At 35.4% G+C, this 242,577-nt stretch overlaps 4 protein-coding genes and 1 non-coding gene across 5 annotated transcripts; 2 read left to right on the top strand and 3 right to left on the bottom strand.

Annotated features, from left to right (window-relative positions):
• The first annotated feature begins 13,250 nt into the window (after positions 1-13,250).
• On the top strand, positions 13,251-24,651 carry LOC140151112 (hairy/enhancer-of-split related with YRPW motif protein 1-like). The gene is made up of 5 exons (XM_072173335.1): positions 13,251-13,480; positions 13,903-13,951; positions 14,720-14,803; positions 20,316-20,388; positions 21,062-24,651. The coding sequence occupies exons 1-5, from the start codon at positions 13,416-13,418 to the stop codon at positions 21,736-21,738; spliced, it is 948 nt and encodes a 315-aa protein (XP_072029436.1). The 5' UTR covers positions 13,251-13,415; the 3' UTR covers positions 21,739-24,651.
• A 16,184-nt stretch (positions 24,652-40,835) lies between these two features.
• LOC140150276 (uncharacterized) lies at positions 40,836-195,632 on the bottom strand. Its single transcript, XM_072172281.1, is given in 25 exon segments — positions 40,836-45,557; positions 47,726-48,475; positions 48,478-49,469; positions 49,471-50,387; positions 52,214-52,299; positions 55,976-56,167; positions 60,092-60,178; positions 61,033-61,113; positions 63,736-63,915; positions 65,050-65,307; positions 66,549-66,716; positions 67,806-67,958; positions 69,786-70,004; positions 74,914-75,906; positions 93,087-93,236; positions 98,407-98,643; positions 101,106-101,252; positions 105,884-105,988; positions 107,739-107,915; positions 117,832-118,175; positions 125,742-126,335; positions 128,574-129,000; positions 139,291-139,359; positions 151,817-151,831; positions 192,976-195,632. Coding segments are annotated over 25 exon segments (9,225 nt in total). The 5' UTR covers positions 194,596-195,632; the 3' UTR covers positions 40,836-45,293.
• A 6,214-nt stretch (positions 195,633-201,846) lies between these two features.
• On the bottom strand, positions 201,847-201,919 carry Trnaa-cgc (transfer RNA alanine (anticodon CGC)). Its single transcript has one exon. It is a non-coding gene; the product is annotated as a tRNA-Ala (tRNA).
• An 861-nt stretch (positions 201,920-202,780) lies between these two features.
• On the bottom strand, positions 202,781-203,227 carry LOC140150275 (uncharacterized). Its single transcript, XM_072172280.1, has one exon. It carries the CDS (start codon positions 203,225-203,227, stop codon positions 202,781-202,783), a length of 447 nt encoding a protein of 148 aa, XP_072028381.1.
• A 2,177-nt stretch (positions 203,228-205,404) lies between these two features.
• LOC140151111 (natural resistance-associated macrophage protein 2-like) lies at positions 205,405-234,246 on the top strand. The gene is made up of 16 exons (XM_072173334.1): positions 205,405-205,523; positions 210,341-210,481; positions 213,928-214,046; positions 214,492-214,614; positions 215,250-215,476; positions 216,364-216,434; positions 218,121-218,188; positions 219,102-219,257; positions 220,496-220,654; positions 224,649-224,747; positions 226,115-226,234; positions 226,761-226,910; positions 229,764-229,837; positions 230,656-230,812; positions 231,256-231,306; positions 232,065-234,246. Exons 2-16 carry the CDS (start codon positions 210,358-210,360, stop codon positions 232,170-232,172), a joined length of 1,806 nt encoding a protein of 601 aa, XP_072029435.1. The 5' UTR covers positions 205,405-205,523; positions 210,341-210,357; the 3' UTR covers positions 232,173-234,246.
• The last annotated feature ends 8,331 nt before the right edge of the window (positions 234,247-242,577 follow it).

Raw genomic sequence — 242,577 nt, 5'->3', positions numbered from 1 at the left:
GGTTGCGGCACTTTTACTTAATGCATTTCTGAGACTCGGCAGCAAACACATACAAGAAACTTAGTAACCGCATCCACGCACGGACGCTCAATACAACAAACGCTCGTACAAACACACCCAACGTCCCCACCTAATATACCCCCAGCACCCCACATACAAAACGCACAGATAAACCTCTGGCACAAATTCACTTAGGCCCCTAAATATGCAATTCAGTTTACCTTTTCATAACTTGCTGCAATTATGCGATTTTCACAAAAACTAGTAAGTAACAAAATTGGAAAACCTCACTACGGCGGTTTTATTTGTCGTAATTGGGGTAGTGGGTATACGGTGACCCGCATAGCTGGAATCTTAACGACTATTTACATTGTAACTCCAGTCGATAGGGTGGTAAAACAATGGTCATTTGAAATCGTGAGAAATTTAATGTACATATGTTTTATACATATTAATACGGTAATGCCTGTGTGGAATTGAATAAAGCTTGGGTAAATTATAACAAGTTATATGACTCTGCAAAACTGTACCATTAATTTGACTCTCTGGGAATAAAGCGTGTGAAAGTATCCTGTATAAACTGCCATTGTAGAAGGAAAACTAATAATTTGGATATTTGCACGTAATTCCATATAGTGTGTAAGTGTGTGCCTTCTGAACACGTAATGAAATCACCCCTATCTTTCAAACTTAAAATGATAAAATAAAATACTGAAAAAACACAACGCGAGTACTTAAAAAATAGTAATAATGATAATAAAAAATAACAACGCGAGTACACGAACATAATATTTTCCTAACATCTGAAAATTCAAGACGACATGATGAAGGGGTAAAGTTTGTCAAATATAATAATTAATTTCTTAACAGAAAGAAAGAAACAAAGAAAACAGCAAAATCTAGACTTTTTGCCTTTAGTGAATCCAGCTGGATTTTTCTCTATACTTATGAGAAGAAAAAAAGTTGCGTCACCTGAATCTGATAAAATATTATGTTAGAAAACTGCAACTGTACTGCTAAAGTTTCTGTGCGAGAGTATATGTTTGGGTAAACCTGTCATGTTCCGTACAAGAAATTTGAATTTGAATTGAATTTAAAAAACAAAAACTAGCACAGATAATATTGGGTATTTGCTTTCTGAAGCTATTCAATTCAATATACTCAAACCTTTTAAGGAATTAATCCTTAGTGAAATTATTTTACGACTTTAATTTTACGAGTACATAAATATGCCTACAATAAATAGAATGTTAAGAATTACGCATTTGGTGAGTTAATACCAAAAACATTTTGGAGGGCACAATTGGCCTACCATTATGATCATAATAATATCCAAAGTTGTGTTTTATTTTTGTACATCAGTATACTTTCTAAAAAATCAAGTAATATAATAAAGATACCGGTTCTATCGTTCATTGAAAAACGTACATGTGTCACGCGTAACGTCAAGCCAGGACGTTTGTCAGGCTAGATTTTAATAGTAGACGCTGTTTCCTGGAACGTACGTCGGTCACGTGTGTAGAGATGAAACGCTTCCCGAACACCATTCATCCATCCTTTAAATGCCTCTCATAATGACTGGTTGATTAAAAATGGAGGTTTGTAGATGACAAAGAACAAAAAAACTTAAAAGCACCAATAGGCATGTTAAACCAATATCACTTTAAGTTGAGAATTTGAGTTGTAGGACATAACAATGCATTTAAGATTTTAGTTAGTGAGTTAAACTCAATTTAGGAAACTGAAGACCGGGAAGATGGGCACTGGTAAATGGTAATCGTTCTATCAGAAAGGTGTGTTTCAGCGCTTTTGAAAATTTCAACCAACAAGTACCCTTTTCATATAAGACAGGTCAAACTGAGAAAGGTTTTTTGTAGCCAGTCATGTCTCCACGAGTCGAGCCTATATCATATCCATTTGATAATATAAAGAAATAACCTGAATTCTTACTTATTTATTAATCTTTACACGGTGCAGCCTAATATCGAATGCAAACCAAGTAAACAAAGTGAACTGGATCGACCTATATGGAATAATTTGAATCGCAGTATTTCAAATCGCAATTTCATTTTTTTGTCATTTTCCATTTAAGACAAAGAAAGAGAAACAAACATCATGCAATGAGCAAACTATCATTCTAGACTCGTAGGCAAAAGCTGTAACTGATTTGACAAAACTGTCCATTTGAAACAAAGATTTCTATAGACACGTGGACAACACAAGGTTGCCGCCATTAAGGCCTACGGGATAAAACCATCATCACAATTATCGCATCCGCATCATCATCTCAAAATAAAAGTACAAAAAAGATGTATATGTAAAGATATGCAAAGCTGCCTCGTGTGTAAAAAATAACCAGTATTGTGAATTATGTATTGTTTTGCGTTTTTGATGTTCTTTACTGTCATTGATGAACTGTAGGCATATTTCTTACGCAACCCCTTATCATATAACCCTAATCTTGATTGAACTCTTTAACAGCAACATTTGCTTAAACCTACGTTACCCCATTTATTGTTTCTAACATTCAGACTCTAGAAAACCCAACTCGCTAAGTACCAATGTTGGTGGGACCCGACGAACAAACAATGCCAAAGCAAAACAATAAGAAGTATTATTTTATTTATTGTAATGTAAATACATTGAGTATATCTTTGCATGTGCAGTCGGTAACGAAAAGACAATTTTGTCAAAGATTAGATAAGAAACAAAATGATCCAAACATTTATTATAGGGGCATTATAATGTTATTCATATGTCGATGGCAATATACATTTACAAGTCCACCGAGTTTTATTTTCATTTCACATTTTGTAAGATTTTTAAGATTAACAAGCTTTTTCTGATCATGGCGATGTTATATTTGTTGTTGGTGTTGTTATTTGTTTGTTTGGTTGAATGTTTTTCAAACATCAGAACTTTGTCAAACGTTACATTTAATATAAACAACAAATGTCTATAATGTACTATACGAGTACAAGCAATTTCAATAGTAATGTGCGCTTACATGGCCAGGGTGTTCCTTTATGACATACGGCAGGTATTGGCATTCCGGTATAGATGTACAAACTTGACGTGATTATTACGTTTGCTCCTGATGATTAGTATCATAAAAGGCACAATCCATCACTTGTGTCACTCTACGGTACGTAGATTAAATATTAAACATTTTAATTAACGTCGACGGAAACAAGGCAAACGTGAATATTTTGATTTTTTTAAATTGGATTATCATGTTATTAAGAAACACCCGTCAATAAGGACAATGAGTAACATGGAAAACAAATAATAATATGTTTAACTTTCATACGTATAATTATTAGCATAATTATGCGAATGTAGCTTTGTTGTATTTCCAATTCATTATTTTATTAATAATCTACTAAACTCAGTATAATGATTACTTATTCTGATATAAACATGATAAATGGAAGGCACCCACCCCTACACCCACCCACCCCCACCCCCACAGTACACTAGTTATGTGTGCTGTGTTTAATTGTCTACGCACACACCCCCACACATTCATTTATTCATTTCCACAATTCACATAAAAATACAAAATTCAACAACAAGTGCCAGAAATATACTGCGACTCATTAATTTATCAATATTACTTCATCTTTTCAGTGTACAGAATTCTTATTTTCCACTTGATATTATTTGACGAAAGAATATTAGTGACAATTGCGTGATTTAAAATAAGTCTTGTGTTTAACATGTTCAACGTCCGTTGTTTGTACCATAATTTTCCTCAAAACACGATGACTATGATTATAGACTTAGACGTACGTTTGTCCATGTGTATGTCACGCGGATAGCGTAAGCCGCGAACTCCCCTTTGGTGACAACGCGTAGCCTACGTACACTCACACCGCATCCCCTCGTGTGGGCACGTACCTGCACACGAAGTGACAACCCGTTTGACAATTGCGTGGTTTAGGATACAGGTATTGTGTTCAACGTCCGTTGTTTGTGCCATTATTTTCCTCACAACAGGATGACTATAGAGTTTTAGATTTGAAACTACGTTTGTCCATGCGTATGTCACGCGGATGGCGTAAGCCGCGAACTCCCCTTTGGTAAGAACGCGTACGTACACTCACACCGCATCCCTCGTGTGGGCACGTACCTGCACAAGAAAGTGACAACCCGTGTGACAATTGTGTGGTTTAGGATACAAGTCTTGTGTTCAACGTCCGTTGTTTGTGCCATTATTTTCCTCACAACAGGATGTTTTAAATTTGAAACTACGTTTGTCCATGCGTATGTCACGCGGATGGCGCGAGTCGCGAACTCCCCTTTGGTGTCAACGCGTACGTACACCCCTACCGCATCACTGCGATTGGTATGGTATACCTTAGGCTTTAGACACCACGAGGCTCTAGCAAATTGTGAATGGATTCGTGTGATAACAATAACCGTTTAATGTACAGTGTATGACCATAACCAAATAAAAAGAGTATACCCCCCCCCAGATAATTCACCCATCTCTACTAAAGCAACTAAATAAAAATGTATTGTGATGTACGTCATGATAATCAAAATGTACAGTTTTGAATAATTTAGCAATATGCATCATCTGTTTAAGTAGGTGACACTTTATTACCTTATCGTGTTCACCCCGGTGTGCTTGGGGGTTGTAATGTGGGTGAGAGTGGGGTGCGTTTGTGAGCTAGGTGTTTATATCTGTGTCCGTTTGTGTGTACACCTTCTCTCTCTCTCTTCCCCTCCTCCTCTTTCTCTGTCACACAATAGGGAAAATACTAAGACGCCCATTTTTCGAACTTTGATTAAGTTATCGTGTCTATTTACACCTGTTGCATATTTTTTTGTTTAGATAATGGTATTAATGCGGGATTGAAAAGGTATCAATATGATAAAGAAACTACAATCCCGGTTAAAAGTAGTTGGAACACTTGTGTAAAAGTAGGACATGTAGGACCGTTTTAAACCCACATTTGGAGGGCGAGTTAGCGCAGCGATATAGTTCCCTCGCTTTGCACCACTGAGGTCCCGGGTTCAAGCCCCGGCGCGGCCCAAGGACTCATGTGCACTTGGTTTATCCCGATTCCATGCTCGCTCTCGCAGGTTTTCTCCGGGATCTCCGGTGTCCTTCTGCCTTCAAAAAATAGGTGATTAGTTGTTTGGTTATCAAAAACTTCCTTCACCCAATGGAATTTGGGGAGCTGCACAGATAATTGGTGGATGTTACAATCTAAGTGCGGATAGGTCTGCGCCTGAGGTTCGGCTGCAACTGGCCTAGATGATGCGATCTGATTGTGATGATTAACCATGGCAGCGAAATTACAGCGCTTTGAATCCTTCAAGATCTAGCCGGAAAAAGGCGCTATATAAATCCGAAATTTATTTTATTTTTATAAACCTTATTTCCATTATACTTGACATACTAAAATTTCGCTTTTTGGTGTGAAGTCTAAACCGTTTCCTACTCTCTAAATGTAAAAGAGTGAAAAACTCACTCCCCAAAAGAGTGATTCACTTATAAGACCACTCAAAAAAGAGTGAAATGTGTTTTTAACTTTAAAACTACTAAAAATGTGTGATCCTTCATTTAACTCCTTGAACGAATTGACATTCACCCTTTTAGAGTGGTTTTCACTCTTTTTTGAGTGGTTTTAAAGTTTAAAAAAACCACATTTCACTCTTTTTTGAGTGGTTTTATAAGCATGATAAGTGAATCACTTGTGTGGTTTAGGATAACAAGTCTTGTGTTCAACGCCCGTTGATTGTACCATAGTTTCCTCACAACAGGATGACTATAATAGATATAGATTTGAAACTACGTTTGTCCATGCGTATGTCACGCGGATGGCGCGAGTCGCGAACTGCCCTTTGGTGACAACGCGTACGTATACTCACACCGCATCACTCGTGTAGGCACGTAACTCACACACAATTCTATTTTTCCACTTAAAATTAGGACACGAAGTGACAATTTTGTGGTTTAGGATACAAGTCATCATTAGTCATGTGTTCAACGTCCGTTGTTTGTATCATAGTTTCCTCACAACAGGATGACTATTATAGACTTAGATTTAAAACTACGTTTGTCCATGCGTATGTCAGGCGGATGGCGCGAGTCGCGAACTGCCCTTTGGTGTCAACGCGTACGTACACCCCTACCGCATCACTCGTGTATGCACGAGACGCTGCGGTTGGTATTGAAATGCGTATACCCTTAGACACCACGAGGCTCTAGCAAATTGTGGATGGATTCGTGTGATAACCATGATAACAATAGCCATTTAAATGTAAGACCAAATAAAAAGTATACATTCCCCCCCCCCAGATAATTCACCCTTCTCTATGCAAAACAACTAAATAAAAATGTATTGTGATGTAAACAAGTAACTGCACGTCATGATAATCAAAATGTACAGTTTTGAATAATGTTGCAATATGCATCATCTGTTTAAGGGTATACGATGTATTGTTGGTCGAAGCAGCATCTCGTGAATGGTAGTGAGCTTTAGCAAAAATTGCATTGCTCAAATTATTCATAGCGAGCGTGTAGAAGAATTCAAATATCACAGATATACTTTTGTAGGTCCTGTGGTTCTTGAGTTATGTTGTAAAGAGGGCTGAAACAACAACACTTTTGTAAAACGTACATAACCCATTAACAACAATAAATTAAGTTTTCAAAATATATGATTTGTAGAATGAACTTTTGCAAAACACCAAAGTGTTATTTTTCAATAATATATTGATTCAGATAATGAAAATCGATTGTAATGTGGGTGAGAGTGGGGTGCGTTTCTGCGGTGTTTATGTCTGTGTCAGTTGGTGTGTATACCTTCTCTCTCTCTCTCTCTCTCTCCTCTTTCTCTGTCACACAAACTCTCACTATAACTGTCACTCTTTCATGATTAACATCCTGCAATGTCAAAAAGAAGTAAGCTACACTTGTGAACTACGCGCAAACATGGGTTTCAAAAAAAAATATGAAGATCAATATACTAGACGTTGGGCCAGAGAGTGTCTGGTATGACCAGGTTCTTCTTTCAAATAGAATTGAGATCAAGTCGATTTACAGCCCTTAAAGCTCCTTACACAATAAGCCTGCATGTAATAGCAAAAATATATCAAACCAAAATACCTAGAAGGATATTAAAAAGTATATAATAGATGTATGAATAACTGCGATCCGTGTTGGGGATGAATAGCGTAGATAAAAGATGCGACTAAGTAAGTGCGAGCGGGTATGGCGCGCGGCGGTCGCACGGCGATCACGTTTCATCCGTACTCGCTTCAACACTGTGGGAAAATCCTTTCCGTTTAAAGCGTTCAAGAAAAGCGCCTGGCACCACTTCACCGATACAACCGTTAACTAGGAAAGACAACTTATAATGGGCGAACGTCGTCTTGCGTTTATTTTACAATTATACGTCTCAGCGGGTACACACTTAAAAGATGTATTTTTCAACAGTTGAAATGAGGAGATCGCTTGCTAATTTGTCATGTTGGAGAGGGAAAGTTTTGCGTTATTTGCATACTTCGTGTCAGGTGCCCAGATATCAAGGGACCAATTTAATCGCATGTGTTGCGTTTAACGAATCTCGGGTAATAAATCGGTATGGTAGGGTTAAGATATAGGATACTTAGTTCTCATGGTTTTATGTGATTCAAATGATGGGCTGTTGTTTGCAAATTTTTAATGGCGGGTGGTGTTGTTTGGGGAAATTCATATATATTTAGCTAAAATTGACCAGAACTTATGTACACCTTTTTGACTAATTCAGTTATGTTTTTGACACAAACTTGACTTGAGTGGTGGGCAGCACTGAAATATTTTTAAATAACGAGAAACATGCAAATTGTAGATTTCTTATAAAATAAAAAAAAACGCAGAAACATAAAAAATAAGTAACATTCTTTATTGTATAAATAATGGCTTTAGCCTTGCTTTATCAAGTTAATGAGAGCCCATTCGCACGACTTCATGCAGATTATGTTTTGAAAGAGCTTCATTTACGTTTCTAAATTAAATAATAAAGAATGCTAACTGTTTTACTGTCTGATGCTACCGATTTGTGACCACGTTTTCGAACTCACACTATCATTTGCACGTGCATTATGATATGTGTTATAAACCAATTGTCTCAAATACTAAAATTTACATAAATGGTTGTCAGTTCCTCAATTCCTTTCGTCTTCTATCCAATGTAGAATGAGTATTATTTACAGAGTTTCCCGTGGCGTTTTGCAATTGGTGTCTTATGCCCCTTCCTTATATTGGATATGCATCATTTTTTGACGCTAAATTAATTGTAAATCGTAATTGCTTTACTTACCATACTTACCATACGTACAATACAGTAAATATTCTATTCCCCCAAAATTGTTCAGATACATAAATTCCCGCGATATTTGGTAACAGATATTTACGCTTATTGAGCTAAATGGGGGTGTTATGTTAAACGCGCACAACACGTTACCTAATGCCTGACATGTTCGCGCCAAATCAGACTGTGAAATATTTCCCGCCCAAATGACAAGCAGACGACGCACTTACCGTGTGTGAGGATGTCGTCTGCGAGTTACCGTGTGTCAATCGACAATTTCGCACGCTTCAACGTCGTTCGACATTGATGTTTTGGCTTTTGCATATCTTATCCATTATTCTCTAGTTACGTTTTACAAGTGATTTCGAAAGACACTCAAATATCATGCTAAATCAAATTAGAAATGAGATTAGTAAGACTGTGTGTGTTTACCCGCAAAATGTATTCTGACATTATTAGACAAAAAGGAAAAGATACGAGGTTTCAGCCAAATTAAACGAAGAGTAGCAGTGATGATAGTGTAAGACTTGAACTCCTACGCATAAAGTAATTTTAATTCAACAAAAAAATAGAAGAAGATACATGTGGTAGAATAATATCATTAAGCACGTTAACATGGTTAATGTATTAACCAAGCAACGGAGGTCAGAATCTTTGTGTATGTGATTAACTTCGTAATTGAATGCACGAGTAAGAGAAGCTTCACATATCATGTAAATTAGGAAAACCACTTGTCACATGTGTATATAACCATAACCAACTCGGAATCATTTTCTAAACATCTTTTCCCATAATTTATTCCCATCCATTTATGTCACCGTGTGACATTCGCATAAAAAGATTGACGATGTTTACCGTATTAAACACAAGATGAACAGATTGTTACACATTAACAACAATACAAGCGATAATGTCTACTACATTATTATTATAGCATTAAAACTTTAACATTAAGGCGTGTTGAGTTGGCAATTTGATATGCGAATTGGGAACATTGGATTCAGTCCAAAGGGAAACAAACAGTAGTAATAAACGTAAAATTTTAATATCATTTGATATACAAAATGATCAATGGGAAGATATGTGACGATGTGAAGAGAGGTTTATCATTGTTTATGGTATTAACAATTTTTTTGTTTAAATGTAGGTCGCAGATTTGTATATACATTTCATAACCATTACCATTGCACAATAACATGACAATCTCTTTGACACAGCTCCTGAACTCCAATATGTTTCTATAAGAATAAGCTGTGGATGTTTTGGGCACAAAAACTCATATAACTTGAAGTCAAAGTTTGAGCTTTTCTTGTTTAATGGCCACAATGAGATCATTTGTGGCTTACAGTGTGTTCAACACAATACCTTTACTGCTGTAGTAGACCGCCATTTCTCTATGTGTTTCCGTTGTAACCCGTATGAAACTCGGGGAGCTGATCCTGGTTGCGATGGTTATTTGTGGAATGTCTAGGGTTTGCGCTCTTGAAGCAGCAAAGTCCCTGATTTGTTGATTTGTTGTTTTAACAACAAATCATTTAAAAATGGTTTATGGAATGATGTGGGCCGTAGTGGTCAGCGACAACCTGTAAAGTGTGCTGAGGATTGTGGATCAACGTCTAGGCGTTGTGCCTGTGCGTAGCGCATTATAAATCACTGCGCTTTTGTTTTCTTTACGATTGGACTGATACAAGAATGTGCAAAGAAATGTTTGTTTGCTTTAATCATTTTAATGATTAAAACAAACAAATATTTCTTTAAAAATGAAATCAAATATTTGTAGTAAATGCCTGTGATTCTGACTAAAAGCCTCTGCACTCAGTGTTCCAAGGGTATGGAACTATATCATCAGCATTCTCAATAATAGTTAAAATTATAATCTGTTTGATTTTATTGGTTTTTCTATGTTACTTTTGCATTTGTCTTTGTTTAATGCGTTGATATAAAAAGCGCTTAATTGTAATTATATGTACTGAATTGCATTGTGTAATAGAAAGAAAAGTTATATAATTGTGTAACATTCCGTGATCTTTATCTTCATGACATTTGCCTGCATGGTATATATAGGTAAATATATTTAAAGGTATAATTCTTCAATAGTTTTGTCATAATTGGGTAAGATGGTAATTTGGCATTAAAACTATAAAAAAAATGGTAGTATCTTTACGCGTACCTCTATACATGTAACTGTTAGTGTTACTGTTGTCAAAGGTTCAGATTAGAGAAAAAAATATTAAAGTTAAAATAATGTTATTGTGTGTTTGTGACTTCAATACGATCCACATAATCAGATGATGCATTCTAATTATTACAGACATGACAACATAATAAGACCTTTGGCATTGAGGCATGAGGTATAATAATGAAATGGTAATTATAGGATATCAATAAAATAAAACAACTATTCTGTTTAAAATAGCCGGTATCATTGTACCAAACTAATCACAATTTTTACTCAGCTTTTGTAAAATTTCGTTCATGCACATATATACACATGTCTAAAGGTAATTATATCCAGTATTCACCACGTGGTCGTTTTATTTTTAAAGCGAAAATAAACACGCGGAGCGTGGGAAAATCGTGCGCGCATTATTGGCGGGCTCGCCTCAGAGGTAATCTGGCCAGAACCACATAATTGAGATAAAGGCAAGAAGGCAACACTTTCAATACTTATCGTTCTACATCTGTATTTGGGAAAGTAACGAGCAAATGATACATCAAAAAGACAAAGGAGCAAAATGTTTCGGCATTGATGACGACGTCTTACATTTCAAAAAGCTCATTAATAATATTTCAAGTTAAACTACAATTTTATTTTAAGGTCTTTGTTTACCAAGGTAATTTTGTAATCTGCGTGAGATTATGTGTAATGGTGTGTTGAGAGACTTATTTATGTTCTGGTTAACAATGTCTATAATTTAACGATGATCGAATCATCCGAGAGAATAACATGGACTTGTGACAAAAGATAGAAGCAGAGATAAGAACGGCCATAAGGATATGCATTATCCACAGGATTACATCAGTTTTAAACGTATTATATTGAAATTTAACCATTATTACAAAATCATACTTGCCATTTTTATTTTAAGTTATATTTTCTCATCTTCATACTGTGTGTAGGTACTGGGTATAAATTATATTGATCTTTGTTGTGTACTGATACGATTTTTAAGTATTCTATGTTTTGTATTTGTCATTGCCTGGGGCTGGTGTTAGACACAGTTGCTCTTTGGCTCCTGTGTGCTTTTTGTTTAATAATAAAAATGATTTTGTTAACACTTACATGTGCTATTATTATTATACATTTGTTTTATGTTTTGTGATATTCCATCATACAGTAGTCTATATGTCATCTTGTCTACTGACTAATCTGTCCTGTGTCATACATGCAAGCTATCCTATTGTATGTCATTATTTGTGATTTAGTGGAACGAGTTTTTCAAATAATAGTGTCACATATAATGCCATGGGCTTTGATCTTTTCACATGGTAAGACCTTTATCATGTTTATTTGCATAATTATTATTAGATTTCATCATATCTGTATTGAAATATTAAATTCTGATTGAAAAAGATTCACAAATCAGCAGTGGCGGCACTACGGGTGGTTGGGGGAGGGGGCCAAGGGGAATTTGCTCAGTTTACCCCCCCCACACACACACACCCCCCCACCCCCCCACACACCCACCCACCTACCTTTGGCATTAAAACCCAAAAATTACGACAATTTTAACTGTTACCTAAATTTTGCCCAAAATTTGTTGATTCCCCCCCTCTGAAATTCACTTGCACCCCCATGCCCCACGAAAAAATACATGGTGCCGCCACTGCAAATCAGTGATAAGTTCAACTATATTAATTAAAGGTGTAATGTGTATCATATTGCTATTGGTATAAGATAAGGGTCCCGGGGGTAAGGGTCTAACCCAATGTTTTGAACATTTATAAAAAATGCCTTCTGGTATACATAATTATTTTTGCACTGCACTGTCATGATAAAACACTCAGTTCTACGACCATATATAGATATATAGATATATATATATATATATAGATACTATATAGATGAAATAATACCTAATCTTCAGCCATTCAACCCGTCATTATCAACTTTTAATTAATATTTTCAATTTCCTAAAGTCAAACAAATACAAGTTAATCCATTATCTATTTTTAATGTTTGCCGAGGGTTCGATATTGTTAAAAATTAATTTTCCGGAAGCGACATTTATCTTCATAAAAATTATTTCGTATTCCAGAATATGTTGAAAATAAAAACAAATGTATTCATAATTACATCTAGGTATCGTTTCGTTCACACGGTATTTTCAAGGAGTTGGGTCATTGATGCGTCAAAAGCTGTCAAAACGAGCTCGGTCATCCAGTGAATAATAGCAGATTTGGGTCCAAGTTGTGTATATTTCAGCTCATTTCCCACGGTTTTGCGCGTGTGGGCAGCACGACATATTGTCATTGACGGTTTCAAAACCTTCCAACTACGATTGGGTGATACCATTTTCTCGAAGGTTGAGAATCATACAAAATTATTAAACTAATCAATTTCAGATGAAATTTAGTAACACGCTCATTATAACATTAATACAGTTGATAGTTTTGTAATATTTCAATAAAGAATATCATCAATACACCTAATTGATTTATGAAATAAAGAGACAGAATTATCAACGCACATATCCTATCCCTGTTGGTAAAATACAATGATTCTAAACAATGAACGCCACGCGACTCTCGTGGAGTTGTAAACTGGGCGTCTCGAAACCGTCACTGACAAAGGATACACCCTATTGAACAATTAGCCAATCAGCTCGCCTCAAGGTTACATCTGATAGTAACACTCGTCCGTCAATCATTAGTTTTGCCTTATGGAAAAAGGTGTATTTTACCATTTTTTTCAATGTCGATTTAGGGTACTAGTATCTTATAAGTTTACGGTCGTGGGAATTGATGGAGCATTCGTAAGGATTTTACGCTGACAATCGGACGTGTGTCGCAACGCTCTACAAGTGCTATTACAATCTTATATTTTGTGCCTGACGGAGATATATATTTTTTGTTCTTACCAGACGATATACTTATATACCAACCATGAAAAGGACACTTAATGGTAGTGATTCTGAATCGGAAGATTTATTTGATGACAGTATGAAGGGGTATGTTTATTATATTATAGATTCTATTTTAACCAAGTGCATTTTTGTTTCATTGTAAACGTAGCTGTTTATATAAATATGTGATAGTTTGCAATCGTTTTCAAGTATATTTTTGATATTTTTAGTTTACCCTCAATCTTGATTCACATAACAATAATTTATCACTTAATTTGTGTAATTATCATTAATTCGCGTTTATTTTGTGTGTGCATATGTTTACGACGTTGCATTAATTGATTGCATTCCAGTGCTTACACCTGCTATACCTTTTGCAAACTATACATTACAAATTAAATTACTATAATTAAGTCTTTATCTAAGTGATCTGGACTTTTGACCTTATAATTTAGCTCCTGAATTCAATGTGATGACAATGAATGAAATCTTCGTTATCTTAATTCAATGTGTACTATTTGTTTCAGATCTCCAAGTCAGTCCTGTCCAGTGAACGCTCGAAAGAAAAGAAGAGGGGTAAGTCAATGTTATTGTTATTGATGAAGTACTTAACGGCTGTACTTGACAGTTTATAAGATATCGCAATTAGCAATAGCCGTAATTAGCTTTAGCCTGCATGGCTTAAAACATTTCAATATACTATCAACTTATAAATAGGAAGTATATTGGGTTCTATTTTAAAGATGAATGCGTTAATGTCATTAAAACACTTAACAATTTATCAGATATCATAATTAGCAATAGCCGTAATTAGCTGCAGCTTGCATGGCTAATACATTTTAGTATACTATCAACTGATCAATAGGAAATACATTGGGCTCTTTTGAAGATTAATGCGTTATATCATTAAAAACACTTTGTCAGATGGCATAATTAATTAGCCATGTTACCCAACGATGTCCAGAATAGTGTTGCTCATTAAAATTATTTTGTGGTGAATTAATGTATCACTTAACTTACTGAGTACAAATCTTGTATTCTTAAATGACCTTTAGGACAAAATGAATTGTCCTTTTAATCATTAATTAATACTGACCACATCCGTACAATGTTTTGCTTTTATATATACGCTATTTCATATTTAACTTACAACACTTTCATAACATGGTCAGTTGTCAGAGGTGTTGCATTTGTTACACACTATGTTGATGTTAAAATTCTAATATATGCATTTTTCATCAAATATTCCACCACATCCGTTAATTACATCAACTTTATGTCAACTTGAAAGTACCGTTACAAGTTAATCCGTACTAATCCGATTAATTATTTTTAATTCTACAGGTTATAGAGAAAAGAAGACGAGATAGGATTAATAATAGTTTGACAGAACTTCGGCGACTGGTACCCGCAGCCTATGAAAAGCAGGTAAAAACCAACTTATAAATTATTTATCACATTTACTTTTGAAAATACATCATGTGTTATTAATTTACACAGCCATCAGTACGATCGACCTTGTTAATTGTTATACAGAAACAGCGCTAAATGATAAAGAAGATCAAACGAGTATTGTGTTCCACGCGATGACCACTTACGAATATCTTTTCAGACTCCTCATTGTTTACATTTAGCATGTTTAGTAATTACATAACGCCATGATAATAGAAGTTTCTGTAAGTCTTTTTCTCTTGTTTAAGAAAGCTTGGTAATTAAGCAATCATTTATTTCAGTCAAACCACATTACCTGTATTTTTGTTCAGTATATCCAGGAGATTAATTGGCGGTGTGATTAACATGATTAACGCGATCTAATGATAATAATAAGCATTATTTATTTTATCTCAAAACTAAAAAAAACTGTGTCCAGCTATGCAACCAAGAATGTTAACGACATGCACAGGAATATCAAACCATAATTGGTTAATTGGCTAGTGTTGTTTTAGTTGTCTGTCTCGGTGCTTCTGTAAGGCGTCTGGCTACCTACTCATGTTACAAACTATTACCCACTTGATGTATCAACAGTGTATGCATGATAACAATGATTCTCCCATGAAAATTAGGACACGGGGAAATGAAATTCAGCATCATTAGGTTTCATGGATTCGGCAGGCTGGGAAATACAGTATTCATGGTATTGCGCATTTATTGCGCTCAATTGTTGCGAATGTGGCTGATATTAGGGCCCGGGGTAGCAGGGAAACTTTGCATAGATTGCGTTAATTAAATCTTTTTTGTTGTGTCAACACGACTTCTTCGTCATGTAAAATTCTGACAAAATTTCCTCTTCAATTAACAAATCTGCTGTAGAATAAATAATATTGATTTCGAAAGAAAAATATTTTACTCGCATTTGCTGAGTTTATGCAAGAATAAGCTTGCCTGATTTATTTTTGCGGCTCGCATGACATCCGTCAGAATATTTTCAGTATCCATAAATGGTGTGCGAAATTTGACCTTAATTAATAACAATTGCTCATACTTGCAACATTACCATGATTACAGTATTCTTATTTACAAATATAATAATCGCATTCAAAATTGGCAAGTAAAAAATGGTAGTTTTCATTTCATGATGAGATGATTATTTAAAAAAAAAATCAAACTACACAAATAAATATGTATTCATTGTAACGTATCAGAAAACTGATTACAAATAGAATTATATATAAAATATGATTTTAGGAATTCAATATGCGTCTGATAATAATGATAAGACTGGGTTAGATTGGGTTTAGCCAGCCCATTACAAGTACATAATGTATGTTATAAAATCACTGCTTTCGCCTTAGGTAAAAATGAAGTTAGCTAGTTAAACCCCGTGATTTGACGGGTTGATAGCGGCAATACTTCTTCCCTTGTTTACCACTATTCTTTCACTTGATTTTACGCGTAATTTTGGCAAGTTTAAAAGGACAAACGTCAAGTAATACTTCATTGACCGGCCCACAGCTGCCGGTGGTGGTTTATTTAGAATAACTCCGATTTCATTTCTTCACAAAGCCTAGTTTTCGCAAAAGGTGCTATATTCAAATAGCTGGCGCTTGCCGCTATTGTATACTGTTTAAAAGAGATACAATAATTCTAGGTTGAAAACTATGACAAAACGGGGTAGTTTATTGTAGAGCTTTTTTGTAGTATAATACAATCATCACTCAACAACAATTGGGGGCAAAATAGGTTGTTTTGTGCAGTGGTTTTGTTAACCTTAACTCTGTGCTCACTGCTTTTTCTCAATTCACTGTCAGTCATTCAGTCAGTCAATCAATTTTCTGTTGATTTAGCTAAAACTTATATTGAACATTATCACTTTGAAGAAAGTTATGGCAAAGTTTCTGTATATTTGTCAAGGTATACATGGATTCATATCCCAATATCATAGTTCGGTGCTTTTAAATACCAATTGTTTTATAGTTTGTTTGGGTTATTGTAGTTCACGGCCAACACATCCGCACCAAAGGCATTAAGGGGTAACCCCAGACGAACCCTAAGTTACTCGGGACTAAAGTTTGTGCTGGTAGTGTCGTGGGTAATTCCGTGCCTATTTCAATATTTGATCAACGCAAACGGTCCAATTGTTGACGATTGTTGGCAACGGAGTCTGAGCGTAGAAATCGGCAGGTGCTACCGTATCGTACAGAATCAATCACATATATGAACAAGTTAAACTTGATTTTCACGTTTCCCAGGATCCTTCAGGAACAATACACGTTTGTTTTTCGACAAACCCGTGAAATACATTTAAAATTTACAAGAGAAGTAATTGTACTGACAATTTTACAATTAAAACAAACCTATGTTTGAGAATATTAACAAGCACATCATAGCTTTGAGTTAGTGTAATTAAAGAGTAATCTATAGTTAATGACGGATTGTCGCGAACACTATTTTATAGGTTTTTACCGCATAGGCTTGTGGGACTGTTAATTGGTGTAATTATTTTTGAGGGTATCTTAAGTGGTGGTGGATAAGGCGAGCGAATGGGAAAAACTAACTGGTAATTTTCTCACGTTGTATAGTCGTATCGCTATTTCCACAGGCCCTATCAATATTCTTATCATTCAAGTTGATAAATATATGGTTATTATTTGGTAACAATGGTTGAATAACATATAAAAGGTGTATAGCAAATATTGATATGATCGTGGTTTACTCATGCATGATACGGTAGTGTAGCCGACCAGTCAGATATGAATATATTTTGGGGATATTTTTTAATGTTTGCTCATGGACTGTATCATAGGGATTTAAGTTAATGATCAAAATTTGGCAATACTCTGGTTATCATGCTTATCATTCAAGTAATTTACCATAGCATTCTTTCAAGCGAACCTGTCTTTCTTACGATAGCGTTCCTGTTTTTACAGTTCCAAAACAAATGAATGGTAATTTGTTTCGTTAAAGTACTAGTGTGAGGTTTTGACAACTGAGATACATTTTTTATCATAAAAGCACATGCCAACATCCCCCAGCTTAATATCGTAAGAGCTGAAGTTAAAAATAATATTTCACTCTAATTAGAATTGTATTTATTTCATTTTTGTTTGTACTACAGTAAAACAAATCAATCAAAATATTATTACAACTTTAATTTTGCTCTCCTCCTGTCCCATTCTTCTTTGTTTATCAAAAAAGAATTGCTAAAATACCCTCAAATAAAGTAAACTAAAAATAAAGGAACAGGTGGTGGTTAGCTCGGTGTTCTAGACGATTGAACCGTTTTTGTGAGGTGATGTTGTTATTACTAACAAGGATATGGTCGGATTGTAACAAGTCAAGCAATAGGGTTATTTTGCCAAGGTGACTGGAGCACAAGACTAATTCATTCAAAAAATAGGCAAATACTAAGGTGTCACGTGTCTAGGTGTTTGGGCACGAGGCTGAGGTATTTAACACTGTCCCGGCGACAGTTGAAGATTAGAAACTTTAACAAAAATCAAACTAAAGAGGATCCTATATACTCTGGAGATAAAATAGTCTAGCAACTATTTCAGGTACAGGAATACATTAGTGTACTTAATCTCGCTGGTAGCTTGCACATTATGATATTTTAAGGGCTATTATATTATTTTCTATTATATCCATGTCAACAGTGATTTAAGTCAACTCGACCCAGCCTTTTAAGTGATATACAAGTGAATTCCTCAAAAGTAAATGCGGCGCGTGGCAAGGTGACTGTGGCACGAGGCTGTGCTATTTAGCCACTTGAAATGACAACAAGTAAATATCTATTGTTGGCACGTGTCCAGGTGGAGCCCGTTTCACAATATTCACGTTTGAATCAATTTCAATGATAGGCAAACAATGACTATTTCTTTTCTTTCAATATGTATAAAATGGCCAATTTGAGAGCGATAACCTTTTGGCAGAGTTTATACGTGACCTCTTACTCGGCACAACTATTGCATACAAAAAAGGAACGAGCGAACGGTTAGCAACAAAGATTTAATTGAAAATCAGAAGCATTGTGATTTCTGAATGAATTGGTAGCAGATTAATTCTGTCATAATATTAGATAATTAAAACAGTTTAACAGATTGCTGTATAAACAGCATATAATAATGTACAGAACAATTGAACAACTTTTTCATGAGGCAGCAACAAACCTGCATATGATAATGATTTAACAAGATTTTTTAACGAAGCTTAGCAAATTCTTACAAATTAACCGTGGATAAATCTTTGCCTATAGGAACCAGTAAAGATTTACACGTAACATTTAAATCATAATTTCTCGGGCTTGCATCGTTTATTTCCGATCCTCGCATATATTAATTTGTGTCTCGCATTGTCTTACGCCCTGCTAGGGTGAGGCATAATTATAGGCCGCCTCCTTCTTCATTATTTATTGTTAAAATGAAATACATTACATGAATGAATACGTCTTATGTTAAATATTTAGAAGCAAATAAATTCGACATACTTTACAATGCCTGAAACTTCTGTATGTTTATTATAATAAGTCATAATGCCTCAGTAGTACATATCGGCATAAGAGCATTTCCTAGGTTTCAGAGCCTTAAAAAATTTAAGAGTTTGCTTTAAAATGGTAGTTAAATTCAGCAATATATAAAGAGATAGTGCAGTATGATAGCCAGGGGATACTAATATAATACTTTGTATTTATCAGAGAAGAGCTACAATCACGCCAGGCTATCCAGCTAGCAACATCTTTGTCATCCGTGTGCTCAATAGACACTTTAGGTTAAAATAATAAGAGTACTTATATAAAACAATATCAAAACCTCTATAACCAATAGTGAGTGACCCGGGTTCCTCGCATATTCTGATGTTATTGTATTCATCTAATCGAGATTTAACTATTTGCCCCACAAAAATTAAACACAAAGAGCAATCCCATAGGACAATGAATTTAGCATGCTAATCCTCATACCGCAACCTCAAAATACTGCTATGAAAAAGATACGTAGGTAAACTACAAAATTTGAAAAGCATACAAGGAACAATTAACCAGGAGTAATTAATAAAATATCACGCTGTGAAAAAAATGCTTACTAAAGCAATACAATTAGAAGCTATTAGAATAGGGCAAATCCTGCTTATTATATCCAATGCAAGGCGCTGGATATGAGAAGCGTGAAAACGAGATTTTAATGGAGTTTATGTTACTTACGCGCTCACGTACAATAGCTAGGGTGTAACTTAAAACGCCTCTTTATCGGAGAAAAATATTAGCAGTTCAGCATTTGGTACAAAAGCGTGTGATAGAGGGTAGAACGAGTAATAGATCATTCTATTCGAAAATTAAACGATTGAGTCTTCTGGGAGTATTATAAACAATTTAAAGGAGTGAATTTTGAATAAGGGGGTGTCGAGGCAGATGTGGGATAAATAGAGAAATGTAAACAATGGTTGGGTTTGAAACACGATTAATAGTAGGGTTATAATGTATGCTTTTTTGTTTTATTATTCCCTGTAGGGTTCAGCCAAGTTGGAAAAAGCCGAGATTTTGCAGATGACTGTCGATCATTTGAAGTACCTCCATGCTAAAGGTAAATTATAAGTTGTTTTTTAATGTGTGTTATTTGAAAGGATTTACGGAAGGTTGAAATATATAAGTGTCTTGATTTATAAGTGTTAAAAGCAGCACAAAGAGGATAGATTACGAAATCAATTGTCATAATTGAGATGAAGATATTAAGATTTAGTCATATGTTGCCAACATGTCATAAAAGACTCCGTATTGCTTTCTCATTTATTTTTCTCATATTTCATTTACTTTGTAATCCACTGAAATGCTATTAAACTAATCAAATATTTAAGAATAATAATTGTGACGATTCTGAAGACTGATCTGTACGATTCTGAAGGTTGCCAGATATCGCCAGATGTTTCAATAGTTTCTTTTATCATTTGAATTGCATTACGTTTCAAATCAATCAAAAATAAATTTAATACATTCAAGTCACTTACAATCATCATAAATAGGCTTTTTACATCTGATTTGAAAGCAAAGCTCGAAAATGATTAGAAATTGAACCTTAAGAACCCCACAGGTTTACTGCTTTATCTCTTGTTATCTAAATAAACAAATCACGAATAATGTTCAAAATCACAAATTTGAAATTTGTTTCTACATAGAAACAGTATCAGTTTGCGTATTTATATGAGCCCTTATTGTATTGAGGATGATACTTAATTTAATTTTCTTTTCTTGATATCCAGGTATTGATGGCTCTCTTCATCCATATGGCGAAGCCCATGCCTACGCTATGGACTACCGAGTCCTTGGCTTCAGAGAATGTGCCTCTGAAGTAGCCCGCTACCTCGTCACTGTAGAAGGAATGGACATCCAAGATCCCCTCCGTTTACGACTCATGAGTCACTTACAATGTTATATGGCGCAACGTGAGTTCCAATCAAGGCAACATTACCCCGTATCTGGACATCATCCAGCCACACAGTTTTCATCACATGGACAGACACCAGTATTAGGGCATTCTCAACCTCATAATGCCATCACGGCCACAGAATCTCACGGAGCGTTACCTTCTAGTGGAAACAATGACGGCACGAGACAAATGTTGCCTATGATCACAAGTTCTAGCAATAACGACGGTAATACTACAGGTATTTCGTCTTCATGTCACCCAAGACATTCTTCTCTTCCACCTTCAAGTGCTTCAAGTGCTCCAAGTCACACGCCATCAAGTAACCTCTCGCATCATTCAATGCCATCTTCAATACCAGCAATTCACACACAGTACCCTGGTGTGACTTATAACAATCTCCCTGTCCTGTCACCGAATAGTTTCAGTCCTACGAACTCCTCAGCTCATAATGCGCATACGGCTATTGTGTCTAAACCTTACAGACCTTGGGGTTCAGAAATGGCGTATTGAAGCACGTTGGACTATATGACGAACAATAGTTAACATTGGATAAGACACTTTCAACATACTGTTTGGTTAAAATCATTAGAGAGCCGAAACCCCATCATTCAACCTACTTCTTTCCTTTAGAAGCCTGGAATTCAAACAACAGCTTCTACATAAGATGACGTACGTTTACTTAATGTAAAATAAACAATGGATGGATGTGACATTGATCGAATATTGCTAGAAAGATACCTTGTATCAATCTATTAAAATTAATTCAGGAAAGTTATTTGTCAGAAATATAACGCCACAATGCTATGCAGAGTGCTGAATGCTATGGGAGCTTGATATGCTTTGAGATTTTGCAACAGAAACAACCTGTACATGTACCTCCTATACTTTAACATGTTTAAGCAGAACTTAATTCCGAGTTGGCAAGAAAAGTACGATCATTAATTTTATTTGCTCCACACTCATAGAAATGACTTGTTCGCCTTGTTGGCGCAATTCAAAAGGAGTAAGTTTGGACAACTCAAAAATAGTGTAAAAGTTGCCAAAACTAAATTCATTTTAGTTATCCGAACTTTAAAAATGCTGAAAAAGCTCAAAAAGTTCCGTCAACTAATCAACTTTGTTGGCATTACTTAAAAAGTTGATGTAAGTCGTTGCGTCAACTTTGTAAGTAATGCTAACTTCTGATTTGAAGTTCAGGGAACTTAGAAAAATAAACATGGTTCAAAGAACCAATTAGTTGAGTTATTGTAACTCAACATGTAAGTTGATGTAACTCGTTCATATTAAGTTACTGGTACTTATTGTTTTGAGTTATTCCAATTGGTACTTTGTTACTTAATTCACGTAATTGGATAATTTTCTGCACAATTAGCAGTATTCAAATATTTATTTTTGTAATCAGCGCAAAATTTTGTATACTATAGCACACCTCTAGAAAATTATGCTAACCTAGTTTCATTTTCTGAGTTGTAACAACTCAATAAGTGCAAATGAGTGCGACCAACATAATGATATCGAGTCAGCGTTACTCAAAATTGTACGCGTTGGCATTACTCGGAAAGTTGACGCAACGACTTACATCAACTTACTGAGTAATGCCAACGAACAATTTCTATGAGTGCACCAATTGTTATGGTGGAGCAAATAAAATTAATGATGGTACTTTTCTTGCCTACTGAAGTTTATTCTTGCTTATTAGAAATATTCATGGAAACCAATACGCAAACGTATTGCCAAATCTGCCTATTGAAAGTGGTTTTTTAAATTAAATTATTGTTATTATTAAATTTCGCCAATTATAATTTGCAACTAACTGATTAAAATGATTTAAAAGAAAAATCGTTTGGAAAATCAGCAAAAATGGGGACATACGTCAACAATGTACTTGTACTCTTTTGCTGCTGCTGAAGATTTTACCAAATGTTTTACATAGTTGTACAAATTTCAAACCATTAATTTGTCATTAATAATTTCAATGTCGATCAACAGATTATGCAATACCTATTCATGCTTCCATTGAACCTCATCCAATGGATCTGATGTAACATGTTATGTAAAAACATTTTTCTCCTGTTGTTAAGTCCATGTTTAATTTGCAATATTTTAGAGAGGGTTTTAGTTATTTCCTTTTTTCTGTTCATTGAAAACAGGTTAACACAATTACATTGTCCATATTAATTGTTCACATTGATATTCAATTGAGTCTAAGAGTTAATTGGAAATGCTTATCCACAGTTAAGACCTGAGAAGACCTGAGAATCTCAAGGTCAAACTAATGTGGTCCAAGCTTTCGATCTTAGCAGAATCTTCATTAAAGATTATGTTTTGCCTTCTGTAACTTCTGCAGATTCTGCTAATATCTAAAGCTCAGTAACACACTAATATTTCTTTAAGCATTCACAATAATGACGTATAATGATAATACAATGTCATGTCTAAAACAGTCAAGTTAGCTCCATTAGCGGTCAAGTTAGCTCAATCGATAAGGCGTTCGACTATGGTGCGAGAGGTTGCGGGTTCGAACCCTGGCGGATGTTAGTACGCTCTCGTGATAAAAATTAAGTTAGCTTGAAATTCCCTGGACAATGAACTTACTGCTAATTGTCTCGTTGAAACCCGTCAGAAACTCGGGGAGCTGATCTAAAGTGTGCGCTTCTTAGCTGCAGCCTGCAAGTCCCTGTGTTGTTTTTAATGGTTTGTGGAATGTTAAGGAGCCGTAGTGATCAGTGACAATTTGTAACGTGTGCGGAGGCTTGTGGATCAACGTATATATATGCGTTGTGCCTGTGCGTAGCGCACTATAAATCACTGCGCTTTATTTATTCAGAGTTCAGAGGAGGGGTATTTCAAAATGGCTTCCATGTGAATTACTTTACTAAATTTCTTCAATGTATGTGCTTGAGTATTTCTGCAACATTTAATTATAACAATATGATAATACAATATCGTACACGTGTATTCATAAAGAGGAGTGCCTATTTTCTACTACCAAAAATCAAAATGGCTTCCATGTGAATTATTCCCGAGAATGACTTTAATACAATTATTCTTCAATAATGTGCTGAGGCATTTCTGAAACATTTTCACTGAAATGTATAAAATAATCTTGTATATTCATCAAGAGGAGTTCCTATTTTCACCTACCAAATATCAAAATGGCTTCCATGTGTATGACATGACTACATTATGTGCTGGTGCATGTCATAATTTTTGGACACAAATTAACGTCATATATAAAGTGATGTTTTGCTTAACGTTGAAGAGAATATGAAATATTCGTAAAAATGTGATTTTACTTTTATACGTTTTGTACCTCCTTGCCCATAAGATTGGCAATTTTGTATGTTTTGTAATAATGTATATAGTTTGATGAAATAATGTGAAAAGTGTGCTTATTTGCAAATAATAATTAAAAAAATATCATAAAAGTATCATTTTGTGTGCTACGTTTCAGTGCATGTTATTTATTTCTTTGTACCTGTAGAAAACAAATCACAATATCTTCTTACAACATGTTAAGGGTCAGATAGCAACGTTTGCATGGTATTTTTTCTGGGACATGAGAGCACATCAGACATATCGAATTGTATTCTGAATACAAGGGATGTCCTGATGATATCAAAATAATTTTGATTTTTTGAAATTCGCGATATAATACAAATTTTATGGCAAATTATTAAAAAATTGATATGTCTGATGTGCTCTCATGTCCCAGAAAATACGATGTGCAAACGTTGCTATTCAAGCCCTTAATGATGGGCCCAATAAATATAAACAGATTGAAAAACAAGAAAAGGTTTGTTCAAATACCATTACAAATTCTTAACAAATTGTTTTCCTTTCAAATGTTTTCCTTTTAGCTAATATAAAATCCTAAAGCGAGAGAATTCAGAACCTGATATATCATTTTATAATTTCTTTGCATCTTATTGTTTTGATCAATGATCAATAACTGAAAAACCTCATGAATATGTCATTTTGCTTATATTTTGCTAAAAATCAATGCATAAATGTTCAGGGTACTTTTATTTTGCAGAATTTTACCTTGAAACTTGGCCAAAGTGTTTCTAATATGTTCTAATGGATTATATTGCATAGCCGCCATCTATTTTCCATAATTAATTAGCTATTTTGCATAAATGCTAATTATGCAAATTATGGCGATAAGCAAAGTAATTATACATAAATTATCTGAAAGTCATTAGGAACACTTTGACCAATAGTCCTCCAAATAAAAATGTTATGAGCATTTGTGCATTGCTTTTTAGCAAAATATAAGTAAAAATTACATGACCACTTTCAAGTCATATTAGTTCATTAACTATATAAATAATTGATTATTGATAAAAACAATACAATACAAAGAAAATTAAAATGTGTATATTATGAGAACCATATGTCCGATTAGCTTCAAACAAAAGTGTACTAAAACGTGCTCAAAATACCTTATATTCTCCTTTCGTTTATTCGACTCTTCACATGTTCAACATGGTAAAACCCTGTTCCTAACCCTATTAAGTCATGAGTAATCCGGACTTTAACTCTCTCCCCGCGGGTGTCGACTGCAGACGACAAGTTTCGATTTTTTTAATTAAAAAAAATCATAATTGTAAATTTTCATGAACATGGAATCAGCAAGAAAAATTCATTATGAGTACAAAAAATCTATTGGTTCAGTGGTTTTTGAGATAGCTCTTGATATTTTGCAAAAAAAATGTCTCAAAACTAGGACTTCTTATAATTATATTGACCCTATAGCTATAGTATTAAATAATACGCAAAGTAATAATTATTGTTGATTTGGTATCGAACAAGCAGATGAATCTCAATCAACAAAGATTTAATTCACCAATTGTTGCACAGCCCCTTAATCCATCAATAAGTACCCACGAGTGTGTTTTAATAGCATTCGTTCTGCTTACATCATTTAGATTATGGATAATGCAGCATTTATTACAGATAACTAAAGACATTTTGTCAATGCTATCATTAAAAGTTTAACTTGCTATCAGAGCTTGACACATTTTGTTACATTGCTCCAATTATATGGAGCTCACATTATTTATCTGGTGGTAGCGTAATTCTGCATTCATCCATTCAAGTAATTCATTTGCCGACTTGCCCTCTGAACTTTCCTTTTTTGTTTACATTCACTCACATTTGCACATCTTTACTAATTATTGAAATTCTAAAACCAACAGTTGGTCGGTCCGCGGTTGGCTACTTGTTTAAAACCCGTCACTTCAAACCTGTACATAATAGGTACAGTTATGGGTTATTACCAGTTGAATTTCCACGCATCGTTGGGTCGATTAGAATTGATGAAGCAGAACTCATTTATTTCATCAATTCTTTGAGTTTTTCATTTATTTGGTAGCCCGAAAGAAACATGCTTAGTCTGTGACATAGTTCTACTATAAATGTCTATTCACAGCATCGTGGGAACCAAAGTTGCCACAATAACCACGAATAATGAATCATTTTGACGATTGTGCTTATAATAGTTACTCTTTCTACCAATTTGTCACCTTTTCATAGTAAAGAAAATACCGCTCAATTCAGTATAATTTGTTACAAAGATACGATGTGTTATTGAACTGATTTTGCAGTCAATGTCAAAACACATTTGACGGTGCAGTAAAAATTGCGCAAACAAAGCAAGGCGTTATTTTGAAGTGTGGTTTGATTGTAATTGTTTTCAACTTGTCACATTTACGTCTTCTCTCTGTTATTTCACGTCATATACATTTACCTGTGTGATGTGATATTGATGAACAGGGTGTTCCAAAACTAAGAAGGCCCATAATTTTGCTCATAAGTACAAATAAATTTAGGGGAGCAGCGTGGTACACTGGTTAAGGTTTCTGCCTCTGGTGGGAGATGTCCCGGGCTCAAAATCACCAAACATAATTATGTTTTTTTTAATCTGTTCGGGTTTTTGGCAACCTGGATAACCCAAGAAAGCCTCTATTGAAGCTCATTTCCATTGGGGTCCATTTGAACACCGGGACGGGTTGGGAATAGTCAGTGGTTAGCACCCTACTCTTTTCGAAACTGGCTGCGAGATACTTGTATGTCTCTCTGCACACGGGACCGACGGCTTAACGTCCCCTCCGAAGGAGAACTTTCATGATTTATTTATCCAATTCTAAATGAACCATGGGGAGAGCAGAGTCTGAATTTAATCTACAGAGGTTGCCAATTAATTTCAGACATTTTTTTCCAAGTCAATATCCCAGCAAATCGCCACCGCCGGGACATCGGCACTAAAGGCAAGTACCCTAACCATTAGGCCACGCTCTCCACCTATTAGTTGTGTCTCGTCATGAATGATCTATTCCGATCAGACCAAAGTCGGCAATAATGAAATTGAGATAGGCAACAATAAGGAGCAAATATTCAATAAAACATTTAATGTTGACAAAGAAGAAGCGACGTCGCGTCGACGTTCAGGCACTGATGTTGTGTGCAATGGACACAAAACCTAACCAATATGTTAGAACCACGACGGACATAACTTTTCACCAAATTCACCGGCCATTCACATTATTTCATGTGCAAGAAAAGAAAGATTAGTTAAAGTTTCTTGTTCGATTATATAAAAAAATTGTCTGTTACCGAATTGCTCGTGTTTTCCTTCGGATTTACATCAATATCGATACCGACACCAATAATGGTCGTGAAAACCAAAAATTAGAAATAAATCGAAAAATCTTTTCTTCCTTGTTTTGTTCAAACCCAATCTAACCAAAGCCAGAACCCTATCCTATCCTAACCCGAAAATCGGTCCTATTTTAGTGTTATTATGCATGTTATGCATGAATGTCTGACTAATGTTTTAATAACTTTATTCAGATTTATTTTATCAAAAATGCTATTGTTATTGCTCATTAAATAAAGAACCATTCAAAAAAAGTTTCGGAAATACCAAAAACATATCTTGCATGTTTGAATTTTTTCTTGAGTGCAAGGGCTTTTTTCATGCATGTTTGAATTTTTTCCTTGCGTGCAACAGCTTTTTTCTTGTGAGTTTGAAATTTACAAAATATGTCAAAGCATTAATTTTGTATATAATGACCTATTTATCAAATTTCTTACACCCGAGAAGGAAGTTCTTCCATGCAATACTAAAATTCAAACGCCCAAGTAAAAAGCTCTTGCACTGAAGAACAATTTCAAAAATGGAAATAAAAAATTCTCCAAAATTCTTTGTAAGGTTTCTTCTTTATTTCATGCACAAATGAACAATAAAAATAGCAAATGAGGCTGACTTATAAAATAATTATATAGAATGCATAATAACAATAATATGCAGGTGAAATAAATTCCCACTATCATGGGGTTAGGGCAAGAGTTCTGGTTTAGGGAAAGGGTTAGCTGGGCTGGGTTGGTTTGGGGTTTTGATAATTTAGGGTAAGGGTTGGGGACGGGTAAGGGTTTGTGAAAGGTTGGGACAACAGTACCTCTGGCTTTTATACATTAAATAATGATGAAGATAATAATAATAATAATAATAATAATAATAATAATAATAATAATAATAATAATAATAATAATAATAATAATAATAATAATAATAATGATATAATAATAACAATAATAATAATAATAATAATAATAATAATAATAATAATAATAATAATAATAATAATAATAATAATAATAATAATAATAATAATAATAATAATAATAATAATAATAATAATAATAATAATAATAATAATAATAATAATAATAATAATAATTTTAAAATTTTTATAGGAGCGACCTGAAAATTAGGTGCGGGCAATGGAGGACAACAAATCCACTTTGGCATAACGGATGAAATAGAACAGCACATCTGTGCAATGTTTGTATTTGCTTGATGTACTTTTTTTTATTATATTCTGGAAATCGCTCTGAACTTTTTTTAGAGGCTGACGATTAATGAATCAAACTTCCATGAAATGCACAAGTAAAAATATATTATCATTCCTACTGTTTTGTCTCTTAGAGTGCAAAGTCTGTTTATTACCCAATTACCGAATTATTCGTTTTGTTGCTTCGGTCGCTTTTACATTATTAATATCGACACCAACGCCAACAATGCTCCAGAAAACCTTTCTTAGTCCAACTACCAATCTAACCAAAGCCAGAAGCCTTACCGTATCCTTACTTGAACATCGGCCCTATTTTAATGTTATGTCTCATTTCTGGTCAGCATTATTTTATCAGAAATGCTATTGTTATTGCTAATAAAATCAATCAAAAAGTTTTAGAGACACCAAAAACATTTCTTGCCTGTTTGAATTTTTTTTTTGTGCAGGAGCTTTTTTATGCTTGTTTGAATTTTTTCTTGCATGCAACAGCTTTTTTTCTTGTTTGTTTGTTTGTTTACCCAGGTTGGTCCGTGAGGAACACATGCTAATCCATGGAAAACCATGGACCGTTCCAAGCTCATACAAATGCACAAGCCTGGATAGCCAGTGTAGGCTAATATATGCATGCTGGCCTATTAGATAGCTTTGATAAACAAAGCAAGAAATGGAAGAAAATAGCTAGGAAAAAGAGAAAAGAGAGAAGGCCACTCCCAAACACAATTGTACAATTTTACTCTTAGCCCTTACTTCGTGAGAAAGGAAACTGGAATTCCAATCTCAGGCCCCGATGCAAAGGCTTTAGGTCAAAGCGTTAATTGTGTATATAATTGGGTCTTACACCCAAGAAGGAAGTTCTTCCATGCAATACTTAAATTCAAACGCGCAAGAAAAAGGCTCTTGCACTCAAGAACAAAATTCAAAAATGGAACAAAAATTCTTCAAATTCTCTGCAAGGTTTCTTCTTTATTTCATAAGCAAATGGATAATAACAATAGCAAATGGGGTTGACTAATAAAATCATTAGAACATTAGTAACATTTGCATGCATAACAACACAAAAATAGGCAAGATTTTCAGGTGAAATAAATTTTACATTGTTATGGGGCTAGAGTTCTCGTTTGGGTTAGTCTGGATTGGTTGGGGTGGTATAATTTAGGGTAAGGGCTGGGGTTAGGTTAGGGTTTATAAAAGGTTACGACAACAGTTCACCTGGCTTTTATACATTAAATAATGATGAAGATAATAATAATAATAATAATAATAATAATAATAATAATAATAATAATAATAATAATAATAATAATAATAATAACACTAAAAATAATAATAATAATAATAATAATAAATAATAATAATAATAATAATAATAATAATAATAATAATAATAATAATAATAATAATAATAATAATAATAATGATAATAATGATAATAATAATAATAATTTTAAAAATTTTATAGGAGCGACCTGAAAATTAGGTTCGGGCAGTGGAGGACAACAAATCCATTTTGGCATAACGGATGAAATAGAACAGCACATCTGTGCAATGTTAATTGTATTTGCTTGATGTACTTTTTTTTATTCTGGAAATCGCTCTGAACTTTTTCGGAGGCTGACGATTAATGAATCAAACTTCCATGAAATGCACAAGTATATGTGTGTGTCGTTGGGAATAATTGTCAATTGTCATTACACTGATAACATAATTATTTTCTTTCTTTTTTTTCTTCTTCTTTTTTTTTTTTTTGCCAAACGGACCCATGTATCTTGTTATGGGTTGAATCACAAATTATGCGAAAACGAATTTGAACATTATTTATATTTACAGTTTTTATGCGTAAATACAAATCAGAACCACAGGTTGGACTCGAACTAGTGCACTTTACTTGTATAAGAATAGATTATGATTATAACAATACACATCCTGCAATTTTCAAATCTTGGGAAGATCTGTCATCATAATTTCCCATCAACGTTAGAAAACAAGCGATTTAGATCCTGGACATAAAACATTTTAAACATATACCTAAAACTCTGATGATTCTCACACTTTTTTGAATGAAATCCTATAGAAAATTAAAAATGAAAAGAACGAAAACAACCTAAAAATTCCCATACATTATGTAAATTCATATCCTCTCCTATTGTAATGCAATCAACGATGTGACGGAATTTTTTAGAAATAAACTTGATTTTTAAACAAATTATTTTATAAAAGCATTATATAAATACATGCCCGTGAACAATATATTTAAAGGAAAACAAAAGAATACTAGACTGTTAGTGATCATGGTCGTGGGAACAGACGCGATGTTTTTGTTGTTGTTCAACGACGCGCGCCGATTCCGCAACCCAGCGAGGCACTGTTGAATGGCAGAAATTGCTATACATAGGTAAATGAATGTGTGAACGATTTTCACAGTTAGATTCTTTTATAAAAGCTTGTGATTTGAGATTCATTTCTATACAGTGTGGGAATGCACCTGGTATTTTATACGAAGATTGTTTTTAGGAAGCGAAATGGAAGCGAGATGGAAGGCAAATGAATAAAGAGTCATAACTCTTATAATAACTGATTATTTCATTAAATTAACCATAAACTAGTGTATGTACATTTTATTGTTAACAAAATAGGTAGGATTCATAATTTCTCACAGTGCTTCACTAAATTCAACGATATGCGTGGGAATGTAGATACCCCGCTAGTTCATCGGGGTACTCTCAAGCGGGTCAATGTATTAAATGCGTGGATTGTAGTGTTATTAAAACACACTCGTGGGTACCCCCGATGGACTAACCCCAGCACACTCAGAGTAAACTACAAAAAACACGTCAGAGGAAGAATACACGATAATTGATGCAAATAGAACTTTCGGATGTTTACACAATTGAATAACTTTTTGGCCTTAAATAACTTTTATTTTGATGTATGTCAGGGGAAGGGGGGACGATAAAATAGCAATTCGGTATGGTATCTATCGCCATACTATACAAAGACAATGTGTCCACTGATCATTCTTCCCATTTTAGTGATCGCTCCCATTTACTCAGCTAGCATCCGCTATGGTCAACTTAATTTAACATTGTATTTTTTATTCATTGGCACAGAGTTGTAAATAATTAATCTTGAAACAACCTTTAGTCAAAAAAACTTGATTTTTATTATGGGATGCACTTGTACCTGATTAGTTCTGTACCTGATCAGGTAATTTGCTCGGACTGCTCTGTATCACTCTTTCTATCTTTCTTCAAAATCCTGGAAAGATTAGTTTCCAATTTTTTTAAAATTTATTCATAACAACAATTATTTTAAATGAACAACAGTTTGGTTTAAGAATCAATCATTTCATCTCTAGCATGTCTAGGAGATATGCAAATTGTCGACAAAGTAAACAATGCAGTAGAGTATCATGAAACAACCATTGGAGTTTATCTGGACTCATCAAAGGTCTTTGATACAATAGATCACAACATTTTACTTTATAAGATGGAGATTCAGGTGGAATACTTAATGACTGGTCCATGATGTACCTGAGTGAAAGAAAGCAATTTTGTAAATCATAACACCATTATGCACCAGCTAGACTATGCCATAGTCGAATTTTGATTAAAAAAATATGTTATTATTATTATTTAATCATGATGAACGCATTCCGTTGAACTCAAAATTATACTGATGTTTATTAAACATCAAAAGTGTTAATTAAAGTGTTCAATAGTAAAATTGTCATAAAGAGTTTATATAATTAGATGATTAGTGACAATAAAACTGATCGAATTCAACATATCTTGCATAATTATAATGGCTCACTTCAATACTAAACAATTCTGATTTTGGAATCTACCAGTTTATTGATCGCGAAAGCCCGAGTAAAAAAAAGCCTAACAAACAGAGGGAGTATGGTGACTGAAAATATCAGATGTGAAAATCTATCAATTGCACACAAATTAATACAAATCAGCGTTTTATGCTTAAATGTAATAGCCAGAGTATGCAAAATGGGCAAGTGGACTACGATGAAGTCTATGCACCAGCAAGCCTGAACTTCAGAGTATAATATACTGAACGTGATGTGGAGTCCCACAACTTCAAGGCTACATATTGTGTCCTCTACTTTTTTATTTTGTATATCAATGATATAATAATACACGTCGAGTTTGTTGGACTTCCACACTTTTAAACTCAAATGACGACATTGTAAATGGCACATCGTTGATTAACAATTAGACGGTCGGTCGATTACCGTTTTTTCGGTAAGATCTCTAACTGGTTAAATATACCTGTAGTTAAAATAATGTGTGACTTGCAATATGATGCTACTGCGGAGCTTAATTTACATTTTAAAGAAGATTTTAAGTGACAAATTTTGTTTAACAACATGTTTTTGTTTGTTTGTTTTGGTTAATTAGGATGCAAAAATATGCATGGAAAAAAAAAGTGTTACTGGATTGTCAAAAATCAGGGTCGGTATTCTTTTGAACAGCAAAAACTTTTTTCCATTTTTCAAAATTAGGGTCGGTTGATTGAGGCTAAACATACACTTTTTTGGCCTTGGCTATCAGAAATAAGCTATACAGCCTACCGGTGTATGTCAAACAAAATATTTGTGACCATGGTACATGTACCTAAAAAACTACTTCGATGGAAAACGATGATTGCACAGATATTTTGTGTAAAATTACAAGACCAAATTTAATTATGAAACCGTTACACAGAAAAGTCATACTAATGGAATATTTAAAAGAATTTCGCAGAATAGTTGCATAATCAACAAACTTAAATTCTAAATACCTGAACGTCTCTTGCATAGACTATACTGTAAGCTTGTTCTGATTTAGGTCCTATAATAATTATGGAATTCTTATAAGCTTCAAAAATGGGCGGTGAAATATATCAAATAATCACTATCAAAGCTATTCTGGACAGCTTTTTCATATTAAAAATATGATTCTATAAACCGTATTTGATACCTACGAATTAGAATGTACATATATTTTCTTGATCAGTTACCATTTTCATGTAATAATTTCTTTATAAAAGCTTCTGATATCCATAGCTGTTACGCAAGAAACAACAAAAATTATAATCCAACAAGAAACAAAAAGGTCTCTACTGAAGCAGTCGGAACCACGACATGTTGATGTGCTTGACACCACCCCTTTCATTACTGGTATCACCAGGATAACTCGTGAATAAGATCAATTACACAGGATGCAAATCAACCTGGGACCACCTGACCCATTTCTGGTTAGCACTATTGTTTATATTATTATTCTGTTGTTTTAATATAAAGGTACAATGCATTTACTAATTAAACTAATTGATATGAAAAATATTAGCTGCTATAATATCGTGACTACATTCAGTCTAATGGTGAGATTGCCATGGGCATTAAGGTCAGAGTGATTGGGCTGGGCAAATAAAGCGACATACATGTAATGCATACATGCAAACCAAAATGACCTGGTTATTTAGGGCCTTCTACATTAAGGGAAAATATATATCATAATATTTACTGAAGATAATGTTTCTTTGCAAACCGATCATGAACTTATATCAATCACTCTGAGCTATATTGAAGATGGAATAGTGAATGAAGGATGGATATGATACGATGTCTACGTTTTCCTTTGTATATTATTATGTATTCTTCTATTTTTAGTGCGTTGGGCATTATTTTAATTTGAAACTTCCTGTTTTGTCATTCAAAGACATAACAATGTTTGAAATAAAAGCTTTACAGAAGGTTCACATAATTGACACAGTTGACATGGTCATACTATTAGCAGAGTGGTCGACCACACATATTGCGCATAAAGTCAAACAGCAATGCAAGCTTTCCCGTCTATGGGTGCCCGGACCATACGTACATGAAGCGCTGTGTACCAATCGTGAAAACGAGTAAACGGAAACGTTTAATTCACATTATAAAGAGCTCGTACCAGAACATATCTTTTATTTTAATGTATTTCGGTTGTTCTTCTTTATGCTTTTTTTCTAGGTTTCATGTTGTCCTTTCTCTTTATCTTCTTGTTCTCCTTCTAGTTTTTCTTCTCTCTTCTCCTCTTTAATTCCGCGTCTTGTCCTTTTCCCTTTCCTCTTTTTTAAACTCCATTCTCCTTCCTCCTTGTTTTTTCTTCTTCTTTTTACGAGGACGCTTTCATTTAAAAATATTTCAAAAGGATTAACCTTAATATCTTTGAACTAAATGAATCTGAAAGCTTAAAATAATTATATACACAACTACGTTAATATTTAACGACTGCCGGTCATGAGTAAATTTACACAACTTGAGTACATTAAATACTAAATCCTTTATCTACTAATGTACGAAATTGTTCATTGAGTTAATATAATTTGAATTTCCCGTCAATTGGTACGACAAGTCATTCTATTAACTTCAATAAAATTTGAATAAAGCTACAAAACGACACCAGCCAATTACATTGCCGTTTTTTCTAATCTTAAATCATACAAAGGACATTAAGAACCGCAATTTTTCTTGCCTATAATGATTTGTTGGCTTTATCTCACCAATGATTTTTATTATTTCAATTACGTTCCTTCGATAAACAACTTTCAATTTCCTTTTCTTCCGATTTGCTGAGATCATTCGCTTTTTTTTGCCGAAGACGCCATGACCAACTCCCCAGCACCCGCCCGCTATGTCTACGCTCACTCTCCCGTTAACTTCCCTTGTCCCCGGTTACGCGAGTTGCAATCACGGCGTAAGGTAGTAAGCGTGGCGATTTCAATAATAACGAATTTTAACGATTTTTCTCCCCTCTCAACCACGTGCAGGTCTTTTTTCATGATTTCTGGATGACCGAGGACGACTTGTTCGTTTACAATCATACACCAATGGGGTGACGAACAAAGACTTGGAAATTTATTAAATTCACATTTAAAACTCGCTGATGACAGAGCGAATGTGCCTTTGACAAACCCTCAAAACCCCTCCGGTACTGTAAACCTATACTGCACGCACCTGTAGTTTGGGGCGGTTGTTCTACCCACATAATACAATGTAGGGGTAACGGGTTTTTCGTTATCAAAATTTAGGGAAATGTAAATTTCCTATGTTTCTTAATTGAAAAAAGCGGGTCAAGTTTGTCTATTACAAAAGCTAATGCAGAAATAATTGCTCCTCTCGATTGAAGGGGTTTGGATGTTCATTCTTTGATGTGTTTATGAAAACGATTTTTGCTATGGGTTATTGTACATCATGGTTTCTTTACATCATTTACATTCTGTCCCGGGAAGGATGTTCTGATTAGTTGGGCAAAGTAATGCATAGATTATGTGCTAACATACTTTGATATTAATAGTTTAGATACTATATGTCAGTTGAATCATTGGAAAATATTGGGCAACGCGATAAATCACAATAATAACAATTATTGATAAGATTTGTTAAGGAAAGAATCACTCCAGTTAAGAAAATGTACAATTTTCTATTGATAAATCAGAAATTAATCATATTATATTACAACAGGCTGGTATAAATTATGACTAATTTATCTGTTGAGACCTTATAGGTACCAATAGAAATGTTAAATGTAACATACATTACTATCAACTGAACGGCACAACCATGGGAACGAACATGGCTCCTGTTTATGCCACACTGTTACTAGGCTATCTTGAGCAAACCATGTACAATAACATAAGTAACAAGTGTAATTATTATAACAAGAGACATTGGCTTCGTGACTTAGATTGACTACTCTACTGTTTGGATCAAAACAGTGGGAATGTTCATTCCCATACTCGAGTCTTGGTGTATCTGCCGACTGCCGTGCTATCACAGTTGTTTTAAAAAAAGTGAAAGAAATGATCTTGACATGTTAGTTTATTTATTTTCATGACAATAATAATGATATAACCCAGTAGCACCTACTTGTATTTTGATTGTTGCATCATTATCATTATCACATCACATTTTCAGTCAATGATATATAAAACTACAATAATACATTATGATAAATTTGAATACCATATCATATATTAATTATTACATAACCTTAAATATATATTTATATTTATATTTATATTTATATTTATATTTATATTTATATTTATATTTATATTTATATTTATATTTATATTTATATTATTATTATGTTAAATTACACTATATAATATTATTAACCAAACTACGGACATTTGTATAGGTTATCTTCAGAGGGTTATCTTGGTATAATGTATATATTATATTATTAATATATATCATTAACCAACCTGCGGCTATTTTGTATCGGTTATCCTGGTGTTATGTTACTTTCCTGATAAAGAATCCATAATGCATTTCCTTACTTTTGCTTTGAGCAAAAACTTGGAATCAAATTAATCTAGTGGTCTACTACCACGTCCAAAATGGATGTTACACAAAACAACAGGTTTGCAGTTTAAATATAATGTTAAGGCTCATGTGGTAGAGCATTTGAAATTGATTGTTTCTACTAGTACTTATTATTTATCACATCATAGGGTCCACTGAGATGTGAAACAATTATTGATAGTTCCCATTTTCATTATTTTCCCCGGAAACCATGCCATAGTGCACAAGCCACGAATACATATAGCCTATACATAACAACAGGGTTCGTTTTTTGTCGTCAGAAACCTGTTTTTTTTTGCCGGCAAAGTGGCAATAACTGGCAAAAACCTGTTTTTGCCTGGTTTAAACCGACAAAAATGGCAAAAACTGATATATAGTCACTCAAATATTAACAAGTACATAGAAAGCTCAAAATCAGTAAACTTACAACTTTTAATAAATCATTCAACATATTTTTGTCTCATCAAGTCCTTAAAATGAAAAAGTTTTGAATTTGATGCCACATTTCAGTTAAGTAATGAAAACGCCGATGCCTTTAATTTCTTAATATGTTGCTTATGTTACTTAATTTAAAAATTCGTTTTGAGATAAGAAAAAAATCTGAACCTTGAATCACTTTTTTAGTTTTTGCCATTTTTGTCGGCAAAAAACGGGCAAAACTGTTTTTGCCAAGCGGTTAAAACCGCGGTTAAAACCTCGATTTTTTCCACCTGCGGCAAAAACCTGCGAACCCTGCATAACAACAACCTATTCAGCCGCATTCACCCATTTCTGATTTGCACGGTTCCATATCATGGCCAATAGATATTGGGTAGGGCCTCGAACTGGCAACAGACATGAAAAGGAAGCAGAATTACGCAACACAATGACTATTATAGTCCATTTGGCTTCCTCGAGACGGTAGCTTCCGCGTGTGATACACGCGCGATCAAAGGGGCGTGTATGTAGGACGCATTCACACGCGTGCTGCATCGCGAATTACGGATGCAACACCTTTGATCGCCCGTGTATCACACGCGGACGCTAGTTTCATGTATGGTGCCAGTTCGAGGCTCTACGTCGTGTAAAAAGAAAATACAGCACGTATAAAACGTTAATTGTTAGTGTCCATTGTATCTATTTTATATAATTTGGCGGGCCGTATCGTCTAAAACTGCTCCTATTATAATACTGAAACAATAATGCACTCTGGGATTATGATAAAATAATACCCCCCCTGTCCATCATCCCGTCCATCATTACCATGATAACCTATACCAAGATATCATAATAGTTTAGCTTTGAGCCTAAACGGCCCATATTGACTGGATAGTATAAATTTGACAAAGGCTGATTGCAAATATTTTGCTTTACATGAACTGGACCATTGTGGTAACCGATTCTGTTGCCTCAAGCTATGGTCTTGATGGGTCCTTTTCAAACAAAAGCTTCTTACTGGTATCAAACTGGACGTCCATTGAAAATATGGTAGGACAATGGAACCTATCCTATTAACGATTACTTACTTTGATTGACGTTTGGTTTCTTTGAAAACTTAAAAATAAATAAACTAACATGTCAAGATCATTTCCTTCATTTTTAAAACAATAGTTACATAACTGTGATAGCACGGCAGTCGGCAGATACACCAAGACTCTAGTATGGGAATGAATGAATTAATATCCCGACTGTTTCGTTCAAAACAGTAAAGTAGTCATTCTAAGTCACTAAGCCAATGTCTCTTGTTATTACACTTGTAATACTTATGTTATTGTACATGGTTTGCTTAAAATAACTCAGTAACAGTGTGGCATGAACAGGAGCCATATTCGTTCCCATGGTTGTGCCGTTCAGTTGATGGTAATATTGAAACAAAATACATCAAATATATTGCTTTCGAGAATCAGTTAGAAAAACGAACCAACATACCAAAACTATGCCAAGTCAACCATACCACAAGCATCACCACCTCAACACCGGTATAGACTAAGGGTTCCTTTTAAGATTTCTCTTCTTTTTTTTTTTGGAAATGAAATAACAAGAGTAAATCAGCCATAACCTTGCAAACTGAATCGACTGCAGATACTGAATATTCATCTTAAAATAATCAAACTCTCATCGGACAAGATGTTCGGATATCATGTCGTCGGATCGCATGTGACATTTTTGACAGGAGAGTTTTGATCCTTATGCTCTTGGGGTACATGTACACTTTTGAATATTCATGTGCAATATATTTTGATGTTATATTATAATTATTGTATATACCAGTGATAAAGTGCAATAAATAAATCAAATATTTGGCCAATTTGAGATGTTTACGAATTATGAAAAGCCATATAAAACACACATTTTAAACCATGTTTCCAAAAACTGAACATTTTTGTGTAAATTTGACGTTACCATAGGATTCCTCGACCCATTTCCTTTCAAAAAATGTAGTCTTATTATGTACTTTGGACTTGCACTTCAGAAATAATGAAGTCGGGAAAAGGTCCATGATCTCTTCCATTACTCTTCCCTAAAGCAAACATTCAACATATTACCAGATCTCTGAGTTTATAATTGAATCTATCCATCTGATTCTCGAACACAAAATTTAATGTATTGCCATCACACTATATCTAGGTTACCTTGAGAAAACCATGTACAATAACATAGGCCTAACTATTAAATATATCAAGAAACGTTAGCATAGTTAACAATCAAGAAAATTCTTATCACCGAGTTTTCATAATCTTATTGCCCGATTAAGTATTCGACCCACGTAATTGTCGTAAGAAACTAATGAATTTGTGAATGGGTTATATACACATCGGGTTATTAAAATGACAAGAAATCAGGAAAAGAATTTTCATCGTAACTTTTTCAAATTGAAAGCGATATTTTGGCAGCTTCGTGCAAATGTATTTATAATTTCATTTTTCGTTATTTAAACTTTCACCTCGCCTTAGGCGGTCGCCATTAGCTTTATTGCTTGTATTTAGGTAATATGTTAGGATACAGGGACAAAATGTGTCGATTTTCTGGGGTGTTTTTTTTTCTTTCTTTTTTTTTTTTTTTTTTTTACAAACGGAACTTGCTCCCTGTTTTATGTATGCTGATGTTTTCGATGGGATATTAAATAATTGTGTATACCTATTTCGAGAAAAATGCTCTAAAAATTTCTCCTTGAATGGAACTTGTGAAACTTCTGGTGTGAACAGCTCCAATCTAGGGTTTGGTTTTCATATAAGAATGTAAACATTGAAATCTAGTTGTACTGGCAAAAATGCATTTGTAAGGACACCCTTTCTCGCGTTTTGCATCTGAACTTTGGCAAGTCAATGGAAATTTTGATATATACAAAAGCCACAGTACATCATTTACTTTTCCTAAATTTCAATTTTAAATTGTGTTCATAAGGCAATAAGACAAGAGGCAACATATTTCTTTATAATCTGTTGTTCTGTCAAAGAAACAACAGTTTTATTTGTTATACTTTACAAAATACACCAATCTACCTATTTATGTTATGCTCATATAAATAATTATTAGGTCATGGTGTACATATTGCAATAAATAAATCAATCGCCACTAAATTTACAATGTATTGATTACTTACAAACCTTGATCTGCTATCGATTAATCGATTAAAGTATCGATACGATAGCATTTGTTTTTTTCAAGTTATGAAAAATAATAAATTTATGCCAATGAAGCTTATAAATAGAAGTTGACATTGTTGCTGAGGTTAATGTCGGTTTATAGGCCTGTAAATGGCGATATAAACAATTTTGGTAAAATATTTCCAATGCACTGGATCCCAATAATGTCTTGAATAATAAAGTTATTCACAATTTGACATTATGTGGCATGCACACAACACAGCAAATGTACACAAACTAGTCTTACTTGACCGAGCTTGACTCAAGCTATAGTGTTTTATAGCACACGTGAAAAGCACGTTTCAATCCAAAATAAAACTATCACATCTTAGTATATAGAGCCTATTTTCGTGATTCTTAAGGTTATTGCGCAATGACTTGATTACAAGAATTGTAACCCACGCTGAGTTAATGAGACTTGTGATGACTTGATGAATCTGTCAAATTAAACATTAATTATCAACAGTGCACACAATTAATATAATCATATTCTGTAGATCAATCAAGGGTGAGTTTACAATTATATTCCACGTATCGCATTTTCCATTTACCCGACAAACATCTTTTTTTCCCGCATTTTTCATTCGCTAAACGAATCAAAAATTATATAACTGTTCAACGTATATCTCCCCTTTATATATTCAAGGAGACCATTAATGTATTTAAAAATGTCTTTAAAAAATTGTTCCCATAAATCAATATTAAAATTACATCATCAGGGTCTTCATTTGCTCCTGTTCAGAAAATGGACACAATTTACTTTTGTAGGCTGTTACACCCGTATTAAATATGACCAAAATTTTACAACAGCATGTATCTAATTTATATAATTATTTACCAACCTGACTTGATCCGTCTCACGTATCACAGAAGCAAGAAGTTGGAAGAAGTGCTCTGGAGCATTGATTATCCCATGTCTTTCTAACAAGTACAATATTCCATTTTTCTCTACCAAATTTAGTTAATACCTCCATACAATTACACACAATAGACAAATTAGTATGAAAGAAATAAGAATATAATCAGAATATAATCACTGAATATTGTTTGAAACCATGAGTGATGAGACAAGGCAGCAGCCATGACACTTGATCACTGCTCCTTCGACAGACTTTGAACTTGTTCACTCAACCATTGAATTAAGCATATCTTATACTTTTTTAGTGAAATAATAGAAAAATTGAACTTAATTTTACTATACCACTCACGTCAGACCAACTAAAACAAATTATGATACGGTTCATGCTCACTTATCGAGGTTGTTGACTTGTAATTTAGTCCATGTTCAAACTGTCATATCTATATCTAAAGGCACACTATCAGTGATATCAGCTAAGGAGTAAATACCGTAAAGTTTCGCCTAATGGCGCACGTGGGCTCCTGAGTCAGAATAAATTTCACATCCAAATAGAGAGCTCCCTCCTCCCAACAAGAATTAAAGGTCCGTGTACCTAATTGCTGGTGGTATTTTTACGAGAGGGCACTTTTAGTTTGTACCTAAAATTCCAATTATGTCAAAGGAGCCAATATGCGCCATTAGGCGAATCTTTACGGTATATAAAGTTTTTGGGAATGGGATTAGAAGTGCCGGATAAGTATATAAAATGAATGTTGCTGGGTGCATTTTTTTCAATATTAACACAAAAACGGCAGTGTTGATAAACAGGTAAGGTCAATTCAATTATATGTGATCCTCAACCAAAACCATCGACTAAAATATTCAGTCTCATCACTTTGGGTATGTTAGCACACCCCTATCTTAAAAAATATCAATTAGTGAACCACTGATAGCGCCTTTGTTAAGTAACCTTGTATAAAACAATTACATTCCTTATTAGTAAACCATCTATAGTAAATACTTCACATGTTAGCCGATATAATTACCTACAAAATAAAATGGGTGCAATTTGTATTAATATTAACAGTCCTTCCATCATATTTATCATCGCAAATACTTCAAACTAATTACAGAACACTATGTTATTTCATTTTTTGTTTTGCTTGGGGATTTACATATATCAAAATTCATACAAATACATTGTAGAACATAACATTGAAAGGTTTTATACAAACGAGGTGTACCAATTGAATTGAAGAATACATGTATGTACGTGCACACACTAGGTACGTTAGAACCATGGGTTACAACTATGGCCAAAAGCAGCTTCAGTTTCCCCAATACCTATGCTGATTATTACTCAAATAGGTCAACCAATACAATAATGTGTCGTAAGACCATTGCACATGTAAATACTGAATAATTGAACTGTTCTGAGACTAAATGCCAAATATTCTTCCCAGTCTTTCTACTTCTGAACCAAAATACTAACGGAACAAAGTGATTTAAACAGTAAAAGTTTCAGCAGTTGTCGGGGGAACGGAACTAAACAACCGAGTTGTTCAGTTCACTGGTTAAACACGAAATGTTTTAAACAGTTTAAAAGACTTTAGGTCACCTAAACATCTTTTTTAAATGTGTTCATCAGGACAACTGTTTAAATTACGGGTGTTTCCACATTTCCTTGTCGGAGACGACAAAATCGTCAATTTCTGTAAGGCATCTACAGCCGTATAGTTCTATGAAGGAATAACATGGGATATTGAATACGTTTGGGTAGAAATAAACTTTATATCAAAAACAAGAAAATCATTTGCCTTCCTTTCCTATATATTTTATACATGTATTTAATGAACTAAATTTACTTCTTTACAATACCTCGGGTCAAGATCAAATCACACGTCTCAAACTTGGCAGAATATTTTTTCTTTGCATCAGAGTCATAGCATTTCTGTACAGGTACCGATTGCTCAGTGCCAGAAGTGGGTATACATGCAATAGCTGCTCTGTGAACATTTGGCAATTTACACACAATAGATTGTAATAATCTACATGGTAGCTACACATGGCAGCTATTGCACTTACCCACTTCTGGCACTGAGCAGTCGATACATTCATCGATTTACCTATTTCACATAATACTGTTCAAACAAAAATATACATAAGTATTTCAACCATTAATCTGCGTTTTGCAAAATTCTACACGCTTCCGAATACAATGCACTGCTCCCTTCTTAAAGTCCCTCTCAATTAGACTAGGGTCATTCCATATAGGTACTTCATACACATAATACACATTTAATACATTTCTCGCATAATTGCATTCACTGTACAAATACAAATTTCCTTAAGTTAATCATTTATGACCAAGTGCCAATTTTGTTTTCCCATTACATGCACGGTTCAGAAAGGTTTTTTATGTTTTTATAAATGAATTGCCGAATTGGTATCAATCCAGTCGAGTGGTTGCGTGAAGTTGATCACTTTCAAGGGAAAAAGGTTTGTTTTTTCTTATGATAGTACCCTAGTGCAAATTTCGACAGAAACGTACATGCGCCCTCTAACTGAAAACAAAGTCCAACTGATTCCCTAATAAACAAAGAGGGCGTGTTGATACTCCATTTTACTAAGCAGCACCCTCTTGTCATAGATTTGAACCTTCCGGTGGGATTATTAAAAGTAAATTTCTTCATGTAGGTTTTTGAATCATAATCCTGTTCATCCTTCTGATGTATTCCACGAAGAACCCTATTTATCTTGTGTTAAATTCCTACTTCTTCCTTCTTTAATACAAAATAAACAGTGACATATTGAAACAAAAAACATTTAAAGAGCATTTCGTGATCCACAGCCTCATCCCCACTTTTCTCAAAACAAGTTGAGATTTTTATACCACTAGGAACCTCTGGCTACATAATGTTTATGTACAAAAAATTCAGATTAATTAGTTTAGCAAAAATATCGTCAAATTTGTTTTACGTTTTGGTTAAGAGAACGAGATTACAACACATTGGCCAATAATCATGCATAACTCGCAAACGCAAAATCGGAAGCAACTGAAATTTTGGGAATAAGTTTTTTCGGGGATAGCTACCAAGAAATGTCTTTAAATGAGGATGTCAAGATCAAAAATACTCCTTTAAATGGCTTTTATCATTCACATGCAATATAATGTAGCATGGAAATCTGTATGTTTAGATTTGAAGTAATTCAATGACTTAACTGAAATAAACAATCTGGTTACAAATTTGGCGACACCTAGACTACAAGTTTTATCACGTTTACCATGTTTACGGGGGAAAATTACATTTTTACACAGGCCTACATTATTGACATACATTCACCTCACAAATATTCATTGTCACTTTACCATCATCATAATAAAACAGGTCAAATCAGGGTCAAACTTCAGTTTCGTGGCTAACACATAGCCGTTTTACCAATCTTTCACTATCACACTTATTATCTGATCCAATCACAGGGTCGGTTGTATCGAAATTCGGTTGCGCAGCAAGCGCTCTTCTCATTCGTGGACTGTCGTAAATCGACGTATGTAGAGTCGTCTGCAGCAGCTTCCTTCGATGCCATCTAGAGGGCGGGCGACGTCGAATTGGTCTAGGACGAACAAACTTCGCCGTCAAAGTTGGCGCAAAGGTTGCTGGGAACTGAATATTTAATAAGTGAAGGAATAGTGCAAACAAACAAACAAAAAAGATGGAAATTCAAAGGTAGGAAAGATAGAATGTAAAATCATATTTCAGTGGTAAAATAAGAAGGGTATTTCAGCCGGTTGCTATGCATGAAAGAAAATTACTGTTCGGTGATAAAAACGAAAGATGAAAATGAGGAAAACAAGGTGAAATAAGATGAAATGAGTGAAGTTAAAAGAGGTGAATAATAGTGCAGAAGAGAAAAGACAAAAGAGAAAAAGAAACAATTATTGGTTAATAATGAGTCAGCATTTAATACAGTAATTGGTGTATAGTGAGTATAGGGGAAATTATTGTTTATGCTATAGTGGAGACTACAATTATCATTATGTTGACCGGTTAATAATAATATTACATGCAATAGTATTTTATACAGTTTATTATTGTGTATGCTAGTGGTGACTAAAATTATTGTATGTTGGCAGGGTAATGTTTCATGCAATAGTATTTTATACTGTTTGTTAAAAAGCCAGATGATTTAGACAGTTTGCTTTTTTTTTTTTAAATAGAAGAAACATATAATTATCACGAATCTACTCTTCTCATGCTTTTAAAAACTGGAGAGATTTCATTTTGCTTTTACATTCATTAAATACTAGTTTATTAGTTAAGGTAATATTAAATATAAATTAATAGTAAAAGTAATATTAGTTACAGGACAGGTATGAATTATTATAAGTTAAGACAAGTTAAGTTAACAAAATGTTCTTTGAAGGACCCTGCAGACTTTTAAGTGGATGTAGAATATTCGATGTAACGAATCTACGTTATTTAACCAATTTCCATTCTATTTCCAGTAATGTTTAAATTCTTACGAACGTTTGATGACGTAAAATCGATAATATATTTATTCTAAATAACATATTATCGATTTCATGTCATCAAACATTCGTTAGAAATTAAACATTACTGGAAATAGAATGGGAATAGATTAAATAACGTAGATATGTTACATCAAATATTCTACGTCGAATGATCGGAGTCTGTAGCGGTGTCACACACATAAAACAATCTTGCTTAATTAAAGTGTATAAACAGCTGTGTACCGTTTGAACTGAACAAAACGATTGTTCAAACTTCAGTTGGATTAACTTTAAATAAATTGATAGTACTAAATCTAGAATGCAACGATAGTAATAACATATGTAGATGGTGGCTCGTTTCTTTAACATTAACCTTCATCCTACCATATAGAAAGGAATTGTAGTCCCTGTACCCCCCCCACCCCAAAAAAACAAACCTTAAAACTACTTGGGCTCATAATTTAAAGCAAGTCTATCACTTGGTGCTTATTTTAGCGAAAAATATTTCGACCTACCACCTTACACAGCGGTAGCGGGGTCGATCAAAGTTAGCCAAAAATCTGGTAAACATCGCCATATTTTTACGATTTTTAAACCAAAAATTATTAGCCTACATGCTTTGAACATAACTGGGATTTCCCAATTTTGCATTTATAGTATGACATCATAGCAACATTACATGGGGAATGTTGGTACTTATTTTGGTATCGCTGGATAGAGGAGACTGTACCTTGGCAAGGTTTGCAACCAAAAATGCCTTGGTAGAACAAAGGTTTATGTATTGAAGTTTGGTACATTCTCATTTTTCTCAATGAAGTGCAAAAAGATTAAAAACATGAAGAAAATAATTAAATGTTGAGCTCTTCTTCTGTGTACTTTCACTCTTCTATTTGTTAACAAAGATAGTGTACTTGGATACTGAATATCCATAGCACTAGTAGTATAGTGTCACAATATCCAGAATCACGAGTTATCTATAGAAAATCGCTGATGTAAAGAGACTTCATACACAAAATAACGTGCAGTAAACATACTAGTATGGCGTTATATGACACGTTCATGATTATTTGATACTCATCAGATCAACTAATCCATTATTACTTTATATTAGCAATGGGTAATGTAAAGGTTAGGGAAACGACGTGCTTCTTTGCTGACTAAAGGTAATGCACAGTTTAGTATGTTAAAGTATCATAGGTTTACTGAAAAGTCACTCTTCGAGTATGCATTCTCTCTGGTCTCAACTAACTGTAAAAAGATACGACAGATTCAGCGATTTTCTATTGAAAACCCACATAAGTTTGACAAACTACTACTCACCATTTCATCAAATGTAATTTTAGGCGCCCTCTTCTCGTCTTTACTGTCCTTCGAATCACCATTGGTAGGAATCATTCTTTCTTTCACGGCCCGGTCAAGTGGTTTCTCCCGAGCTCCGTCTTTCTTCTCACTTTCTGGCGAAGGTGTAGATGCTGCAGATGAATTCTTACTTCCGGAGGAATTGGAGCCAAGAGTATTGGTTTTGTAAGTCCCAGGTTTGGATTGACGCTGTTGATGTTGTGGCAGAGGTACGCTAGGAGACACACTCCATGGTGATGATTTGACAGGAGGTTTGTGAGATTGTGAAAGCGTTTGACTTGGTTGACTACTAGAGGCACTGGTTGCGGTACCTTGTCTGGGTGGTTTAGCTGGAGGTACTGGTGGCTGTTGTTTCTTCACAACGCCTCCTGATTGCGACAAAGGTCGTTTTGCACAACGGGTTTTTGATGAACAGCTGGAGGTTGTTTTTGCTGCTGTGTAGGCATTTGCCTCTGTGGATGTGGCTGAGACTGTGTAGGCATTTGTCTCTGTGGATGTGGCTGAGACTGTGTAGGCATTTGCCTCTGTGGGTGGGGTTGAGTTTGTGCCGGCATTTGCCTTTGTGGGTGGGACTGAGTCTGTGCTGGCATTTGCCTCTGTGGATGTGGCTGAGCCTGTCCTGGCATTTGCCTTTGTGGATGTGGCTGAGTCTGTGCCGGCATTTGCCTTTGCGGATGTGGCTGAGCCTGTCCTGGCATTTGCCTTTGCGGATGTGGCTGAGTCTGTCCCGGCATTTGTCTTTGCGGATGTGGCTGAGTCTGTGCCGGCATTTGCCTTTGTGGATGTGGATGAGTCTGTGCCGGCATTTGCCTTTGTGGGTGGGGCTGAGTTTGCGTTGGCATTTGCCTCTGTGGTTGGGATTGAGTTTGTGTTGGCATTTGCCTTTGGGGTTGAATATCTGGTGGCATTTGCCTTTGAGGTTGGGATTGAGTTTGTGTTGGTATGGGATCAGTGGGTATCACGACAGCCACTTTTGTTTCTCTGATTGTTGTTTCTTTCTTTGTTGTTGTAGTAGTGGTTTTAAAGCCAGGTGGGGTATTTTGCTGCATAACACTTTGCTGCTGTTGATGCAACTGTAGATGTCGTTTTTCTAGTTCCTCCTGTGCCTGGTGATTTTCCACTATTACACGCCTCTGCTGCAACCTTTGCTCCAAATCTTGCATCAGAGGTTGCCGTTTTTTTTTCAGTTCTTGGCGCTGTAGCTCAAGTTCTTGCTCTTGTGTTAATAGTTGTTGCGTCGCTTGATTGTTATTGTTATTTGTTCCACCCTGAGTTGGCTGTGCTTTCGCGGAAGATTTAGCACGTTTATCATGTTTAACTTTATCGTGCTTATCATGTTTCTCTTTATCGTGTTTACCATGTTTATCCTTGTCATGTTTATCAGAAGAAAAGAAACTAAGTCGCGATGATCGAGGCGAGTCTTTTTGCTTTTTGTTTGGAGATTGAGATGGGGACGGTGCCGTCGTTGTCGTCGTTGTAGTCACCATGCGATGAATAGGCGACACAGACATTTGTTGGTGGTATACCTGTTCTTGCATTCTGCTTTTAGTAATTGGTAACTGTCCTGGCAGAATAGACAAATGTTCATCTTGGTAAGCAGCTAATTGCTTCGGATTAACGGGAGCACTAAATGGCCGCCCTGACGGAGTACGCATCAATGGTATAGGTTCCATGCCCCGTTTGGATGCTTCACTGACCTGTTTAGGGTAAAGAATCCCCAGGAGGCATTGTATGTCTTACAGCTTGTCCATCTTGCGGTATGCGTTGACCACCAGCTTTTGGAGGTGACCAGTTACTTGCACTACCTGATAGAGTTACAATAGTAGCTTTACCGCTACCCTTGCTCTGTCTGAGCGAATTGAACATGGCTTGCATATCCATGTCCTTGCCAGGTGATCTCGTTGACAGTTCCGAATCGGTATGTCTACCTCTATCACTAGAATCGCTGTCTATGCTATGACTAGGCGATTGTTCCCTACTTGACTGAAGACTATGGGATAATGGAACACTGGCACGTTTTTGCGCAAGTTCAAATCTCCTTTTCGTCGTATCCACATGGCTACCATTAAGTGCTTCCAATTTTTGTTTAAAACTTTCTCGATCACTTTTAACATCAGTTCCACCATTACCATTTTTCTTAGTTTCTTTCAACATACCCTGTGCATCATAACCACCGTACGTAGTATATGACGGGTGCTTCATAACCTTTTTAGGCGATCCGCGTGGCGTTGATCCAGCAGATGACGTTTCGGATACATCACTCATTAAAGGAGTTCGCGATCCATCCGAAGACGTCACACTTGAAGGACCAGATCCTACAGATCTATTGTCTAAATCTTTGCTACCACTGACTACAGGAAATACACGATGTTTAGGCGACTGAGTTAGAACCTCCGCACTCCTTGAGTGGATCTTCACTTCCCGTAGCGAGTCTCCTGATTGGAATGGCGTTCTCTCTGTCGTAAGAATCTGTACTGATGACGACGTTGCTTTGGATGGCGGCACTGTTGCTGACGCCACGTCGTGCTTTATTGGTCTCGACAGCTCGCGGACACTGTTGGTTTGTTTCACCGATGACGGTAGTGGTTTCTTCTTGCCATACACATCGGAGTGACTCTTGGATCTAGTGTATTAAATATACAAATCATGTGTTAAAATTTACGAGTTGCAAATCGCACGGGAAAGACCAATGTGGTCCAGGACTCACCATATAACCAGTTTAGCAAGAATTTGCCTGCATATACTTAGTAAGTAATACTTACTGATCCGAGTTAACTTTAAATGCATGCGCCCATAATTGTTTCCAAAATGATGTAACATCCACCTACCAAACTCAATTATTTAGTCCCTCGGTTTAAAAGTCTTCACATTGACACAACGAACTACACACATGCTTTTAAATACTCATGACAATCAAATATTTATAGTTTGAGAGTAATTTTTTTTTTTTTAAAACATAGTAACCGTGCCAAGGTCTTGCGACTTAAGAATTCACACAAATTAATCCATAACTACTGGAAGAAAAGAACAGTAGTCACATGCCCAACATGTAACAACAAATTAATAAAACTGGAAGTTTAGAGAAGGATTCACTACATATCACAAAGGAAAATGGACAATCTCAAATATTCCTCTAGAGTTTGCGTTGTTTTAAATAATGAAGACATTGCGGAGAAAATTGAAACACTGATCGAACAATAGTATGAATTTTTTTGAAGTATCGGTTTCTGTTTGCATAGCTTGGATATTTACTGTCAGAGTCCTCATTATTAAACAACACAAGTTTCATAACCAACACACATGATATAATGCAAGTCCAAAAGGAACCAATTTTAGTTCTACATTCAAGCCAATAGAACAATGTAAGGAATCATCACCAAACACATATGAATGAGATTGAGCTGCTTCAAAATGTCGTAACCTCTCATTCATCTGGGTATGTTGAAATTAAGATTTAATTTAAATTTGGTCAACCAGACATACCTGTTTTTGACGGACGAACCGACGTTGCGGCTGAAACCTTCAGTCTTCAGCTGGGTTGTGATGCAAGCCTGTTAAGACTCTTACATAGGAGAAACCACCCAGCCTCTTCATAATCGCATGTTACAACATCGCATAGCCAGCTTAAGTGGAAACGACTCAGCGGTCTTTTTACATCTGAAAGCCAGCGGACACCATTTTGATACCAAGGATGTCCGAATTTTAGATCGTGAGCAGCGTTGGTTTGAGCGTGGCGTGAAAGAGGGAATCTGGGTGAGGGCAGAGCAACCATCCCTCAACCGTGGAGCAAAGTATCACACGGCTGAGACAGAATTATAAAGGACATTCCTCGCCGATTGTTACCAATACCGGAAGTGTCCGGTACACGAGGTCATTTGAATCACAACCCAGCTGAAGGTTTCAGTCGCAACGTCGGTTCATCCGTCAAAAAAAGGTATTTCTGGTTGACCAGATTTAAATTAATGTTGTAACATAATGCTTGACCATTTCTATTTCAGATTGACGACAAAACATGGGATACTCGCAGTACAGTATCGTTGATAGGATTGGGTTACAAGTGGAATTTACATACAGGTAAGTCTATTAAGGCTAAATAGTTAAAGAGATTGAAGTGTATACATAGATAGTTCACAGGATACGATACTGGGAATGAATTTTCTCCTGTTTTGTCTTTCGTTTTGGCTTCTTGCTTTAAATTGCCCTAAAAATAAGAACAGTTTCTTCGCATAACCACACACTTCAAGAAATAGTAACACAGACTGTTCTTCAAAATTAACATTTAAGTGCGCATGCCATTCAAAATGTGACCTGAAAGCATCACAGCAGTAGAAACAGTTACTAGCTTTCTGCATGAAATTGCAAGTTTCAACGCACGTGCCAAGTAAAGCGAGCGAGGCGAGCGCATCAATCAATTGCTCGGTGGTGAGTGCGTGATTACGTGTTTATTACCTTTTCAGCTTGGCTGCATACTCCAATTCAATTCTAACTTGGTAACTGGACAGATCATCTTGGACCATTGCTATCTGTTTAAGCGCCTATAATAACACACAGCCATTATAGACACCATATATAGAACACAAGCACATCAAAGGATTAATACTACTTCTACTACCACCACCATACTAAACCTGTAGCCTCCGTGCTTTCTGCGGGCAAGTTACTCCATATTGAACCAAAAGGAACTTTATTTTTGCATTGCAAATACCTTTCGTGCATCGCATTCTAATACATGTCACATTATCGCAGTTTGACAATTTAAAAACTGATGAATCTGTTTTAAGATGCTTAAAATTGCACATTGTTATCATACATGGTTATTTTGAATAGTCATTTCCAAAAGGCATGGATACACATAGCAAAAACATACGCGTTAAAAATAACACAATTTGTGTTACCAGAGGTTTACACAATAGGTGTTATTTTTATAGACCATTAGTGTGTTTTTACCCCTATTAAATTTGCTAGCTCCTCTAGTAGCATGTAAAATGGAACAAAAATAACATGCTCTGGCAACACAAGAGTACCGCTCGGAAACCATTCTTGCCAAAGCCAGTGTTGGAATAAGTTCTACTAATGGCACAGTATTGCGGTGACATTCTGGACGTTTAAAATGAATAAATATGGAGTAACGTTCCCCTGGTAACGGACGAAGCTACCTGTTTCACATCTATCTTAACGTACCTGTCAGCATTCTCCTTAGCAGATTGAGTAGTAGCCTTTTTTAAATATCGGATGCATATGCAGAATGTATAGTGTGAGAAAGAGATAAATGCAATAGAAAGAATGAGTTAATATTCCATGCGTTGTTAATAATGGTGCTCATTAAGCAGATGGGCTAAATGCGATGCATTCCAGCAGCAATCGATCGTGCGATTAATTATTAGAATTATTTATTTTTTTTATCGGGAATCAGGATCGTTCATTGTTTAGTATCTGCAAAAGTACAAGTCGCTGTGGAAAAAAAACTCGAATTTAATATTTCTATAAAATTATTATTATATAGATTTTTAGGGAAGGCTATATCCAAAAATAGTTAAGATAATTATTTTAAATACTTTCTCGTCAGGCACTGTCGTGTCTAAATTCCATTAAGTAGTATGTGAAAAATTGCTATGCGTCCAATCAACTCAAGTCCGTTTCATTAACTTTTATACCGCCCTCATGTCACTATCAAATTGTATTTAGCTATGTTTCCTCAAACTTCTGAATCACTAAGGCTTTTTGAAATATAGCGGGCACAAAAGGAGAGGGCGTACTTTGAAGTGAGTAATCTTTTGTCAGCTGAGAAGCATACAAACCGATTACTCACTTCAAAGTACGCCCTCTCCTTTTGGGCCCGCCATATTTCAAAAAGGCTTTTGTTTAGCATAACGCCTAAAAATGATTTGTCTTTGTGTTGGTAGAAGGCATTACTACTACCTTTTTCATCACTGGCAGTTTGCTCTGAGGGACTCCGAGTCCCTTCCTTCTATACGGTGCGTTTAATCGGATGATCATCTGATGCGACATTGACCTTCGTCGTACTTTATCCACAGATTTCTGTACCCGTGTGTTGTTTTTACAAGAAGCAGTGGTAAAATTTAGTCAAAGGAATGTCGGATGCATTATATATTATAAATTATGCAAGCACAAGCGAAGGTCTGTATAGTTTAGATAGTTAAATACCCGTGGTGCTATCAGCAATACAATGGGTGCTCCAGGTGGTGTGAAATATTTTGACCATACCAACATACCACATATCTTAGTTATAAATGTCAGTTAATTGGACCGATTAATATCCGATTTAGTTTGAATTATTTTTTGTGATTACAATCACGCAGCCTAAAATTAAGATGTTTCAATTAAATGTCCATGAGAATACTATAGTCCATTTTACTTTCTCTAGATAGTAGCCACCGCGTTTGATACACGCACGATCAAAGGCGGTGCGCGATGCGGTGCGCGATGCGAAGTGCGCCCTACAGATATATCGCCTTTGATCGCGAGTGTATTACCTGCGGACGCTATTGTCTGGAGAAAGCCAAATTGACTATTATTATAATAGGCGTAATCGTGTGTGAAAAATCACTTCGTTATGATAGGGATTGACAGTGACCGTTTGATTGACGCCTTGGACACAGAGATTAAACCTGTGTACCAGTGACCACGCTGTAAGGCAAGGGATCCGCAAGGAGTCGGCCAGAATTGTGCTAGAAAATGTCATTGGCGTGGATAAATTAAAACTGGTATTAAATCTGCCGGACTCTATCATCGATGTAACCGACATCAGAATTATTTAAAAAAAACACAGTTCGAGTAAGAGATTCAATCTACTTTATAGCTGCAATGGCAATGTTAGTCTACAGCTTATTATCAGGAGCGTACCGAAGCCAAGGGAGGCAAAATTTTCAAATCGTCCCGCTAACTCGCTACTGCAATTACTTCACCGGGACAAATGTGCGCGAAAATTAGCCGAAATTAGGATAACTGAGCCAAAGGCCGATGCACATTACAACTTTGGTCAATTTTGTCCAGGCATTTCGAGCCGGCGTGGGGGCAACTCTCCCCTCTGCCCCGGTCGGTACGCCTCTGTTTATTATTCGTTATATATCATGCACCATGCATAAATATATCAAACTTTGGTAATATAGATTAGAAGTGCGAAATATACAAACAAAAGGTGAGATCACACAATGATAAATGAACATTAAACATGACACCATTTACAAAATAGGTTTAACTATGAATAACGTGAAACCACAAACTCGGCGTAATGGCTTGATTGGACTATTCCAGTTGAAATGCATACACCCTATATGAAAGACATGACCTTAATCTCTCGCACAGGGGCTGTGGAATTCAAATGGAGTCGCCCATTTAAGTATCCCCATTTGAAATTCACAACCCCTTATGTTAACGATTTAGGTTATGTCTTCCATAGGGGATATGGATTTCAACTGGAATAGGCCATTTTCACGACAACGGTGTAAAGGAATTAGCAGAAAGTCTTAAAATTGACGATGATTTTGACTTGAAAGTTGATTTTTGAGTCGTAGATGACTAGATGTAAATGATGAAGGTTCGAAATATTCAGAACACTTTAAAGATAATATGTACCAAAAAACATCAAACTTTCTGCAAACCCGATTATATAAATATAAAATTGGTTGTGCTAACGAGCAATACTAGTGTGAGTTTGTATGGCGACGATGATGATGATACTTGCAATAAATATACTTTCGTCTGAATATGAAATATCCCAGAAAACCTATATCTATCATAGCATGTAAGCCAAGTCCCAACTTTTCCTTTTCTCTGTGCATATTTGTCTTTATCATTCAAACTAGACAAAATAAAATAAACCTAACTTTGATTAAAGATCGTTTTAATTCCTTCAAGTTTTAACAAATAATAACCTGAATGGATTTTGCAATATTGCATTAAAGAGTTAAATATTAAAGTCCAAAAGCAGGCGACTTATAACCAGGTAAAAGTAGTCAAATTACATATCATCATCATCATCCAAATGGTTCTCATTGTAAGAAATTGCCGTCACACACAAGTGAATGCTGATATATTTGAGGCAAAATGCAGTGTATTTCCCAAATACTATACAACTTTTATGAATCCTTTGATTGTATCTCTTTTCGGTACGGTACGGCAAAAACAAATCATAGTACGGCAAAACAAAATCATCTAAACTAAAATGATTTAAAAAATAAAAAGAAGCACCTCTTCAAAGGATTGGGTGGAAGCCATGCTACCGCCCTCGTGTTTGACCTCTGACCCGGATGCTGTGTTATCGACCTGTGCACTTGCATCATGCAGATTAGCAGGGTCAGAAACCTGTCTCAAAAGCTGTCGAACAGGGGCCTTCTCCTTAACTGAACTGGACTGCTCGGGAGATCTTGGTATTGCTTTGACCTAAAACAAAAATTCAACAATCGTTAAAGGTAAATGAAATATATTGAAAAGATTTTAACGCAACTTAGGTCATTTTGATTTACATCATGCTCAAGTCAGTCCAATGCAAACCGTGCCATTCATTTGAAGGAAATATCAGACCATTAATGCCTCCACCAACTCTGATCACATTGCAAGAAATATTCCAAGAAAAGTGACGTATAGTTACGATCAAATTGTGAACAATGAAATAAACCTGGCGCTTCAGCAAACCTTTTGTATATGCTTTATAAAAGTAAAGAAATATTTTTAAAAGAAAAGAGGACATTTTCCCAATTACGCACTGTAAAATAAACAAAGTTATTCAAATCACATGAAATTAAATCAACATTTTGAAAATAAGATCAGAAGAAAAGGATAGCCACAAAAGTGGTTTTCCGAAAAGAATCGCAAATTAACATTTGGTACCTTAATTACCAACAGCTCGAGTGAATAAATCGAAGGCAAGAACAATCAATGACGAATCTGTTTCAATGCATTGTGCACTTATGTGTTCTGGCAGTAAATATCAGATAAAGCTTTGCTTTTTTTAAACATTTTAAGCGTTGCTTAAAACTAAATCACATACAATATACATTGTTACTACTATAACTAGTACTGTGAACACAAATAATGTGAACACAAATACATTCATTAAAGCAGCGTGATTAGAAAAACGTGCACATTTATATTATTTAATTGCACATTAATATAATAATTGAAAATTTGCAGAGTATTACAGTGACATGATAACTACCACCATACGGTAACTTGGAATATATAAAATAACACTGGTAGTCAAAACATGGTTAAGTTTGTATTCTAAAACAATTAGTAATAACCAATAACAATTACTACTGAACGTCGATAGTGAAAGAGGTTGGTAGCATTTGCAGTAAAACATAAATGTGATTTATATTGATAAGAACCAGGTAGCTATACAATAAATTTCACTGGGTACAAGTTTAGAGATCTATAGGCATATTATAATGTCTATTTCTAGTACAAATAGTGGGTAAAGATAGCAAAATTGATCAGGTTACATTTTATGATATGTATAGTTGGAGTGTTTCTTAGAGTACTTGATAATTCTTTGATTATTGTCCACAGACTCGGTCAGAAATGTTCCAATAACATATCTCATTTGACATATTCTGACAAAGTTTTCCAGCAATAATCAGAGAAATATTAGGAACTGTTTGTGATCATTAGAGGCTTTGTAGCAAAAACGTTCTGTATTGTACTTTAGAAGGCTAATGGTCAAGGAGGTTGATTTGTGAATATTCCGCTTCTTCTCTGTATAAAAACACGAGGCATACACTAAACTACAGAGCAATAAATCATAACAGTTCGCTGTCGCACATCGCCAGATGTAGACTGTCTAAAGGGCAAGGCAATGAAGCCAAATTCGTTCGATCTTTCCATCGATCGTCGATGCTTGGCCGATCCTTATAATTTATAAAATATTAATTAACTGTTATAAATTGTGATACCATTCAATTACTCTATGTAATGTATTGGCCAATGACATTCGGCCACAAATATTGATTAATTAGTCGATAGTTCATTAATAATAAGAATCGAAGCAGCATCGACAATCGATCCCAAGAGCGAATAAATATGCCTCCGGTGCCTAAGTAAGATTATCGGCGTTACGGCTGCCCGCCTGATATATGAAAGAAGGCAAAAGACTATTCGCAAAACCGTCAGGTGGATAAATTCGGCAAGGTTATTTGCCAGATGCTTCTTCATTATCTGTATGATATTTCTAATAAACTACGCACAAAAAGTTTCTTTATGGTTAGGAAATTTACCCACTATTAAAATCTAGCGACCATTTTTGTACGTTTGCTAAATAATCGCATACGGGAGATTGTCCTGCGCATTTTGACACCTCAATCACTACCCTACGACACTCCTGAGAAAAGATATGAATGTTTAAGTAACACGAGGTCGAAAAATGAAAATTGCAAAGAAGCCTATTCAATGGTTTTAGAGCTGATTCACTGATCCAAGACGGTTTCATTATTTCCGCCTTTTCAATTTTAATTTAAAGCATTTTAATTGATGCATGTTGGATAATCCTTTGCTTATTGTGCAGATGAATGATCAAAGATAAAGGTGAGTGGGTACTAAGACATTTACGTTTTGAGAGATGGATTTATATAGAAAAGGGATTCAAAACAGGTCATGATTACAGCTGCATTCCTGGAAGCAGAAGGAATTGAGACATTTGAGTGGCCCTCCAGAAGCCCTGATCTTAACCCCTTGGAGAACCTTTGGGATCAGCACAAGAGACGAGTCAACAAGATCAAGAAGATAAAGGCAGATACAACTCTGGTGGGATTAAATCGCATCGTTATCAACGAGTGGAACGGGGTTGAGCAAGGTAACATTCGACGCCTCATTAGGAGCATGAGACGCGTGGCTGCTGTAAGGGAAGCCAACGGTGGACACACAAAGTATTGAAAGACTGGTAAAGAAAGAGATTAATCTCAAGTGAAGTTGGAAGCGGCAGTATGATGCCTGAAATGTGCTCAGCAATTAAACAAAAACTGTTATCTGCATGGTTGTTGTCAGTTTTTTGTGGTCTTTTATGCTGAAAACTTGAATAGGCCTTTTTGCAATTTTCATTTTTCGACCTCGTGTTACTTAAACATTCATATATTTTCTCAGGAGTGTCGTAGAGTAGTGATTGAGGTGTCAAAATGCGCAGGACAATCACCCGCATGCGATTATTTAGCAAACGTGCAAAATTAGTCGCTAGATTTTAATAGTGGGTAAATTTCCTAACCATAAAGAAACTTTTTTTGCGTAGTGTATTTTTTTATATTTGAATTTCACATTCCAACTGTATTTCTACGGTCAAAAAGAGGTTGGTTAGGATTTGGACCCAAAACCTCTGGCCTTGAAGCGAGTACCAACAAGTGACGTCGGAGCTATCATAGCTGTCACGTTATTCTTCTGGCGAATAGTCGATTTGAATGTATTCGCCGGACGGTTGTGCGTATAGTAATTTCCAAGAAAGAAACTCATCTTTAGCATATAATAATTTAGACAACTTTATCTGACGAATCAAGTGTGCGTGATACTTACTGCTTTCATAGTACACCTCGCAAATTTGCGCACTGATAGTTTGTTTTCAGTCTCATAGATCAAGAACAAGGAAACAATGTTCGGATTGTTTGTCAAACTTGCTTTGTTCTCGCGTGATTGGTACTCATCGACGGGCTACAACATTCATGTGAGTACATCCATTCATGCACTATCGAAATTAAGTTCAATGGCTCGCAATACTTGAGACGAATCGGTATTTAATGAACTACTGCATGAAAACCAGTGACAAGTAAACAGTTACCCAGTGTGCATAGGTTGATTTATCAACGCTGAAATCATATCGAATCGACGGTTGAAATGAAGATCGGATTTTTAAATTTGTGTCAAAGTCAGATCAACGTCCAATCAACGTTGTAACAATGTCGATGTGCGCCCGCATTTTTCAACCTAATATCGACCAAATTCCAACCGCATTTCGACCAGATATCAACATTACTTTGGAATGTAGTTGAAAATGGGTCGATACTGGGTTGAAGATGAACACGATTTCAACCACATTTTAACGCCAGGTAAGTGATCGACACGTTGCTACTTAAACGTGGAATCGACGTTGATCGACTTGTCACTGTGCCCACTGGATTATACACATCACTTTACTTGTGAAAATAGAAAATTCCAACTAAATACTTTGTTTGCAAACTTGACAATGAAATCACAGCTTTTCATGATAGTAGTCAGTAAACACTAAACAAATACGATTCTGGAACAAAGTTGTAATTTTGAGAGCCATTGACTTGTGTTAGAACCTTTCGGGAAGCGTGGCACATGCAAATTGGTTAATTTGAATACCTTAGCCTGAGCTCTGAAGTTCCGTGGAGGCGGTGGTGGTGGTGTCTTCTTTGGACTAACCGGTGGGGGTGTTTTACTCCGTGGGAACTAACGATGTTAATATATACAATGGATATACGGAATAACGTATTAATTTCTATATTTATTTACTCCATGCGAATTTATATCTATTTATCACAGCCATAAAATACTTAGTATAGCTGTTACCCTCTGGAAATTGATATTGAAGAACTGAGGCTATAGCATGAATCGGACAATACCGTTAGTAACTCAAATAACGTCACTGGGCGGGAAAAACCTTGTATGTACTTTTGGCCCTTGAACATGGATAAAGACTTTCAGGTGTAGACTTTATATTGAAGAGGTTGCTTCATCCATGTATGTTCAGGGGCCAAAAGTTCATGCAGGAAACACCGCATATGTACTTTTGGCCCTTGAAAATGGATAAAGCCTTGTAGGCGGAGACTTTATATTGAATGGTTTGCTTCATCCATGTTCAAGGGCAAAAAGTACATATGAGGTTTTTCCCGCCCAGTGACGATAAACAAGACGATAATACGTGATTGCACAAAAAGTATGCTTTCGAGTTACAGAAGATATAATTGTCTGACCTATACATTTGCAACAAGTTGTTTCACAATATCAGCAACAGTAATTGTTGAAATATGAAAATGTTATTTACAATGCGGCAAAGAAGTTTTCATACAGATTCTCTTATGCCATGTATTGGCCTATTATCATTACTCCTTTTTTACTTTTTGTGGATACTAATGGTGCAGTTGTCCCATCTGGGGAATAGCACCATATATGTTAGTAACCCTCACTCTGACCAAGTTCATCGTATGTACAGTCTTCCTTCACCAGCCGTGACTCATGAGATCCACACCTCTGAAGTGGTTTATACTGTATATAGTTATGAGTCCAATATTTCTAATGCTTACCTGTTTCTCAACAGTTGACGTGATCGGCACAGCAGGTTGCTTGGGTTCTTCACCTATCCACGGATTCTTCAGTTTTTGCAGCTGGATAAGACAAAATAAGACAAGTAAATATCAACATCAATTGAATTACGTTGCTATGAAAACAGTATGCTTAGAAAACAGTATAACCATTAATCATTTCACTTATCATGTTTATTGGATGCAATTTGGTTAACTGGGTTACGAGGGTGTTGTGAATGTTAAAGGTGTCTCGGAAGACATAGTTGCTATACTGGGCTATTCCAGTTGAAATTCACAAACCCCCTTTGGAAGACGAGATCTTTATCTCCTACACATGGAGTGTGGATTTCAAAAAGGGTTACCTGAATGGGTGACTCCATTTGAAATCTTCACCCCTGTGTGGGAGATTAAGGTCATGTCTTCCATGGGGGTGTATGGATTTCAACAGGAATAGCACAATGCCACTGTAAAGCAAAATCATAGTTATTTCCTTAAAAGAGGTACAGTTAGATCACTTACAAAGGTCAGTTACAAGTACGTTATAGTGTCTCCATTTATCAAGGGGTTTCATGGTGGTTTCACCAATTAAATGATAGTATCATGCATTTCTAATTGGATCGAATTTGTTATAGTAAATTTAGTATAAAAACAGTTAACAGTGTTATCGTGGTACGCATTCGGTTTGGTTTTCAATGCGCACAACCGTTTCTTTTAAATTTGAAGTGTTTCATTTTCATGACTGCATTTCACTACTGCATGAAAGCCAGTGACATATAAACAGTAACCAGTGTGCAGAGGTTCATTTATCAACGCTGGATTGATATCGAATCGACGGTTGAAATGAAGATCGAATTTTCAACTTTGTGTCAAAGTCAGATAAGCGTCCAATCAACGTTGTAATAACGTCGATATGCGCCCGCCTTGTCAACCAAATTCAAGATGTTTTGGATGAATTCAGTGAATGGTCTGCCAATAATAATCTGAAACTTAATCCTTTGAAATGTCAAGCCCTACAGGTCTGCTTTAAGAGGAATCCACCCAATAATGTTATCAAAATCAATGACATTCCTCTCAACTTTGTTTCTGAGGCAAAAATTTTGGGTATTTGGATGCAGGACAACCTCAAATGGGATAGAAACATTGCTGAAATTGTGTCCAAAACCAATCGTCGGTTGTATATGCTTAGGATTTTAAAAAGGTTTGGTTTTAATACCCAGGAATTATGTTCAGTTTATAAAGGATATGTTAGACCATTACTTGAATACGCCGATGTAGTTTGGCATTCCTCACTCACCACAACTCAAGATTATACTTTGGAGCAGCTGCAAAAGAGCTTGCAAAATAGTTCTGGGCAAATTGTATGATGGTTATGACAACGCTCTTAATCTGTGCCAGCTAGACTCTCTAGCTGATAGGAGGGAGGACCATTGTCGTAAGTTGGCCGAAGGGCTTTCTACTTCTATCCGAACAAAAGATCTCATCCCTCCTACCAGACTGGAGAGTCATGGCAGGGTCCTTCGCAATGCAAATCATATCTCTCAACTTTATGCAAGGACCGATCGTTTCAAAAACAGCGCTATTCCATACTTGATCAATTTATTGAATAACTAAGTGCCCTGAACTGTTTTGCATATTCTGACCTTTTTAAAATATGTAATATTGAGCCAATTTTAGCCTTTTAATGGTGTGTATTTATAATGTTGTTGAATGATGTCTTGAATAAGTGCAATATTTTATTTTCTATCAACAGCAGTTGCTGTATTTTTCCTTGTTAATATTTATATACTGTATCTTTTAATGTTTAATTGTTTTTAATATTGTAAACCACTTGTAATTTGGCCTGAGGGCCACGATTTGTGTGTGAATAAAATATACTATACTATACTATAACCTAATATCGACCAAATTTCAACCCCATTATGACTAGATACTTTGGGTTGTAGTTGAAACGGGACGCGATTTAAACCCCATTTTAACGTCAGGTTAATGATCGACGCGTTGATACTTCAACGTGGAGTCGATGTCAACCTGTCACTGTGCCCACTGGGTTATACATCTTACTTCACTTGTGAAAATAGAAAATGCCAACCATATACTTTGTTTAAGAACTTGAGAACGAAGTCACAGCTTTTCATGAAGTTAGTAGTCCCAGTTCGACATATTAACAGGAAGCCAGAATGTTTGGTAGTTCTGAATCACTGATACTAAAGACCACAAGTACTAAGTTCCCCCGCCCCCTAAGAAATAAGCTTTTTACGACACTATTGGTACCCTGTTTTGTGTTACACACCTGGTGGAATTAACAATGTCACATTCTGTTACATTCGGTCACTTAAGTCATTACAAAAGCAAAGATCCAGTTTTGAGCGTTTCACTTTGGTCCATTGAACTCTCACAAGTTAAGCATGCAAAATATCTACATAAGGTCAGGTCTATTGCTTTGTTTGCGAGTTGAATGGATAAAACGCAACATTCAAAACTGCATAATTTTCTACAGAATGATTGATTGTGACCGAACGCAACGGTGAGTGATATTGTATTTTTCAATTTATTCTAATATCTCTTTGGGGGAATGGAACTTAATACTTGTGGACCCTTTATTATCTCGTTGGTAACATATCATTTTGTCTCCTCTTTTTACAGTAAACATTTGTAATTGCATTACGAAAATGATCTACTAATTATGTTTCTGTTACGGGATACCTCTGCTAAGATGCCCTCTATTCTGCTATTTTCCATTCGTCTTGTACTCAGGCTATCTGAGAGTCTCCTTTGCGCGTCGTTTCTTTCTCGTCTCCACGATTCACGCTCTCTCTGGAATCTCAACTCAAGTTGGGTGGTTCGCTTCTGTGTTTCTTTCAGTCGACGGATTTCTTCTTCCAACTGTCGATAATAAACATTGTATAAGAAAAAACATCACTGTACATTTATGGAGATATTGGGTGATACACACGACTTTCACTGTATTCGAGAAACGTTGAAGCGATGCATCCAATACAAAGGTTAGCAACTATTTTAAACTGTTGCGATTTGGTAGTTCACATCATCTTGCGAATGGTAATGAGCTTTGGCAAAATTGCATTGATCATTTCATAGCGAGTGTGTAGAAGAATTCAAATAGCACAGATATACTTTTGTAGATCCTGTGGCTCTTGAGTTATGTTGTAAAGAGGGCTGAAACAACAACACTTTTGTAAAACGGATATAACTCATTCACAACAATAAATCAAGCAAGTTTTCAAATTAAGTATATGAATTTAGAATGAACTTTTGCAAAACATCTAAGTGTTCTTTTTCAATAATATATTGATTTAAATAATGAAAATCGAATTTGAATTCTGTATTATTCTGCAATCAGGAGTAATACACGTCACCTACATGGATAAAAATATTCACGTGTTTATCTATTTATTTTGTGTTCATTGTGATACCGTAGAATTCCATCTGCAAGCATACCGTAAAATTCCGTCTACAAGCATATATATGCCTCTAAACGAGGTTTTTTGACACAAGAGACAAGAGGCAGACACTCTCAACAAAAACGTTATTTGGAGTTTGAACAACTATATTACTGATAAAGGCGGCTGTACAAACATGTATATTTGTAAGACCAATCTATTGCAATGTTTTTGAGAAGGGTATTGGCCTTTCATATCTTTCGTTAAAAAAAACCTCGTTTAGAGGCATATATGCTTCTAGACGGAATTCTACGGTATATGCATCTGAATGAGTGTTTTTGTTTGTTTTGTCTTGACGAAAGAGACGAAAGGAAGACACCCTCCACAGAAACATTATTTGGAGTTTGAGCAACTATATTACTGATACAGGCAGTTATACAAAAATGTTTTATTATAAGACCGATCTATTGCATTATTTTGTGGAGTATGTCTGCCTTTTGTCTCTTTCGTCAACCCCCCAAAAAAAAAACAAAAACAAAACACAACACTCATTTATATGCTTGTAGATAGAATTCTACGGTATACACTTCTTACATCAATACGTGTGTTTTAGCAGTACCTTGTGCATATGCTCATTTATCTTGGTCTTCTCATTTCTCCACTCAGTTCGTTCCTTCTCAAAATTCTCCTTCATGGCTTCTATGTCCCTCTGGCTCTTGTTACGAATAACATCCATTTGACGCTGGATTTCCAAAGAGTTATGGTTAGCCTCTGATACCAGTCGTCTATGTTCTCCTCTCTCTGCTTCCCATCCAGCTTGAAGTCGTGCTTGAAGATCGTCCTTCTTAACTTTCTTCTGCTTTGTTTGGCCTTCGATCTACATGCATGAATGCAAAAAGGTTAGAAATTGGTTTCAAATAGGGGAAATGTTCATTTGCTTAGATGAAATAAAATACCGAACGATGTAAATAGAATAAAACTTTTTAAGTGCAAATAAACAGATTTATTTACAAGTCTATTACTTAACACCCGGGGCTTTAACACGCCTACGTAAATGTCTAAAATGGTCGGCATTTTTACACATTTTACGTTATTAAAAGCAGCATCAGAAATAAAATTCTTGTGAACTTTATCTTGCAGGCATTAATCTGTGTTTAACTGTTAACACATTTTATGCAAAAAAATGTAATTCAAGCTTTTTCTGTTCGTGCTTTCTTTTCAGATTTTGGTCACCAATCCAAGAATTAAAATATCTCTGAATATTTGACGCATATTGCAGTTTTGTACGCCAGTTTTAACGGCAAAAAACATGCGAAGCACCAGATGCATCATTATCATTATTAATTATGGTTGACGTGGGCTGATGATAGACGTTCCAACTGGCGGCAACACCAGTTCTTAAGCTAACAGGTAGGTCCATGTATCACGGTGCCTTCAATCCATAGGTCACCTCAACCCATATCTTTGTGCAACATTGTCAAACTACCTGCTACAATTGGATAACAGTCGTAAACAAGATCCCAATACAAATATGTCGTATGACGTCATGTCTATCCATCTCATACCTCGCAGCATTTGTGGGTACTCTAGTTATGACAATAATGCACAACGAAACTCGTATCATTCCATCAAATACCTAAAGTCTACAAGATTTACGTATGACGTAGATTATAGAATTATAATATCAAGATTTATGAATATAAATACGAAAGCTGCCGTTCGTAAAATGCCCAAATATTACAACAGAAATCACAAAATTTAAATTTTGAAACTAAATACGCACATTTTTAGCATTGCTACTTATCAAACTGATATGCTTATAAGATAAACAATGGTAATCATATCATTTAATCTACATGATGAAAATACTACAATGTGTTGTGTTTTGGTATAATAGTATTACTTCTCGGTGTTAATTCTCATAATTGTTATATTTGAAACAAAAGTAGAGCTTCAAATGCACCAAAGATAATTTGTGTACATTGTACAAAAGGCAGCGATTGTATTTCTCTGTAGACACTTTTGTTGCACTTTCGTGGCAATCTCTTGTATTGGCCTATAGAAAGATAATTCTATCTATGTCGCCAAAGGGGGGAGATGTAACTCTGATCATCTTACCCGGCTTATCTTAGCCTGCAATTCATTGCGACATACATCCCAGGTCGCCTTATCGGCGGCATAGGTTCTCTGCAGCGTATCAAACCTGTTCCGTTCCTCAGCTAATTGTTGGTTGAAATTTCTCTTGTCTCTTTGGAAATCACTCAGTAATTCCCTAGATTTCTTGACCTGAAGCGTGTAAAATGAAACCACACGTATTTGTATTAGAGCTAATGACCTGTGTACATCCGTAAAATGATGGTATCAATATTTATTCATATCAATGGAGCAAATAGGCAACCTAGACACAAATGATATAAGCTGGTAAACATCCATTAAGAATGATGAAGCTACTATTGACCTATCGGAAATCTGAGCCTTGTTTGGAAGGCTTTCTTGGGCACACTACGATGCAATTCAAATATCATAACTTGTTCGTCATGTCTATTATATCTTTAACATATTTTATTTGCGCTTGACAATTTCTTGAACCTGCATTTCACATTTAAGTTAATCAGTTGCCCCGTACAGTTAAATAAATATTTATAAGTTAAGGCCTTATGATAAAGAATCGTTAAAATATAAGTCATAATTATGATAATATTTATTTACGACAGTATGAGTTGTAAAATACCGAAAGCATGAAATATTACAAAGTGAATATTCTCAGTGATCCAGTTATTAAAATCAAAGTTTTGAATTAAATCTTTTACTGGAGCTTAATTTTACAACTTACTACGTTGCGTCTGATACCATCAGACTTCATCAGGCAATTGATCTCCTGGGCTGGTCATGTGATCGTGACACTTGTCGTCTTCAAGTGTCACATGACCAGACCAGCGGGTCAGTTGCCTGATGAAGTCTGATGGTATCAGACGCAACGTAGCAAATTGTAAAAGTAAGTTCCAGTAAAAGATTTAATTCAAAACATCATGAATTATAACATCAGGTACACAATTTAAAATATCAACGAAGCTACAAGAACGAAACTACAATCATGGAAAAATGGTGACACATTTTGACTGTCTTTTAGTGAATCTCTTCCCCCGCTCCACTAATTCAATGTTGGACAAACCCATGTTGTCATCCGGTCCGTGAGATCTCCAACATTAAATGATGGGGAGTGAGGAAGGGTGGGACACTCGCCTTCAAGTTCAAACAAGTATGATATGCATTTGATTTTTTTGAGCAAGTCAGTGTGCCAACTATTTTTCCGCTGATTGTAGTTCGTTTATGTTTATATGGCAAATTGATCCCATAGTTCTTGGTGTACATTACCATTTCATGTTCTTTCTGTCTATCATCCTTCTCAGCATCGTGTCTGCGTAACTCATCATCATGAGTTGCTCGTAGCCGGTCCAGTTCAGAGGTCACATCATAAAATTTCTCCTGTTCAACTTCCCTATCTTTGGCTTCGCTATGCACTTGAACCTTAAAGAAAAATGCAACATTAAAATGTAGCATGGTTACTTAGCTTCCAGGTAATATAACAAGATATGGTCTATGCTCTCAAGCTGTAAGTTTAATCTTATTTTAGGATTTATTGTATATTATATTAAATTAACCCAGTTCGGGGTTGGGATAAAGTAAAAATATACACGGCTTCTATTAAAATAGTTGGATGGATATGAAATCCATCATGTTAATGAAATCATATATGATTGCAAGGAAAACATGTTATTAAATGATATGTCAACTCGTGGTGGATCTAGAAAAAAATGAAATTTTGAAACCAACATTCTACAGCAAGAGTACATATTTTAAACTGCGATGGATCTAATAAAGGACATTTTGACAAAACATTCTACAGTCTTATTATAAAAAGATATTTAAATCGTGATGGAACTAAACAAAAGGAAATTTTGAAACAAATATTTTGTAGTTTTATTAATAGATGTGCTAAATCGTGATGGATCTAAAAAAAGGAAATGTTGACAAATACATTTTTGACGTGTGAAATTATGCACATGTATAAGGTACATTGGTATCAATACAATTTAGCATTTCCTATAATGATTCAGATCTGTTGACGCGTTTAATTTAATGTATCCTGAACACCTTGAGAATTTTTAATTGCTTTCTTATATAAACTGAGCTCAAAAAGAAACTTATAATTTTTCACAAGGTCATATCTTGAAATCCTGTCTATCAAATTCTACCAACATTACACACAGGTTTACTTCAATACTCTACTCTTAACACATGTCAGTAACCACGCAGTTATCCAACTGACACAACAGCAAAATGCACTGACATGGAACAGCTTCCTGGAACACATTCACAGCCCAGCCCTGTTTCATGAAAAAAGTGTATGAAAAGCAGAAAGCAGCACCGTTTTATCATCTGTGCAAGGATCTTGTGTGCATTCTCACAGATTTTTTGTGCTGGGTGCCAAATGTTGGGCTGTGAAAGTGGAGGAAGTCCAGGAAGCTGTCCCATGACAGTGCATTTTGCTGTTGTGTCAGTTGGACAACTGCTTGGTTTCTGACATGTGTTTTGAGTAGAGTATTAAAGTAATCCTATGTGTAATTTTGGTTCATTTTGATTGACAGTATTTTAAGATATGACCTTGTGATTCACGCGTTGTAAAAAATTATAAGTTTCTTTTTGAGCTCAGTTTATTTGTTGGTAGCCCGTAATCCTATATACACTTTATTAATTTGTCGATTCTAGCACAAGAATCTATGGAATATATGATAGATTTTTGAAGATGCGACAATATTTATTATTGATATATTTTTTTACAATTAATGTTTGTTTCATAGGGTAATACAACAAATATGATGTTCCAATGCATGTTGCATGATTACCTTATAATTTAATATATGTCCTCCTCAAAAGTCCACTATTGTAGTATTACATTAATTACTTTATTGGGGTTGTAACTGTATAATTTAAGTTGTTACCATGGTTACTTTTGTAACAACAACCAACATTATAAGTTGACAAGGGACAGTCTTGAAGAAGTCAAAGCTACTCCTGACGAAAGCTTGACAGTTACAAACTTGTCCGACCGCGAACCCGCTAAAACAATTACCAATTGTTATGAACTCCCGTCGTAAAAGCTTATCCCACAATTTAACTTTAAGTAATGTGTAAGAGCTGGAAATATGGGAGTCCCCGTTACTTTCTGATTTCATTAGAGATGACACACATCATCATTAAGTCGTAAATAGGGCATTCTAAAAAAGTCAGTCGACCACCCCCACACAATCTGTGCATGTCACTTAAAATGCATGAAATAAAAAGGACATTTACCTGTATTCTTCCAAGTTCATCCTTAAAATACTTGGCTTCCGCTTCCAGCTTGAATCTGGCGGCTGAGATCTCAGTCTTCCATATCTTCTCTTCCCTGGCATGTTGCTCCAGTACTTCCTGTCGCGCATGCTCAATACGACGTTGTTGGTTGTCAAGGGATCGTTGAAGACCGTCTCTTTCCCTCTGGATGGAGTCAAGTTCTTTTCCTTTGTCTTCAATCTATTAAAGTAATGGTTACAAATAAGAATCACATTAATATCAATAATAAGTTTGATTCCACTAGGCCGGATTCATTTCATTTTTGGGAGTAGTTTTACCGTGTTTTTCTTCATAAGATCAATCCAGAACAAAATGACATTTCCAGCACACAATAATGAAGAATTTGCTTAAAAGATGTTTTTCTTATACATTTAGTTTACAAGAAATATGAAATCACTAAGTATCCTATGACATTTCCCTAAAACTACCAATTTTCATATAGGTAACCTACGCACAACGCAGCACATACATTAGTTATCCTGAATTATAAAAAAAAATAACATATTCATTTCGTTTATACTGTTTTCAGTCCTTCTTGCAAAGTTGCTGTTGGCTCTGTTTCACTTCTATCATTTAAGTATGTTGAGTGGTAAAGTATTTATATGCGGGTCATCCGAGATCTTCATTTTCTGCAGTTCGTTCATTCTAAGGGTACATGACATACTTTTAGTGCCTCCTATAGGAGTGGGTAAAGTATAAACTCCTATAATGCTCATGATGTATATTGTGAGTATATAAAACTAAAATCGCACGATTTCTGAGCTAATCACCCATGATTTATCTCTCTCGAGAACATTTCTCGCGCTAATAAGCCGTAATTATCTCTCAAGAGAACATGCAATGTGTTATACTTGTTTCCTATGACACATTTGAACCCATAGTTTACTACCTTTTAGACTTTTAAATCAATTGCGAACACTTACAGGAATGTTATTCAAGCATTTATCGCGTATCACACATCGACTGAACGTTATAATTCAATTGCTACGGACAAGCAATTGCTTTTTGTCCAATAAAAGTGGATCGTACATTCCGATGCAAGCTATAACGATGCTTGCTATTGGTTAATACTTCATTCTCGGCGAATGTGCTTTAAATTCAATGTGATGTGCTATGTACGTCATTAATGTAGTGAGCAGGATATGCTAAAGATTGATGTCTTCAGTATAAATTGACCTAGTTTGGCTTAAAAATCGACAAGGGGGTATACTTTGGGTAATTTTTGCATCAAACAATCGTACTGCTGTGAAATAGCTACATGTATGTCACCCGGGTATGTCATGTATGTGGGGTATCATTATGATAAATTGGTAAAATTCTTTGGATGATACTTCCCGTAATGATTTATTCCGGAACCGTAATATCGATACCGTAATCATCCCGTAATGATTTATTCCGGTATCGTTATTACGGTTCTCAATTTTGACAATGTTAAAGAGTCTAGTTGAGTATTTATTTGCAATGCTGTACATTTTGCAGATTTTTTTCGAGTCATCCGTCAAAATTTTGCTCGTAAAGAAATTATAATAAATGCAAAGTACTTAAGATGCTTAAGAAAATTTGAATAAGATGCAGTTGTTTTAACCAGATTAGAGGAATAAGGTCACCAGACTATCTGACAATGCCCTTCTTGCAAGGTATTAGAGTCAATCATGGTTTATTTTAAATCATTAAGATGTTGATACACTGGGATCATTAAGCTCGAAATCTTTAACAAAATAGCCACAGGGTATGTGAGACACACACAAAATAGGAAAGCACAGCCATTATATACATAAAGAGCCCCTTAAAATTAAGCAAGGATCCTTTAAGCTATATAAGTAGCAACTAACCCAAACAAGCAAAATGTCACCGTGTGTATATAGTGCTGGGAAAGTGTAAAAACAAGCAGTGATTGATCAATGTTTACATTTGTGAAGATACCTGCATTATTAAAAGCTAAAAGACAATCTCATGTCAATCCTTTTACTAAGTGGAAAATGGTGTCAAGTGTATGAAAAAATGCATTTTGAAAGAAGTCTGCCGCAAACTTAGCTTTAATGTAAAATGAACACTCGTCAGTCGGAATTGATCAACACGTTTTCAAAAATCAACACTTAACGACATGCACTGAATTAATTGAATGCGGGTGGTGAATTTGTCAGTGGCTGCGACGAAGACGATGTGTGAATACCATTCTAACTCAAACCTGGGCCTGCGTATGACTATCCATCGGGCTTACTTAAACACCACTTAAGAAATGTGTCTTTAGGGAGAAGAAAACGGGAGACTTTAATGCACCTTGTAGGTTTTATTTCCTTCTATATTCATGTGGCAATTTGACACTCAAGTGATGTGATGACATTTACACCTCATGGTGATTCCGTACGTTATCAGTTCCTGGTAAGGGCTATAGTGTCAGTCATATACAAGTTACACCACGTCCCTTGCCACACGCTAGCTACCATTAAATAGCGGGATGACAACGTTGGTTTGAATCAGACCCCAACGGTCATGGACACTTTTGATAATATTTTATTGAATGACTTATATGGAATAGGTGTATTCGTTACTATTAATAGGATGTCAAGAGGTACTTTGGAGAGGAAAGGAGAGATTACTCATTGGAAGATGGGAGTCGGTTACCTACTCATCTGGGTTATATATATACATTGAGACGACAACCAGATGAATGCCTTTCTAATAAATTAGTGGGCTTATCCATGGCACACGTTACCATGTTATAAATTCTAGATGGTTTTCGACCTTTTGACCATATTCATCAAATAGGACCACATGTTATAAGTTCTCCAAAGCTTTTTGGAATAAATCGGAAAAAATATTTTACGAAATGTAGAAATGTAAAAAGGTGCGTGTAGCCTTATTCATGTTATTTGTTGTACACATCTGGACCAATTTATAGCATCACAAATCATTGCGTTCAGTCACAGCGTATCATATATGTAAAAAAGACCGTTGTAAAAGTTTTACCGAAGTCCAAATTAGTCAACTTTCCTTAACAAACACTTGAATAAGCCAGGCCAACTGTATTGTTTGAGGGACTCAGATGCAACTTTTAAAAACGGCCTCTTTTTTACATAATGAACCATTGTGACTGAACGTTATTATGCGTGATGTTATAAATTGGTGCAGATGTGCACAACAAGTAAAGCTAGAGCCATACCTTCATACATTTTACATTTCGTAAAAAAAATGTTTGATTTATTTCAAAAAGCGTTGGGTGGAACTAAGAAGTTGTAGATCCTATAAGCTATATTGCAGTATGTTAAAGGTATTTTATCTCCAAGTAAACGCCTAACAAGAAGGAACTTGCACCTTTGTCAATAAAGAGCAATGTCCTTGTGCTTGACATAGATCATGTTGTTGTTACTCAGATCCGTCAGGTGTGCATACTTGAAGCGTTGCATGTCACAGACTGCATATGGCCAGTCAGAAGTCACTTCTGGTTTAGATCAATTTTTTTCGAGTTTAAACCAATTTAGCAAGTGGAGTGCCTAATGGGTTATCAACAGAGCGATTCATGCTAATATTTACCATCTTCTTTCCCTGTGTCAGGCTATTACTAGGTCGAACTATGAAACTCAGTAACATGCATATTCTTGCTCTGCAGTACAGACACATGGTTTTTGACTCTTTGTCTATATTGATCATTATATTGCAGTAGATTAAAGGTGTTAATTATGTTCTCTCTATTAAAGCATAGGCCAACAAGTTTGTCTGTGTGAAGAGCAATGTCCTTGTGCTTGACATAGATCATGTTTTTGTTGTTACTCAGATCCGTCAGGTGTGCAGACTTGAAGCGTTGCATGTCACAGACTGCATGTGGCTAGTCAGAAGTCAGCTCTGATTTGGATCAATGTTTTTGAGTTTAAACCAATTTATGACTAGTAGCAAGTGGAGTGCCTAATGGGTAATATCAGCATCAGCAGAGCGATTCATGTTAATATTTACCATCTTCTTTCCGAGTCAGGCTATTATTAGGTCGAACCATAGCATACATATTCTTGCTCTGCAGTAAAGACACATTGTTTTCGACTTATTGTCTATATTGCTCATATATTGCAATATCGCTAAAAAAAGTTTGTGTATGTGAAGAGCAATGTCCTTGTGCTTGACATAGTACATGTTGTTGTTGCTCAGATCCGTCAGGTGTGCAGACTTGAAGCATTCGTTGCATATCACAGACGGCATGTGGCTAGTCAGAAGTCAGCTCTGATTTAGATCAATTTCTTTGAGTTTAAACAAATTTATGACCAGTAACGAGTGGAGTGCCTAATGGGTAATACCAGCAGAGCGAATCATTTTAATATTTACCATCTTCCCTCCCTGAGTAGGGCTATTATTAGGTCGAACCATGAAACACAGTAATATGCATATACCTGCTCTGATGTGTACAGACACATCGTTACGGACGTCTGCAACCTTTAAAATGGGTGAAGCAAAACTGTTGATTGCAATATCATGAGTAGCTTAGTACTGGCAAACGTATTACATGTTATGGTAATGCTGAACCCTGACATTTTGGAGAAAGGTTCGTCCAAGAAATGGAATAGCAAGTTTCAGTATGAGCCAGAATTGTCTCGTCTTTGACGACACTGTTCATTGACCTCCATAACAATTCTAGGGTTGAGAACCAGAAAGCCTTCACTCACAATGTGTCACATAGTGAGCGAAGGCTTTCTGGTTATCAACCCTGGAATTAATAGCTCATTAGTTGACTTCGAGTTGGGGAATATGTCTTTTTGTACCAATATGTCATTCTACGCATGTAAAACTGTCATTTCGAATGCGTATGCTTGAGATCGTAATGTTTTAACCCGAATGAAAATAATGAAGTCTGATTATGGAAGCTGTACTAAAGGTATCCACCCATTCCCATTCTAAACAAGTCTGTATGCTAGTCATGTTTCCTTGCATGGTATCTGGATTAAACACCACGTAATATGGTTTGAAATGTTGCATTACCGGAAAATACGAGTACCTGGATTATGTTGGTAACACGTCACCTCTCCTGATGACTATTACATATGTCAATGTCTTTCAATCAATGGAGAGGGTTGAGGAAACATAAAAATAGTACGGTACTTACTTGTTGCAGAAGTCGTCTCCTCTCCTCTTTGAATTTTGCTTCTCCTTCCTTATAAGATTCCACTAATTCGGTTTGCGCTTCTAATCTCTTTAAGATCTCTCTATTCTTTTCCAGATCTGAGTCCCTTGCCTTCAAGTTCTTTCGCATTTCTTCAACGTCATTCAAGAATCTGGCTCTTTCGGCTTTCCAGGCATCGTCTTTTGCAATTTGTCTTGCTTTTAAAGATTTCACATCGGAGCGCAATTTTGAACGTTCACTCTCCCATGTTGCTTCACGCGCCTTCAGATTAGTCTGTAATTTATCAATTGCATCACGGAAATCTGATCTTTCCGATCTCCAATCGCGTTCCTTAGATTGCAGTCTCTGTCGTAAGATCTCAACTTCTTCTAATAGCCTAGAATCCTCTTTTGCAGAACTTTCTGAATCACTGTGCGTAGAAGCTTCTGACATAAGTTCTAACCTTTCGGTGACTAAAGTATGCTCTCGTTGTCTTAAACTGAATTCTAGTTCTCGCAACCGTTCTTTTCCATTATCAAGTTCTTTATTAGCGCGATTAAGATTGTCATGAAGTTCCTCTAATTGTTTTGTTTTTGATCTCATCTCCACTTCCCTTCCATCGGGTACCTCACCAGCTGGTTTTGAAGATTTTATCTCATGAATGTCTCTTTCTTTTAATCTGCTTTCCATTAATTTCACTAGCTCGGTTTCTTTCTTCAAATTCAAATCCATTTGTTTGTTTCGTTTTTCCAATGTTTCTTTTACAACTTGGAGCCTTCCCAACATGCACTGCGCATCTTTCAGTGCCATGTCCTGTTGGGCAAGAGTACTTCTGATCTCGGCTCTTTCTCGTTCCCATGAGTCTTTGTCCTTGCGGAATTTGACATTAATTTCAGATTTTTCTTGCTGAGCCGTTGCAAGCTTGGTATGTAAGAGCGTCCTTTCTTGTGTAAGAATATCGCTGGAAGCCTGTAGTTCTTCATTTTGGACTGTGAGCTGCAAGACACAAGAGTACAGGGATATATTATGCAACAGAAATAATTCCATTAAACATTACATTAATGCACTTAAAATAATGCCTGAGAAACCTTTTTAGGTGTGACTACGAGATCATAATATAGTGCCCCTATTCTACATAAAGTGGGAATGTATATGAATATATAAATATTATGTACGGATATTGCTGTCCACGAAATTCTGCAGTTATAATACATACAACCTCTCGGTTAACATGCTTAATGCAAGCAATCACTCAACTGGAATTTAGGTAAAACGGCGTCCCTCAGAGATACAATTTATAAGATGTTGGACCAAGATGACTGTGTGGCGTTGGCTAGCAATTTGCCTTCAGTTTAATGAGAGAATCTACACCTCCCTTAAACCTCAAAGGAGATGTATTCTAAATGTTTTATAAACTAACAATCCCTTCTCGGTTCGAGTTCAAAACTGTGAAGTGTAAAAAGATGTGCTCACAGGGCACGTAGATATATGAATATGCTTTAATAAGATTCAATTGAATAACTACGTAAATTCGTTAATACCCATCGGGACATCGAGGTGCATTTATAATATTGTTTGTCAAAGTAGGGCAAATATTACAGCAAAAAAAATGGGGTTATGCAAGGTAACATCATTCGTTAATTTTTGTATATTGTCAAAGTAGGGCAAATATTACAGTAAAAAAACATGGAGTTATGCAAGGTAATATCATTCGTTAATTTTGGTATATCGGTAATGCATTCAAGGGTTTTCTAGCGAGTACGAGAAATACATGGAATGGTCTGACCTGGTTTATGTAGAACATAGTACTTCGAAGATAAACACGTGCTTGTAAAGTTGTAATAATAATGATTTTAGTCTGCTACTCCAATGCTTGCCTCAAGATGCTCAAGGCGAATGACAAAATATATAGGATTAGATAAACATGTGTGTAAGCCAAGTGGGCAAGGAACTCCAAAATGTACTCTATTCTGTGCAACTGTGTCGTGTTCGAGATATATGTATTCGAGATACAAAGCCACTCTGTTACTGAGTGAACAATCTTTCCTTGTTGTTGCAAAAAGATTGGATTTTGATTACATTCATAGTTTCTACAGTGCAAGGAGTGGATAAATACATTGCTGTCTTTTGTAAAGCAAACACCGTGTGCGATTTGACTCAACAAGATATTCAAAACAACCAAATAACTCTTTCGCATCAGTTCAAGAATTAAAGATTGTGGTACTATGCACGCGCAACTCTGTTAGATCTCTTTCAAGAATCAAGATTAATATTATACATTTCATTAACGAAAGCATAAAACAGATATATTAAATTATTGTTTGATCATAATTAGCAATGACTTTCGACTTGAGTCAAAAGCAATAGCATCAATCAGTATTGGTCAGTTATAAATCCATATGATATCCATATTGACTGCAATTGGATTAAGGGGTGGGTCACTACTTAAGTGGACTAAAAAGTCTGATGAATCTAGGCAAACTAATTTGGGAGACAATTCAACATGAATGCAGTTCACAGCACGCGTATGTTGATTAGGTTCACACTTCGGTACATATCTAACTAAAAACGAGTACAACTTATTTTGTAGAGATGCGCAATTAAATTTGATAAATTTGAGACTATACAAGAGGCTTAGATCCATAACCAACGAGGTTTTTTGTCAAATCGTAAAACTTGTCTCTACAATTATGTCAAGTGGTTCCATTATTGCATAACCAAACTTTTTGCTTCTGTTTTATGTGATGCATTCGACATTGCCGAGTCCGAGTGGGTGTGAAACTCCTTATTGTGGAGGACTATGAGAGAAATGCCAATATGTTTTTAGTTTAACTGGTAATGGAGAATTAACAGAATGTTCTTCTTGCCAAAACCAAATATATTTTACTGACCTGACAGTTTCGGCCATCTTGGTCGAAGGCCATCATCGGAGTTATCGGAGTGAGTGGTAATGGAGAGCAAATTGATTATTATATAATCAAATCAATACGGAATATGATGAAGAGGTAGTGGATTTTAAGGTTAACAACTATTTTAAACTGTTGCGATTTGGTAGTATACAGCATCTTGCGAATGGTAGTGAGCTTTGGCAAAAATTGCATTGATCATTTCATAGCGAGTGTGTAGAAGATTTCAAATATCACAGATATGCTTTTGTAGGTCCTATGGTTCTTGAGTTATGTTGTACAGAGGGCTGAAATAACAACACTTTTGTAAAACGTACATAACTCATTCACAACAATAAATCAAGCAAATTTTCAAAGTATATGATTTGTAGCATTAACTTTTGCAAAACATCAAAGTGTCATTTTTCAATAATATATTGATTTAGATAAAGACCAAGGATACCTAGGATGACTTGGAGAATGCCAAGTACATGAGGACATCGAACATGAGGATTTCATAATAATGCCCTCGTACTTATCTCCACATGTGTGGCTGGACCAGGAAATCAACAAGGTCAGCCAAAGTATGCACATGTATCCAGTATATGCACCCTATCCTTCACTGTGAAAGCTAATATTCTGGTTGGTTCAATTTCAAATGAATTTAGTCCAAATTCTAAAGCTTAATCCGAATCCAACATATTCAAGACGAATATCAACTCTAGTTATTTCTTATGTGGGTCCAAATTAAATTGGTCGTTGAAATTCTGCTGTAATTTTTTGATGTACAGTTTTCCATTAGATCAATACATGCTGCTCTACAGACAAGGTCAGAGGTCATACTTTCACCTATTTGGCGTTGTACTGGAACTGCATATAGAAAGCTTGAAAAGATCCATTAAAAGGTATCAACTTATTTAATTATACAGTGTATTAACGAATGGCATTAAATGCATAATATTAAATTATTGTTTTATCAAAATAAGCATTGACTTATGACTTCGGAGCCAAATGCAATACCATCTATCAGTATTGGTCAGTCATAAATCCATATGATTTCCATATTGACTGCAATTGGATTAAGGGTCACTCAACATGCTAAATAGGACTACAAAGTCTGACGAATCTAGGCAACTATAATTTTGGACACTATACATTTCAAAATAGCTCCACGTCAGTTGTTGGTTACTTGATGAAGATATTCAAGAAGGACAGTGGATTTAATGAGAATGACATCAATCCAGGAGAATGCCAAATATGGAATATTGGTATTTCATACATAATACCCTCATAGGACAATACCTGCACTGGGTTGATCTCATCTCCAAACTGGATCAGGAAATCAACAAGCCTAGCCAAAGTATAGTTACACATGTATTCAGTATACGCACTTTATCCTTCACTGCGGGAGCTAACCGATTTGTTTAATTTCAAATGGATTCGGTAAAATTCTAAAGCTTAATCCGAATCCAAGATATTCAAGACGAATATCAACTCTAGTTATTTCTTATGTGGATCCAAATTAAATTGGTCGTTGCAATTCTGATGTAATTTCTTGATGTTCAGTTTCCCATTAGATCAATTATACATGCTGCTCTACAGACAAGATCAGAGGTCATACTTTCACCTATCTGGCGTTGTACTGGAACTGCATATAGAAAGCTTATTTAATTATACATTGTATTAACGAATGGCATTAAATACATAATATTAAATTATTGTTTTATCAAAATAAGCATTGACTTCGGAGCCAAATGCAATACCATCTATCAGTATTGGTCAGTCATAAATCCATATGATTTCCATATTGACTGCAATTGGATTAAGGGTCACTCAACATGCTAAATAGGACTACAAAGTCTGACGAATCTAGGCAACTATAATATTTTGGACACTATACATTTCAAAATAGCCCACGTCAGTTGGTTACTTGATGAAGATATTCAAGAAGGACAGTGAATTTAATGAGGTTGACTTATATCAATCCATGAGAATGCCAAATATGGAAAATTGGTATTTCATAATAATCCCCTCCTAGTACAATGTCTACACTGGGTTAATCTCATTATCTCCAGGTGGATCAGGAAATCAACAAGCCTAGGCAAAGTATAGTTACACGTGTATCCAGTATATGCACTCTATCCTTCAATGTGGGAGCTAACCTTTTGGTTGGTTTAATTTCAAATGGATTCGGTCAAATTTTTAAGCTTAATCCGAATCCAAGACATTCAAGAGGATTATCAACTCTAGTTGGTCGTTGAAATTCTGGTGCAATTTCTTGATGTACAGTTTCACATTGGATCATCACATGCTGGTGTACAGCCAATGTCAAAGGTCATATACGTTCACGTATTTGGGGTTGTACTGGGACAAGCTTGAACAGATCCATTAAATTGTTTAAAAAAACATGTAAATGTCATTTAAAATCAATCATGTGCGTCTTACAATATAGGGACTCCACCAAGTAATTCAAGGTCATCATAGTTCTTCAGGTCTTGTGGCTAACATGGCTAATTTGTTGTAACTAGTGTATCCGTTTCGTGCTTTGCCATCAATATGAGGATGAATCGATATTTATCTATGCAATAATTATATACAATTGAAGGTCACGCATTACTGATGTTATTAATTAATTAGGAAACTAATTAGGAATGCTGAAATAGCTATTGCGTGAAAAGGCATTTTCTCCATTGTTGTATTCTCGCAAAGAACCAGTATGCATTGAGTAGGGTAGGGCAATGAACGCAATTTTCTTGCTGAATTTTGTGCCAATTGGAAATGGAATCTTAAGTTCAAAATTAGCTGCTACTCCATAGGGCCGAATCAGGGGCAATTCGCCTTTCAATAGACAAATTAAATTAAAATACTAATCGCTATTCTATTACGTAGATTTTGGCATTTGGAGAAACCGATACCCATTACAGTTATATTTTAATTAAAATGTTCTTATAAAATGCCATATGGTATACAAATTCCGATTTGGTTTGCCACACATGATCGCAAATCATTCGACATAACGACAGGTATAACAATTTCGTAAGAATTTTTTTATGGAAAAAAAAATTCCTCATGCATCTCTTACAGTTCAACAATCGGTAATTGCTATTCCTAATTATATACACAGTCTACATATTGCTTTTACATGTTTGTTATACGATATGAAAGCTTATAACGAACCATTTCTCAGTAAAAAAAGCATGACGATATTTACCAAAGATAATCCGTTACCTAACATTTGACATGTACGAAGAGCCCTAAAATTTAGATTAATCTTGAAAGGTCGTGTTTTCTACTTCCTTCCAGAACGGATGTTCAAAAGCAATGACAAAATTGCCTACAGCTCTGTTCTATTTTCTCAGTGTTCAAGTTCAACTACTATGTCGGTTTAAGTCACGTCTTCGTGTCACAATTTTTGAGGGAAATTGTGATTTATACGTTCGATCTCACGAACACAATATTTATGCATAATTTGAACAAAACAATATATCAAGGGCTGAGAGCCAGAAAGCCTCAACTCACAATCACCTGCTCCCACAAAATGAGCATAAAGTCGCCAGGGCACTATAGAAGATACAGTCCATTAATCATGACAAAATTCAATAGAAAACAAGAATTATTGTGAAGGAAATATTGATTTTGAGGAGCCAACTTTATGCTCATTTTGTGAGAGCTGGTGATAGTGAGTAACGGCTTTCTGGTTCTGAACCCTCGATATTCATTCTGTTAACACGTCTGCTTTGTTTTAATTGGCTTAATTAATTGATTTTATTGATTTAATAGTAGTTTCCGTTTTGTTGCTATTCATGTTTTACATATCTATGCAACATTGTTAATACATGATATCTGAAGGCAATGTCGCTGATTAACTTGTTAAATCTTCCAACTCACACAGCTGTAATCACAAATAGATTCATCTCAAGAAACATACCCATCATGCCCATAAGACGGTTGTTATATCTTTTCGTTGTAATTGGTGTGAAGGCAATGCCAACAATTAAGTCGTTGAAATCACAAAATATAATGAGGAATGTTATATCTATTGCTTTGCAATTGGCATGAAGGCAATGCCGATAGTTTAATAACTTGTTAAACCTCCCAACCTGAAATTACAAAATTGATCCAAATCAAGAAAAATACAAAATTGTGTGGTGTTATCTCTTTTCGTTGCAATTATGGTATGCAGCATATTCATGATATTGCACACCTTATTACTAATTTCCTAGTTATATGCGTTATTTCTAACAGAACACTAACACCTTTGCCATTCAAAATGTGTCAAAATAAAAACAGTTCCATGCCACAAGATCTGTGAACTTTCGTTTGAACATTAAATTGGATTTCAGTTAATTTCTAATACTTTAAGTCACAAATATCTCCACGTTTGTAATAGTGGAATGATAGGGAAACGAATAAAGCCTTCAACGTTGAAATGAGATGTCAAAACTAATAACTCGACGCCATATCATGGTGTAACTTTGCGGAAAGAGTTTGACTGATTTGGCGCGAAAATGTTTTCATTGGAGATTTAATTAACACTCTTTTGCAGTACCTAGAAACGTTGTAACTGAAATGGCGTGGAGAATGACGACGTCATTTTGGCTATAAAATGCACTATTTGCATTGAGCCGTTAAAAGAGGAAAAGATGTACCGGTTGTTATCTCCATAGTTTCTCACATGTAGACAGTTGTGGGGTTGCATTGTGGCGTCTTAAATATTTTCATTCCAAGACATGTAAAATTAGTTTTTTTGTATAAAATTTCATCACTTTCAGACATTATAGACAAATCATCGTGATTTGCACAAATTGCTTTTGATCGATTGACTGTCTGGCTTTGCCAAAATATTCTTATGTCTCGAATTAAAGCACATTAAAGTAAATTTTCGACACTTAGTCGAGAGCGTTTCACTCGTAATCATGTGAAATTGCAGAAAAGGAAGCATACATTAGGCGATTATACGCACGTCAAGTACTTGAATCGCTTGTATGGCATGGGACAATCTTCTTGGCATTCTTGGTTATCAATGACAGAATCGCCCTATAAGTTTCAACACTTTTGAATTATATATAGCATTTTAATGTCGACATTATATTGGCAACATTTCCGACGTTCTTTCCACGCCATAATTTGCTGCAAAGAAGGTACCTCATGGTAAAAATGACGAAACTCAAGAAAGACGGTTACCACTGGTTACTTTAAATAGCAACGCTTAAACTCACTATGTAAATTTTGGTTTAAAGCTGCAGAATGCGTGGGGAATGTTTGCGTGGATTTCTGAGGACAATAGAGAGATTGCGATTACCAAACTTACTTATCGAACGTACGTAGAATCCTCTCCTGTGACGGGATTTTGAATAGATTCCACGTACGTTCGATGCTACGTTTTGGAAATCGCAATCATTCTCATAACTTAGATTATACAGATAAAATTCAAGGTCAAGATGCTGTTATTTTATTTAAATAGATATGGTATATACAGCAAGACTAAGTTCCGTTGCTATACGATGAAATGTTGCGCCAAAATACTCGGATTTAACTAAACAAAATCGTATGCTGCTATGATAATATACAAATACACACGTCAACTCATATTTCGTCAGCTCATTTTGCTTAAGTTAATCAACAAACTGAATAAGCCCAAAAGTATCTGATACGTAAGAGTAAACCCTTGTAGAATCCACCTATTGATGGACAAAGTCCGTAGAAAGATTAAGAATTAGTTGCTCTTTCCCAAGTGGATATCATAAAGACAGTGGTGATGGAGACCTCGTTTTACAAGGTATCACAGATTGGCGATGTCTGGTGACATGGATAACGAATCACAAAAGTGTAAAATGATTACAATCACTTGTGTTGGTGGAGCTTCGGATCCGTTACCAATACAACCACACCATAACATCTATCACTATATCAAATATGGCTCCGATTTAATTAAAGACATGAAATATTAGCCGTGTTATGACAATAATGATCATGTATACATGGTATACGTCAGGTCATATTTCGTCAGCTCATTTTGACAAAATTAATCAACAAACCGAATAAGCCAATGTTGTATCGGACTAGTAAGAGAAATCTACATAAGAAGATAAAGAATCTACATATTGACAGACAAAGTCAGTGGAAAGATTAAGAATTAGCTTCCCTTTCCCAACCATCCTGAAGTGAATAGCACACACTTTCGCCTTTATCTAGAGACAGAGCATGGTGATGACTGCCGTGTTAAGGAACTAGCCTTACAAGTTATCAGATTGGAGATGTCTGGTGACATGGATAATGAACCACAAAACTGTCTTTAAAGTAACATCAATATTGCTTAAGTAAAATGATGAGCTACTTGCGTCGGTGGACCTTGGGATCCGTTGCAAATGAAAGCAAACACAAAATACCTAAGTACGGCTTGGGTTGAGCTACAAATCGTTTCAACATTTTGATCATGCAAACTTAACCGACAAACCAAATAAGCCAATACAGTATCGGACATATAAGAGGATCCCATTTAAGTATCCTTATATTGATAGATAAAGTCAGTGGAAAGATTAAGAATTTGCTTCCCTTTCCCAAACATCCTAAGTGAATAGCACACACTTTCGCCTTTATCTGGAGACAGGGCATGGTGATGACTGCCGTGTTAAGGAACTCGCCTTACAAGTTATCAGATTGGAGATGTCTGGTGACATGGATAATGAACAGTCTTTAAAGTAACATCAATGTTGCTTAAGTAAAATGATGAACTAACTTGTGTCTGTAGACCTTTAGGTAGATCCGTTACCAAAGAAAGCAAACACAAAATACCTCTTATACGGTTCGGATTGAACTAGAGATCGTTTGATGCGTTGTAACATTATGATCATACACTCACTCTCAAAATATTTAAAGTGTTTTCCAGTGCCATGGGACTTCAGTGTTCGTTAGTCCAACTGTTCTTGCCTGAACATTGCTGAATGATATAAACACTCATCTGATTTACAATGGTAATGCTGCTTTTGCTGAATCATGAAATGATTTAAGTGTATGTTACTAGCTTACTTACTGAGCAACCTTTTGGTCTGAAATGGATATATCTCGAAATACCACGAAGGTGTGACCTTAGACTACCCCGTAGTCCACTTGCCCATTGTACATACTCTGAATATTGTATTTAAGCTTAACACTCTGATTTAATTAATGTGTGCACAATTGATAGATTTTCACATCTGATCAGTCACCCTACTCCCTCTGTTTGTTAGCTTCCCAAGTGGACTACTGACATTGCCTTGCGGTTAAGATTTTTAACACGGGACTCTATGGAGAGTTAGGCCAATTTCTGGCCTAACTAAAATTGGGCATGATGTAATGCATCTTTAAATGGATCTGCCTTGTGATTGGTCGCCCATACCTCGCTATGATTTAAATCGTCTGGGCCCGCGCCATTACCATTGTGGCGCTTTTGTGTAGACCCGAAAGTTAATCTCTCATCAAACATCTAGCGCGTACTTGTGGTTAATGGACTGATAAACAAGTATGCTTGACAGTGTGTTTTTAGAGAGCAAAGTCCAGGGGGTAAAGTTCTGCTTACAATTCAAAGTTCATAGTCGAAATTTCGGGGTTCGCTATCAATAAACTGGTAGATTCCAAAATCAGAATTGTTCAGTATTAAAGTGAGCCGTTATAATTATGCAAGATAATGTTGCATTCAATTACTTTTATTGTCACTAATCATCTGATATTTTTAACTCTTTATGACCATTTTACTATTGAATACTTTAATTTTAATAAACATCAGTATAATTTTGAGTTCAACGAAATGGGTTCATCATGACTAATAATAACATATTTTTAATAAAATTCGACTATGGCATAGTCTAGTGTGACCTCCGAGTGGTGTCAAATGAGAGAGAAAAAAGTAAAGAATATACTAAAAATAATTTCTTCACCGGCGGTGACACTCCTCATACGACTTGGGCCAAATTAATTAATATTTTGGATCCTTCTTATATCTCAAAATGCCAAGAAGGTATGACCCCCCCCCCCCCCGAGTTGTGTCAATTGAAAGAGAACAAAGAATATAATAAAATAATTTCCCCATCGGGGTGACACTCATCATCACTCATCATATTCTGGGACCTTTTCATATCTTGAGATGCCAAGAAGGTATGACCCCCGGGTGACAGTGGTATACCATTATATACCGCCGAAGCCCCAAAAATGCTACGAAATTAGTGTGATCCTTAATATTTTTGAGTAGTGTATAATTTTGACAAAATAATTCAACCAACCGAATAAGCCAATACAGTGTCGGACAAGTAAGAGAGCCCTTAAAGAACCTACATATTGACAGACAAAGTCAGTGGAAAGATTAAGAATTAGTTTCCCTTTCCCAAGTGAATGGCACAAACTACATCTGGAGACAGTCGTGATGACTACTATGACTACTGTAGTAATGAACCCACAAGTTATCAGATTGAAAATGTCTGCTTGACATGAAAAATGAAAGAAAAAAGCTGTGGTAACATTAAAGGTGTTTAAAGCATACTTATATTTTCTGTTGCTGGTAAGCAACACCGAAATACTATATCACACCGTGAATTCGGTCATCATGGTCATGTAAAGAATATGGGCTGAATATTAAAAGCTTAGCACACTTTCCCGGCGTACAAATGCCGTGTTACTATTTATTATGTGTATCTATACCATGTATACGTGGGCACATCTGCTGAGATATATTTTATTTCTGATCTAAATAATTCCATCATGTAAGAGATAAGATGTCCTACCCTTCAAATACATTGAAGTGTCTTAAGTCATATCCTCCTAACGCATCTCTAACTTGACAGAGCATATGGCAGTCTAATAATATTTTATCAACCAAAGGTTACTTAAAACTGCTTTGTTGCTATGTTATATTGTTTGCATGGTTTCCAATGCTATTAAGGTTAGCAACTATTTTAAACTGTTGCGATTTGGTATTTCGCAGCAACTTGCGAATGGTAGTGAGCTTTGGCAAAAGTTGCATTGATCATTTCATAGCGAGTGTGTAGAAGAATACAAATATCACAGATATACTTTTGTAGATCCTGTGGTTCTTGAGTTATGTTTTAAAGAGGGCTGAAACAACAACACTTTTGTAAAACGTATATAACTCATTAACAACAATAAATTAAGCAAGTTTTCAAAGTATATGATTTGTAGAATGAACTTTTGCAAACCATCGAAGTGTTACTTTTCAATAATATATTGATTTAGATAATGAAAATCGATTTTTTTTGTTTTGGCTGATTCGACCATCAATACCTTGTCTACCCTTATTAAGGTTTCATAACCCGTATAATATACTATTTAGGTGAATGAATGTTTAATGTTGGCAGCACAGTAAATTCCGCAACATTCGCAGTTACTTATACATGTAGTCAAATCATTTTACGATATATCCTGATGTCGTCTAATGATTCCAGATATTTCTGGCCCTTGATCCACGACGTATGGTGTTCTCATTGATATACAATCACATTGGCTTGGACGAACACCAACTAGCAATTTATGATTCACTTTATGCTGTTATAAGTAAAGATAATGCACCGTTATATTATGTCTACCATAGAAGCAGCTGACGACCAATGTTTAAATTGTCAAAATACCTACTTCCTAAAAATATTCTAAATCATTTTTATAGCTGGCATGAAATAAGACAACGAAGATGAAAGAGGAAAGCTCTTGTTTAAGGTCGGAAAGAATCCAATATGGTTGTCATCACTGTATCGTTTCACACGGATTAGTCAATCACAACTAGGACAAATGAACTTGATCATTTACATAAACATGATAAATCGGCAGATGTCCTTGAGAGCTGGGGCAAAAACTTCCCAAGATTTATGATTTTATACTTTCTTTGATTTACTGATAGGGCGCCCTCAACGTCCCCGATTGATTTAAGGGTCACTCTGTGGGGAATTTTAGACATTGTTTTATAAAGAGTAAGGGCGATAAGTAACATAAAAGTACAAATTTTCAGAAAGGAATCCAACTAGTACAGCAGATTTCTGTCAAAATGAGCAGTTTTTGAGAAAAGCCCCAAATTTTCTATGCCAATTTTTAAATTGGGTAGTCATTTTCAATATTAATGGTCATATTTTCAGATTGAAAGAAGCAATTTTTCTAAAATTTGATAAAAGAACAAGGAATTGTACGAAATGGTTATATTTGATCAAGGGTGTCTAAACATACCAGATAAGGTAGATACAGATAGGTTAGGTACAGGTAATTTTGACCCTATAGATGTAAATTTGACATGCTTTTATATTCATCCGTATGGCTAGTTGTTTACCTGTCTGATGCATTTGCATACATGGGTTGCTTCCTAATTATACGGTCCATTTATACTTGAAGAGTTCGAATATGCACTGTGTGTGAGAATAAATAATGTCCTCAAGAACACTTTTCAGCATGCCAGAATGTCGAAAGAAATCGGGCAATATACGAATAGGCCAGAAAAAGGTATATGGATCATGAAGCAGTACACATCAAGTCCATAACCTGAAGAAATCATGACGATAAGCCCATTATCTTCATACTTTGATCTACAATTCAGCAGCATTTGTATTTAATATTTGTTGATTTTGTTTTTAACTGATACGTACACAATTATGTTGTTCCTAAAATTTGCCATTTTTGTATTTTGTAAAACACCCGTTACAGACACCCATAAACCGCCGCATTTTCGAAGTTCATTAACTAAAATAACATACTTTAAACCTGAATGATCAAGTTCTGTTTCCAGAATGTAAAGACAATGGAATGACTAAGAAATACAACGAATGGACTCTCACGATTCGGCTATTTCATCGATATCAGTTATTCTATGTCTCTCAATGGCTGACATTTTGCTTGATTTTTCATCTGTAAAATCGTGTATGGGAAATTGTCAGTGACGATTGATTTCCATACAGAGCCTCTTCCTGAAGGGGATCAGGTAGTGAGGTGAGGCCGTCACTCACCACCAAGGTGCTTGTACATTAAGGCCCGACATATGGGCAACGTATTTGCTGTACTAGATCGAGATATTAATAGGTTATACTAAAACCACGGATCAAAAAAACAGTTTGTGACAAATATTCATAAACGCCCAAGCATGGGTAGCGTATTCATAATTTACTTGGTTCAGAAATTGTTATACTGATACAAACAGCAGATAGAGCTTCGACAACGGTACATGTATATTGTAAAGGCGCTAACATTGTACCTGTTTTTCCTGTATTTGCTCCTTTCAGAATACCTCAAACATCATGGTACCTTTATAATGATTATGTTGCACTGTTGATATACTATTGTAATAATTATGTTGCTATCTCAAAACACACACAAAAACACACTTTTTGCTCCGTTAACCTCATTGAAAAAAATCCCATAACAACAATAGTTTACAAAATGATAATACAAAAGGTATTGCTTTGTTCTTCGAATCAACTGAAGCTCTGGAACGTAAGTATCATCATCCACCCCCACAAAAATGACACAAGGACCTGACATGTCACTGAAACTTGACCACTGTGAAAACAGAACAGACCTGTAGGCAATTCTGTTATTGCTTTCAAACATCCGTTCTGGAAGGAAGGATAAAATACGACCTTTCAAGATTAATCGAGATTTTAGGGCTCTTCGTACATGTCAAATGTTAGGTAACCGGCCGTCCTTGGTAAATGTGTTACTTTTCGATAGATGGTGGTGAGTGCAAGTCCATTTTGAGAAAAAGTGTTTGCATTATATAGGGCCTTCGTGAAAATGTGCATTACTGTTGTTGGAATGGGAGATGTAAATAGCTGTATAATTTATTTCGTTTTAAAATAATACCTTCTCAAACAATGTACATATTTCCTTGGCATTACGTACGGTGAATTTAGTCCAGAAAGGTAATTATGGGTGTGACTACTTGGATCAGACTTAACCAATCTTTTAGTCTTACGATACTGGGTCTAGGCATTCCGTCTGATGCAATTGCGTTTGTATCTAAAGTGGATCGTACGGTGATATCAGTACAGAAAGGTAATTATGGATCCGACTTGGATCAGACTTAACCAATCTTTTAGTCTTACGATACTGGGTCTAGGCATTCCGTCTGATGCAATTGCGTTCGTATCTAAGGTGGATCGTACGGTGATATCAGTACAGAAAGGTAATTATGGGTCCGACTTGGATCAGACTTAACCAATCTTTTAGTCTGGGATACTGGGTCTAGGCATTCCGTCTTATGCAATTGCATTCGTATCTTAAGCGGATCGTACGGTGATATTTAGTCCAGAATGATAATTATGGGTCCGACTTGGATCAGACTTAACCAATCTTTTAGTCTGGGATACTGGGTCTAGGCATTCCGTCTTATGCAATTGCATTCGTATCTTAAGCGGATCGTACGGTGATATTTAGTCCAGAATGATAATTATGGGTCCGACTTGGATCAGACTTAACCAATCTTTTAGTCTGGGATACTGGGTCTAGGCATTCTGTTTGATGCAATTGCGTGGATCGTACGGTGATATCAGTGCAAAAAGGTAATTATGGGTCCGACTTGGATCAGACTTAACCAATCTTTTAGTCTTAGATACTGGGTCTAGGCATTCCGTCTTATGCAATTGCATTCGTATCTTAAGTGGATCGTACGGTGATATCAGTACAGAAAGGTAATTATGGGTCCGACTTGGATCAGACTTAACCAATCTTTTAGTCTTACGATACTGGGTCTAGGCATTCCGTCTTATGCAAATGCATTCGTATCTAAGGTGGATCGTACGGTGATATCAGTACAGAAAGGTAATTATGGGTCCGACTTGGATCAGACTTAACCAATCTTTTAGTCTGGGATACTGGGTCTAGGCATTCCGTCTCATGCAATTGAGTTCGTATCTTAAGCGGATCGTACGGTGATATTTAGTCCAGAATGATAATTATGGGTCCGACTTGGATCAGACTTAACCAATCTTTTAGTCTGGGATACTGGGTCTAGGCATTCCGTCTGATGCAATTGCGTTCGTATCTAGAGCGGATCGTTGGGGTGATTTTAGTGCAGAAAGGTAATTATGGGTCCGACTTGTATCAGACTTAACCAATCTTTTAGTCTTAGATACTGGGTCTAGGCATTCCGTCTCATGCAATTGAGTTCGTATCTTAAGCGGATCGTACGGTGATATTTAGTCCAGAATGATAATTATGGGTCCGACTTGGATCAGACTTAACCAATCTTTTAGTCTGGGATACTGGGTCTAGGCATTCCGTCTGATGCAATTGCGTTCGTATCTAGAGCGGATCGTTGAGGTGATTTTAGTGCAGAAAGGTAATTATGGGTCCGACTTGTATCAGACTTAACCAATCTTTTAGTCTGGGATACTGGGTCTAGGCATTCCGTCTGATACAATTGCATTCGTATCTAAAAGGGGACCTCGCCTATAACATAGTCAGCTAACATGAAGTTATGTCTCAATAATGGTATTCTCTACATACCTAGTTTTCAATGTCCGTATCAACATTTCGGATTTCAGATACCCTTAATTTGATTCCATTTCATATTGCATTGACAATACAGCATTAGTAATAACGGTGCCTTCCCAGGTGATACATCTAAAGCCTCCGATGAAGTAAATATTATATTTGGACATCCTAATTTACTTTCTATATTTAGTTGGTTCACTCAAGTGGTTCGTCCTTTATTAATGATACAACCAAACCTTCCATGTACATATAGTTATCTGCTTCTCTGCATGGATATTCATATTGTGTGTGAGTTCAACAATATATACCTGCAGCACGTTCTACTCCCCAAAGTGCAATTCTTTCGTCCAGCGGCCCACATGCTTCTCTGAAACCTTGGAGCTACCCACATTTGATAGAGCTTCCTTGTTTCAACTCCAACGAAAGTATTATATAGTGTTACTGCGACTGATGTAAAGGTTACATGAGACTTGGGGTTAGATTTCAGATAATTTGAGACTTTTAAATGAATACCCTTCCTTCTTTCATCCAGTGTAGGTATAAATATCACAAGATATTAAACAAGTGAAATTGGGTATTCTGTCCTTCGGACTGCAATAGCCCCGGTTTCAAATGCAATGCTGCGTAATTGCTAGAGATTACGGGTAGGTAATGTTCATGATTTTAAATATGGGCATGTAATGGTGTAAAGAAATCAGTTGCATATTCTACGAATTTGATTGACTTGTAATTCTTTATTTACTCCTATGTACCTCCTTGTTTGTTTGTCTGCGTGTTTGTTTGTTTGTTGGTTTAAGAAAGGTAAATGGAAGCTAGATAGTTTAGATTACGTCAATGATATCTCGCTGTCTCTTAGGCCAGTCTTAAAATAGTCCAGAAAGCAGCTATTGGATTTAGTTACAGTTAGGTGTTTCTTGCACTTCCAGCAAGATGAATATTGCATTAGACTGCTTAAGGAACACTGGTCATCCTAGCTGCTTTCCTGGGATTAAAAGCTTGCCGGTGTGTGACACACGTGGTATAGTATATTACGTATGGATGGATGCCGACTATGTGAAATTTATCTTGTCAAATGATATTAAGCAATATTATAATGAAGCAAACATTGAACATTTCAAGCAAATAAAAATAAGAAACTATACAAAAGAAGTCAATCGACGTAATCCCGTTTCTACACCCTTAACAATAATTAGATTAGAAAAATACATTTTAAAACATGTAAATTTTATGACTCTTTTCCCCAAGAGAATAAAACGAAATCTAAAAAACCAGGTATATGGGTCTACTTCAAATTACAACAGAGTATAAAAGGTAACCCTAGAGATGAAATAACTTTCATCAAAATGAACTTGTGCCATGGGCCAATTTAATCTCGAGTCAAATCTTGAAATGATCCAGGAAACCCCTACATTGAACACACATACACTAGCTGCACGTTGAATTCACTTGCTGGCTGGAAACTTTGCACGTTCTTAATAGTAATTTTACTCTTACCAATTCATTGTATCACTGGATTTACCAGTTTGGATGGACAATTTGCGCTTTTCAGCTCGTACTTTATTCAAGCCATCGTAAATTGGAGTAGGAGAGAGCTAACATAATTATTGTTGAGCTTTAATGCTGCATATAAAATCACAGGGCCAAAGTGCACAGCTCAATCATGTCAATGGCAGATAAAGATCAAAGTTCCACCACAACTATCGTCATCGTTGGTATTGTCATCACCATTAATGATGCTCATCATCCTAATTTGTCACCATACATGACTTCTACTGCGCTGACCTGAAATTATTGATACACTTACGCTTATGTAACTTTGACAAAATGCCTTACCTTGTTCATCCTAGCCTGCATCTCTTCAGCCACCTCTCTATACTTCCAGCACTCATTATCAAGGATAGCCACTTCGGCTTCCAACTTCTCCATGATGCCTTTGAGCTCCTGTTTTTCTGCATCAACTGTAAGGGCGCGTAGTTTAGCCTCCTATATTGCAGATGGCATCGTATGATTAGAGATAGAAGTGGAACATAATTATTAGTATTAGTAAGAGGTATAAAGTTTTATAGGCATTTAAATAAGTGGTACGTGGTATCCTAGAGAGATTGCGATTTTCAAACGTACGTATCGATCGTACGCGGAATCTATTCAAAATCACTCTCCTGTGACGGGGTTTTGAATAGATTCCACGTACGTTTGATGCTACGTTTGGAAATCGCAATTTCTTATCATGGTAGACGCTTACTTTAAAATCCTGACTATCAATCAACAAAAGCAGGAAAGTAAAGTTTTTGCTCAACATCGTCTGATCAATTCGCCATTAGGTTGTTATTTATTCGATGTGAATAATATGTACAACTCAACTTGTAATAGCTTTTCAGTATTATATATCCTGTTTGTGATCCATTATATCTTTAAGTTGACCTAAAATAGGCTTATTTAATACCTAAACAGTTATCCGTAAGATCAAAATACGATCGTTTGCGTTTTTGGATTTGCTTTAATGTAGGTAAAATAGGTTCAACAGTTGACGACTGCTACTGAAGCAGACTTGCATTTCTAACACTCGGATAATAAATTAAGAATATCAATAACTGGGGCAGATGAAGCACGCGCTGACTCGTTTTTGTCCTCCAAGCTTTGAATTAAAACGTAAGCAGGAGAAGTAAGTAAGAGATTATCTTTGATTGATATAGGTACAGGTGGACTTAAATCAGGAGAATAATTGGATGAAATATAGGTCCAGGTTGTTGGACGAAAGTCCATTTAAGTCCTCGCATAATTGTCCGGAGGAAAAATTGAGATAGAATAGACAGTAGCCAGGTCATAAGGATGTCATACGCAATTAATTGCTGGTTATCTATTGACAACCTACCAATCTGCAAACCCCATGGCTAGAGAGAAAGTTAATTACATTACATCCTTTTTATCCTAAAGTAACCTCATGGCCAGTAACAAATTCGATATCACTGTATTAAAATGGATAGTTAGGTTTAATTTCTGCCTCATTAAAGGTGGATGTAGAGTATTTGCTAATAGAATAATATATATATATAGGTATATTGCAGCATGAAGGACAATCGAATGCAACACAATAATTTCAGCAAGTCTTTTGTAAATCCAATAATATTTATGCAGACATCATCATGATCTTGGATTCAGTGCTAACAGATGAAGGATCTTCTTCCTTCCAGTATCTGCCACTAGGAATCGCCTGGACAAATACCATCACAAGATATTAATCTCGACAGGGTCAATATGGTCAAGGAAAAATAACTATAAGTAGTCTTCTTTATCTATAAATAAACTGTTGGTCTTAGCTAACTAATCTCATTATAATCATGTGAATTTAGAAGATATTTGAGCGAATACCTAAGTATTAGTCGACAGTCTTATTGTTTAAAATCAAAATATGGGACATTTTGGCAAATCATGCTAAGGCCTGTAAATATTCTTACGAAATTCTGATTGGTAGAAACTTAACAATACACGTGCAATACACTTATTTGTTAGAATATCTTCTTTTAGACCGACATTGAAACCTAGCTGACGAATATGAGAGGTCGAAATGAAGAATAAAACAAGAGAAGGGGTACTTGATATTTTCAACTATCAGAGTTTAACTTATCAGTACTTCGATGTTAAAATAAACATAAATAATGTATAAGAAGCAACAAAAACAGGTTAATGGCCATATTAGAAAAAAAAAATAAAGCCTCATAAAACTCAATATGAGCTTTTAAAATTCTATCCGCTCGAATTGCATGAGTGTGTTACCATTAAATGCATATGTGAATCGGCGTTTTTGATACACTATTACAGCACAATAGGAAACCGAAATTAAAGGTGATTGTACTTTTTTCTTGGATACAATGTTTGGAATACAATGTTTGGAATACAATGCTTGTACACATGCATGTTGCAGACTCCCAGAGGTCAGCAATTTAATCCAATTAATTAGGTTGTCGTAAGACTAAGACTTTTAAAATCCCAACATGCTACATAGTGATGTCAACCAGTTCAAGCACTTTTGAATTTGTCTGGGAATGGATGAAAGCTAACACGCCTGTGATTTTAGGCGTAAAAGTAATGACACAGATTGCATTTTGTGTCGATCAACTTGCAGATGTGAACATGGTGAATGGCAATTTTGATGATGTGTAGGCTTATAATATTAGATTGGTTACTCTGGATACCCTGGCTGACACATTTAACGTATTAAAGTAACACCTGCATTATATCGTGAACATTACGACTCAAGGGTCTTCTTGTCTTTTTGGTTTCAGTTCCTGTTTCAGTTTTCGGTTTCAGATCTCATTGTTATTTTGAAGTGTTAGCATGGGAGGTGTGAACAATCCTTTTATTCTACTGTCTGTTCAATTAGCTTAGATTCTTGTATTTTTAAGATATTTGAAAAAATAACAAATTTTGGTCTAAGTCATCAAAGAAAAGTGTTAGCACAGCCTTAGACCCAATGTGATCTTAACTTTTCAAATTCCAAAGTTCAATTTAAAACCCCATTTCTTTTCAATTTTGCCTCATTTTAGGCAGTTACTTGGGTCCACCAAAAGGGTTCGCGACCTTTTCACAAATCGAGTGGGATGGTCCATTCTCAACTTAGGGCATAGACCCTATCCAATTCAGCAAAACAATCTGTCCTGCCATTTCAATTGTTATGTCGTTCCGGTTATTGGATAGGGTCTATAGGTGACGATTGTCCACATGTTTTTGTTGCACGAAATTATATGCGCGAATACGTTTTATGCATAACATTATGTTGAGCATTATCTTTTTCCTAAACAATGACATTAAAATTATGGATTTCGTTCTTATTTCAACTGGTTTACAATGTAAATTGAGTTTTGTTTAACACCATCATTTCTTTCCAATAATAAATATAAATACGCAAGGAATGTATTTATATAAGCTGGGCCTATTCTGGAAAACCTTAGTTCATATTCACATTTTCATAATAACGTAATGATTCAACGGTTTCAACATAAAAAAGTTAGGCCTACTGGCAAATATATCTATTTAGCTGGACAATACTTACTGATGCGGATGGTCGAATACTATATCTCAGCGCAACTAATTATTATGACATTCGTCCCCATTGCACTAAATGGATTGATTCAAAAAAGTTTATGGTACCTGACGTTCTACGGCTTTTTATAAAAATATCGCAGGAAAAGACCAAAAATGAAAAGAAATGGGGTTTCAAATTGAACTTTGGAATTTGAAAAGTATAAATCACGTTGGGTCTAAGGCTGAGCTAACACTTTTCTTTGATGACTTTGACCACAGTGTTTTAGTTTTTCAAATATCTTAAAAATACAAGAATCTAAGCTAATTGAACAGACAGTAGTCTTTTGTTGCTCACTAAAAGTGTAAGAGAGTTTCTGTTTTCGGATTGTTGAGTTATGCTAACTGGAGATGAGAGGGTTTGTGCTAATCTAGACAAAAGAAGTGTTTAAATTTTACTGTCTTAAATTCGCGATAAGCTGTACGGCTTCAATTCACCATCGAAGTGGTTACGTAATTCCCTTGGTTACCGGATCACGCTATTTTGGTATACCTTCGAGTGCCATATACTTTACGTGGTGATTGTTTCGATCGTGGTTCACTACTCAAGTGCGTGATCTCGTTGACATAGCAACATTACGTAACTTCGATACTGAATTGACTTGCGTTTGGTGTATAGGCACTTCAGCCTAGGCGGGAGTGGCTCGTGAAAATAACCTAGCATTGAAATACACACTAATTAGTGTTGCCAAGAAGTATTGGGTAGTTTTAGGCATGTAGGTATACTTGTTCGCGCAATTGCGCAAAAATCGGTCATATGTAGAGATGAAACGGGGAATTAGTTTCGTACCAAAAACCTGAGTGTGTGGTAATGTGCAACACCAAGGAATTGCGTTGAAGCGAAACTGATTGATTTCATTCATTGGCGTAACAATTGGAATTGGTAATGTGATAATATGTTGGGTCTATATGCGAGGACAATAAAGGGAGAGGGGCGCTAGACCACTAAAAACACAGGTGTTCCACACACTGTAGGTGTTCTATAATCTTGTCTTATACAGCCTGGATTGACAGCAGGCATCCACCTCTATTGAAATATTAAGCTGATTGGTACTTGAAACTTAACAACAGTGAATTCAAATTACAGATCAATTCACATTAATCCCTTGTTTCTGACAAATTGAGGAACCGAAACCAAAAAGATAAAAAGACCCCAAGTATTCCAGCCCAGAGGATGATTTAAGCACTTCCCACCACGCCACTGTGTTGACTTGCGGTTAGCACAGCTGTGTGAATGAACATGACACCACTGATCGCACATTGCATTGACGGCAATTTGGACTGATATATTTACAATAAAAACGCATTCAAAATGCTAGTCGATTTCACATTTTATGTTACCTACAGAAGGTGTGAATTATCCTTTATGTGATTGCGCAAGCGAATACTTTACCCATGTTAATACTTAAATTTATACACCAAGCTTAAAGAATGTGGAATGTTGATTGTTTGTTTGTTTGCTTGTTTGTTTTTTTGCCAAAGCAAATGAAACAATGATGCAAAAATACAGTAATACGCAGACAAAATTGCACCAAATCGTGATTATTCGTACCTAAACCCTTGTTAGTTCCGATTTTTGCTTTTCTTTTCTTTTTTTTCCAATTCTACATGATGGTAAAAAACGAACGTTAACAATGACAACGACGACAAAAATGTAATAAACATATTGCTTACATAAATTTGATTTTTTGTTAACGTCAAGCGAGCAAAAACGTATATATAAGATAAGTGCTTCGGTGCCTCATGCGCGAAAATTTCATTCGGGTTTGTAGGTACGTTTTTGGTGCTTTAAAATGCCTTGAAATGCAACTTGTACTTTTATCATATAATTAAGATGTTTAAATGCGAAGGAAAACATTGAGTGGTCTTACAACACATCTACCGGTGGACTGAATACTCTTACATGAACCTCAGAGCATGCTTTACAAATGTTGTTTATAACATCACGACAGGCACGTATGACAATCGTAACAGGACGTTAACAGGGTATTAGCGGCCATCGTGAAGATATGTTTTCAAACCACTCCTTGGGACCACCAAACAGGGATTCACTGCAACCACATAAACTTCTTACGTGTTCACTAAGTGGTTCGTCGGTTTCACTTATTGGCGGAGAGGTAACTCTGTCTTGAAGTGCCACCACTTTTGTCTTCAACTGGGCAACTCTCTTGGACAGCGCTGCTCTTTCTCGTCTCCAAGCTAATGACTCCATCTTCCTCTGCAGTTCAGAACTTTCTTTCTCTAGGGCGTGACGTTCTATGGTTCGTCCACGATCCTCGTTCATCTGCGCGGGGGAAAACTGGCTCAGAATCTACGCTCCATATACCAACATTGGGACGACACATGAAGTGGGGGGTAGGGGTTATGTGACGAGAATTTTTGGAGGCGAGGGGTTTTTTAATGGACAATATGATGAAAAATAAAGTATGGAGAGTGGAAGGGTTAATGGTTTATGTTAGTAGTGATTTCGTGCAAACGCAAAAATTGTGACAGACTATGGTTACTGGTTCGAGATTTTGACAAGATTACATTTCTTTTACAGTTACTAATGTAAATATTCTACTGATCTGGGCGTGTCAACTAAACATTCTGATTAATGTGTACTACGTGACAACACAGTTATCTTCAAAAAAGCAAAAGATAAAAATGCTGTGGGAACAGTGATAATGAGAAGGTGATGATATAAGTCTGTATCTAAACCGACAAGACCAACACGTTCTCAACCTCGCTCCATCCGCCTTCTGATATGATGTGCGACACTTTGTATGTAATTGCGTCTGATATACACACCCTTGATAAGCAACATCCATGTAACGGGATGGTACCTATAAAATTGTCTTTTCCCAGTAAATTATTTTTAAAAAACAAAAGTGTCGTCCGGGAAATGAAATAACTCATCTGCAAAATCTCTTGCCATTAACCAATGTCTTGATGAACAGGTGGTAGGCAGCCCGGGTTAGTGCGTAATGTTACGAGCTAGCCTGTGAGTGGCAGCAATAAAAAGCGCTTATCATTCCCAAACAAATGAAACATATCAGAAAAAATGTATAATGTAATAATTGACAGCCATAAATTGGAAGATGTGCGGGCTGACTCGAGACGATCTCATCTTTAAGTGTACTATTTCATTGATCGGCTTCAAATAACCATGCAGCATAATGTGTAATAAAGTGAAATGGCAATCGCAATGTTAAGTGCCAATTTGTATGGTACATACTTAAGGTGCTGAAATGTATGCGAATGACTAGATCTCATACAAGTATTGACAGACGTGTGGTGCTATATTTGGGTATCTACGGTTAACACACATGCTATCATTTAGATGCTACCTTCGGTCAGTTAATTGTGCCCTTAAGCTATCAAATATCTAACGCTTTTTACGCGGGAACTTTTACACGGTACTTGTGACATCTAAACCTTTCACATTTGAATCAATCAGTCTATTTCGTTCTTGATTATTTACTTAAACCATTTTAAACGTGGCTAATGTCATTTGCAGACTTTAATTATTTAAAGTAACAAATGTCATTTTTGACTGAAATCATCGTCTGTCACTTGTAACCCTATGTGTTAAATACAATATGACACATTAACTTGTGGCTGGCACATATGACTTCAATCTCTGTGATTCATATATCCAGGTGCTCACAAAGTGTTCTATGTTAAAGGGTCTATGATCTAATAGTGACCGCGTGAAGTAGCGACATCGACATGTAATGATACTGTCACTGACATTATTAATTCTATATCAGTGTCACTTCTCAAAAGTTCTGTTTTTCTAGCTATCATAACTCTGGCTTTGATTAAGCAGAAATGGTGATGGAAGGGTTAATTACAATTTGAAAAAGGATTTGGTGAATTATTACGAGAAACAAAAGTCACAATTCCACAACAGCATTAAAACAACGCTGCGTCACGAATAACGAATTTTGTGTAAAGTAACACCCAAATATGTTTCAAAATGTTTTATTAAAATGGTTAAACCTGGTTTGACTGTAGCTAAACTGACCAAAAAGAAGAATTCAATAGAGACTATCAACTATCGTCTCTTTACAAACTATAGCACACTACACGCTATATCGTTATCATGAAATAGATATCTAAAGTGGTTCCCTATGTCATAATAACAGCTTCCGGCCTATAACAATAATCGTGCATTACTCAGTATATATAAACTTGGGCATGTACCTAACAATATTGGGCATTATAGGATGCAATTCAAATAATCATTCTGACTTATAATTTTATTGCTTGTAAAACTATCAAAGGGCTATTCCAGAAAATAGATGCACACTTCCGACGGAGGAGTTTGGATTTTCGGACGATTTTATCCAGTCGCGATTGTTCGAAATCCAGACTTTCATAGCGTCCAAAGGCGAAAAATCCAGCAGAAAAATAGTTCAATATCGGAAATCCTGAATTCGAGAGCTAATTTTGGACAATTCTGTGATTTTTCATTTGCATTTATTTAATTGCATTGCCAAGCTGTCTTCCAGTAACTGGAATTCCAGTGGTTTTCATCAGAAAGTAAACTTGGAAAACCAGACATTTCCTTAATTGAAAAGTTACTCCTGTACAGGTAGTGTGCAGTTATTTTCTGGAATAGCCAGATTTTAGAATTAGGTAAATAAGTGCATTTAACAGCATGATTGTGCAAGTGTGATATCTCCATATAAAACATACATACAGTGTAATTATACATAACATAGTTAAGTACAAATTTATCAGTATTAAACAACTTCAAAAGTAAATAGATACATCCATAATTTAGAAACACAATGAGCAAGAAAAAGTGAGAAAAGATGGGTCAGAGAGAGGCACAGTTAAGCTGGTATCAATACAGAAGGACAGGCAGATGTATTCAGGTATTGAGGATTCAGGGTCACTATAGACAGTAGGTGGCGGAGAATCGGGTAGGGACTACAAGATACCATCCAAAAAGAGACGGCGAAAATGAAAGAGGGATAGGAGAGAAGTGTAAGGAATAAAAAGAAGGAAAGAGACAAAGATAACACATACCACTTTGGGATGTGCTGAGCAGAAGAGTAAACTACTATAGAGATACTGCTGCACAACGTATACGAAGTAGTACCCAGTGGCGTAGCCGGTAGGTCTTGCCCCTACCCCCACCCCTCTTGTGGTGCGGATGCTGGCCGCCCTGATATTTAAGATTCTTAAACACTTGAGAACGTTCCTGCAAGCGTGTGTGCATCGACACGATACTCGTACTCGCTATTTTAACCAATCGGAGGCGCATAGCAACAACCGGACTGATCGATTTTAAGCCCTAGGTAATCCCTTGCAAAATGTAAGATTTAATTTGATGAAATTTGTACTACTTATGATATTTTTATCTGAATTGAAGTGTTTAAGAATGAGAATTTATTGTTTTTAACCCTGTCGTGCATCTATCGTCTCATATAACACGGGCGACATCATTATTTTTGGCGTAAAACAACTCGGCTTCGCCTCGTTATTTTACTTAAAATAATGATGTCGCCCGTGGTATATGAGACGATAGATGCACTCCAGCGGCTAAAAACAATATCTTTATTCTCTAATTTTAAAGCCTTTTTGGCTTTTTTTTAACGCATTTATGACCATTTTCGTCCAATTCCCCCGATTGAAAGTCATCTTCCCCCCCCCTTCCCCACAAGTCCTGGCTACGCCACTGGGAGTACATCAATGTTTTACATTTAAGCACATGCACACTAAGACATAAACAGAAAGGACCATGTTTTTCGTTAACAAATAAATTACTGATTAACAAATAAATTTGATTTGATTTTTTGATACGTTTTAACACTAACAAAACTAATTCCAAAAGATGGATGATCTCTACGTGTAAAATTACACGTGTTCACGAGTAATTTAAATCAGGCAATAAAACGTGTGAGTGTGTGTGTTCGTTGGAGCAGAACGAGTTCCTCCAGTGATCATGGTTGTGACAATCTTAATCCAGCATATCCTGACCGGTTAGAGTGTTTGATACGGTTACCGGGCTGTATCAACTCATCTGTGCTACATCGTGGTGAATTCTGTCAGTTTGAGCCTTACACTTTCTTTAATCAGTTTCGATGGCGCTGAAGCTTCAAAAATATTGACGTCATTTTTTATCATTTATGAGGAAGTTTGATAAAGGGAACTGATTTTGACCATTTACTTTTTGACTAATCCGCGCATACGCGATAATCATTTGTTGGAAGTCTCCTATAAATGCTGTTCCTCACACATGTGCTCATTTACCCAATCAATAACCTGTCTGCATTCACTTAAACATTCCTTCAAAAAATAGCAAAACAATACCTATTGTCATCAATACCCGTGTCAAACCTTGGTCGCAAAAGTAATTGCTAGGTCGTTTTATATATCTATCCCAGCAAAGACACAAATGTTTTTAAAACGTTATAAACAGGTTATAAACAGTTGGTAAGTTTCAGCGGGTTCGCCGTCGGGACAAGTTTAGAACTGACAAGCTTTCGTCAGGAGTAGCTCTGACTTCTTCAGGACAAAGTACCTAAGAATGAGACATGTAGGCCGCCCTTTGCCTGCTGGTCAGGTGGCCCTGAAAAGAGCCGTTTACTGAAGAATGCCCTTGTCAACAGAGAACAAGCAAACCTCACCTATCTGTCAATGTAAAATGTTTGGTGGCTCTGAAAAGAGCCGTTCACTGAAGACTACCCCTTGTCAACAGAGAACAAGCAGACTTCGCATATCTGATAATGTAAAAGGTTTTGTGGCTCTGAAAAGAGTTGTTCACTGAAGACTGCCCCTTGCCAACAGAGAACATGCAAACCTCACCTATCTGCTAATGTAAAAGGTTTGGTGACTCTGAAAAGAGCCGTTCAGTGAAGACTGTCCCTTGTCAACAGAGAACAAGCAGACATCACCTATCTGCTAATGTAAAAGGTTTGGGTGGCTCTGAAAAGAGCCGTTCACTGAAGACAGCCACTTGCCAACAGAGAACAAGCATACCTCGCCTATCTGCTAAATATCAGGGTAAAACATGTCTTAGTTTTTGTCAAAACGTGTTAATAACATTTAAGTGTTGGGTTATAAAAAGGCGATGAACACATTTGAAAATGTTTTCTATGAAAAACACTGCAAAAACATTTTAAATTTTTTTTTAAATGTCATTGTAAAATATTTTGAACAAACATTTTTAAATCATATTTTGCAGCACGTTTAATATTATGTTAGTATTGAAGCAAGTTTTCCAAAATGTTTTTATGTTATTCAAACGTTTTATACCCTTCATATACCCTTTACATAAACTCGACATTTACACGTTTTCTGTACAACATTTTGTGTTTGCCGAGATGCTTATGCACGTCGTATATTTTGCACGTTTCCATGGTAACGTGTCACTGACCTATAAAGCAACATAGCAACACTCCCCTCAGACAATCTCTTTATTTGGTTGTCTGTGATTGATTTGTTGAAAGCTAAGTTTGACACATTGCCTTGGATTCTGTCAAGTCGGTGAATAGTCTGAACAAAATTCCATTACCAAAAATGTATTTTAAGACACACGTTTTGTGAGGGGATGATCCGGTTGCCGGCGTGGTAAAGAAAGGGTAGACATTTTGAATATACATTAACAAACTTCATAGACAGACTAATTTAAAATCTATGTATCTGTGAACGTTGTATCTGTGGTAGCCCATTAAAAATACTTTGTCTATACCTTTTGCAATGTAATGAACGCTTGCCTAAAGATTTAAAGCTCCTAAATCTTATTTGCTGGCTTTTGATTTATTATGTATTAGTATGTTCAATATCCGCTGTAAGCATCGAACCCTCCCTTACTAGGCGAGGTACGAGACTTGTAAACGTGTAGCTTTAAGGAACTAGCATGTCTTAGCACTTATAGTGCGAAAATCTTGAAGCTCTATCACATTATTTCCAGCAAGGGTATATGTTGGTGTCTTGTTAAACTGGAATGTGTGCCTATATTTTCTTCTAAGATAGCTCAAACTTCATTTTTATAACTTTTCATTCATTATACCCTCATTCCAGATATTTCAATTTCTTCGCAAAATTGTGTTAACGATTCTTTTATACAAAAGCCCGGTATGATAGTATCTTAGTGTATTTAAAAGGTGTCGTGCTACCTATTGCCTTGTCACTATTATTGTAAGGATATTCGCTCATCGGGCAAGGAGTTAAAACAAGCATTTGCAATCGACCGTGAACATCAAGGAAGCTGCTTTCGGAAATAGCGAAAATGCCTCCAAGCTAAATGTAAAGTCATATAGCCTTTGAGCTAGGCGTGTTCGTGGGGACATTTTATTTCATTGATCAAACCATGGATGGATGCATTTTAAAGCTGGATTACACACACCGAACACACACACGAACAAGTTATTGCATGGTGTCATATTGGTAACTCAAGATATACTATCAGAAACTATACCTTTAAGTTCCCCAAAGGTGAAATTATACACCATAACAAGCAATTTCACCATCATGACCATATTCTATAAAACTCTCCATAAAAATATATTTGATTAACCACGACAAGCATGAATCATTTAACCTATTACAAATTCTTAAAGGAAGAAAGTATGTCAATCTAATTGCACAATAAGGTTAAACATTGAAAAATTGTTAAAGAATGTTTTCAATTTGGTTTTCAAATGGTACAATTTTCTATTAAGGCCGTCGACGTATAATAAATTTCTTACTAGTATTTATTGCCTTAGTTGTATGCATGCAGAAAATAAATTCATGATGTTTCTGGCAAACACTAACAAAATATTTACGGCAACATTAAAGACAATGTGAATTAGAGCAAGAAATACGAATACCACTGAGACTCAAAAACTCGCTATTATCGAAGACAAAGTAAATTGACCCACAGGCATACACAAAACAGCGATGATATTTAACCGAGTATATTTGCATTATGTATTTAGGTTTTGGCGTTGTCTCTGACATTTAACAGATTGTTGCAACCCCTTCATTTTAAGATCTGCTTCTTCTTTGACATTGCCAATAGAAGAGTTAACTAAATGGGTCATGCTTCCAAAACGAATACTACATTTTAAGCATATTTCTGATCAAACGCATACGACTGGATTGGACGTTTTACCTTGTTTTTTATTTCCTTACAACGGTCGTCTCCAAGGGTCATTGGGGTATTTAGTGCAACCGACACAACGCTTAATGTTAATAAATTTTAATATTTCCCTCTATATCCTAAATGGCTTCCGTGTGGATTATGATCATGTCCTGTATGCCATGTGTGTGTTCAAAGCACCGACAATAGCACACTGAGACTTAAAATTCGCAAACCGTTTCAAAATACCTTTAATGAAATGTGCAGCGTTTTCAGCGTTAATTACGTATCGATATAAGATGTTCCAAGACAGATGTTTCAAAAGCATTACGCTCAATATACCTGTTAAAATATGCATGCGAGTCAATTCACTCGGCTCAAGTTGAGTCAGTGGAGTTTTGCAACTACTTTTATCTTCTAAATCTATACTATAAGCCCTAACTACTAGAACCACAACACAGTCCAGATGGATGGGAGTTTGCGGACTAACCTCTCGGAGCTGCTGCTCATACTCGGCCCTTTCTTGTAGTCTCTGCTCTTTTTCCTTGGTAATTTCTGTCTTGAGATCTTCCATTGTGAGATGACATTCATTCAGCTGTAGTTGTGAAATGGAGCACATGATGTCTACCATCTAAGCAACTATTTACTCTCTACTCAACTACAAGGTAAATTTGTCTACACGCCCCTTTCAAGCTTGACCTTAATACTATTAATAGGTCTTTTAAAGCATTAACATGTTCATATTGGACATTCCTGAACACTTTATAGGTGGTACAGGTGCACATTACCGAGTTCAACACTGAACATTGTAATGGCACATCTAACAAATTCACTGACCATAAACCCGTGCCTTATGTTATACATGATAAGAAAATAATGGTTATACGTGTACATAGTAACCATTACCGACCAAAAAACACATTGCCATTACGCCATGATAAAAGCCTGATAATTTATACTCTTATATTATCTAGTGCTTTCTTCGCATGGTTTCAGCACAGAAGCATCTAAATGCAATTGATGCGTTCAGGAATGCCACTATATTGACAAGATAATGGTGAAAATCTAGCGCACCTGTCAATGTCGTCAATTTAGTATGTTATTAACAAGAATGAGAGGCGAGAGTCATTTTGAAGGACATACGAGTTACACATGCATAATCCTTTCTAGACACACGTAGTATTTTCACACATTAAGGTCACTCGGAGAATTTATCAGATTTTTTTTATGTGAAATTAGTGAATAGCTTACATTAAACTGAGCTCTCTTATAATAAAGTGAAGTTTTTCGCATTTTCAATGGTTGTATTAAAAATGTTAACGACATTCGAATTCTCCCATTGTTCAACACAAGAAAATACATCAGATATAATTGCTGGATATTATTATGGCTTCTTTACATCATTAGGCACTGAAGCCATACAAATCTCCTTTATTTTTTAGTTTAACACAAGAGAATACACCACATGGAATATTTTCTTTAATTAACCTAATTTTACCAATTTAATGTTATCGTTCAAAATGACTGCTCTGGAATCCTCAATACATTGATGACATTGGTGAATCACTTGTACCGTTAAAACTCAGACATAACCAAAATGGCGACAGTATTTGACACATCGGTAGTGTATTAATGTAGGAATAACATCATTGCAGACAAGTGTATATCATATTTCTAAGGTAAACACGATAGTATCTTTAACATCCACTTTGTGGGCATGTTTGCGATTGCTTCATCGATAAAAATATTTGTCAAAAATGGCAGTCTTTCTCCCTTTGCAAGCATATTTTATAAATAATATCCTAATACTACTTTAAATTCAGATTTGTGTGTAATACTAATGAGATGTAAACGGGGTAATGAAGACACGATGTATTAAATTGTATGGTATTGCTTGATAAATAAATTTGAGAATGAAGTTAATTGGCCGCCAAATGTTAAATCATGTATTATGTATTAATGTCATTCAAATGATAGCAGGTTACTTATTTTCAATATAGAAGTGAAACATAATAACACATTACAAGTAAACAAAAACTGAATAGTATTACATTGCTCGTTAAAAGCCATCAGCTCCAAATAAAATGCAAATTTGCAACTTAAAGTTTCTGTATTAAATGCGAAAAAAATCAAACTTTTTCAAGGGAAGGTAACATTAAATGTTGCTTTCGTATGCAACTAATTAATGATCAATAATTAACTGATCGATCAATCAACTAATGGATCAATCAATCTACACAAAGTATTGCATTTCCAGTGTTAACTTGTCATAACATCCTGAATATCTCTTGTTTATATTTTATGGATCAGTAATTTTGTGTGAAACAAAGCGCCACCCTACTTACCTCAAACCTAAGCAGTTCTTTTTCTCGTTCTTTGTAAGCAGCATCAAAGGATAGACTGATAGGACTTGGCCCTTCGTCCCCGTTCAGCATCTCGGCTCGCTTCTCGGCGACACGGCATCGTTGTCTCTCTTCAGCAAGCTGCTTCTCAAGAGAATCAATGCGATCTCTAAGGCACTTCTATAGAATATGAAATGGAACAAAAACACCAGAAGTATTATGTTTTATTTACTTGTTCTAAATAGGTTTCTTGTATGTCTTAAAGGTGTTTGTTACAGTCAATATAGCTACCCTTAAACTAGACATCACACTATATTAGGTGTTTATATCGTGACATGAGTAGCAAAGATAACTGTATATCACTTGTACAGATATGATAGATGGCAATATCAATATGTTTTGTGGACTTATGCCAGCTCATTATAACACGGATAGACAGATGAAGCTATTACTCATATCATAAACCAACTTGATATTATCAACCATTTCATCATGCCAAATATCAATACTTAGTTCTATGTATGTATACTGCTGAATTACTGAATATTGCATCAAATAATCTGTAAATTCCATTAATTGTTAGGTGATTTACAATACAATGATTACGTGTTTTGTTTTATTAATGAACCTTGAGTTTATTTTGATCAGCTAGTATCGCCTGATTTGTTCAAATATTATTTGCTGCCGTTATGATACGTGTACCTTGCAGTGTTCCAAGCAGTTAATAATTCATATTTTTCACTTGATCAGAGTATATTTTACAGACCTATGATCAGTGAATGCGTCTTCAAAACAACGGCAACATTAACTATGTTGGACGATCACTAAAGCATACAAATGCCTGGTTTCTTTTGTACACTGAAGTATATTCTTTGATATTTTAATTGCAAGTTTGAAAAACCAATAATAGCATGTACTCACATATAACGTTTATGTAAGCTATTGAACGTATGAATTTTTAAATGTCAAATAAGCAGACATAGTCGAATGTGTCGTTATCTTAGCATTATCTTGCACTAGAATTCCGATTTTTATTATTAACATTTCCAATCTCTGATTTCCCTAATATAGTTTTGACTTTGTCACGCGCAAAGTGAGATTATTATGGATTATATCGCATATTCATGATGTTTTGTGTACATGATGTTAAACGTTTTAAGGGAGTATATCATAAAATTATGAACATAGGAAATATGGGTTCCGATGTGGTCTCTACATACTCGTAATTAGTCATTTTCAATGACTAACTACGTCGGTTCATGTAAAGGTTATGTAAACGTAATGGTGAGCTATACTATGTAGTATTTATAATTTTTATGTGCCTGTTGATTTGTTGATTTTCTTTCTGTCCTATCTACCATTGCTTTTTCACCATATTCTTCTCATTGAACTTTTAAATTGAATTCTTCTTTCTTACTTTTGACATCACGTAATGTCGCTTTACTATTTTCTAACATTGCAAAATTATGCAGGTCAATACCGGGGTTAATGTTTCATTTTCTAAATCAATATATCATTGAAAAATAACACTTCGATGTTCATTCTACAAATCATACACTTGGAAAACTTGCTTGATTTATTGTTGTTAATGAGTTACGCACGTTTTACAAAAGTGTTGTTGTTTCAGCCCTCTTTACAACATAAGTCAAGAACCAAAGGACCTACAAAGGTATATGTGATATTTAAATTCTTCCTCACGCTCGCTATGAAATGATCAATGCAATATTTCAAAGCTCATCTACCATGCGGTGAACTACCAAATTGCAACAGTTTAAAATAGTTGCTAACCTTAATAGAATAATAAGGCAACTTCCCATCGTTACTATGAATTTAAAACCGGACTTCATACTGTAGTCACAAGCGACACGCTATTGCTTTTAGCCAACAAATATGATTGTATTTCCCTACACAACAAAATACGATATTGCTGATTGGTCAATGACTAATATCTTACCGCCAGACACTGGAGTAATGTGTTCAATCAAATACATCAGTCAAAATCATACATGACATAGAAAAACAGGTACATGTAATTGATTTGGACTAAAAGACAATACGGTTTTCCTATAGATTGTTGTCAATTTGAGAGCAATCTTGTCAGACCTCAACTTGAGTATGTAGCCTCAGCTTGTGAGTCCATCTCTTGGAAATCGTTGGAAATGGTTCAGTGACAGGCTGTAAGTTTCATTTGTGAAGAGTTTGACTGAACGACACGTGTAGCACCTCTTCTGCATCAGCTGCAATTAAACCAGTTATCCACTAGAATACAGATGTCTCTATGCACAATGTTTCATAAAATCCATTCATGGCCCAAACATCGGCTTTCCACCAAACATCAAGCTTCACACAACCTCTAGAAGATCACACAACTTACGGTACATTCCAGATTTGGCTACCAGCAACACTTAAAAATACTCTTTCTTTGTGCGGTCCATTCCAACTTGGAAGATGCTACCAGTTGCAACACTCTCGATCAACTTGTTTTCCAGACCATAGATTTGCCAGCAGTGAGGGTCTTTTCAGCCCACTGCTACTCACCAAGTCATCTAATCAGCTGTCCCGTCCTTTTTACTAGCACCATTTGTTGTTCTGCACTCTGCACATTTCTGCACATTTATGAACGTCATCACATTATTCCTTGGATAAACTGAGCTTTGTTAGGAGAGCAACACTTGAAGACCTGAAGTGTCGAGTCATGACATTTGTGTTGCATTATTCTCCTGGAGAGATAGATAGAGAGAATGATCTTCCGGAGATATAGGATCATCATAGTTATCTATGTGATACAGGGTGACTGGTGCCTATGTACCACCCTCTTATGCCCCGTATCATAGCCATCATGTACTTCTTTGAGATTGATCCATACACGGCTGTTTAGTTCTAACATGGACTAAACATCTACCAAAAGGGGACACATTGGTGCATCATTCACATACAAGTTGACAAACCATTACAATTATTTCCGAAGATAGTGCAAACTATTTTTATTCTAAATCTGATATCTCCTGATTCGCTGACAGATAAGCAATGCTGACGAAAGCTTTAAAAACTGAGGGGAAATCTGAAACGGTGAAAATAAGTGGTTTAATAATTTTGCCCAATGTAACCGAATACGCAAAAAAAACACACAAAACATTGTTCTATCCTCATTAACAGGTCCAAGAATTATTGTTACATGAATTACCATGATTACTTGCTGAATCTAACTATAGCAAACAATGATATTTCAACATTTATTGCATTATCTACTTGAGGTTGATAAATAACAAAATGCTACGTACAAAAGAATAACACAAACAATTTAGCTGACTAGCTAATAACAAACGATTGCTGATACCATCAGAACCAATTTGCGTCCATCACCTTGTAAACAGGACTAGCGATGTCATGATTTGCAAGAAATACGGAAATCTCACCAACCTCTAATTCCGTTCCTTGTATTTTGCTACGGCTATAAGGTATCGACTGCATGGTCTAGGGCATTAAATCAAACTTAAAGCATGATGATATCATTGTCATGATAATGATTGTGCCATTAGGTCTATTATATTTTATTAACTTGGAAGTATATGATCCTTTTTCCTTTTACAATAAAATTGTTCTTCTGGGCTTACAAAATTAATCACTGTTTGTCTAATTAAATCCCTAAAATATGACAAGGAAAATCAAAGAATGTATATCATCCGAGAGCCATAATAGATAGCTATATAAATATGTTTAGTGGGCTTATACCAACTCATACCACGGATAGACATATAAAGCTATTAGGATATCATAAACCACAGATAACTTGATAGTATCAAACATTTCACCCTGCGAAACACCTATTTAATATCCAATTCTAAATTTAAACACATATTTTATTAAATTTCACTACACAGAATAATATTTAAATTTAAAATAGCTCTACCATAATTGGTATTGAGTACTGCAGAGCTCTACCTCTTAATATCCAATTCTGTGTTTTATATATATTGCTGAATACTGCATAGTTCGTGTGTTTCCGAAATAATTTGTAAAAGGAAAATTCTAATAATTAATGAATCTTAAATAATTTATTTTCATCAGCTAGTATCGCCCTATTTGTTCAGACCCATACGCTGTTGTTATGCAACGTACACATTGTTCAAAGCAGTTTCACTTGATCAGAATATATATATTATTCTTGATCAGAGGATATTTACAGACCCAGTGTTTCGCTTTGCATTTGTATAGCGATGTTTATCTTATATTGTGATCTGTGATTGCGTCATCAACACAACGGCAACATTTACTATGTTAGACGATCACTAAGGCATACGAATGCCTTGTTTCTTTTGTACATTGTCACATTGTAGTATATTCTTCGATATTTTGATTGCATGTTTGAAAAACCAATAGTAACATGTACTCGCATATAACGTGTATGTAAGCTATTGAACGTATGAATTTTTAAATGTCAAATAAGCAGACATAGTCGAATGTGTCGTTATCTCGGAATTAACTTGCATTAGAATTCTGTTTGTCATTAATAACATTTCCAATCTCTGATTTCCCTTATACAGTTTTGATTTTGTCAGGCGCAAAGTGAGATTATTGTGGATTATAGCGCATGTTCATGATATTCTGTTTACACGATGTATAACGTTTTGAATATATTATATAGGTTATCATGAACATGGGAAATATGAGTTACTAAATAGTCTCTACATACTCGTAATTAGTCATTCTAAATGACCAACAACATAGGTTCATGTGATGGTCAAATTATGTAAACTTCATAGCGAGTATTATGTAGTATTTATGCGCCTTTTGATTTATTGTGTTTTTCTGTCCTCTCTAAAATTAATTTCTTACAGCCTATTCTTCTCATTTAACTTGTATTCCACTTTCACAGCTGAGCGTTTTAATCGAATGAGGCAACTATCCACCATCGTTACTATGGATCTAAACCAGACTTTATACTTCAGTCACAAGCGACACACTATTGGTTTTAGCCAACAAATGTGACTGTTTTTCCCAACGCAATAAAATACGATACTGATCATTGGTCATAATGCCCAATATCGCCATAGAGTAATGTTTTCAACCAAAGACATCAGTCAGTCAAAATCATACATGACATAGAAAAACAGGTACATGTAATTGATTTGGACTAAAGACAATACGGTTTCCTCAGGATATCCTGCAGATTGCGTCGTGTCATGACATTTAAGTTGCGATATACTCCTGGTGAGATAGATAGAAGGAATGATCATCCGGAGATATGGGGATCATCACAGTTATCTATATGATAGAGGGTGACAGGTGCCCATGTACCACTCTCTCATGCCCCGTTTCATAGCTATATTATGTACTTAACTATTTAAGAATGATCCATACACGGCTGTTTAGTTCTAAATGAACTAAATCATCTACCAAAAGGGGGGCACATGGTGCCATATTTCAAAACACTTTCAACCTCCTTTCAAACATTGACAGTGTAAATTGTTTTTTTCTAAATCGGATGTCTCATGATTCTCAAACAGAAAAGGTTTGTCAAATATGCTAAACCAAAACGGGCGAGAATAAGTAGTTCTATATTAATTTTGTTCCACTGTATTGTGTAATTGCAATTCGTGAAAAAACACCATTCTGCTATTCTCATTAAACGGTCAATGAATTCTTGTTATAAGAATTACTTGGTGTTATGCTGAATCTAACTACCAAACAAAATTCAAAATCTAATGCATTATCGATTTGAATAAGGGCAGTAAAAAGTATACGTACTAAGATCACAAACAATTTAGTTGACTGGCTAATAATAACAAACGATTGCTGATACCATCAGAACCAATTTGTGTACATCACCTCATAAACGGGACTAGCGATGTCATGATTTGCAAAAAAATATGGAAATCTCACCAAGCTCTCACTAAGTTCTTTGTATATATTTTATAGGACTATGCGGTATTGACTACATGATCTAGGGCATTGATTCAAGCTTGAATCATGATGATTGTCATGATAAAGATTGTGCAATCAGGAACATTCTTTTTAATAACTTTAAAAGGACAGTTTGCTCCTTCTTCCTCTCTACATGTGCTTCTGGGCTTTCTACGATAGTCAGTGTTTGGGTGATTACAGTCCCTACAGATGACAAGCAAATTTAAGTAAGGGGTTGTATTACACTAATAACATGTGTTTTTGATGGCGATTAATATGGCACGCGAGACAAGACAAAAAACGGCGAGACTTAAAAAATGACGTCCAGTTTAAAAATGACGCCGAGAATAAAAAAATTAACGCCGAGAATGAAATGATAACGTCGAGAATGAAATAATAACGTCGAGGTTTAAAATACAACGTTGAGTTCAAAACGATGACGGTGAGATTGTAAAACCAACGCCGAGTTTGTAACGAGTTTTTTCGCGTCAGATTTTTTCGCGTCCAGATTTTTTCGCGCCGAGAAGCGCCCTCTATAGTCTTTCTGTATATATTATATCTCAATACTAGTAATTATTATAAACCATGCAATTTATTGATTATTTACTAATATTATTCATATTTGAAAGAAACAACAATGATAAAGATAGCACTTGAGCTGTGATTATTGGCAGTATATTGTTCATGTTTCATTGTAGGTAATTGCTATGCGTGTTAAAGTCCATGATAGTGATAGTGTCTCCTTATCTATGGTTGAATCCAGCATGGTCTTGACTTGGTGGAGGTCAGTGCAGAACTGCCTAGCACATGAAAAAGCACATAGTATGGGGTGGGTTACCATGGTTATCAGGTCAAATTGCAAGGATAGGACAGGAAATGGGCAAGGTCAGTGATGTAATGTTAGGTATGGGTAGCAGGTAGGGTCAAAATGGGTTAACAAAGACACATTGGGTATGCAGGCAACATATAAAGACAAAACATGAAATGTATACCTGTTACAATAATTTGAGTGATAATTCATGTTTGACCTATTGGCTCTGGGGAGTGTACAGGGTGTCCCAGAACAATAAAAAAAACTGGACCTAAGTTGAGAAATAGGCATCAGAATCCAAATATTTAAAAAACAGCGTATAGCCCAATATAATACGATGATTTTACTTGAATCAGTTGAATGATTGCGAATAAATTAGCGATTACATAACGCATGAATTAATCACTTCATTTCAAGTTTGAAAGAAAGTTCATTCAGAATCAGAATCAGCATTTTATAGACAATCACCCAAACAAAGCAGGTATAAGTCAAACTAGACATTAAATGAAAATACAGGATCGAACATAGAGAATACAACATATTATTATGAACATGAGAAATTAACTATCATTACTTAACATGTTTAAAGAACGTTTTTAAGCAGAATGAATGAAATTAGCAAGAGCAGTGATGGCATCATTCTCATTATCGCTCATAATGAATATAAACTTATTATATTATCATTAAGGTTGCCAATATCAAAAATTCAAACAAAGTACATGCCAATGGGCTTTATATTTTAGTAAAATCCTTTTCGTTCTTTAAATAATCAAAGTTTTCCCGGACAAAATGTTACTTTAAATATTGTCCTGAATAATGAATGCAAAAGTTTTAAACAAAACATTGCACAGTATCAACTATACACTGTAAATTGGCTAGAACACATTGAACACGTCAGTCCCCCTAAAAATCATAATAGAAGAAACAAAGTAATAATTCCCATGTGCATCTTCCTTTTTAGCACCTTTTTTGGGCCCAAATGGGTAAAATTACACAATTGTACGCGCTTCGTGCGCGATGACCCATCAAATAGCAAAACGCACGTTCATCTAGGGCTAAAATAGTCCAAAATTGAAATATTTTCGTGCGCACAAAAAGTCCCATCAGCGAAACCGGAATGCTCGTCCCCTACTAGCCCCCCTAAATGTTAATGCTTCCACCGCGACTGCTTAAAGCAGGATTAACATAACACCGTTGGATTATGAGAGGACTAACTTTAATGAGATACACAATCTTTATAAGGAAGGGGTGAGCACTATGAAAAAGCGGTGGGGGGGGGGGCACTTCAATATGAAATGTATATAGGTGTAGGGCTGACACTTTCACAGTAAGGGGCATTTGGTGAGACCAAAATATAAAAAATATGGGGTCATTGGGTGAGAACATACATATTGGCATTTGGTGAGATCAAAATGTACAAAATATGGGGTCATTGGGTGACAGACGGACCGTTTGGATCTAAATTAGTCGGGGCATTGGGTAAGAATGACCTTTTTCAAAATAAGGTCTTCGGACGAGACCCTCGAAAATTGAATTTCTAGTTCTAAATGGCTTCAAATGGCTTTGTTATTTCAAAATAAGTAACAAAATCAGTGATAGATGACTCGTTGCTGTTCAAATTGATATACATGTATAAGGGTCTTTGGGTGACAGATCAAAAGGAAAAAATAAGGAGTATTTGTGTGACAGAGCATGGGGTCTTTGGGTGACTGCGGTGCTGAAAGGGGGAGTCTTAATGGCCCTACATACGCGTCACTTCCCCCCGGAAATTGCATTGATGCGGGCATTATATCATGATTATAGTAGGCCCTAATCGCTCATTTCTTCACAAACAGTCAACCGAATCAAATATAATTTGCGTACATAATAATATTATAATAATATGATGCACAATACAATGAGCTAAACGCCGCTTTTTACATTTTTCCGATGCCTATTTCTTGACTTATGTCCAAATTCATTCACCAGGGTATTTCTGGTACACCTTGTATATCATGTTATGCTGGTTATTTAAATTTCACACGACATAAGAGTCATTCCATTGAACTGACTATGGCAAGTGTAACTAGAAAGGTCGTAACTTAATTACACAAATGCTCTTCTACCATATTCTTCCTAGTTGTTCCACGGAATTAACCTCGGAATCAATGTCTGTCCTCTGAATCTCACTCATAAGATTTGCCACACTCACCATATTCTTTTATTTCCGCCATTACAGATATTGAAAATGACTAGCTATTTGGACCATGTCAACATGGCCAATCAAAAACTATAGAGGGCGCTTCTCGACGCGAAAAAATCTGGACGCGAAAAAATCTGGACGCGAAGAAACTCGGCGTTACAAACTCGGCGTTGGTTTTACAATCTCAACGTCATCGTTTTGAACTCAACGTCGTATTTTAAAACTCGACGTTATCATTTCATTCTCGACGTCATTTTTTCATTCTCGGCGTCATTTTTAAACTGGACGTCATTTTTAAGTCTCGCCGTTTTTTGTCCGGTGTGGCGTGCCATAGATTAATTGTAAAAATATAAAAAGGAAAGTGTTGACATAAATAGGTAGTGTCACGATTAAACAGCTATTGATTTAATGACACAGTGTTTTTAACGAATATAATATTCAAACTTTTCCAAAACATTGTGTTTTTGTGTAACATATATAGCACCATGAGAAGTGTAAACGGTAAAATTTGTTATTACAAATGACATTTTAAGTCAGTATAAAAAAGAAAACCAACATATTGTGCTATTATGAATTTCATACATATTTAATATTACTTATTGCAAAAGATTCAAACGTATTTGATTTATGTTAACCTACTTCATATTTCCTACAATATTACACAGAACTTGTAATAAGTGAAAGTTGATGCTGTTAGCAGATTATGTAAAATATGTATATGTTCAGATTACTTAACAATCAACACTTAACGAGTGAAAAGCTATTAACAATGCAAACTGAAAATCAGTAGTATTTATCAAGTTCTACAAATGTTTGCACCTGGGTTGAAATTGACTCTCTCATAATCACGTCGATGCAAAATTATATAGGAAGCAAACCTCATAATCTGCAGACACGTTAAATAGAGGTAATGCATTTCGAAATAGTACATATTTTTGGAAAAAGTATAAGATTGATGGTGTCAATCTTGACGGAAGCAAACACCCTCTTGCCATCCTCCTTGTAATGTGTTGGCATTTTGCCTTATATTATACAGGCAACGTTTTTTGTAATAACAAAATATTGTGTTAGAACTTCCTCTGTGGAAGTACTTTCTAGGTACGAACTACTCTTCAACGTGATTTTTACAATTATTCATTTCTCAATAATGTGCCGATTGAATAGACTTGAAACATGCAACCCTTTCCCCCTGCACTTACCTCATAATTGACGTCTCCCGGTTTAGCTGCAAACACATCATCTACTTGAGTACTGGTAACAGTTGGTACGTCTCCCATTGTAATTGATTTAGGTGGTTGTCCGGTAGATGGGGAAGCCTGTTTCAGATCTTCCTCCAATTTCTGTGCTCTTTCTTCCACAATCTTCAACTGGTGTTCTAGAACTTCCCGGTTGCTATGTAGAGAAGCTAACTGGTCTTGGTAGAGACTTTCACGGCCTTGGGTCTCCTCCCTGATTCTGACATTATCTTGTCGAGCCTGGATCAGCTCTTTTTCCTGCTGTTCTTGTGTCACTTCTTTACTTCTTACTATGAGTAGTAGGTCTCCTGTTATAGGCATAATAAGTGAGGGAGAATTTAACATAGTCATATCATAATGCAATAATAATGATGGTTTAAAAGATTATGGGATCGGTTATCCTGACAGAGGTGATAGGAAATGGGATAGCTAAGAACAGGTAATAGTGATATTAATGCTTGGACTACATTGATATAGAGTCCCTCAGGATTCATTTACGTTTATGAAACATTATTGAAGTCGACAAAACGTACATTGAGAAATGTATTATATATAAATGCTATTGTTGCACTTATCATAGTAGGTAATCTACGCTTTACAACATTATTGGGAAGAGACAAAGACGGATAATGTGCATTTGGCTTGCGCAAGTAAACGGTTCAGTTTAATCTATTCCAGTTTGTTACGTTTTGGCAAACAATTACACGATAGTTGCGTATTATCTCTAACAGCATTCTCCATAATCTTCATCATTGGACTTGATTCTTCCAATTCGAATAAATGTATAGATGTTGCGTTGTACAATATTGTACTTCAAATTAGCCAAATGCAAATTATAAATTAATTAGGCTTATTGATTACAATTACACCAATGAAGTATAAAGGTTTCGTTTCAAAGACATGACTGAGGTTATAAAAAGCACTGTATTCGCTTGCTATGTTATACTGCTACATATTATTTAATTATTTCATCTGTTAGCGCATATTAATATGCCACAGTGGTCAGGCAAATATGAGGGTTATTCTACTTTTATTGAGCGTCTTTTAACTCTCCTCAGCCTACAGACCTATACTGTTCTTGTCAACTCTAACTAAAATAGGCATAGATAAGTATAAAACGGACATGGATTTTACTTAGTCCATGCCAAGGAAGGGGAAACAAGCGATAGAGGATGTATAAATGTATAGATTACCTCAACGTCATAATAGTAGTACTATGCTTTCAACTATACTATGAAAGTTTCGACATAATTTTCACCAAATAGCCTACATGAAGGTATTGGCAGTAGCAGACAGAACTATATAATACAACCATTTTGCAGGGACGAACCGCGGTTCTTCTAAATGTAAATGTATTGGAGGGAAATTGCAATAGTGTGTAAGAGGTTGATATCGGTATCTTACACTCGGAAGATTCGAGCTTGTTTCAATTTGTTTCTGGTTATTTAAACCCTAACCCTAAACCTAACCCTAAATTCCTATTCAAAAGCATGTAAAAATGAACCAGGATTCTTCTCTGCATTATGACGACTAAAATACACCTCTCTGACAGGGTTTTACTCGTTTAATACATCAGTTGAGAAATGGTCGCTGACAGTTTGTATTATGGACATGTCGCCGTACTTGTCACCCGCGTGAAGGAGATGAATATCGATAGCCTAAGTTATGCTATAGATTTTCATTTCAACATTGCCTCCCAGGTTTGACCATCTAAATTGGTAAGCTCAGTTTTCACCTCAACGATTATACTTCTTTAGGTTTGCGTCTGCGTGAGATCTCAGAAAGATATCTTGGCATTGCGATCTTATAAATTTAATACTGATCCTTTTTTACTTGAACGTTGACATGATCGAGACAACCATCTTGAAAAGTTTATATTACGTCTTGATTGTAAAAATAAACTCTTATCTCTGTGTCCTGCGAAGATTTTACAAAGCTCAAATCATAATCATTCGCAAGATATAAGCTGTAAAAGGACCACTATATTATTTTTCAGCAGAATTGGTACGCTATATAATAAGTGTTAAACATTGTATTGTCTAAATGTGATTTAAAATTCATCTTACCATTATTATTAGAACTTGTTGTATATTAAGAATGATAAAGGTGATAGAACACTCAAACAGATTTGTTTGAACGAAATGTTAAAAAAATTGTACCACAATAAGCAATTTTCCTGTCATCATGGTACTAAAAAACCTTATTATCATATCAAAACCCCATGGCGCACATAACAATTATGATACGAATGTAAGGTAAAGTAGTATTAACCTTGCAGGCATCATGTGTCACCAGGTACTTATATATAGCATTCTTTTCACAAAACGCCGGATCATGTAGATAACATTAATATCATTTTCATATAAGACCATAATGTCGAGCATTCGGGACCTTTCTTTTCTGAAGAAATAAGCATACAACGAAATGTGAAATATGTTATTTTGAGAGAAGATGACAAAAAAGAAGAAGATAATGACAAGTGGAAGATAATGACACAGAAGAAGATAATGGCAAACAAGATAACGAAGAAATGGAAGACAGAGAAAACAAGAAAATGGGTGATTCGATTTAAGTGGACCTCAGTCAAAGGACACGGTTCGTCCATTTCGAATTAAAATTAATACACTCTGCCAGTAATGTCCAGGTAAACGGTACTCGTAAGAACGCGAGCAATGCGACTATTGCGAATCGAATTACTCTATAACTTGTTTATAACTGCTACTACACGACTGGACAAGTTCGCGTCAAGTTTCTAGAATTAGGCATACATGTTTAGCAAGGTTGGAAGTCCTGACGGAAATCCATAATAGACACAAAGTCAATAGAGTTGCAAATAGGTGTTAGAAATTTGTTAGAAATATAAAAAAAACCATTTCCTACTTTCACACGGGAATATTAAACATATTAACAATTTAAAGACAATGTCTCTTTTAATGTCGGGTGGCTGAATATTTAGAAATATCTTGAGAGTCACAAGAATTTTGCATTATGCAATTATATTTCACAAATGTGTTTTGAGCCGAAAAAGGGACGTGACCAATGTGAAAGTTTGAACTTTATAAAGCTTTTAATGATCAATATAGAGCACGATTTTGATTAAAATTGTACAAATGGGCAAACATCTTCAACAGGAATTGACCAGAAAATAATGTAGAAAGGATACATCTTCCCATTTTATAAACCGATTTTTCAAGACCATTATTTAGGTCGAATATTGTCCGCATTTTTATGAGTGCCAATATATATTTTCAGAGTGTTATCACAACCCTCATCCTGACTGCCAACCAATTTTAATCTAAATACATATCACCTATCTATTTAACCTAATAGCTTAAAATACGTCCGAACAAACGCACATGAATAGTTTTGTAAACGTATACTTAATTTGAGTCTGGATGCCTTACTTCACCTTTTGCAACATTTGAATCAGAATATTTTAACACCGGGTACTTATTTCTTTAAGACTGATCGGGTATTTCGGTACACTGCGCGTAGATCTTCATATTTAATAAACTCACGTCACGAATTAGACAAAAAGGAGACTTTGAATGACAATTTTAGAAAGTATGAGCCAATCTGACCTAATTTCGTTAAATTCACTGAAGGATATGCTGTCTCTTATTACAATGTCCGACATCAACTGTGTTTCCTTTTTCCTTTTTTGGCACCATATGAACACGTGTGACGCAAATATGAACTGATAGAACTTGATAAATGCTAAGCTGATCACAAATATGGATATAGCGAGTGAAAAGGCTCAAAAATGCAATCTTACTGTTTCGTTTTGCAATCAGATATGTAGGCTGAAAACGTCGAACGTTATTAAAACTGTTCCTATAGCATTGCGCGTACATTCAGAATGCACATTTCCAAGCGTGATAGCGGCAAGTCGTGCGTGATTGCGGCAAGTCATGCGTAACATGCATTTCATCACGTCATCATGTTCTAATGTACTATCCCATCCCTAGATCCATTCCTAACTGTGTAGTTGTTAACATTCGTTGAACTTGTAGTTTACAACTACAAAACTTTTTATGTTTTGGGTTAAAATAGAAAGCAAAACAAAATATGACATAATTGTCTTTCTGTGAGTCATTCATGACATAGGATTTTGTCCGAAAAGCAAATGATACAGCATTTGATGCCTTACTGCCGTCTATTGCATTCGGGTTTATATATTGCTCATTTGAACTGCTATTGACTTTTGGTTACACATTTTGTAACTCCAGCGAGCAATGATCATCTTTCATCTTCAGCTGAGTGTCGCCTCGGGGTATGGAAAGAGAGACAACTCATGACTTCACTTCATTCTTCACTATCTGTGCTAACATAATCCGGTTTAAGTAAGGGGTCACAGGTTCATGTGTTAATTGCTTGCCCATCTTTTGATCTGGATTAGATATAGCGGTGGGATGTTCATTACAAGACGCGCTAACTCCCGCAGAGTGTTGTCTCTGGAAATGTGACTCTTTTGCTGCTGTTGCATATCTGATGCATACCAAACTTTGCCCTAGCGCCTCTTGGTGTGGTTTACATGGCTTTGAGTTTATCTACAAACGCCGCAGTTAATTTTTATCTCCTTCTTCTTATCCCATCTCGGTGAATGACATACAATGAAACACATAACAAAATTATGTATATCGAAAGTGACGTCAGCTGTTGCATGCTGGGTAATCTGAAGAAAATTTGAGCAGGACGGGTGGCCTTATAGCCTTTCGAGCTAATTAACTCGCGCCACAAGAGGGCGTTTGAAAATGTAATTGATTCCTTTGCGCCTACTGGTGTTGTATGTTTGTTTACTTTAAAATAGATTTTACTAGTTTAATGAACCAAGCAACCAAAAGATAAAAGACTATTAATTGAAACGATAAGCTCAATTACTGACATAAAGATGCAAAAGAAGCTTGTCTATTCTTATACTAATAGCAGTTGCATGCATTGGAATACTTAAAGAGAATCTGTCCTTTGGAAACAGTAACTAATAAGACAACAAAATCATAATTTTTTTCAAAGAGTTTATTTCATTGCAAGTCACTCTACACAAATTCCCCCACTAATAATGAATGTCAAATCTTTAGGAGGTATAATAATGGTATTATGATACAGCTAAGATATGATCAAACTGGCACTCTTATTTGATTAATCAGCATGAGATCACACACGTAACGCAACTCCAAATATATATGATACTTGATATGACTTAAAGTCTGATATTCCTGATCAAATTTGCTGAGATTTACGAATTATATCACGCAAAATTTTTTATCTATACCGGACATAAAGGAGTGATACGGTTGATGACTTTTCTTACATTGTTTTTGTGTGCATAAAATATTGGATATATATAGGGTGAGGTGGTAAGCTTGGAAAGTTGAGAAAATGTGCTATTCCATTTTAAATCCATACATCCACACATGTAAGACAGACCTTAATATCCAGGGAATGAAGCCACCCATTCATGTATCTCCATTTTATCCATTTTAAAGTCCCATTCAGTGGTCCCAGCGAAAGTTGTAAAAAAAATGTTTTTTTATAAATTGCTTAAAAGTGAAGGATAAGTCTTTCAAATTGTCATTTGGTATTTTTGAAATGAAAAATTTGGCAAAAAACGAAGAAAACGGCAGTATTGACGAAGTTGCAACCCCATTTCAAATAATTATATGTCGCTAATTAATATACTGTCAGTATATAAATTACAGATTCATGCAAATGCCTTAGTTTGTCTTAAATACACAGCTTTCTGCTGATCCACTAGCAGGCTATAACAATGACAAAGGTAGAAATCTGAATTTTGATGATTTTTACGATCGTCCGGATGAGCAAATCAATGTATCTCCGTTTAAATGTCACACTCCCTGTGTGGACGATTAAGGCATCTTCAATTGTGTATGGAAATCAACTGGAATAGCCCAATGCATGATTTTACACAAAATTTTCATATTTCAAACATAACAGAATAGACTTCATGTTTGTTTTATAAAATAAATTGATCACTTAACAGAATGACTTAAGGGTAGACAGGTATTGTTGGTCGAAGCAGCCAGAAAAAAAATCGATTTTCATTATCTAAATCAATATTATTATTGAAAAATAACATCTTGATGTTTTGCAAAAGTTCATTCTACAAATCATATACTTTGAAAACTTGCTTGATTAATTGTTGTTAATGAGTTATGTACGTTTTACAAAGGTGTTGTTGTTTCAGCCCTCTTTACAACATAACTCAAGAACCACAGGCCCTACAAAAGTATATATGTGATATTTTAATTCTTCTACACACTCGCTGTGAAATGATAAATGCAATGTTTGCCAAAGCTCACTACCATTCGCAAGATGCTGTGAACTACCAAATCGCAACAGTTTAAAATAGTTGCTAACCTTAACAGAATGACTTAAAATCAATACAAGATTAATACTTTGCACAGGGTATGGTTGAAAATTACACACATTATTTAGAATCTGTCTGGCTTATCAGCATATAAATATGAAAACGCACTTCTTTTTCATTACACAGATTTCTCGAAATATTTTAGCATTTTGGGGACACTATGAAACCCAGAAAGCCACGCTACTATTTTATTATTTATGATATACCTTTTAGAATCTGTGAGAAGGGATTGAATGTTTCTTTGCAACTACACGATTGGAAAAACATTATCTTCATTAAAGGTGTACAAACAAAATCATAATTGATTCTACATTCGAAATATCAAAATCACCTCAAAAGAAAATAGCGAAGAGTCTTTAATTAGCAAATCATTGATAACGACTGAAGTTGAACGTCAATTTTATTCCTACAATATTGCGGGCACATTCCAGAATAAAGCCGCGGCAGCAGAGTTTTTATATTATTTATTCTCAGCATGTTGTTTGATATTACCGTGTTAGCCAGGCGTTGCAACAGAATCTACTCTCATTATGAGACGTCTATAATAAGTTAATATAAATATATAAATAAAATACAAAATGTCCACGCACACACGCACTTTGTTCTTATTTTCTTAAAACAGCAAATCTCAAGAACATCTTTATAAATCCCGCTTTTAGAGGAAAGCTGCAGCGCTATGGGAAATAATAAAGCGAACAAGGCAAGATGAAAATGATAATTCAAAAGTAACAATGACTATAGAGTAATAGGAGTTCAGCAGCAAGCACTAATGATGTTTAGGCGACGGAAAACAACCCGTTCTACATGTTCTACGGGCCCGAACGACCCATTTTTTTTGCGTTTGGGGGATTTTTTAGCTGTTTGAAATTAAAAACAACTTTTTTTTTCTTTTTTTTCTTTTTTTTGCCGACGTGGATTGATTTTAACCACAAATAAAATTGTGCAAAATATTTTCAAAATATATTTGCAAAAACAGATTTTTTTTGCCAGATTTTTCAAGCTTTCGATGATTTTATGGCTCAATCCATTTTGCCTCTTCCAGAAAAAATCCCGACTGACCGACATTATTTGGCAGGTCCGTCCGCCTGTAGAACAGTGGTTAACTTGTCACCTTATGTGCCCCATACACGTTTATTTATATTGCTCAATATTGGGGACCCTAGAAGCAGGAGTGGATACAAACTTTACCATTGTGCACTAATAATGTTCTGTGTGTAGTGCACAATGGTAGACTTTGTATCTACTCTTGTATCTAGGGTATTTGATATTGATCAATCAAATTGAACGTGTATGGGCCGCATTACGGATGGGATACATGACATACTACTAAGAACATAACAGCGGATGACGAAGAGTCATAGAGCAATAAAAATGACCAGGAAAAGGATGACCAGGATGTACAGCAAAAGATTAAGGCACCAGATGAGTTGAAAGAAGAAGAAGAATGATTATAGCATAATAGTTTGTGAATGTTTGGTTTACGAACCTAGTTCTTCCTCAAGTCCTCCAATCTTTTCTTGTAGCGTAGCCAATCGGTCACTCTCCGGATCCGGTGACGAGTCACCCTTTCCATGTTGGGCATCCTTTCCACCTTTCGGTTGCTCTTTCACATTTTCCTGCATCTTTTCATTTTGCACTTCTAATTCCACAATTTTTCTTCTCATAAAATCAGCTTCTCCTTTTAGTACATTAACCTGCGCTTTCAGTTTATTCTCAGTACTCTTTCCTTTTCCTTTCCCTCCTCCTTCTTTACTAATATCTGTTAATTTTCGTAATGTATCTGTCTCTAATTGTAGACATCTATGTGAGTATTCAACATCTACAATGCGTTTTTTAAGAGATGATATAACAGCTTCTGCTTGTGTAAGCTTCTTCTGTGGTTCACTTACTTCTTTGGTGTCTACAGGATAAATAGTATTGAGTTCTTCGAAAGTTTCTACTTTTACACGTAGTGCTTCATTTTCACTTAGTACCTGTTCTAGTTGGCGTTTTAGTGCACCTGTTTCAGCCTCTATGTCCTGCATTTGCTTACGTAATTCGGTGGATTCCTCTCCGACTGGACTTTGTCTTTGTGGTAAAACTGCAGCATAAAAAGAAAAATAGAGAACGCATGAGAAATGTATAATACACATTACACATATAAGTAAATTTTTCGACGGGAAATCATTATAGTATTTCTACGAGTACATTGTCGGTTATCACATTACCGGTGCAGCCGCTCTCTGTGTGAGTGGTAGAGCTTTCGTCAGATGTTTCTCTGACTTCATCAGGAAAGAAAGAGACACATGTGACGAAAGCTCGACCACTCACACAGGGACCGGCTGCAGAGGTAATATGATATCCTACGGCGTACTCGTAGAAATACTATAACTTATTATAATAATTATTAAGATATTCTTCGTATAAGAAAATGTCCACCAGTACAGTCATTTTGAGAATTCTTGTTCAATGAGTCGTTTCAAGTTTTCTGTTTCGTTTGTTATTTAAGTACCAGATTGAATTTATTGATAAGCTATATTGACGAGCCCGTAAGGTGTTAAGTACCTTATTTCCTCCTGGGACATGACGACAAACTGCATTGGAACTTTGAAACACGTACAATTCTAATAGACCAAATTTCTACTGACACGAGATGCTAAACAGGATTCTTAAAGACTCCATTGCTGAGAATATGAATTTTAATGATTCGTGGAAACTCTTAGTTAACATTCCTAGCACTGTCTGCCTACGTGCGTGCATATATAACCTTTGCACGCGTCCATATTCATAATTCTAGGAACCCTGTAGGCATTATATTTTTACTTCTCAAGAATAAACAAATGTTAGTCTATTGCGAATTGTGTTTAAATTAGCCCGAATAAAACAATAATAATAATAATAATAATAACAATTATAATAATAATAACAATAACAATAATAATAATAATAATAATAATAATAATAATAATAATAATAATAATAATAATAATAATAATAATAATAATAATAGAAATCATTGACATTTACAACTCATCTTTCATCGACAATGGAACACAGTAAATGTCAAAATAAATTGCTCCTCCTCAACAAGATGAAAATCTATCACTGTCCAAACACTTCTAGAACTTGTAAAGATGTTATTTGCATACTTGTACGCTACTAAATATAAAAACCGTAACTAAAATTCATCATAATATGCATTCTCATTTTCAATGACATTTCCTAAGCATCTCTCCAGTAAGACACATAATGTCATCGTCTGATGATTTCGCCATTTCGAAACCTCGAGTGGACTGTCTAAGTGCCAAATAGCGTAATTCCATTTTCTTAAGGCGTATTAAATGACTCACTATATGGTAGAACATTTTGCCAAATTTAAACATTATGTGATATCTTAGATCAAGATGTCTGGAACAACTATTACAGTAGCATATGTGATGCGATCAAGCAAAATCAGTCGTGAGTCGGAAATATTGATTTTGAGATATAGCCAAACAAAGGAAATATTTCCTTTTGTTTCACGTTGTTTTGAAAACTCTTTAATTGCTCATATCTTTGGAACTGGTTGTTTGAAGTCAATGGTGTTTTCGCCAAAGTCCAGATTTGTAAATGCTTTTTACTATCCTGTAAGGAACAGAAAATGTAATATTTCCGAGTTGCAACTGATTTTGCTTGATCGCATCACATATTTCTCCGGGGAAATGCATTGTCGGCATGCAAAACCTTGGAACACTAACAATTCACAATCGACAAACATGTCTACACTCTCTAAATGTTAAACAATGCAGACAGAATTCATACAATGATGCAAACATGGAGTCCAATGCGAAGAATTTGAATTTTAATGAATCGTGGAAAGCGGCATATTTTCTTTCGATTAATTATGGCAAGCAGCTTACACTGCACACGGAAATATCAAAAAAGACTCTCACAATTGAAAAAACAAATGATACTAAAAATAACTCCAAGTAATATTGCGCATGTAATCCACGTGTTTACAATCACTTCATACCATGATTACCAATGATTTTTTAATGTATAAAATCCTTTTTTTTAAATTGCAGTTATGCAATAAAATATTAACCTTCTTTTCAATCAAATCAAGCAGATAAAAATATAGAAGAGAAATGTATTAACACAACTATATTTGAGACTTTCCAAGTCATGTATGTATTTCTCTCCCAGATTTCTCAATTATAATTTGTGAAAGAGAACTAGTAAGAAAGGTAAAAAAGATAACTGGAATGTGAAACATTTGTTACAAAACGTCTTATGTCGATTTATTCTAAACCATGGTTTTAATACTGACAAATTGATCTACTCTGACCATTTTCTTTACCTTTCCTGTCTTCTTCAACCGAGGTATCCATAGGCTCTGGACCTTGCAGCTCTTCTAGTCTTCCTTCCAGCTCTACAATCCGTCTCCTCATGACAGTAGCCTCCTGCTCACTCATCATCAATTGCAGACGTAGCTCGGCCTCTTTCTCCGAACTCACACCTTTACCATTCTCGGGTCGTTTTGGTTCATCCAAAGTACCAAATCGCATCTTGAATCTTTCCAATTCAAATTCTAAAGCCTCTTTATCTTGCTCGATACTATCAATGTTCTTTCTAATGACAGCGGCTTCTTCGTCGAGGAGATGTAGCTGATTTTGAAGATCTCTTTCACGCTCTGCAGATTCCTGCAGATCGTTGAGAAGAGCTGCCATGTCGTATTCAAACGAAGCATCCACATCATCAGAGTTGGAGGAGCGAAGTACCCGGATCTGTACGAAAAACAACAATAATTAAATAAGTCAATGTTTATCAAACTAAAATACGAAATAGCATGCGAATGTTTGGAATCTACGAAGTGTTAAGAACAATTCGCCGTAGAAAGTCACGTGATAATCGGATTAACTACCATATCAATAGATGAATACAATTTTTGAATATATCGCCCTGCACTACAAGCAGGTTGCACTCATCACTGTGTCTGTCTGCAATCATAGATTGAATACAATATACTTTTCAAAGATACTAATCTTACAGGTGTGAGTGATCATCATGATATGAATATTCTATACAATTACGATCCAGGATAATCCCTGTTCTTTGACATCTATGGTTCAATGCATAGGTACCGTGCGAACGTTCTAGTGCAGGGCGATATATTCAAAATTGTATTCATCTATTGCTATGGTAGTTAATCTGATTATTACGTCACTTCTACGGCGAACAGCATTTGCATGTATACGCTTTATGCTTACCATAGCTTGGTAATGATGCTCTATTGAGGCTCAACAGAGCATCAATCAATGTTAAGTGACATGAGTGAACGAGGTGTAGCATAACACCTCGAAAGAGTCCATCAGGTGAGTATTTTATCAGCTTTGAGAAATTTCTCCACTTCTTCAGAAGAAAACGGAATATAAAGCCTTGGTAAGGTTGACAAGAAGCCAACCGTACGTTAAGCAATTCTATCACGCTTTAACACTTGAAGTTCAAACTTTGTTATCTATGTAAATTTCTGGCAAGAAGAGAACTTCGTTAACTGCATAACTCATATGTATTCTACTACTAGTAGTTAACTATACTGAGTATGAACCTGAACGCAAGGAAAGAATTAACCCAGCAACTCGATTTCACAAACTTCTCGAAAACCTATTATAAAATATTGTACCCGCGACCACTTGCTGCCCTTCTTCCTGGGCACTAAGACACTGCAAATGTCACCGAAATGGTAGACAAAACCAATTAGGTACTTATTAGTGACCTTGACCGGGACCAACTAGTAAGTACTTGTAAGTTGTGCAGCGAATTTGACTAGTGTATTATGCCATCTGGATTTGGCTGCTTTACTCCAATCAAGCAGGTTACTGCATCACACCACGTCTTTGACCTTAGTTGTTTGAGTGACTGGGCTTATTGTGGGCTATGAGTTGACTGTCCAAGAGTTTGAACCCTTAGCCCTAGTAAGTTGTACCCACCATCCAATTTGGCACTAAGACCATGAAGACCCCAAGCCTTCTTTCAGTTCTAGCATAGTGGTTTTGGTGACCTTTCACACAAGCCATATTACAAGAGCACACTACACCTAGTCTGTCCCAGCACTGCACCACACAAACCCCTACAGAAAGAATCGTGGCGACTGGCGAGTATTAAAGTTCACATGCAACTACCCAATTGGTTCATCCATCACTTATGAGACATTTGCCGTGTCTCTTTGCCCAGGTTAAAGGGCGATAATTTCAAGTAGCTGTGGGTACAAATGTTACTAAGAACCAATGATTTGGTGGAAATGTGCCTATATAAGGTATACGATGGATTCAATTCAACTTGGGACTCTGTCTTAGTGTTTGTGAAATCTGTTCCTGAAACTACAAACATTCACACGGATTATTGGAATGCAGTGCATCATGCTAAATGTACAAGGTTCAATCAACAGTGCATATTGATAATGTTCATTAATCGATGGTAAATACATGCAATGAGAGCTCAACCTTAGAAGGATTGTGCGACTTCTGTTTTTCAGGACGAACTAAATTTACTCCAACTATTGGCGACTTGACTTTAGTCGTCCAACCACAGTCAATTATACTATTTTTCTAACATAATGAATCGTACACATTAGTGAACTAATTTACATGAATGGTGAATATCAAATCAAACAACTTCAATTAATAGAAAACAATATAATCGCCTTCATTATCACTGGCTTATTATCCAAACTCTGTTAATTATCAAAAGTATTAGTCACAGTTTGATAAAAATTAAAATTAGTACAACACAATAACAGTTTAAAGAAAGCAGTGAACAAGACCTCCATCGTTGATAATAAACGTATGATCACTGATGATAGTGTCAAAGCAGGGTCGAGGCCTTCACTATAGATGTCATAAATGCGTTTATCGCTGGAATGCCCTTCTTTACCGTATAAGTAAAGATACACTTCCTTTACCTTTTACATGCGAAAGTTCATTCTCAGTATTTCGTTTCGCTCTACAAATGAAGTGATAAGTTTTCATCAATGTCGTGCGTCGAGTGTTACATGTATCATGGTTATTAACTATTTAATATGAAAATTTAATAATTCAGTAAATTTGTTACGCATGGTATTATGCATGTGCAGTTAAGTATCATAGAATGTAAAGATCATTTATGTCTACAGTCTATGGTACAATTCTAATGAGTTACTTCATATCGAGTGTTTGACGCAAATTGGCCAAGTTGTTAAACAAAATTAATGATAAAGCCTACCCGAAACACTTTTGTCAAACAACCGTATCTTTAAGATTCCGATCGGTAAGTATAGACTCTTTCACTTACACTCACTGCTATAACAACATGGATGAACATGACCTTTGATAATTAGAATTCTAATTACAATCAATAAAAATATCGGAAGGTGCGCGTCACATATCACCACAGTCCACATCTTATCAATATGAAATCCATAACTCACTCCTCACACCGTTTCATCTAATGCAAATACCAGGATTGCTGATATCTTAAAATGAAACTCATATATTCTCTCACATTTAATAAGTATATTTCTCCAACGAGGCGAAGATGCAACCAAGCAAATAAGCACAATTTACTGTTGGGTGTGTACAAACCTTTATGTATATGAAACAAAAAACACGAACATTAGCTGCCTTATTGGTGTTTCCAGTCCTACAAATTTCCACCAATTTGGGAATGTGCTTTTGTTTTCAGATACAAGTAAACAGTCTCTTAAAAAAGTCATCACCACTGATAAATTATCCTAGAAACTGACCCATGAGAGGTATATAGGTATAAGTGTTAGGGTTCATGCCTATGGTCATCTCTTTTGCGAATTAATCGCTGGGCATAGATTCTTCCTCAATTTACGTTACACAGTTTTACAGCGAGTATGTTAACTTTCCTATCATTACCGCTCCCCATACAATCTGGGTGGAGAGAGGCAATCAGAGTTTGAGCTGAGGTGAAACGTGTAGCGTATAAAGTAAGCGAACAACAAGATAGTAACAGAACAGCCACAAAAAAGCGCAGTGATTTATAGTGCGCTACGCACAGGCACAACGCCTAGACGTTGATCCACAAGCCTCAGCACACTTTACAGGTTGTCGCTGACCACTACGGCCCCACATCATTCCACAAACCATTAAACAACAATTCAGGGACTTTGCTGCTTCAAGAGCGCACACCCTAGACATTCCACAAATAACCATCGCAACACAACACCTTGCGATCATGAGTTGCGGCTCGTACTACTGCCCATCGTTCCCTCAAAGGCAGGAGGAGGTATATAGATAAAGAAGAACCTATAGATGAAGAAGAGCAATGTATGTATTATCTTGTGAAGCAGCTATTACTCTTTGATGCCAGCGAGTCTGTACTATAATCATGATAATATTATGAGCAATAGCGTTTAATATACGTGACATACACACAGACGTGATGGTAGGTTCGACACGCAGACTAAAACAACAGAACTCTGATGATAAAATAGAATGATATATGAGCCACAACTCGTAAACTTCTTTCTTACAGCTAGTTCATGTCAATAAAGTGAAACTGGGGCATCTGTAAACTCCCAATCCCCGCAACAAACGGATCATAGAAAACGTATGGATAGACATATAGATGGATGGTAGTCTGAAATATTGAAGCAGCTACGTTATCATGATTATTCTAATTCCAACCATTGGCGTAATGTAATGATGATGACGCGGAACGAGCTTATCGTTAGACATGTTAGATGGAACAGAACCTAGATTTCAAGCAAGTACTTGAAACTGACAGACAAGAATATCAAATGATTACCATACATTCCAATCCATTGATATCGTATTTATCAAAGGCGTATATTTTATCCAGGTCGTTTTTGTATAAGTTTACGAGTCTTTTATATATCAGTTACGACGCCAAAACGAACAAAATCCAGCACACGGTACTTCAAATTGACAAGTCTCCTAGAATTATTTCTAACGTTTTGGTACATACAAAACATATCGTGTTAGTAACCATCAGAGGGCATCCCTGGTAAGTTGTCTTTGACCACTAGCCTACACGTTAACCAATACATTAGCCATGCTATCCCACATTGCCAGACAATGTCCTGTGATGCAGCAATACCATGAATACTGGCCTCCTGAACCATTTTAAAACATTCGAAACGCCCATGACCAGTGATGACATAAAAGCTTTGAACGAAGAGTGTCCACGTTACTCCCATTGCATTATCTCAGGTTATTAAAAATTTTAGCATTGAAGAATACCTTCTAAAGCACACATACTAGTTCGGCAAGACCAGTCTTTCTTTAATCCCTTTTCATGACCGAACTTAACTGAGAACCAACCACAATGGACTAGGAAAGGTAGGAAGAACAATTGTCGGACAAATCCTTGCAATGCGAAGGACGCAGTAAAGACTAACAACTTCCCTGCTGTCATCACATTTGTTGATTTCATGAAAGCCTTTGACACCATAGAGGCAAGATGCATATGGAATTCCTAGTCTGATCACTGATGCTATTGTCAAAATGTATGGAGCAGATGATACTAAGGTATTATCACCAGATGGAGAGACAGAATCGTTCAATGGTATGCTACAACATTGTACAAAGAGATAACCCTAGCACAATATGTTTGCATGGTTTGTGGCTGTGTTTAATTTTGCCCTTCGAATGGCCATTGGTCATTGAAGGATGGGAAGAAGAGCTTAGTTCCACCGAGTAAAGAGAAAATGTGGGGAAAATGGGCCGAGGGTAATAACTGATTTTGAAATTGCAGATGACATCACATTTTTCCTGTAGAGATATTACGTAGAGTCGAGTCATCAGTTGCAAAAATTGGCCAATTTAAAGATGAATTAGATTAAATTTATGTCACACAATCACATCAGAAGAGAAAACATCAGGACAAATAATGGCACGAAACTGTAAGAGGTATAGATGAGTTGACCTCAATGTTTATCAACAAAGAAAAGGGACGGGTATATCGATATGCTCGAGTGAACCCCATGCAACCACTACACTGTTCAATAGCCTTATTTTGATGTGGCGGGGGAGTTTTAAAAACACGAGCCCTGAACAAAATATGATGCATACTGCCAGGCAAAAAACAATGGAAATTATGATGATGCGTGCGCATACTGCCAGGCATTGACGTCAGAAGTCAACTCATCTATACAGGACTGTAATTTGTAACTTATATTATATTTTTAAGCTACAATTTGTAGTACAAATTCGAATGTGATCGTTACTCCTGTTGTGGAAAACGAAAATAGAATGTCGAACGTCTGTTAACTATGCGCTGATTTTATACAGCTCAATAGACATGCTAGAGTAGAAATCCATTATCAAACATTATCTTACGCATTACAGGGAACTCTTTAAATAAAATCAAGACTTTCGTCTTTACCCTGAATCTAACAACAAGCATAAGGAATGTAAGCATTGAAGTGATGAACAAAATCGGCTTCACATCACGTTCCCCTGACTTATCAATAATTATGATGTACTGATATAAAATACGCGTAGCGTAACTAATAACCAAACATTCGCATTGGGTGCTTTTCTTTGGTAAAAGACTAAGTTCTTTAACCGTACACCACCTATCTGACCAATTAAAACTATCGTGACTTTGTGAGGACTGGGGGAAATTAAATCGTTCATCCTATGTTCACCTGCTTAAATCGACCTGACACATGCGGCATCAGTAGATGAATAGATCACAAAAGTACCTCAATGGTCTGCGCATTTTGATACTTTTGTGTCAATAGTCTGAAAATTATTGCACTGAAAACAGCTCAAACCAAAGCAACACCGCATTCTCTACATGGTTAGATACACCTTGGAAGGAGACGAATACAATATACTTTATATTAGCATAAGGTCAAAATCTTCAGTTGGATTTAACGAAAATATCATTGCTATCCGCAGGTAGTTTTGGGTCTAATTTTGTTTCTTAGGATATCATTAAGTCTGGGACACCGAGTTTAATCCTTCCGTCTGATGCAAATGCGTTTGCATCTAAAGTGGATCGTACGGTGATATCAGTACAGAAAGGTAATTATGGATCCGATTTGGGTCAGACTTAACCAATCTTTTAGTCTGGGGTACTGGGTCTAGGCATTCCGTCTGATGCAATTGCGTGGATCGTACGGTGATATCAGTACAGAAAGGTAATTTTGGGTCCGACTTGAATCAGACTTCACCAATCTTTTAGTCTGGGATACTGGGTCTAGGCATTCCGTCTGGTGCAATTGCGTTCGTATCTAAATTGGATCGTACAGTGATATCAGTACAGAATGGTAATTATGGGTCCGACTTGAATCAGACTTAACCAATCTTTTAGTATGGGATACTGGGTCCAGGCATTCCGTCTGATGCAAATGCGTTTGTATCTAAAGTGGATTGTACAGTGATATCAGTACAGAATGGTAATTATGGGTCCGACTTGAATCAGACTTCGTCAATCTTTTAGTATGGGATACTCGGTCCAGGCATTCCGTCTGATGCAAATGCGTTTGTATCTAAAGTGGATTGTACGGTGATATCAGTACAGAATGGTAATTATGGGTCCGACTTGGATCAGACTTAAACAGCCTTTTAGCATGTTTAGTCTTAGATACTGGGTCTAGTCATTCCGTCTGATGCAAATGCGTTTGCATCTAAAGTGAATTGTACGGTGATATCAGTACAGAATGGTAATTATGGGTCCGACTTGGATCAGACTTAAACAGCCTTTTAGCATGTTTAGTCTTAGATACTGGGTCTAGTCATTCCGTCTGATGCAAATGCGTTTGCATCTAAAGTGGATTGTACTGTGATATCAGTACAGAATGGTAATTATGGGTCCGACTTGGATCAGACTTAACCAATCTTTTAGTCTGGGATACTGGGTCTAGGCATTCCGTCTGTCTGATGCAATTGCGTTCGTATCTAAATTGGATCGTACAGTGATATCAGTACAGAAAAGTAATTATGGGTCCGACTTGAATCAGACTTCATCAATCTTTTAGTATGGGATACTGGGTCCAGGCATTCCGTCTGATGCAAATGCGTTTGTATCTAAAGCGGATCGTACGGTGATATCAGTACAGAATGGTAATTATGGGTCCGACTTGGATCAGACGTAAACAGCCTTTTATTCTTAGATACTGGGTCTAGTCATTCCGTCTGGTGCAATTGCGTTTGTATCTAAAGCGGATCGTACGGTGATATCAGTACAGAAAGGTAATTATGGGTCCGACTTGGATCAGACTTAACCAATCTTTTAGTCTATGATACTGGGTCTAGGCATTCCGTCTGATGCAATTGCGTTCGTAAAAGCGGATTGTACTGTGATATTTAGTGAAGAATGGTAATTTTGGGTATGACATGGATCAGACTTAACAAATCTTTTTATCTGGGCTACTGGGTCTAGGCATTCTGTCTGATGCCAATGCAAAAGCGGATCGTACGGTAATATCAGTGCAAAAACGGTATTTTTAGGTCTGACTTGAATCAGACTTAACAAAACTTTTAGTTTGAGATACTGTGTCCAGGCATTCCGTCTGATGCAATTGCGTTCGTATCTAAAGCGGGTCGTACGGTGATATCAGTACAGAAAAATAATTATGGGTCCGACTTGGATCAGACTTATCCAATCTTTTAGTCTGGGATACCGGTTCTAGGCATTCCGTCTGATGCAATTGCGTTCTCATCTAAAGAGGAAACTCGCCTTACATGCCTTATTGGCAAGTTTCGAACATTAGGTGCAACCTTGACAGTTTCTGAAACTGTTTTGGACTTTGCCCTGAAAGTCTGGGGTACTGGGTCCAGGCATTCTGTCTGATGCAATTGCGTTCTCATCTAAAGAGGATCGTACGGTAATATCAGTACAGAAAAGTAATTATGGGTCCGACTTGGATCAGACTTATCCAATCTTTTAGTCTGGGATACCGGTTCTAGGCATTCCGTCTGATGCAATTGCGTTCTCATCTAAAGAGGAAATTCGCCTTACATGCCTTATTGGCAAGTTTCGAACATTAGGTGCAACCTTGACAGTTTCTGAAACTGTTTTGGACTTTGCCCTGAAACAGTGGCTTATACAAGAACACGATCTTGTACAGGGTTTTACCAATGAAACAAACAAAAGCATCTTCACAGCACGTGTATCATCATATCTATCGTATAAACTGATTCAAGCAATGTCGATATCTCTAACGATACCAACAGATTGTTGTGAAGTGCAATTGCCTGTGTCAGCAAGACACTGTATCGTTCATTAGACATCAATGTACTCATGATGCCACTAGGAAGGTTGTCTTTAACACACTGGTGAAGAAATCTCGTCCCTTCTTACTTACATTTACCATGGGGCTCTTTCTTTGTCCAGCAATAACTGTCAATTGTATCCGATACAAACATCAAGATCATAAAACATCCAAGGTCATTATATTACTTCGCTTTAAATCAGCTGGTCAGAGGCTATGGTGATTGTTGTTTCATATTTAAAGGATGAAAGCGGGAATCAAGACTTGCTTCATCTAAGATCCCCGAGAATCTAGGATGTGATTAGTTTATGTCAATGAAACTTGATTTCCAGCGACTCCAGGTTAACATGAAAGCCATATTATCTACTTGCTGTGGGACAAAGGCTTCTTTCAGGCACAAACGTATTCTGATCTGATGATCATCATCTTTAGAAAAAATACCAAGACATTCCGAAGACAACGTGTTGTGATCACGTGATGTATGAACCTCCTACATCATATCAGAACAGCTAACTTGTATTGCCATTCAGAAGGTAAAGGGTAAACGTGTAGATGCTGCAAGGCGACAAGTGCAGACAGTCCGTCACATTATCTCATACAGACGAGACGAGGACTATTATAAAATAGACGGCAACACATGCTGTAACCATCATAACATAATCTGTATGTATCGCCTAATCGTTCACCGCTGGGAGAGCGTCTAGGCTGCTAAAGAAACTAATGTATCCTTATTATATATATTATAATGTATATACGGTGTATGTTGGGTATATCAATATGAGCAAAGCATGCAAATTAGTTGGATCATTACTACATAGTCTATAAAATGTATTATCAAATATCTTTTGAGGCATTCATATTGCAAGTGATACTAATCATTGATGGTATATACAATAAAGTGTAATCTCTTCTGAAGAGTTTCGGTATTAGCACTCCAGGAGAGCCAGGAGTGTCCAGAGTGCCAAATGTGGAACATGAAAATTACATAATTTTATCCTCGGTGGCTGCACTGAGTTAATCTCATTATCTTTGTTTGGCTGGGCCGAACCAGGAAGTTCACAAGGTCAACCAAGGTATGTACATGTATCCAGAACATGCACCCTATCCTTTACTGTGTGATATAACTTACTGGTTGGTTTAACTTCCAATGGTCACTCTCAAAATTCTAAACCTTCAATCCAAGAGGAGAACAAACTTTAGTTGGTGGATCCAAATTATTTCTACCGTTGCAAGACTAATAGAAATGTAATTTCTTGATGTTCAGTTTCCCATTCGATCACCAAAATGTTGTTGCGCAACCACGAAACAGTATTGTGGTCCTTCAAAAAATCACACTTGAAACATTTGCGACATAACCTAGTAAATATTTACATGATAGATTCGTATTGTGTTATTTCTGTTATGTTACAAAAAGTATGGATGCACAGAGTCCCTTTAAAAATGTTAGAGAACATGCACGTAGCACGACCACACAACATTCTAGCTATCATACATTATCTAAGATACTAATCAAGACATGGAACAGATGTTTAACTCTACTTGACTTAATAAAAGGTCATGTCAAAGGGATGGACACAAATGATTTGAATGGTTTATGCAATGGTATAAATAGATCAAAAATTGTGTTAATCGAAAATGAATTGGATATCGTGCAGCACTATGGGACAGATGTTAATGGCGACAATTTTAGTTAAGGTAAATGAAAGACATCACATTAATCATAAATATGATGATACAGGAAGTAAACATAATCATGTCTATCGTCAATCGAGTGCGCATGCGTGTTAGTACACACTTGTTTCTATGACAACTGTGCATGCACACCAACCTTGGCTTTGAGTTCCTTAGACTTGTCTTCATCATATGATTGTGAAAGCTTACGACGCAGAATATCGACCTTAACAAATAAAAGTAATATGGAAAGAAACGGGGATAAATTATGAGGTATGTTGCGAAATGCTGCCTGAACAATAAAACATGAGCAAACAACGGCAATAAGTACATATGATAAATATTTTATGTTTGACGATTTTATGATGTTCATTCCATATGGGCTGATCCAACTCTGCCAAAAAATGCCCATTGAACTGTTTAAATGAAACACAGTCAATTCTTCCACAATACAGTTCCATGTTTTTTGGTGTATGACATCTGTGTAACCCCCCCTTAAGGTGGTACTACCCCAGATAACATGCATATATTGGCCCAACGTTGGTTTTCGAACTTGGCATCGGCGTTATTTTGCTGCCCATATTGGGCCAATCTTGGCTTACCATCGGTAATCTTCATATTGGCAAGCCCAATCTTGGACCAATCTTGGGCCCATGAGCAAATGATATTGGGCCAATATTGAACATATATCGGGCCACCATCGGACCAATATCGCCATGTTTTCTGGGACACTCCCTGGTAAATTTTGTGACTAATTTTGCATTTTACTCACAAAATAACTACACACTGGTAACAAAAGTTATGTATTAAAGGGGCATTTCGTGATCCACAGCCTCATCCCCCCACTTTTCTCAAAAAAAGTTGAGATTTTAATATCACTGGAAACCTCTGGCTACATAATGTTTATATACAAAATATTTCTTGCAGATTCATTTGTTTTGCAAAGATATCGTGAAATTTGAATTTCGTTCTGGTGCACCAGAACGAAATTACACATAATCATGCATAACTCGCAAACGCAAAATCGGAATGAACTGAAATTTTGGGAATAGGCTTTTTTCGTGGATATGTACTGAAAAATATCATAAAAAGAGGATGCTAGGATCACGAAATACTCCTTTAAGGAGGCATGGAATCCAATTACTTCACTGAAGTTTCAGTGATTCAAGACAAGTGGTTCATTATATATGTTAAGAAATGAGGTACATTCTAGCGGTACCTCTTTTCTTATCATAAATAACGTACGTACCGCTTGTCTTGAGTCACTGAAATTCCAGTGTATTAACTGGATTCCTTGCCCCTACAATATACATAACGTTTGATACCAGTGTGTTATTATTTTTTGAAAAAATGCAAAAATAGTCACAAATTTATCAAGGGGTGTAGTACCACCATGACCACCTTAACTGAACTTTTATGCATCTATTTATAGACCTACTCCTTCCCCCAGAACAAATAAAACACGAGACTTAAAAGTATCTGCTGGATGTAAGCGTATACAGAGCCTTTCTATGGTTTATGTACAGAGGCACTGATATAATACATGTACGTCCACAACACACGCAGAAGTAAGCAAATGAACAGAAACATCTTCCAGTCTAAGTTCACCACATAGCCATACTTAACTCATGCTAATCAATATGACAATACGCGGATTCAGGGTTTCTCTACCGGAAGTCAATTTGTGCCGAAATTCCTTCCTACAATGCAACAGGCGTATTGCATAACAATATATACAGTTCACTCTCCTTTGTTATGTAATACGCCTATTGCATTGTGGGAAGGAATTTCGGCACAAATTGACTTCCGGTAGAGAAACCCTAAATCCACGTATAGCGCATCATCCGTGCCAAGATTGCATTTTGCATATTTGTTGTGTTTATTACAATAAACACAATTTGCAGCGCTTTCAGACAGCATGTCTACCAATAGCTTTCTGCTTCTTTCAAATCATATATGAAATTCTACAAATAGCTTTATGCTTCTGAAATAACCAATTACTGATGAAGACGATGAAAATATTCTTATTGTAGATGATGCATTGTGTCACCAACCCATTTGCGGTTATTGACCTCAAGGTAAATAACATTAGAGAGCTTCATTGCTGCACAGGGGCTCATGAGACAAAATGACAATGCGATGTACAAAATTGCAAGAGCTCTACTAAGAAAAAGACAATGACGCATAATTTAAGATGATGGAATAATTTTACTACAAAAATGCACTAGAGGAAAACGAAATAAAATACAGGAACTCTTGGTAACCAGACAACTACTTGAACAATGAAGAGATTTGAGATGTTCATATATTACGTAATCGTGATGATTAATGCATTTTTGATTATTCATTCAAACTGAATACTGGAAATAATTGAAGCAGTAAAACAATAATTAATTCTATTTTTACCATGGCGCACTGAGAATATGATTGGAATATGATTAACAATGTGTTCTTGCAGCTTTTACTCATGTTCTGTGGAATAATGTGTGGTGTCAAGTTACTTTAGTAAGGCGCATCAAATACATCTTCGTAAAACATCTTCACTACTTTGTTTTTAACTTTTTTCATGAAAACACTTCAGTCACCAAGATAATGCATTTCAGCACTAAAACCAAACACTCCGAAACACAGCGAATGAACGTTAAGAGATTTGCTACAGCCATGAGTCGTCATTTCTGAGGACACTGACTTCTTGTGTGAAATATTATACTCATTTATCTTTGATGCCCAGAGCCGTAGGCTCCAAACGAGTATTTTTAAGACATTGAAACTGTGTCTTCTTTAAACGTAATTACCTGCTAGCAATAACCCTAATTTCATAATCGGAAAAATAACTGACATAATTTCTCAATATGTTATTCTGATTTTGTTTTAGTCCACCGAGTGCATTAGTCATTTTTTCGCTGAACAAAATTGTATTGAAGAAATATACGCTGTATAGAGTCACATAATTTGAAGTCATGAGTAGAACTGTAAAAATATGAGCCAGTATAGCTACACCGATTCTGTTGTAAAAATATTTTTCTTATTCTCATACTTGAAATCGGTGGTGTATTTTGACATAATACAGCGATCCTGTATCCCTGGTTAGAACGTTTTTACCCACAATTCAGAAGCGGGAACGTAACGATGTTACGGTTGCTGAATTATGCAGGGCTAATCTGCAAAACAAGATTTACACAACCTGCATGCACTGACCGCAATAGGTGCCAACGTCCGATTTCTGAGTTCAACTCATTTCTTGCTTTACGGAACATCTTTACGCTTAGAGCCAAAATACCCATTTTGAATTAAGATTTCATATCTTGATATTAATATATAACATGATCTTTTGAAATGGTTCACATGGTTATTGGCGTTTGAGGCACATAAACTAATAACATTTTTAATCCGCTGAATATTCGTGACGATTGGGGGCTATAAGCTTAGGCAGCAGTAATATTTTGTACAATTTTAAATATTCTTATTTCATGTGTTCAAGAAATATAATACCACAAGATATTATTATATATATTAAAGGGGGCAGAAGATATTTTCTCTGACAAGCAACAAAAAATCCCACCTTTATGCCCAAAGGGTAGGTTCATCTGTGAGAAACTTGTGGGTTATACAATACTTCGTGTCACCCCTATAGATACTAAATGACAATTTGATCCAACATATTAACATCGTAACCATGGTAACCAGTGGACGAGTAAACCGGTATGAGTATGAAATTAAAACTTGCTCTACCTGTGATATTGCCAAATAATACATTATTCTTTACCATGTTCACGAAGTTAACACAGTACTATTTGTGACTTATGGCAGTGTAAGGGGTGCTCGCTTGAGGCCTTTTGAGCATCTCCTCATTCATATTTTGTGTCTTTTATATATATTTTGTATATATGTTGATTTGAATGAAAATAAAATGATGATGTATGATGTATGTATGTATGTATGTATGATGTACCTTAAATATTTGCTGTCTACCGAAGATAGCGATAACTTCAACTTTGATTGTACTATTAATGTGCATATAGATTAAAGATGTTCAAGTGGGAAATCGTGTGCTTTCAGTTTTGCTAACATCTTATCCTAACTATTTGGGAAAACAATCAGTACCTCAGATATTTGCTGTCTGCCGAAGATAGCGATAACTTCAACTTTGATTGTACTATTAATGTGCTTTTATAGATTAAAGATGTTCAAGTGGGAAATCGTGTGCTATCAGTTTTGTTAACATTTTATCCATCACATACAGACAGTGGACCGGCTTGAGTCACAAAATAATGCTACATACTTCCTGCATATCTGTTTTCCCCATATAAAACAAGGATACTAGTATCATATAGTATCGCTCCGTTTGGAGACTTCAACTTAAGCCATTTTCGTCTTAGGTAGAAAGCAAATTATTATAATCCTACATCTTGCATTCCTATCAAATAATTAAATAATAAATATATGCTATCTACTGCCGATAGCAATATCTTTCAAATTTTATTTTGACGATATGTGAAGTTGGGTATTAGATTAAAGATTTCAATGGAGAAATCTTGTGATTATTGCTATCATCATATGCTTTCACTATCAATATACCGGCCCGTCCCGTGTCACCAAAAAAATGCTACATTCTTCCTACCTAACTGTCAAAATAATGATACGATATTTAAAAAAAATCTTATCTCAATCAACGAGTATCGCTCTGTAATGAGACTTCATTAAGTTAGTTTTTTATCTTAAGTTGATCGCAAATTATGAAAATGATATAAAATCCTATATTTTGCATATCAAATTAATAACATTTTCTCTTCATGTTATTATAATTCGGAATATCGCTATTTTATATGATTTGATAAACATTAGCTTAACAACAATAGCATATGAAGAGACTTTTAACCCAAATTAAAGCTAATTTAATGCAATATAAAGTTGGTTTTCAATACCTAAATTCCTGTTGAATAATTGCAACAGTTCTATAAGAGTTTTATAGAGAGTGAGTTAAATATATAGTTGTAAGTCGTCGTACTCAATAAAACCCAAAATGTTTACGTCTTTTGGGAAAAAACTGTATATCTTCAATACAAAAGGTAAATATTTTCAAATGATGGTCGGCTTTTCCTCCCAGCTACAAACACTTTCAGTACATATCATTAGATTTAGAAAGTTTGCTTTGAGGACTATTAAATATCAAAAATATCCATTTTTAATAATTGCCATAAAATTTGTATTATATCGCGAATTTCAAAAAATAAACATTATTTGATATACGAATGACATTCCTCGTATTCAGAATACAATTCGATTTGTCTGATATGCTCTCATGTCCAACAAATAATACCGTGTAAACGTTGCTATCGATCCCTTAACAATAAAGAAATTTAAGATGTGAAGTTCACAATTTAAGTATTCATGATGATTAATGCATTTTTGAATTTTCATTCAAACTGATGCTGGAATAAATGAAAAATAAAGCAATTATTAATTTCATTTTACCATGGCGCAATGAGAATATGATTACAATATGATTAACAATGTCCTCTTGCAGCTTTTACTAATGTTCTGTGGAATAATGTGTAGTTTCCAGTTACTTAATTTAGGCGCATCAAATACATCTTCGTAAAACATCTTCACTACGTTTCTGTGTTTTCCTTTTTTCATGAAAACACTTCAGTCACCAAGATAATGCATTTCAGCACTAAAACTAAACACTCCGAAACATAGCGAATGAACGTTAAGAGATTTGCTACAGCCATGAGTCGTCATTTCTGAGGACACTGACTTCTTGTGTGAAATATTATACTCATTTATCTTTGATGCCCAGAGCCGTAGGCTCCAAACGAGTATTTTTAAGACATTGAAACTGTGTCTTCTTTAAACGTAATTACCTGCTAGCAATAACCCTAATTTCATAATCGAAAAATCAACTGATATAATTTCTCAATATGCTATTGTGATTTGTCTTAGTCCACCGAGTGCATTAGTCATTTTTTGCTGAACAAAATTGTGTTGAAGAAATATACGATGTATAGAGTCACATAATTAAGTCATGAGTAGAACTGTAAAGATACGAGCCAGTATAGCTACATTGATTCCGTTGTAAAAATATTTTTCTAATTCTACATTAAGCGTACTTAAAATCGATAATATACTTTGACAAAATACAGCGACCCTGTATCACCATGTGGTTATAACATATTTACCCACAATTCACAAGTGGAAACGCAACGATGTTACGGTTGCTGAATTATGCAGGGCTAATCTGCAAAACAAGATTTACACAACCTGCATGCACTGACCGCAATAGGTGCCAACGTCCGATTTCTGAGTTCAACTCATTTCTTGCTTTACGGAACATCTTTACGCCTAGAGCCAAAATACCCATTTTGAATTAAGATTTCATATCTTGATATCAATATATAACATGATCTTTTGAAACCGTTAATGGCGTTTGAGGCACATAAACTAATAACATTTTTAATCCGCTGAACATTCGCGACGATTGGGGTTTTGAGCTTATCGGCAGCAGTGATATTTCGTACAATTTTAAATATTCTTATTTCATATGTTCAAGAAATATAATACCACAATATATTATTATATATATTAAAGGGTGCAGAAGATATTTTCTCAGAAAAGCAAAATAATATATAGTACCTTTTTGCCCAAACGGTATAGGTTAATATGTGAGACACTTGTGGGTTATACAATACTTCGTGTCACCACTATGAATACTAAAATGACAATTTGATCTAACATATTAACATCTTAACCAGTGGACGAGTAAACCGGTATGAGGGTATGATATTAAAACTTGCTCTACCTGTGATATTGCCAAATAATATTCTTCACCACGAAGTTAACACAGTACTATTTGTAATAACAATCAGTACCTTAGATATTTGCTGTCTACCGAAGATAGCGATAACTTCAACTTTGATTGTACTATAGATTAAAGATGTTCAAGTGGCAAATCGTGTGCTTTTAGTTTTGCTAACATGTTATCTTTCAAATAATACACAGTACTTTTTGTGAAAACAATGAGTACCAGATATTTGCTGTCTGACGAAGATAGCGATAACTTCAACTTTGATTGTACTATTAATGTGCGTTTATAGATTAAAGATGTTCAAGTGGGAAATCGTGTGCTATCAGTTTTGCCAACATATCCTTCACATACACAGTGTAAAGGTGCGAATCACAAAGCAATGCTGGGTACTTCCTGTCTTGTCTGTTTTCCTCAATAAAATAAGCATTACAAAGATAGGATACTAGTACCGTACCTCGAGAATATCAATTTTTTTCGGAGACTTCAACCTAAGCAATTTTCGTCTTAGGTAGAAAGCAAATTTATTAAAATCTTACGTCGTGTATTCCAATCAAAAACTTAATTTGCTATCTACTGCTGATAGCAATATCTTTCAAGTTGTACTTTGACGCTATTGGGTATTAAATTTATAAGAAAGCTTGCGATTTCAATATTGCTATCATCATATCACAAATGTCTTCACTATTATAAAACGGGAGTGTCGCAAAATAATGCTACGTTAGTGTCACAAATAATGCTACATTCTTCCTACCTAACTTTTAAAATAATGATAAGATTTAAAAAATCTTATCTCAACGAGCATCGTTCTGCAATGCGACTTGATGAAGTTACTTTATCTTAAGTAGATAGCAAATCATTAATAAAATGATACTTTCTGCATATCTAAATAATAATATATTCTCTTCAAGTTATTATTATTCCGAGAATCATTGTTTTCTATAATTTGATAAACATAATCTTAATAACAATATCATATGAAGAGACTTAACCCAAATTAAATCTAATTTAATGCAAGTAAAAACATTTCGTTGATTCTCTTTGCTACTGAAGCATGGCATTTAATCTAATCGAAGAGCTTTATTGTCACGGTCATGGTATACCTGGTTATTTCTAACCCGATATCAAGCGGCAATTCATTTATGCAATCCTCTTCTATAGCTTTACCACTTTCAGCAAAACAACACATCTATATTCACATCAAACCTTCCCACTTTCATCACCTTATACATCTCATACACAAACATTCAACTTCACTGAATGTGTGATAATTTTAAGAAGAAACCGTTTGAGAAGAGTAAGTGTTAGAGATGGTGGTAGATGTCTTCAATGTCTTTGGATACTTGGTCCCTTGGTAGATCGGTATCGGAGAAAGAATAACGGATTTCCCACAGTTCATTGTACACCAGACACAAAAAGAAACTCGTCAGTTATATTCATCCTTGCTGTTCAAAAACTGGATAATTTTGGATTATTCTGAAATATACATTTTGTTCCCATTGAAAATCGTTGAAAATGCAACTTTTGATTTTGGGGTTTGAGGCTTTGGAGGCGCATATCTTGGTCAATTCTTGTTCGTTTTTCACGAACAGGGTGTCAAATGAGAAAGCAAAGTCCAATTAACAAAATTTATATTTCAGAATAATCCAAAATGTTCAAGTTATTGAACAGCAAGGATGAATATAACTGACGAGTTTCTTTTTTGTATGTTCATCTCACCACCAAGCATGCGAGAATTTTAATTCAAACACTTCCGATATAATGGGATTTTGAGGTCTGTATATTGAAATACTAAATCTTGATATATTTCAAGAGAGGCCGATATAATAACGGAAAATCTAAAGAAAAAAACACACGGAATCGTCTCCCTTATTTTATTATGTAACTAATAAACTCACAGAAAGATTCTCACCAGTAACATATATTTTCAGGCCATTTTCGAACCAGTGCACCAAAGAATACACAATGTCGGAACATGTCAAATAATCAACTTGTATCCGATATACTTGGATTCAATATTGTAAGTATATTATGGGCTAAGGAGTCTTCGTCAAGTTCCTGTCGAATAATTGCAATAGGTGTATCATAAGAATCTTAATTTCTTAGCTGTCATTTATAGTGAGTGAAAATATAGTTTTAAGTTGTCGTTAAAATACTTTCACGTGCGAGTGAATATACACCTTGAACCATGCAGATTACCAAACTTCATTACCATTGTGCTATTTAAACGCGCTACTCGCAGCTCGTGCGCCAGTAATTACGAAATATTCGCGTCATCAATTTTAATTACCAAGCCTTATTTAGAAACGGCGTGTCATTACTGCCACGTTTAGACATTTAACTTGAACATTTTAAAAGGTGACATTTTTGAACTCGGTTATATTGAACACTATTTCCGCAATGCATGATGGAGTTGGGATTTGGAGCAACCTTTGGGACGAGTATTCGGTATGAACTCGCATCACGTTGTCTTTTTTACCTCTTTCAAGCGGCGCCCTTGGCAAAATCTATTCAACTTAAATGGATTACGGATTGTCTAAAAATAAAACCAAAAATTCTTACTTCACCACTCGCTTATTTCTTCATCTATCCTTTCCACAGCGGCGTTTACAATATTATAAATATTTATAGATAATTACCTTCCGGTAGATATCCAAGAAAATAAAAATGTTACTTTTGTGACACGCAAGAAAAGGCAAAATGGCTCCGAGTGGTAACTAAGATAAAATGTGTTTACTGTCATAATATGAACTACTGACCAGGACTCGTATAAAGCTTTAAATCAATTCTGATGAAACGTAAACGTTGCAGGCACATATGGACCGGCCTGTTTGGTATTATAGTAAAAATCAAAAAGTAGTAGCGACATTTCCATATTTAATCTTAATGAATATTTACTACCATTTTAGCATTGCAAGGCACAAGATGTGCGTGACCAGACTTAGGAATGCATTTAGGAAAGAGTGCCTTTATTTTCTCATTCAAGCAAGTCTGTTTACAAGCACTTTTGAAGCTCACTATACGAAAGTGTGCCGTGTCATTCTTGGTCGGGGTTCTCACTTTATAAAAACAAAATAGAATTCAACGACCACTAGATCACTTAATTCTTTCTATGCCGCGGCTTATTTGACATGCAGTTCATCGATTATGACTGTTCTAGAAAAGTCTGTTTATAAAAAGAACATCTTAAAAGAGCACAGAATAAGTGAAAGTTAGCGAGTGAAATGTGTTTGTGCATATTCTGTATTAAAACATGCTAATTTAAATTTCCAAATACGTTTTCTTTTCTAACTGATCTTGATAAAAGTGATTTACATCGAAGAAGCATTTCTTTACCATGGTATTTTAAACATGTATTATTTAGGTGCATAAAACATAAGCAATGAATCGATTTTGACGACCCTTTTTTCATTTCATGACATAGGCCTAACCGAGTTAGATCACTTGATAATCTAACACAATCAAGCATTTAAATTATCTTGAAGCCTAATGACGATCTTCACTTATAACCTGTATATTAAAGCTGTTGCTCTGTTTAAAGCAATGCAACTAAAGGTAGCGATTTTTTTATTATTCAAATGGCTGCGTATCTTCGAGGGCATCTGCTAAGCAATTCAAATATTGTACTTACAGTTCTAAAGACTGTATAATATATGTACGGCTAACAGGTGTCAAATTGGGTGGGGCTTTTTTAATCATATTTCGACACACATCTCAAGAACCACAGTCCATGCTGAGCTCAAAATGCATTACATGAATTCCCTATAGATTCTATCTAAATTTACAATAACCACCACGTTTTTATTAAATACTGTTGTGAATTTGCAAATGGTCCCATATACTGATATTTAACTAAAACAATGTTAAGCCTTATAGTCTCACCTTAACGCGCATTATCGAACAAAATGCAATTATGTTTTTAGCAAAGCATTTCCAATAGTAAATTATGATTAATGACCGTTTCCTAAATTAAATACAAAAAGGGGCTTTGTACTGTATTGATAACTCAAAGATGTTAGTAATTCTGTATAGAGACATGGAACTAAATATCAAGACCTGCTGTAATACTCAGTAATACGTCTCATATTTTTCTAATATCTTGAATATTTCTTTAATTTCGAAATAACAACGAATTACCACCGACCATCGTGTATATAATATTCCTCAGCATAATGCTACCGCCTACGCGTGTATATTTAGTTACATTGTACATGTCATAACAAAATAGAATCTTAAAAATAGAAATAATTCATTTATTTCCGTTCCTAAATTGATGTTACCATTTACAAAAGTACTTAAAAGCGATTTTAAATTGATAATTGATATTAACTTCCCTTCGCTAAATCAATATCTTTCAAATAACAAACATCTACGGTAAGACAGGTACGATTAGTATTTATTTATTTTAGTCAATATCAGTAAGATAGGAATTAGCGTAGAAACAATAATACGTTGGTTTTGTAAATGTCAATGGCAATAATAGCACACCACGCATCAGTTGGTTGGCTGGCACTAACAGTAAAACCGTTGAGTTCAGTACGAGTCAGCGCCTCTTCGCACGTTTAGACTTATTTGTTATTCTCTTGTGCTGGCAAATAGGTAAGAGCCAAAAATAGAATATAATGCATTGGTGGAGAGGTACTAAATTATGATATTAAAGGGTAGCTTAGCTCTGACTACTGTGTGTGCTTTGCTTATCATGCTTAGCACAAACAATACAAATACCTATACAAAGTATACCATGCATGATTTGCTGTCTACTGAAGATAACGTAAAACACAATGTAACTGAATTATTTGCTATCTACTGAAGATAAACAAATACCTAACGTAGCGTAACTGTTGAACGAAAGTACTGAATACAATGTAATTAGTTGAACAATTCAAAGCATAACTTTGACCTTGTAAAACAAATTAACAAGATTATTTCTGGTCAGTGGTCGACTGGTCGTAGATGTGTAGAATCTGAATTACGTTAATAACTTGGATTGCAATGGCCATTACTCTTTTGGCTGAAGGTGTTGAATAGTATTTATTTTAGACACGGGAATCCGTAACCCGCCCTAGAAATGGGCCCACGACAGGTTTAGTATTATAGCGATTCCGCTATCATGACTGAATGTCAATGTGGAGTAAGGATAAAATAATTTATCAAAATGAATAACCTAGTTTTTATGAATATCAAAATCAGACTATGTTGGATAAAATATTTAAAATATACGTGCAAGGCAAAAAAAATCGTAAAATAATATGCCATATACGACTAAATAATATGAATTTGAAAATAAAATATTCATAGGTGCACGTGTACAATACAATTTAGACAATAATACTACATACATTTGAACAATTTTCTTAAACTTATGAAAATAAAATATATTTGCGTGCTAAGGTACAATTGCATTCAGAAAATAATAAAGCGACATTATGTACGACAAAGTTTGGTAACTTTTGAAGGCGTCACATTTTAAACAAAAATATCTACTTCTTTTGTTTCTTATATTGTCTGGTTAATTGTTTGGGGAGGTTGCTAGTGTATATTTCCCAAACACATGGCTTAACTCTGATTAATGACAAACAGTATCTTTTTGTGTCACCAGAGATCAATAAGTATTCATTTAATTTGCATCTTGCAAATTAAATGTGATAATAACATTGAACTAAATTGTTTTCTTCCTAAAAGAATACACAAAAAGACGCATGCATTTTTTATTTATATATATTAAAATAACGAACATTAACATACAAGCAGCGATCAACATTAACTATTTAAGTACTACCCATTAACATCCAACACTTACACATATATTTACAATTTCTCAGAATCAACGACACCAAGAACATCAAATACAAGACAAAAAAGTGTTAGCAAAACCTACCTCAGTTCTATACAGCTGTTAGGCAAGCATGAGTAATACAACAGAAAATAAGATATATATTACATATTTGACAACTTATGCATTGTGTTGGTGGCATCTTGAGTCATTTGGTAGCTGACTCAAAAAGCACACAGAAATACGCTGAATCGATGCATTAAATATGTAGGTACAATTCCCTTGGAGTCGAGGATGCTTCATCTACCTGACCGTGAATTAACCTTTACTGCATACTGCAGGTGGGTAGTGCAAGGATGACACCTCGTCTCTCGGTGACAAAGATATGACTTGCCAAATATTTCTTGATAACAACAGCAGTAGAATACTAAATCAGAATAAAACTCAACTTCTTACAATAATGTAATTTAATGTTTCTACACATATACCAACATGTAAATATACAAAATTCTTAATGATTATCCTATTGAAACTGTGCTTTGATGCTTTTTCCAATATGGTGGAGAGGTTTCAAGTCACTTTTACGGTGTGTGAATTTGCGTAAATGGTGTGATTATGAATGATGCAATTTGATTTACAATGTTTCGCATCAGGTATAATATATCACAAAAATAATCAAATCTGGTTAGCCATCGTCTTACCAAAAATATCGGATGTTGCTGGGTTTTTTTTGGGGGGTTTTTTGGTTTTTTTTTTTTTTTTGGTTTTTGTTTGTTTGGATTTTTTGTTGTTGTTGTTTTGTTGTTCTTTCTTTGTTGCTTTTTGTTTTATTTTTGCTCAACAAAAAGGTAAACAATGACCTTAACCATAGCTATGATTGCTAACCTATAGTACAAATTTGTATTTGCAGTAAACAGTAAAATGCTGGTTAAATCCATGCACTTATGCTTTGATGTATCATAGTGACTTTTCTGCTATCTTCAGTAGATAGCAGGTATAATAACTATTATAATTTACCAATAATTATGCCTGCTATCTTCAGTAGATAGCAGGTATAATAACTATGTAATTTACCAATAATTATGCCTGCTATCTTCAGTAGATAGCAGGTATAATAACTATGTAATTTACCAATAATTATGCCTGCTATCTTCAGTAGATAGCAGGTATAATAACTATGTAATTTACCAATAATTATGCCTGCTATCTTTAGTAGATAGCAGGTATAATAACTATGTAATTTACCAATAATTATGCCTGCTATCTTTAGTAGATAGCAGGTATAATAACTATGTAATTTACCAATAATTATGCTTGAAGTAAACTGTTACAATTAATATTTGGTTCCTCAAGTTGTGGTAGAACCATAATTTTGCTGGTTACAATAATAATGTTATAATTCTATATATAGTGAGTGTTTATTGAGAAAGTACAGTGAAGAGAGATATTATTTTAAACATCTCCTTTTTCTGTATCATGTCAAGAAACATGAATCCCACTCAAAACAATACATTACAATCATCCTATTGTTTTTCCAAGTTAGAGGGAGCAGACAAGATGTGATTGCAACAACCATGGCATAGCTGTCGCTCCAGAAATGACATTCAATTCTACAACGTCAATTTGTACGTAAACCAACGGGGTGATGTATTTGGAACAAATTCGGGTGTTTATACATGTCAAACATCTGTCAACAAATTTCGACACTTGAATCCAATGGCAATAGTATATACATAAAAATAAGATCTATACGACGTATAATACGTGCATAGAGCAAAATTAATCCCTGAATTACGCAAAAATGGCCGATGCATAGTATGCCCTTCCGAACACCTTTAAATGACAAGTGATTAGTCTTCCAACTCGGGCGTTTATTGTCATCACGGTAGTAGTCTATAGTCTAGACTGCCTAGAATGCCCTTTAAGACAAAAACATAGTTTCGCTTAAATGGTACGACCTGTGATTACATGAACTCATACACGAAGTTGTACATGTTCATACATGTATTTGAACCCATGTCTCAAGAGTCTCTAGACCTATTAAATTGTAAGTTTTAGCTTCATACCATGCCAGTCTTGTAATTATGTAAATATATGAAGTGAAGTTATGAATCAACTTGTATCCGTATTTGGTTCAAGTGAAGTACCAAATATCAATAGTTTTACTGAAGTGCTCGTTTACATAGCGTAAATATGGAAATCCGTGGCGTGTCTACATATTTATTCTAACATCGTTTGGGCAAACGATAAGATTTCACAATAAATTAAAAGTAACATTTCAATGGTATATCTTGTAAACTTGAGGAAAACAAATAACCTCTTCTTCAACTTTCCATCTTTCGTCAAATTAAACACCTGCATAGGGTATATTTAAGTACGAAGATGAACGCTAGTGCTCTATCCATCAATACACTTACAAACACCCCAAAACGACAAGTGATTAGTCTTCGAACTCAGGCGATTGTTTTCAACACAAATAGTCTCGATCAGCAGTCAATGACCGCCACAGAGTCATGCAACTACGTGATGAGTCGTACATTACTATCGTTACTCAGGCGTATACATATAAAGCCAACAAAACGACGTGTACTGATGATTTAAAATTATGTCTGATTTAATCAATGCAATACAATTATTATTATTCAGTTAATTCTTTTAAATGGTATGGTATCTGGCAATTAAACAAGAAATTGTCAATTTCAGATCAAAGCATATAAACAAAATACGAATAAATCGGCACACTTCCAAATTCAAATCGTCATTAAATCACCGGGACATTAAACAGTATACCGTATACCTGTAAGTTTACACTTAAATAACATCTAGCAAAATGTATATCGTTATTGCAGGAAAAGGTGACACATTCATAATTAAAAACATTGGCCATTTCAAATCATGTTAGGTAATATTGAAATCCGCTGATATTCATTTGATGATCACCTTTCCTGATTATGATTAAATACCAGGGTCTATTCATCAACAGATCAAATAAATAAAAAACTATGATGCACATTTGACGACAATTATCAAGTATTACAAGTGCTAAATGCATAAGTAATTAGGATTTTACAACTTGTTGGCGCCTATTTGTATATGAATATTGGCAAAGGAAGTGATTCAGAAGATGAGAATTATAATAAGTACCGTAATTGCCAAAATGACAGGAAAGTATGCGTACAGTTATTAATTATCGCCTCTGAAAGGCTCTGATTATATCACGCCGATCATCCACAAAATGTTTGCGTATAGGGTTCAGTGTCTGGCTAAAAGTTAACGTGTTTCTTTTTTCTTCTTCTTCTTCCCTATTTTTTTAAAATTCTGAATGAACTATTCGCTGTAGAAGTGACGTAAATAAATCGGATTAACTACCATAGCAATAAATGAATACAATTTTGACTATATCGCCCTGCACTACAAGCAGGCTGCACTCATCACCTGTGTGTATGTCTGCAATCATAGATTGAATACAATATCGCTTTTTTCAAAGATACTAATCTTACAGTGCGAGTGATCAGTATGATATGGTTCAATGCATAGGTATCGCGTGAACGTTGTAGTGCAGGGCGATATAGTAATTTATATATTGCTATGGTAGATCATCCCGATTATTACGTCACTTCTACAGCGATAAACTGTAAGTATACTTTTATGTATATTGTTATGTATGTATATCATAAAGCTTATAATTTTAACGTTAATAGATAACTTAAACGTTCATATGATCAACGGTTAACTTTTTGCAAACCCAGAGTTGAGTATCTGTGTTGCAACAGTGAACATGAAATATATAGAAGACGACGAGAGGAGGGAAGAGGGGAGGAGAGGAGGATGGGGGAAGGGCGAAGAATGTATTGTACTTTAATCTCCATCCATTATATTCATCTAAGCTCTTCTAAATAATGGTGTTGTTTGGGTTTTCGTTTTGTTTTTTAATTGTTTTAGAGGGTTACCACCAGTATTACCACAAAACTGACAAAAGGAGTAGGCTATTGCCAATCGTGAAATATGTCTTTCATCACCATCATGACCATAATGGAATACATTTCATGCATTACGGATGATATATCCATGAAATTGAATCGAGTTATCTAATGGTCTCTCATCACTGTCAAAATATACTATCAAAATTATATCAACCGTATAATATTGCACAGACAAGAATAGAATAGAGGATTTGGTTGACATACTTTCAGCAATCCTTATAATTGGGGTTCTTTCTTTTCATTTAATTCTTTTCTGATGCTTTTTAAATTTTGGATGGGAGTGTAATACAATGTCAATTGTAATTAGATCTCATAGGCAAGGGATTTAATGCGCATGTGCCATTTGTGGGGTGAGTAGTGTATATGGGGTATGTGGGTGGGGTCACTGGGGTGTGCAAACAGGGTGTTTCTGTTGGTGTGGACATGGGCGTGTTAGGTGGGATGGGGTGTGTGTGAGTGTGTTTATGCATGACCCTGCAAGAGAGGGTTCATTGGATGCGCATGTGATCGAGGCGATTGTCAAACGAGCAGCGAATCATTTTTTACATTGTACAGTGGTCTAAACCTTGTTTCAATGGTCTCTATTCTGAAAATAAGTATTATCAGATTATAGGGCCTAATAGGAATTCCGGATTCGATCAGATCTAAAGACTGCCAAAAAGTAATGCAGCTGTTATAAATACGCCTATATCGTCAGAACTAATAATTGTGTTCACAATATTTCCACATAGAAAGAAGGATGATTTATTTACGCGCATTTTTGTACCCCATTGGCCCATTTGTCCAATTTCGTTCAATATTAACAACACAGCAGTGTTTTTAAAGAAAAATACCCGAATGTAAAAGTTGAAATCAGCGCGAAGATAAATGGAGGGTTTTACGTGCCACAATGCTTGCGTAATAACCATTTGTCGTTGTAAACTGCAACTTTTAAATTCTGGTGTTTTTCTTTAAAAGCACTAGTGTTTTGTTAATTTTGAACGACATTTGACAAACGGGGTATCAAAATGAGCGTAAATAAATCATCCTTATTTCTATGTAGAAATATTGTGGAAACAATCATTAGTTCTGAAGCTATAGGCGTATTTATAACAGCTGCGTTACTTTTTGTGCAGACTTTATACGGTAGGCTGTAAGTACCATGAGAAAGTCTTGCCCTGGAGTTCAAGACTCAAATTATATAACCAGGTAATATGGTCGATGTAATTTTCTTGGATGTGAACATTAAACATTTCAAATTGCAAAGCGGTTTGCAATGTGTTTTCAGTATGAAGCTCAGCATGTTCAGTGTGGTTTGCCATTTTCATCATTGTTGTAGAAAATTGATTCCGACATCCTTGTTTGGCTGTCTCGCAAATAGCTCACACAAAATGCACTAAAAGATCACTTCCCTGAATCACAGGTTAGGCCTACCTATAGGTACAAGCTGAAATCTGGATGTATAGATGCTTTCAACGTCATTTCTAGGCCTGAAGTTTTCCATTGATTATATTGAGATGTTTTAAATTTTCATATGACTATCACCTTTTAAAAGGGGTCTCATAGCAACCTTTTTCAGGGCAGCCCCTGTTGGAAAGTAAGTTACATGACCTACACCAACTATGAAAAATTATTTTTATTGTAAGTGCTTTTATAAATAAGCCCGCGATGTATAGAAAATGGGGGGGGGGGGCAATCAAAGTAACAGTAAATCGTAGTAGTAAAACCAAACGGAAATAACAAATGTCCAATAGCGATTGTTTCTGAAAAAAAAAAGGTGCAAAATACCGATTTTTCACTAATTTGCCTCAAAAATCTTACCAGGTAGGCCTATACACTTCGTAAATAAATAATAGGCCTATCTATGTTTCGTTTTCAGTGATTTTGTTTTGACTGGGAGAGCCCAAGTTTGGAGAGGCAAATGCCCGCCACTGTGTTTGCTACTCTCGCGAAAAAGATTGGATTAAATTCCGCTACGTGTAATGAGTAGTTTAACCAGGGATATGGTTTAACTATAGGTCTAAAATCAATTAAATTCGCGTCAAAAGTTCGCATTATAAAATCTGATTGATGATATTCACCTTTACCCGTATAGAATCATTTAAATGATGGAGAAAATTGATAGAAGCCGATACAATGAAACGCTTGATTAATTGCAGCCGTGCGTTACACTTGAACATGGCCTGGAGCATTATATTCAACTTGGCAAACATTCATGTTACTAAAACTGGCATGCCCCCATTTCTATATTTCCCTTAAATATAAATCGCTGTCTGGTGCAGGTGAACATGGTGGAAGCACGTTGAATTAATCTACCCGTCTAAAAAATGGCAAAACACATACAAATATTAAAATTGTCACATTTTACATAGAGATTTAAAAAAACAGAGGGCAGTTCTTTAAAAAAAAACAGATATGGCGTGTAACATCCGGCAAAAATGATCCAAAACGGATTAAAAGCAATAAAAAAAAGAAATTTTGGCAATAAAAAACATGAATTCCTATCCTTTTTCACCATGCCTGGTAAACCGTTATTTATTCGCGTTCTTTTCGTCTATATCATGAACATCATCATTATAATCATCATCATCTCCGTCATCATCACCATCATCAGCAGCAGTAGATCTATACCAGACAACAAGCCTTCACTATGACCAAGAAATGCATAAAATATTATCTTGCATATCATCTTTTCAAATGATAAACTAGTTTAATTTCCCGCCATGCTTTCATGCCTATTTGATAACATGAAATAAGGGCAGCAATCTTGGTCTCGCCATGCAATACCATCGCGTCATATTTTATTGAAGTCCATAAATTGGATCATTTCATGCATTTCATTAAACTCACATGAATTACCCATGATTCACCGGTTTTCCTTGGATTTTCTTCATGCCATAGCCCGGATACGTCACGGGTCTGACTCAGATCCTATATGCAGCACTTCCATGTCAACTTAAACGAAACATTGGGGCCAATGTCTACTGAAATAAACGACATTTCTTCAACATAAGTTGCAATATTTTTGATGGAACCAAAATTTCTTGTGTATTAAAGACGATGAAATAGAAAACTCTGTACTACGGGCAGGCGGACTTAAATTATATTTATAGGCCTATATATAAATCACTTAAAAATCTGTTTACAAACATTTTGAACACTTTCAGGGGTTTTTTTTTCAAAGAAGTTCTGTCATAATCCATCCACTTGGTTTTGACGGAAAGTCAAAATATTTTTCCTATTTAACATTATCAGATTTTTTTCCTTCAGATTTTTCTAACTTTCGGTGATGGTGATTTTTTAGGGTTATTTCTGCTTCTTCTATAAAAATGGTGGTATTATTATGTTTAAAATTTTTATTATTATTGTTATTGTATTTTTTTCTTAATTAGGCCTATTATTATAATTAGTAGTAGTGATAGGAATAAATGTGTAGGCCGATTGCAACAACACATGAATTTTTGACATTTTTGAGCCTATAGTATTTCTAGTTCAACTAATATGTCCAGACCACGGCAACTTTTAATTATCCACTTGCTCTTAGAAATGTTTCAAAAACAGACCTCGATTATTATCAATATATGAGCATTAAAAATATGCTTTCAATTTTCCCATACTTTTAATATAATTTGAATCTGCGCTGACTGTAAATTTTACCAATAGGCCTAGTCAGATTTGTTGGCCGACTTCCTTACATATCCATGCGACATACCCGGAGGCCAGCCTATTATTTTAGATATCGGCTAACCATGCTAACCATGTTCGTTATATGCAAGCATGCTAATGTCGCATTACTAATTGATCTTTTTAATGGTTCATAATCTTTTCAATTTAATAAGGCAAGATAGTGTCGTGACAATTAAAAGAGGCTGGTATCATCTGCCATTTTGATCGGTCATTTAGAAATATTAAAGCCATGACAGGCCTGATGTATGATTTGCTCCACAGCGACGCCCTCAATTTTCTCGAATTTCTACTTTTTGCATGATTGTATAATGCCCAGTGGTGTTCTAAAATATAACCACGTGAAAGACTTAAGCCTGAAGTGCTCTAATTAATTATACAGTAAAGTTTTTATATTAACAAAAGATGGCTAAACACATCGCGTGCATACTCGTATCATTGACTTGTGAATCAGTGACGTAGGCCTATAAACTGTGTGCATATCGCTATTCGTGTAACGTCTTGACGTATAAACTGTGTTCATATCGCTATTCGCCTTGTTTGTTCATCCCAGCTTAGACTGAATCCTCCAGTCTTGAATACTACGTACGGCCGTTCCACATGTTTGTCCGCCATGATTGATATTTGCGAGTGAGAGGCCGAAGGACTCCGGCTACATCCCAACTGCGTGAAGCTTCGCCAATCATCATGATAATAATACGATTGGCGAGCAGATACCCTGAACCTGTTAAGGGTTACTTATTTTCCAAACATAAAGCAACAATAAGCTAATTCCCAACTTTCGAACAGACTGTACACGAGCCAGTTCCATCGACCATCCACAGAATCAATTAACAAAAACAACGTATAAAAAAAGGGCCTACGAAATTAATATCGAGTTAATCAACATGATCAATATATTTTTTTTATAAAACCTGTAAAATACAAGTAGTAGTAGTAGGTTCATGTGGTATGGATGATATTAACTTTATAGTCCTTAAAAATATGAGGGATTACGATATGACAATATTATGATAGAAACAGGAATGACAAGTTGTTAGTTGTTTCAAATAAAATATAACATAAATGCTTTAAATATTTGCACAAACTATTGAGCACATACTAGTCTATAGCTGAATAAATAACATATAGAAGCACTGAACATGTCAAAGCCCCACGTTAGGAAAAGCCACACACCTCGATTGCTGTGTCGACAAGAAGCGACTACAGCAAGTTCCTGAAAATCCTGACTATTCGCGTGCAAACCTTTAAAGTGTCATACTGACAGTTTTTAATATCAAAATGTATACATTGTACTATCGCTATCTCTCAAACTATGGGAAGATGCGAATGTCTTCGGCAATGTATACCCACTTTGGTGTATAGACGTGTCCATCATTCAATCAGTATACTACTTTACTTTGCATTGGCGGTTCTCGTACCATAGCTGGACTATGGGGCTTTGGCAGTATCGCGCTACATTGGTATTTTGTGATGCATGCTGGGATAGTGTTATAAAGCAGACCAATATTCTAACACTCACACTACCATTATAAACGTTGTCAATATTATTGTTTTGACTGAAGATAACTACTGGGGTCATGTATAACATTCCTGAGAAATTGAGGCCTGGAAATTGATATCGTCGTTTTGGGCGAAGCTGCTTACGATATTGTAAAAATACCGTAAAACCTCGTTTACAGGCATAGAATGCTTTTGATGACCCATTCGCCATTCATCGACAAACTGATAATAGTATGTAGTTCGAGCAAATGTTTAATAATTTTTACCGATACAAATCATACAATCATATACAAATAAGTACTATTGGAAGACCAATCCATTGTATTGGTTGTTTTGTACTAAGCTTTCATCAAAAACACTACTGTTGTAGACGAGGTTTTACGGTATGAGCACCCCCAGAAAAGGCTTGCACATCATGGAGTATGTAGACCTATACGATATTCCTTGGGCGTAAAATCATTACGATATTATGCCAAACATTGGCAATAATCAACACCCTTAACTGTAAAACAATCTTAATATTTTTGTCTACAAAGCGTCATGAAGTAACATTTTATCACATTTTATTGTTTATATTAATTGATATCCTTTTGGTAGACTGGTTATCGCATAGCAAAACACCTGCCCATCTTTATATGAACATATTTATTATGTACTCCATGCCTATAAGCTAAGTATGTTGCTTTGCTTTTACCTCTCAATTTCACCACTCACTTGGCATGCTTAGTCTGTAGAAATGGAGATAATACTAAAGTAGTTGCCTATTTCAGGTCATGCAGGTGATAATACTTCGTAAAGATACGAGGTGAAAAGCCCCAATAAAATGAAATGTGTAGAATAGACTCTTGCCTTCCTTTTTTGTATTGACAATAATGAGTTGCGAACTTAAAGGGTATATCGTGATACACGGCCACCCCCCCCCCCCCCAACTTTTCTATAATAAAAAAAAGTTGAGATTTTTATATCACCATCACTGGAAACCTCTCCCTACATAATGTTTCTGTACAAAACGTTTCCTGCAGATTAATTTGTTTGACAAAAATATGGTCAAATTGGAATTACGTTCTGGTACACCAGAACGAAATGTGTTTATTCCATTTGAAAATCATACGCCCCATGTGGAAGATGTTTCCAATATCTTCCACAAGGGGAGTGTGGACTTTAAATGGATTAGACCATTTTTGAAATAGAACAACGTTTAATACCATGGTTACATAATTAGATTAGCAATAGCAGCACAAAAGATGCTATAAAAAGCTCAATCAAGTTTATACAATAGTTGGCCTACTTGGACTGTCAATGATCACAGTCATGATAACGTCTTATTTTTTATCATAACGTGTTTGAGCGTTCTCTTCCTCTGTTCAGTTTATTTTCGGCAACGTCTTTGAAAGAATATACTCACGCATCATCAATATGTGATTATAATATGAATCGTCTTAATAAATATGACAAAAGTCTACAGTTGCTCCAAAATCCCCTCTCAGAAATGGGAGGCAAGTAGAGGGTGCGCAGTGTATTAAGTTAAACGCACCTTTCCCGAAAGCCTCCCTTGTTAATTTTATTTATACGTATTTACTCAGACTCCCATTATCAGTTTAATTAATCCCACACACGTATCCTTGTTACCTATTTTACCGTTATATAGTGACCTACTTTTATGGTAACAAGGTGGAAGTTTGCAATTAGATCAACAGACTATTTTGAACATTTCCCGAAATCCATTGGGAAAGTAATTGAAACTACGTCGTCACATGATCGTTAATGCAAACACTATACACAGAGCACTATACACGTGTGTTGACGATGAGATGGCATACTTTAAATTTCTCTCGCAAAGGATTTCGGGAAATGCCAAAATGGTCCATTGAAAGTGCAAATTGCAAAAGAAATAAGAGACATTTCAAATGAATTAGAAAGTAAATCAAAATCAATCAAATTAGCGATGAGAAATTCTGTGTGTAACGGAATAAACGAAAAAGAAGAAAATGTCGCGTATGCTTCACTTAAAGGCCCATTCAGTGATTTGCTCATCCGAACGATCGTCAAAATCATCAAAATTCAGATTTTGGTACCTTTGTCATTCTCATAGATGTGCTAACATAGCCTGCGAGTGGTTCATCCGAAAGCTGTGTATTTAAGACAAGATAAGACATTTTACACGAATCTGTAATTTAGATACGGACAGTATCTAAATTAGCTACATGTATTTGAATGGGGCTTCAACTTTGTCAGTACTGCTGTTTTCTTCGTTTTTATGCTAAATTTGTCATTTCGAAAATACCAAATGACAGTTTGAATGACTTATCCTTCACTTTTAAACAATTTATAAACAATTTTAATTTTTTTACACTTGCGCTGGGATCACTGAATGGGTCTTTAATGTTGGTACTGTGCAAGTATTTCAATTAATGCATTATGTATGTTACAATTTCCATACATGTGTTTGTAAATGTACCGGTAGCCTATATATTATCGACCACATCAGAGGTATTGGAATTAGCTCAAGGAAAACTCGCATCAACAAATGGGACAGGTCATGACAATGTCTTACTTCCATGAGTTGAGGATCTAACATGACCTACAAATGCTAAGAACAACATACCACAATTTAGACGATTGCTTTAAATTAAAAAACAAAATTGCACAAAAAGATGGATTGATCTATAAAAATTAATACATCAGTATGAGCACATGCATTATATAATATGATGAAGAAGTCACGTCGATATCTAGGCTAACTGATTCATAATTATTAAAGAACTAGCATGGAAGCGTTGAGGCCCACGCGTGAAGAAAACTCATACACCTGGTACCCCTCTGATTGCCGCATCGATAAATGTGACTAGTTTCTGGAAAGCCCATCCCTCACTGTCGATTCTTTAAAGCTGAGAGGAATACACCATATTCGTTCTAGGTTTTAAGTTAAGTGCGTTTCCAAAATGTAAGTACATTACAGGTGCAACAACATCAAAGGTACGTGTATGAAGAAACAAGTGTTATACATTTTTAAATACCTACATGTATACCCGAGATATACTTATCTTATATATATATTTATGAATTATTGTGTTGTCATAACTTGCCTTATAAAATTACGGGGTATGTAAACTCATTTTTTCTAAAGCATGAAGTCTTAAAGTCCAGAGATTTAATATTCGAGAATCATTTATAGCACAAAATGAACAAGTGGCATCGCTGCTTTTTAAAATTCATGTAATTTTAACTTTAAAACATTGTGAGTGAAATTACGAACATATAATGTGGCTATATTTGTTTATTTTATAAGTTACATTTACGTTCTTGAAATAAAGTGATTCCGGCTTAGTCTTTCACATGGTATTTTAGTACACCATTGGGCATTACAATCATGCAAAAAGTAGAAATTCGACCAAAATTGAGGGCGTCGCTGTGGAGCAAATCACATTGGCTTTAAGAAATATTCTGCCGGGTTTTAAGTAAAATGGCTAAAACTGGAAACAAATGGCACATGCCCTCCCACTCGCCTTAAAAAAACAATCTGTCTTCAGAAATATATACTGTATAGAGAATGCATACAAATGTATAATTTGATATGGCTACATATAGCAGGCAGACAATATTGTATGCATTGGTAATAACACTTGTTGATGCGAATTGTATTTTCGACAACAAAAGTGTCAATCAGTTTTGCACTGAATTTGACTACACGGTTTCTGTCTTCTTCAACATGTTAAGAAAATATACCCTTGTTACGTGAAATTACTAGCTTGAGCAGCGAGATAGCAAATGATTTGCCTGCGGTGCTAAGTTAGTATATTCATGATATTGGTGAAAAACCAAAATCAGATATTGGATAGATCTTCACATTAGAATCAAGCAAACATTATAGAGGTTTTTATATCATTATTTTTTTTTTAAATCAGCTTTCATGCAAATTTCAAATGTGGTAATAAAATTTTACAAATTTTGAAATTCGTGCAAAAGTTGTCGATTTAATACATGTACCATCGACCAAAGAGGGTTATGTATGTTATAATACAGACAGGTCAGGAAATTGTCCCACAGCTGAGAGTATAAGGGCGGGAATTAAACGGAGCTAGATATGTACCGGTGTAGACATGATAAGCCCTCCAGACTGTGATGGGCTAGGCCGAGCTAGGCCATGCCCGCCCGGGAATAACGTCCCAATCCAAGATTCGGTTACATTCAACATGTTCAAGCAGGCTTTGCAAACAGATTTGTGCCCGGCTTTGTGTCACGTTTGTACGGTATTTTGTTACAAATGCTAGTGAAATCAATTCCATTTTCATATTCCATAAAGACCATGGCAACCAATATCTGAGCACACTTTCTAGGGTCTGTGATCTGAGTTCGGAGAGCACATTCCTTTAATCATGATACAGGATATAGTGATAGAACTAGACTACCCCGTAGTCCACTTGCCCATGCATTGTGCATACTCTGGATATTGTATTTAAGCTTAAAACTCTGATTTAATTAATGTGTGCACAATTGATAGATTTTCACATCTGATCAGTCACCCTACTCCCTCTGTTTGTTAGCTTCCCAATTTCGGGGTTCGCTATCAATAAACTGGTAGATTTCAAAATCAGAATTGTTCAGTATTAAAGTGAGCCGTTATAATTATGCAAGATAATCTTGCATTCAATTACTTTTATTGTCACTAATCGTCTGATATTTTTAACTCTTTATGACCATTTTACTATTGAATACTTTAATTTTAATAAACATCAGTATAATTTTGAGTTCAACGAAATGGGTTCATCATGACTAATAATAACATATTTTAAATAAAATTCGACTATGGCATAGTCTATGATAGAACAGACTTAATTTTGAAAATGTCTGTTACAATATGGTTACAAATACCTCGGAATTTTCAAGATTAATTTTTACTGTTTTAAGGTCTAAAGCTTCATGTCAAAATTACCAGGCTAAGTGCTATAGTCCTAATCACGATATGCTATTAAAGAGGAAGCCCCACCAGAGCAGTTCTTCTGGGGTGAACCAAACCTGCTGTTATCAAATTAATCAGTGACATTGATAATTTGATAACCAGGCAGGTAGGTTTGATTCACCCAGAAGAATTGCTTTGGCGGGTTTCCTCTTTAAATTCAAATGCCTTTAATAAACTTTAAAATGTATCCTACTTTTAAAAAGATATTGCTTTGCTGCTTTACAGGAAATACACGTTAAACAATTTCAGACTATCTCAACATGATCTTATATGACACATTAAACACGACTAATTACAGCTTATCCTTAACACGTCAATATTAACACGATTAGCAAAGTAAACGATAATAATCATGATAAGACATTGAAGATTCACATATTATGCAATGCATGCTATTTAAGCCTGCATGGGCATATCAACGAAAATCACTGTAGGCTATGTATGTAGATGAGGCATTACGGTACATTTCTTCCAGGGACTTCTTCTTAATATTCCAAATGGTACATAATAGGCTTCATAATAGGTACATGGTGATTTGCCTTTTCTCAAAAATAACGATCTGAATAAGGCCTATAAGCCTAATCATGATAATTGTAGGCCTATATTGATACACATTTTTAATTTAATACCAGACGTGCTGCATGTTACTCATGTGCAGTGAAAAACATCCAAAATGTGTTATTATAGTATAATAGGCACATTTTTTATAGGCTACATACCTACATACATAACCTACATGTATAATGTGCATTTAACTCATTCTTACACGTGCAATATCACGACCAGAATCTGACCTAAAAAGAACACGAAGAACGTGATATATGCGGTCTTGAGGTCCTTAGTATAATCATAGATTCTATGGTATAATTAAGGGTGAACCGGATAAGCTCGGTTGGCAAAGGTGAGAGCATCCCTCATTTCATCTCAAGTCAACACAGAGTCTTAATTCGAAAACAAAATCGGTGAAGATATCGGGTGTTTCTAAATCGGCCAAGATATCAAGTGTCTCTAAAAGAGCAGTTTAACTGGCTTCATTTTTTCATATCAATCTTATCGAAATGTACGTCCAAAACTTTCAGAAATCCTCCTCCTCAAATCGGCCCCTCGTGATAAGGGACAAAAATAACATTGAAAGAGCCTCCTGCAGAATAAGTGCCCTTATATAACCTAGAAAGAAGCGTATCTGAGAAGACCCCAGAAAAGACTTTCCTAATCTCTAATAACACCATACAGGGCCAACAACCTCTTTTAATTTCATCCGAAGTTTTGTTAACTCGGTAAAAAGAACGCCTTCAAGATAAATCTCATGTGGTAATAGGTTCTGAAAATAAAATAAAAATTCAATGTATATTTATAGCACAGGCATTGCACTTTAATGCAGTCTGCTTATCTATGTGACAGCTAAATGAATGAATCCGCCATGATAATCTTTCCCCATGCTATATACCAACTTGGCTTGAGTCCGTTACGAGGATTGGCACATACAATTCATGCATGGGCGGGAACAGTTGGCAATGCACAGTCAGAGCAACATCATGATGATGATGAGAAGCATTGCCATTGAATAGGCCACATGGGATTTTCTATTTTAATTTAATTAATTGATTTGTCCCCAGCATTTTTTCAAAAGGTTGAAGGGGATAAATACGAGTTCGTTATAAGCATTAAAATATATAGACAATTTGCAATAGAAAATATTTCACACGAGAGGTTTGATATTGAAATATTCAGTATGCTCAAATCATTTTAATAAAATTTATTTTGACTTGGATGGAAAATGATAGGACCAATTGGGAGTAAATTTGTCGCATGACCCCTTAACGACCTCTGTTGACATGACATTCAAAATCTTTGATATGAACACTATACGTGCAGTACCAAGTCTAAGGTCAGCACAATTTTGAATTAATTTGGACAAATAACATAAGATGACCATTGACCCAAACTCATGTAGGCCTAAACAGTGTGCCAAGTCTTCTTGTTCTGGTCCATGACGTCATCCTAATAATGGGAAGCTTATACACGTGCAAGTGTTCCCCAAGGGTCCATCCTCGACCCTCTTCTGTTTATCATCTGCGACATCACATTTATAGCCTTGTGAATTATACCATAATGTATGCTGACGATGTTACGCTTATTTAAGTCTAGAGAAGACAGAGACGTTGCTGCTGCTGTTGCTTCTCTCACTGTTGGTATTAAGAACTGGTCCATGTCATGCAATGTGTTATTCGGTGTTGCAAAGTACAAGACTGTTCATCAAGTTATAATCCAAACACTGACCTCTTCGGAACAACTTTAGAAGAATTTTGGTCTACTTTGCAAAGACCTGTCTGTGGGGGCCACCTTTTGTTGCTCAAGTTGCAAATATTTTTTGCCAACATCATGGAATGATATAAACGTTTTAAAGACGTGTTAGCCAAATTATGTTTGAACAATTACACTATATTTAGTAATTAAAACAGTTTTCAACATCATCAAACACGATGCAGCAGTGACCCTGATTTATAGAAGTGTCCAGAATGAATGAATGCCATTTTATGCACATAGCAGAGTTTATCATTGTCTTGAATTATTGTAGACACATTCGGGAAATTAGAAAGGAAACTGCACAACTTTATCTTGTAAATCCAATTTCCTTGCAACTGTGAAAACGGGTAATAAGAATTATAATTGCATTTGCAGACCTTTGTATTATCTTTCCTATTATAGAAGCTACAAGAACACGAAGAAAAATGTTCTCTTTAAGGGGTGGGGTATGAACGTTTGGACAGTTTTTTTTGTGGGACATGAGAGCACATCAGACATATCGAATTGCATTATGAATACGAGGAATATCCTTCTGATATCAAATAATTTTGAAGTAAACTTTATTAATCTAATGATAAGTGTATGTAGCTGGGATAAAAGACGACGATCAATTGAAAATTTTGACCTTTCATATTGAAGTTATGGATTTTTTCCCAAACAGACCTATTTTTTTAAAATTATTATTATTATTATTATTTTGTGTGTGTGTGTTTTTGGGGGAAAAAGTCAAAATTTTCAATTGATCGTCGGCTTTTCATCCCAGCTACGCTACATACACTTTTAAGTACATATAATTAGATTTTGAAAGTTTTCTTCGAGGACTGTTAAATATCAAAAATTAAAAAAATCTAATTTTAATAATTTGTCATAAAATATGCGAATTTCAAAAAAATCAAAATTATTTGATATTAGAAGGACATTCCTCGTATTCAGAATTCAATTCGATATGTCCGATGTGCTCTCATTTCCCACAAAAAATACTGTCGAAACGCTGATACCAGATGCGTGTTAAGAAAGACGAAACAATTGCATTAAAAAGGAAATATCTCCTGCTTAAGGAAAGTCTCCATCAATAGCCCTACAGTTTATCCATTTTACTCTATACTGTATTTCCTGTCTTTCGAGGCTCACTTTCATAGTTTGGCTATTTTTATTTTTTATTCTTAACAAATTTTAAGGAAAATATCTGCAAAGGATATAGAATTTTAGACTTTGTGACATGACTTGCATTTTATGAAGATCGTGGTAAGACCTGTTAAGATATTATATACATAACGAATAGTTTACACTCACTCTCCAAACATACTGTCAATTTAAATCATCACCGACTCCACCTACATGATAAAATTAGCTGTATATCCACACAAAATTAGGTTATTATTAATATGTTTCATGGTTTGAAAACCGTTGCATATTTCGACAAGTATGTCCTTCCTGCATGTAAAGAAAATAGGGGGCACGGACCCGGTATATAATCGAAAAGGTACGGTCAAGAATGTATTATAGAACATATTCCAAAAGAAAGGGGAAATAAATGAATGAGTTACGACAACATGATATAATCTCATTATTTTTTTCTATGGCCAAGAGAAAGAGCAGATGTTGATATTATATACTAGGTTCCATATTAAAATTGCCAGACGTGTGGAAAGAACCGGATTTCACTTAAAGCATGGATTATGGCGATTGATTGAGAGAGTGCATATCACTTTCGGCTGTTGTCATAGTTCTGAATGTTTGAATGGAACGTTGCCTTTGACGAAAACTTTATGTTTCAATGAATAATCAAGCATACCTTTGCCTCAATATGTTGCACACCCTAGTTATTAGCCTTATTATATATGGATTGAAAAATAACCAATGTTAAAACAATCCTTTGAGGGCATCGAAATTGTTGTTAAGTTCATGATCATCATCGCTTCGTCTTTACCATCTTCTTTTTAAAACTCTAAACATTTGACCCAACCAAAAAATTGTATTCCAGTCACTTTCTTCCCAAGTTCCCATACAATCTAACCACAATTCAAGCTTTGTACTAACTATCAGTCACTGAACAGGTCTGTGGAAAATGTGCCTCCGTTACGAAAAACATAAAAAGTACTTGTCCGTTCATGGTCCTTCAAGAATGACTCTCAGCTATTTAACACAAGCTTAAAACTATATAGCGAGGCGAAGCCGAGCCTCTCAGCTGACACAAGTTTAAAACTATATAGCGAGGCGAAGCCGAGACCTCAAGAGTGACTCTCAGCTGACACAAGTTTAAAACTATAATAGCGAGGCGAAGCCGAGCCACTCAGCTGACACAAGTTAAAAACTATATAGCGAGTCGAAGCCGTTCATGGGGAAACAAGTATATATACGGGTAAAATATACGAGTAAATAAATATTTCCTATGGGTTCAAGCAGCAATATGCAAACACACACTGTTTAATTTTACCATAATCATCATGGTGTAGTTGCTAGATAGTATTTTATAGGCCAAATCAAAAAGAGGTTTGTCTCATGAGCAAATGAAAAAAAAAGACAACGCCATCACCGTCCGCAACTTGGCGCCATCACCGATCAACTCAAACCAGGAGCAATCGGCAAATGAGCGGGAAATTTGGGCATTCCATTTTAGAGTGTTGTGTTGCAACGCGAAACTGTCACTGAGGAACGTGACAAAATAAAAAAAATCTTTCTTAAACCGCCTTTGAACTTTTTGGCTGGCTATATCACGAAAACACAACGCTACTGCAATTCAATTCGTCATGTATTATTTACAACCCTGCATGCACTATGGAGCCCAATGGCCTCATCCCAATGGCATAGTTCAATAACCTCAATTAAACTCTCAAAGTGTAACATTTAACCTTAAGTTGCAGAGTATGAGTTTTTGTACCCAAATTTTCTAAGGTCATTCAATGAATGTACAAATGTATTGGGGTTAAAGAACTGTGCCCTGATAGATGAACATGTTGTGGATCCTAGTTATGCATCGGGTGTACATGACAAATCATTTCAGGAAACTAAATCGGGACATGTAAAATGATTACTTCAATAAGTATGCGCTCTTTGCCAAAGGATCAATATCGTCTGCACTTGGCCAAGTTCACCATACTCGCGACATCTCTTTATGATGTGCAAACGACACTAATGTTTAATAGTAGATGTTCCTTCAAGGGAAGTTGCCATCCTTTCAAGAGTATTACTTATCAAACAACCGACAGATTTGAGCATCGTCTACGAAAAACTACAACTGGCATAAATGGGAATTGATTTCTTTGCCATGTCTGCTACAAAGATGACAGGGCGAATGACAGTTAGCAAGAATTTAAAGCGAGTGAGATAGCAGAAGCTATTCAAGGAAGTAAATACATGTATAATCTCATTTATATTTCCATGGGTCTTGCGGTTCTTGAGTTAAGGCAATATAAAAATGTTTTGGGTGTTTTTCCACTCCCGAGAAAATCATACACATGAGGCAGTTATGCTACCCTTATATATCAAAGCATTGAGTCTCCTTTATATAATTCACACCATTCCTGTTGTGTGTCAGCTTTATTTGTCTTGAGTGCAAACACCAGTAGATTATGCTCCCCTCCGACCCACCTTCAAGTTCAAGGAGTTCAATTTATTTCCATATGATTTGCTGCGTCGAAAAAAATACTTCGAAAATTATATGACTGTTTTCTCATTACCATGATTAGCTGATTAATAACTTTTAAGCTATCAAGAACTATATTTGGCTGTTTTGGTTTTTATGTGAAATAATGGTACATTTAATTCAAATATGAAAGATCCTGCTACCTTTTCCACCGCGTCGTCTGTCGTGACGTGAGTTGTCTATTATACACAATACAGATTCCCTTGATGCATGTATCCTTTTATATCCTGTTAGATGCCGGCCATGTTTTATTTGCATGTCCTATACATTTAACATAATTATTTACCAATACCCAATCATATGCTATTATATGCCCACTCATATGCTATGTACAGTTACATGTACATCATACAAAACAACATTCGAGTACCTGGTTGCAGACATTTGTTTAGCAGTCATTAAACTGAATACTTTTTTATCATTATCGTTCCAATATATTTCCACGTCTTCTAAAAATATTTTTATTAAAGTAGCATTTCTGATATGAAGTATAGTATTATTTCCTATTTCCTCATATTTCGTTAATAATGTTAAACTAAAAGCATTAGTAAAATATAGAGTCGTCATAATTGATAATGTCTGCATATTTAATGTCTGCACGTTTTATACGCTCTGGCCATGCCACTCATGCTCATCATCATCAATATAGACAATATAAATTTCAAGTGATGCTCATGGAACATTCATTCATTCAGTGTCTTTTATATTGACAGAACATTCAATGAGATTGAGATGTAATAAAGCATAAATATGTTCGTACGCATGATACTGGAGACTGCCGTACACATTAGCAAACTCGAGTGATGTGCATTTCCTGTAAAATTACAATTTTCGTTTTAAAATAATACATGCCTTCGTCACATGTACCTCATTTTATATTATTGTATTACAAATTATATTATATTATAAATTATATTATATTATATTATAATCATATTATATTATAATTATATCATATTATATAAATATTATATTGTATAACATTAACATCTTATATTATATTGATATCTTATATATATATATATATCAATGTCTTAATATAATATAATATAATATAATATAATATAATATAATATAATATAATATAGTATAATATAATATAATATAATATAATATTGTTCACCTATTAATGGCGCTTATGAGCTTCCTTTACAGAATTTTGAATTTTAAGCACAAAATAAAAGTGCACTGCCGGAATTTTTAGAGGAGGGAGCTCTCTACATTTGTACGTAAAATTTACCCTACGGCAAATAATCCCATGTGCGCCATTTGGCGAATCTTTACGGTATATTATATTAATCGGCCATGGCCAATTGTGATATTACAGATGATGTTGAAATACAGTTGAATTGTTTGTTACAAGCACTCATACAAACTTACATTCGAAAATTTGTGAAGAAATATTTGAACTACAGTGCAGTATCGGACATGCAAGCCATCCCAATATACTAGTACTGGTACCGTGCCATAGCATGGTAATAAATGTACATTTAGCTAACATACCGTATGCTATTTTATGAAGCAACAACATACCACAACCATACAGTTAATATATGCCTATTTACAAATCGAATTTTGACTTAAATCTTGAGATTGAATTCAAATTTTCAGCAAAGTACTCTTGCTTGTGAATGATACTGTGTGTTTTCGACAAAAGAATCTTGTCTTGCTCATGCAGCTTAGGGGTACTTAATAGGTGACAGGTGTGTTTTTCGATCGAAGTTACCCCTCCTTCTCTTCCGTCTCATTATCAACTTTCCGTCTTGGACCCAGGTTGGACCCTGCGGCACCCCTCTGGGTTTAAGGGGGAAATGACGAGCTACCTATATTGCGTGCCGCATCAATATCTTTTCATTTGATCCATGGGAATAAGACTCGGTATTGAAATCCTTACATGAGCATGATGAGCATAGTTTGTATGGAATGTATTAAAGTGAAAAATATTTGGTATGAAATGTCAACGTTTATAGAAATGGCATCGACTCCCATCGTATATCCGCAGATCAGTCAACCCAGCTGGGAATGTATAGATCACAGTGAATATACAACAAGAAAAACAAATCTTGTATTACCAAATCTAAGAATGAACTTGCTTAAGGGCACGTGATCGCGAGCTTTTCATTTGATCAAATTTGCTCCAAGTCATGATTTGCATGCTTAGTATTTGACTAGTATTCTTCAGGTGAACCTGACATACAATCGTACATAATACAACTGAGAAATCTGATCTGAACCAATTTAAGGGTATTTTTTTAGGATGAGATTGGTTGGCCAATGTTTCTTTTCAACTCAGCTTAGGGACATACATTATTTTTCACGTCCACAGATTGACCAATCAAATCATTACTATGCACACCTGCTTAATGGTCGAAAATGCACAAACATACCAAATTATCATTTCTCTGTCGTCAACGTAAGGTACCCTTAATTTCCACCAAATGTCAAGGGTTCCCCCGAATGCGTTGGTGTGGAGCAAATTTAATAAAGGCCGATTGAAATATTCCTTTCGATTATATGCGATTCAGTCATTTCAGTGAACGGGATGACCTCACCGCGTAGACACAAGTAGTGCCATCACTCTTGGGACCTGCACTTCACACATGAAGGTACAAGTCATGTACTTTCTACTAGCTATGCTTTCATCAGATTCTTCGCGTAATTAACACGGGTGTCGCGATAATTCTTAACTCCCTTGGGCATACTACGGACTTGACCCATGAGCGACTCACTCCGCATTTTCCTACAGGAAGTGCCCCCTTTTCCGACAGACCACGGTAAAATTCATATCATATAATTGTAAAATTACACTCGGCTGATGATATCATAAAGCTTCCCTTATTTGCCTGAGGGAATAAACCGAAGCCATTCGCGAATACAATACTGAATATGAATTGATCGTGGGGCAACCCCTTTTATTTATTTGAATGCGCTTCCTGGCCGACTTCGTTTACTCACATTATCACATAAATCTATAAAGGTGCCCCTTAAACACGAGTTATATCTTGTTATACTACTTGCTTAAATACATGTATCATGTTTCTACAGGTTTATATTTTAAATACAACATATTACATCTTTTAATTTTTTTAACTTTTCAAGTATTTCTCTTTAAAATGTCTTGACTTTTATACATTTTAGTATACATACTAAAATGTATATATAGGCCCTACATATATCTATTCGTTGCACGCATTTGACACAAGTTTACCAAAATTCACGATATAATATCTTCATACTGCTTATTTTCAGTTACACAAATAGTACATTTTTAAGCTATACCTATTCCACGGTGGTTCCATGCTTTTTCAAGAATTTCCCCCATATATGCATTTTTTTTAAATATTTTTATATTCATGTATACGCTTTTTTGTTCGTGTAAATATATGCCCTATAGAGCATATTAAAACATACTAGTAATGTATAATACTGGACATTATTCCTAGCCGAAATTGATTCAAGGACATTACACGTGTTCTCAATGTATTATGTTACCGGAATATGTAGGCCTATATACATTAACAGAATTATGTTTTTTGTGTGTGTTTTAATTCCCACATGATATCTGTTCCTGCTGTTCATAATTATGTTACGTTTTTGTTTGTGGTTTTTTGTGGTTTTTTATTATCTAATTGTATGATAGTATTCATGAAAATAAAAGATGTTGTTATATGTTACATAATATTTTATTCCATGTTACATGGGCATGCTAATTAAACAGCAATATAAATAATACTCATCGGTATACATACTTGCATGTAAAAGTGGTCATGATTAACAATTAATTAATTAACGTGATTATGCAACATAGTGTGGCAAAGCACAGCCTGTCTGCATGCATATTAATGAAGATGACATATGTCCGGATTATAAAATCTGTGATAAAACACACTTGTACCGACTTACATGACACATCTTTATGCCGATATGCCGATATAATAATAAGAATAAATAATAAATAACAAATAATAATAATAATAATAATAACACTAATAATAATAATAATAATAATAATAATTTAATTAATTAATACTAATTAAAAATTAATTGATTAATAAAATAAAATATGTAAAATAAATAAATAAATAAAATAAATAAAATAAATAAAATAAATAAAATAAATAAAATAAATAAAATAAATAAAATAAATAAAATAAATAAAATAAATAAAATAAATAAAAAAAAATAAATAAATAAATAATAATGAATTAATAATTAATAAAATAATAATAATACAAATAATAATAATAACAGCATAATTTATAGCATCATACAGTCATCGAAAATAAAAAATATTGAGCCATTCTCCACAACTATATAGCCTAGGCCTTTAGCCTACAAAATGTTTGAAGTTGATTCATATAGACTAAAAACGGTACCTCTTTAATTAATCTATGAGTTGGCCATTCCAAAAAGAAATTTCGCCCAACACTAAAACTAAACCCCGTGTGTATGAATCAATGACAATTGCATTACTATATATAAGAGCAACTGTATAGTGAATGCTTGTCTTATTGTATCTATCAGCCATAACCTAACGACTAGCCCTTGCTTAATGGATTAATTACTATGCACAAGACTATTACACTTGGCATATAGAAAACATCTGTTATGCCGTTTATTTGTCCAAAGTCAATCGTTATACAGAATTGGCTACGGTTGTTGTGTTCACCATTCGTCTAAAATGCATATGGTTTTACAAGCCTATGGTTTGACTTTTACCCTTTAGGGTTTTGGATTTGTTTTGCATTGATATCCCGATGCTTTATGCTACATTCTGGACCAGTTACTCACCAGCATCATGTGGATGTATTCGAAACATTGTTACTAATGTCCAAAACATTATGAATTTCACCTTACAATTATGAATTTTATCTTGAAATTATGAATGTTACCTTAAAATTGTGAAATTTACCTTATTATGACGAGTTTTTGAAATTATTAATTTGACCTTAAAATAAAATGAATTTTACCTTAAAATTGTGAATTTACCTTAAAATTATGAATTTTATCTTATAATTATGAGTTTTACCTTAAAATTATGAGTTTAACCTGAAAATTATGAATTATATCACAAAATTACGAATTTTACCTTCAAATTATGAAATTAACCATATAATTATGAGTTGTACCTTATAATTACGAATTTCACCTTAAAATCATAACATAAATTATAAATTAAAATAGCCGGGGGCCTAAATCTTAAAACAATAGACTTAGACGTCAATATAAGAAAATAAAGACAAATTCAAAGTGGTTTCATTCATATAATCAATTAGTGAATTGATCAAGTGTTGTTTTAAGGGGGTACTACACCCCTCGGCAAATTTTTGTCTATTTTTGCATTTTTCTCAAAAACTAATAACACAGTGGTAACAAAAGTTATGTATATTATAGGGGCAAGGAATCCAACTACCACACTGAAATTTCAGTAACCCAAGACAAGCGGTTCGTTATTTATGATAAGAAATAAGGTATCACTAGGATGTACCTCATTTCCTATCATATATACTGAACCGCTGGTCTTGAGTCACTGAAATTTCAGTGTAGTAATTGTATTCCTTGCCCCAATAATATATATAACTTTTGTTACCAGTGTGTTATTATTTTTTGAGAAAAAAAAAAAAATAGTCACAAATTTACCACAGGGGTGTAGTATCCCCTTAAGGTGTTGATACCTGAAAGACAAAACATGGATTTAATAAAATACTATAAATAGCTACATTGGATAAATTACACCTGTAATAACTGAGCCCTTATTTAGGTCACCACCGTTTACGCACGCCTAAATCATCACGTACAGACAAAAGATAATCATTCAGCAAAACTATAAATTGTGTGACATTTTATCTAGTCCATGTTCATAGCAGATCATTTTTTTGTTTGTTTGATATGTCCGTATGATTCTTATGTGACACTGCGTAAAATATTATATAATACAGCCGTGGCATTTAAATACAATGGAATGTTATATGTAGGGGCCTCGCATAATATGGATACGCGATCTAGAACATCACAGAGCAAAGTTGACACTTCTACCACTGATAGTTTGAATACGATGTACACTAAAACTATCATATTACTTTCCTGCAAAATATTTATAAATATTAATAACAGATATGACAGTGAATATACTTTAATCATATTTCAGAAAACATCTCGAAATATTATTTTTTTAATGCATTTGCAATATACCCTATTTTTTCAACGGTTCTCGTGCCGCGCTTCAGCATCATTTTGACGTGTAGCATGTAAATGCTAAAGACAATGCGACATTCCATGGCGGCCTGTCAATTTTCCCCGCCTGTATCAAAAATTGAATTTCATCAATGACCTTCCTCGCTAGCTAGTTGAGTTGACTGATGCTTGCACTAGATCTCTAGACATATGACAGAGCAATCTCCTGAAAGAGTTGATGCTTTATGGATAAAATGATTATTGAAGTTAATTCTTGTTAAAAGATGATCTATTTTGGTACAGGTATTTGTGGTCCATCTTGATCGCATTTATTAATGCAGTCATCATGTATGTACGTGAACATGCATTTTTTAAATTTCATAATTTATGATTCGTAGTTTCAAATATCTTTGGTTTAACTTTTATTTTGCTAAATCTGAAGCCGTTATAAATTATACACTTATGCCTGTTTATGTATAAAAGGTTTGTTTGATAGGTTTTAGCTTTATATTATATTTTGTTTTCATTTTAAATTAAAATAATTATCATACATAACTATGAACGTCAAATTATACAAAGTGTAACAGTGCTGTTTTATCACTATATCATGATATACATGTACGTTAACGTAGAGGCCCAGAGCAATAGCCAGTAATAAAGTGTTCCATATGTTGACTTAAACTATATGCATCAAAATAGATATTTTGCAATAATAAAAACACATTCAATATATTCAATATGACCGGGAATCAAATTTTAAAAAATTAATGAAAATATTGCTTAAAGGTTTTGGGCGTAACTTGTAAGACCAACCATGCATTTGATCATTAATTATTAATAGTTATACTGGATTATAAGTACCCAATGTAATGCTTGAGCTCTTATTAGGTCACCACAGTTAAAACGCAACCTAATTTTATGCATATTTTATTCATAGCAAATCATGTGGATGTTTTTATAATCCGTACGATTTCATGATATAAATGAAATATATTATACATTACCACCCGCGGCATTTCAATATATTGGAATGTTATAGTGCACAAGGGCATCACTTTTGACGATCTATGCTTTTGGATATACGCGATCTACAACATTACAGAGCAAACGTACCCAGTTTGAATACGATACACTAGAAAACTGTGATCCCTGTGATCCAGATCTATTAGGCCAAATAAAAAATAAACATGTTTCACGTCCCCTCCCACTTCCTTTTTTGAGGTTTCTCCAATTTTATTTTTATTTTTTGAAATTCAGACTTTATAACTTTTCAAAAAAATATGTCTAGGAAGTAGACATGCTTTTTATAGCCTTGCTAATATACAAGAAACACTTTTATAAGGTTTTGTGATAGTTAGAGGGGCCTATCTCTCAGAACAACAAATAAAAAGAGGCCTCCTCTTTTTCCAGGCATTATATTGTATATGCTAAAACAGCTCTAATTATGGGTATTTACACCGATTTTGCGATAAAAAATAAAAAGCCCCCTCTTCCTCCTTTTTTTCAAAAACCCGGACGTGAAACATGTTTTTTTTTTACTTGGCCTTATTAAATCTTTAATTATTACAAAATATTTAGTTACTAGTGCTAACCAACCGATTTGACAGTAAAATGCTAATTGAAAGGTATAAAATCGAGATAGCTCATACATTTATACGGAACTTGAATGCAAATAATTATACATTCTTACTGAAAATGTTGTCTTGCCGCCGCATCATTCATTAATCATTTTGATGTAAATGCTAAAGACAATACGACAATCCACGGCGGCCCGTCAATTTCCCCACTTGTATCAAAAATTGAATTTCATCAATGACCTTCCTCGCTGGTAAGTTGAGTTGACTGATGATTGTACTAGATCTAACATATGACTGAACAATCTCCTGAAAGATTTGATGCTTTAGGCCTATATGGGATAAAATGATTATTGAAGTTAATTCTTGTTATAAAAGATGATCTATTTCGGGTATTTTTTATGATCTATCTAGTTGTTTGAATTAGTTTGATAAAAACTAATCAATGCAGTCATTAATTGATTACACGCATATTTGTAAGTATAATGGCCTACTTACAGGCTTGAAGTAACATAAATTATATAAGGTTCGATATGATTTTTATGGTAGTAAGGGTATTTGCGCACGTTTGTATACGTACGTACTAACATCATGAAAGTTTGCCTTTAGGCTTACAATATTTCGGTTATCATTTTTTTACTATTATAATTTCAAAGCAACCATCATGAGCTGTGATACATGAATTCAAAAATGTTTCTTTAGGCAATATTGTTTCATCACAAAAATGTGAAGATTTCTATATAAACGTGAATCATAATATCTTTATCAAACAGTACGATCTTCATACTTATTTTATTGTTCACGGTAATAAACGGATAATAATCAATATACAACAATTACAAGTCATAGCCTTATTAAATAATTTTAATACGATCGAGTTTACTGATAAAAAGGGCAAATCCTATTTAAAATTAGTTCCACCTTGGGTTATATACTTTTCACTTACAGAAATTAATCTATTTCAAAAGAGTAATCAAAACATAATCAAATTATTTGATGAGATTTACAGATATCTTACCCCAATTTATCATTAATTTTCAAGCTAGCTACATTTGTGTGTACTCTAGATTGTAGAGAGATCTGTGGTGTATACTTGAATGCAATGAATGGTATATAGTTTAATTAAATAGTGCTAAGAATAATCCAATATGGCTGCGACATGCATGAAATCTGGGTTATGGTGAGGATGGTGCTGATGCGTCAATTCTCGCGAGATTTGGTTACACTTCTGTGTATAAACACTCGAGTTTCAGGAGCTGCAAACTACATTTTAGCTGCTAGTATTCTAACATTGTAAAGCAGATTTTTGCTGACAAAGTGGCATAGGGCACCATCGGCGTTTTATGTTTTTATACATGAATCATATTTCCCAGGTCATCATGGTTAGAAAAGATAAATGTAAAACGAAACGGGTTGGATATAAGCTTTTGCGATTAGCAAACAGCAAAAAAGGCTGCATGATATAATTTATTGAATCATGCTGCTCTGTATTACGGTTTGGACTGATGTGCAATAATTATCATGTGTACCGGGGATCAATTTCAAAAGTGACCCCTGCCCCCCTATGTTTCCCCTTTCCTCTTGCTAAAAATCCTCCACCCCTCCCATTTCGACTTGCCAAAATTATTTCCCTCCTAGTCCTACCCCTCCCTGTACAAATGTTTAAATCCCCCCACCCCCACCATCATTTTCACCCACCATACCCAAGTGTTTGACTAGTTCAACTTATTTCACATTGAGTCTAAGTGCAAGATACCATTATAATTAAAGGTCATTATATCGATGATATTGATCATTTTTGGCGGTGAGCTTTATGCATTTTATTAAAAGCAGATGTAATATAGCTTATGTATGGTACGTATAAGGTATGGTACGTAAAGTTCAGTGAATACAATTTCTCCGCTTTCATTTCTGATCTTTTCCCGAGATAATTTAATGGATTAAGTTTCACGTTTCAGTTTCTAAAAATTTAACTTCGAAGTTCCAATATTGTTAATTAATTATCATATTTTTAAGTATTAAAGGTGCATTTTTAAGTATTAAAGGTGCATTTTTAAGCAATTATGGCCTCACGAGTAAATTAAAAAGTAAATGTGACTATCCACATCGAAACGCTCGTAAAGTCGGCCCTGGTCAATTTTGTTTTCTTCCGTGTTTAGAAAATATATATCATAAGCTTTACAATGATATATCATTTGACTTCAAATGATATCCAGAAGCGGAGTTATGGCTTGTTCAACTTTGCTCCTTCAGTAAAAGGGTACATTATTTTGGTGCTACAATATTTCTCTTTTTCTACATTGCTGGTATTAAATATTAAATTGTGATAATTGGCGGTCACTTCAAATCATCCCCAAGTCAACGAGGTTCAGGAATGTCCTCTCATTGTTAATTGTTGGTTAACCCACCACTTAAACAGGATTTAGCCATAGCAAACAAAGACTAAAGCTATTTACTATAAGTATAAGCTTATTATCCTCTTCAACAATAGGATTAAAGATTGATGTGCGGACTGGACTTAACGCGGCTGTGTACTCTAGACATGGTTTCTTTCGTAAAATTGAGTTTTTTTGATAAGTTTGTACTTTGTTATGTTTTTTATAAATACAAGGAATGAAAATCCAGATTTGTAAACTCCAACTGCAATATTTTAAGGATTTTATTTCACTATTCCACTCGTATTTGAAATTGAAAAGGAAAGAAAATCTTTGTTGTACCAGCAGGGTACACGCGCGCACCGCGCATCGCGTTGCGTATCGCGCAATTTGTTAACGCACAAATACGCTACGCATACGCAACGCGTATCTACATGCGCGGCGCATCTTATGGAAGCACCACGGAAGCACTGATTTCACAAAACCTAGCGGTCAAATGGCTCCGTTTTAGCTGATAAAATGTGGGTTTTTCAAGTTCTTTCCCCGATTTAAATATCAAGTTATAAATGGATTTCGCTCAAACTTCTCAAGGGGCTGTGGATTTACCCGATGTTCACGTTATATAAGGTAGAAAAACGAAAACTGCCGCATTCTCCTGTAAGATTCGATGAAAGTGCATAATGTGACCACTTTAAACTTCAACGGCCATTCTTTCAATGTTCATTTTCTCGGTAAAATGACGATTTAGGTACACGATAACTCAGTAAGTACAGCATCTATAGGTAAGCAAATATGATCATCGTAAAAAGCATGATCGACTCAAGAAACGGTTTTCTCATTTTTTATATTTTGGTCTATTTATGATTTTAGGCATCATTTTGTGCAAATAGGCGTTTGTGAATTTTAAAAAGTTCAATTTGATGCCTTATATGGTCAATATCTCAAAAAATAAGGCCAATATCAAAAAACAAAAAAAACGTTTTTGGAATGGAGCCTCAAAATTGAGCTAAAAACAAAATAAAATATTTTGGAAAGAGTGTTTTTTTTTGTTATGATGTACCTAACAAATATTGCCAAAAACTCACTTTTTTGTGATTTTCTTCATAATTGTTGTTTTTACCCCAAATCTGTATTTATATTAAGATTTATTGATGTCTTGCCTTCATAAAAATATATACTTTTATATATCTTGCGAGAATATTTACAAAGTTATTGCACTTTTACTACATGCATATCTGAGAGTACACAGCCACCTTAATGAGAAACTTGTAGGACAATTATTGGGCACATTATGAATACAAGCTTGATGCACATTTTGGACTGTAACTCGAAATACAATTTGCCGACTTTACGAGCGGTTTGAGCTGGATGGTCACAAATACAAATATACATTGTATATGTTTAGCATGTGATTAGATTTTTTCTAAATAAATAATCTTTTTTTTTAATAAATAATAAAATAACTTACTGAATGCGACTGGTTATGAATTTCATTCAGAAGTCCACACCTGACGAATACGGCCACTTACATTTCAGGACACAAGGTAGTAATAAATAACTACAGTAATTATAAACTAGACATAACCCAATCAGAAGAGGGAAGAAAAGTACCCGCTTCTGAATCTGATGTCATGCCATATTAGAAACTAACTTAGGATAAAAACATGGACTCTAGAAATAGTCCATGGTAAAACCGAGACTAAAAACGTGCCAGGAAATGAAGCACGCGTTATTGAACTATTCAAGAAACATAATCCTGATAATCTTCCGTATTAAAGTCAGCTTTCATTACCGTAAATTTTTACCATTTTTGGCTCTATATATCCATGGTAATGAAGCATGGTGTAATTACACACGGTCATTTGCTAATATGCTCACCTGTACATCTGCGCAGGTATTGTGCAAAAAAAAATAACACCGCGAACTTGTGGCTGGATGAAAAAAAAAACATTTTGCTTTTTAATAGAGTCCATTTCGCCAATATGCAATTAAAACAAGTACAGTAAGATAATTAAGTATCATTTTTCAAGTTACAAAGGGCGTATATATCACTTTATTCCCGCTCTAAAAACATCAGTATTGTCGAGAAAGATATTTTACCATAGAATATTGTTGGGTAAGCAGTAGTTCCCTCTCTGGGGCTGATTAGTTTCCCTGTAATTAGAAAGCATTCCGTTTGACCAGATGATGACCCTAATTTAAGAGTGATTGTTTCCGCGCCATTGTCGTGATTACCATGATCCCTTTCAGCATGTATCATCATCACATGTAGACATGATAGAGGCTTTGTACAGGGCTTCTTACAATTTGGGGCGCTTGTTTTCACTTCGTGTTCTTTAATTATTGGTACATACATTACATTGTATACATTCAAATATAATAATGTTGATTGATTTGATCACAGATCCTGGAAATATATTTTTGATAATGATAATTTTTGTCATTATATTGCTCATTTGCATAATTTTTGATAATACAAAATACAAATTTGCCTTTGGTATCAATGACAACAATGCGTAAAAAAAGATATATTATTTTATAATAAATAAGCACTAAAAATCATTAACATTTCGATGAAATATTATATAGTAAGTTGAAAATTGTATCCCACCATTAATTGCATATTATAATTTTAAGTTGAAAATTGTATCACACCATTAATTGCATATATTTGAATGTAAGTGTGGAAGTAAATACGTTTTCATATTTCAATTGAACGTGTACGTACATGTACATTAAATGTACAAAATTGAAAATACCTGAAGCTGCAACCTGCCATTATATATAAATTAACGATAGCAGATTAGGTGGGATATTTTACACCACCACTAAAACTGGTCATGGGAAGCTAATATCTCTCCCGACCTAATGATGTGTGTTAATTAAAATACCTGCTCATTACATTTAGACCGTTAGCCGGCCGGTATCATAACAAATTAACCCGCTTTGTGTTCGCCTGGTTGCAGGTTGTTGACACTATTGTTGATGCTAATGATGGAGATGAGATTAGCATAATTATTTCATAGCTCCATGAGTGTTACCAGTATAATCAATTTGCCAACAACAAAAAGGCAATTTCTTTGTCACTTGTCACATAATGAATATTTAATTTGTCCCATTATAAATGGATGTGATTATTCACAATAAATCCACCAGATTTACTTATAATATTGCGCTTTTGAGTTGAAAATTTATTTATTTTTGTCTAGAGCTGTATTATATCCTTTTCATATTAAATGTTAAAAAAACAAAATATTTTTACATTCTTTTGTAATTATTATGCGCAAAATGAAAATTCGGTTAATGTTCTTGTGGATGTTGTACCAATCACTTTGCTGAACATTTTAATTTTAATTTATTTACTTATTTATTCATGTGTTTTCAATAAATTTATAGCCTATACGTGTATATTAACTTATAGACCTATAATATTAATAGCAGGTTCCAGCTTTAGGTATTTGAAATTTTGTACATTTTTATGTACATGTACGTACGTGTTGAATTAAAATATGAAAGTGTATTTACTTACACACTTATATTGAAATATATGCAATTAATGGTGTGATACAATTTAATTTAATTTAATTTATTTTACTTTATTTCTACTTAGGCCTATTGTTATTAATTATTTTTTATTTGTGTTAATTTATTTGTGTTTATTTTATTTATTTATTTATTTACATGTATTTATGTAGGCTCTACATATGCATTTATGTTTATTTATTTATACTTATAGTTATATCATATTTATACTCGTGCATCGTAGTTAAATAGTTAGATAATCATGTATTTTTATTCATAAAAAAGAAAATCAAATCACATAAACACATCGACATTGTAATTATCTTGCCAATTTTCAAGTATCTCGATGAAACCCATGTGACAAAGCTTCAATATTGTTGACTCATAAAAAATGTAGCATTATGCTACATCATGACATCTTTCTTTAGCTGTAAATTGACATCTGGCATCAATTTGACAACGTTGATCTTCGCAACCAAATACAAAGCCTTGATTTCACATTTTGTTCAGCAGTTGTGATTCTGACGGGAAAAGGCAGAAGTTCTTTCCAAGTAGAAGGGATTTGATTAGTAATCCTTCACCTTGAATCATGCATACGAAAAAGTTTCTACTCACCGTCAATACAAGTACGAGTCTTTTAAATATTTCATAAATTGGAATGACTGACGTGCCACAAAACTCTGTCCGAACATGTAGGGGCCTATTATTTTAGTATAGCAAATTAGTAATATTGGTGTACATGTATGTGCCAATTTGGGTAGATAATGTATTCAACATATGTACAGATGTCTTAGAATTTGCTAAAAGGAACAATGAGTCACTACACATGATTCAGGCAATATTAACTTTGAAGGCACCCGCCCGGTTTCAAGAACAATTTGGCGTTCCAACTTGCACAATATGGTATAGGGCCCAAATTACAAAAAAAAACCTGTAGTTTTCTGCGTCACTTACGAATTTAAATTTATCATGCAATTCAAACGCCCTTTTCACAAATTTATCATGCAATTCAAACGTACATTTCACAAAATCTTCAGGAAAAATGTTTTTCCTAAAACCATGCATGGATTGCACACTGTAGGTTCCTAAAATCAGATCCTGAATAAATATAATTTACCTGTCGATATGTCATGAATCTTAAATTGAAATATTTGTTGGAGGCATTCTTAATCATTTTGAGTCTCAGGTGTGTTTGGGTGGGTGCATGTTTTTTGTTTTGTTTTTTTGGGTTTTTCCCCCGGTTTTTTTATCAAATAATAACTACCAATTCTAATAAGTAAATAAAATATATAGGTCCTGCACGTGCATGTCTTTCACACAATTTTAATCTAAAATTTAAATCTCATTTTCTAAATTGACTAATTGGTAATGCATTATTTAACTTCGTTTCGGTACTTTCTATCCATATATTAAAGACAACGTCTGCGAACAGTATTACTTTAAATCATTTCTCAATTGGTTCAAAATAATTTCGTGCAAAATATTGTGGTTCAATATCATTATCATCATCTGCCATCCTGAAGCTAATGTAAATACATGATCTTGTATTGTCATACAAGCATCCGTAGAGTATCCAGTAACGGCTCTGTTGTCTGATATATTGTGGTATCTCCCCCAGGAAAGATACGTTACCCCTCTCCATTCAACATGCTCAAACAATATAAAATACACAACAACTCCCAAAAATATCATAATTTCCCCCAAAAATAATTACATAATTCTGAATAATTTGGAATAAAACTACAGCAGAAATCGGTGAAATTCAAGCAATGCTTTTATTTGCCTATTATTGGATCAGTGGTTCTTAAGATCTTAAGATGTTATTTAATTTTATGGAAAAATAGTATTAAAAAAATAGTTTGTATCTCTTTATTGTAATGTCAAAGCACTAGACAATACAACTATGACATAGCACGGATACATGATTGATAATACACACGATACTTCATAAGGTGAATCATCAGCAGTAATTGTACACCAAAATTTACCCATTCGCAAGGTTTCTTCAGGGATAGTTTAATCTCACCGCGTACATATTACAATATTTAAAGCAAAGGTGACACAAATGGAATTATTCATAAGCGTTTTGCTTAGTAATATTTTATCTGACACCGTTAGATGGGGTCTGGGGATAGAGGAGTCATTGTGATAGTAGGAAAAAAGATTCGTTGTGTGAGTGACTAAAGTATAGAGGAGTGGTTTCAATTGTTTAATACAAGCAACCGGTTTTAAATTCATTATGTGCTGCTGGTGCATCTTATTTCCAATATATTTTGAATTCTTATCATTTCATATTTGGTACATCAACCCCACGTACTGGGGGCACTGTCTATTATATAACAAAGTTAGTATCTATCTCCTTCTCTATTATATTTTGCTCTACCTCAGAAAAACGTTTAATACATTCGTCTTGAAAGAGATCAGCAGAATTCAGCCACAGCTCTGCCTACCCATATGGATATTCGTTTAATACCAAACTGACTTTAATTTGACACACCCCTATCAGCAAGCGAGCCATCTTTCAGAAAGATTCTAACCAATTTTGGCAGTATTTCAAATTAGATTTTGATTTGGTTTACTTCACGCAAATAAATAACGAAAACATTTCCAATCGTGTGCCCCATGCACTGCCAGACAATACATCGATCATGATAATGCTGCATCTTTTTGCATCAGGTATATGCAGCTCAGGCCAGTTGATGGCAAAACGCGTATCTTCTTGAAACTCTTGTTGCTTTCAAGACTGATGACCTCGACCCAGATAAGGACACGTCAATTAGATTGCAACCTGTACTACATGTGCAATAGTCTCTTCTCTACGAAACTACGATTCAAATATTTTTAACATGAACATCATATGCAAGATTTGTGGGGTTTTTTTAGAGGTAGACTACTGGCTACATATGTAACATGTATCAGATGTAAGCACTTGACACAACCAAACCTCTCATGGGGCACACAACACTACACCATTACACGTACTGAATATTAAGATGTAAATATATCGACACGATCGAATTATACAAAACCAACAGAATTGTGAGCTATATTGTATACGATCAAACGCATGTAGCCGATATATTTTAGTCTATTATGCACATGCAGCAATGGTAGGATATATTCACCGTTAATATAGCACAGCCTGTGAATTTATATTTTTTGTCAAAAAAAAACCCATTTCATATTAATGTCACTTAAAATTGTACCAGATAATAGTAGTATGTAAAATACACTATTCCCAAGGTAACAAAGATCGAGATCTCTAATCTTATGGATTCCTTATAAATATAAATGCAAAAGATTTTTAAGTTAATTAACATTCTCTATTTTCCTTTTCCAAAATTAGAAACAACTCTACGTGACGTGATCGATAGTCGAATTATCTACGGAATTATCCTATAAACTTGAATTTGCTGTAATAGGGAACTAAACTGACACTCTAATTAGATCTTTGACGATAATCCGCGGCTAAAAATAACTTCATAATACTCGACGGTAATTTATAGGCACCCTTGGAAAGAATTGACTGCATTCTATTTTGTTGTCAATCCGTGTATGTATGTTTACTATTATTTACTTGATATAGGTTTGAAGTAATCGTAATTCCCTCATAGGCCCATTTTGAGTTCTATATTAACGAATAGCTTCTTGATCTCAAGTTTCATTCAAGTACAAGAACTCCCCGTTACTACCTCAAATTTGCCCATAGCATATCAGCGACTCCGTGTCATTCCAATGAGCAGTAAACAACGATGAATGAAATTCTACACATTGGCCTAGAAATCACTAGGCTCTCAAACATGCGCATCTGTCCGACACAGTTCGTTAACCCAAATAGGCTTCTACATGTATAGAAAGACCTTTGAGTGTTTTGGGTACACAAACTCATACCCCATAACTTAAGGTCACATTTTGAGCTTTGATTGTTGTATGTAGTTATTGAACTTTGCCATTGTAGTGAGATCATTTTGGCTCACAGTGAATGCTTTCATATTTTACACGTTTACTTCAAAGACATTCTTCAGTGTGCAAGTAAGACATGTTAAATATAATAATGTATCAAATAGGCACATGATCACGATTATGTATGACCAGGCGTAAACATATTTTAAAGGATTGCCATGTTATTGGATTTAGTTATTTGGGTGAGTAAGGAATGTCATTCAATTAGTCTTGTCCTAATTAAATATATAATAATTAACACCCCTTGCGCCCTGAGACGAAAATACCTAATTTAGGTATTTTCGTCTCAGCTTGCGCCAAAGAATGTTCCACCAATTAACAAACATGCAAAAATTACGACACTCTTCTTGCACATCTGTTGTTGTGTGCCTTCATTGTGGTTTTTCTCGGTATTGTTTTGTTTTGTTTTGAATTGGAAATTCCTCCTTTTGTGTAGGAGCACCTCTTCCTTCTTGAAGAGTAGGTTCAGTTCACTAACATCCACTAGTCACTTGACAATCACAAATATGGAAGAATTACTCGGACTTCCTTTACATTAAGTCACAAATCACAATCAAAATATATTTTGATCTGTTCCTGAGTTTGTAAACTTTTACAAACATATGGGTTTTTTATATTTTATTTTTGTTTGATATATTTCTTTTATTTTATTTGTTTTGTTTTGTTTTGTTTTTGCTTAAAAGTGTTGCTCACCTGTTCATCTAAATTTGTAAAGTTAAAAAAGTTAAACGTGTTACTAGTCATTTGTCAGTTCACAAGAAGAAGAAGCACAACTGATCTATCACCAGTTCACCACAACATTATTTTGTTACGGAATGCTAAACCTCACAATCTCCATGCTATAACTTATATAAGGCTAAAAAAGTTCCTCTATAAAAGTCACATGATAACCTAAATGCGATGTATTTATTTTTTTTTATTATTATCAAATCAATGCAGAGTAGGTTAGATATGAAAATTGACAGTGTTTAGGAAATTTATAGATTACTTTTCATAGAATATTTTAGTTTCTTTCTATTTTTGTTTTCCTTTGTGTTTGTTTGTTGTTATTTTTTTTTTTTTTTTTTTTTTTTTTTTTTTGTTTTCTTTTGTTTTTTGGTTTTCTTTTGGTTTTTTTAAAGCCTAACTCCTCATTTTTGTTTGTATTATAATATGTGATGTGACAGCAGTTTTGATTTCTCCCTGGTATCTACCATAGGGCGAAAACAACATGGACGTGCTTTGGCATTTGTATTCGGTTTAACGTAGACTGCATCCCTAGTGAGAGACATGTCTACTATTACTATGCCTGTGTGTGTGACCGCATAGTTAACTATAGTATTCGTTCAACCAACTTGAATCTTCACCTTTTCCAACTATGCATGTTGCCATGTATAATCCTACATATCTTTTCTGGTATTTTTGACGTATGAACACAGCTGTGCCAAGTTATACAGTTCATTCCACAAACGTACCCTAAAATAATCCTGATGTGCATCTCAATGTGCAATGTCGCATCTGCAACTTTCCCAATTCCATTGTTGAAAAAGTAGATAAATTATCTGATGTGCACAACATTACTATATAACTTGTATCATAAATACATGGCAAATGCTACTGTTTTTAGCAGAAGTGCATCAAAAGAAGCCACGGGTGTATTGTTTATGCATTTTAAATGAGCTCCTCATGATACTGAAAAGCTCTCGTAAATTGCATGTTACATGTTATTATGATATGAAGATTGCAGTGTTTTACGTCTGAACTGAACTGAACTATTTGCACTGAGTTAATGTAGAGTCTGCCTTTGAGCAACGTAAAGATTTAAGCTAGATTTACTTTCACGGGTTATTAAAATTGTGTTTGCCTTTACACTGTTCCTACATACACGTATTTGACCAGGAAAGTAATAAACTAAACATAGGGCCTAATTGATATGTACTATTGAGCGCACATTCATGACAGCATGACGGCATAATCCTAGGGCTAGCAATGGCGGCAAGTTATGAAAATAAAAAGATACTACATGTACATGTATGTATACATACGACTAGGTCATAAACAAGAAAGTCAAGGTCAATGTACTATTGCATAGTAGCAATTATGACTATCACCATGCCAGAATTACCATTCCATGAACGTTAAATTTTTGCTATCTACTGTAGATAGTATCTACACTGTACATGGTAAGTTGATTCTCTCAACAACAAAAATACGCATAAATATTAATATTAATAATACTAGTAGTGAATTGCATCCACCGCATATTCATATATGCACATACTTAATACACAAATAGATTGTGATTTGTAATTTGCATATTAATAGCCATCTATTTGAACTCTCCTTGTGTACTGTCCGTTTAGCATAGTTCCCTTTCTGTGTTCATAGTGTAAACACATACTGGTCAACATGGGAATTTATCAACACAAGAGGAAAGGCATTCAATAATATTGATGCTTCTAATGTATTAACTAACGTTGCCTCCATGTTGTTTTTAGACATTAGTCGTTTCAATGGCTATTGACTGCTCATGTGAACAGTGTGTATCGTTGTAGGTGTGTGAATGTGATGTAGGTATATTTGCTTAGCATGCATCGCATATTTGCATAGTTTTCACTCGAATGCACATAAGAAGGTCAAACCATTTAATACCGTTTACAATTTAAAATATATGTACATTGAAGCCTACATGTACTTATGGTATTTTAGTTCCTGAACATTTTATGTGTAGGCCCTACATGTTTATACGGCATGTGTCGTTCAAATAGTCCTGAAACCTATAGCTGCTGAAACATATTAATTGTAATTTAAATGTTCCCTTCTTTTAAAGGTGCACCATACTCCAAAAGACATTTTTTAGTATAATTTTTAATCAAATAATTATGATCTTCGCATTCTAGTACTGTATAATAACCTCATTTACTCAATGGGGAATACCTCATCACTTCCAGTGAACCATCTCATAAATCTGAGAATCTTTTCAATAATTATATAAACACGATTAGGATATATTGTCAATGACTCAACGGAGCTGGGCAACCGCTCGTTGACCCCCATAATGTAATGCACGTCGATTAACATACACAATTCACCACAATCACAATAGAGCTATAGAGAGTGGTTATTTTCGGACGCACGTGCGAGTTATTCTCCGATTTCTGTCAAAATAGTTCATGCAGCGTGTGTGCTACAGAATCCCAGGGGCACAAAATTATGTACTACCAAAATAAAGGGTGTTATGGAGTTTTGTGGTATGCTAACACAGATCAATACAAAAATATTTAAATGCAGTAGTTTGTTACAATTTTACTTAACCCGGAATTTGAGATACGAAGCAAATTTGTTTCTTTTATTGCATCTGCAATAAAATTGAATTGTATTATTCCAATTATTTTTTTCTGTATAAATAATGCAAAACAAAGTACATTTGGATTACCATGCGCATCAGTTATGATGAGATATGCATCTGTGCATGGATTGACTGGTGCCAGTAAAGCAAGACTCCATGACATTTAGCATTTCAATATTCCATATACCTAGGTATGCCTGTACATGTATGTTTATAGGTTGTACCAGTTTGCTGGTCTGAACCGTAGACTGTCTGTCTGAACTCACCTCTGTTCGTGTTTTCTCAAGCTCCCTCTTCATCTCTTTCCTGATAGCCTCTGATTCCACCAACTTCTGCCGCAAGATCTGGTTCTCTTCATCTGTTTTAGCTCTCTTATCCTCAACCATCTCCAATTCTTGGTGAAGTCGAATAGATACTTCCTTAGCCACTTTAAGTTCCTGTTGTAATCCGATTAACTCAGAGGACATCTCATCATCTGGGGTGGAATCCCCAGATCCCTGAGCACTACCAGATGATTTAAATTTATCTTCAAATTGGTGTTTTTGCGTCTCAGCTTCTTCGCTTTTTCGCTCAGCTTTTCGTAGACGATACTGGAGCACACGATAATCCTTGATAGCTCGATCCAAATCGGCCTTTAATTCCCTATATTCATCCACATCGCTTTGCCGATAGTGATCTTTAGCTTCTTCCATTTCTAATTCCATTTCTTGTACTTCATTTCGTAGAGCTGTATTCTGATCCAAAAGATCATCGGCCATACATTCGGCAGTTTCCATTCGGTCTTCAACATCCCGCAATTGTTTAACTATCGCATCCATTTGGTTATTGCGAACAGCCTCTATTATCGAAGCAATGGACGGAATTTGGGCTTGACTGCCACTGCCCCCATCACCAATACCACCTTCACCACCACCAGAGGTGGCAGAGGTGGTTTGGGATTCTTTGGCTGGTGCCATCACAACATCGTGAGGCATTTTGGCCATCATCTTATCGCTCATTTTGTCTTCTTCGTCGTCGTCTTCTTCACTTATTATAAGCGATATATCCTCTTTAGCACTATTCACACAATTTGGCTCCACTGACTTAGTTCCAAGAGTAACAGCATCAGAAAGGTATATTCCAGGGTTTACTTGTCTAGTTGCTTTATCAATATCTGTTCCTTCATCCTCATCACTTCCATCATCATCCATACGAGGAGGAGGATGTTGGTGATTTGGTTCTGCATCATCTCGCTGCACAGGTGTAACAAGACATGTCTCCTCTGCCTCGACAAATGAGCGTTCTATCAAGGGTTCAGCTACGAGTACCCGTGATGCACTGCCTGTCGTGTTTTTGCTCTGCTCACTGCTTGTCGTCGCCCTCGGGCCCAATTCTCGTAATGAATTCGTATCAGCGGCGCAGGCGCTCGTATTTCCCTGCTGCTCCACATTATCATTATTATACATTTCGCCGTCGTGTCGCACTACCTCTCCGTCAGTAAGGCACAAAGTTGATTCATTATCATAGCTTGGCGAACGAAGATTCTCTAGGCTCCTCGATCGCTCTAGAGGTCGCAAAGACAAATCTCCGCGCCGTTGTTGCAATTGCTGTGCTTGACTTTCTGTATTTTTATCATCAGATTCCGCGGCTGCAACTGCGATCAATACGGATTCAATTGATTTGTTTAGTCTGCGGGAAGTTTCGTCCAATAACAATGGCGAAGATGGGGTTATTGGCGTTCCTGGACCGCTCGCAACCGGCGAATTAGAACTTTCTCCCAAAGATCCTGCGCTTGTTGTATCTACTCTCAACAGGGATAGGTCCTCATAGGTAGCATAAGCGGATCCGTCATTACAATGTGATTGAAACGATGCCGCAAATTCAGCCTCTTGAGTTCTCCTTCTCATGTCCTCCAAATTCCGATTTAAATCACCCTCTATTCTATCATGATGTACGAAGAGGTCATCTGGACTTGGAGTTCTTAGCCCCGCTTGGCTTTCCAGAGGGCCATGAAAGATCAAGGTCAAGAAATTGGGACGACTCCTCAAGGTCGTAGCCCTGGTTGTTATTTCGCTGCATGGGTGGCGACCCGCCGCCGGCAAAAGTATGAACTAATCGAGTCCTCCGCATCCTCTCGTTCGCTCACAACATGGCTTGGCTGGTAGCAAATTATAAAATGCAACGTGCAGGCACAGTAAGAAAGTTTTGTGTAGTATCCGCATACGTTGACAATGGTTGAAGAATCTTCTCTCCAGAATAGTCCAACTGTATATAAATTTGATAGCACATGTGCTCGACAACAGCACAATGAACACGTTGTGGCTGTGCTAGTCCATATTGTAAAACAGAAAATTCGTAAACTGCATGTATCTCGTGTTTACATATTATAATGACTGCCGGGCGTGTCAGAAGTAGAAACTTTCACGTTGGTAACGTGCAGTAGTACTGTATAGTTTACCAATCTTCTTCGTGCGATGACCAGAGATCATAGTAGCCAGCCATATTGGCATACTGTCCCGTACACAGCGCATAGCAGTGTTGTTGTTCCTTTGGTGTCAGAGGTGGGATTATTATACTGCAAAGCTGTTCCCTGCCAGTAAATCTCAGTTAAACCTCTGTGCCTAACTGCTGTTTCTGATACACATCACTGCATGTCAGCTGTGTAACTGCTGGTTGCTTTGCTAGCGTGTATATACCGGTACGCCTCAATACATTTCAGCTAAACACAACTCTCACGCCACACGTTGAACTCACTCTGATTGTATACACATGTATATCATTTATACCAGTCAAATAAATTTCCACGTAACATTTTCAATTCCGAGTTGTTTTTACATCGTCAGTACTCATGGTACTTGGAAGAGTATACATTTTGTTGCTGTAACTGTAAGCTATCCTTGACTCCAGGGGTCATGTGTTGTGGTAAAATCACGGCCACATTCTACGGAACTTCTGTCATGTCATTAGCAGACGATGGAGTAGCGTAGGGAGTAACAACAAACACTTGGAATAACGTTGGTGCCCTTTGAGCCCTCTACATACCAGTGCAGTTACCGCTGTTCCATCTATTGAACTTACTTCGCTACACTTTTGTTGTTTGCTGTTGGACAACAAAAAAGTTTGAAACAAACTAGTAAACTACATTTGCAACAAACTACGAAGTACTTTGCGAGAACAGTGACAGAAATAGAAGGCGCCGAGTAGCGGCACTCTGTGCAGCACTTGAAATCACACAGTATGAAAATCAGAATTTGTTGTTTGCTTTAGTTCTTTTCATCGCATCTGTTATTAAAGCCGGACCAAGCTCTGAATAATGAAAGACTATGTGCATAAATGAATAATGATAAAGAGAAATACAGATACCATTTGCTTTTCAGCATAACAACAGTCATTCATAATTTGCATCATTTAGTACCAAGGCAGGTGGAACCAGGTGACCCCTCGCTTGAAAATATTTTTTGGCTCGCTCAAATGTGACCAAACTTCCATTTTGGGTGTAGCCCGAGGGCGAGGGGTACCTAGTCCCCTCGGAGTAAATTTTGGAAAAATGGTGGTCAACATTCTCAACAAGAAAACTCGTCACGTTTTTAGAGGAGGGGACCGCCCCTGTTGAGTACCATGCACATAGCTATGCAGGGCGGCCGCACCCCCCCCATTTGCAACAGTGTACAAAAAGTCCCAAAATATTACAATTTGCGAGCTTAGCGAGCAAAAAATCATGTTTTTTACACTTTTTGGTCAAAAAAGGTCCAAATTTTGGGAAGAAAGTCCACTTTTCACAAAACGCCCCCCCCTCCCTTGCAAAAAGTCGGCTTTTTCAAAATTAGCGCCCCCAAAAAATCCTGCGTACGGGCCTGTAGCCATGTTTAGTCAAAATATTGATGTCAGCGTTTAATTTAATCCTAAATTTGACTGACATCATCATAGGCCTATCACGTATTATAAAATTAGGCCTGTCGAAATTATTTTTGCTCACTAGTCCGTAGTCGTTCTACATCAGAACTCAGTCAGAAGCCATTAAAATCGGCATAGATTTCTCGGACATTTACCCCCTTGCTCGATCGGGACTAAAATTCGTAGAACCAGACAGCTCTTTTTCCTCATTATTATGATTATGGCTTCTAACCTAATTACTAACAAATTTCAAAGGAAAAGAGTCAAAGAATCTAAAGATAGGCCTAAAGAAACGCAGATTACATTTCTTAAATCTATGAAGTGTTTATATACAAATTGCAATTTTGCACTTGCATGTACCATCTAATTTCGTATTAATTCATTTTTTAGAATTCCTACTTATTTATTTTTGGTCGTTTTGGTGAAATATACTGTTCATCTTGTTTAGGGACCGTTCACAAACACGTGTAAGGGGGGCCTGATGCAAAAAGGGGGACCTTGAAATTTTTGACCCTCCTAAGGGGGGCCTGAAAAAAATGACCGCAAATTTTCCTAGAAAAATTGAGTTTATATGCTTTTCTATGGGGTTGACCAATAATTTTCATGTCAAAAAGGGGGGGGCCTAAAATAGTTCAGGTCTGAAAAGGGGGGGGGCGATAAAAATTTTTTGCACCAGGCCCCCTTACAAGTGTTTGTGAACGGTCCCTTATGTGAACCGACAAGGCTTGTCAAAATGAATAGGGTCCGTTTTATTGTAACAATTCTAACAACTATTCAAATTGACAAGATCTCCAACTCATCATTTGACAAGAATAGGCCTACCTATTTCAAATAATAAAATTTATCAATTTTTTTATTTTTTTTGACATTTTTGACAAGACTCATGATTAATTTGATAGGTTCTTGTCAAAAATGACCCCTTCATTTTTCAAAATGACAAGCCTATCTTATCAAATTTGATGAGTTTCTTGTCATTTTGATGAGAATAACCGATTCATTTTGGAGAGAACGCGTTATGCCCCTATCTGGATAGGTTCCCTTTTCAAATTTGACAAGTTTTTCGAAAATGAGGAGATCGTTTTACGGTTTATTGGATATCTTGGTATACATTTTTTGATATAATTTTTTTTTTTTTTTATCAACCACGAATGATCCTATCAACCTATGGCTCTAGGTCCAAGGACCCTCGAAATCTGCGAGAAAAACTTATCGAGAGTCAAAATACGTAACGCAATTTCTTATTGTAGCAGGTCTAGTATTGGAAATATATTATACCGAAAATAACAAAACTTCCAGGAGCGTATATGAACGATCGTGTTGCCTTCGTAATTCGTTGAGTAATTGACAAAAAATGGAGCTGGCCCTATTTTTTCAGTAAGACTAGAAAACACCTTTTCAAAAAGCACTAAAACTAGCAAATAATTATACTTGCCAGTTTACGGCGCAGGGAATTAATCGATTCATGAAGTGCTGATTATTATACTGATATACCTGATCCTTTCTATCTTTTTTCTTTCATTTTCCCTTCCCTTAAAATTTATTTGAGCTACATGTAACACTTCTGAACAGGGTCTCTTTAAAAAAGTGGAATATGAAGTTGCGTATGACAAGATAAATACGAAAGTTGTATTGTCGCCTCTTGGCTATTCTAAGTATTTCCATGAGGGGGGAATACAAGTTTAGGAATCGGACATGCCCTGGGAATCGGAGGTAATGAAGCCTTCAACAACTTGATTTCAGCGGATTAAATATGTGACCCCCATTTGTGACTCAGGAAAATATGTAAGCAAAAACAGAGACAAACATAATGAGAACAACAAAAAGAAAAGAAAATAGAATTGTGTAACAAAAGAGAAGCAGTGAGGAAGGAACAGAAACAATGCCCCCACCTCATGCTCAAAAATGGGCCCGATAAAAACACAAAAAGGATTTTAAAACGTTTTAAACATGTTATATTTTGGGATTCAGTTTGGTTAAGATAAAAACGTTTTAATAACATTAAATGTCGGGTTATATAAATGTCATGGAAACGTTTTAAAACGTTTTGTATGAAAACACACTGCAACATATTATTTTTAAAATGTTATTGTAAAATTTTTTGCAAACATTTTTTGCCAAATATTTTGTTAACACTTAAATAACATTATGTTAGAATATTTGCAGTAGGTTATCAACAAATGTTTTTGAATGTTATGAAAACGTTTTACATCCATTATAGCCTTTATATAACCCGACATTTAAACGTTTTCTGACAACCTTTTCTAACCTTTTGCGAATGATGTCGAAAACGTTTTTCTTCCAAGCATTCTTTAAAGTACCTGCTAAACCGGCCTACTTCCCCCGCCATTATTTTTGTTGGGGGATGAGAGGCGAGTACAAGGGTCACCATAATTTAAGGCAAAATAATTTTAAGGTAAAATTCATAATTTGAAGGTAACATTCACACAATTCAGGTACAATTGATTGTTTTATAAGGTAAAATTCATAGTTTTAAGGTAAAATTCATACCTAATTTACTTTAAAAAGTCTAAAATTCATAAATTGATAAATAAAATTTATTCATTTTAAGGTAGAATTCATATAGTTTTAAGGTACAATTCATAATTTGATATTTTGAGGTCTAAAATTCATAATTATTTGAAGTCTAAAATTCATAATGTTAAGTCTAAAATTCATGATTTAAGTCTATAAAAATTCATGCTTTTAAGTCTAACATTCATAATTTTAGGTCTAAAATTCATAATTTTAAGGTCAACATAACTCGGTTAAAGTTAAACTCGGCGCCGTATGATAGAAATAAAGGAGCAGAATATTGAAAGTGGCTGAAAACTTACCAGTAAACCACCCTACTCCCCCACCATTATTTTGGTGACGGGAGGGGGAAGGGTATTGTGGCTACCATAGTTTAAGGTAATGAAAATTATGAATTTTAACTGAAAATTATAAATGTTATAATTTTCAGGTAAAATTTATAATTTTCAGGTAAAATTCATAATTTTTAGTTAAAATTCATAATTTTCAGGTAAAATCCATAATTTCAGATCATAATATTCATAATTTCAAGGTAAACATAATTTTTACCTAAAATTCACATTTTAAGCCTAAAATTCATAATATTTTAAGGCCAATTCATAACTCATATCAAATTCAATGGCCCGTCTCATGTAAGGTAAAATTCATAATTTTCAGGCAAAACACAATTCATAACATCAAGGCATGAAGGTATACAATTCATTAGACTATGTCATAGTCGATTTTTGATAAATAAAACATGTCATTAATCATGATGAAAGGATTCAGTTGAACTCGAAATTATACTGATATTTATTACATCAAAATACTAGTATAAAATTGTTATGGAAAAGTTTATATAATTATATGAGTGACAGTAAAAGTAAAGTATACGTAGGGACGTAGGCTTATATTATTGAATGCAACATATCATAATGTCATAATTCTATTGACACTTCAATACTGAACAATTCTGATTTTAGAATCAACCAGTTTATTAATCGCGAAAGTCCGGGTTAAAAATCTTGGGAAGCTAACAAACAGAGGGGGTACGGTGACTGAAAAGATCAGTTGTGAAAATCTATCAATTGTGCACAAATTAATTAAATCAGAGTTTTAAGCTTAAATGCAATAACCAGAGTATGCACAATGGACAAGTGGACTACGGAGTAGTCAAACAATTCATAACATCAGGTACAATTCATAATTACAAGGTAAAATTCATAATTTTAACCTAAAATTCATAATTCTAAGATAAAAATCCATACTTTTAAGGTCATTTTAAGTTATTTTATAACTCATGTCAATGTAAAATTCATGATTTTGAGATAAATTCATCATTTTGAGGTGAATTCGTAATTTAGGATAAGTTCATAATTTTTAAAGTGAAATTCATAATTTTAAGGTTTACTGGCTCTGGGCGGTGAGTTTGCAATTTTGGCTTTTTGCCTCCTTCGCACATCGTTCTGTGCAAAAACGTGCAGGTTCGCGCTTCCAAAGGTTTGTACTTTGGTGTGTGCTTGTTGCCAGGTTTATAATGTTTCTTTTTGTACTGTAAAACTTTGAATGAAAAGACTAAAAAAAGTTCAAAACTTTTCAATTTTGTTAAATTGGCCTCATTTGTACCAGTCAAATAAATTTCCACGTAACATTTTCAATTCCGAGTTGTTTTTTACATCGTCAGTAGGCCTACTTGGAAGAGTGTACATTTAGTAGCTATAAGCTATCCTTGACTCCAGGGGTCATGTGTTGTGGTAAAATCACGGCCACATTCTTAGGAACTTCTGTCATGTCATTAGCAGACGATGGAGTAGCGTAGGGATTAACAACAAATACTTGGAATAACGTCGGTGTTATTTCGATGCATCAAAATTGGTTCGAATCAAAATGGTTTTTTGGCAATTTTCATTCCGATACAGAAGTATCGAATAGGCATCAAAATTACATAAATATTTCATGAATTGAATTGAATTGGAATCAAAATGCATTTCCCAGATGAAGAATCGAATTGGATTACAATCAAAACTATAGTGGCAAATGGTGGTCATAGACCGGGGACGGTCATAGACCACAAACCTAGCTGGGGAGTGTTGGTCCTGTGGAGGTATCTGACCCCTGCAAAATGTTCCAAAATGTTCCCCTGGTCATGAGGTTTGTTCTCACGAGCCCCGTACTACTCACCAATGTCCAGAAAATACAATTCTAGGATTTGACCCCCAATGACCTTTGACCTGACCCCTGTAAAATGTTTCAACATTATTCTCCTGGTTACAAGGTTTGTTACCTTTGGTGATTTCAGTATATGATAGCTTAAGACCCATCCAGTTTACCAGGCAAACTTACAAGGGCAACCCAAATAAGTAGGCTTAAAATATAATCAAGTCAATGTTCACCTCTATACCATCCAAACTTTACACAGCTCCCAACTTAATGTGTTTTCCAGATATTTGGAGCGGCCTAATAGTTAGTGTAACTCAATTTTCAAAAATGCCTCCTTTGGCCCCATGGACCAGATCGTGTCACATTTATTCCGCTGTCGTTAGAATATATTCATAACAGCTTCCCATTTCATCCCTGAAAGAGAGAGACAAGTACGGTATTAAGCACCTTGCCCAAGTGCACAACACGACGGCACCGCCGGGGCTCGAACTCCCAATCCATCGATTACAAGGCAGAGCGTGTACCGCTGCGCCACCTTGCCCTTACAAATTGATATGATACCATAGTAAAAACTCCGGACATTTGCCTTTACTTGCCTGTGCGGGGGCTTGAACCCCAGACCTCTCGCCTGCGGGGCGAGCGCTCTAACCACTGAGCCACACAGACTGCCCTGTCCCTGATAAACAGGATCAGCACTTAAGTCTGGTACTTAATCGCGGATATGAGCAGTCAGTGTAAACGGTACAAACACACAATACATACCAGTGTAGGCCTACGAGATCAATTAATGATGCTAACCCGCCAGTATCATATTCTTTACAATGGGCATATCATGGCATTCCAATCATAGGCGGCGGAAGCGGGAACGGAGGTAGGCCCTACTTATTTTTTTTATGGGGGCATCATTCCCCTAGAAATCCTAAAAAAATAAAGCAATAATATTGCCCTGCGCACTTGTTTTGGGCCCAAATCGGGTAAAATTGCACAATTTACGCTTCGAGGTCGCGCGAACTGGCCCATCAAATAGCAAAACACACCATTTTTGGCTAAAATAGTCTTCTTCTTCTTCTTCTTCGGCCGCCGTCATACTGACGATTGTCTACCATCTGGCTGCATCTCCTTATCTCCTTCTTCCAAGCCGTTCTGTTCTGAGCTAGACGCTTGGCTTGCACTAGGTTCACTTCTGTCGTCCTCTCCTCCTTCTCTCTTCAACTTTTCCTTCTATTATCTGCAGTGTTAGTGCACTGCCACTTCCCCTGAGGATGTGACCAACTCTCCAAGCAGCTGTCTCTTCACGCCAAGTTCCTCAAGGATGCTTCTGTTTGTTCTTCTCTCCTTCCAACTGATGTTTAGCATTCTTCTCCAGAACCACATTTCAGCAGCAAGCACCCGGATCTCATCTGCTTTGATCATAGTCCAGCCCTCCAGGCCGGCCATAATAGAGTACACTCCATACCAGTATCTTGATCAGTTTCATTTTCAGTTCTGTTGGAAGGTTTCGATCATTCCATAAATCCTGAAGTTCAATCATTCTTCCTTTGGCCATTCCAATCCTGGCTTTGGTGTCAGCCGTGCAATTTGCATTTTGATGTTTAATGTTTTCATCGAGCCCAGATACTTGAAGTGGTCGACCTGTTCTACTTCTTCTCCATATGTTCTGATGTTGTATACTCTTTTTCTTCTGCCTCTGCCATGTCTGCGACCGGGCTCTGCGACAAGAAGTTTTGTTTTCTTCACGTTGAGTTTGAGATTCATGTCTTTGCCAGTTACATACATTGCTGTTGCCAATTTTTCTATGTCCTCTACTGATGATTCAAGGAGTGCGGTGTCGTCTGCATAACAAAGGTTTGAGATTGGTATGCCCCCTACTTTGATGCCATAAGTATCTACATCAGCATCCCTCATTGCTTTCTCTGTGTATGTCACGAAAAGATATGGTGACGCAATGCAATCCTGTCTCACACCTTTGGTCATGCTGAACTCATCTGTATTTTCACCATTTCACCTGATCTTACCTCTCTGGTTTACATACAAGGATTGTAGCAGAGACACAAGATGTACTGGGAAACCAATTTCTTCCATTGCAGCAAACAGTTTAACGTGGCTAACTGAATCAAACGCCTTTGAATAAATAATGAACATGACAAAGACTTCTTCACCTATTCCAAGTATATTCTCCATCAGTATCTGAAGGCATACCAACATGTCTCTGGTTCCTCGTCCTTTCCTGTAAGCAGCTTGTTCTTCTAGTTCTTGCTCCAGTTTTGCTTTCAGGCAATGTATAAATGATCATCAAGAGAACTTTGCTGGTATGGCTGATGAGTGCGATGGTCCTGTAGTTGGAACATTGCTTGGGGTCCCAGACTTGAAAAAGATCACAAACTCCTGTTTTTTCCAGTCTTCTGGCCATTCACAGCTTGTGCATAGTTGGTGTTAAGCTTCTAGTCCATACCGTGCTGTGGATTTTATTAGCTCGACAGGTACTCCGTCAAGACCTGGTGATTTCCCAGTCTTGAGTTGGCTGACTGCATGCTCAATTTCAGATATGAGGGGTGGTGGCTCTACCTCTTCAACCGGTGTTTTTGGCATGGAAAGTGGTACTTCTTTATCTGGTTTTTCAAACAGTTTTCCACCATGTTCTTTCCATCTGTTCATGATATCTTCCGACTCGCTGAAGACTTTTCCTTCTATATCCTTGATGCATGCTTGCTGTGTTGGAGTGGACTTGGCTTTTACTGATCTGATCTGTTCAAACATTGCCATGGATTTTCCGGTTGCATCAAAGTGTCTAATCTGCTTACATTGTTCATCAAGCCATGTTGTCTTATCTCTTCTGATCCTCCTCTGGATCTCAGCACGCAGTTCTTTATATCGCTGTTTCTGAGTTTGCGTGTTACTTTGTTTGCGCAACCTACTTTTTTCCTCAGCTAGCTAGATCAAGTACTTCTTGGCTAATCCATGGCTTTTTGGGAACTCCTTTGGTTCTTCCAATTGTTTGCTCATCTGTCTGTGTCAATATGATTTTGTATGTTACCGACAAGGATTCAGGTTTAGTTTCACTTGATGTATTTTGGTTCATCGCTTCATTTCTGAATTGTTGTTCGGATTCATGCTTGAACTTGGCCTTGTTGGTGGGGTCATTCAGCCTCTTAACATTCAGTTTGCCTGATCTTCTCTTTGGTTTGGTGCATGTTGGCTTCACTCGCATCTTTGCTGCTAGTAGTATGTGATCTGTATCATTAGGCCTAGACTATTAGCTATTATTGTTTCCTCTGTCCTTTGATGTAGAATGGTACATTCAATCCCGGGGGGAGCACTCAACACAAATGACCATACGGGTATGCTCCCCCGGAAAGACCCCCCTTTTTGGATTTCGCAGCTCCGAAAGACCCCCTATATTTGACCAAAATAGAGCTCCGAAAGACCCTTGATTTTGATCATTTCAGCTCTGAGTTTTTCAGGCGATTTTCAACCAGCAAGAAAGACCCTTTATTTGGACTATTCGCAAATTCAAAAGTCCCTTTTTTATTTGTTCCCAGCTCCAAAAGACCCCCTTTTATCGGTACGCCATCAGCTCCCAAAGACCCACCACTTCAAAATTCCGGGGGAGCATACCCACCAAAATATTTTGATGTGCCCCCCCCCCCTCCCCACGGGCATGGGGGTGACAAAATAGTTTTGTACCTACAAGTTTTAGGTCCATTAAAGAGGGGGTCAAAAAAAGTTTTGGGTTCACAAAGAAATATTTTCCAACCCCCCAACCCCCAAGTATTTCTGAACAAAGAGTGCAGATTTCTTCTATCTTTTTTTTTGTAGGCCAATGGAACCCTGGGCCCCTCCAATTGACCCTATTTTGGGGATCAAGTCCCTCACCCCTGTTATTTAACACTGGTATTCACATCCCCGGGGCATATCAATCCCTGGTCCACAATGGTCCAGGGTGGTCATTTCAAAAGTCGACCCCTTCCCCCCCTCCCCATGCGTACATTAAACGTGAGTGAAGGATTTAACCTATATTGTTATTAGTCTCGATCCCAGACGGCTTGTGCGCCTTCGTCACTATTGAGGACGACGAACATAAGCCGTCTGGGATGAGACTAGTATTTTAATAACCCGGAAGTAAATTTGTAAACAACCTTCACTCGGTTCCATGCGACGAAACAGAGCTCAGAGACAATTAGATAAGCTTTATAAGCTTACACAGTTACGTAAGACCAGTTTATTCCAAACTGCCAATTTCATGGTCATAAACATGTCACTTTAAAATCAGGTAAGCAATTCCGACAAACAATAGGCCTATCATTCAAAGTTCAAACCTGTAATGTACATGGCACACCGACATCGCCTGGCTAATAATTATTTGGTGCAGCAGAGACATTAAAATGAATACACGGGATCCATACACGTGAATTGCTATGCACGATTTTGATATCAGACGAAAATCTTCGGATACTGGGTTACAAAATGATGAATATCTCCCGTAAATGAATTTTTCTCAAGAAACCAGATGTGGTCTCATACACTTGAAAATACGTGTTGAACAGATATTATAGTCGTTAGCGTGCGCTTTGAAAATTGGCCGTGCGCTTTGAAGTCAAAATTTGACCAAAACTCACAATTTTATATTGCGTTGGTCCTATATGGACTACAGCGCTCAGCAGGCTAGCGGCACTCACTCAAGTGGAGAGAGTATAACCATTGACCGCAATGTCGTATACAAGCTTGCTCACAGAGCGAGAAATCAATTACCCCCGGGATTACCCCGTCGATACAGTAGCCTTAGTCAAGTCACTTCGCTAATAATATGCATCTCATAAGGTCCGAATAAAATGGTCATAGGTGGCTGTGGATTCAACCTACCATGGCGATTTCTACTATGAAGATATCGGGGCGATGTCACTGTGCATGGTACGTACTACTACTAGCAGTAGCATGCCATGACTAGTTAACTAGTGTAGTGAGACCGGCCGAATCCACAGTTATTGGCAGTGTGTGAGTGTCAATACAAAATTCACTTGAATAGCTAAAGCTAAACAGTTACACGTAGGTCACTTTTGAGTTGCACTTGTCTCACCTGCCATGCCTGCATATGTCATGTTTGCTTAAATAATGTAAAACTGTCAACGTTTGTGTGTACAATCGACGTCAAAAACTGTTGTTCTGCATTCCAAATCAAAACAACTATTATATTTAAGCTACGTTTTAGTGTAGTTTCCCTCATATATATCGCTCATATTTTTTTTTAAATGCTACAATGTATGCTGATTGCTGACTGGGATAGTCTCCTCACCATAGCCAGTTTGGTTCCGCTCCCTACAAACACCAAACTGGCTCATGGTATGGCATCCAAATTCCAATAACTTCAAGACTTTCGTATCATCATAGGCTCATGCGCAGGGAAAAACCATTTTACGCATTTAGGCCTATACTTCCGCATTGTAGGCATGAGAACAAGATTCATGATTGCATGGACTTTTCGAAGGTGAAGGCGCAAGAAATTCGATTTTTTTTTGCATATTTCCAGTGCACATCCAGAATCTTAGTATTGCAAAATAAGTATTAGTTGAATATCACATAGAGTATTGCAGGGAATTAGGGGCCTACATGTATAGAAAATGAGTTGGTGGTGAAAAATGTGGTTGTGAGCAAGTTGAGGGTGACAACAATATTGACCTCCTCTGTGAATAGGAAAGTAATCAGCGTTACTGATTTTAGTGATATTTGACAATCTTTTTTGGCATATCTGTGACCAGTTTGAAAGAGTTAAATTCAGCACCCTTGTTGGCTAATAACACTGCAGACTGAGAGTGGCCTTGTAAGACTTTGCATCAGTGAACACACTGGTCAAATCAATCCAATATTGATTGCTAATTACTTTTCTACTGTAGTGGATGAAAGCCTGAGACCATAATACCTAAATTAGGTATTATCAGATGAAAACTGATCAATACATTCTACTACAAAGCCATTTTGGGCTGGAATGAACTCCCATCAAACATCAAGTGATTGCCTACCAAGTCTGCATTTAAACAAAGTGTCAAACAACATCTAGCCAGCAACACTCTCAGTCAAGAGATGTCTGATTTCACTGTGTAGGCATTTTTTGTTTCCCTTTTGTTCTCTCATCTTTTCTTGGGACCCCATCGAAATAAGCTTGCCTTTTCTGCGGGCTTAATGGGTTATCCCGGCTTGTCATTTTTTTTGTCCATGTGTCCTGATCCTAAATGGCTTTGTGGCTGATTAATTTAAGCTTTAAATAATTTGTCACGTTGATGTACTTTGTAATGATTTTTCTGTCTCTATAATTTGTTTTTGTATTCTAATGATCTTGCCAAATAAAAAACAAACAAACAAACAGTACGTCACTGACCGCACTGCTGCTCCCTAATCCAGAAAAATACAGCACTAATTTTTTTGAATTAAAATAATATTATCCTGTTTTGCCAAATGAAACATAGCTTAATCTTAATCCTTTATTTAGTTCTAACTGGCAATAAAATTTAAATTTCACTATTTGGCCAAATTTATGAAAATAAGGGCCAAAAACATGCATTTTTAGGGTGTTTTTCACATGCTGTCAGTCAAATCCAAAGTCTAATTTCAGTTTAAATGCATTTTACTATATTTTTGAAAAGGCATGTTTGATGTTTCATTCTTAACCAATCATTTAATTAAAGTAACACAACAAACTGAAAATGAGAGCAAAAGTTTGGTATGTATATTCAAGAATTTAGAATGCTTAGACTTGTTCTTTGTTTGTTACTAGATTATCAGAAAACATGCTGAAAATGCATGTTTTTGGCTCTTTTTCATGAAATAAGAACCGGTAAAATAGTGAACTTTTATCTCTAGTTAGTACTAATGTATGATTAGGATTTAGCTATGTTTCATTTGACAGAAGTTGAAAATATATTTTTAATCCCCCAAAATAGTGAGCTATTTTTCTGGAATGGGGAGTAGTATATGGTGATGGTCATGATGATGGTCAGATGGTAGTACTAGTAGTTCGTACATTGTAGTACTTACTACATTTGTGAGTGGACACTACGAATGAGCCGTAAACTCAGCAAATTGTATTCTGAAATACAGTGCAAAATGTGTGTGAAGGTCGTATTCATAGGTGTCTCAATTAGGTGCGACATGTTTCTCATTTGATAGCGTTTAAACCAATCAATAATCCTGAAGAGGATAATAATCTTCTACATAGAATCATTAAATAGCTCTAGTCTTTGTTTGCTTTGGTTAAATCCTGTTCAAGTGTTGGGTTACAATTGTATTGTATTTTGTCTTTTTGTATTTTTGTCATTGTATAAACCAACAATAACAATGTGAGGACATTCCTGAACCTCGTTGACTTGGGGATGATTTGAAATGACCGCCAATTATGACTTTATTACCAGCAATGTGGAAAAAGAGACAAATGTAGAACCAAAAAAAGGTACCATTTTGTTGAAGGAGCAGAGTTCAACAAACCATAACCCCGCTTCTGGATATCGTTTGAAGTCAAATGATATACTATTTTAAAGCTTAAATGATATATAGTTTCTAAACACAAAATAAAACAAAATTGACCGGGGGTCAACTTTACGGCTGATTCGTAGTGACCAGTCACATTTAGTATAGGGACCACAGATGAAAAATTTAAATGCATGCTATGTCATAGCTGAGTTTCTCTAGCCTTCTCCACTCAACATGGAGGATAGAGCAGTGAAATATTGAGAAATCAAGAATTTCCCCTTGCTAACTACGTCTATGATATCTACTCAACTGTTACTCCAGAACTCTAGCTTAGAATTTGCACACAACAGTTACTCATTCGATGCTAGAGTATGTTGCTATCGTTTTTTGAAGAGGAGTAGGTGCGATACGATGAGATTTGGATAGAGATACGAGATAGCGGCTGTATTATTTTAAGACTGAGCCAGAAATGGTTTGCAAAGAAGATATCAAATAGAAACTGAAATGAAGTGTTTTTTCTCTAGTATCAGTCGAACCTAACGAGGACCGGTATTGTGAGAACAAAACATGTTAAGAAAATGATCTTTTATATATCCTAAGATGCATGAAGATCGGTCAAACTAGCCTCTTACAAGTATGCAGATTTCAGGTTTATATAAATGTACTTATTCAATTTGTGGGCAGATTAAGGCTTGGTACGCTCTAGCTGGCCTTGACCTGTTGAGAAGTGGTTGATAGAGTGTGACATACATTGTATCAAACCAACGATTTTATTGCAGTGTGCAAAACTGTGCATCCCATCGGAGTTAGCTGGCAAGGCATTTATAATAGCCAGAGGGGTGAATAAAAGAGTTAATCCATTTCAGTGTAGGGCCTTTGAATTCTAGACCCCTTGTCCTTGTTGAGAGGGTCATGATATGGTCCATGGAGAAAAAAGTGTCAAAAAAATAAAAATAAAAAAACCCATCACAATATTTAGGCCCTTTGTTGGGTTCAAAGTTGCCAGGATTAAGGTTAGGAACCCAGGCTGGGAAATACATGTAAGAAGTGTTGGACCAGTGGCTATACTCTAGCCCCTGGTTTACTGGGTTTTACAGGGAACCAGGGGCTATTTTCAACATTTGAACCAGGGGCTCGAAGCACATAATTACTGATGTTTGACAATGTTATGATAAATATCTTACTAACCAGATGAACAGGCAGAGAATGCAAGAAATAACCTAAATTCTATGAACAAAATGCACAATTCTGATTAATAGTCAAAATGAACATTAGGGCCAGGGGTTTGAACAAAATAGGTGACCCCTGGTCACCGGTATTAAATTGAGAACCAGGCGCCTTTTGGGGCTTTACGGGAGCCAAATGGACCCTGGCCCCACTTATTTCCCAGCCTGTAAGGAACCTTAGGCCTTTAGCTTCAGAACTATTATTTGTGGTGCCCTAGGGTACCCCTTTACATTTCATATGTCATATCCAATACTAGACATTTTGCTCAATTTTAGATGTTCCAGCTTTATAGTCCTTTGAAGAAAAACCAAAGCAATTTTACAACATTGGCAAAAATTATTGTAGAAAGTATCAAAGTGTCCATCATAATTTCATAGTGTATTCTTTGTCTGTTTCTTTTAGATTTTGTTGCATATAGAATGTCAGATGAGATAGGTCTTTTTAAACTTCAGCTAAGGGAACAAGACAAAATTACAACTCAGCCAAAGGAAGAAGACGAAATGTCTGACGCACCATCCAGTCCGTCCAGCACTGCAGACCTCAGTAAGTTGTTATATACATGTAGTGGGACAAACTGTGATGTGTTGATGAGATCCGTTGAATTTAATAGTTAAATACATTTAGGGTTGAGAGCCAGAATGCCTCAACTCACAATCACCTGCCCCCATAACCCATAAAATGAGCATCAAGTCGCCAGGGCACTATAGAAGATACAGTCCATTAAACATGACAAACTTCAATAGAAAACAAAAGACACTGTGGAGGAGATATTGATTTTTGAAGACCTAAGCAAGGAGCCACCTTTATGCTCATTTTGTGAGAGCTGGTCATGGTGAGTTACAGCTTTCTGGTTCTGAACCCTCGACATGTACATGTATCAGATTTGCCTAGAGTAGAGCAGCTTGGGAAAATGCAGATCTACATATGTAACACATCCGGGTCCTTTAGTTAGTTCTAATGGCGTTAAAGTCTAATGCTCGGCCAAGATTAGGGAAAATGGGTCAAAAACATGTCTCCTTACAATTGCAGTCACAAAATTCATAGACTTGGTACAAGTTGAAGCATTCAAACTTTTGGGTATTTCTATAGGCTATGAATTTGTTCATAATTTTAATAGTTAATTTTGATAAATTGGTATAAATAAAAGATTTTAGAAAAAATGATGCATAACCTCAACCTGCAAGTCTTTTGGCTTGTACACACACGAAATACACCCTAAAATGTTTGTTTTTGGCCCTTATTTCCAAAAATCTTCGGTGCTGTGGTGGTAGAAGGTATAGCTTCAATATTTTTGGTATTTAAATGTCTTGTCAATCCCTAGACATTAAAAGTTGCTGGCAATATTTTATTAAATAAAATTATAATATTGTGCATACTGCATATGGTACAATGTATACCAAATGCAGGTGTTACATTGCATTAATTGCATTATTAGCCTGTAAATTGATTTTGAAGCAAATTTGTATCATGCATATGTATAAACTTGTGTTTTGTGAAAACAACCAGTTTGACAACTTACATACCATCTGTTCTCTACATAGTATTATGATAATTGGCACCATTTACTTAAATTATTATTATGCTACATTTTGTCAGCCTATCAGCAGACAAGTATTAACTGAAAACAATACTTTTATTATAATTTTTAAACAGATCAATCATGTTTGCATGTAATTTTCATTCACTCAGCCATTTTGATCAAGTTAACAAAATTGGCTAATCCATTTCGTACTTCACACACGTATACGCAAAATATTGCACCACACGGACGCGTAAGATTACTGTGCACATACCATGTTACGTGCAATGCAAACGATACTCGCAAATGCGCACTTCAATACCCACTCAACTGTACTATATTTTCTAATGATTTTATCCAGTTGCATAAGGTGTGTGTCATATAACTTTAATTACTATATTGTGTGCACCACATTATACATACAATGTATTTTACAGGTATGTTTTGGGGTTTTACATAAACCGTGTTTGTGTTTTGAGCATATTGCTAACAACATACCGCAACTTATGCTGTTTGTAGTGATTCAAATTTACCGCCCATATTCCCTCATGTCCCTCCGCCGTATACCGAGGTCATAATATATATGTGCCACTTCCAGCAATACTGTACTAAATTTTTCCTCAACTGTTTATAATACACCAATATCCAGTTCAGGATATATCAGTGTACGGTACAATGTATGTACATTCCTGGCTTTTATAGCAAGCATTTTCCAGACAATTTCTGCCCAGACAGAATTTATACGCTAAAGTACCATACATTTGCTTCCAGTGTAAACACAAAAATACCTCTTTGGTATCTTACAATGTATCTGGAAATTGGTCAGTAACTTGAAACCTTTCTATCAACAATAGTTAAGTAGAAATCTGATTTAATTAACTGCTTCACCTTAGCAGGGTATAATTAAATATTAAATACTGCAAATAAATGCAAGAAGAAACTGATAACATTTGTTGTAAGTGAGGATCTCAAAATTTTAAAAAAAATGCAGAAGCACATGAAAATATAAGACTGAACTGATCGAGAATCCAATGGTTAATATGCCACAAGCACTACTAAAGTAATTTAAATAGAGATGCCATTTCTAGTCCTAATCTCAAACCTAACCATAACACATTTATCATGTGTCATCAATTGTTTTAATCCTAACCCTAAAACCTAACATAATTAATCCCAACTTCAACCTCCTAAAGTACTTGAGAGTGACATCCCTATAAGATGTTTTGCCATGAACATATAAATGTTCAATAATTTTGGTGTTGGACTCTCTTATTGGATTGAGTGGTTGATTGATTGATTGATTGATGTCAAACATGGTTTTGAACGTCACAGTTTTGCAATTCATCAAAAGTATTCAATTTTCAGTTGTTTTTTCAGTTGATTTGTACATGTAAAGACACAGCTGAGTTCATCACTTAATTCATGAAATCACCACTTACAATCTTGAATAAGAATAATTCTTACACAACTGTATAAGAATAACATTGTTTTTATATTATTAGGCACATGAACACTAAGCAATAGTCCTCAGGACTTATTTTAGTCCAAAATATTGTATAACATTTTCTTAATATCGACAACAGTACTAACAACCAATGATCACTGTGTTAAAATGGTAGACTTGTAAACAGCAGATATCTTAGGCCTACCAGAAACTGCTGTACAACAATTAGCTCACAATTTTCCAGCATCGGGCTATTCCAATTGACACCCATATGGAATAGGTAACACCATTTGAAATCTACACCCACTGTGTGAGAGAATAAGGTGATTTCTTCCATATGGGGTAAAAATGGATATCAACTGGAATATTTTATTTGTAATGTGTAGCATTTTGTTATGCTATACATCTGCTAAAATATACACCAGGTGGTTGTTATATGTGCATGCATTTTCTGCTATTCAATTGGTGGAGGGATGGTTTTAGTAAAACCTGGTAAACATTTTGATATTTTTTATGTTTTTATGTTTTTTTATACTACAGCACCTGCTTTTGAATTTATTCATAATACATGTATGTCAGCATTAACAGCACATATCTACATCAGTAATGCTGACATGCTGCCAGTTCAAAAGATACTATAACTTCCCACTTGATGGCCTGCAAATCATGGTTATGGAGGAACTATACATTCAATTCATGTGCAAGCTGGGCATTATATATGCCTGCAATGCATACATAAAAGAAATTACTTCCTTGTTTTGGTAACCAGCAAAAACCAAATATCATATTGCTATACATGACATGTACAAATCGTGCTATGCATGACACACCGGTATCATTTCAAGCTGATAGAAATTACATATCTATCACTTATACTTTTTGCATTAAGTTTCTGATGAGTGAGGGCCTATTGGCCCTTACGAAACAGCTCTGTAAAACTATGTAGTGTCAACCAAATCCAAATTCTTTATATCACTTATACTTGTACATTTTAATTATTTTTGAATTGATATTGTTTTTTAACAGTTAACACAGAGGATCTGCCAGATGCCAATGGCCAGAATTCAAAGTCAGATGTGGGCAAGAACAAGAAAGATGAACAAATATACTTTGAAGAACATGTTCCTATACCAGACAATGGACAGGTAGGTGCAAACTGCAAATTACATCCATAATATATGATTGCTGTCAATAACAAATTTAATTTGTTATTCTTTACCAAAAATGATGAAATAATATTATTAAATTGTCAAGGTCAAGAAGTCCATCATTGTTTCTGTCCAAATAATAGTGAGGTGAAATGAAAGAAGCGCCACTGGCTTATCGTGGCTAGCAATGTAGTGTCAAAGTCGCCTCAGTAAATTGGATCATGTGATTTGATGCTGGGCATGCTAGCGACTTCTGATTGATATATATATATATAGGCATTCACTTTTCCGATCTGTGACTAAAGTAATGTCACAAGTATTGCAATGCTCCTTACAGAAAAAAATACCCAAAATGCCTTCTTCCGGGTTTTTTTGCTGTTATCTTCATAGAGCATGTAGCAAGAGTACAATTTATTTATTTATTAATTTGCTCCTCTTTCAGTATGGGTTTTCATTTCGTAAGCTGTGGGCCTTCACAGGACCTGGTTTTCTCATGAGTATAGCCTACCTTGATCCAGGTAATATTGAGTCTGATCTGCAGTCAGGATTCCATGCACATTTTGAGGTAAGTAGAACAGGTCTATATCGGGAGTATCTAAAACTGTAACTGATTGCATGATGATCGAGAAGACACAGCAAAACAAGCATACACTATAAGATTCCTGTTTCGGCCGCCTGCACAGGTACACCGTTGCCAAGGTACCGGACTGATACACACATAGAACCTACATGTACACAGTACCAATGCTACTACTGCACAAGACCCACCAGCAGTGGTACTGCATTGGTACTACACTGCTACTCCACTGGTAATACACAGTACCAGGCAAGTACCTTGGCGACGGTGCAGGCGGACGCAATAGGAATCTGGTAGTGACTGTATGTTATTATGAGGCAACTCAAAATCAAAATTTCACATGATTTTCTTGTTATGTTTCAAAAGAAAAACACTATGCTGGTATTATAGGAAATTTTGAATATTTTTTTTTTGTTTCCAAGCAAAGAACAAAAATAACAATGGCTAAGAGTTTAAAATTTTAAAATGTAAAGAATATTATATTATGAGCCTATGATATAGGGTATTGTATTGCTGCACTATACAGAAGGATGCACAGTGCTTTTGGCTAATACCCTCTAGATGGCAGATCAATTTACATACTTCAAACATAATTCTTCACAAAATATCTTCACCTTTTTCAGTTGCTATGGATCTTGATGTTTGCCACCTTACTGGGTCTGCTGCTACAGAGGTTGTCAGCTCGTCTAGGTGTTGTCACAGGGATGCATCTTGCCGAGGTCTGTTATCGGGAGTATCGGACTGTGCCAAGAATCATCCTGTGGTTAATGGTGGAAATTGCTATTATAGGATCAGATATGCAGGAGGTTATTGGAACAGCTATTGCCTTCAGTTTACTGTCTAATGGAAAGTAAGTCTTATGATATGATGGGAAGGAAAGGCTTTATATTAACTACCACCACCCCAACAGATTAAGATTAGTGTTGGGTTTAGGTTAGGATTAGGAATAGGAATAGGATTAAGGTCAGAATTACAAGATTGTGTGGTTAAGACTGGGTCTGGATTAGGATCATGGTTGAGAGTTGTGATCAAAGTGCTGGAGGCATATAAACTGAACAATTAAATGCAAACAAATGAAAAGAAAATTAAACACATACATTCAAAAGATGGAAAACTGATAAAAAAATCTGCTATTTACAGAGATTCTTTAATGAAATTATGCACTTCAAGAAGTATTATATGTTTAAATCTGGAAAGTGCCATGTTTAGGGTAGAGTCCATTGCAGAGAAAGCGATGCTTTACTTGATTTGTGATGTAGTCACTTCAGTCACTCAATCCTACAATCCCTGCAGACTAGGTGCCTCCCCTTCAGCAGGCAGGGTGCATGGTGCACGCAATACATAGAACACCTCTGACCAAACCCCCTTCAGGGCACTAGGGTTAGTAAAATTAAAATGTGACATCATCAAGGGGAATGAGTCACATGTCGGCAAGTTTATTACATAATTTTCTGGCAGTTAACGAATGCTACATTTTGATGCAAACCCCATCAAAATCGGTCATCTGGTTACCGAGTTTTGAGCAATTTATCAATGGCTGAAAACAATATAAAACAAAAGAATTTGAACACTATTTTTGCCAATATCTCAAAAAGAATATTAGCGACGGCCGACTCATTCCCTTGATCATGTCATAAATGTAGGAAAAGTAACCAAAATTTAAATTTATGTTTCTATAGGGCATATGAAACTGATCGTCTATATTGCAATATTTATGTGGTTTTTTTATCATTTCAGAATTCCACTCTGGGCAGGTGTCCTCATCACCATCACAGATACTTTTGTCTTTCTATTCTTGGATAAATATGGTAATTTAGTAACAAATTAAAGGAGTATTTCGTGATCCTAGCATCCTCTTTTTATGACATTTTTCAGTACATATCCCCGAAAAAAATCTATTCCCAAAATTTCAGTTGATTCCGATTTCGCTTTTTGCGAGTTATGCATGATTATGTGTATTACACTGCTCCATAGACAATGCGTTGTAATTTCGTTCTGGTGCACCAGAACGAAATTCAAATTTCACGATATCTTTGCAAAACGAATTAATCTGCAAGAAATATTTTGTACATAAACATTATGTAGCCAGAGGTTTCCAGTGATATAAAAATCTCAACTTTTTTTGAGAAAAGTGGGGAGATGAGGCTGTGGATCACAAAATGCCCCTTTAAATTATGACTTTTTATATATGAAATGTTATACCAAATCTGCTGTATGCATTAATGTGGTACATATGCAAACAGTTTCTGTATAATGTAAGGGGATGTCAAATATTTTTGCGAGGCTTTTCTAAGTTTATCCGTCATGTGAGCATACATGAAATTACACTTCAAGATTCCTATTTGGACTACCTGTACAGACCGATAATATACTGTGACATATCAGGGGAGCACCAGTGCTGGTGGGTCCTGCAGTAGCAGCATTGGTACTATGTAGGTACTTTTTGTGCACCAGTCAGGTACCTTGGCGACGGTGTACCTGTGCAGTCGGCCACAATACGAATCTTATACTGCAGCCTATTGTCAAGACATCCCTGTGTTGTTACTAGGCTAACCCTTGAGTATATTTCCATGAAGGGATAACCTTTCTTGCAATTCCTCTGTATAACTACAGAAATTTCAGGTTAATCATCAATGCAGCTCACCAATGTACCATGCAAACCGTGCAGTTGTATGACACTAGTTATGGTCAGACACTGAGAATTTGTTTTGGCAAATCCACATTGGCAGGGTGAACTTACGTACAGATATTTCTGCCTTGTCTATAGTCAGGGGATTATATACTATTCTATGGGGCATTGTTATACATAGAGCAATATGACTTTAAATATGGAAACAGGTTGATATAAAATTGGATCGATTGAGCCCATATTTATTGGTTGAGCTATGAGTTTTAAAATATTGGACGAGACATAGTCAAGTCCAATATTTTAAAACTCATAGTGAGACCAATAAATATTGGGCGTAAAGCATCACACACTTGGATCCATCAAAACATAATAATGTTATATAATGGTAGGCCACAATGTAAGATACAACAATAAAACACAATATGTGGCCCAATTCAATGAAATGAGCAGTAAGTTGCAAGTTGGTAGTTTCGAGATGTTCAAACTCTTGAGTTGTTATTCTTTGTTTGAAGACACCTCTGGACCATTTCACTAAACTAGTAACCCTTTGTAACTCAAGTAACCATTTGTAAGTTACAAATACCCGTTTACTAGACGAAGGGTCCCTGTTGTAAATCCCTATTCCGTTCGTAACTTATGATGAGACATAAGTTCCATTTCACTAAATTTACTTATGGACGGTGTCCATCATAAGTAATAGGTATTTACTACAGGGACCCTTCGTAAATAGCTATGTGTCTAGTATTGGGTATTCGTAACTTTACGAACATTACCAGAGTTACAAAGGGTTACAAGTTTAGTGCAATGGACCTCAGGTCACATTATGAACCATTCTTACCATCCACCTTTAATTCTCTCCATACAGGTTTACGTAAATTGGAGGCCTTCTTTGCTTTCCTTATCACAGTCATGGCTATCACATTTGGATATGAGGTGAATATTTATGGATTTTGTATATATTTTTTGAAAGTTAAACAAGGTGATCTATGTGATTATATCAGGTGAAAGTTGAACATCTTTCAAGGAGATGGAGCTAATTTATGGAGACAGTTAAACAAGGCATTAGCCAGAGAGTGTCTTTGGGGTATCCAAAATGGTCAAAAATACTTTATTCTATAAAATCAGGGTGTCCACTTCCTATTCACTCCATTATAAAAATCAGAATTTTAGGGTGTCCAAATTGAAAACAGGGTGTCCAAATGACACCTGGACACCCCTCTGGCTAATGCCTTGCAGTTAAAGCAAGTATCTTCAGTACAAAATTCAAGATTATGCAACCAAGGAAATAGAGATATCACAATGTGTGGTCATTCAATAGGAAAGTTCACATGAATGTAAAAGTGGAAAAAGACATTGTTGTAATTTATGTAACAAATTAGCATTAACAAATTACATTTATTATTGTATTATAGTGAATGGCATCGATATAGTTTGTGCAAATTTATTCAACTGCTGATTGAATGTACAAATACACCTTACAAGAATATATTGCACGAGATGGAAAAATAAAGCACAAGTTGAAGACGGGTGCGATATTTTTGTACACAAAATGAATAAATAAAATTAGCACAAGTCGAAGATGAGTGCAGTATTTTTGTACGGAGTGTAATATATTCTTGTATCACACGGAAATAAGACATTCAAATTTTTATCAGACTGACTTGGTAAAAAAGAAGTTAAATTTGACAGATTTTACCTAACTCAGTGTGAATGTGGAGCCAATCAGCTAATTGTATGCATGCACATTATCAGCACATGTGAACTATGCAGATTTCATTGGACCACCCAGAAGGCTGATTTAATTAATAATAAATGTTATTTGTTTGATTGCATCTTTCTCTTTTAGTATGGGACAGTAAAGCCTGACCAGAAATCAGTATTAGCAGGTCTCTTTGTGCCTTCATGCAACGGGTGTGACAGCCAAGCTGTACTGCAAGCAGTAGGAGTAATAGGTGCTATTATAATGCCACATAATATTTATTTACACTCAGCATTAGTAAAGGTAAGCTTAACTTGAAACATACTCAGTATTAAGTGTATTTGTGTCATCTTGTAAGCAAGGGTGAAAATAAGAGAGCTTGAACCAGGGGCCACTTTGGCAAAAAAAGTGGCCCCTGGTTCACCAAGATTTGAAGAAACCAAAGGCCACTTCCATTTACCAAGGGGCCAATAAAAATAAAGATATGCTGGATGGGTTAAATAAGCACTAGTTGCTTTGAATTTAATACTTTTGGTTCACTATCCAGGGGGCCAGTTTTGTGAGAAAAGTGGCCCCCGGTCGACTACAAATGAGATGGAACCAGGGGCCATTGCAGAGTTTCTGGGGGCCAAATGGCTCCTGTCTCCCGCTTAATTTCACCCTTGCTTGTAAGAGCTATAAGAATAAATCTGACTGAAGTGCAGCTCAAAAGGCTGTATCTTAACACCACACTGCATGCCAGCGGTGGGTAACTTTGCAGTTTGGCGGATGACATTTTGCTTAAATACCTGTCAGTGTAATCACAATGTTTGTCCCATCAGTTTTGTAGCCAAGCCTAACATCTTTTAGAATTGCTGGCTAGAGTAGTTAGTTTTCAAATCCAAAAATTTAACAGCACTTTGTGTTTTTTGTGATTTGTATCATATGCTGCTTACACCATCCGTTCCATTTTTGGGGCACGACGGTACCTGTGTCGCCTAAATATTGTTCAAGGAGGTGCTATTCAGTCATAAATTCTGTATTTATGTGTAGATGGATGTAGGGGTACATGTGTGGCTTGAGTTAAGGTTTTTCATTAAGTTTTAATTTAAGTTTCTAGCATGAACAGTTCAACTCCAATTGCAATCATATCTGCAGTATGGGAACCTTCATAATGGTAGGGTTTAGGGTCACATACTGAAGCCAAAGGTCATTTGAGGTCAACATGTAAAATGGGCTGAAAATGAAAATGCCTTGCATGAACAGTGCAATTCAGGAATATGGGTGACAAAGCTGTGGACAAATGGACATCCATGTCTTCTCTACCTACTGAAGTTTTAGGTTTAAAATGGAACCCAAATTAAAAAAAAACAGGCAACACTTGTGATCCATGGATCTCCTTGTATTCAGATTTAGACTGCCAAATAGTCATCATAGTAGTCATAGCCATCGTAGTCACAACTATTTGGTGCTGACTATTTGATTACCTAAAAACTGAATTTACTGTGTTCATTATTTTCTAATTATTTGAGTGTGAATACTCTTTCTTTTTACATCTCCAGTCAAGAGACATCAACAGAGAGAAGAAGGAAGCAGTGAAAGAGGCCAACATGTATTATTTCATAGAAGCCAGTATAGCCTTGCTCATTTCCTTTGTCATCAATCTATTTGTCGTATCTGTCTTTGCAGAGGGACTTTATGGCAAGACAAATAAAGACATAGTAAGTTGAACCAATGCTGTTGTCCATGTCATATAACAATTTATTATATATATATGACCAGCTCCAACAAAACCTGGAACAAGTCACAAGGCATGTTTTTGAGTTATAGGCCTTTAAGGGCTGGGGTATGAACGTTTGGACAGTATTTATTTTGGGACATTAGAGCACATCAGACATATCGAATTGCATTCTGAATATGAAGAATGTCCTTCTGATATCAAATAATTTTGATTTTTGAAATTTGCAATTTAATACACATTTTATGGCAAATCATTAAAATTTATATTTTTGATATTTAACAGTACTCAAGTAAACTTTATAAATCTGATGATTTATACTTAAAGTGTATGTAGGTGGGATGAAAAGCCGACGATCAATTGAAAATTTTGACCTTTCATATTTGAATATATGGATTTTTTTCCCAAATAAACACCAACAAAAATTAGGTCTTTTTGGGAAAAAAATCCATATGTTCAATATGAAAGTTCAAAATTTTCAATTGACCATCGGCTTTTCCTCCCAGCTACATACACTTTAAGAATATATCATTAGCATTATATAATTTACTTCGAGGAATGTTATATATCAAAAATTTGAAAAATATAAATTTTTATAATTTGTCATAAAATTTGTATTATATTGTGATTTTCAAAAATGAAAATTATTTGATATCAGAAAGACATGCTTCAGTATTCAGAATCCAATTCGATAGGTCTGAGGTGCTCTCATGTCCCACAAAAAATACTGTCGAAACGCAATAAACGCTCATTCTAGATCCCTTAAGGATGACATTCCCATCAAAAAAATAAAATTTCAGAATTCTTAATTTCATGGTATTTGACCTTGGGACTGAGTGGACTTTTAAATCCTTGAAAGTACTTATTAAAAGGTTTATTTAATCAATAATTGACAGTTGAACTATGATAATCCCTATTCAATCCTGTGTAAGGCATTACTCAAGACTAGCAATTCCGCAAAAATATCAAGGTATCATTAATTTACAAAATTATCCATATCTCGAAAAGTATTGATGCTATGTATATAATTTTGGTAGCATTTTGTCCTGTGCTTACAATTTTGTTCAAATCATGAAATGTTAAAAATGCGACGTGTTCCTGGTTTTGACGGAACGGGTCACATTATTTCAGAATTTGTATAGCAATTGTGTCATTTTCCACACAAAACATCATAAAATTGTGTAGCACCTAGCTGTATGCTAACTTTATTATGCCATGTTAATAGCATTATCATACATTGTTATGTAAAATTGCAGATGATTTGTAGTATTCCTTCTTAAGGGATCTGGAATGAGCGTTTTGAGCGTTTCGACAGTATTTTTTGATGGACATGAGAGCACATCAGACATATCAAATTGCATTCTGAATACAAAGAATGTCTTTCTGATATCAAATTAATTTTCATTTTTTGAAATTCACGATATAATATCCCCTTTTTTTGACAGATTATAAAAATTTGATATTTTTCACATTTTTGATATATAACAGTCCTCGAAGTAAATTTTATAAATCTAATGATATATTCTTAAAGTGTATGTAGCTGGGAGGAAAAGCCGACGATCAATTGAAAATTTTGACCTTTCATATTGAAGATATGGATTTTTTCCCCAAAAGACCTAATTTTTTTGGTGTTTTGGGAAAAAATCCATATCTTCAATACTAACGTCAAAATTTTCAATTGATCGTCGGCTTTTCATCCCACCTACATACACTTTAAGTATAAATCATCAAATTTATAAAGTTTACTTCGAGTACTGTTAAATTTCAAAAATATCAATTTTGAATCATTTGCCATAAAATGTGTATTACATTGCGAATTTCAAAAAAAATCAAAATTATTTGATATCAGAAGCACATTCTTTGTATTCAGAATGCAATTCGATATGTCTGATGTGCTCTAATGTCCCACAATAAATACTGTCGAAACGTTCATACCCCATCCCTTAATGACATGGGCACATCCCGCATTTCAGCTGTTTGCATAACAGCCTCAATTCTAAATATTGTTAGTAAATCATGTGTACAGAGGTTAAAACTTGGGTCTGTACATATCAATCTTGTTGAGAGAGAAATGAGACAAATCAATGGACTATGGACTAGGATAATCAAATGTCCTGACATGGTGTAGGTTGCCTACTTACAGGACCCCAGATAGTGAGTGCCACAAATTCTCTAAATTCAGTACATTTCCGTTGTCAACCGTGTAATTAAATTAAACAATTATTATATAAGCCTATGTTAATAAATAATATTAATACAAGCTATCCATTGGGGTTTGATAATGAATCCCACAAAACTAACCAAGTGTATGGAAAATGCCATATGGCTGAGCGGTTTTGCCGTCTCTCTCCACCCATCATGCCGCTCGCCACCTGAGGACCCAAATGTTTTTCTAGGTTTCATATTGCCCCTATTGCTACAAAAGATAGTTTTCTGGCAAGAACTCATCAGCAGAAGTATTTTGGTGGTTAAATGGTCAAAATCGGTCAAAAACTTTTCGAATTATGAATTTTCAAAGTTTCCCATTCTGACCGGTCATTGGAACAAAATAAAATGACAAAGTCCAAAAATAGCAATGGGAGCAAAATTGGTATAAGCATATATTTACCTTTTTATATTTCTTTATTTTAATATATATATATGCAAACATTAAACAAGCATATTGTGAAAGTATCAAAGGGTTTCTTATGAAATGGCACTTTACTAGTCAATAGCATAAATTATTTCTTCAAACCGAGGCACTGAAATCATGCTTTTAGAAAACATTTGCCAAAAATCATCCAAAATGGCCAAAATGGCACAAAATCAAAATATACACTACACATAAAAAAAAATACTACTACAAGGGATTTTCAACATAGGAATCCAAACAATCAAGTACCAACATGCACAGCTTTTTCCTTATATCACTTTTGGGTTTTTAACAAAATGTTATCAAACCTCTACTGTGATTGGCAGCTGCATTGATAGCTGATAATGCCCAGCCATTCAGCAAGTGGCTAATAACTGACCATGCTGACCTTGATAGGCTTGAATGAACACTGGCATCTGCTACAAAACCATCACACTCTAGGACCTGGTCACTCCATAATGCTACAGGGAGCACAGTACTTTAACAATGGAGTGAAAGTCTCATTATTGATTAGGCAGGGATTTTAAAAGTACAGCTCCTGTGTGGGTATAGCAGCAAATATAAATATATACATAAATATAAGAAAATGTTTAGGGTTGAGATCAGGTGAAAAATACATCAAATGAGCACGAAACTTCACATTTATGTTCAGAAAGGTGTCTATTTAACATGACTCGAAAGGTGTTTGGAAATTCCAAAGGGAAGCTGGTGATTTAATTTGTAACTCGAGATCTACTTGTCCATTTTTTTAACCTTTTTACAGAGGGTATGATAGAGGTAATAATGGCAACTCTGCCAAATTACAGCTCAGTAGGTTAAGGTTTTCACCTGATCTTATGTTGCTGTAATTTGCAGGAGAGTTACAAAACATAATTGGCATTAACATCCTCAATTTTTACAGAAAAATTATGAAAAATAAAAGAATGAGCTCAATTTAGAAATGTCTGTGCAGTAGTGCACAGTTGAGCTCCCTGCATGTCTATGGGAGTGTTCTAATCAAGTTGATGGTTCATTGGTCATCCCTAATAAAGGCCTAGATCTACATATGTCGTGCACAATCACATGTAGCTTGTCCTGCTTGGTCCGGGTCGGGCGGTTTCAAGATTCTGGTTTGAAAATGAGTTTTGCATGGTTGGGACAACTTGCCACCGGGTTATTTAATAGTATGGGCAAAAAAGAAACAGAGACTGACTAGGACAGTGTGGGTTGGGGTCAGTAACAGTTGTGTTTGCTTGAGTGAGTAAAGCATGCCCCACTCAACTCTACAAGGAATCTGCAGTTTGATATCACCCTATCAATAAAAGATACCTGAGCATTCATAGCATATGTTTACTCTCTCTTTCAGCATGACATGTGTGATGAAAATATCCCTCATCTGCCTCAGTATAAAGACGTCTTCACAAACTCAACAACAGAGATTAAATCTGTTGATATCTACAAAGGGGTAAGTGTAAAGCTGAATTTATACTTGATCGCTTTTGCAGAAAAGCGATTTTCACGCATGCTCAGTGTTTACTTACATTTCCAAAGCGTCAAGCCGATCAATCGATTCAAATCGCGGAGGCAAAAACGACGTCGCTTTTGCAAGTTGAAGAAATCTCAACTTCCCAGCGATATCGCTTGACACGTGAATGCGTCAACCAATCATATACAACCAACTGGATCTATTATTTTGCTAATTAATTTACCTTTCTCGATTTTTTACTTTTGGTGATGAATTAATTCAAAACAATAATTATTGACAGCAACTGATGTTTTAAAAATGTATTTTGTGGCATTTAGAATATTTTAATTGTTGTCTGCAATCACTATCGCCGTGATAAGTATAAATGCAAAAGAGATGAGCGATGCATCGCAAAATTCGGCAATTGCCCATCGCTTTTCAAAAGCGTTTAATCGCAATCACTCGGCGATTGAGTATAAAGTCAGCTTAAGATATCCACATTGTAATAGTGTATGATGTACTTAATTTACAAATGTAGGATCAGGACTTTGATCGAAACAAAATGGGAATTTTCAAAAACATATTTCTATGAATGAAATATTGATCTCGTAGTGCAATATTAGTGTGCAGAATCAAATTCAATCGCTTGCATAGAATTAGTTTGAGGAATGACTAAAGCAATGCAACATGTTACAATAATTATTTCCATCATTTGATGTAAAGCTGAAACATTTGTATCTCAACAACCATCATGATGTTAACTTCAGTTTGGAAACGATAGAATACAGGAATATGTGTTAGAAACTATGAAAATGGGGACAGTCAATTTAAGGCACCATATTTTCATTTTCATAGGTACACCAATATCCAATTACACACACACACACACAAAAGCACCCCCTGTATAATATGTGACCCCTCGGCACAACTGAGCCCTGAAGTCGACAATCATCATTTTTGAGATATTCAACCAAAATATTCTGCTTGAAATTAGCTTTAAAATGATGTATGTCATGTCTATAGTACTTGACATTTAAGTAGTGAAAAATCAATAAAACAGTCAATAAATCCTTTGTTTCCTATTGTTTATTGTTAAGTTCGATGGAGCGTATCTCAATAGTGGCACTGGCGACATCCGGGCTCAGTTGTGCCGAGGGGTCACATATGAAGAATGGAGATATAATTATTTGCTCATTAACTGCAAATGATCTCAATGTAGGGTTAAATGTATTACAGGTCGCTAGGTTTCCTTATAAGCAGCACCCCTGTCTCGCAGGTGATGGTATTAGTCTGTGATATCATTTGATGTGTCACATTTGTGCAAACACCTAAAATATTTACCTAATACCTACGTTACCATTTTTCAGGGTGTGTTTCTTGGATGTGAATTTGGTCCTGCAGCATTATACATATGGGCCATAGGTATGTTGGCTTCAGGTCAAAGTTCAACTATGACAGGAACTTATGCTGGCCAATTTGCTATGGAGGTAAGCATATATCCAAAATGCACATGTCACTTTCCAACATGAATGATAATTGCCATCATCAGTTAGTGATACCTCACACAAAATGCATACATTACAGATTTGCATACATTACAGATTTTAGCTTATGCGATTTAAAAGACACAGAACTATATTTTATTTGGCTTAAAATTGCTTGCATAAATTCACATTCAGGCACATCAGTCAACGTGCAACTAGTGTAAGTGCTGCACCCAACTATGTGCCTTCTACTCTATATAAATGCATTTATATTACGAGTTTCATATATTTTTCGTCAATTAAAAGCTGAACAAATGTGATAACTATAAAATTTAAAAATCAAAAAGATTTGTTGGGAAATTTGTATTGAGGCTCGATACATGCATGTTATCATTAATTGCCTTCATTCTGTATGGTTTTTTTGACAATTCTTTTATATTTGCGCTAGTAATTTATTAATTTCACCAGTGCTTCAGAATAAAATGTTTTGCATCAGAAGTGCTATTATAACAATATCCCATAATTGCAGGGTTTCCTCAACTTGAAGTGGTCTCGATGGAAGCGTATCTTGTTGACCAGATCCATCGCAATCATGCCAACAATTTTTGTAGCAGCATTCAAAGGTGTAGATGACTTGACAGGCATGAATGATTTCCTCAATGTCCTCATGAGTTTACAGGTTAGTATCCTACTGCACTCAGTGGCATCATTTTGCATTTCAATGGGTGCAGCTACTAATGAGGTTTCACTCAAAGTGCTGTAGTACACACACTCTTAATTAAAGGTGTGGATTATCTACCTTTATGTGTTGACATCATTGACTTCACTCATGAAGTAGTAGTATCATAATTTGATTTTTTTTTTTAGTGCAAAGAACTTAGCAAATTCTATTGTTCCTGGTTACCTGCATTTAAACTTAAAGGAAGTCTCCGGCAATCATAACATTATGCCTTATCTGTTAGAAAAATAATTATCAAGCACGAATCACATGGTTTTATTTAAGGTGGCTGTGTACTCTCAGACATGCATGTAGTAAAAGTGCAATAACTTTGTAATTATTCACATAAAACATATAAAAGTATACATTTTATGAAGGCAAGACATCAATAAATCTTAATATAAATACAGATTTGGGGTAAAAACAACAATTTTGAAGAAAATCACAAAAAGTGAGTTTTTGGCAATATTTGTTAGGTACATCATAACAAAAAAACACTCTTTCCAACATATTTTATTTTGTTTTTAGCTCAATCTTGAGGCTCCATTCCAAAAACGTTTTTTTTTATTTTTTGATATTGGCCTTATTTTTTGAGATATTGACCATATAAGGCATCAAAATGAACTTTTAAAATTCAAAAACGCCTATTTGCACAAAAATGATGCCCAAAATCGGAAATAGACCAAAATATAAAAAAATGAGAAAACCGTTTCTTGAGTCGATCATGCTTTTTACGATGATCATATTTGCTTACCTATAGATGCTGTATTTATTGAGTTATCGTGTACCTAAATCGTCATTTTACAGAGAAAATGAACATTGAAATAATGGCTGTTGAAGTTTAAAGTGGTCACATTTTGCACTTTCATCGAATCTCACAGGAGAATCGACAGTTTTCGTTTTGAAACTTATATTACGTGAACATCGGGTAAATCCACAGCCCCTTGAGAAGTTTGAGCGAAATCCATTGATAACTTGATATTTAAATCGGGGAAAGAACTTGAAAAACCCACATTTTATCAGCTAAAACGGAGCCATTTGACCACTAGGTTTTGTGAAATCAGTGCTTCCGTGGTGTTTCCATAAGATGCGCCACGCATGCAGATAAGCGTCAGCGTATGCGCCAGCGTATTTGTGCGTTAACAAATTGCGCGATACGCAACGCGATGAGTTGTTGTGCGTGTACCTTGCTGGTACAACAAAGATTTTCTTTCCTTTTCAATTTCAAACACGAGTGGAATAGTGAAATAAAATCCTTAAAATATTGCAGTTGGAGTTTACAAATCTGGATTTTCATTCCTTGTATTTATAAAAAACATAACAAGGTACAAACATATCATAAAAACTCAATTTTGAGAAAGAAACAATGGCTAGAGTACACAGCCGCGTTAAAACAAACTCATAGTGACCATAAAAACAAATAAAAACAGTCAGCTCGCAACACGCGATATTCAAAATTCCTGCGCCAAAATTGTCTAAGTTAGGGATGTTCATAAAATTTTGAAGTTCAATATTTTTAGCTGAAAGTTCTTTCATTTGAAAGAGAATTAAATTACCTAAACAATAAGGGGTCAATCATGTTTCTAGTGCATATACTTTTGAAGTTACAGACAAAAATAGTGTCATCAAATTGCCCAAAATTTTGTGTGTGAAATTGTGACAGCAGGCACATGTACAATGCACACTACTGTATGTGACCCCATATGACCTCCTATTCTTTACTGTAAGAAAGCTGTTTTGGATGGTCTTGATTTACACACAAATTGCTTTTGAGCTAAATCGAGCGTCGACTTGGTGGAACATGGATTGCACTATGTGGTAGTTTATGAATCCAGTATCATGCCAGTACCAACATAAGTCAACATCACTTAGGTTTTGGTTGTCAAAATTAATTTTAGTGATTTTCTCCATTGAGCCCCACAGTAAAGCCATTTTTGGACCGTACATGCACATTCCACTTCCCTATGGACGAATAGCGCCACCTATAGTGTGTGATGTGAGCTAGCCTATCTAAGTCGATGACGTAATGGTTACTTGTGCTCAATTGTCGTCAGCCTTCATTGTATTACTGGGATGTCATTGCACTTGACAATTTTGAATATCGCGTGTTGAGAGACAGATGTTTTTATTCATTTGTATGACCACTATGAGTATGTTTTAAATAAAACAACAAGATTCGTGCTTGATAATTATTTTTTTTACATATAAGGACTGATGTTGTGATTGCCTGAGACTTCCTTTAAGGAGTTGATCCCAGCTGCAGTTCAAGGTTTTGTAGCATGTCAAGGGTACATGTCTGAGTCCGTGATATAGTTGTGTATTAATTACTGTTTTTAGAGGGACTAATGCCACTTATCAGCAGCAATGTGGAAGGGTGGGTTTTAGTGGTCATATAAAATCTTTGATAGGGTATACATTATGTATATCATCACATCACTGTAAGTCCCTGACTGCTGCCATTCTATTTTTATATGGAGGGACTTGGGCTTGTGATTAGTAACAATCTGAAAATTGTGCAGAAGTCTCCTGGGTTTGACAAAGCAGACTATAATTAAAGCAATGGAGCAAGCAATGGTAAAAAGGCAGAAAGATGAACTGAATTAGATGAGGTTAAAGGGAAGAACATTATTATGTATTTGGTATCAGTGGTAGTTTTAAATTGTGATGATTAAAAGGAAGAAACATATCTTTAGTGGATTTACATTTTCATATTATTTGCATTTGACTGGGTCTCAACTAATTCAGCTACTCACTTGATGTAAAACAAATACAGCATGTATACCCACATTTAATAATTTTTTTTTTTCCATATAGTTACCTTTTGCTCTTATACCAATCCTGACTTTTACCAGTACCAAAGATTTGATGTCAGATTTTGCCAATGGAATGTAAGCATATTGAGAAAGGTTCTTAAGTTCCTGGGAAAACATTTAAAATATAGATTATGTGTAAGAGGGGTTCCAAATGTGTTTGTTAGTCCTAACTTGCAGTAAATAGCTATTATGTGTACTTTACATAAGACTTACTTAACTACTCAGGACATTCTAACCCTTTCATACACTCTAAGCCAGAACCAATCAGAGCAAACATTAGAAAAATGCCAGGGGTGGATAAATCATACCAGCAGTGCTTTTGGACGTGTTAAGTTTTCCTGTGGGTTGATGCATTCATATTGCTTGCATTTCCAACATTTTAGTGACAATTTGGTTTTAAAAATAGCAAAATGGACCGAATTGTTTTCTCGTGTACAAAGTAGGTTAATAATTGTGTATAACTTGTTGCTCGAGAAATTATACAAAATAATGCACTAGTACTGAGATGCACTCCCCCTGCAGAGCATGTGCATTAGATGCATCAACATCTCAGTACGTGTGCATTATTTTGTACAATTTCACTCCCAACAAGTGATAATGCATTTATTAACATATAATCTCAAAACCCTCCTCTATTTAGGTCTGTCCACTGCTTGAGTCTCTGCCTCATGCAAGGTCATTCCTAGATCCCTTTGTATTTGGTCTCTCCATCTGATTTATGGATGGCCTGATGGGGTATTTTAACATGTGTTGTTGGCGTAAACTGGAATGTTGGGCAAATAGGGAGACAAGGCTTGATCTAAACATACCCATGTATATTCACCAAATGTGAGGAAGTTTTATTGTTTTGTCTTCAACAAAATTAACTGAACTGTTCTCCCATTTCTTTTCAGATTTTCCAAAGTTGTGTGTTCATTACTAGCGGTGTCAGTGATAGGAATTAATCTGTTTTTTGTTGTCACTTATCTACCGTCCGTTCCTCACCATTGGGCCATGTATACCTTCCTAGCAGTTGTCATATTAGCATATTTATCCTTTATAGCATATTTGGTGAGTATCATACCCAAGATGAATTTGTTTCTATGCAATTTTGTGAGTTCACAAAAATAATGAACACTTCAAATGTTTCAAGTATGGATACACCTGTCAAAATATGATACAATTATTTGAAACTAAAAAATTTGCTTTAGAATTTTTTTGCTAATCTATTTTCAGTTTAAAAATTCACTCAGCTTCAAGTAAGACTTGGATCACATTGTATAGATTCAAACATTGCATATTCGTTTCAACATACCATGCAGTTTTTAAGACTTGGAGTTAAAAATTATGAAATGTGCTCTTTGATTCGGATCATGCATAGGGGTCATAGCTTAGCACTTGAAAGTTCATTACTTGATGTCAATTCTAGGATTCATCAAATGCCATCAAAATCATATCGTACTAACTAGAAGATTATAAATTAAGCTTTCTTTTTCCTCTTGTGTGTAATACAGGGCTGGTTCTGCCTCATCAACCTTGGTGCTACCTTTCTACAAAAAATTAATGTAAGTTGAATTTCAAAAAGTTTAATGCAAGTCTTAAACAAGATTTTGCAAGTTGTACATCTCAAACGTAAACTCCAGACATTTTATTGGTTGTTTGTCATTCAGCACTGAATGATGTATTGTCCTACAGGCTATTGAAATTGGATGATCTGTCATTCACCTCATGATTACTCTGTTGGAACTTTATATTATACCACCTGTGACATCATGCAATCGTAGAGTAAAGCTATAGACTATCTTAACAGTTGTGTTTATTGCCTACACTACCAGATTACTATTACTACCGACCCCAGAGGTACACTGCTGCCCAGCTTCTTTGTGGCTACTCTAGAGTACCAGTGGAACACCAATCCAGTATCAGTGTGTTAATTGTATTGTACATATGATTCGTATGTGTGTACTCTGGAGTACATACACAGGTACACTAGAGTACCAATGAAATAGCTGGGTAGCAGTGTACCTCCTTGGGTGGTAGCAATAGGAATCTGATAGTGACAGCAATAGGTAATGGGTAGGGTAAGCTTACCCATATGGACTATCCCCCCGGCAAAATATTGAGTCATGCCGCTGCCGCTCAACGGTGTGCTGCCCCGCTTGCAGATAAGTGCAAGCTGCATGATGAAGTGTCACGCCGCTCAGCGGCAAGCAGCAGAAAGTATGAAACCAGCATTAAGCTCTCAGGAACTTCAAAACAAATGTAATTTGAATGTATGATATGATGTTTCAAACCTGATGTTTTATTTTGTTATATCTTACAGTGCTGTAAAATTGGTTCCCAGTCTTATGCATTGGACTCTTTATCATATGACCATGAATCTAACAGTGTGACCCTGCAAGCAAGCCAGGAAATCAACAACACCAGGTAGCGAGGAGACCAAGACCACGGACATGCAGTGTTAAATTTAAATATATTTATGATTTTTTAAGAAAATATTTTGTTCAACAGATGAAGCTATTTTAAATACATTTAGTGTGTCAATATAATGATTGAATTTTACTGCAAAGAAGTATAGATGATGTGACATGTAATGTCATTGGGCTATTCCAGTTGAAATCCATATACCCCCTGTGGAAGAAACGACCTTAATCTTCCACACAGGGAGTGTGAATTTTAAGTGGAGTCACCTATTCAGGAACCCCATTTGAAAATTCACACTATCTGTGTGGGAGATTAAGGCCATGTCTTACATAAGGGTTGTATGGATTTCAACTGGAATAGCGCATTTGTGTGTATTTAGTAGCACCTGTTGAAGCTTGGCAAGAACAGGTGTAGTACAGCCATTGAGATAGAACCAAAGAGGACTAACTCTGCCATGTTTGCATGTCGCTCATGAAGGGTAAAATAGTATACCACAAGATTTTTTCACCATGCCCCCAGCAAACTTTGCTTCAAAGTAAAGCACTTTACACTTTGAATCAAAGTTTGAACGATAATTGGTTTTTAGCCGATAAAATCTGGAGGGATATTATATTTTCTCCATAAGCGACAAACCAATACACACAGGGCATATTTGAGTTTATAGTCTTCAGGTCTAATCTCGTTGAGCACAACACAATACACACAATACAGAATCTTGGATTTAGTTCACTTGGAAAACAAACAAATTTAAATACAATTTTAAAGCTGTTTGCCGAAGTACAAGTAAGGTTCTTGCCAATACTCAACATTGGTTTTTTTTCTACCCATTTATATTACAAAACATTACAGTAGAGGTAGCTAACACTGTAAGCAGATGTCACATTTATAGTTTAATAAACTCGTAATCGGCAGGCTTATAATATCATGGATTAATTATCAATATATCTTATTTCAAGAACTGTCTTGTGAGATCTCACCAGAAACATCACAAATTATTAATTCAAGTCCTATACTTTGTCTGCTTTCTTTAACATGCACAATATAGACCAGGCAGGTCAACTATATCACTCTTTCCATGGGTCTAATTTTCGGCGTAGTGTTAAAAGTCTTAACAATTTCCGCCGATTACGAGCTGATCAAACTATAAGTGTAAGACATTACATGTAGTTACCAAGTTGCAGCAATTTAGAAATTTACTAATCTACTTAATTTTGGTTTGTTCCGGCTAGTTGGTATACTAATATTTTGTTGTTACATCTTACTGAGTTTGTATAAAAACTAACTGACAAGAATTGACAACTTTCAATATTTTAATATGCAGAAAATTAGAGACATACTCAAAGGTTGTACTAAATGTTATTGTGATCAGAAATAACTGTTTTTCTCAAAGTGGGCAAAGAAAGGGAGAGAAAAAATCCCTCCTTGACCAGGACTTTAATCACGGATTTATTTATGTAATCAACATGCTACTAAGCAACTTGCTTTTTAAGTTGAATACAGCATAATTTTATTATGATGTTCCAAAGTATGACATGCTGAGATAGTAGACTATCTCAAAATGATTAGTGCTAGTAATCATGCCAAAGTTTCTACTGACATTACTGTTTTGATATGACATTTCAAAATATTGCATTCATAATAAATTTATAGTGATGATTTTGTATACAGGTAATAACTTGGAAAAAGAGTGGCATGATTGACGGGTTTTAAAATATAAAATTTGTATTGTGTTTTTTGTATACAGGTAATAATTATTTGGTAAAATTTCCAATTAATTTTGAGAAATATTTAGATAGATGTGAGAACAGACCATTAGTCCAAAGTGAAGGGTCATTATTTAGTCCTTAAAGTGTTTAAGGCATTCTCTTGGTCGGGCTGACGTCACAAATGGGAAATAGCCTTGTAAAACCAGTGTGCGCATGTACAGTTCCCCTTTCTCTAGCTGGTTGCTATGTGCGCGCTTGTGCAAAGGGGACAATGTTCCCGGATGTCCGACCGAGTGAATGTTGGGTTAGGATTTTGGTTAGGGTTAGGTTAGGGTCAGAGTTGGGAATAGAGACAGGGTTATGTTTAGGATTAGGGCTTAATTGTCCATGCCAGAGAGATCCAGGCAATATGACAAAATCTGGGAACATGAAGGTTGGCCAAATCGGTTCATACTTTGTAAGATTGATGTACTGGATGACATATTTTCACATGCCAGACTAGACCCACCTGACCCCCCTGGGTAGGGAGATATGGGTACCCCCTAATTTGGGGCTTTTGACACAGGTAAATTGCTGTGAAAACAGTTGAAAAATGGCAAAGTTTATGAAGTTATTTTTCTATCAGCAACTTTTGGATTGGATTTTATTTTGAAATATTTGTCAAGAGCATAGTTTATTTGTAACATAGAACTTTAAATTGCAATGATTGGGGTCTTGGGTTTTCAGGAGGGGGTCATCAATCTTACCCCTCTTTAGCATTTTTAAAAACTGTAAAAAAAAAGGTAATTTTTAAAGCCCTTTTATGAAAATATACATCTTAAATATTGATTTTTTTTAATGTCAATATTTTGAGGCTATATTGGTCTACTCCAAACAATAAATGGTAGATTCGGGCGGTGTAACGAATTTGCATAAAATTGGTGTTTCTAGACAGTATCTTCGCCTAATAAATTTCTTGAAAATGATATTGTAAGTCTAAAAATTGGAGGAAACTGAATGTGACAATTCTATTTTAGTCTTAAAATGCTTAAAATGTTTTTATATGGTGACATTGTTTTAGATTTTTCTAAACAGAATCATGTCAAGTCTGCAGAAGTGTTTCTAAATACAAAACAATTCATATTTAGCTCTCTGAGTAAAATACAAAACAGAAATACTGAATACAAGACTACCTTGTGATAAACCATGATGAACAAAATTGCAATATAAATGTAGGTCCATTATGTAGGCCTATTGTGTATGCATTTTTTAATTATATCATTATATTGTTTTTATATATTAATAAAAAGTATGCCTAAAAGCCCTCAATGTTGTGAGTAAGAAACTATGATATTAGTTGGCTACTGTGATAATAGCTGATAACTAACATAAATCACAAGAGTTTATAAAGGAGTAAGTTAATCATTTCAAATAAATTGGATCACAGTTTACATTCACAAATAATTATTCTAGAAACACTATACTGCAAGTGCCCAAGAGTTTAGCCATAGGATGTAGCCTAGGCCTAGCAAGTAGCTGGGGCAGATATGGTCTTTTATGATCTTCAATTTAGGTATACTGCTTGAACTGCAACTGCCTTATAAATACTGAAGTATTCACTAAATCAAACCAGGATTTTATTCAATTACAATCGCAAATTTCCAATTTGCGATTCCTTGCGATTGTACTGTTTTTGGACAGTTTTTCTTTCTTTCTTCTGTCAAACTTGTAATGAGCCATCATAGCCATATGCTATAGGCCAATAACCATATTTGGTCACAAGGACCAATGGGTGGGGTCACAAATTTTACATGACCAACTCGGGGTCAAAGGTCATCCAAAGGTCATTATGGCCAAAATGTGATTTTCACTCAAAATGCTTCTTCTTCCACATATTACATAACACAATGACGTCACATGAATACCTGCATCGGCTTTAGCTAATGTCTAAAAGTTGAACAAAAAATTGAAGTCAAAGGTCATTAAGGGGGTAAAATCTTATAATTGCATTATCTCAACATCCGTAAGGGGTATGGGGCTCAAACTCGGTAACAACAAATCTCATGACCAGGGGAACATTTTACAGGGGTCAGGGCAAAGGTCATGCAGAGGTCAAATTTTAGAAATGCATTTTCTGTACATCTGTAAGGGGTATGGGACTCAAACTCTGTGACAACAAACTTAATGACTAGGGGAACACTTTGCAGGGGTCAGGTCAAAGGTTATCTGGGGTCAAATCTTATCCTTTTTCTGGACATTTGTAAGGGGTATGGGGCTCAAACTCAGTGACAACAAACCTCATGACCAGAGGAACATTTTGCACGGGTCAGGTCAAAGGTCTTGCAGAGGTCAAATTTTAGAAATGTATTTTTGGCCATCTGTCTGGAATGTAATTCATAGGCCTACATTTACATGCGAGATATACAGGTTGTATTAAAACGATTGGTACCAATCCATATTTTGTTTATTAAAAACAAACTTCTTGGAACATCGTGATATCAGACATGTTATGTTATTTGTTCCTGAGAATAAAATAACCTAGATAACTTGCACAGTCATAAAATGACCTTTGGATGCTTCTGCATGCATCTTTGTACTGGAAATAATATAACTGCAAGACATCATAAATACTTGAGAAGTAAAACATGTCAAAATCAAAGTATCTATTCTGGCTGGAATACTTAGATTGTGCTTGAAATATTTGAGGTATAAAATTGTATACTTTTCAATAAAATATTGGGTAAGTTGGGATGAGTTGTTCTATATTATCATGATTATCAGGATCAGAAATATCAATGGACGATTGAGAGTAAAATCCAAGAATCTTGTCTTTTTTGCTATTTCCAACAAAAAGTAACAGATTTCCATTTGAGATACCCAAAATTAATATTGCGAGTATCCTGCTTTGTTTTTTTTCTTTAGTGGTTACTTTGTAACTTGTTAATAGACATTTTCAACAATGCCACGATAATTGTATTTCAAACATCAGTATGAGGTAACATTTTGTTTTCTTACATTATATTATTTATAGGCTGATTCTGATATTTGTAAACAAAGCAAATAAGTGCACAGCCAATCTCGTTGTGACAATTTGTAGATGGCTTAGAGGAATGTAACTTTGCACTTTCAGCTCCAAACAAGATCTTTAGATGTCAAGTCAACTCGAAAATAATGTTGACACTTGTTGCTGAAGCAAATGAACCTAAGATCTACATAAGAATATTTATTCTTATGATACTATTCTTGCATAAGATTCTGGCATAGGCCTACATCATGTTCATTCGATTTTAGTATACGTGCAACATGGCTTAATGCATGAAAGACGTCATACGATATCTTTCAGCTTTATGATTGTTTAATCAAATGAGATATAGAAACATCTACATTTTAAAGGTTTGGTAATGTTTATTTTTCCATTTATTATCAGCTTGATAACTTTAGTCAACTTTATAATGAAGAAATACCTTAAAAGACATGTGCTTCCTTAACGGAGATTTTCAGTTTTGTGATCTTGCTAAAATACCATATAGAAACACTGAATTTTCTATTAAACCAAGCAACACCATCCAAAGATAATCCGATTTGTTTCCCACAGACTAGGCCTACAGCCTAAGGTTGGTTCATTTGGAGGAAGATCAAAACAAAACAAAATTTGGATGTATATTCTGTATATAGAATGCTTGTGAATTCATTTAATAAAAATGAACATTTTAAAGAAGTTCTGAGGGAGGCCAAATGATAGGGGTTGCTTGAATTATTATTTGTTAACTATAATGTTCACTAGAATGAATGAGGTATAATGAGGTAATAATTTTTGTATTACAATTATATTGTATATTACAATCGTTAAAAACAGAGCAAATAAGGCATGGTCTACGGATTTGAGAAGGCTCCGATCGTTATCAACATTTCCAAAAGCAGCGTGAAAACAACAATACATGGATACATTGCACTTTCAATTCCATACAACTTCTTATGTGTAAGCTAGAATATCATTTTGACACTTGCCTGTCCTCAGCTACATGTAGTACAATTAGGCGTCGAAAAGAACGGTAACATGCAAAGTGTCATCATGATTATGAACTAATAAAAAACTGAATTGCTAGGTCTATAATAACTCATATTTATATGTTGATGCTAAGTAATGTTGTATGATCATGATTTAAATCCTAAGGGAGTGCTGCTTACCAAATAATTGTTTATTTCTTACTTTTGTTTGAATATGTTCATAAACGGTTTGTTCAATCAAACTGTTCTTGAAAATTCCTGAGTGTTTGACCAAGTATTTTAGGTTTTTTCTCATTTTAGATCAAATAAAATCTAGAAACACTTAAATTTTAGTCACATTTTGCTTTTGTTATCCATGGTATTAAAGTTTAAAACCTTACACAACTTTATAACCAGCTCTAAATAAAGTATGTAGTTGAAATAATCACATATTTCATTAATATTACAATATTTTCAGTTTGTAATATTGCTAAAAATACCACATAGAAACACTATTTTCTAAAAAAAGCAACACCGCCCCAAGATATTCTAATTTGTTTCTCACAGGCACATGTTGAGTCACTCTAATGACACCAACAAAAATTCAAAATTTTGATGTATATTTTTTATATTTGCATTTGAATTCATCAACTAAAAATTCAATTTTTAAGACATTTTGAGGGGGTATGTTTAGACACCCCTAGAACCAAACGATAGGGGTTGGTTGAATGTCAATTGTTCCCTGTAATGCCCAGGGTAGATGTTTCCTACAAATACTTAATTTATTTAAATAACTTCAACCACTTGTGAAAAAATGAGACTACAAAATTGGCTTAAATTCAGGAAAAATTCATCCATTTTTAAGGGTGTAGATTGTACCAAAACAAATAAGGGCTATAAACCCTTAACAAGGGGGGTCAGAATCCTGAAAAAGTTTCAGTGAGAATGTTTCATCAAACACCCCTACTACACCAAATATGGGCAAATTCGGACAACCTTGATGTTCCTGCCACTGCCTGGCTTTCTCCGGCATGATCAATTAAGTTATAGGTTAGGGTTATATTGAAGTTTAGGGTTTGGGTAAGGATAAGTTTATAACTGAGTTTATTGGGTTTTCTGACTAATGACTCATATAGTGTGTTTCTATTGGGGCCATTATCCGGAAAAAAAACGACTAAGAGATTAATTGTACCCAATAGAAACTGACCTTCTCCGCTATTCTCCGGATAATAGCGGCGAGAGTTTTCCGGGGAAATTATCCTACTTTTAGTAGGATAATGGCGGAGAAGTTATCCGGATAACTCCAATAGAAACTGACATCGTTCTGACAGAGTGCGCATGCAGGGGAGAAAGTGGAAATTAACACGATCAGGTGTATGTTTATCATTTAATCAGCTATGTTTTGAAGTAGGCCTACAGCGTACAATTTTAACTCGAAAAAAAAATAGGCATAAGATTATTTAATATATCAGAAATAACGGCTGAAAATCCTACTTTCGCGTGGACAACTGAAGGAATAAAAGAGATTGCAGCATGGTTTTGATTGCGGTGTGTGTGTGTGGGGAGGTATACACGTATTTTGTACAGTGCAGTCACGCCCGACCTGAGCATGAAAATTAAATATATATAAAGTTAAACTTTTCGATCGTAATAGGTCCCACCAAGGTCAACCCACACTTTTTGCAATGACACGAAATATGAACTTTCGCAGGCAAGTGTGATGATCGGGCCACGGCAGCTGGTATTTTCCGGATAACATCCCCCAATAGAAATTGACTGTTAGCCGTCATTCTCCGCTATTACCCGGTGAACAATTTAACTGGGAAAATTCCGGATACTTAATATATATAGAAACACGCTATTTGTACTATTGACCTGTAACTGGATGGGTACCTTATTAGCTTGGGTAATTAGCCTGTAAATATTTTTTGGGATGTTAACATTTTGTATTAAAAATCATGTTTTCAAATCTAAATCATAGCTTACATGATTTCAAATACGGGTGGTGTCTAAATCTCAAGATACCATCACTATTTTATGCAAATACCATGTTGTCTTCAACTGGAGTGCGAATCATGAGTTACTTATTCCCACCTACAATATGTGACAAGTTCAAGATGGCAATATTTGTGCAAATCTTCATTTTTTAGCAAAAGAGATAATTTTACATTTTGGATGTAAAGATAACACAGTACATGTACAGCAAATAAACAGGGATGTGCCGCTGAAATGGAATAAGGATACTTTTTAATACATGAAAATCAAATTTGTCTGGAAATAAACCCAATTTTGTTCATCTTTAGCTGAAATTTCCAAAAACATGCAAAACTTTTGAATAAATGGGTCAAATTTGTGTTAAATTGGCACAAAATCATGATCATGGAAAAATATGTAGTCCCATTTTGGTGAAAATGTTTGTAAGGCAAAAAAAAAAAAAGATGTTTGCTTGCCCTCAACCGACCGAACCCTAATTTTAGAAATCAGAAAAAGGTGTTTTTTTTCTATTTACTATACAAAAGAATACCGACCCTATTTTTGGAAATTCCTGAAAAAGTTTTTTTTTTCTTTTCAAATTTTTGCATTCTGAAGATGTAAAAAAAAAATATTTTAGAGCTTGTGTTCAACATTTTAGTTGTTTTGTAATGTTAGTTGATTCATTTTGACACCAAAATTGTCTGATTTTTCATATTTTGAGCCTTAATTAATACAAACAGTAGTTTGCTAGTGATTAAAAAAAAAGAAATCCCGACCGATTTTTAAAATTCATTTGAGGGCAAGCAAACAATTTTTTTTATTGGCCTAACTGTGGGTTCCATCTCTGACTCTCAGAGGCACATCCCTACCTAAACTAAACTGGAGTACCTCAGGAAAAATATATATTATAAGCTTGTCAATTTATCACTTTTGCTACAAATTGAAAAGATGTGCAGTTGATGAGTCACCTTATTAACACCTGTAGTGCTGACATCTTGCCTGTCCTAACCAATTATAATGTTTAAATGAAAACTACTACTAACAGCAACGATTAAGTGGCAAAATACAGGCAATTGACTGTATTTTAAGGTAAAAATATTGCGTGTGTGATGAGTGTTTGATATTGTAGTACTACAGAAAACTATGTACATAGCAAATTATACATGTAATTATCATAATAGGGGTGGATGATAATTAACAAATTAATATATTTTTTTATTCCCAACTTTTTGGGTTAATGACTGAGAAACTTTTGTGTTAAAAAGTGTGGGATTTTCCCCCAGAATCTGGGGTCTGAGACTGCACAGTAGTTGTTGAACTCATATTTTTATAACTTCAGAGCATGATTCTGTCACAATGTCATCAGTGCGGTAAGACATGGCACACCGACATCGCCCGGTTAATAATTACATTATACAGCAGAGACACTGATATGAATACCTGGGATCGATACACGTTAATGTGCTATGCACGATTTGCTATTCAGACAATAAATCTTTGGATACCGGGGTAGAAAATGAAGAATATCTCCCGTAATTTATTTAGTCTAAAGAAGCCAGATTTTGTCCCATGCACTTGAATATACGTGTTCAACGGATATGATAGTCGTTAGCTTGCGTCTTGAGAAAGAACCATTGCGTCTTGAACTCAAAAACTGACAAAAATATTCTGATTTTATATGTGCCGAACTATAGCGCAACGTAGGCTAGCTGCACTCACTCGTGCAAGCAGTCTAACAGCATTATGACCATTGACCTCATCAATGGTGTATACATGCTCACTCACACACAGAGAGGTCAATAGCAAGGCTATTGTCAGTAGCCTGAGTCGAATGTCCCTCGTCTCATTATGCGTCTCAAAGGTCGGAACAAAATGGCCTATGTGTGGCTGTGGATTCAACCTACCATGGTGATTTCTGCCATGAAGATATCGGGGCGATGACACTGTGCATGGGCGCAGATATATACGCAGTCGCGCTATGGCGCACAACCAAAGTCGCACACAAATATTTTCATGAGTCCGACACGATACGGATGGAAAGTTTTTCAGTCGTCACTACAAGCATAACAAAAATGCATGGGCAGTGTAGATGACAACAGATTTAGTCTACCCCATGTACATAGGGTCTGAGTGCCTTGTGCAACATGGGGATAGTATTGAACAGGCAACCAAAATCAAAATTAATAGTTAATTCTGTGTAATGGCATAATTTATTCCAATTCATTGAAATGAAGCAAAACAACATTTTAAAACAACTTGAATTACATTTTAGACACACAATCCTATTCATCAAATAATGAGCCATTTTATCAGTGCCAATGATAATTAAATGTGTTTAATATTCAAAACGGTGACAAGACATTATAGTTACTGCTTGTCAGTTTTTGTGGAGACTTGGTTTACCAAAAGAAAATTGTGAATTTCAATTTTGTGAATACATCTTCAATTTTGTATTTTGTAACCATGTACAGTAAGTTACATTTTGTAAGTGCACTAAGCCTTAGCGCACTAACCCATTGACTTGACCTAGTGCAGAGGCATTCAAAACCAATGTAATGGGGTTATTGTCAACTGGTTTCAAAATATATGTGATGCGATCAAGCAAAATCAGTCGGGAACTCGGAAATATTTATTATGAGATGTAGCCAAACAAAGCAAATATTTCCTTTTGTTTCCTCCTGTTTTGGAAACTCCTTAATTGCTCATATCTTTGGAATTGGTTATTTAATTTCAATGGAGTTTTCTGTAAAATACAGGGTTGTAAAT

This window comes from Amphiura filiformis, chromosome 4 (assembly GCF_039555335.1).
Source record: "Amphiura filiformis chromosome 4, Afil_fr2py, whole genome shotgun sequence".
NCBI lineage: Eukaryota > Metazoa > Echinodermata > Ophiuroidea > Amphilepidida > Amphiuridae > Amphiura > Amphiura filiformis.
Note: the sequence above shows the minus strand (reverse complement) of the source record. Positions and strands in the feature narration are given on the sequence as shown.

What these genes read in the sequence shown, in the direction of transcription:
- LOC140150275 (XM_072172280.1), bottom strand. Translation starts at nt 203,227, where the DNA reads ATGACCAAAGGTGTGAGACAGGATTGCATTGCGTCACCATATCTTTTC.
- LOC140151111 (XM_072173334.1), top strand. Translation starts at nt 210,358, where the DNA reads ATGTCAGATGAGATAGGTCTTTTTAAACTTCAGCTAAGGGAACAAGAC. An exon ending in TACACTCAGCATTAGTAAAG is followed by an intron (nt 219,258 to 220,495) that starts GTAAGCTTAACT and finishes TTACATCTCCAG; the next exon opens with TCAAGAGACATCAACAGAGA. An exon ending in CCTTTCTACAAAAAATTAAT is followed by an intron (nt 231,307 to 232,064) that starts GTAAGTTGAATT and finishes TATATCTTACAG; the next exon opens with TGCTGTAAAATTGGTTCCCA.
- LOC140151112 (XM_072173335.1), top strand. Translation starts at nt 13,416, where the DNA reads ATGAAAAGGACACTTAATGGTAGTGATTCTGAATCGGAAGATTTATTT. An exon ending in TTTGATGACAGTATGAAGGG is followed by an intron (nt 13,481 to 13,902) that starts GTATGTTTATTA and finishes TATTTGTTTCAG; the next exon opens with ATCTCCAAGTCAGTCCTGTC. An exon ending in GAAGTACCTCCATGCTAAAG is followed by an intron (nt 20,389 to 21,061) that starts GTAAATTATAAG and finishes CTTGATATCCAG; the next exon opens with GTATTGATGGCTCTCTTCAT.